Source organism: Pocillopora damicornis, chromosome 2 (genome assembly GCF_964200805.1).
Source record: "Pocillopora damicornis chromosome 2, jaPocDami1.2, whole genome shotgun sequence".
NCBI lineage: Eukaryota > Metazoa > Cnidaria > Anthozoa > Scleractinia > Pocilloporidae > Pocillopora > Pocillopora damicornis.
Window position 1 is genome coordinate 21,747,775 of NC_142671.1, and position 279,529 is coordinate 22,027,303.

General features: G+C 37.5%; 31 protein-coding genes and 4 long non-coding RNA genes across 55 annotated transcripts; 19 read left to right on the forward strand and 16 right to left on the reverse strand.

Annotated features, from left to right (window-relative positions):
- Window positions 1-728: 728 nt before the first annotated feature.
- On the reverse strand, window positions 729-6,442 carry LOC113683040 (protein MAK16 homolog). The gene is made up of 10 exons (XM_089197337.1): window positions 6,259-6,442; window positions 6,045-6,091; window positions 5,745-5,854; window positions 4,220-4,398; window positions 3,443-3,480; window positions 3,264-3,318; window positions 2,338-2,412; window positions 1,819-1,929; window positions 1,557-1,619; window positions 729-1,065 (listed from the first exon to the last, which is right to left on the reverse strand). The coding sequence occupies exons 1-10, from the start codon at window positions 6,271-6,273 to the stop codon at window positions 910-912; spliced, it is 849 nt and encodes a 282-aa protein (XP_089053463.1). The 5' UTR covers window positions 6,274-6,442; the 3' UTR covers window positions 729-909.
- A 224-nt stretch (window positions 6,443-6,666) lies between these two features.
- On the forward strand, window positions 6,667-10,668 carry LOC113681950 (adipose-secreted signaling protein). 2 transcript variants are annotated; one of them, XM_027199128.2, is made up of 3 exons: window positions 6,667-6,823; window positions 8,471-8,683; window positions 9,407-10,668. In XM_027199128.2, the coding sequence occupies exons 1-3, from the start codon at window positions 6,772-6,774 to the stop codon at window positions 9,634-9,636; spliced, it is 495 nt and encodes a 164-aa protein (XP_027054929.2). In that variant the 5' UTR covers window positions 6,667-6,771; the 3' UTR covers window positions 9,637-10,668. The 2 variants fall into 2 exon arrangements, with proteins under 2 accessions (XP_027054929.2, XP_089053464.1); XM_089197338.1 differs by lacking the exon at window positions 6,667-6,823 and adding an exon at window positions 7,706-7,814.
- LOC113682941 (short-chain dehydrogenase/reductase family 9C member 7) lies at window positions 9,662-14,489 on the reverse strand. The gene is made up of 4 exons (XM_027200168.2): window positions 14,045-14,489; window positions 12,989-13,174; window positions 11,889-12,128; window positions 9,662-11,342 (listed from the first exon to the last, which is right to left on the reverse strand). The coding sequence occupies exons 1-4, from the start codon at window positions 14,385-14,387 to the stop codon at window positions 11,119-11,121; spliced, it is 993 nt and encodes a 330-aa protein (XP_027055969.2). The 5' UTR covers window positions 14,388-14,489; the 3' UTR covers window positions 9,662-11,118.
- A 41-nt stretch (window positions 14,490-14,530) lies between these two features.
- On the reverse strand, window positions 14,531-19,142 carry LOC113681665 (retinol dehydrogenase 16). Of its 2 annotated transcripts, XM_027198808.2 has the most exons (4): window positions 18,777-19,142; window positions 16,439-16,621; window positions 15,517-15,756; window positions 14,531-15,390 (listed from the first exon to the last, which is right to left on the reverse strand). In XM_027198808.2, exons 1-4 carry the CDS (start codon window positions 19,126-19,128, stop codon window positions 15,146-15,148), a joined length of 1,020 nt encoding a protein of 339 aa, XP_027054609.2. In that variant the 5' UTR covers window positions 19,129-19,142; the 3' UTR covers window positions 14,531-15,145. The 2 variants fall into 2 exon arrangements, with proteins under 2 accessions (XP_027054609.2, XP_089053462.1); XM_089197336.1 differs by lacking the exon at window positions 16,439-16,621 and having other exon boundaries at window positions 18,777-19,135.
- Window positions 19,143-19,414: 272 nt separating this feature from the next.
- Window positions 19,415-27,307, reverse strand: LOC113683517 (short-chain dehydrogenase/reductase family 9C member 7). Of its 2 annotated transcripts, none has more exons than XM_089197344.1 (4): window positions 26,387-27,307; window positions 22,361-22,543; window positions 20,919-21,158; window positions 19,415-20,570 (listed from the first exon to the last, which is right to left on the reverse strand). In XM_089197344.1, the coding sequence occupies exons 1-4, from the start codon at window positions 26,718-26,720 to the stop codon at window positions 20,311-20,313; spliced, it is 1,017 nt and encodes a 338-aa protein (XP_089053470.1). In that variant the 5' UTR covers window positions 26,721-27,307; the 3' UTR covers window positions 19,415-20,310. The 2 variants fall into 2 exon arrangements, with proteins under 2 accessions (XP_089053470.1, XP_089053469.1); XM_089197343.1 differs by lacking the exon at window positions 26,387-27,307 and adding an exon at window positions 23,724-24,135.
- A 1,463-nt stretch (window positions 27,308-28,770) lies between these two features.
- Window positions 28,771-34,241, reverse strand: LOC113681563 (retinol dehydrogenase 16). 2 transcript variants are annotated; one of them, XM_089197345.1, is made up of 5 exons: window positions 34,150-34,241; window positions 33,281-33,546; window positions 31,984-32,166; window positions 30,650-30,889; window positions 28,771-29,694 (listed from the first exon to the last, which is right to left on the reverse strand). In XM_089197345.1, the coding sequence occupies exons 1-5, from the start codon at window positions 34,206-34,208 to the stop codon at window positions 29,501-29,503; spliced, it is 942 nt and encodes a 313-aa protein (XP_089053471.1). In that variant the 5' UTR covers window positions 34,209-34,241; the 3' UTR covers window positions 28,771-29,500. The 2 variants fall into 2 exon arrangements, with proteins under 2 accessions (XP_089053471.1, XP_027054498.2); XM_027198697.2 differs by lacking the exon at window positions 34,150-34,241 and having other exon boundaries at window positions 33,281-33,775.
- Window positions 34,242-34,904: 663 nt separating this feature from the next.
- On the forward strand, window positions 34,905-52,327 carry LOC113682250 (tRNA (34-2'-O)-methyltransferase regulator WDR6). Its single transcript, XM_089197339.1, has 20 exons — window positions 34,905-35,163; window positions 36,164-36,259; window positions 37,161-37,254; window positions 37,646-37,825; window positions 38,494-38,912; window positions 40,164-40,419; window positions 41,050-41,270; window positions 41,822-42,168; window positions 43,058-43,216; window positions 44,443-44,520; window positions 44,628-44,726; window positions 45,415-45,516; window positions 46,076-46,139; window positions 46,888-46,947; window positions 47,542-47,980; window positions 48,562-49,388; window positions 49,885-50,034; window positions 50,719-50,804; window positions 51,297-51,376; window positions 52,156-52,327. Exons 1-20 carry the CDS (start codon window positions 35,070-35,072, stop codon window positions 52,223-52,225), a joined length of 3,921 nt encoding a protein of 1,306 aa, XP_089053465.1. The 5' UTR covers window positions 34,905-35,069; the 3' UTR covers window positions 52,226-52,327.
- An 876-nt stretch (window positions 52,328-53,203) lies between these two features.
- LOC113682351 (ubiquitin thioesterase ZRANB1) lies at window positions 53,204-59,653 on the forward strand. Its single transcript, XM_027199548.2, has 6 exons — window positions 53,204-54,733; window positions 55,576-55,647; window positions 56,011-56,209; window positions 56,590-56,834; window positions 57,336-57,565; window positions 58,001-59,653. Exons 1-6 carry the CDS (start codon window positions 53,548-53,550, stop codon window positions 58,160-58,162), a joined length of 2,094 nt encoding a protein of 697 aa, XP_027055349.2. The 5' UTR covers window positions 53,204-53,547; the 3' UTR covers window positions 58,163-59,653.
- Window positions 59,654-60,835: 1,182 nt separating this feature from the next.
- On the forward strand, window positions 60,836-64,394 carry LOC113683230 (tubulin delta chain). Its single transcript, XM_027200481.2, has 2 exons — window positions 60,836-61,967; window positions 62,920-64,394. The coding sequence occupies exons 1-2, from the start codon at window positions 60,995-60,997 to the stop codon at window positions 63,363-63,365; spliced, it is 1,419 nt and encodes a 472-aa protein (XP_027056282.2). The 5' UTR covers window positions 60,836-60,994; the 3' UTR covers window positions 63,366-64,394.
- Window positions 64,392-68,858, reverse strand: LOC113683129 (uncharacterized). Of its 2 annotated transcripts, XR_016183933.1 has the most exons (3): window positions 68,628-68,858; window positions 65,272-68,457; window positions 64,392-65,207 (listed from the first exon to the last, which is right to left on the reverse strand). XR_016183933.1 is itself a non-coding variant. In XM_027200375.2 (2 exons), exons 1-2 carry the CDS (start codon window positions 68,765-68,767, stop codon window positions 66,711-66,713), a joined length of 1,887 nt encoding a protein of 628 aa, XP_027056176.2. In that variant the 5' UTR covers window positions 68,768-68,858; the 3' UTR covers window positions 64,392-66,710. The 2 variants fall into 2 exon arrangements, 1 of the variants encoding a protein (XP_027056176.2); XM_027200375.2 differs by having other exon boundaries at window positions 64,392-68,457.
- A 187-nt stretch (window positions 68,859-69,045) lies between these two features.
- LOC113683323 (O-phosphoseryl-tRNA(Sec) selenium transferase) lies at window positions 69,046-78,568 on the forward strand. Its single transcript, XM_027200590.2, has 12 exons — window positions 69,046-69,200; window positions 70,466-70,553; window positions 71,232-71,298; window positions 72,019-72,137; window positions 72,885-73,043; window positions 73,683-73,836; window positions 75,124-75,226; window positions 75,863-75,992; window positions 76,611-76,702; window positions 77,438-77,531; window positions 77,669-77,768; window positions 78,132-78,568. Exons 1-12 carry the CDS (start codon window positions 69,087-69,089, stop codon window positions 78,406-78,408), a joined length of 1,497 nt encoding a protein of 498 aa, XP_027056391.2. The 5' UTR covers window positions 69,046-69,086; the 3' UTR covers window positions 78,409-78,568.
- A 3,587-nt stretch (window positions 78,569-82,155) lies between these two features.
- Window positions 82,156-94,934, forward strand: LOC113681854 (short/branched chain specific acyl-CoA dehydrogenase, mitochondrial). Its single transcript, XM_089197341.1, has 13 exons — window positions 82,156-82,216; window positions 82,421-82,497; window positions 83,371-83,557; window positions 83,968-84,068; window positions 84,640-84,846; window positions 85,474-85,644; window positions 86,563-86,637; window positions 86,847-86,897; window positions 87,053-87,145; window positions 87,348-87,437; window positions 87,974-88,111; window positions 88,625-88,724; window positions 94,217-94,934. Exons 1-13 carry the CDS (start codon window positions 82,171-82,173, stop codon window positions 94,288-94,290), a joined length of 1,410 nt encoding a protein of 469 aa, XP_089053467.1. The 5' UTR covers window positions 82,156-82,170; the 3' UTR covers window positions 94,291-94,934.
- Window positions 89,772-92,523, reverse strand: LOC113681755 (E3 ubiquitin-protein ligase TRIM45). Its single transcript, XM_089197340.1, has one exon. The coding sequence runs from the start codon at window positions 92,379-92,381 to the stop codon at window positions 90,156-90,158; it is 2,226 nt and encodes a 741-aa protein (XP_089053466.1). The 5' UTR covers window positions 92,382-92,523; the 3' UTR covers window positions 89,772-90,155.
- A 4,398-nt stretch (window positions 94,935-99,332) lies between the features above and the next one.
- On the reverse strand, window positions 99,333-101,673 carry LOC113682843 (protein lin-41). Its single transcript, XM_027200053.2, has one exon. It carries the CDS (start codon window positions 101,195-101,197, stop codon window positions 99,548-99,550), a length of 1,650 nt encoding a protein of 549 aa, XP_027055854.2. The 5' UTR covers window positions 101,198-101,673; the 3' UTR covers window positions 99,333-99,547.
- Window positions 101,303-101,695, reverse strand: LOC149050324 (E3 ubiquitin-protein ligase TRIM71-like). The gene has a single exon (XM_089192457.1). It carries the CDS (start codon window positions 101,693-101,695, stop codon window positions 101,303-101,305), a length of 393 nt encoding a protein of 130 aa, XP_089048583.1.
- A 19-nt stretch (window positions 101,696-101,714) lies between these two features.
- Window positions 101,715-102,829, forward strand: LOC149050325 (uncharacterized). Its single transcript, XM_089195286.1, has one exon. The coding sequence runs from the start codon at window positions 101,734-101,736 to the stop codon at window positions 102,727-102,729; it is 996 nt and encodes a 331-aa protein (XP_089051412.1). The 5' UTR covers window positions 101,715-101,733; the 3' UTR covers window positions 102,730-102,829.
- Window positions 102,830-106,203: 3,374 nt separating this feature from the next.
- LOC113682447 (nucleolysin TIAR) lies at window positions 106,204-124,674 on the forward strand. 4 transcript variants are annotated; one of them, XM_027199651.2, is made up of 17 exons: window positions 106,204-106,292; window positions 106,367-106,395; window positions 106,496-106,592; window positions 109,312-109,410; window positions 113,089-113,146; window positions 115,107-115,194; window positions 118,421-118,496; window positions 119,570-119,600; window positions 119,837-119,905; window positions 120,128-120,196; window positions 120,502-120,594; window positions 121,257-121,341; window positions 121,638-121,713; window positions 122,075-122,140; window positions 122,510-122,646; window positions 122,898-122,944; window positions 123,768-124,674. In XM_027199651.2, exons 1-17 carry the CDS (start codon window positions 106,290-106,292, stop codon window positions 123,920-123,922), a joined length of 1,278 nt encoding a protein of 425 aa, XP_027055452.2. In that variant the 5' UTR covers window positions 106,204-106,289; the 3' UTR covers window positions 123,923-124,674. The 4 variants fall into 4 exon arrangements, with proteins under 4 accessions (XP_027055452.2, XP_027055514.2, XP_027055579.2 ...); XM_027199713.2 differs by having other exon boundaries at window positions 119,837-119,899; XM_027199778.2 differs by lacking the exon at window positions 120,128-120,196.
- An 878-nt stretch (window positions 124,675-125,552) lies between these two features.
- LOC149050326 (barrier-to-autointegration factor-like) lies at window positions 125,553-130,895 on the reverse strand. Of its 2 annotated transcripts, XM_089197347.1 has the most exons (4): window positions 130,869-130,895; window positions 130,571-130,633; window positions 129,697-129,923; window positions 125,553-127,335 (listed from the first exon to the last, which is right to left on the reverse strand). In XM_089197347.1, exons 1-3 carry the CDS (start codon window positions 130,882-130,884, stop codon window positions 129,829-129,831), a joined length of 174 nt encoding a protein of 57 aa, XP_089053473.1. In that variant the 5' UTR covers window positions 130,885-130,895; the 3' UTR covers window positions 125,553-127,335; window positions 129,697-129,828. The 2 variants fall into 2 exon arrangements, with proteins under 2 accessions (XP_089053473.1, XP_089053472.1); XM_089197346.1 differs by lacking the exons at window positions 129,697-129,923; window positions 130,571-130,633; window positions 130,869-130,895 and adding an exon at window positions 127,863-128,019.
- Window positions 130,896-134,902: 4,007 nt separating this feature from the next.
- LOC149050327 (uncharacterized) lies at window positions 134,903-144,667 on the forward strand. 2 transcript variants are annotated; one of them, XR_016183937.1, is made up of 3 exons: window positions 134,903-134,977; window positions 143,957-144,045; window positions 144,269-144,667. It is a non-coding gene; the product is annotated as an uncharacterized LOC149050327 (long non-coding RNA). The 2 variants fall into 2 exon arrangements; XR_016183936.1 differs by lacking the exon at window positions 134,903-134,977 and adding an exon at window positions 139,976-140,070.
- Window positions 144,668-148,335: 3,668 nt separating this feature from the next.
- On the forward strand, window positions 148,336-151,605 carry LOC149050328 (uncharacterized). The gene is made up of 3 exons (XR_016183939.1): window positions 148,336-149,981; window positions 150,674-150,752; window positions 151,194-151,605. It is a non-coding gene; the product is annotated as an uncharacterized LOC149050328 (long non-coding RNA).
- Window positions 151,606-156,402: 4,797 nt separating this feature from the next.
- LOC149050329 (uncharacterized) lies at window positions 156,403-159,354 on the reverse strand. Its single transcript, XM_089197348.1, has one exon. The coding sequence runs from the start codon at window positions 158,302-158,304 to the stop codon at window positions 156,403-156,405; it is 1,902 nt and encodes a 633-aa protein (XP_089053474.1). The 5' UTR covers window positions 158,305-159,354.
- Window positions 159,355-163,014: 3,660 nt separating this feature from the next.
- On the forward strand, window positions 163,015-168,736 carry LOC149050330 (uncharacterized). Of its 2 annotated transcripts, XR_016183935.1 has the most exons (4): window positions 163,881-164,065; window positions 164,890-165,660; window positions 168,026-168,114; window positions 168,338-168,736. It is a non-coding gene; the product is annotated as an uncharacterized LOC149050330 (long non-coding RNA). The 2 variants fall into 2 exon arrangements; XR_016183934.1 differs by lacking the exons at window positions 163,881-164,065; window positions 164,890-165,660 and adding an exon at window positions 163,015-163,148.
- A 2,666-nt stretch (window positions 168,737-171,402) lies between these two features.
- LOC149050331 (uncharacterized) lies at window positions 171,403-173,064 on the forward strand. Its single transcript, XR_016183938.1, has 3 exons — window positions 171,403-171,535; window positions 172,226-172,295; window positions 172,673-173,064. It is a non-coding gene; the product is annotated as an uncharacterized LOC149050331 (long non-coding RNA).
- Window positions 173,065-173,531: 467 nt separating this feature from the next.
- On the forward strand, window positions 173,532-196,838 carry LOC113669005 (MMS19 nucleotide excision repair protein homolog). The gene is made up of 37 exons (XM_089197349.1): window positions 173,532-173,623; window positions 173,692-173,740; window positions 174,503-174,606; window positions 175,545-175,630; window positions 176,184-176,258; window positions 177,028-177,097; window positions 177,415-177,476; window positions 178,347-178,410; window positions 179,169-179,230; window positions 179,890-179,976; window positions 180,447-180,521; window positions 180,867-180,944; window positions 181,028-181,057; window positions 181,641-181,697; window positions 181,878-181,926; window positions 182,669-182,749; window positions 183,554-183,624; window positions 184,115-184,193; window positions 184,829-184,971; window positions 185,460-185,521; window positions 186,057-186,154; window positions 186,547-186,705; window positions 187,763-187,834; window positions 188,967-189,059; window positions 189,370-189,463; window positions 189,957-190,056; window positions 190,236-190,307; window positions 191,179-191,305; window positions 192,319-192,419; window positions 193,133-193,189; window positions 193,369-193,482; window positions 193,989-194,061; window positions 194,495-194,577; window positions 194,996-195,163; window positions 195,696-195,755; window positions 195,869-195,969; window positions 196,268-196,838. The coding sequence occupies exons 1-37, from the start codon at window positions 173,554-173,556 to the stop codon at window positions 196,293-196,295; spliced, it is 3,054 nt and encodes a 1,017-aa protein (XP_089053475.1). The 5' UTR covers window positions 173,532-173,553; the 3' UTR covers window positions 196,296-196,838.
- An 11,430-nt stretch (window positions 196,839-208,268) lies between these two features.
- LOC113668997 (clarin-3) lies at window positions 208,269-211,940 on the forward strand. Its single transcript, XM_027184986.2, has 3 exons — window positions 208,269-208,625; window positions 210,194-210,373; window positions 210,949-211,940. The coding sequence occupies exons 1-3, from the start codon at window positions 208,397-208,399 to the stop codon at window positions 211,215-211,217; spliced, it is 678 nt and encodes a 225-aa protein (XP_027040787.2). The 5' UTR covers window positions 208,269-208,396; the 3' UTR covers window positions 211,218-211,940.
- Window positions 211,428-217,272, reverse strand: LOC113668999 (DNA mismatch repair protein Mlh1). The gene is made up of 5 exons (XM_027184988.2): window positions 216,160-217,272; window positions 215,264-215,402; window positions 214,649-214,785; window positions 213,431-213,993; window positions 211,428-213,064 (listed from the first exon to the last, which is right to left on the reverse strand). Exons 1-5 carry the CDS (start codon window positions 217,253-217,255, stop codon window positions 212,762-212,764), a joined length of 2,238 nt encoding a protein of 745 aa, XP_027040789.2. The 5' UTR covers window positions 217,256-217,272; the 3' UTR covers window positions 211,428-212,761.
- A 39-nt stretch (window positions 217,273-217,311) lies between these two features.
- LOC113668996 (isocitrate dehydrogenase [NAD] subunit beta, mitochondrial) lies at window positions 217,312-226,441 on the forward strand. 2 transcript variants are annotated; one of them, XM_027184985.2, is made up of 13 exons: window positions 217,312-217,416; window positions 218,864-219,009; window positions 219,680-219,721; window positions 220,472-220,548; window positions 221,014-221,077; window positions 221,409-221,471; window positions 221,629-221,698; window positions 223,405-223,538; window positions 224,003-224,105; window positions 224,597-224,743; window positions 225,302-225,396; window positions 225,706-225,766; window positions 226,081-226,441. In XM_027184985.2, the coding sequence occupies exons 1-13, from the start codon at window positions 217,357-217,359 to the stop codon at window positions 226,153-226,155; spliced, it is 1,137 nt and encodes a 378-aa protein (XP_027040786.2). In that variant the 5' UTR covers window positions 217,312-217,356; the 3' UTR covers window positions 226,156-226,441. The 2 variants fall into 2 exon arrangements, with proteins under 2 accessions (XP_027040786.2, XP_027040785.2); XM_027184984.2 differs by having other exon boundaries at window positions 217,328-217,419.
- A 547-nt stretch (window positions 226,442-226,988) lies between these two features.
- On the reverse strand, window positions 226,989-232,528 carry LOC113668998 (ADP-ribosylation factor-like protein 3). The gene is made up of 8 exons (XM_027184987.2): window positions 232,437-232,528; window positions 232,228-232,371; window positions 232,093-232,153; window positions 231,869-231,924; window positions 231,647-231,697; window positions 231,327-231,425; window positions 229,582-229,668; window positions 226,989-228,695 (listed from the first exon to the last, which is right to left on the reverse strand). Exons 1-8 carry the CDS (start codon window positions 232,437-232,439, stop codon window positions 228,645-228,647), a joined length of 552 nt encoding a protein of 183 aa, XP_027040788.2. The 5' UTR covers window positions 232,440-232,528; the 3' UTR covers window positions 226,989-228,644.
- A 51-nt stretch (window positions 232,529-232,579) lies between these two features.
- On the forward strand, window positions 232,580-235,758 carry LOC113669006 (uncharacterized). Its single transcript, XM_089194248.1, has 3 exons — window positions 232,580-232,839; window positions 233,834-234,061; window positions 234,528-235,758. Exons 1-3 carry the CDS (start codon window positions 232,636-232,638, stop codon window positions 234,786-234,788), a joined length of 693 nt encoding a protein of 230 aa, XP_089050374.1. The 5' UTR covers window positions 232,580-232,635; the 3' UTR covers window positions 234,789-235,758.
- Window positions 235,759-238,478: 2,720 nt separating this feature from the next.
- LOC113669004 (cyclic GMP-AMP synthase-like receptor 1) lies at window positions 238,479-239,855 on the forward strand. Its single transcript, XM_027184992.2, has one exon. It carries the CDS (start codon window positions 238,611-238,613, stop codon window positions 239,760-239,762), a length of 1,152 nt encoding a protein of 383 aa, XP_027040793.2. The 5' UTR covers window positions 238,479-238,610; the 3' UTR covers window positions 239,763-239,855.
- On the reverse strand, window positions 239,799-240,761 carry LOC113669001 (histone H2A). Its single transcript, XM_027184990.2, has one exon. It carries the CDS (start codon window positions 240,527-240,529, stop codon window positions 240,149-240,151), a length of 381 nt encoding a protein of 126 aa, XP_027040791.1. The 5' UTR covers window positions 240,530-240,761; the 3' UTR covers window positions 239,799-240,148.
- Window positions 240,762-240,881: 120 nt separating this feature from the next.
- On the forward strand, window positions 240,882-241,377 carry LOC113669003 (histone H2B.2). Its single transcript, XM_027184991.2, has one exon. The coding sequence runs from the start codon at window positions 240,882-240,884 to the stop codon at window positions 241,245-241,247; it is 366 nt and encodes a 121-aa protein (XP_027040792.1). The 3' UTR covers window positions 241,248-241,377.
- Window positions 241,378-241,400: 23 nt separating this feature from the next.
- LOC113669000 (regulator of G protein signaling 12) lies at window positions 241,401-267,375 on the reverse strand. Of its 3 annotated transcripts, XM_089197352.1 has the most exons (17): window positions 267,207-267,375; window positions 266,924-267,093; window positions 263,593-263,805; window positions 259,867-259,888; window positions 259,187-259,371; window positions 258,650-258,736; window positions 257,825-257,971; window positions 257,027-257,182; window positions 254,770-254,863; window positions 252,940-252,957; window positions 252,355-252,446; window positions 251,094-251,282; window positions 250,011-250,093; window positions 249,371-249,494; window positions 248,833-248,923; window positions 245,592-245,948; window positions 241,401-244,239 (listed from the first exon to the last, which is right to left on the reverse strand). In XM_089197352.1, exons 2-17 carry the CDS (start codon window positions 266,942-266,944, stop codon window positions 242,462-242,464), a joined length of 3,657 nt encoding a protein of 1,218 aa, XP_089053478.1. In that variant the 5' UTR covers window positions 266,945-267,093; window positions 267,207-267,375; the 3' UTR covers window positions 241,401-242,461. The 3 variants fall into 3 exon arrangements, with proteins under 3 accessions (XP_089053478.1, XP_089053476.1, XP_089053477.1); XM_089197350.1 differs by lacking the exons at window positions 266,924-267,093; window positions 267,207-267,375 and adding an exon at window positions 255,426-255,506 and having other exon boundaries at window positions 263,593-266,044; XM_089197351.1 differs by lacking the exons at window positions 266,924-267,093; window positions 267,207-267,375 and having other exon boundaries at window positions 263,593-266,044.
- Window positions 267,376-270,692: 3,317 nt separating this feature from the next.
- LOC149050332 (uncharacterized) lies at window positions 270,693-273,026 on the reverse strand. 7 transcript variants are annotated; one of them, XM_089197361.1, is made up of 6 exons: window positions 272,892-273,026; window positions 271,694-271,879; window positions 271,461-271,579; window positions 271,258-271,366; window positions 271,056-271,168; window positions 270,693-270,970 (listed from the first exon to the last, which is right to left on the reverse strand). In XM_089197361.1, exons 2-6 carry the CDS (start codon window positions 271,811-271,813, stop codon window positions 270,826-270,828), a joined length of 606 nt encoding a protein of 201 aa, XP_089053487.1. In that variant the 5' UTR covers window positions 271,814-271,879; window positions 272,892-273,026; the 3' UTR covers window positions 270,693-270,825. The 7 variants fall into 7 exon arrangements, with proteins under 7 accessions (XP_089053487.1, XP_089053485.1, XP_089053482.1 ...); XM_089197359.1 differs by lacking the exon at window positions 272,892-273,026 and adding an exon at window positions 272,732-272,864; XM_089197356.1 differs by lacking the exon at window positions 272,892-273,026 and adding an exon at window positions 272,327-272,389.
- LOC149050333 (uncharacterized) lies at window positions 272,328-278,476 on the forward strand. Its single transcript, XM_089197353.1, has 3 exons — window positions 272,328-272,512; window positions 273,809-274,153; window positions 276,467-278,476. Exons 1-3 carry the CDS (start codon window positions 272,455-272,457, stop codon window positions 277,084-277,086), a joined length of 1,023 nt encoding a protein of 340 aa, XP_089053479.1. The 5' UTR covers window positions 272,328-272,454; the 3' UTR covers window positions 277,087-278,476.
- Window positions 278,477-279,529: the final 1,053 nt, after the last annotated feature.

Genomic DNA, 279,529 nt, shown 5'->3' on the forward strand with positions numbered 1-279,529 from the left:
GGAGGCTGATCAGTGCTAACCCATAGTTAAGTTTTAATCTAGGTTTTGTTATTCCTTTATTCAAAAGCATTTATCAGCAGGGATAGTTTTCCCTTTTTTTTCATAGTGCATCTAAGCATCAAATTGTATACAAAACGAATTACTGAATTTTCTTTTAAAGGTTTCAGATCTGAGATCAGATTTCACACTAATTTAAACACTATTTAAACCCAGCTTTGAACAACTCAGCACTGACTTCAGTACAAAGATCATTTAACCCATAAGCTAAAGTATACTGGCAATTTGGAGGGTATGATAGGGGTGGGGGAAGAGAGAGAGTGGGAGGAAAGTGAGAACTAGTGGGGGTGGGGAAAGTGAGGAGAGCGAAGAATGGTGGGAGTGGGGGGAGAGAGAGAGAGTGGGAGGGAGGTGAAAACTGGTGGGTGTGGGGGTGGGAAAAGAGAGAGTAAGGGGGAGTGAAAATGGTGGGAGAGAGAGAAAGAGAGAGAGAGAGAGAGAGAGAGAGAGAGAGAGAGAGAGAGAGAGAGAGAGAGAGAGAGAGAGAGAGAGAGAGAGAGAGAGAGAGAGAGAGAGAGAGAGAGAAAGAGAGGGAGGGGGGGGAGGGAGATGAAAAACTGGTGGGGGTTGAGGTGGGAAAAGAGAGTGGAGGGGAGTGAAAAATGGTGGGAGTGGAGAGAAGAAAGAGAGAGTGGATGGGGAAAAATGGTGAGTGACAGCACATGGCAAAATTGAGATTATACAGCTTTTATTAGAACTTATTACCTCTCACAAACTCACCACAAAGATGGGGTACCACAAGGGTTACAAATCACTTTCTTTTTTGATATAAATCAAGAATGTGTATTGTCTGACATCCCTTTGATGAGATCCTATTAAAAATAAGTTATCTGAATTGAAGTCCTGTACAAATTAAGCTTTTAATTTAGCTCTTTTAGGTTCTCTTTCCTCTTCATATTCAATCTCTACTCTTGCTTTACGTCCTGCACGTCTTGTAGGGAGTTTTTCAATCTCTTCTTCCTCAACTTCACTCTCTGTTTCCTGTTCACCTTCTTCAACTTGGAAGTCCTGAAATAATTAATAAAATGAAAAGGTTAGCTACCAAGACAGCATCTCCTGACAGTTTAACCATTTCAAAGCTCCCCTTCCCCAATACATTTCATATCTTCCCCAAAAATCTCAGGGTTGCTATTGAGCCAATCATTCCAATAATAATGTTCAAGAAAAAATTATGCATGTCTGATTAGCTGAAAATGAGTGCATTTTTCATGTAACTCAAGTGCACAGTTGTAACACAAGGGCAAAGTTGTGACACAAGTGCAAATTACAAATAGTGCATGCCACCAAAATTTCATCCATTTTGACTTTCTGTAATGCGTTTTTCATGTCCTAATACAGGCTACCATACATTTCAAATTCGTGTTAAGTTTGGAGATTCTAGCTTTCTCTCAAAACGCTGGTTGTCTTTACTCTCCTTGCCTATGTGCTTGACAATGTTTTCACATTCAGGGAAAGTTGCATATTGATCACTATTACATACAGGGAAACAAAAACCATACCTCAATATCACTTAGATCACTGACATCAACCTCATCTTCAGCCACAAACTCAGGCTCTTCCTCCTGTTTAAAAATTTTGTTTTTCATTTAAAGCATAGAAAAACTTTGAAAATGCATCAATACATTCATGAGAAAATTGCTTAGTCTTCTACCCAGTCCATACAAATGCTTGTATGAGTTTTAGTTGTCCAGGTCAAAAACTGCCGATTCAGTCACTCAAAAAAACACTCAAATGTTAAGATTAATTGTTCTTATACAATACCTCATCCTCCTCATCTTCTTCTTCAAGTTCTTCCTCCTCTTCATCCTCTATCTCTTCTTTGTCTAAGGCATTGTCAAATGCGGTGCTTGGGATATTGTAAATATCTCCATACTGCCAACAAAATAATCAAACACCAAAAAATATTTAATTACGAACTTTTCAGACTGTATTTCATATCCATTTTTTTAACCTACATGTATTCATTTAACTTACTGTCACTTAACTATCACATACATGTAGATATCAGATCAATGATGTCAGCAGGTTCATGGAATAACCAAGACAAATTACCCTCAATTGAAATATTGTCCCAACTACCACAAGTTTTTAAAATGCAAAGCAAAACTTAGATTGAAATATCTTTGTTCAAAAAAAGTAAGAACTACAGGAGAACATAGTCAATTTATTGTATTTTATTTGGTTTATCTGCACTAAGTAATGCTCCCAGTAAAAATCCAAACTACAGTGATGAAAATAATCATGTTCATTTTATTTGTGTCAGAGTAAACCATTACTTACTGTTCCTTTCTTTAATCTTTCAAGTAATTCTTTCTCTATAGCATTTTCAAGCTGTGCAGCAACCAAAGCCTTATGCTGAAATAAAACAGTTTTGTAACAATTGTTAGGAGACTAAAAAAAAAACCAAGTTTCCTAATTTTTTTTAAGGAAGGAGCAGAGTGGTAATCTTTGTGAACTCAGTCTTTTTTTACTACTTTTGGTCCCCCCACCATAAACCATACCATCAGATTGTTCCCATCTCTAAGAATGTGTTTATTTAATTGTGAGTTTATTTGTGATATTAAGACAGGCTGGCCCAGTTCACCTTCAAGCTGGTTTAAACAGTGGCCTGTGTAAACAATGACAAGGCTATACCACAACAACCAGAGCTATATACCCAACTCTTTGTGAAAAGCATGTGGGTTCTTTAATGCCCCCAGCTAACCAGTACAGAAAAGATGTAGGATATGGCATTAGTGTCCAGTTTATTTCCCTTTTTTTTTTAGAAGACTATAATGTGTAATCATTTGCTGTTGTCATAGAAAAGAGCAAAAGCAACACATTCTCCTCAGTTATTTCAAGGCCCTGAGTGTTATTCCAGCCTGGGGCTTGAACTCTCAACCTCCCACATGCCGGGTTGTCCCATGCTTTACAATGTAAGTTGTTACACGGCATTATTTCACCGCTGATTTTTTCCATCTTCACTTATCTTATTACAATCAAAAACCTTGTGTCTCATCTCTCTTTTCTTCTTCACAATGAAACCCATGGGGAAGGATTCCATTACAAAAATAACGCATCACAATGATTGTTGAGCTATAATTGCCAACAGAACCGCCAAATGATAATTCCAGTGGCATTTTGTCAATAAAAAGCTAACTGCTATCAACACTAGTTGTGCAAAATCACTAATTTCCAAGCCCTGCATCACAGAATACTGCACTTACCTCCCTTGTTTTTTCTCTTCTTTCCACTTTCTTGTTGATTGTCACCAGCTTTTTACTGGAAATACAAAAATAATGATTGTTAAATCAGTAAGAATCATCATCTTTTCTTTGCTCTCACAGAGTTAAATACTCAGTACTGAAAACTTTTAACAACAACTGGGAAACTGTACTTTCCTTACCTTGTTTTGAGTCTAAGTTTCCGCATTCTTATCAAATACTGGGAAAGGAATCAAATGATATGTTTATCACTAATAGTAATAAATTCTATGTAACATAACTTTCTATAAATGGTTAAGAATATATGAAAGTCAAATATTTGAACTGCGGATAACGACGTGAATGAAAGTGATCCTCGCAGTCATGTGCACTACTTAGGCAGTAGTGAAAATAAGGCCTGAAAAAAAATTTAGGCCTGTACGGGATTTGAACCCATGACCTCTGTGATACCGGTGCAGTGCTCTACCAACTGAGCTAACAAGCCAATTGGGAGCGGGTCATGAAGTTGGTTCTAAATAAACCCATGAGGTGATGAATAATTGGTTAAGAATATATGAAAGTCATATAATTATATATTTATTCAAATGAGTAGGTACTTCACTTTATAAATTCTAGTTTGAGTTGGAATGTACTAAACTTCTGTGAATAAACAAATTGAAATTCTCCCAACTATAATTAAAACTATCATCAATACTACATGTACTTATCAGATATAACCAAACAACAACAAAAACAAATTAAAACCTTCTATAATAAAATTGTTATAAAAAAAGGAATTGTTCATGGTGGTGATAATGACAGTTGTGTCATGACATAATGCTGGTCATTCAGGTTGAACCATGACACAAAGCTATTCATGAAGAATGTAAATGTAGAAACTGCTCTTAATTCAATATAAAATGAATTTAACAAAGGTTAGGGGTTTAATGTCACTTATTTACTTCTTCAGGATTGATTACCTGTACAATTTTGGTGTATCTCTGCTTGCATTTGTGTATAATAAAGTTTGGCCAGTATATTAGGTTTTTGTCTATTTGTTCCAATGCTTTCTCATAGTTCTTGGAGAGTTTCACTTTTTCCCACATCTTGGCAGGAGAATGGGCCCTCTCTATTGTTTTCATATAAAGATAACAAACACCTATAAACAGTAGAAAAATAATTTGCAGGTAAGAACATTGTGCAATTAAAAAAAATAAATAAATAAGCAGAGAATTAAAAAAATGAAAGAGAGAAACAAAAACCTAATTCTCATAATTTTCTCCTTGTTCATAATATATCTTAACCCTTTAACTCCCAGACCAAATTAGTAATTCTCCTTACTGTCAACCATACACTTCTTATAATGTTAGTTCAGAGAATTTAGTATTGAATCAACTAATTATCCCTAAACTGTTAGTTTTCTTCATTCTCATCACTTTTCTGGTTGATATTGTATTAATATCGTTAGGAGAAATTCTGTCTTAGTCACTTATGGGAGTAAAAGGGTTAATCATCCAGAAAAGAAGCAATCAGAGTAGAATAGATAAACATCCTAGCCAAAGCTTATGATTTTGATATAAAACCAGATTCTCTTAACTGACATTGAAAGAAATAGGTAACAGCTTGATTGGAGAATTACCCATCAGATCTTAGGTGTCTTGGAGTTAAGGAGTCTATTAAAAGAGCGACAAAAGAAATACTTATCCTTGCCAAATGGCTTTTAACCTTTAACTGTTCACAAAACAGATCACACCGCATAACTTTGGGGTTAATTCCTGATATTAGCATTTAACAATTAGAAAACAAACTTTAGATTTCTATTCTGTGATGGTTGATGAGTAATAACTATCATACAGAGAAATCAGGAGAGAATAATTAAATTGTTTTAGTATGGATCTTCTTGTTGTTAAAAATTTAACAACTAGACAAGCTGCTGTTTAATTCTTTTATACTTTCTACAACCACACACTGTTAGCCTACCCACTTTCTTCCCTATCTATACAGCTAGTAGCATGGCCAATTAGATTGCAGCATCTGTGATAGAAAACTACTGGATTTGTACTAATTAACAACTATTCACCGAAGTGGAAGTAGCTAATGGTAAGGTAAATATCCACCAATAGTTGTCTTAGTATATACCAAAACAGTGAGATGATAAAGTTCAAAAAGATGATTTTAACCCAATTATTCTTGCCACAATTACAATACATTTGGGCTCAAATCCTGTGTACGTTGCTCTGAGGTGAATAGAAAAGGATATTCAGAGTATGAGTAGCCAATCAGAGCATGCCTTCAACTCTATAAACTGTTTTAGTATGTAATAATTTGCGATTTTCTTTGACTACAACATAGCCAAGCTTTGTTACTGGGTATTGATTACAACCCTGGTGTTGCAACAATGGTGTCTCGTTCTCTTTGCTTCAGTCATAAAGCAAATGAAAGTAATTTTTCCATTGAGAGACGTCTGCTTTAAGCTCAGCTTTAGTATCGATTTTACTCACTTACCATCCTTCTCTCTAACTGTAGCATATCGGCTGTTTGCCAATGGGCAAGCCTGTTTGCTGCACAGCCCTGTAACATTATTCTCATTTCTACAAAATTTCTGAGTAGTAGTTCTGCAAAACAACAAAAGCAACTTTATCACCCGCTCTAATTTGCAATGAAGAATTAGAACAGTAGTTATGCCTTTGAAGTTTATCACAATGATTCGATGCTATAAGATCATAGCAATAGCCAGTATGTGCGATCCTTCGCCAATTTAAACTTCTATTACAGACAAATACGTGATAATAACGATAGACTTACTTTACTTTAAATGAACAGAACCCGTGATTAATGACTTGCCAAATCACCTATTAAAAAAGAAACAATACTTCAACAACAGGCTAGCTCATAAAATGTACGAGAAACGTTTTAAACAACAGGAGTACACCGGCGATCATTCACAAATCTTCTTATCAAATCGAGTTTCAAAGTGATCACGAAGCACGTGTGTTTTCATCATAAGCCTACAACCGACCTCATCGTGTTGCATATTGTCCTTGTTTTGGCGTTACTGTATTACAGTCGTGCTAATAAATCACTTAACGCCTTTTAAATATGTAACAGAGCGCTTTTGGAAAACTATTGCCCAATTTCCATCATATGATTCCTGAAACTACACAACTTTAAAGTTTCTCCAACAAACTTAGTAACCAGGCATCGAAGCGAAACAGAGCAGATGTAACTAGGGAGGGCTGAGGTGGATATGTTCCCGACTTCCGTTCTAGTTAAGAGCTTCTTATCTGAATATAGATAAAAATCACTCTAAAGTAGATGATTTTGGATGCATGCGTACTTGAAATGGGATTAATAATCCCAATATCTAACCATAGGGGTGATATTAGAGGATACAATAATCTATCTTCCCTACCCTACCCTACCGAAGAGAGAGTGATTTCTGTAAATATCGGTCAATCATTATTCCCACGCACATCTTGAATCACATCGTTCGTTAATGGTCTAAATTAAAAGTTATTGCAATTAGCAAGAAATGGCAGCAAACCATCATGGCACATTACATGAAGAAAACGACAGTGAAGATGGTAAGCTGATAGATTTGTTATTAGCATTTGTAAGTGGCTGTAAAGGACTTCGACATGTAGTTTATACTTAAGTGTTGTCAGCCATATCCTGCAGCTGGTGTCTGTAATGAATAAAAGTTGAGGAAAATGGGTCTGTTCTTTCCGTTTAAGATCGTTCAAATCCTATTGTGAGGGTCTTCTTTCTAAACGCTTGTTAACGTTTGACCACGGCTAACGGAACTATCACAAGTTCCCTACTGTGTCATCTGGGCACATTTTTGACACAAGAAGGCTCTGAAAACTCTCCTACATTGATCCTTCTTATGGAATGTAACTTTTACAGATAAATGGCACCATATAGATGTATCATTTTATCGTGACGTTTTTAATATGTTTCGAAAACCCGCACCTGCGTCTAGAGCTCTCTTAAGACCAATATTGTCATTAGTTATACATGAGTAGTCCAAATTTGACCAGACACGCATCTTGCTCACGCAAACACCACCCACATTGACATAAAATTAACAAAAATGTTGCACGTTGCCGTGCGTTTCTTCAACAATAGATCACAGATGATGTAAAAATGTGGTGAGAACAAAAACGTGGCACACAAGGCAGACTGCAATATGGAATCTACTTGTTTTGCATGATGAAGAAGCAAAAAGTTGTCTGTGATAATGTCACCTATGCGTCTGTCCTCTAATAGGTGATAAGTAAGAAGCAATAAAACGTATGCAAAAATCAGCTTATTATATAATATCAGGCATTTAGTGAAATTACTGCTGCATTCTAATTAAAACTCATGTCAGCTTTCATCCATAACATATTTTAATCATAACGTTTGGATGAGATATAATTTATTAAATACATCAAGACTGCTGAGGAATGTATAAATTAAACTGGTGGAAAGAAAAAGATCTACTTTTGGTTTCTTTCAACAAATTCATTATAGCATATCTTTGGAGGAGAGGTAGATTGACGTCATTTTTAGTTGTAATGATGCACTCTCCAGGTATACATTTCATTAACTTGCTCATTGATTTAACCAGTGAAAATTTAAATGGATGTTTATTTAAAATTATAATTTCAAATGAAGGAGATCAAATTTCATTATGTCAGCCTTCAAGACTGATACAAAATTTTCAACTCCTCAACTGAAGAACTGATTATTGAAACAAATATGGATGACATTTGTAGTTCAAAACTCAAATGAATTGCTGGTTTTGAACCAAGAAATTATTTCTGTTCAGCATTTACAGTTATAATAATTTCAAATTTTATTATTTCTGAGGAATACTTGACCAAGCTTCAATCATAGCTTGCATTTGTGATTGTTCTCTTGTCAGATGCAAATTATAGACTGGGAAAGATCACAACTCACCAACAGCTAACTTCCACCTGCCTTTGCAGCAAATTGTTCTGTGACTTCTTCTGTTACATGACACTGACACTTACACCAATTGTTAGATGTACACAAATTAAAAAAATACTTGATTTGTACAATTTGCTATAAAGGAAATAGTGTGTTGTCTTTTAAAGATTAAATTACTTGTTGAATGTCACACAAAGCAATCTCTCCTTACAGTTTGTCCCACTGTTGTGTCTCTGGGACTGATCCTCTACTGAATTATAGCTTTTACTCTTACTAAAAGTTTTATGTTTTGGCAGGCCATCATGTACACTTTCCAGAGGATATCAGTGCCAACACAGAAATTCAAATACAGATGAAAGGAGACTCGATAGCCAATGTTCACCTAGGCTTCCTCCAACACAAACACAAGTATCAGATACAATTAAACCTTCCAATTTCACCCAAGTCTACTTCGCTGACACCTATAATCAATACACCTTTCATAGCAGTAGGCAATGTTAACAGTCCAGGTAAGTTTGTTGTGATTATTATTTTTGAAACATTTTTTTCCAGTTTTATTGCATGACTAATTCCATCTTGTGACTACTGAAACAAAGCAGCATGAAGGGTTAGTTACAATTTAGTCTTTTCAACCTCAAGAATGACCAGCATTCAATTTCTCCAAATAGTAATAGTGTCAAGTCATTCATAAAGATCATGAGAATAGGGAAAATAATCGCCAACCTAAGAAGCTTTGATTGTTAGACAAATTCTCCTTGTCAGTACCAAAGGAAATGTAAGAAGAGTATTGAGAATATGGATACAGTTAAACCTTGCTTATCCAAGTTTTATGATTATCCGGACTTGCTTCTCTGGTACCATTACCTACGAGCATTTATATTCATACTTAAGATTATTCTTTGAATGTATGTTGGATAGGAGATGGTATATAGCCAACAAGGCACAAATAGAATGAGTGTTTTATTAAATTTCATTAAATCCTGAAGGTCTGGATATTTAGAGCTTTTTTCAGCTCAGCAACAGTTGTCACAATGCACTTCCATATAAGAATATGAGTTGATAGCCAGAACTGAGAGAATCAATCAGAACATTCAGAGTTGGAAATTTAATAATTTTGATCATTCAGATTCTCGATTGTGCAAACTATTAAGCCTAGTCCCATGAGTCTGGAAAATCAAGGTTCTTAGGATGCAAAAAGGGTTAAAAAAATTTTGTTATTGTTAAATCTTTAGGAGATGACAAATGTCATGAGGTCACACTGGAGCTTGATGCACACAAAGAAGGTCTTCTTAGGGACAAATTTGTGCTAAAAAATGAAGCTGGGGAAGAATTTGTTATTGTACTTCATGCAAGGGTTCTTGGATCTCATAAAGGAACTCCAATGCTGAAGGAGGGTATACACTGCATACACCATGCAAAAGACGAGGAGGAGGATCACAGTGATTGGCAGGGCTTTGATTGACAGGAGCCTTCCTACATAGAAGAACTTCAGTAGCATATTTTATTTTAGTCTGTGGCTGAGAGCTTCATTTACACCTTCCTGAACTTTCAAAAATAATGTAAAATCAAATTTTTAGTGGTTAGTTTGTAATAATATTATATACTGTAAAAGGTCAGCTTAGAACAGGAGGTGCAATGGAACAGAGGTAAAAGCACTTGCCTCCCACCTCTGTAACCCAGGTTTGATTTTTTATTAATATGTAATATATTTTAAATCATGAAGTCCCTTTTTGATGATTTTTGTCAGTTGTGAACAGTAGAGAAGCAATTCAGCTAAGAAACATTTTTGAACTGTAAATAAAACTAAATCAATGTATTTCTAATGTGAAAATGTGTTCTGGGCATGTACATGAAAGCATTTCTAGTATCATGAATTTAAGCAGTGAAGCATTTAAAGCAATAACTTATTGAAGTTAGTTCAAGAATCAAATGAAGAGGTCCTCCTACAAGACAACTTACTCTTGCTTAACCCTTTTACTCCTGTGAGTGACCAAGACAGACTTTCTCCTTACTATATCTATACAATATCATGCAGACAAGTGATGAGAATAAAGAAAATAACAATTATGGTTACTGTATTACTTATTGATCTGATACCAAATTCTCCAAACTTACTTAATGAGAATCATCTAGCAGACAGTAAGGAGAATTACTAATGAGATCTTGGGAGTTAAAACGTTATTTTACTTGCAGTATCTTGTTTTATGTCACTGACATCTACTTGTACAAGAGTGAGGCAATACAGGTGAATGGTTGTGGAATTGCCTTTTGAAACTCTAACTAGATGTACCCAAACAGTAGTTCATTCATTTGTTAAGAAACATTAACTATTTTTTCTTTATACTTTTGTTAATTATTTCCATACCCTAATAATACACATGAAAAAATTGCATTGTTTTATGTTTGGCTGAAAACGAGTGCATTTTTCATGTAATACGAATGCAAAGTTGTAACATAAGTGCAAATTCCAATTAAAGCATGCTGTTAAAATTTCATCTGTCTTGACTTTCTGTGATACTTTTTGCATTATTGTACATTACATTGAGTTACTGACACTTGTTGCTTACACTGTAACAAAACTATGCAAAAAAATAGGCTGTTTCTTTCCATGAACTCTATACCTTTATGCAATTCATGCTTTCCCTTCCTGAGTAACTGATGACATAAGAGACTTATGCTAGCTAAGTGTAATTTAAAGCTCTGTCTTGATTGCTCCTTTATTGTGGTCTGCTTACAGCTGAATTAATACCTTGTTTGGGAAAAGGCAACAAAGTTGTCTTGTCATAAGTTTTAGTTTAACTTGACCATTTTTTGTAGCATGGCTATATTTTCCTTTCACTGAATTAAAACACAGTTTACATGTAGCAAAATTACCATCCAATTAAGCAGTGGTAATTCAAATAATGACTTGTGACTGATGCTTGTGAATCTCTTCTTGCTTTTTCTAAGATAATGCAGCTTGCTGTTTAGGTGGATTAAAAGCTAGATGGAGAATGAAGTCAGCAATAGATGCTGGCAGCCGTGCTAACCACACAAGAAGAAACTTTGCATCTATTCCAACCAAATAACGATCAGATGGTGAACTTGATGTTAGGGCTTCCACTATCGTGTCAACAACTTGGCTAATGTTTGACGTACGATATATTCCATCTCTCATAATTTCAATACCTGCAAAAAACCCAGGTTTAAGTTTAGCTACAAAAGTGATCAGCACATTATTTTCAGTCACTAATTTTGTCAGGTGAAGAGAGAAAAAAAGATTCAGCTTGCATAATCACAGGCAAAGACATACAAGACTTGAATGAAAGTGATCCTCGCAGTAATGTGCACTACTTAGGCAGTAGTGAAAATAAGGCCTGAAAAAAATTCAGGCCTGTACGGGATTTGAACCTATGACCTCTGCGATACTGGTGCAGCGCTCTACCAACTGAGCTAACAAGCCAACTGGGAGCTGGTCATGATGTTGGTTCTAAATAAACCCGTGAAGTGATGAAATAAACGGTTAAGAATATATGAAAGTCATATATTTGAACTGCGGATAAAGACGTGAATGAAAGTGATCCTTGCAGTAATGTGCACTACTTAGGCAGTAGTGGAAATAAGGCCTGAAAATTTTTTGAGTTGAGATTAACATCTTTGCTTTACACTATTTTTTCCTCTGATTTCCTGTTAAAATGTATGATATGAATGTATGAAATGTATAAATGTTCATACTTCTGTCAAGGTATTCCTCTCCATATTCATCCTTTAGTTCATCAGTCAGTTTGTTCCACCCCTCCCTCAACTGCCGCTCAAACATATCTGGGGCACAAATGTTGGTTGAAAATGATCCTGGCTCTAAAATGCAGACTTTGATTCCCCAAGGAAGCATTTCACGCCTCAGAGCATCTGAAAATGCCTCCACACCATATTTGCTTACAGAATATGAGCCATAAAAATTGCTAGAAATGAGTCCTGTTGGTATGCAATTTAAAAAAATTAACAAAGCATAAAACTAACACAATTAGGAGCAATGAATAAAAGGGGTAAGAAAAGAAATCTTAAGAAAATGTGGTGCTGCATCAGTGGGAGAGTATAACAGGGTTATTGAGTATTATCAACTGAGTTGATAATGTAACTTGGCCTCTTGGCTTTGAAGAGTTTCAAAGCTGACATTTTGAGCATTAGCCCTTCCTCAGAGCAAATGACAAAGGTCTAATGCTTGAAACATCAACTTTGAAACTTTTTACAGTGGCCAATTTACATTATCAACATAGTTGACAATTCCAAATAGCCCAGTTAGGAGTGAGTTATGGAAGTAACCTTGAAAACTAGGTCAAATTTACTATTAGTTCTTCTACTGATTCATCCACATGCAAGCAAAAGAAAGTATGTTTAGGCTTCAACACATCAAGAATAAGTGTCAGATGTCTGTTTTTTTGTTTGTTTTTATTTTTTTTATGCAAAATATTTTTATCTGTTACAGTACAAGCTGTCCATCAATTGGTGCTTAAAAAGTCACTGATGATATCTGCTCTGTCTTTTTTAAAATTCTTGCAAAGTAATTTCCCTCAGTGAATTTGTGCCAAGTAAGGCTTTGATTTAGCAATTCATTAGGAGATATGCCCAATTTGTTTTTCCCCTCCACACATGATCATTTAAGTGTGAACCTCACAATCATTTTATTTATTATTTTGTACAAAGTTTGTCTCTTTAATCACTAGTTATCCTTGACCTCAATTCTGCAATCAACAATCCAAAATTTCTACTAATCCACTACATGATACTGCTTTTAATGAAGTAGTGAATCTTACTATATATCTGTTATCCCTCACCTGCCATGCTTGATAAGTTTACCACTCGTCCAGAAGTCTTCTTTACCAGAGGCAAAAAGGTCTTAGTAACATCAATCATACCCCACAGGTTAACATCTGCTGAGCGTTTGAAGACTTCCATGGGTGTCCACTCAATGGGACAGAGAGAGAGAATTCCTGCATTGTTCACCAGTCCCCACAATCCAGCTGAGGAAAAAAATGAGATCTCTCTCAAATATGAGGATCAACCTCCATTACAGACCCAACAACCACACATTGTCAGTTCTTGGGCATATCTTTGAAAAATCAGATCAAAATGTATGCTGCTCTTAAAATGGTTCAAAACCAGTAACCAGTGGTATAATATGTGCTCACCTTCTGTTCGCAAAGCCATTCAATTTGGCTAATCAGATCAAACTGTATCTCTGAGATAAGTCCTAATTTTCTCCGTTTTAAGTGACTTTTAAGGAAGGGTTTGTCATTAACATTCAATTGGCTGAGGTTATGATCTCAAAGCTCTCAACTCTGAACCACATCCCACAGGTCAGGCCAAGGTAATTTTGTTGTGCAATCATAATACAGCACCTTCCTCCCAGAAACAAGTTCCTTTTCCGTGAAGCATGCAAGTGTGATCAAGCAAGGTTTTCCGAAAAACACCTGAGGGAGTCTTCTCTGAAAGGGTTCTTAATATTTATAAGGTAAAATAAATTTCTGAATAATGTAATCATTTTAAGTAAAACTGATTTATCAGGAGTAAATAAAGGATTTACTAGTTTGCCTGCATAACCGCTACAATTTGACTTATGGTTGAATTACTAAAAAGGCCGCCAGCCAGTTGCCGTTTGTACCAATGTGGACCGGCCACAAGCATCACGCAATAGTTACCAAAGGTGACGCGTCGCGTGACATCCACTATCATCACGCAACGCTATTTGAGAAAAGAAACACTCGACAAAAAACCTTTTCTGCAGCTAAAAAAGCGGAAATTACCCTTAAAATAATTGGGCCTTATCTGACTCATGTCTTAGAAATCGTACCAAGTTAAACATCAAGCAGGGAAATACAGTATATTATTACCAGTAGAAATTTCTTTCTTGACTTCGCTGTACAGATCTCTAATCTGCTCAGAGCTTGTTACATCCATCTGGAAAGTTTTCAATCTCTCGCTCGTAACTGATCTCAAACTATGTTCTCCTTCTTTCGTTAAACAAGTTGCAATCACGCAAGCTCCCATCTTGTCCAGTCGAATAGCTGTTTCACGACCGAAGCCCTGATCACAACCAGTAATCAAGACACATTTCCCAGTTAAATCAATCCTCGACTTCGGCAACAGATAGGTTACAGAATAGAAAGTTACTATTCCAATAATAATCACAATAAGCCATGAAGGAAGAAAGGTAACAAAACTTGCGAGGTTCATGGCTCTCCCTGTCGAGTCAAGAATATCATTGAAATAGAGACGGAGAGAGAGAGCTGGGTTCTAGAAATAGCCTGGTCAGTTCTAAATGTAATTTACCTTGTTGTCAGGAAAGTTTATTTGTCCGTTCATTTTTAATAAAGAAATCTATTCATCGATCTTTTATTTAACGTTACTGAATACATAAATAAATATTTATTAATTCATTCGTTCGTTTGTTCATTCATTCGTTTCTTGAATCATTCTTTCAGTTTCAGTACGCCTCTCTTGTAAGTAAACGTGCCGATGCCATTACATATATTTTGAAAGAAGGGAAGGCTGATACTAAATATTTTGAGAAGGATCTAATTTATCTAATTTTCCAGATAACTAGGCTATTACAGGCTTGTAAATCCTTTATTACATGTTCTCCTTCAACATCTCGCATGTTTTTGGATAGGCAATGTCTTTCAGATTTGTAGTTTGTCTATCTTTGACTTGATTCAGTCTTCGATTGCTGTCTGCTGTGCTGCTTTCTGTGGTAGAAAATTGTTCCAATTCTATATCTGCATCGGCGGAGACTAGAAAATCTCTGATTATCCCAACATTTTCGCAACGAGCTCGATTTGACCTGCAAGTCACAACAACCACAAATGAGCCTAATCGAATACCACTACAGACGATGCTGCTCCAACTTGCAATAAAAACCACCGTGACGCTTTTGTTGGTTTTCTGATCCTGATCCAGAACTTCTGATTTACTTCCTATCACAGGAAAGGGTCTCAAGTTGCAACCTCGTTCCTATTGTTTTTCTTTAATCTTGGTTCCGGTGAAAGTGCCATGATCCTGAATAGGAAGTCAGTTATACCAGCCGGTAACATGGATAACCACACCAAGGCCTTGGCATCTAAGCCAATGACATAACGTGTCTGTGGATCTCGTGACGTAAGGGCGTGGACGACACTGTTGACTACTTTGTGTGTGCGCGGCGAGGCTAAAGAGTCCAATGACTTTAAAGATATCAGACCTGCAAAAGAAGAATAGGAAAGTTCAGAAAATAAAGCAAAGAATGGAGTGCACCAGGTATAGAAAGATACATTACACTTTGTTGCAGAAGAGCTAGGACAGTTTTTTTCGTAACACGGCATCTTACCTTTCTGTAGTCCTTCCTGGCCGTATTCTTCTTTCACTTCTTCATTTAGCCCGTCCCACAAAGACTGCCACTGATTAACCAGCACATCCCCACTGACTAATTTGGTTTTGTGAGCTCCAGCTTCAATGATACTCACATTTACCCCCCAGGGGCGCATTTCGCGCCTTAGAGCATCAGAGAAGGCTTCCACGCCATATTTGGAGATAGAATAGGCAGCCATATAAGGAAGAGTAATTCGACCTGTGAGATAAAAAAACAGAGATCGTTAAACCAGAGACATGTTGTGCATTGCGCACAAAAATACTGCAGTCGCGGGCTCGCTTTTTTAACCGCAGGAAATCGTTAAGCTGAATTTAGGTATTATGCCAACTTCTGACCTCAGATGCAGTTCACACTTGAACCTATCCTTTGCACTAAAATTATAGATTAATGCGCCACGCCTTCTAAAACGTTTCATTGTAGGAACAGGGAAGCAAATCGTATGATGTTTCTGCGTCTAATGGTTGTCACCGTTTTAGGGTAACTTATAAGACACAACCGCATTAGATCTAGGAAACTTATGTTTCTTTTATTCAATGCAACCTTCAAATAAGTGGGCACTCGAACAAGAGAGGAAACAGAGGACCAATTTCTTTCAGTCATATTTTAGCCTTTTTCTTGACTAATGTCAAGGGACCAACATTACTATATGTATCTCATACTAAACAATCTTTACGTTATCTATTTGCTTTTGATTTTTGAAAGCTTTCCCGCAGCCATTATCTTTGACTGATAATCATCCTTCCGTAATTTCGGAGAAAGAGCTCGCTAAGTCAGTGTGACGGTACTCCGAATGTAAATATGAATCTATTTATTTTTTTGTCATGATTTGGACAAGTGTAATTATAAGGTTTAAGTTTACATAGAGTCACTTGAGACTCACCCAATATACTTCCCACGTTGATTACGCGTCCGCGAGCCCTTTTGATAAGCGGTAGAAAAGTTTTCGTGACGCATATCATTCCCCAAAGATTTACATCAGCAATCTCTTTAAGACTTTCTAGTGGCTGCCACTCGATCATGCCCACCGTCAGTTTTCCAGCGTTGTTTACCAGTCCCCACAATCCTGTGGAGGTCAACAGACACACCAGTATGACATGAATTACGTTGCAGCACTATTAAGGCCTATTTACACGGCACGACTTTGTCGCATGCGACAAGCTTACGACAGGCCTACGACATGACTTAAGAGTCGTAAGTGAGTTGTAGGTTTGATTTACACGAAACAATTCGTGTCGTAAGCCTGTCGTAAGCTTGTCGCATGCGACAAAGTCGTACCGTGTAAATAGGCCCTTACGGTGTATTATTCTCCAACAAATCATAACATAGATTTTTCTGTTGAGGCCCATGATAACACTACTAGCTGTCAACCATTTTGATGCTGCGCCTTCTAGGTAGCTTAGCCTCATTCGGTAAATAAAAAGTCTAAACCTATAAACATTCATGTAAAGCGAACCGATCTACGACAGTGAAACAGCAGTACGCATAGCCTGCTCAACAGGCGTAACTTTGTTTGCGTCTTTCTAAGGCGGAAGCAAGCACGAGACGAGCGCGATGCGGGGGTCACGCACGAGGGAAGGAGCTCGGAAAAAAAGTTACGTTTGTTCCGCAGGTTACAGTAGGTAATGCATCCACAGACGTTTCTCGGGGATAAGAGGAAAACATCAGATGGCGATCTCTTAGCATTTTCATGTCTTTTTCGTTGTCTCGCGAGATCCTGCAGTCAGCGACAGAGCGTAACACGTGCAAATGTTTCGGGTACGAGAGGTATTGTTTGTAACTTTAAAATTAAATTAGTGCCTGCCTGATCAAAGTCATCCAGTTTCAACTTTTTGAAAAAGAAAAGCCGTATGGGAATCTGTATTTCGAATGCATTAATTTATACAATATATAGAGTTACCTAAAGTCAATCAACAAAATGTTGTTGTTCATCTATTTTATGTTGTATTAGTAAACTCTACCTATTTATTCATTCTTCGGATCGTTGGCGACCCAATTTCTGGTTAAAAAAAGTGAAATGGAGACTTGTTCCCGTTGTTCAGAAAACCAATCTACTGTCATTCGTCTTCAATCACTTTTGAAAAGCAAAACTGGAATAAATTATCGTAATTACATATATTTTAGTATGCTCAAGCTTGGAGAAATTGTCCACTTAAATTAAACCAAATTAATTTTTGGAATCGCTTGACATTTCTATACCAAAATCTGATCATCTTTAAAGTTTCAAGGAACCTTTCAGTGGCACGTTGGTAAAAATTTCTTACTGCAAGGCTTTTAGTCCATTCGAGACCGTACCTGGTAGAAGAATTAGTCCACTATTTTTGAATCACTTGACATTTCTAAACAAAGACATGATACTTTTGAGAAGTTTGAAAAAACCTTTAGTGGAAATTCAGCGAAACTTTCTGACTGTCGAGCATTTATAATTAGTCTATTTGAGAACGTGCCCGGCTGCCGAGCATTTTTAGTCACAGTGTATGATTTTTACATTAAAATTCAAATCTAATCTTTCATTAAAAAGATTTCGTGACAGAAGATTTGTTATTCAACTCTATGTACATTACATGCAAGCGGGTCTGCCATAGTTTTGACCTTCGATGAAACTAGTTATTCAACATTATGCCGCCCATAATTATTATTTTATTGCATGAGGAACTCAGCTGATCGAGAACAAAACTAGTTCCCTGACTTAACCTCGCCGATAATGGCGTTCGAGTACTGAAAATGAAAAGTTGTAACTAATTAAAATAAAGCAGGAGAAATACGGAAATCAGTGACTGCTTATTAAATCACTAGATATCGTCGCACAAAAGTGTAAGTTTGATTTAGCTTTTCGTTCATTATCGTCAAACACCATTCGGAAATTAATTCACGGAACTGATCAAAACAAGAGTTGAGTTCTCACCCCTGCCTGCACAGACAGCAATTTTACTAGACAAGGTTTGAACGGCGATGTCTGCATATTCAAAACATGTCTGTTGCCCCCTCGGCTCTTCTCATCACTTTAAAAATAAGTATGATTGACTAGTACGATTGATTTCCGGCTCTTAGAGTACGAGGAAAATGATACTTTAAGTGTAAATCATGAGTCTGTTCTCTGCGGAGGAATTTCGATATATTAAATGTAATGAAGAGACGAGATTTGGGTTTTAATGGCCTAACAAGAAACAAAGCAACGTAATTGAAATTCTTATCTTCAACTTAAAGATCTATCGAATTACCTTTATTAGCTGGAATCTCGTTCTTGATGCTTTCAAAGACCTCGTGAACTTGCCTGACATTCGTAACATCCATGCAGTACGTCTTCACCCTGTCACTGCAAATGGCCCTGACCGATTCCTCCCCAGCTTTAGTTCTGCAAGTTGCAATCACACGAAATCCCAGCTGATCTAATCGCAGCGCGATCTCTTTGCCGAATCCTGACCCGCATCCCGTTATTAGAACGTTTTTGTTCGCTCTTCCTCCGATTTCCCCCTCATCTCCGCGAAGATACAGGAAAACCCATTTCAAGATGTAGTAGGTTGCTGCCACGCTCATTACCACAAGACACAACGTTGTCATTATCGACGCCATTTGATGATCCTGGAGACAAGGGTGTTTTCAAGGGGGGAGGGTAGTTTTCACGGCTAATGCACGAGGGTAGAGAGGAGGGAAAAGCTAAAGGAGAAATTATGCCGTTCTGAACACCACTCACGCTGCCTGCTCGAGAAGGGGGTGGGGGTCACCCCTCCAACTTTCTCGATTAGCAGGAGTACGTCTCCCATTTTCTTAATAGCAGGGTGTGTCTAGGAGAAAATTTCAAAGTAATCACAGCGCATCCCTCACCTCCGCTAGAAAAACAATTACTCAACCACCTGAATTTTCATAGATAATTTATTGATATAAATGCTCAACACAGGTTCCAGTAAAAGATGACTTGGGAAATTAAGATATCAAAAAATTATCAATACGATACAAACATGATTAAAGTAATTAATTATTAGGTTATTCAAGTTCTCGGTTCATAGTTTGAAAATTAAATTATTGGAGAGACTGATCCTAAGACTGATCGAAGTTAAGTATTCGCATGACTTGATTGTCAAACCTAACTAAAGGGAAAGCGTTCAAATGCAGGCTCCTTAAGGAAATGAAGATTATTTAATTTTCTCACTGCAACAAGTTTTCTTTCCTAAAAACTCAAACGAATTCTTCATGATAGAAAAACACTTCCTGAGTTTTTTTTTTTTTTTTTTACTCAATTCCTATAAAGTGGGATGGCTTATCTTTAAAAACAATATTTACTTCAAATCAACTCATGATAGCTGAAAATTGAATAAATTGTATACACTACGGAGTCACTCACAGAATGTTGTACGACTACATAACAGCTTTACAATGTATAAATAACCGTAAAAAAACAATTTTTATCTAAGTTATACCTCCAGTCACAAAAAAATTATTAATCGTATGAGGGGGGGGGAGGGGGGAGAGGAGTGGTCGGTGGATTTTGGTTGTGTCACGATGATATCTACCTGATCTCCCAGAAGGCTCTGTAATATTCGCATGACACCCCCCCCCCCCCCCCTCCTCATTAGCAGTCAATTTTCTATAGTCCCTTTGTTACAATACTCTGTTGGCGACGACTTATCCCCCCTCTGTCCCTCCTCAAAACCATGCTATCCTCCCCGCAAAAAGAATCCTCCGACCATCCCTAGGGTGATAGATATTGAATGGTCTCTAGGGCCGTGGAATAAATTATTTCCTCAATGGAATTCTTCAATGGGCTGAACCATTCATATAAGAGTTTTCAAACATGTCTCGGTCAGATGGAACCACCGCCTTGAACGGAAATTCTCTCAGGACAAAATCTTGAAGTGACTCAGGCAAGTAGGAAAGAAATTTCAGCTTCCATGCATCCTGGCCAATAACGTAACGCTTCTTCGGACTCTGTGACGTCAGAGGAGACACAATGCCGTCGACGACGTGACTCACTTGCTCAGATGCGGATTTGCACCAATCACGAAAACCATTCGTCACTGAAATCATAAAAATAAACCGGTAAATTGCAGGATTAAAGGTAAATTACAATATCTGTATTTTAATACCACAGTTTGCACTACATTCCATTGAGATATTCTATCAATCATTAACCATAAATGGGTTTCCTTGCTTCGATCATGTCACGGAAAAGCGAAAGCCATGAGCCACCATTCACCGAGGCTTACCCGCACCAGGTTGAGTTCAATTTGGGATTAAGCAATGAGTGGTCATCTTAACTGAAAAGTATGAGGGTAGAGGCGAGAGAGTTCTCTCTCGCTAGCTAGATCGCTCCAGGTCAAGTTACCCAAATCTTTTCCAACCGCAACTAGGATATCCATACTTACCGTTCTCAAGATATTGTTTGCCGTATTCCCTTTGTTTCTCCTCCGTTAGATTGTCCCAAAATTGTTTTAGGCGAGCACTCAACAACTCATCGTTTACAATCGGAGTGCGCGTGGCACCCGGCTCTATTACGCTGACCTGGACATCAAAAGGGCGCATCTCGCGTCTCAATGCATCTGCAAACGCCTCCACGCCATATTTGGATATGCAGTACGGTGAGAATGCTTGAGGTGAAACAACACCTTGAGAGGCAAAAAGAGAGAGTTGGCTGAATAAAACTTGTTCAAATGCTAAGAACATTTCAGTAATACTCAAGTTCAGTTATCATTCAACAGGACGCAATGACTTGACGTTCAAGAGGCAATCTACTGCTAATATAAATCATGGACTTACTGTGAGGGGATATTCGTTTAATTTTTGGGATCAATATCAGTATCTGGGCAACTCCCCACCTACCCCTCCCCTAGCCCAACAACAGTCAATTTATGACAAGTTAGGGTTGATTTTGGGCCAAATTTAGTTCCATTTTATCTCAGTCAGGGGAGGCTAACGAGAAATTGGGCGCCCACAAACTAAGCGGTGACGCGAAGAAAATAGAACTTAGCCGTTTCCCCGATAACCGCAGCCACTCGCTTGCCGTTTTTACCTCGTCTCCTTAAACTGAGAGCGCGACACAGCTCGTGCGGTCTCAAAAAGTGTCAAAAGCTCTTCCGCATTGCGTGTGTAAACGGATTACATTTATGTACTATGTGTGCAGATTCTCGCTATTTCGTCATTTAAGCTGCTTTACATAATACTGTCGTGATTTGGGATTAACGTTCACATAACTCAATTAGGAATGACATTTGACATCCGGTAATTCCACGGTTACTGTTGTGTAGCCTGGAAAGTTACCAAGGGCAGATGTATAAGGTACACCTGTACCTTATAGACCTTATAACATAAACGTGAGCTAAACTTTGTATTCTATCGACAGTCGTACGACAGATGTTCACACCAAGAAAATATGTGTTAACATTTTGAAACATGTTTTGGGGTAATTTCCAACTGTGTCGCAATTAATCCGTGATGGTCTTATTTTTGCTTCGGACTAGTCCAGAACTTCGGACAATCCCTTCAGCCAATCAGATGAAAAACTGAAAGCACTCTCGGTTTGGTCACTGGCGTTTTCGTGGACTTCAGTCGCCAGTATAACCTGTGATCAAGCTTTCTTTTCTTTTGGGCTGTTACTCCCACTCTTCCTACGAAAAACGAATGCGTGATCGCGGGTTACAGTATACAGCCATTTTTTGACGTTTACTGTACCTTTTCAACGACCCTTTTATTCTTCAGTTCTTGCTTGTGTCACTCAAGCGAATGCGCTTTGAAGCCCTGAAAAACATGAGGAATTTCTTTTCCGCTCTTATACCCTCACCCACACCCGTAGAGTTGACTATCATGTTACCTGCTATGCTGCTAACGATGACGATCCGTCCCTTCGCTTTTTTTACCAATGGTAAGAATGTTTTAGTCACATCGATCAGGCCCCATAAATTGACATCCGCAACTTTCTTGTAGGCGTCAAGCGGTATCCACTCGACAGGTCCAACAGTTAGGATTCCAGCATTGTTTACCAGTCCCCACAGACCTGGAATAAAACACACAGTATTAAGCCTTTGTCTCAGCGAGATATTGGAAGAGCCTTTGCTGTAGCTAAATACTACAGGCTTACGCCAAACTTGAAAGCACGTTTAATAACCCCAAGATAGACTGATGTAAAGATGAAAGATGTGTAAATATTTACACGTGTGAACATGTAAACGTGATTCGACTGAAAGTAAATAATTAGTACAAATATCTGAGTTCAAATATGACAACAACAAGACAAGACAAGAATGACAACGAAACTACATGAAACAGAAATGAAATTACAATTTGTGGCGTAACCAGATCCGGTAACCAAAACTCTCAAACAAAAGTACCAAGGCGCTGGCAAAAGCCAACGAAACGACTGCCCTGGTTGAGTTCATACTGGCTACCGGCGTAACCTAAACCTAACGTAATCTCACGCAAAAACGCGAACTTGATGAATACAAAACAATATGAAATAGATGATAAACAAATGCAAATTCTAGTTGCAGCACTTTGCTCATGACCTCTATGAAGATTCCCTTCGGTGTCAGCAATGGAGAGGCTCGACTACGAAACGGATTTAAAGTGAGGAATTCATAAAAAACGTAGTATATTTTAATTCCACCGTGGGGTGACCTTTTTCCGAGAAATCCCACTTAAACAACTCCCAGTGTGGTTGGACGTTTACTTCGAATCCCCGCCCCCCTCTCTTCCACCTCGCTCTACGTAGAAAGAAAGGCGAAAGCGATATGCAAGCCCTGCTGATTGAATCATTAGTATGCGTCGCCAAACGGCCAAACAGCCTAAACTCATTATGTGTTGACAAGTTTGAGTTGAACTGAGATATCTCTTTCACATGATAATTTTTGTAGACAAACTGTAGGCGTATAGGAGGGAAATGGGTCAACGCAAATTAATGAAGACACGTGTATGGAAGCGAAAAAAAGGCTTCACAGTTCTCGCTTTTGAAGGCGAAATGCCAGAATTGAGTAGCAGGCGTTTGTGCGTCTGATTTGTTTCAGAAAAATCTGGCTTCAACCTAATTTGAAACATTTCACATCTAAATCAGTGACAGAACTGTCATTGTGCAATTAGTCAATGACAATGTAAATAACATGAAAGTCAATAAAGCAGACCACTTACATGCTATCGGATAATGGAAGGTCATCTAAAGCTAATGGAGAGTACGTATTTACCTGATTTACCGATAACTTGCTTTACTTCGTAAAATACTTCTCTGATTTGCTCCGAATTGGTCACATCCAATTGGTAAGTTTTAAGCCTGTCGCTGATTACCGCCTTCAAACTCTGTTCTCCCTCTTTCGTCAGAAAAGTCGCCAAGACAAACGCTCCCATCTCGTGCAGTCGAACGGCTGTTTGTCGACCAAGGCCAGTATCACAACCGGTTAACATGACATACTTTTGATTTACATTCAGAACTGATTCGCGTTTCTTACGTGAAAACCACAAAAAGGCAATAAATATTGCAGTTCCCGCAATTACAAACCACATGGTGGTACAAACCGGCGCTAAAACCGTGATTCGTAGCAGCTGTTTGATTGTCCTGACTACGATCGACCCCAGCGGTGCTGTTTCGATATAACTGTTGGCTCTGATTTGTCCAAAATATGACTTAAACAATAACCGTAACAAATAGGATTTGAATGCTCGCGTAAAACCGGATGCTAAAGAAATTTGTAAAATTCTACAGCCTCGGATTTCAATTCATTACTTCTATGATGGAATGAGGATTTTTTTCAAATTTTCTAGGTTACTCAGATATATTTTAAGAAGTCTCGACTACCACGAAACAACACTTTTCCAATCGAGCCATTTTTTTGTGATGTCTTTCTCCCGCGTTTTAAATAGACTTTAATGAATATTTTCAAAAAATCTTTTAAGCCTCTTACACGAGAGCATTTCAACGAATTCCGTAGCTAGTTTTCATCTTAATATCGGAGGAGAAGGGAATAAATGCAAGATTTTAATCAGAAAGCGTTTAAAAGAAAAATTGACGTGTTTGAGTAAATCACGTTTTTGATGGTAGCTGACCCTGGTACCTGAGTGTTGATATACTGCATGTTTTTATCAAAGAAAACTCACATAATCTTGGTGTATGTGACAAATTCTAGGATCAGTTTTGACTCAACATCATACAACAAACAGATGGTCTGCCCCCGTGAACATCATCAACCGGGATGGCCCAATTTCCGAGATTTCCCCTCACCACACTTTTTGTGTCAAAATCACAACTGTGTGTTCTTATCAGGAGGAGGTTGGTAGCCTGTGCTAGGCTCTCGTTGTGCGGAAGAGAGCGACAAAGCGCGCAAAAATGACGAGCAAGCGGACGATGCGGTTGCAATACGCTGTCATGGGAAAACTGCAGCATTTTTTTCGCGCCATGATATTTTCGCGAACACAATATCCGCGCACTTACTTTTTCTCTTTGACTGAGAGCTGAGGAACAGACTATAGGATAGTTATCTTGGTTTTTTTCGACCAAGAACTCGGTAACTAGGTAGAAAATTTTCCCTTTATTATCCTAGCTCGTACGTTTGACGGGACGAAAATTAAAAGGGGTGCCTGGTTCACCTTGAACCGAATTGAATCGAACGAGGATGAACCAAAGCCGAGCTGAGATTGCCAAATGAATGAATGGTAATCGGGCTAAAAATTTCCGCGTTAAATCTGGATTAAATTTCTGATGTGAAACGTAGATACACTTCGTCCTACTTCGACACACTTTGCTGATTGGGCTACCCCTGCCGAGCTTACACGAAGAGACGTTAGAAAAAGGCTCTTTACTCGTCAGAGCTGAGAGCATGGCCTGAATGTGCATAGGCGTGTAATCCTTCTTTTGGTTAAGAGGATACGATTAGGCAATTAGACCTGGCATGTGCGGAATTGTAAATAACAAGCTTATGCAAGACCTTCCAATAGGAAAGCCTTCCCGTGCCCTCTGGAAGCATTAATTGACCACATCCAAAAATTTAGATCAGTAAACTGTTTTGCTCTGAGTGTAATCTTTCAACAATCAAACTTGAACAAAAGCGATTACGGAGAAAGTACGAATACCAGCATGTCCTCTATGGGAGAATCTCTGGCTAACGAACAAGCTAGATATTTCCCGTTCAGTTGGTTCTATCTACTGCGACATTTTCAGGTCTCTGCACGTACAGAATTGATGTTTGCCGGTGAACGTGGAAGCAGTTCGTTTGTGGGAAAATACCTGACTAATGAACAAGAAACTTCCTGTTCAGTTTTGTCTGTCTGTTGCGACATTTCCGTGTCTCTACACGCACTGAAAAGATGTTTGCCTGTGAACTAAAAGTCAAGACTACTGGTTTGTCGTTTTTGAGAAAATATGTGGCTAATGGACAAGAAACTTCTCGTTCAATTTTTTCCATCTAGTGATTTGCGACATTTCCGTGTCTGCACACTTATAAAACTGATATTTTGAAAGAGGAAATTCGGTGGTCAGCCACATGAAGATAACTTAACATAAGAGGAAGCAGGTAGAGTCATCTAAGCCTTCCAAATGTCGTAAGCTTTTGTACATTGAGAGATCGCGCAATCACAACTGAATTCGCGCGCAAGTGAAAATTCTTCGGTGACGATTGCGAAAAGAAAACTTATAGAATTGATGGATCAACTGATATTGATCCGAATTGATTTTTGCCGATTGTTCCACGTAAAATTACAATTTCACTAAAAAGCTCCAGGCACTCATTAACGTAGAATGTACTGAAATAAAAGAGAAATAAAACTGAAGCGTCTTATTGTAGTTCGCTGTCACACAACATTTTTGCATCATGCAAATTCTTAGTTATCCTGAATAAGAAATTTTTTTTGCTCCTACCTGAACTGCCTTCCAGGAGTTGGTTCATTTTACAAAACACTTGCTTAATTTGCTGAGGGTCGGTAACATCCATCTGAAAAGTTTTCAGTTTTTCACTCGCCACAGATCTCAAATTCTGCGCTCCTTCTTTCGTCAAACAAGTCGCCAACACACAAGCTCCCATCTTGTCCAATTGCAGAGCTGTTTCTCGACCGAACCCAGAATCACAGCCAGTTATCAGAACATGTTTGTCTTTTATATTTAAGGTGTTCGTGTTCCGCTTTCTCGTAAAAATGGGAAGAATAAGGTAAATTGAAACAAAAGTTACTATTGCCAAAACGATTGTGAACAACATGTTCGAAATTCTTGAAATGAGCGAAATTATTCAGGAGACCACTTATTTTCAAACTCTGCGCAGTAGGTCCACTTCACTGCTATGCTCACGGAATACGAATCGTGGGAGATAATCTCAAAACTTGACAACCTACACTATATATAATGTGCGACACGAATAAGCTTGTCAACAAGCCTCTGCAATATCATGACTTGTTTCAGGTTGTCCCTTGTATTCGTGGAATTTCAGGAATTGGCTCTGCTTCAAGACCTTTGTCCGTACAATCGTTCCTTCTCTTGAACGCTAATCTTTTCAACTGAACGGCGTCGAAACCGAACTTTCCCTACCATGAAATTATGAATTTTGTCTTTCCAAGTGAACTGCGTGGGAACTGAACTTTCCTTTCTATGTAATTATGAATTGTTTTCGCCAAAAACAAAATTATGCCTGGACACTGACGATTCATTTGAATCTGGCTTCACAAAAGGTTTCAAGTGAGAATTTGTACACTTAGCACTACGCAACTTGGACAGATGGCGAGAAATAGTTGGGAATCCTTACAGCTACAATTCTGCCTTGACACACGTCATTGATTCGATTTTTGATTCGGTTGCGCAAGTTTTAAAGACTGGCTAACAATAGTTACCACCCAACTTGGCTGCCCACAATTAGTAGGGTAAGAAAGCTAATAGGGTCACGGGGTGCATCCCTTGGCAGACAATGATGGAATTTGAAAGAAAAAAAAATTTAACTAACTCTTTAACCCTTTCACTCCACAATTCTTATAATGTCAGTTTGGAAAATTTAGTATTGGATCAAGCAATAATCTCCAATTGACATTTTTCTTTTTTCTCATTACTTGTCTGATTGATATTGTATTGATATTGTAAGGAGAAATTCTTGGTCACTCATGGGAGTTGGAGGGTTAAATATATGATACCTGCTTGCTTTTTAAATCAGGAGGCAGTATAGAATCGACCATGACATACACAACTGAGAGGCTTTTTTTAACTCTTCCAGATTTCAATCGCAATTCTCCTTACTGCCTGCGATAAATTTCTTTAATCTCAAGTCTGAGAATTTTTCATAATTCTCAACGAATGCACCAATATTCTAACTGAAAAGTCAATTTCTTTTAATGTGCAGAATGTATCTCTCATGAGATGCACTAAGTATTGTTCTTGGCTTTCGAAAAGGTACAGCTTCACAATATATTTAACATTCCGAGCAATATTGCTTCGCCGGTCAGAACATCCTTATCTCAGAACATGCAAGGATTACCATTGATTTCAAATAAAACAAACCGTTAAAACTATCTTTTATCTTCGTGGTTGACTTCAAATCCAATATTAATCGGAGACAAACGGTAACCCTGGTATCAGTTCAAATCACGTGATAACACTATCGGTGCGCGCAGAACTTTAAAAAGGAAAGAGTATGGAAGGAAAGTGAGTAATTGTTTTCGTGTCACAAGATGAATAACAAGCACACCGAAAATGAAATTTTTTCTGTTAAATCCACGGAAACGTAAAAATTTCTCGCAATGCATGGGCGCGATTACGTGCTACTCGAGTTGCGGTGAGAGTTATTTTCGTAGAGATTGCGTCACGCTTTCCTGCGGACATACCAAACTTTCTGACGCATTCATCTAATTACTCTGTTGTCATTTCTTAAATTGTTGTGATATCTGTCTTCTTGTTGAAACCATGTTGCAATAAAATTACATGTTTCTTTGTTTACATCGTAACTAGCTCCCTCGTTTTTATAAACAAGACATTCTATTGGGATATTTCGCCCAAAAATTGAGGTGGCAAAGATGGGAAAACTTTTCATTAAATATTGCTCGACTAAACTTTGTTGCCACTTTTGAATTCTTGGGTGAAGCCTAAATGTTTACTGAGAAAAATTTTCTCTGCGGGATCTATGGCGAAATGGGAATTTCTTAGTTTCTCGCGGGCTGCTTGAGGTGTTATGGCGAGCCGTTTAGCGCGCGCGAAAAGCACTCTTCACTTAAATGGTAGAACCTGGAAAATGTTGTTTTTGTCTTGCTTGGGTAAAAATTACTTCCATGAAGAATAGCCTTCTTTTTATTGCGGACCTATAGTCATTACCTAAGTTACAGTTTAGCATGTTGGTATTGATAACATGACCATCTTTAATTGAAGAATATAACGAATATCACATTATTGGAAGAGTCCTTTGCTTGTCACTATGTTGGTAAATATGTTGTGTTGCTATAGAAACAAAGTGAGTGGGTATTTTGAAATTGGTATCCTATGGGTTACCCAACATTCCTTACACCGCAGCAGTCAAACGTAGGGTGTGCGTGAGGGGATCAATTTTGGCCAACCGCGCGCCACTTTTTCGCGCAAAATTTCAAAGGAAAATATAAGAAACAACCACTGTCTCGCATAATAAGCGACAGGGAGGGAAACTCGAGACCTCGAACACAAAGGTTATTGATTACGGGTGTCCTGTCGATTTGACATTCTGTTTTGGGCTTTACCAAAAGAGTTATACACTTCTAAAACACTGTGACTTACTGGCTTGTATGTAATTCGTGTGAGAAAACTCGGTTCTGATAGCCTGAAAGCACTCCACTAAGTGTCACCTAGTCTTTACAATGTTAGCACATGCGCAGACGTTTGACCGCTGTGTTGGGATATGCAGTGATACAGGTTAGTGCTGCTGTGTAAGACCATGTACGCAAACGTCATGATTTTGATAGGAGACGGCAGATATTTAAAACGCATCTTACTGAGATCTCATAAAAGCAGATGCTCCGTGGTAACCAAGGCATATCACCGGCGTCTTCGGAAAAAGCTGTCACCAATGAAAGTGGGCATGAAGGAAATAAAGATTGATACTTTTGCATCCAGACCCACAGCGTAACGAGTATTAGGTCGCTGAGAAGTCAAAGCATCGATCACAGCGTCCACAACTTTGTATGTATCAGGGCTTGCATTCTCGGAAAATTTACTAATTCCCTTTTTGACTGTGAAAAGAGAAAGAAAGACATAGATTATGGTTTAAATATAATAGCCTGTAGAACCAGCGCGACCTTTTTGCAATTTCAGGCGAACGGATGCAAGCGCGAAGAAAGTGCGAGGCGAGAGCGAAGTGCAAGTCATGCACGAGGGGCGGTGCGGGAGAACATGAGTTGTTGCGCTCCTCCCCAGTCCCCTCGCGCATGATTCCCATTCCGTGCTTGCCTCCGTTAGCCTGAAAATGCATAATAATCACGTCAGTTCTGCAGGCTAAAACATTAAAGGAGGGTAAAAATATTAAGCCATGGTCATGTACATAGCTGAAAAAACACTGCCCCTTGAAAGGGCAGCAATTTAGTCGGTTTTCAAAAACGTTGCAATTTGAAATATGTACATCTTTTGTTTTCTCATCAAAAGGTGTCCTTTTTGATGAGGAAAAAAAACACAGGTTTACATGTAATTGTCAAGAACTGGGAACAAAAAACCTCGGTAACCTCGCCCTACGCCGATTTGAGTCTCGGACTTAATGATGATTACGCGCTCGGATGGTTTGAGCCAAAGAGCATTCGTGGGCACGCTGAGTCATACATGAAGTTTACATACATTCTGCTGACTGCAAGGATCAACAAGGCCGAAAACATCGTGTATGACTAGATTAAGCCTTTGAATCCCAGCAGGAGAATATACACAGTATATATTCTTTTGTTCTCATAAATGATTAACATGTAACTTCTCCCTATAATATCCAGACATTCTCCAGCAAGGGGATATTGAGAATACTCAAACTCATCAGGTAGAATTTGTCATTTTGATCAAACACCAAATCGTCGTACCCATGTGGATGAGACACGTTTGTCTTCTATCCAAAAATGTGACTTTATTTGACGATCGCGCTTAAAATTTACCGTCTTTCTTAATCTATCTCTGTATCTTTCTTTTAAACTTCTGAAAATAACTTCTTACGTTGAGTGAGTTTTCTCTCCCCATATTCCTCCTTTAACTCAGGACTGAGGTCGTCCCACAATTCCTGCGCCGCTTGAGTGTTGCGCTCGATGTGCGCCAAGGCTGTCTTGAACAAACCGGGTTCTATGATACTGACCAGTATTCCCCACGGGCTCATTTCTCGCCTCAAGGCATCGGAGAATGCCTGCACTCCATACTTTGTTATACAGTAGCTGGAAACATTAGGCAACGCTACACGACCTGAAATTTAGTCAGTACGTTCATGTTAAGTCAGTTTGTATTTGTACAGCGCAAAATAAGACAATTCGAGCAAGATCTCAGATCTAAGATAACAATAGAGCACCCTCTACTCTCCCATCTTGGTGCGCCAGCCACGCCAGCCGCGCCAGCCGCGCCAGCCGCGCAGGCCAGAAGGAGAGGGCAAAAGTTACTTAGACCTAGGGCCTATCAGCAAATTATCAGCGGAAAGATAAGTTTTCGGCCATACGCTGTATTTTAAATTAATGAACTGAAATTTAAACAACTAGAGAAGGCAAAAACAACAACAACAAAAAACTACTATTTGGGCGACCAACTCTCAGACTTTCACGCAGTGTGCCAATATCAATGTCTTTTTTGACTCGCGCGACGGACTCGTGAAAAACGAGGAGTGCTTTGCCTAGGGACTTAAAACTCTTTTGTTTACGGTTCCATTGTCAAAGCAAGTTTTTAAAATTATTGGCAAGGTGCATGTTGACCAGACAAGCATGGTTTCCTCGACGTTACTGGTATGAGAAGCGTTATCCTTCCACTCTATTTGTGTGGACATCTTACGTCTTACGTTTGGCTCGGAAAAGTTAAACAAAAGCGATACCAAGGCAGCACTACCTGGTCGACGTTAAATTTTAAAATTTTTTCTGATGAATTATTTAGCTTACCTTAAAACTGTTACTTAATTTGAGTGACATCAAATTCTCGCATTTACTATCAAAGATACTAATAATTTTAGCCTAGCTGATGTGGCGGGAGTCTCCGAGCAGTTCCTAATTATTTTAGCGCTGCTGGACGTGTGCTTCTCCTTCCTTATCAGTGCTGGAACCCCTTGCAGACCTTTCACCGATTTGCGTTGCTCAAGGACGCATATTTTTTCGCGAGCGAAGCCATGCTCGTGTTACAGCGCTTATAATTAAGGCTGATGTAGCGGCTTAAAAAAAAAACGGGACCTTCGCCGCCAAATGCATGTACACAATGCCTAAATCAGTATGGGATAACACCATCTAGATCTCAATAGCATTTAAAAGATGGTGAAATAAGTCTGATTTTGTTTGAGCACAGAAAGAGATGCAATGACTCACCCAACATACTTGACATGTTCACCACTCGGCCCCGGGTCTTCTTGACAAGCGGCAGAAAGGTTTTAGTCACGTCAATCAATCCCCACAAATTAACATTAGCAATGCGTTTTGATTTTTGTAAAGGCATCCATTCTATTGGTCCAGTAATGGCGATCCCTGCGTTGTTTACCAATCCCCATATACCTATTTGGTAATCACGCAACAGAAAAGGAAAACTAAATAACTCCATCAAACGAGTGACCAATTGTATTTTCATCAACATATTGGTTTGCGTAATACATTGGAACCTTATTTTAGAGTGCAACCTCGGCACTCAGAAAAGTGTTCCTTCATTAGACGTGTCCGGCCAAAACGAGAAACAAGTTGGGTAGGGGCGGAATCCCTGGTTAGCACAAAATAAGCACAGCAGACCTCGGACTATGCAATACTGACTGGGTATAAAACTTGGACTGAGGTATGAAACGCGGACTACGAACTGCGGACAGGAAATAAAAAGCACGGACTACAATGTAAATTATGGAATAGTGGAAAGAAAGAAGTCAAGTGCTTGGCACATTTTCTTTGCTTAGCAATGTCTCTGTTTTCTAGACCCCTTTTCGCAAGCATGTTTTGAATTTAATGAGCCGTGCGATACATTTCAGGTATATATTCAAATGGTAGCCCGTAATCCGAAGTACGTAGTCCGTAGTCCGTAATGTTTAGTCCGTAGTCCGTAGTCCGTAATCCGTAGTCCGTACTCCTTATTCCGTTGACCGTAGTCCGTAGTACGTAGTCCGTAGTCTGTAGTCCGTAGTTCGTAGTCCGTAGTCCGTAGTCCGTAGTCCGTAGTCCGTAGTCCGTAGTCCGTAGTCCGTAGTCCGTAGTCCGTAGTCCGTAGTCCGTAGTTCGTAGTCCGTAGTCCGCAGTCCATATTTTAAACTTACCAGTGGAAGCTCCACCCCCCTCAAATTGGAGGGGGGGGGGGGCACTCTCGGAACTAGAGGAAGTGAATATGTAGGTAAGAGAAGCAAAGGTTCAAAGAAATATTTTGTTCCGTAGCGACCAATGTTTCGTCCTTGAATTAATATGTTTTCTTTGTAGAGGCTTACCAAGGGAAAGGTTGTTTGTATATAGTTTATTTCTATTAACAGCGTGAACTCTATAGATTCTAATCTAAAGATTGGTTCAAAACGAACTTTAAAAAGGAACGGTAAGCTCTGCTTTGCCGATCATTTTCACCTCTTTGAACGTGTGGTTTGTTTGCACGTATTGCATGCCTACACTCTGAGTAATACAATAAGGTCTTAATCAATATTACCTTGGTCGGAGGGCAGGAGTCTCTGAATCTCTTCGTAAAGATCTTTGATCTGCTCTGAACTTGTCACATCCAACTGGAATGTTTTTAGTTTGTCACTGGTCGCGGACTTTAGACTCTGCTCTCCTTCCTCAGTCAGGCAAGTCGCCAACACACACGCTCCCATCTTGTCCAGTCGAATGGCTGTTTCACGGCCGAAGCCAGAGTCGCAGCCAGTAATTAGAACATATTTCTGGTCTAAGTCGACCAACCTCCTTCGTGAGAAAAACCTGGAGATGATCAACGTTAAAATTACAGCTGCAGCGACTGTTGTGTAAGTGAAGTGTAAGGAGCCGTTTTCCAAGATTGACAGAAGCTTATCCATGTTTGTCTTCGGCTCATATGATTGGAAATGTGAGCTGCTAACGCGAAAAATCTGTAGAGCTGCGCTTTGTTTGCACAGGTCAAAGCAACAATTAACACCTCCACTAGAAATGAAGCAACTTTTTCTTTCGGATAATGAAGATTAATTGTTTGCCCGTTGATTACTGACGAAACAGATCCTGTGATACGACTAGAGAACTTAAGAAGCACAAGACTATTAGAAGACTGTGCTTTACTGAAACCACACAAAGCGTGACTTAAGGAATGCGCGTCACGCAACAATCACGCGTGGTTAAGCAATGCATGCGAGAGGCGAGTCAAAACGCGCACATTACATGGCACTTGATTTGCCATTACTCTGTCACGATATTGATAATCGTATCGTCAAGAATTCATATGAATCATTCGAAGCAAAATACATTGGGCGAACCATAACTAAGCGAGTCAAAAATTACGCTTTCACCCCTTGAAAATTTTGTTCTTCTCGGTTGTTTTCATTTAAGCCTTACCTTACCAGTACATTTATGCTGCTCGGCCTAGTCAACCTTAGAGTTCCTAAAGCCGCCATGGTGTATAAATACGTCACGTATCGTATTTTGGACAGAATGCAGACATAGTTTGTTTACATTGTATCTTTATACCCAGGCCACCGGGTAGTTCGGGACCACCGACAAGCGGCTTACAGCTATACAGCTTCATGACCAATCACTTTGAGAGAGCCACAAGGGACGGGATTAGAATATGATACATGTATGTAAAGTAGAGGAAAACTGTAGAGAAGTTTTTAACTTTCTGACTGAATGATTACGGTCTCTACCTCTAAAGAAAAATAAAATGAAGCAGTAATGATAATAATAATGACAATAAAAAGAACAGAAAAAGGATTTCTTGTCAACTAAGGGCTCAGTGTGCGCACATTGTAAATTTTTTTTATAACGCACCATGGTAATGAAAAGTTTTGTAATAAAATAAAGCCTTGGGTACAAGTTCAAATTGCGTAAAAGGCCCTTTCTATGCAATGGCCTGGACGGCTCCTTACGGGTTCAATCGCAGTGGTAAAGTGAACGAATAAATAATTTTATCCGTAGCCAGGAGGGGGAACTAAGTGATGATATGATTTAAGGACAATAGAGGGGCCACAGTTCTAAATGCACACTGAGAAAGTGTTTTAGGATCTTTTGTTTAAATTTTTCGACGGAGTAAAAATTATCGAAAACACATGTCACGCAGGTCCCCGGGCCCTAAACTGAGCCGAAGGAGACAGTCACAACCTGGGGACGAAATAGAATCCAAAATGGCGGCTCTCCTGGACTTGAAGTTTTTTCGTTGTCCAGTTCAAAAACAACGACGAGTTACATTCCGATACGATTTATAAATGGATAGAAGGGTGGAATATTTTTTCCTTTTAAATTGACGTCTAACTTGAATAATGGCAATAGCTAGCAACTGGACGTGGGAAAAGAAGTATTTGACTTCCCCGGTCACGAGTTTAGAGTTTGTTGGTTCTGACTTGGTTCTTTCAGGTGAGGAATAATTCATTTGTCCACTTCCGTTGATCTTAATCAAAAGATAGCTTAATTTTCACCCGATGATTGTCTCCATTGGAGTTTTCTGCGATCCAGTTTGAAAAGATCCTCTCACGGCCTTGGAGGGAGGCATGACTGCCTACTAAACAAATCAGAAAAGAGATCAAATCCTCCAAAGTTAGGTAACTGGAGAGGGGGAAAATACCAACAAAGAGAACTTAAATGCAAATGCAGAGGAAAATTCACAATTCCTAGGGGCAAATCTTATATTGAAGACGAAGGATTCTCAGACATTGTTTATTTATTAGAGGAGATAAGTAATAATTTGCCCAAGCTTCAGATCTGTCTGATTTTTTACAGTTGATTTACTTCCACAAATCAACACACCCTAGAAAAATTTTTAAAGGCCTCAGTGTAGATACCCTGTTGTATGCCTTTAAGGGAGAGGGATAAATATGACAAGCAAAATATTATAAATTAGTATATACCATACATACAAGTGAATAGTACTTTTCTCTCCTGCTGATTTGCTGGTTTGGAGGCATTTAGCAAGAACCATTCACCTTCAGGCAGTCAGTGAGACAAGTGAGGGCATTTAGAGTTAAATTTCGGTCAATATTTGGTATATTGACAGTTTTTGGTTTCTGTGTGATATAAAATTGTACTAAAACAATTATTCACCTGTGTGCCATGAGGCTCAGTAAATATCCACCACTATTCACCTCCACTTGGGAAAATAATTGTGAATTAGCAGATATTCATCTGAGCACATTCTCACATTCTATTTGCCACAATGAAAAAGAAAAAAATCACGTAATTACCCAACAGCATTCAAGGCTAATACTTTGAGATGACCTGGAATGAAATTGGAAAATTAAAAATTGAACTAATTAATAGTAGAGAACTCTATCAAAGTAAAAGTATTCCAAAATATTTAATTAAAGAGTATGTAATTTGTCAGTCATTTTTAAAAAAATGCTGATTTTACTTCCTTTAGGAAATGGACCATTGCTTGGTGTGTATTCCGCAGCAAAGGGAGTTTTATTAATTGAAAAATGTCTATTGCAAGGCTCAAGGATACATGGAATAAGAGGTACATTGTTCATTTAGGTTGTTAATTTATAGGGTTCGACTCTAGTTTATTCAGGATGTTCTCAAAATAATGAGAATCTATGAAATTTGTTGGTCAGATAGAAAAAATCTCAGTATGTTCGAAACAATAGCATCATACCATGGAAAGTGCTTGAAAAATTTTACTTTAGTGCTAACATGGAGAATTTGTTCAAAAATCATTACTTCTTTGGTTGAAGATCCTTTCCTTTATTCTCATGATCTTATTGAATGATTCAGCAGTATTACTGTAAGGAGAAATTAAGTGCTGATCACAATTAGGGGTGAAATGGTTTAGTCAAGTAATGTATTGCTAGTAGAGTTTCTATAATTGTAAGTTCTATGTTGTACTGTAAGTGAAAAAATAAAGAATTGTGGGTGAGAACATTGGAGATCCATGTTTCCTGTGTTCACTGCAAATGTCAAACCAAGGTCAGCAGTTTGTGGTTAGAAGTGAGATTTTTGAGACTTTCAGGTTTTTAGATCAATGTCAACTTTCACCTGAAAAAAAAAAATCAACATATGTGCTGCCATCTTGAATTACACACATGATGAAGGTCCTTCATTTCAAACACAAAATGTGGTGAAAAGATTGATTTTCTAGCATTTCAAAGGGATTTATTGTAAAGAAAAGACCTCACCTCACTTATATTTATAGGACATACATGATAACTTTTAAACAGGGAGAAAAAAGGGCAGAGAGACTTCAACTACCTGAAACTGCCTTGCCTAAAGATCAAATGTGGATGGCAAATGGCGAAAGTGACCACTGGAGTCTGGTCATGCGACTCCACATATTCAGAAACAAATGTGGATCTAAAACTCTATTATAAATAATTCCAAACTCTTGTATATGTCCAATCACATTGGTTTCCCTTGTTTAGGCGAAAAGACCTTTGGTAACTTGGTGCTTATATTTGGACAAAAGGTCATAAGGGTTGTCAAATTACAAGAGAATCCCTCCAATTCAAGTGTAAGGTAAGAGTGAAATACTGAACACATTCACAATTTACTTCTTATAGTTTTCATTTCTCTATGATTAAATTCTGAGAATTTTGGCAAGAACATTCATGCTAGTTCTGGAAACTTGGTCTTGAGTACTAAGGGCACAGTTTTTTCCCATGCTGGCCTTCCTAGAATGGTTTAGAACTTTTTTTTCTGCTTGTTTGCTTTTTTTACCCTACTGACCAAATCAGCCTCAGGTGGCTTTTGGCTGATCTGGTTTTCTTTTACCAGGTTGGGTCAAGTGCAAGGCAACCTTAGGGTCAGGGAGCCTGATCCATTCTTTAGAAAAGAAGGATCTCTCTTTGTTTTTCTTTACAATTTCTCATGCCACTGACGAACATGTTAGGTATTCTTTTGTCTTCAGAGTTGAGGCTGCATCAGATATTGTAGCTTTTCCTGATCTGATCTGGGATGCTCATTGGCTGTACCAGGACAAGGTACCAAAACTAGTGGCTATTGCAACTGCACACAATGCTGTATGGTGCTGGGATTGGAAAAATGATGTTAAACAATTGGTTGCCCAATGTGAAGAGCCATGTATACTGTATCCTTTATACAGACCTATAAGGCCATAAAATAGTTTTAGCAGGACTCAAGTAATTAAGCCTTTTCTACCAGTTTGTTTCCTTTAAAGAAATACCTTCCCTTGTTTGTGAAAGATACTTTAAACAATCTGAAAATAACTTTCAATGAGCAGAAGATTAGGTATTTTGATTTGTTTCTTTTTGGTACCTATTTATTTAATAATCTATTAAATTCTAGAAAATAAATACCCTATGTAGTGTAATTAACAAACAAAATTCCTATTAGTGACTCGAACAATTAACATGCAAACAATAATGTAAATAGATCAACTGTAATTCAATTTGACTAGTGTAATTGTATTGTAATATACGTATAATTGTAAGTAGTGCAAGTTAATGTAGTATAAGCATCGTGTAAGACGTAAGTATAGTGTAAGTACATATTTAAGTATAATATATAGAAAAAAATTTTTAAAAAAATAATGAAAAAAATTTAAAAAAAGAAAAAAAAAGAAGATTGGGAATTACCAAGTTAGTTCATGAACAGACTACTTTTTTCTTATGCCTCAATGAAGTAATTAGTGAAACTCAAAAGATATAAGGACTTTATGTTGTTCTTTCCTTGAGTTTATTCTGTGGTTGATTTTGATACTCTTTAGTTATTTCCCGTAACTTTCTTTTGGTAAAGATATTCTGCATGTTTCTTTGGATCTGATTTAGAAAATTTGATCATTGCATCTGGCACAGTTTTTAATCAAGTCCTTCTTTGGAGAGTGCAAGGAAAGAAAGACGGAAATAACCGAACACTAATTCTGCAGAGGCTTACAGGTCACTCTGGAGTTATTTTTGCCATAAACTTTAACAAACAAGGAACACTTTTGAGTTCTGTTTCGGATGACAGGAGCATACGACTATGGAAAATAACAAACTTATCAACACTTGAATCAAATGGCTCTGTGGAACCTTTGCTTGTCGTTTATGGGCATTCTGCACGAGTCTGGAATGCAAAATTGTTGGAGATGTGTTTTGTTAGTATTGGAGAGGACTTGGTATGCAATGTGTGGAGCTATGATGGAAGCATTGTGAAGTCCTATAAAGGTCATACAGGTATCAGGCTACTTACTCCTTTACACCTTAACATCAGCATGCATATTCTCTATACTGTGCTCTATACATTTCTTAAGATGTATAGAGGAGAATTTGTGTTACAATCCAAAGCGTCTTTAGTTGGTGATCATTTACTTTTTTTTCTCCTGACCTTAATATTTGATTCAGGGGTGAGAAATTAGATGCTAGCCACTCTTAAGGGTCAGTAGGTTATTACAAACAATGAGGATGGTTTTTCATACTTTAGCAACCGATAGAGTAAATTTTTTTTCAAACTGATGCGCTTTTTTTTTCACAGGTTCTATGATGTAAGACTCAAACCAATTCTTCAATTAACCAAAAACTTATCCTTTGTCCCAAAATGTTTTTAATTGGTTAATTTAAACTTGAATAATTTTGTTTTCAAGAAAATATTTTTTGAAAATTCATAAGTGCAAGTTTTTACAGAGACTGCATGGCAAATTATTTTTATTTTGAAGTGACAAATGATATGTAGCCTAACTGGCTAAGAGCAAGCCAAATTGATTATCCAATAATTTTTAGTTTCTCAAGTATTTTTTAAATTCAATGTTATGTACATGTGCCTTTCATAAACTGAAGGAAAGCTCCTCTTGCTCTCAGAAAATTATTTATTATCATGGTAATTCTAGTTTGAGTGATAAATTAAAGTAATCCAGGTTGATACTTATAATACGACCATCTTATCAACAAATTGTATGACTGAAAAACTAAAACCAATTTCCCACTTGATCCTCTGTTTTGTTCTTGAGGCTTATTGCACAAGTTGCTTTCTCACCAGCCCATTTTTATATTTACCTTTGTTCTGATTGGTTTTTTTACTTCCTTTATAATGGTGTTATGATACACAATTGGTTGTTATATGTCTTGATAAGCTGAATTATGTACACATTTTGAATCATTCTTACTTATGATTTGTTGGAGGACAGATCCATAAATAACATCACCATAAACAAAAGTTTTCATGTTTACCTTATTAATTAAAATAGATTCCATCTTATCATAAGTCTGTTCAGTGATAGATCACAGAAGACCTAAATTTGTGGTAAGAACAGCAGTGTTACACTCAGCTGGGCTTTCTGTGCCACTTTTTTGTTTATACCACATTTTGATGTTTTCAGTGATCTTCTGTGGAACAGACACTTGACAACATAGAATCTATTTTTCTATGTTTTTACATTCACTTCTGTCAACTGTAGCCTGTTGTAATGAGCCATGTACCATCTTCCGCAGGTCGCAACATCTGGAGTCTTGCTGTCAACCAAAATGAAAATCTCATAGCCACAGGTGGTGGAGATGGAAGCATCAGGCTGTGGCCATTATCAAGTCCTGATCACAACAGCAATGCCATTTTGAGAGAAGCTCGTCTACCCTCCATAGAAACTACAGCTAACAATCAAATGAACACAAGAAAAACCAAAAAGGAGGATTATCCAAGATTTGTGAGCTTGTTGGACCAGTTTAACTTGTTGATCATGACAAATGAAGGGTGAGTAGCTGTATTTTGCCAACTCTTTGTACTAAACAGTCACAGCAAATTGTTTCTAAGACAGTGCTCATAATTATGAAGTTTTCTATTGAGAGAAATTGTTCATATAAGAGAAGCAATTGATGTAATTTATAACAAATGAATAGCTTCAATCTTTTTTTCATGCCTCTTTCAATGTTCTTCATTTGTTTACTCTTTTGCTACTTGGAGAGCTCATTGTAAAGACATTTTTCCTTTTAAAAGGGAACTTACAAAAGTCAAACAGACAGAAATTTTAATATTAAGAAAATCAGAAACAGGAGTTAAATTTGTTTGCAACATTCTTCAGGACCAGCAAAATATATAGAGAAGGTATCAGTTAGGAATTAAGATACCTTACTATTCAAATATCAGATTCCAAGATCTTGAGATTTTAAAGGTGTCACTTTAATCAGTCCAAATCTTTTATTTCTGCATTCTGTCACAATTGAACTGTACCAGCCTCAAAGACAGAAGGCATACATCTGCAGGAACTAGAATGCTGCCCCCAACTTGTAAAAACATACCTAGAAATGCGAAAATTACAGGAAATAATATAACTAAAAATAGTAATATTAATTAAACTATCAATAAACTTCCTCTTCTAACCAGGTGTCTGTATAAGTACAGCTGGATGAAAAACAAGAGTTCTCCTGGAGACCACAATGTCTTGTCACTCAGTTCAAACACTGATGACACAAATCATAAGGATCAATGGAGGCTGCTTCTCAAAGATGCAGAGTATTCCTCATACAGTGTTGTGGCTTTGTCTCCCTGTCACAAGATGGTTGCTTTTGGAAATTTGAGAGGGAAAATCAAACTGCAAGATGCAAGTGAGTTAGAACCAATGTGGCTGTTGATTGAAACCAAGATTGTATTAACTGTAAAACAACAGAGGCAACATAATTATACTTTCTTCCTTCATGTCATGGAAGGATTTTGTTATTATTTGATAATGATTTTTAGCTGAAATATTTTTGCAAAAAATCCACATCCCCTCATGGATGGCTGAATTTTTTGAGCCACTATCATCCCCTTGCCTTGGTTCCCAAACTCATTAGAGATCCCATTTAGTTTGGATTTCTGAGGCCAAAGACCCTTCCTCTTCTAATCTATATATTTACATGTGCATATAAAGGAAGGGGCTAGAAGTATAATTCACAGTCAATAGAGGAAACCAAACATGAATCAAAGTCCTTCTGTTTAAGGGATAGAACTTATAGTAATAGCCTAGGGCGTTAAAGAATGTACTAAGAAGTATTGTTTTTCTCATACAATTATGAAAATACCCAAGAGTATTCTGGAATGTATGACAGACAATGTTTAGAATTGATAACTTGATCATGGGAGTCAAAGGGTTAAGTTTTCTGAATTCTTTTAACAGATTTCAATTATCCCAGTGTTGAACTACAGGCCTACTCAGGTAAAGTACACAGTCTGCTTTGGAGCCAACAGCATTCTCCTCAGCATCTCTTTTCTTGTGGACCAGATGGACAAATCACATGGTGGAATATCATTTGCACAAAAGGAGAAACCACTACATTTAATGTGACTCCTTTGTGCATCTTCACTCTTCCACCATCCAAGCAACGTTGGGCATCAGCTATTGAAATTTTCCAATTATCTGATAAAGAAACAGTGACCAACAAATCTGCTCTGATAGTCTGTGGGGATAGAAAAGGGTCATTGCATCTGTTTGATGCTAGCACTGATGATTTGACAGCTGAAAAGGCAAGTTGTCTATGTTGTAGTCTACAGATTTAAGATTAATAGTGAATCTTTGCTTATTCCATAGCAATATTAACTTTTTACTCTCTAACATCAGTACCCATATTCTTTTAACTCTTCTCTATACATTTCCTTTGGTACTGACAAGGAGAATTTGTTCAACAGTAAAAGCATCTCAGCTGTGATAGTGCCAGAAAAAAGATGGTCAATATCCAGCCACATTGACCTTGTGGTTGCTCAATATTTCACAGCTCCAATGCACTGTCAAACAGACAGTTACCAAATTATCAACCTTGTTTTTTTTCTTGATATAATATCAAACTCCTGGTAACAGCTGTAAAAAACCTTGTTTCCTGTGTCTCTCCTCTTCTTACCCTCCTGGGTACCCCAGGTTGGTGGGATGAAAGGAAATACTGGGAACCAGTTGGACAGCCTACAACAAAATGTGTGGTTATCAGTAAGGAGACCAGCAGAAGTTTAGTTTTTTTTGTTTGTTTGTTAACTTAAGTTTTTAAGTACAATGGTCTAAGTTAAGAGTACTTGTACCAATTCTGGTAAAAATAAAAGAACTCTTTGCTATGAACTTAAAAAACAGCTGCTAAAACCTTGTGTCCAGGGTCTCTCCTCTTCTTACCCTCCTGGGCACTCCAGGGAGGTGAAAGAGGAGAGAATCCAGAAACCAGTTGTACAGCCTTCAACAAAAGTTATGGTTATCAGTCAGGAGACGTAGATTTCGGTTTTTGTTTATTTGTTTGTTTGTGTTTTTTGAGTGCAATGGTTTAAGTAAAGAGTACTCTTATAAATTCTGATAAAAATGAAAAAGAGAAATGGAACTCTTCACTTTGTACTGAACAAAGTTGTTTGAATATATATCAATATTTGAATCTTTCAGTGTATTGGCCCAGCACATTCCCTTCCTCTGCTTCATGGTAAAGCTGGAGTAAGTCACTTGTGCCTTTATAATAACACAATGTACTCAGCTGGAAGAGACGGAGTGTACAGGCAGCTTAGGATACAAAACAATACTCTGGAGGTTATAGATACCAAAAAGGTATTTATGATTTATATTTCAATATCTTATAGCTAATTCTCCTCTCTAGTTGCTACACATTCCTTGTAAATTTGTTTCAAGAATTTGGTGTTAGATCAGGATAACAACTTCTACCTGATAAGTTAGAGTATTCCCATTACTTGTTTGCTGGATAATGTATGGATATTTTTGGAAGAAGGTACATTTTAATCACCTCAGGGAGTTAAAGGGTCAAATAGATGTTAAGGAAACAGACAAACTGTGGTAGGTTAGTGGTGATGACCAACAAAGAGTTTCCTCTTTACATTATCAGCACATCTTAAAGCAGGAAGGTAAGAAGAGCAAAGAAAACAATCAACAGTGAGCTGCTTTTGATTCAATGCCAGATTCTCAGGGATAGAATTATTAGAAATGCATCACATACACTGCTGAGAATTTATATTTAGATCTTGGTAGTGACAGAGATAGCACATTGTTCTATGAGCATGGTGATATTTTCAGATGACTTACTTAACAGTGACTTAAAAACCTTTTACCTCACCTTCCCCTTGACACTGACTTGACTTTTAACTTTGACCTGGACAGACTGTTTTTGCAATGTATTGTCTTTATTAGCTAGAATTGTCATTCTCTATCTTTTTCTTTGTCATTCTTAATCTAGTATCATGCCATTTCAATTGAGACTTTGATTTGACCACAGTACAGGCCTTCTAATCCTTTAAATTCACTACTGCTTGGTGTTCAATAGTTTTCATTACTGCAAAGATTGCTCTAATGACTTATATTCATTGCATGATCTGCAGTTCACATAGATATGAGAGCAAAGATTGCTCTCATATTCATTGCATGATCCACAGTTCACATATATGATTTTTATGTATTCACAGTCAGGTAAAATGAGTGTAAATATTTGATGAAAGTTAAAGTAAAGGGAATTTAGTTTGAGTTCTTGTAGGGTTACCCATCAGAAGTTTATTTTATCAATGTTAAGTCTGGCCAATTTGCATATTGGTATCAACAACCTAAGCAAGCAAAGAAATGGTCCTTGTAAGTAGAGAGAAATTTAAGCATTTGCAGCAAAAAAGCCTGAAGAAATTCAGGCTTTAACCGAATTGGAAGCCATTGCCTCCCAGATGCTAGCTGGTAGGCAATGGCTTCCAAGGATCATGTCTTTGGCTTGACTTCTATCTGCTAGTCAAATGGAATTTATTTCATTACAAAAAAATTGATGCTGACCTACTCTTTAGGTCTACAAAGGCCTAGACTGGGTGGAGCGACTGCTATTCGTGGACAATGGAGATCTTCTCATTGCAGGCTTCCATGCTGTAAGACACAAGTGTTTTTTTTTGCCACACATTTTATTTGCCCAAGCAGGATAGCAAATTAAAACACTTTCAATTCTTATGTGATTTTGTTGTATCTCACCACACAGGCATATTTTGTATTATGGAGTGTACAGCACAATGAGCTCTTGTGGAGAGTAATGTGTGGTGGAGCACACAGAGTCTGGGACCTAGTCCTTCAACAGTCGGTACATACTTAATTACTTGTTCAAGAAATCACTCACACACATGCACTAAAGGATTTTGAGATTTATCGATAAGAGTGATGGTTTAAAAGTAGTCACAAACTTTCTCTTACTTTTAATGTCAATTATAATATTTTTTTTTTTACATTTTGGAAATCCTTGACTAACCTGCTCGTCACAAATAAGCACTCAGAAGTTAAAATCATTCTCTCCCCCCCATTTAAATAATTACCTCCTCTTTCCCCCTTCCCTTTTTTTAGTGGATGAGAGCTCAGACAACTATTGATTTTAGTGTTGGTTTTGCCTTGAACACCAATACCATACTTTCTTCAGAATAATTAACAATTATTCACCAAAGTGGAGGTGAACATGGTGGATATTTACCAAGCTGCTTCACCGCTTGGTAATTATGCACCACTTTCACCGACCTTTGTGGTATATGCTAACAAAAATTTTTTTTGTAATAGTTGTAGCTCTGTTAAAAAATATAAGAATCAGCTAGAATATGACACTCGGCTTGTGTAGTATTTTTTCTGTAGAAATGCTGCAAATAAAAAGGAAACATCTCATGTAGTCGTGATCTAGGAAAATACGAATAACTCTTTAATTAACTCCCTCTATTTTCTCACAAATTTGAAGTAATTGTGGTGGACATGATTGGCAGATATATGGCATTTAAATTTATTACCAGGATTCATCTGTTTGTGGTGGAGTGCTGGCGTTTATCAAAGACTCCACTATTTACACACATAAGATGACCTTCCCGTGTGAGCTGAAAAAGGCGATGTTGAAGGTAATCAACTTTGCTAAGTACATAATTTTTACTGGTAGTGAAACATGTTATAAGTCTACATTTTGATTTTGATACATACCCTTACGTGTGCTGATATTAGAGACCTTAGCAAACCACGACGGCAAAGGCAATGAAGACGTGGCAAAATGAAAAATCTACTGGGCAGAATAATAGCTCAGCACATGCGTTTTGAAACTTTATCCATTTTTTTAGCCGTCCCATCCAAAACCATTAGGCGAAATCACCAATCACCAAGTCTAAAAATGGAAACCCTGTGCGTAAATTATGTAAGTTTCCATTTGGAACTCAACGCTTCCCACATACGCTATATTGAAGTTAAAGGATGGCGCAATTGATAAAAAAAGACAGTGAACACATTCTAAATTCTAGCTGAAAATATAAATTCATTTTTTTATCTACCTCCTCCTTGGATATTGCTGACCTAACTGCATAAGGTCCCTACTAATTTCCACAGGTTTACCATGTGAATTTTTGAGAGAATTTACTCCTTTACACAGTCAATCTTTATTCATGAGATCACTTTTTTCTTAATTCACAGTCAGGTTTTCATGGACGAGAAGTAACATGTATTTGCCATGTAGATTCAATTGTGGGACAACAAGGTAGGCAACTAGAGTAAAAAAAGGTGGGGGTGGTGGTGAATTTGAGCCCAGTCGTGTTCCAGTTTCTTACAGTTTACAGGAGTTGGAAAAATTGCCAAGGTCAGACTCCATCTTAGAGGAGGCTCAAACACTGTAGTTGCTCCAATTAGCCTGAGGGGATGGGGGATGGGGGGCATGACTTATTAATTTCCATGTCTTTCAGATAGAGGGCTCAGTCAATGTGGAGGGGGGGAGCTTCCACATATATGATAAACATTATGTATAGGGTTGAAAAACCTACAAAACTCTTCCAAACCAAATATATGTTAAAGCTTTTGTTTACAAAGAAAGGGAGTAGAGTGGCTCAGAAGATAGGGGTATAAACGTGATGCTTTGGATAGGAAGGGGTAGCTTCCAAAAATCTTAAAGCCTTAGACTGGGGGTGGTGCTTATTTTAGCGTTTATTGCAAACCAAACAGCACTGGAAGGTTTATCAAAGTTAAATGATTAGTTCTATTTAACCCTTTGACCCCTAACGGTGATTAGCATGTAATTTCTCCTTACCACATCACCCCTGAATCACACATTAAGGTCATGAGAATAAAAGAAATGATCATCAACTTAAGAAGCTCTTGATTGTAAAACAATTTCTCCTTTTCGACGCCCTAGGAAATGTAAGGAGAACAGTATGGAGACTATGCATACTGATGTTAGGTTGTAATGGGATAAGGTGTTGAAGGTGTTTCTTACTTACTTGCTTCTTTTTCAGGTGATATCAGCGACGTATTTGTAACAGGGAGCGAAGATACCAACATCCAGCTGATGATTTGTATCCAGTTTTTTAACAGTTAGAGTAGTTTTTTTTAGGGCCATTTAGAGGAAAGAGAAGGACTTAACTGCTAATAAAGTTCTGTAGTAATAATACTAATTGAGGTCAAGCATATTTTACCCAATTTTTCTATAGGGTTAAAAAGTATCTTCCACCGAAATTGAGGCACATCGAAAAAAGTATTGATTTTGTAAGTTTGTTCTCTTTAGCTCACCAATAGATACGTACCACATACAAAAAAAACACCATTATGGCAGTGAGAGAATAGTTACATTACCGTCATTACATACTCAGATTCATGAAGCCTGAATAATAAAATTTCTAGAGTTTTTAATAAACTTCTCCCAGTGACAGTTCTCTCACTTTTAATCGAATTTCATTAGATTATAAAGGGGGCAAGTTTCTAAAGAAACTGACGTTTCGAACAAATAGGTTTGCCTTTTTGAAGATGTCACCGGAGACTCTCACGGTGTCAGAAAATGTCGAAAAATTGGACGTTATCTGCCTTATTTCAATGTAATTGGGAGTGACGAAACTTTGATATTTTTGGATACTCTCTTTCTTAGATTGTTTCCTTAACTCTCTTTCCCCCAGCTGACCGTTCCACTGGTATGACCTCGTCAATTTTCACTGCCCATGGCCATATATCTAGTGTCCGTGCCTTGTGCGCCACCAAATCCCCAAGGCCAAACATACAGCCAAAGGAACAGATAAACGGTCACCCCACAAATGATAGGACTTGTCATCTTCTCTTTTCTGGCGGGGGACGTGCCTCACTCAAATGCTGGCGCGTGGATCTGTCACGCATCAATGACAGTCGCCAGGGGGATAAGATGACGCCTTCACCTATGGTTTTTCTCGGAGAATTTTCATTTCGCTTCAGTAATCACCGGCGGAGACGAAGGAAACACGATTCTCAGTCCTTTTCAGAGATTAGGTTTATGTCTTTGACGTCATTGAGTGCTGCTAATTTGAAGGACAGCTGTCAGTCGTTGTATTTTGTCTTGGCAGCGTGCTCAGATGGGTTTGTCAGGTGCGTGTGATCCTTTTTCTGCTCTACTTCCTCCTAAAATAAAAAGAGTTCAGCGTGTTATTTTAGTAAGTGGACTCTTTGCAATGAGAATATTATTTACGTCTTTTTTTCCCTGTTTGAAGTTTGACCTGATGTATTATTCGCTGATATAACGCGTTATTGGCCTCATAATTGGCACGTAAAAGACCCAAAATGTTAGCAGTGAGAATGAAGCTGCAGAGGTTAACTCATTCACCTTTTCTGATAACTCACATCCCTCTATGAATCTTTGGTATACAGCCCGGGCTGTGTCAATTCTTTCGCTGAATGTTTTGTTTGTTGTCTTTTTGTTTCCTATCTGATGTTTGTTTTTTACCTTTATAAAGACTTGATTTGTTAGAGATTAAAAAGGTACCTTGTTTAACTCACTGCTAAATCGACCTTCATTGAAAAGCAGGGGCAAAACCCACCTAAACCGCACGCTCTTATTTTGATAGAAGGAAAATGATAAATGTGGTTACAATTAAGTATGTTGAAAAGTGATTTTGTTTCCTTCTAATAATTTTTTAGTAACTTTAAATACTGACCTCTTTTCCCTTCAGAATTTTTAGCTTTGATGAGCGACGAAACAGGTTTTCACTTCTGGCTCAGTCCCTATACCTGAAACGCTGTGTGCTGACAATCAGTCACGTGATTGATTTTTGTACGAGCGGTAGTCCGCTGGTTATGATGTTTGCGGGAGACACAGCTGGAAAAATTTCTTGTTGGGACATCACTTCATTGTTATGTAGCCACATTAGGGAACATTGTGACTCGACGAGTGTGGAGGACACTATAATGACAAATACAATGAATTCAGAAAAGGAAACACTCCCTGCAGGGGACTCATTAGTGGAAAACAAGCGAGAAACTGTCGATAATAATGAAGGTGAAAAGACAGTTTTAGACGGGCACGTCTCTGTAGAAAAGAATGATACATCCCAACCTAGAATGGCTGCTTTGAGCTCAGAAAGTTGTGTGACAACGGACATTTACGTTTCATCACGCGGCAGTTGGAAAGAAGGAGTACTGGAGGATTGTGTGACTGATTGTAACGTATCTGAAAGTGTGACAGTTGCTACCAAACAGCAGACTGAAGAAACAAACGTAATCGTTGACACCGGTCCTTCAGCACAGAACCAAGATTCAGTCAACTTTGGACAAGAGGTTTTGCATGAAGCTATCTCAAATGATCTCATTTCTATCGGAAGTGAGATGCCTGGTCAAATTAGTGTAACTGATCAAAATGGTGAAGAGTTGAATGCCACACTAGTAGGCCAAAGTGACTTCTCGTGTCTTCCTCTCGTGCCAGTCTTCCTCGGTCTTCCTACCCACGTGTTTCACGCGCACCAATCCGGTGTAAATGCAATCTCGCTCGTGAAAAATGACGGTAAGATGAAAGAAAGGATCACATGTGGGCAACCTTGTATAAATTGGTCTTTGTAAGAACCCATCGGAGGCGATTTTTGTCACAGTTATAACCCAAACAGAAACAACGCGGCCATTTGGGAAAATGTCTCGCTTAAATTTCGCCATGGGTATTGTCAAGCAACTTGTATGGGAAAGATCGAAGAGATTTCACCTCATCGGCAGTATAGTAATCTTCTTTGTGAAATTTTTGCTATAAGGGTGTTACAATATCTGCATTCTGAGTCATAATGCGCCTTGCAAAATTACCTCGAAAGAGACTACAAAATATTAGCTTAGTAAGATGGAAGAACGCGTAAGTGGCAATAATACACCAAGATGGAACAAAGATAGCTGGGGCAGGAGGAGATCAAGACTAAAAGCATATGACGAACGTAAATTTTTTTTGCCTTCAGCAATCTGTAAGGTTCTCAAACCGTGACGCACCAACTTTTATGTGAATAATGCACCCATTTTAGTTTCAGGACAGTACTTACTGGTCAGTGGTGGGGATGATGCTGCACTCTACGCTGCAGAGTTTAACTTGAAGCTAAACAAGAATGACGTCACCAAGGTTCACGTGACCCGTGAAGTGTCTGAACCGTTTGCTCATACGTCATCAGTGACAGGTAACGATGGCTCAACCTCGTTTTCAGGGTCCTCTCTCTTCTACTTCGAGAAAGGAAAAGAGAGACCTTGGCAATGAGGTTGACAGTAGATCACTTGAATTTATTTTTAGATCCTTTCCTTCGGGTGAGGTTCTTGACGAACGTCGTCGTGTAGACTAAGTATTCGAGGATGTCTAACCATCATGATCCACGCAATAAAAGATTAAAATGAAACACTTCCCGTTTTCAAAAAAAGAAACGCACTGAATGAATATGGACGGAATCGGCTGAGATTGAAGAAGAATTGAATGAACTGATTTGCTAAAAACGATATTGCAAAAGTGTATGACGCTCTGTCAACTAGCCTAGGTTATTAAATAACTTTACGAACAAAAGGCAAATTTTTATCTCTTCAACTCCTAAGAGTGACTAGCATCTAATTTCTCCTTACAATATCATTCAGAATTACACATTCAGGTCATAGGAATAAAGGAAGTGGTCACTAACGAAAGTAGCTCTTGATTGTAAAACAAATTCTCAGCACCTTGTATGGGAAATGTATAGAGAACAGTATGGAGAATATGCACAATGACGCTGGGATGTAAAGGGTTGATGGAGTTTCGTAGCGAGCATCGATTTTTTTCCTGGTAGATATTGCTTTTCAAGTAACTTCCAATGTTTCTTTGTTCTTTGTTTCTTTGTTAGGTGTTAAGGCTTTGAAGGATGGATTTGCGATCTCGTCATCTGTAGATCAGAGAATCGTTCTGTGGGAGATCGTAGATTCAGGGCAGGTATGTAGTAACTTAGCTGAGTAATCTTGCTCGTGCGCCGACTTGGCATGCGCTGTAAGCTTTATCTTTTTTAGCTCAGTTTAAAAAGGATCAATCAGGACAAGGCACTCTCCTTGAGCTGTTTCTTCAAACCGAAGTAATCGGAACAATAAACGCCTTCCACTCAGCGGACGAATGACCTGTCTATTGATTACTGCTCTCGGTTTCTCTTAAGTATGTCGCATCTGGATAATACTTAAGTTTCAACGCAGGTTTGTTTAAGGTGGAACCAAAGTTCTTACTCTTGCGTTTTCCTTTCGCAAGTAGCAAGTATCAAGGGAACTTGCGTTTTAATGACTGTGTCCGATCCAGAAATTTATCCGTGCGGTTTTGGTCCTTTTGAACATAGACAATTGTAAGGGCTTATTTCAGCTCGAATTTGGGTTGGTTGTTGCAGTTCACACGACTGGTGAAATTCTTCTAGCAATAAGTTCTCCTTTCAATTTTTTTAAGGGTTCTTCAGTTTTCCGTCTGCGCGCCTCCGAAATCACGGACGTTGCCGATGTCCAGGACTTGGAAGTCTGGGGCGAAAGGTACTCTTGACTGCAATACGTGAATATTTAGGTTGGATTTGTCCTATTCTTTATTTTTTCTGGAAATTTGCGCAATGATTTTTATCCTCGGAAATCCTTATCTTCTCGTTATCGTTAATTGGAGTAATGTTCCGTGGAATTTTCTCAGAGAATCGCTGTAAGTTGACTCCCATCCCCTACCCCTTGGGTTTTCTTCCACCACCCACCAAAGGCTTGAATGTTAGAGATAAACAACACTTACAGATATGAACCTTGCGCTGATGAACAAGCTAAAAATTTCAAGCAAATAAAACGCTTTAGATTGTGACAACTATAGAAACATCGAATTCGAGAACATATCAACAGGAACCCCAAAAATAACTTTCTCAAAGTGAAAAAAAAAGCAACAATTCCTGATGGAAGCTACACAAAAACTCTCTCAAATCTAAATTTCGAACTAGGTCCAACGAGCAGGGAATGAAAGGAGATGGAAAGAAATGACGGGGAATGGTGGGAAATGGAAGGGAAGCACGACATTTTCTAATAACGACCTCTTCCGAGTTGCTAAGGATAGAACTAACCTTTGCAATCTCGGTCAGAGTTTGTACCTAACTTCGTCCTCAAAGTGCTTTTCATATTCTACGAGAAAAACGCATTGTGGACAAGATCGTTTTTCAAACACCTCCCTCCTCCTCCCGCTTTCCCGTAATTGAGATCATTTTGAATGGCCCCTTTATGTTCGTAGATAGCGACAAAATTCCACCTTATGTTACTTTAATTTTTGTTCTTTTGATTTGCAGGGATGGCCTCCTAGTCGCTGCAGTTTGCGGAGTTGGCTTGCAGACGTTTGATCTTGTCGGACGCGGCTAAGGCTTGCCATTTCTTCACCTATTTCGAATTATTTTAGTAGCCCGAACTTAAATTTTTACTTAAATTGGCAAACTAGACCTAATAAAATTCAACTGAATGAAAGAAGCGCAGTATTCTTTGGTTTGCGCCTAAAACTAGTTGCCAGGCAATGTAACAGGGTAGGTGTAATTTGAAAGCGCGAGAAAGCATTGAGCCTGGAATAAATTCGATTTCATCTTCCTTTGATACCAGTGCATTGCTCAAACATACTGAGCTATCAAGCCAGCGGGGGATATAACACTCTCCTTCTTTGTGTTTTCAAGTTGCCCACGAAATAGTTTACCTGGCTTTCTTTCTTCCCCCTTCAAAGCTTTGTCTTCAGATTTAGTTTAGCCACAACGCAAGGATTTGTGGGGATTGGAAACAAGTCCCACAGAAGGAGATCGAGTCCAATCAAAGTGATCCTCAACGATCTCAACTTTCCTTCTTGAAAATTTAGCAGATATCTAACCCTAGTTATAATGTATTTTTTGTAATTTTATTTTCTATCCAAATTTCTACGTAGAATATTCTAGTTTTCGAGACATACGACACGCCCTATTACGCAGTACGACAAAAATGCAAAAACACACTTTCGAGCGAAAGCTCAAAAGATACTAAGGGTCATATTTTTCTTCATTGAATAGCTACTGGTGGCTCCAATGAGAAAAAAGAAAAAGAAAAGTTATCAAAGCTCTGAATTGCATCATTTTTGATGTGTCAGCAAAACTTAATGAGGAAGAGTAAGTGTTCTCTTCCCTTTTTCCCTTTTATTTTCGTTCGAGAAAGGAATAGAGCAATTCTTAGCTTTTTCATTCCCACCGATAATTACTTTGTGAAGATTTAGTTTATCTGAACATTTAGGGGTTACGAAACGAAGATTAAAGCAAACTTTGAACTGCATCGAGCGTAATCTACCCAGTGGAACCTGGGTACCAGGATGCCAGATGTTTGTTGACGTCACAACACGAGGCTTTCAGTTTTCAAAACATCATGGCGACAGCTGTGATATTAAATGCAAGGAAATTTTTCCCGGATTTTCAATGCAAACGTCATGTAACATCAACAAAGGAGAAAGAAAATCATCTTCATGAAACCTAAAACTTTAAGAAAATCACGATTAGCCGGAGCTGTCGCTGTGGAAGGCTCTAGAGCTCGAAGAAGTCAAGCGAACTCGATAAAGCTTCACGGGTCTGTAAAGAAAATTGTTGTTTGGATAAGACGGCATTCGGTAGATTGTGAGCGGTTGAGACATTCTCCTCGATTTGGACGAATTTTCACTTCCTTATTAGATTATTTTCATCATGCCAAAGAAAGAAGAAAGCTTAAAATGGGCGTGCAAGTATTGCACATACTTTAATTGGCCCTGTTCTGTAAAATGCACTTTGTGCCGTGCACCAAGACCGCCTCGAGTTATCACGCAAGAAGCAAGCAGAACAACAAATGTATCAGAGGATATTTACGAGGCTGCTAGCAGCGACAGGATAATCTCAACTGACCCGATAATTTGCTCGTCGAGCGACAACAAAAGCTTGTCACCACGACTAACCGAACAGACAGAAGACAACTCGAAATGGACCTGTGCTTGTTGTACGTACGAAAATTGGCCTAGGTCCCTTCACTGCGTGATGTGCCGAGCTTCAAAACAAAAATCAGGCAAGAATGGAAGGTACACAGAGTCTGGAAATGGAAACAGGGATGCTTCGTCTAAAAGTGTGTCTCCGAAGTCACCTCGTTCTGTTGGTAACAATGGTAGGTTAGACTCCAAAACAATCAACAATGACAAAAACCGCGCGCTGTTGAAAATTCACAAGTGGACTTGTCCGCAGTGTACGTACGAGAACTGGCCAAAAACCACGAAGTGCGTCCTTTGCAAGTGTTTGAAACCGGCCAAAATAAAACAAGAAGAAGTTGCAAAGAACACGCTGCAAGACAATAACCCAAAAAGACCATCCACGTCGAAAAAGAGATCGCCTACTTCATCTGTCAGTGAAGCCACTTTAGAAATCCAGCCAAGCAGTCAGATTGGCGAAACGATCATTTATGATATTCCATCCTCGGATGATGTTAATGATAATGAAGAAGTTCTCCAAATCCGAAATTGTTTAAAGGACTCTGACTGGCTGTGGTTGAGTGCTTGTATAGGCGTTGTTGAAGGTGATACGGCTTCTGTGGAGAGCTATTTAAACTCGGGTAACGATCTTTCCAGACAATTGACAAGAGAAGATTGTCTGGTGCTAAACCGACCTGGAGTGTTTGAAGTGGGGCACACATTAGTACATTTGGCCTTTAAATTTAAAAGAGAGGAGCTCATGACAATTTTGCTCACTCCAGAAGTGACAAGCCATCATTTAAGACGTGTCCCCTGCATTGCATGCCCTGAACTTGCTGCAGACATTAGGAAACAGATGGGTCACACCATGAGGCAACGTAAAGGAGATTGGCGTTGTTACTTCTTCACTGATCAGGTTACATTTGTTCTACCAGCAGGTGAGAATTTTAACCAAAATTATTGTAATTTTGAACACCTTGTAAACTGGACTATCAGCTTTTTAACTCTTCAACTCTCAGACATGATGAATATCTCTAGTGTTATAAATAGCAACACGTTAAATCTCTACCCACCCTGCCACCTGATAAAGATTAGTAGTATAGCAGTCAAAACATTACAATCAGTACAATTCATGTACATTGTGAGACAAACAATGAAATGATTCTTTTATGTACAAAACCACAAGTAACAACATTTTCTATAACATATCCAACTTTTCTTTACAATTTTAATGCATGAAAATAAGAAGACCTGTTAGCCTGAGGATGTGCATCTTGAAAAGAACCAAACGATCCCGCCTAATTTAGTATGAGATATCTATTAGCTGGAAAGGAGAATTAACAATCAGATCAAGGGAGATGATGGGTTAAAATTAAAGCTTTTCACACAGAAGAAGAATTTTTGTTCGAAAAGAAAACATGGCAACCTATGAACCTCTCTAAGACAATAGCTTTCAGGCATTCAGCCCCAAAGATTTAACCTCTGGTGACTTGCACCCTTCCTCTTTATCTTTACTTTCTGTGGTTTCCATAGTCACAAAATAAACCCTTCAACTCTCAAGATCTGATTGTTTAATCTCCCTTCTAACTGCTACACAATTCCTTGCAAATCAGTAACAAGAATTTGCTTTTAGATCAAGATAACAACTTTTACCTGATAAGTTTGAATATTTTCATTACTTGTCATCATTATTGCCAATGCCAAAAAGTCAAGGAGGTTTTGCTTTGTTTTTGGGTTTTCACATAATTGTAGATTATATCACAATATTAACTTGTTTCAGAGGTTCAAGACTTTCCAGGAAGAGTACAGAGGCAAGTGTTTGATGACATCTTAGATAGGGAAGTTCAAAGAGGTAAGATGAAAAGTCATCTTATGGTTATCAGAATTGATATCAGATTTCTCCTGGTATTATTGGTACTGCCAACCATTCTTAAATTTATCCACAATACTTGGTATCCTTCCATTATGAATGTTTTGAATAAGAAATTGTGTTTTTCAGCATTTTAACTGAAGCTGATGTTATTAATTTTCATTATAATGTGATAAGTGATGCTGATTGTTTTCTGTTATTCACTGATCAAACTGTGTGGGAGAGTCTTGCCCAATAACACAAGGACTTTGCTCTCTCCATCCAATGTTCAGTTTGGTTATATTTCAATCCAAAAGTTATCCAATTTGTCTCTTCTTCTCAATGTTTGGTCCATTTCCCCGTCAGTTCTAGAGATGGAATCTCCTGTTATCAACTGGAGTGAAGAGATTACTGAACAGTTAGGAAGTAGGATCTACCCCTTATGGAATCGTTCTGCTGGTGACTGCCTTCTAGACTCTGTTCTTCAAGCTTCGTATGGTGTCTTTGACAGAGATAATACTCTAAGACGAGCACTTTATGACAGCTTAACAGAAGGAGGCTCAAGGTAAGGGAGATGTCATAATTTTGGGCGAAGTTTTAACATCTTTTCATACAAACTTATAATCCATTCACCCATTGAAACCCATTACCTGTAAATTATGGTCAATTTCATCTCAAAACTTGGAAATGGATGCTGTGCAAATTTCTCAGATAGTTGTGTAATTTTTCTTCAGCAATTTTACTAAAATGAGGTGAAGGTAGCCAGCTGAAGATTGCAGACTATCCTTTGATTTTGGCCAGCTTCAGGGTCTTACTGTTAGCTGTCATTTGGATAAACATGGATGCAGTTTTTTTGTTTATTGAATGTAGGTGTTTGATGAAAACTGTCTCAAGGGAGAAGTTCCACTGATTTTGAAATTTCTTGGGTGGTGTTTTTTCTTCCAGGTTTTTCAGTAGGTACAAGGAGTGGGAATCTATGCAAGCAGAAACTCTTCAATATTCTCTTGATGAAGATCAATGGGAACAGGACTGGGCCTCCATTCTTAGTCTTGCTGGTCAGCCTGGAACTTCCTTAGAGCAGTCACATGTATTTGCTCTGGCACACATTCTACGCCGACCTGTAATCATTTATGGTGTGAAATATGTCAAGAGTTTCAGAGGAGAGGTGCTTGGGCTTGCTAGGTTTCAAGGTACTTTTCACTTGGTTTATCATGCCTTAACCCAACACAACTTAACATCAGCATGCATAGACTGTAATACCTACTGTTTTCTAAACATTTCCTAAGGTACTGGCAAGGAGACTTTTTTTTAACAATCAAGAACTTCCTTATTTGCTTATCCTTTCCTTTATTCTCATGACCTCATTGTTTGATATTGGGTTGATATTGTAAGGATGAATTAGATGTTAGTAACTCTTAGGAGTCAAAGGGTTGAATGTGTCTTACTGTCTGTCTTTTGATAATGTCCATTTTCAGTAAAATCTTTCAAAATTGTGCAGCATAGTCAACATATGATAAAAGGAAAATGTGCTTATGATGGTTCTTTTCAGTGGATTAACAACGATTGTTATTGACGAAACCTTTGATTTTTCAAGAGTACTTTGAAAATGGCTTGCCAGATATCTTTGGATATATTATCCCTTAGTATTTTTGTCATTTTTTAAAGGATGTTACCTCTATTGTTTGTTTTAGGAGTCTATCTACCTGTTTTATGGGAACAGACTTTCTGTTGGAAGAATCCATTAGTATTAGGCTATACAAGAGGACATTTCTCTGCTTTGGTGGCAATGGAAACTGATAACTCTAATGAACTTGGTGCAGGAGCCAATGTGGATAGTATAGACAGTGTTCATGTGACCTATTTACCTCTGGTTGACTATGAGGGCAAATTACTACCTGTTCACTTTTTGTCTGCAGAGGAGGTTGGTATTTCCTCATTACAAGGATTTTTTAGATGCTTCATCTGGATCAAACCCTTTTAAAAGATTTACCTACTTTGCTGTTTTAGCTTATCCCAGTTTTTTAAAGCATGAAGAGAGTATCACAGTAGAGCATTTTCTGTTGTAATTGCAGCAAAGATGATGATTGTTTACTCGGGTTTTTGACCCTTTACAACCTAACAACTGTATCCAAATTCTCCATACTGCTCTCCATACCTTTCCTAAGCTGCTGGCGAGAGGAATTTGTCCAATAATCAATATTTTCCTAAGTTGGTGATCATTTCCTTTATTCTTGTGACCTTTATGTGTGATTCAAGGTTGATATTGTAAGGAGAAATTAGATATTAGTCTATCCTCTGGATCTAAGGGTTAAGCTTATTAAAATATATCATGTAATCCTTGTCTTTACACTTTCAGAGGGGTAGTGAAGAGCGCCTGTTGCATGAGTGGCTAGACTGTTGTGTGACAGAAGGTGGGGTCCTAGTGGCAAAGCAGAAGCTGACACCAAGACCTGCACTTGTCAACCAACTGATTGATGATTGGTTAGATCGCTACAGGAAACTAAACAAAACCAAATGATAAGGATTTTGGGTTAGAACTAGATACTTAAGATACTAGCTATGCCTTTGTGTGACACGGATGTTCTGTGTTGACATATGTATTTTAGATCAACTGCCATATTGGCCACAAGTTTTAATCCTTGCCATAAATTTCTTGGTTTGTGAGGAGGATCTCTAGGGAAAGCAGTTAGCAAAGTCATTGAGATGTTAAGACTTGTCTAGTCTCTCCTTTACAGAGGAAAAATTGTGGCAAACGCAAGTGAAGCAGTATGAAATGATAGACCTATATTCTGGAATTTGCAGTTTTCAAATCATCAAACTCAGCTGTTTGTACTGAAACCTTGCTTCTCAGATTCTGACCACAAAGCTCAGCCATACACCCTTCTTATGAAGAGGTCCTGTTCACAGCCTTTTTGTCCTCTGTATTGATTTTCAAAATTAACTATTATGATACTTCAGAAAACTAAGGAAAACAGAGATAGTACAAAAGAGTTGGCTTTGGTTCTATGTGAGTGTTGAATTTTTTTTTTTAATTGTGAGGGGAAACTTCATGTAACAGTTTGCACTTGATAACTTGCAGATATTCTTTTCACTGTGACCACATACCTTTTGGGAATTCTTGTGTATAATCACAGCAAGTGTTATAGACTAAATGGTTTCCACATTTTGAATGTAGCTTTATCACATTTTATAAATGTGAAATGAAATAAATTGGCTAATGATCATGTAAGATGCTAGTTGCACATATATTGTTTATATACTTAATTTTACTGCAGTCATCTTATGACAAATTCAAGTGACAGAGGCACCAGCCATTATCTTAAAATCTGTTTGATATCAGAGTGTCTCTTCGATTACTGAAATGAAGTGCTTCTGCTTTGGCTGTGTTAAGAAGTGTTATCTTGTATGGCACACTAAATGTTCACAAAATATTTTTGTCCTTTTTTCCTGCTAATAATCCTAGGCAACCATTTGATACCATTACAGTATGCTAATGTGGGAAGCATGTTTAATAATTAGTTTCAATTCATACTGAGTAACAACACCTTTGAAATTTGAGTTGTAAGTTTTGGGAATATGGAAAAGGTATGACTCTTACCAAATGGTCTTCAGTTTCAGACAAGCTTGTAACCCATATCTATCCCAAATCAATATGACTTCAAATAGGACTAGTTTGCAAGCCGCAATTCAATAATAAGGACATTTCAGCCAAAGGTTTAGTTTATTTTCCATATTTGAACATAGTATTTACTCTAATAATGATTATTCAGATGGGTCTATGTTCAAAATTACGTTTTGCTGTTTTTAACATGGTCCAGTCTCCCAAGATTAATGCATACTGTATTTAGGCTACATTCAAATCAAGCTTTAAATGAACCATTGGAATTTCTACATTTGAATATGCAAGAATTTCAAGAAAACGAGTGTACAAAAATATTTTCAGTTAGGTTGCTTTATAAATTACCAAATGTATATAGTTTTTGCTGCAGTAAACTCATTATTCTGCTTCTCTTGTTTTGTTATTAAGAACTTTGATTCGTTACGCATGCTGTCTGCATCAAAGCCCACATCGGCTGAGCTGTACCAGGAGGTCTTTGCTGGTGAACACCTCACTCTAATAAACCACCTGCCAATATCTCTCTGAAATTCCCCTCCTTGTCATGTCCCCGTCTTGAGCCCAAAGCCTCTTTGAAACACCCCCTTCCCCTTTGAAAAAGAAGCACTTCCCGTAAACAAAAACTCCAGTATTGTGTTCATCCACATCCCTGCTATAATGAGGCTTTCTCTCTATTAGACACTAACCCCTTAGGACTTGATGGGTTTACATCAGCAAAATTTTCCCAACTTAACTTTTATTTTTAGTATAAATAAGCAAATGATTTAAAGTGCAACTATGGAATAAATAGGCAGACACAAATTTTAAGTTCTGATGACCCTCTCTCCTCAAAGGTGACTGAGTAATGTGAAACCACAAAAAACCGTTTTTCTTTCTTTCTTTCTTTCTTTCTTTTTTTCCTTACTTTAGTGATTAGATCGCACCGAGTTACCTTTTCGGGAATGCCGTGGTCGTGAAGAACACTCTTTTTTTTCTGTCTAAGTTAATTAAATTCGTTCGTCTTTGTACCAACGGTACATTCCCTCTCTAATGTCAGGGCGGAAATGGCCCTGATAGCGAGGCTGACTAGAATATGCAGGTAACCAATCGGGTCGACGTCGTTATTTACATACCATCGGTCCACACTTTGCCTGCAGCTCACCACACCAATCAGAGGAAGTGAAGAAAGATCACTCGTTGGCAAGCCACTGATATGTGGCTAAGACCCCAAAACACTGACAAGTAACTATTCTTACTGAACAACAGTGCGGGCACTCCATACCCTTCTATAGACAGATTTAACGTTGATTTTGATGAAGCATGAACATCAACGGACTTTGTCTTGCACTTTAACTCCTGGAATGAAGTAATGGAAGAAATTGTGTTGCCCACGCTTGCCTGAGATGCAAGTGAAACAAGTTTCCTTATTCAGACACTTTCCTGGTTTTCTTGCTCGTAATGAACAATCAGTTACAGTAAATCTGTTCGACACTATCGCGATAATCTGGAAGTAAAAAATGGTTTTATCAATTGTGACGTAATAGTGCTGAGCAGATGACGCAAATTTGTTAGCGTTTCCTCATTTGAAGTGAAGATGTGTGCGCGCAGTCTGGGCTCTGTCATTACACCTTTGTCGTTTGTCATGATTACATAATGTATGCGTCCGAGAGGCCATCTCTTAGAGGTACCCAGGCTCCCGCAACTCAAAGATCCAACATGGTGGATAAGTATCCGACAACTTGGTGAACGTTCAAAATGTCCGTTGTTTCGCTGCAGCTAGGGCAATGTGGCAATCAGATAGGTGGAGAACTATTTAACACGTTAATAGATGATGCATCAAAACTAAATCCCCAGTTTATTTCGAAAATTGTCGATCATAAAGTCAACCACGAATACGAGGAAGAAGTACTGGAAAGATTCTTTTCACGAGACAGAACAGGAGCAGCCAATGCACGGGCTGTTATGATCGATATGGAATCGAAAGCGATATCTCAAACCCTTCTAGAGGCTAAGAACTCTGGAAAGTGGACATATCCTTTGGGACAGCAATTTTGTCAAAAACGTGGATCTGGGAACAACTGGGCCTATGGATTCCTGGAGCATGGACCAAAGTCCTCAGACACTGTGCTTGAAATGGTGCAGAAAGAGGTGGAAAAGTGCGACAGATTCGGTGGATTTTTGATTTTTCTCAGCTTGGCCGGTGGAACAGGCTCAGGTGTAGGGGCATATGTTACAGGTTGTCTTCGTGAAGAGTTTCCCCATTCGTTCATATTGAATCAAGTTGTTTGGCCTTATGGTACGGGTGAGGTGATTGTTCAAAACTACAATGCTATCTTAACTTTATCTCACTTGTATAAGTGCTCGGATGGAATAATTATCCTGGAAAATGATAAATTACAGAGTATATGCTCCAGGTTGATGAATTTAAAACATATATCTTTCAAGGATATCAACAGAGTGATTTCTCATAAACTTGCCAGTGTTCTTCAGCCAGTAAAACTGTTTTCTCCCAACCAAGAACCTGTTTTTTACAAAAGAGTTGTCTCAGTCAGAAATCTACTTGGTGATCTGATTGAGCAAGTTTGTCCACATCCAGAATATAAGTTGATGACTTTGAAGAACATTCCACAAATGGCTGAAAACTCTTTAGCTTACAGCACTTACACGTGGCCTGGACTCCTAAAGCACCTACGACAGATGCTGATAGCTGATGCTAGCATGGAGGAAGGTATGGAATTAAATCTGTGTTATATTTGTTGTTCTGTAGTTGTAAAAACAAACAAACAAACACTTGACATGTATGTTGTAGTTTGAAATGACTTTTGGTCAAAATTATTTTTTACTAGTCTTTAAATAAGTTGTCTTGATTCTCAAACAAATTATGATGGGAATGAATTTACATGTAGACTGAAATCATTTTAACCTACAACGTGTATATCAAATGAGAAAGATATTAAATTGTGAGCTTGGTAAAGTTGGTGAAGATGTTTTTTAGGTCTTTTTATGAGCATAGGACTATGAAAATATTCTGAGTCCCCAAGAGAAATAAAACCCCAGACTTTCTGCCATGTTCTAATGCTCTACTTCTGAGCTACAGATGATCTAAAGTGAGCTAGAGAGTAAATTTTGAGCTCAGCACTGACAAAGGAGAAGATTTTTTTTTTCTATTTTCTTTGTTCAAAGCCCACAACAAGACAGAGAAAACATCTTTCTCAACATGCATTTTTGATGGCAGTGTGTCTCAGTGAGCTGAAGATACATGTACATAATTATTTTAATGCAAAAGATGAAATTGGGAAGACAATGTTTTTCCGTGGATGAAATAGGCTTACTTAGAAGAAAAAGGTATTCTTAGCGCTACTGTATCACAACTAAAATTAGTTGAAAATCTATAACCTTCTGATGAGTATTTCAAGAACTTGGAAATCAGAAGTTTAACTCCTGATAGTTACACTTGAAATTTTTTTTGTAGAGTTGAGTAAGCTGGTGTCACCTGCTAAAATATGTCATCTATCACTTCAGTCACTAGGGTAAACATTTCCCTCCTTAGATCCATGATGATGAATACCTTTAAATGAAGGTTAAACAAAAAGTTAGAGAAAAAAGGTCAGGGGAGACACCACTGTTAATGTTCCCGGCATTTTCTTTAAATATCTGCACTTTATAAATCTCCCCTGCAGGCATTGACTGGGAAGTCAAGTTGCCTGTGCCGTCAAACCCAGACGGTACAGATTTTCACCAAAGACCTGGACAACTCCCAAGATTGAGGAATAGATTGAACAAATCTATTGCCAACCTTTTGGTTTTGCGAGGAGTGGATGTTCACAAGGCAGATCTGTCTTCTTTTAATGATACAAGGCTTCATGCAAGCTGGGTACCACAGACTTGGGCCAATACAGTGTGGTGCCACCATAGGCCTTTCAACCATTATGAAAAATCTGCGACATTACTTACAAACAGTCAAACTCCTGTAGTACCCTTAAACTCTGTTGTCCAGAAAGCCTGGAACATGTTTACTTCTCGAGCTTATGTTCATCAGTATTTAAAGTATGGAATGACTGAAGATCATTTTGTGGACAGTTTTGCTGCTACTGAGCAAATCATCAGAAATTATTCTTCTCTGTAGGCCCAAGATTTTGTCTAACATCCATTTTGATGTTCAATTTTGGTCACAAAAACTCCTTTTGACATTGGTGTTTTTTTTTATTATTTTCATTTCTTTAAATTTTGATTTTTTTTTGCTTTTTTTTTCTTGATTTTGTGGTCTGGTGAAAATTGATAAAAATATCTTTGATTCTGCCCAACACATTAAGAACCAATGCATACATTTTTGTTAAAAATTTCAGATAGGTGTGCTGCAATTAATTTGTAGATCATATACAAAAATGCAGGGCAATCAAACTAAACTAAAAAAAAAGGCAAACTCAAGACAGCAAGAAAATTGCAATAAAATAACCAGCAATCATCCGCAATTGACTTGACATCCTAATGAAGACTTCACCAGTCCTCTGTCATTGTTGTCATTTTAGCATGGATCTTCATTGTCAAAACCTGTCCAAAGTGGGTGCAAACATACATGTATCAGGTTTTAATTGGTAGTCTAACATTGGAACTTTTAAAAACAACTGTTTGCTCCAAAGTTTGATAGTATGCAAAACAGAAATTTGTTTGAAAAAAGTCACTGTACCGGTGAAATCAGTTATTTGGTCAAAAGCATTTTGAAACTTTCAACCCTTTGAACCCCAAGAGTGACGAGAATCTAACATCTCTTTACAATATCAGCCTAACTCACATGTTAAGGTCAGGAGAATGAAAGAAATGATCACCAACTGAAGAAACTCTTGATTGTTAAACAAATTCTCCTTGTCGGCACCTTAGGAAATGTATATAGAACATTATGGAGAATATGTATGCTGAGGTTGAGGTGTAAAGGGTAAACTGAGACTTCACTCAATATATAGATGATAATTTGCATCAACATTCAAATTCATTGGAAATCTACAGATAAGTACTCTGGCAAAACTTGCTCAAAACTCCTTTCAACTACGGATATTGAGCTTCAAAACATTTCATGTTCTCACCCAGTTTGCACAGTTGCTGTCTTGCACAAATAAGATAACTTTCTGAGAACAATAAACCAAAACTCAAAGAGTTATGATATTTATATTTATTTCTCTTTCAACGATTCTTTGTTATCTACAAAATATACATCCTACAAAACAGTTACATTTTTCTCTTAATTTAGAAACCTCAAGTTATTTAATATTATTCAAAAGCCTTAGGCTTCCTAACATGGCCATCTAACTAGCCCAAAAAACTCTCTAATATCTAGCATAAACAATAACTAACAATTTTAACGAAAATTATTCTTTAAATAACATAAATTAACTTATTGCTTTCTGACACAAATTTTTGCAAATTATGCAATAATACAAATGTTTAACAAATAATTTAATTTTCCCGTTAAACTCTAAAGGAGAGACTTCATCTAAATATTACAATATACCCAGACTCACTGTTATCCAACAACTTAACTTAGTTAACAATTAAATGTAAATTCTGGCTCCTCATAAGTCATCCCATAGTTACATTAAATTCTTTACCTTTTACAGATAATTTCTTGGTTGGTCAGTTTGTGTCTGCACAATTTTGATGTTCATCATAAATGATTCACCACTATTACTTATCAATCACTTCTTTCTCACAGAAACCTTTGAAAAAAGTCAAGATTTCTCACTTTCTCAGCTTAAATCACCAACTTTGTGGAAATGGAATTTGATTGTAATTAGTTGCTGTGTTCCCTCTACAATTGGCAAACTCTTAGGTTGTGAATAATTTTTTTTTCCAAAAAATACTAACAGTATTTCTTTTTATAAAGCACCACATTACTCTAATTTCCTAGCATTGCCCTCAGTAGAGGTCAAACAACTTGTATGAATATTCCTTCAAGAAAATGTGGCTTTACTAACTGAATTGTCAATGTAAATTGGCCCCAGTAAAGAGTTTCAAAAGCTGACATTTCAAGTGTCAGCCCTTCTTCAAAGCTAAATGCCAGCTTTAGAAACTCTTTATTGAGGCAGGAGCCCATTACCTGGAGCCTCCATACCAATTGTACCCTTGAGTCAACCCTGTCCCCTATCTTTTTATTTTTAGAACTGAGATATGTGGGAAGTTCTTTAATTTCCTGCAAAAACACGCTGATGTGCACATAATTGAAATGCTTTCATGCGGCCTGCATGTGATGAAAACAATAGAGGACCACAGCTCGCTTATGATTGGCTATTAAGTAAACACCCTCAAAAAACCCTGTGGGAGATGCTTCTAAAAATAAAAAGACATGGAACAGGGTTGACTCAGAGGGTAAGTATGGAAGATGGAAGCTCCGGGTAATGGGCTCCCGATGGAGGCCAATTTACATTTATTTATCAACTCAGTTGATGGAACCAAATTATCATGTAATATCCCTCACTGACGCAGCACTACAGTTTCTTTGGAAGTTTACCTCACCTCACGGTATTCCTTATATAGTTTTTTTAAAGTAAAATCATTCATCTAGCTGTTGTGCTAACTCACAATGGTGTCACATGAATACCAAATATGATTAATTTCTCTCAGCAAAGATTACTTCAGTGCCTTGACATGAACTAATTTACTTTTAGGCAACATATAACCATGCTATCATTGAAAACTTCACATTGTGTGTTTTACTATATAGTGCAGCTGTTTCACTTCTTTGAGAGTCAAGAGTCATATCATGTATTTAAAAACATTTGTTGAACTGCTCTTGTGGAACAATATGCAAGGTTTTCATTCAGCTCACTTATCTGATGCTGTCATAAAGTTTGAAATGTCAGCTTTTTAAAATTAAACAAGGGCAGGACTTAATTTTTATCTTGTTTTCAAGATGTTTTTTAACAGAATTTAGGTCACATGCCAAAAAAATTAAATTGGAGTTAAATAACTTAAGCCTATAAGGAGATTAAATTTGAAATATTTAGCATGACATGATATTTATGCATGCAGTTCTTTCACTTACCCCTTCCTGAAGAACAATAAAGCAAAAATAGCCTTGAACCAATTCTGCCTTGGTATGTTCCAGAGTGGCAAAAAGTCAAAGCCAATCACATGATTGTACAGCCTTCTTGTAGTTGGGTTAACCAATAATTTCCTTCAGTGCTGTTAAACTTACTGTTTATTAATAAAAGTAATCCAACCCCTTAGACCCAAAAAGTAACCAGCATCAAATTTCTCCTTATTTCAATACTGCTAAATCATTCACTGAGATCATGAGAATAAAGGAAATGATCCCCAATCTAAGGAGCTATGATTGGTAAACAAATTCCTCTTGTCAGTACCAAAGGAAATGAAAAGAGAAAAACATAGATACTGATGTTAGGGTATGAAGGGTTAGAGAGTGCTATGCTGTTTTCATTGTTTGTATTTCTGATATCCAGGATATTTGCAGCTGGTATCAATCAGTGCCATTTAGAGCCGTCAAGGCTTCCTGTGCCTGTCGAACAGCTACTCTGTAATACCCTTTCTTCTGCTTTTTGTGTCGTTTGGCAAAGTTGGGCAGGAATAACTGAAGACTGTGAATGTGCATAATAGAGCTGGTATTGGACCCAAACCATGATACATGTGCATCCCTGTCCCAAGGGTTGTTGCTTTCTTCATTCCGAATTCCACTGATTGCCAACACCCTTCCAGGCCACCATGGATGACCATGGACCTTACCCCACACGATGTCGCCAACAGACACAGGGTTTATGTTATCTGCCGGTGTCATTTGGGGCTGAAGTTTCCAGGTCATTCTCTGAGTGTATTTAGTGGATGAAGCACTATTCTTTTGCTTATGAGAGTTTTGATTTGTGGGAGTTGATCCTTCAGTGGGTTGGTTTGAAATAAGGGAGCCTGATGATTTCAAAACAGCATTATCTTGACCAAAAACTGATTCGACTTCTTCCAAAACATTAGATTCCACAGATGATTTTTTGTGTCCAAGTTTTGCACTCTTTGGTTGAGAGTGCAAAATATATTCCCTGCGTTCACTTATTCTTGCTGATCTTTTAAGAGGAACATTTACAAGCTGTGCCTCTTGTGTCCCAATATTCTGTTGTTCTTCACTTGCCACACTCTCATTGTTGTTTCTTTCCCCATCAAAATCATCCAAAGCCTCTACAACTTCCTCAGTCTGGGTAATCTTATTACTGTCCTGTCTTTCTATGTCTTGTTCCTGTGAAGGTGACAACCTCACATACTGATCATGCAAAATGTTAGAGACACATGTTTCTTCTCCTTCAACAGTCCCCTCAGATCTAGTTGCAATTTCATTGCTGTTTTCAATTCTTCTGCTTGTTGGATTCACCTCTGCATCTGACTGTTTTGATTGATTTTGATCTGTTTTGTCAACATTGTTATGAACATTCTGATCATCAGTCAAAGAAGTCAACAATTCTTTGTCATTGCTGGAAGTCATTCTTTTTGTCACTGTACATAAAGGTGGATCAAGTTTATTAAATGACAGAACAGCCCCAAGTTGTCGCTGTCCACTGCTAGACATAACTTCAACTGGTACAACAGGAACAGAACATGAGTTAGTCAAGAGTAATTTAAACTGTGTTGAGGAAACACCCTTTGCTGCTAAATTCTTTGATCCAAGAGACCACTTGCTTTCCATTTTTACTTCAGTTTTCAGTGGATCTTTGAAATCAGCCTTGGGTTTCTTTGTTTGGGTTTGTTTCTGGACACCCTTCCCTACAACCTTCACACTGTCTGGTCTCCTTTTCCTTGATCTGCTACAGCTGTCTTGATTTGAAGACTTCCGTTTCAAGTTAGCTTCATATTTAGAATTCCTAACATTTATCTGGCTCGAAAGATTAGTTTTTCTTCTTGAATTCTCCTTCGCTTTCGTGATCTGTCCTTGCTTGCTTTTCTGATAACCAGAGGCAGATGGTCTTTTAGTTGAACTCTCAATCTTGTCCACCATGTTTTTAGAACTCTCTCGACTTTCCTTGGTCAAATCTGCATCTGTAAGGACTTTCACCTCGCTAAATAAACTGGGAATCCTTCTACTGGAAAAAGATCTGTTGTTGTGTCGCTTGTAAAACAGGCTGGCTTGTCGTGTTGACCATCTCGAGGCACCATCACCGATAGCACTACTACTTCCTAAAGTTTTCTTCTCTGGTTCAACATTTGTAGCTTGTTCTTCGAGGGACGTTCTTTATTAATAGTGAGCAGAAAAAACACAAACTTCAGAAAAAATTAAAGCCAGTGAATCGGTAATTCATTTAACTTTTCAACTGGGAGGATCATTGCATAAAGGATCTCAAAGAAATAATTTTTCACAATTTATCATTTATCATCACTGAGGAAATCAAGGTGAACCCACCTCCAGACAACGGCGTTCTTTTCGTCAAAAAGCACTCCTCTGAATACTTTTGATCTGTGTTTAACACTGACAAGAAGACAGTTCTCTAAGGCTTGTTCTACCGTTGCAGAAAGAACCGATCCCGCTTGTAAACAAGACATTTTTTATATAATTTCTGTTGATATTTCACTGATCCATTTCCTTCGCATCATAACTAATTCTTCTCCAAGTAAAGGTAAGGAGAAAATGACTCCCATCAAGTCAATATTTACGACAAAAATGAAACATTTTATCATAATTGTTATATTTTTTGCCACATAAGTTCATTTTTTAAGATTTATCGTTGATTTTCTAGTGTTTGAGTCAGAAAAAATGTAACAAACATAAGAAAATATTAATATTTAGACGCGCTTGCTATGTTCAAACTAGTAACTCTCAATAATCTCTCAACCTTGTTAGAGAGGTTTAAGCGAAAGAACCATGTTTTCGGGTAGTTTTGAAGCGTGTGGCAATATTATCCCAGTTTCGTACGTACAGCAAGCTCAGAATGCAAGAAAAAGTCGGGAAAATCAAATCAGAATTTTCTTGGAGCACGTAAGTAGTGTAAAAGGGTGTGATGTCTTTCTTAAAATGAAACTGCCAGACTAGGCAATTGTTTATTCGACTGCTGGCTGCCATTTAGTGACCCGTAAATAGTCGTTGCTATTGCAGGCATAATTTGTTCAATAGATCATGGTATTGACTGTAATAAAATATTGCAAGACAATGCCTTCCGAAGCTGCTGGCTTACTGAAGGAAGTGAAAACATAGTGTTTCATGATTATCTTTCCAAAAAATTTGTCAAGGTTGGCGAGGAGAGGGGGAGGATCAGGCGGATCAATAGGAAAAAGCTTCCGGTTTGGAAACATTTGTTCATGATCCATATTTTTCATATGATAAGCTGAACCATACACACATCTTGATTGGTTCTTACTTATGATCGATAAGTAGACAGACGCCATAGATGACGTCACCATTTTGGCAACAAATTTGCTTCCATACCACTTTTTTGTGATGATCTTATCACATTTTGACATCATCTGTGATCTATTACTACACAGACACTCAGCAACATAGAATGTATCTGTTAAGTGTTGGATATATGGATGGCACTGTTTCAAGAACTGTTAAGGAAGTGCGAGATGATCTGATCAAGCTTGCCAAGTTATATAATTCAATAACTACCGACCTCTTTCTTACTCTCTTACCAACCTCCCTTTTTAGGCTATTTTTTTTTCATTATCATAACCAATCACACAGACCACAGCATAACAGACTGAAGTTATGTGGTTAACAAAATGCAGTACACATTTTACCAGTCAAGTGTACAGGTCACCAGGAGCACTTGTCAGTTGCATGTAAATACATGTATGTGCATCTCTATGTCAACAGGTTACTGGTGGCCATCCTGTTTATTAAAAAATAAGGAAAATTCTATATGTTAAGCTCAGAGGAGTTAGGTCATTTTAACCCTTTCAATATCAAGGTCTAATTATTAATTCATCCTACTGTCTGCTATACAATCTATGACTAATATTTTTCCTTATTCTCATCGCTTGTGTACTTGATATTGTACTAATGTTATAACAAGTTCTCTTTTGGTCAGCCATGGGTGTTAAAAGGGTTTACATTTGAAATCTAAATGCAAGTGTATCTCCATGAACAGAAATCAGAAATACATTTATCCAGGGCTTCTATGGATACCAGCTTAGTGGCTGACTGGATCACCTTGTAAAATAAAGTTCACTTCCCTCATACAAGTGTTAAATTCTCTTATTGAAGCTATTTTTAAAATTTTATTTCTATTATTTTTCATTCAGAGAAAATGGCCATCAGAGGGCTGGGATGACACTAGCATTGAACTTCTGTTGCAGGAACTATCAATTATGGACAGTAACAACTTCCCAGGTAAGTTGGTAGTGACACCCATTAGATTCCTTTAACTTCCAAGATCTATTTGTTAACTCTCCCCTCTAGCTGCTAGGCATTTCCTGGTAAATTAGTAATGAGAATTTGGTGTTAGATCAGGGTAAAAACTTCAACCAGATAAGTTTGTGTACTCTCATTACCTGTTTGGTGGATATTGTATGAATATTATAGGGAGAAGTTTCCTTTTAATCTCTTCTGAGAGTTAAAGATTAAAGGGAAAGATGAAACCTCTAAAATTTTCTCCCTGTGGCTTTGCTGCTCAGATGGTAATAAAACCCAACTAGTATCTGGGAGGCCTGGGTTCAAATCCCATCAAAACTTGAAATTTTTCAGGCTTCTTTTCTGCAATTGCTTAACCCTTAAAGTCCCACCAGTGACCTAGACAGAACTTCTCCTCACACATCAGTACGATATCGAGCAGACAAGTAACAAGAATAAAGAAAAATATTAATGAGGGGATTATTGGTTGATCCAATTCCAAATTCTCCAAACTAACATCATATGAATTGTTAAAATTGCTAGAGTTAAAGGGTTAAATTGCAGTCCACCCACAATGATCATTTCTTTGCTTGATTTTCATCCAAAAGTCAAATTAGATTTATTCTTTTAAAAAATTGTGTAATTATCTTCAGTATTAATCAGTTTGCTTTTTTTCAGGAAATGTTGGTGCAGGAGAGAGGGAAGGAAGAGTAATTTCATCCTTAGTGTCAAGAAGACATTTTAGGTAACTAATATCTTTACTCTAACCTTTACTCCCTAACATCAGTATGCATATTCTCCACACTCCCCAGACATTTCCATAGGGCTCTGACAAGGAGAATTTGTTCAAAAATCAAGAGCTTCTTTGGTTGATGATCATATCCTTTATTCTCATGACCTTTATGTTTGATTCAGGGGTGATGTTGTAAGGAGAAATTAGATGTTAGTCACTCATATGGGGTTAAAGGTTAAATGTAGGTTGTCTAAATTGTGGTGAAATGGCTTTTTAGAAAGCAGTTTGAACTGAAAACTTTTCTGGAATCACTGAGTTGGGGTAGGCTGGCCTATATCACATTTACAATATTTTCCATTGACTGGAAATCACCAGAACCTAAAGACATAATGGTGAAATTGTCAAAGCCTGTATACCAGATTGACTTGTATAGCTACTACTAACAGCTGTTACCATTACCTCTAGTAAGATATGATTAGAAGTATTGTTACTCCACTTGGATAGAATGCAATTTCTCCTACTCTTGCACTCATAAGATCTCCTTAAAAATCCTCATTACTATCTGCCAATCAATTCTTATTATGTTACATCAGTAATAATCCCCCAGTTGATATTCATGATCTTTGTTCTCATCTGCTTGATGTTGTGTTGTTATTGTAAAGGAGAAATTCTCTCTTGGTCACTCCTAGGAGTTAAAGGGTTAAACTTCTATTTCGTTATTTTGATTCCCAGGCTAAGCCATGGTATTGGCAGGTCAGGTGACATAGCAGCCGTTCAGCCCAAGGCTGCTGGTTCTTCTCTTCTAATGAAACTCACCAACTGCATGGCTCTGGATGTTATCAAACTAGCAGGTTAGTGTCTGAATGACATTCAGGTTCAGTATGCAAGCATGGTTTGAAATCCAATTAATTTCAATAGTCCTGTGAATTTAAGTGACAGTGTAAACAGTGTAACTTGAATTTCACTAAGGCTTGAAGCTGAACTTGGCCAAATATTCCCAATGGCATTTATTTGTTAACAAATGTTTAGAAAGGTTTTTCCAGGTGGAGGGGAGGTCCAATGTTAACGTCACTGGGCATTACAGTTTGTTTTATTATCACTTACAATTTTCCCCCTTTTCTTGAAAGGGAAGGGGGGGGAGCTGCATTCAACCTTAAAGGTTATTAACCCTTTATGTACTAACATCGGTATGCAAGTTCTCCATACTGTTTTGTTACACATTTCCTATAGTGTTGACAAGAAGAATTTGTTTAAGAATCAAGAGCTTCTTTAGTTGATGACTATTTCTTCTATTCTTGTGATCATAATGAGTGATTCAGGGATGATATTGTAAAGAGAAATTATATCCTAGTCAACCATAGGGGTCAAAGGACCCAGCATATTTTGAATAGTTTCTTTTTTATATTATTTTTTAAAAACTTCTGGCTGACTGATGATGACATCAATAATTTGTTTGTTTACTCAATAGTTATGATACAAGTACACAAAAAGTAAAACAGATTTCATTAGTCTTCAATTTTGATCCGTTGATAATTTTTTTATGTTACTTGCTCTTGTTAAAAAGCAGAATTGATATCTTACTGTACTGTCTTTTAAAGGTGTTAGGTCAGCAAAAGCTTGTCTGGTGTTACCAGTGGCAACAGGGATGAGCATGGTAATGACACTGCTAACATTGAAACAACAGCGACCTGGTGCCAAGTTTGTAATTTGGCCTCGAATCGACCAGAAGTCTTGTTTTAAGTGCATCCTTACTGCAGGTAACTTTGGTGTTCCTCTTATCAGCTCTTGTGGTATTGAATTAAATATTTTATGTAACAATGAGAAAAATGTCTGTTTGTATTATATCTTAAACCATGAAATAAAGTATTTCTTATTCCACTATTATCGACCTAATTGTTGAGTATTTTGGCTTCTAGTTTTCAAAATACATTCTGTGACCTTAACTGGGGAATGTATCAGTCAATTATAATAATACTGTGTGCAAAAGATGAAAAACAACACAAGCAAAACCATTTAAGTGCTTTATTTGTAGGACTAACATGAAAAATTTGTTGCACCAAAAAGTTCATTGCTCTAAAAGTCAAGCATAAAAGTGGAACAAAACTGAGTTAGGATCATTCACTGTGGCCTTTTCCTTGCTCTGCTTTCCCTTCATATTTTTGTCTTGTTCCACAGTTTAATACCATGGCATATTTTGTGTTATTTGATGCCCTACTAATGGTAAGATGGTGTAATAGTGGAATAATAAAACTGAGAATTGGATAAGGTCAAGGAGCTATCTGAGTCTGTCTGGAGTGCATATTTTTATGTCAAGACTAAACTGCTGGGTCATTTTCATTGAAAAATCAAAATGATATTGAAGGTAACAATAGATTTTCATAATTATCTTGCGTTAGGGTTTGAACCAGTTATTGTGGAGAATGTTTTGGAAGGAGATGAATTGCGAACAGATCTTGCAGCTGTGGAAAAGCAAATTAAAGATTTAGGAACAGAAAATGTACTCTGTGTTTTTACCACAACTAGCTGTTTTGCTCCAAGGATCCCCGACAGGTTTGTGTGACATCAAGAATGGAAACATGATGTAAAATCATGATGTTTTAGGGGACATCAACCATACATGACAAATGTTAAAGTGGATCAATGTCAGTATCTGAGCAACTGCAGACCTACCCCTCTCTTAACCCAACTTTAACCCTAACTTGTTATCAGTTGAATGTTGTTAAGTTGGGGGAGGGATGGGTGCCCAGTCGCTTATATACTGTCATTTATCCTTCAGTTTAGTTAGAATGAGTTTCAAGTTTAACCCCTCAACTCCCAGAAGTGATTAACATGTAACTTCTCCCAATAATATGCATACATTATCCAGCAAACAGGTAATGAGAATACTCAAACTAATATCAGGCAGAAACTGTTATCTTGAGCAAACACCAAATTCTTGTGACTCATTTACAAGGAAATGTGTAGCAGCTACAGGGGAGAATTAACAATCAGATGTTGGGAGTTAAAGGGTTAAGTGATTGTAAACTTGTTTGAGTTGATATTTCTTTTTCCAAATACATTGCTAGTGATAGTCCTTCAACAAAGGAAATCAAACCACTGTAAAATCATTCTAACTGCAAATTACTTCAAAGCAAGACATATTTATATGTACTTATTGACTGAGCAGGAGGGCCAGTTGGGAAAATATTTGGCTCAAGGTGCTGACATTCAGTTAGAGTGTAGCAAGGTTGGTGTTATGACAGAGAGCCCAATTTTTTCCCATCCATTCCAAAAAAACTCAGTCAAAAGAGAATTAATTTATATCACATGACCATTGCACCTTTATTTATCTTCCTTTCCTCTTTGACCTGCACCTCTTATTGCCAAAGAGCTTTTTCCTAACCCTGTTTATGCTTTTGGATATGGTCCTCATACATGGATATTAGTCCAATGTCTTTCAATAAGAATGTACATGGGGCTGCACAAAATTCCGATAATTTCCTATGGGCAGTTGAAATGTCCAAGTACAACTTAGACATGGGTACCCTTTAGTCAATGCAATATGCAATACTCAAGGCACAGGGGCATTGCCATGTCCTTTTGCTCCACTTTGCATGCTTTGTTTGCTCCTTACCTTCCCATCTTTATGGGTTACAAAATGATAATCAGTCCACATATCAGTTTGTTAATATTGTGTTTGTGGGGGCTTGTGAGTAGGCTGTAGCTTGGTTTCCCAAGTGACTGCCCTTCTCTCCAGTTGTGGTCATCTTTACAGCACTTACCCAATGCAGTTGATGAAGTTTTCTCTGAGTAGGTCTTTTTTCAACCATTTAATTAGCTGAAAATGACTTTTTGCAGATTGGAAGAAGTTGCAAAGCTGTGCAAGGAACAGAATGTGCCTCACATTGTGAATAATGCATATGGAGTGCAGTCATCAAAATGCATGCATCTTATTCAGCAGGTAAATTCCTCTTCAACAGCTTGTAGAGGGGTAATAGAGGAGTAGAAGGTTTTTGATAAGTTATAAAGCAGGGGTATAGCAACCATCTCTTAGCTCACAGTGGGAATAAGGGTAGCTAACAGTCAAGAAGATGATTTTTTGGCACATTCGCTTCCTTGGTCTCTTTGTTTTAGCAGCTACAATTAATCCTCTAACTCCTAGAATTGATTAACTTTTAACTTCTCCTTATGATATTCTTACCTTATCCAACAAACAGGTAATGAGAATACTCAAACTTATCAAGCAGAAGTTGTTGTTTTGATCTAACACCAAATTCTTGTCACTGATTTACAAGGAAATGTGTAGCAGCTAGAGGGGTGACTGACAATAAGATCTTGGCAATTAAAGAGATCAAGATGTTAGTAACTCTAAAACTTGAAAATTTAATTGTGATTCTCCCTCCAATATGGTCATCATCACTGATAATATAACAATTTAGTTGCACCTTGGGCTGTTTACAGAGAGGTGAAGTCTGTTTTCAAGGGCAGTAGGAATGACTGTTTTTTAGAAACAGTTTTCACTCTGTATTTATCCAACAACTGATATATGAGGGAGGCAAACAGTTTCAGTGAAGTTTTGTTTTTGCTCCTCTTGCAGGCAGCAAGGATTGGCCGAGTTGATGCCTTTATTCAAAGTACAGATAAGAACTTTCTAGTTCCTGTTGGTGGAGCCATTGTGGCAGGATTTGATGAGAACTTCATTGATGCAGTCAGTAAAACATACCCTGGTAAGATTGTTTCTAAGATGATCATCAAACCTGGCCTTACTCCTTTACACCCTAGAATCAACATACTTATTCTCTATACTGTTATTTATATATTTCTATGGCAGTGACAAGGAGAATTTAGATCAAAATCAAGATCTTTTCAAGTTTGCAATCATTTCCTTAGCCCTTTAATCCCTACAAGTGACCAGCATGTAATTTCTTGATTGTTAAACGAATTCTCCTTGTCAGCACCGAGGGAATTGTATAGAGAAGGGTATAGAGAATATGGATACTCATGTTAGGGTGTAAAGGGTTAATGCGCAAATCCCATGCGAGTTGCGCGGAGGTAAACAGCGAAGGATATTCGGAGTTTAAGTAGCCAATGAGAACACGCTTTCAACGCTATCCACTGTTTTAGTGTATATTAACAGATGTTAGTCTATGGCACTGACAAGGAGAATTTAGATCAAAATCAAGAGCTTTTCAAATTTACAATCATTTCCTTAATGCGCAATTCCCGCGTGAGTTGGTGGGAGGTGAATAGTCGAGGATGTTTGGAGTTTGTGTAGCCAGTGAGAGCTCGCCTGCCACGTTATCCAATCAGGGGTTAAATGGTTAATTTTTGCTCTTATATTTCAGGGCGGGCATCAGCTACTCCATCTATAGATCTATTTATTACTCTGTTGTCTCTTGGGTCGGTTGGATATCAGCAGTTACTTCGACAAAGAAAGGTGTGTATGCTTTTGTCTCTTATGACTGCAAATCAGACAAGTGATTTGATAGCTTAACACTTTTACTCCCAAGAGCTACGGTTCAAGTAGTCATTCTCAAAAGAAACTTTTCGATCAACGTCAGTATCTGAACAACTACGCGCCTACCCCTCCCCTAACCCAACAACAGTCAGTTGACAACAAGTCATGGTTAATATTCGGTTAGGGGAGGGGTAGGTGCGCAGTTGCTCAGATACTGACGTTGATGCCAAATTTTCATATACTTCCTGGCATTTTGGCCGAGTGATTCTGGCTAAGATCTAGTCAACATCATTCAGTGAGCAATTTTCATAATCTCGTCATCTATCAACTTGACACTTTGATGAAACTGTACGGAAAAAGTGAACATAGCGCACCTTGTCACAAATTAAAATCAAGCAAGCTGCCTGAAGCGCGGTCAAACGTGGACAACCAATTTAAGACCTGTTTTCAGATGTGCATTGTTTTAAAATTGGTTGAGGGTTTGGAAAGAGTTTTTTTGGTCAATAACAGAGCGAAGACTAGTGTAAACTCTGCAGTCTAGGTCCAAGTTGTTCAAAGAGCCAATAACGCTGTCCAACGGATAAGTGTTAACAAAACATACTACGCAATCCACCGGATAGAGATTTGTCCAGTGGCTAGTGCTATCCACCCTTCAAACTGCTGTGACCTGGTTTACTTTTGCAACTCAATGTCGAATTCGTTATGATTTTTCAGGAAGTGTACAGTTACTTATCTGAAGGCTTATCAAAGGTAGCAGAATCACATGGCGAACGACTTCTTGTCACCAAAGGCAACCCCATATCTCTTGGTAAGGATAAATGTTAAACTTCTTTTAACACTCGCTCACCCTGTCCTCCACGCCATAGATGTCGAAATAAAACTTAACTTCCGCTTTTTCTTTCGTGAACGCAATTACTTACTGCTATTCTCTTTCCGCTATTCAAGCCATTTCCCTGGAAAGAGTTACGAAGGCTCTGGAATTGAACGCAGCCGGAGTTACTCAACTTGGCTCCATGCTTTTTACAAGATGCGTATCTGGAGCAAGGTAGGATATTCATTTTGTTCTTATCAAGATGTGCTAACGCTTAAAACGCCAGCTTTAGAATCTCTTTGCGGTGGCCAATTATCATCATCAACTCAGTTGATAAAGCCAAGTGATCTTGTAATACTCCGCACCGACGCATCACCACAGTTTTTTTAGAAACGTAACCCCTTTATACATGGTAGAAGTGCCCATCCTGAGGATGTCTTGCTAACCACACTTGCAAGCCCTTCTCCAAAATGCAGACGGGAAATAAGTCCTCACTGAGAGAAAATATATTACACCGAAACTTTTGAAAGCACTCAATGAAATTTTTATTTATTTATTTATTTTCATGTTTTTTTTGGTTGTTTTTTCACCCTCCAGGGTGGTTCCTCCCGGAAGCACTAAAGAGATCAACGGGTACGTTTTCACTGGCTGGGGTGCGCACGCCAAAAACTACCGCTGTGCATATCTTACTGCAGCCGCGGCGATTGGGATGACAAAAGCGGAAGTAGACACGTTTTTAAAGCGACTTGACAAGTGCCTGTCTAGATTTACCTCAAAAAGCACTTCGATTGATGAATTGTCGAGCCATTGTGAAAATTGCGAGGAAAAGGAAGCCGAAGTTGAAAATAAGGACAATTTAACGGTGAACAGATAGTTATGAATTTGGTTTTAGATTTAGGTTTGTGAACTATGAACTATTTCAGTTAGAAGAATTTTGTATGAAATATTTTCAATTCGTGTTACACCACTGTAACTTTTCTGGATGTTTTGTAACACTGTTCGATGCAGCGTCGTGAAATAAAACTGAACTGATCGTATCGGCCAATCAAAATCAAGGAAACTATCACAAAAAAGTAACAAGAACTTGAAATGATTACACGACATTGCCACAAAAACGGAAAACCCTGAGCCACTGAGTCGTAACTGGGTTTGGTTTCGTATCTGATTGGTTTACAGAATGACACGAGTATTCTAGACCAATCGAAGAGAAGCATTACTAAAGAAATGCAATCTTGGCGAATCACTTTCAGCACTCGATTTAGATGTGAAATTGCTTCATAATCAGGGTTTTCATTAAAAGCCGCTTTCCGTCAGTCTACCGCCACCTGTAAGACTTCCTACCGCTGACTGATTAGCTTACGCGTTGGCCCTCGTGTTTCGGTTTCGCCTTTCACCATCGGAAGCCGGTTCTGGAAAAGGTTTTTGAAACCCCTAATTCATGTTTTCCTGCTCAATATTTAGAGATTGAGTGGGCAAAACTTGACTCAAACTTTTCTACTCTCTACTTTGAATGTTAAATGAAGAAAAGTGAGGCTACGATACTTCCTCTTTACAGAGAGGTTTATTTATTTATATTCTTGCTTCAAAAGGTTAGCACCACTCTATCTCACGAATTTCGAAGTTCTCGTTGAAATTTTTGTCAATTTACTATCTCGGTACGACTCTCGCTACTCAAGTGTATTTTGTTTCTCTAACCAATCTGAAAAGGAAAGTTAGTGCCTTAAATTTTGCATTAGAGGTTTTACCATACCCATGCAAAAAAATGCCGCGAATTTACTCTCCTCATCAACCAATCATAATCTGACTGACCTCAGCAACGTGTGTGTTTTTTTTTTTCGCGCAGCTTTCCGATTCTAATTAGTTGGAATATCCGCGCTGTCACGCGCTCTTCCTCATTTGCATTTTGTCAGTGTAAACCAAAGTCAAAGAGACTTGTAAAACAACTGACAAGGGTTGATTTAAAAAAACTCAGCGTATCTACGCATCCTTCGCTTTTCTTTTTGGGAATGACCTAATATAGCTGAGCTCTATCTTTAATAATAAGGAAAACACGAGACATTTTAAGTTTTAGATTAATAACTCAACCCTTTCAACCCATTTTTGATTTGTTCAAACAAATTGCTAACACATCCTCAACAATCTACGTACATTAGTTGGTTAAGCCAAACTGTAAAACGGCTGAAGAATAAATTTATCGAACTTTCTCAGTTGAAACACTTCCAAATACTAAATCGGCGTGTGCTTTTATGGTACATCCTGAAAACATGTCTTTGTCTTTGATACAAAGATTTAAACTAATTCGTTTTCCTCTGGCGACTGAAAAGCTAAAAAGGGCGTTAATATCGAATTAAAAGCAAGTGTATTAACGCTAGTGTGTAAAAATCTCATTTAAAGCGGCCCTTTTTTTTAATCATGAAAACAAAATTTAAGCTACGTATGGTACTCGGGAAGCAGAACTCACTTTGAATTAAATATTCTGTCAATTTGTTGTCAAGCAATGGTAAACTCAATAGACGTTAATAGGAAACCAGTCTGAACATTGAATACAATCTTCTGCTAATAAGAGTGTCGCTTAAGTAGGTCCCTTACAAAGGATTTCGCCGAATGTAATATGTAAACATATATTTTCGACTTGATAAAAAAAAAAGACATGCAAAAGAGCTTTGCGGGGAAAACCATAGGAAAGGTGCTGAAAATTTCATTAGCACTGAAACGGTGCTAGAAATTATAAGTGATTTCTCTCCAGTGTTGGCAAGTTGAAGATATCGTTGGTGTTAGTGGTGAATTTAAAATTAATTTCACTGCTGGCTGAGGTGGTGTATGTAGATCCCACACATAATATTTATTTTTATGACAAAAACTGATACAAACTTGGTCGGCAAAACACGAATTTTTTTCTTAGGAGGATAAACACTGGAATACAAAAACTAAACGAAGAAAAAGCTGGACGAATTTACGACAGACATTTCTTCTGGAGAATGTCCGAAGACGCAGAAAAACAGGTGGATTCAAGCAAATACCGCCTTGAAAGCGACTGTCAGAGATTTCGCTCTCCGTGTCTGGATGCACATCATGAAGCCTTCATTCTTCGATCGACATGGACCATCGGAAACTTATACGCCTCGAATTTAAATTTAGGGCAAAGTTATATTAAACAGGTCAAAGACCTTGAGCGGCAAAGAAAAGTGTGGTTGTCAAGGAAAGAAAAAGAACAGGACACCGTGCTAAGGAGATGGGAAGCCCTTAAAAAGCAAACAAAACATAGCTACCACTCGAACAGCTTGTCTGAAGTAAAAGACAACAATTTTGAGCACAAATGGCAAAGTCAGAGTGCTCGAAAGTTTCGACAGAGAGCTGCAACAGTGGAAACAAGTTCCGAAGTCAGAAGTTTAGAGAGCATTGACGTATTCGCTGAAAATTGTAGGTCAACATCACAACCGGAAGGTTCTGCGTTTGTAGTTACTCGTGCAGTAAAGGGAAATTCAGACCAGTTTGGATTTCAAAGCAATGAAGAACTCCCTCGTATTCGGAGCAAGTCATTGAACGCTCGTTTTGTAGAATGCGCTTTTGCTTCAAATACTCATTCAGACCGCCCGTTGCTGAGAAGAAGTATGACTAGTTTTCATCAATCTGGTGTAAAATCTCTGCGACATTTCACCACAGAGTCCGACAGAGATCTAGCAGCGAACAACAGTCTTCTACCAAAATGGTTACCGTCAAATTTACGCTCAAAAAATATTCGCGGAAAGAGTTTTATTTTGTAAGGCGAGTGTCCTAAAATAGAACTGCCATTTTGGAATTAGAATAAGCAAGTTTATGTTTTGTTTTTCAAATATCAAAAATCTGTTAAATAATAACACATTTCACGAGCACACCAGGTTTTATTGAATTTGTACAAACATTGTATCATTTACCAGACTCTTGGCAGAGTAAATAATAGAAGAGAGTAACGTGAATTAATTTTAACTGAAATTCAAATTTGCCTCAATCTCTTATTTTAAACTAGCTGCGCAGTCTTTTAAGGACCCAATGCATTGTTACCTGTTTCAATGGTAAATTGATCGAGACAAAAACTTAATCTTTTTCGGCTGGCACACTTTCTTTTTGACCCATTCCGGTGTAACTGATGGGCGGACGGTAAGGCCGAGGTATAGTTATTTAAAAGTGTCGAAGATTACGAGATACTCAAGGCCTGTGAATCAACATATCCAACTGCTTTTTTCCGACATTTTGAACGCAGATACTTTTTATTTTAGATTTTATACAAAATATCACAAGAAAATAAGGGCTTCTTGTTTAGCTCTTAGGGTGTCAATTTCACCCAATTTATTTATAGACACGTCCAGTCTCTCAAGGAACTGAAATATGTTTGTTTCTGCGAAGTCCGCAATAGGTTAACCTCGATATGATGTTCGCACAGTGTATATTACTAAACATTGGTGAAATGGCGGCGAGAGTAGAACAGTCCCATTATTTTCTCTTGATAATATACAGCAGTTCTATCCTCTTACCGGTTTAGTAATACGAGCGAGATGTTGGAAGAATTTAGAAGAACAAAAATTTTAAAATTTGTATGAGAATGAATCTTTAAAACGCAAGACTTATTGGAAAGCTTGTCATCCGGGATATCGGAATCATGAGTGTCTCAGGAGCGCCGCGTTACGAAAATCTCTCGTTCGCTGGTACATGTATTTTCTCAAAACGCAATTTTATACCATAGATGTGTCCTCAATTCTGTCGTGTTCGAAATAAAAAGTCTGTAAAAAGGTAACACGGCGTAAAAACTAAGTAAAATTTTTGTGTTACGCGGTAAAACTGAAGGATCCTACGCGAGCGGGACAATTCATTAAAGCTTACATGAAACTTAATTTATGTCTTTGCTCCAGTGATAGTCTTCCTCTGTTCCTTACGCACAACCTTGGTCCTACTTTGTTCCTTACGCAACAACATGGCGCTGGGCAAGGTTTGTTAGTTCTTTTCTTTTTTCACTCTTTATTGTGGTAGTGACGCTACTTTCATAGACAGTGTGGGGGTTAAATCTGATAGGAAAGAAAAATGAATGTCTCATTCAATGAAGGAATCAATGGATGGTATAGACTTAATATCCTTGGTTTCTGTGAGTAGAGCGATTCTGGAATCGCTCCCGTTTTACAGTTGTTCGAAGTGATCAAATACACCGCTAAATTATTGGGCCGGGATGAGTTCGCTTCTTAAAGCTCCAATTCCGAAGATTTTGTATGGTTTCGATCATTATGTTGACATTTTTGCATGTTATTGCTGACGTATTTTTACTGGTGAACTTTCAGTTCACCTCGAGGTCTGATTGGCTTATGCAATAGCTAGCATCTAAGGGAGTGTTGGAGGCGGGGTGGGGGAGCGGTGAATGTTTTTCTAGAACGATGCCTTTGCAAGAAAGTGTATCATGATGGTCACTCTGCTTTGAAATTAGTCATGATAAGCTACTAGTCTAGCATTACGTGAAACCATAATCCTTGTAACTAAAGGTAAAAATCAGAATGGATGATGGTTCACTTTCTGTAAATGTGAAGTAAATCTCACCGGGAATTGAAGATTGTTTGATTATCTTGTTTTCCTCTAACACAACCAACAATGTGCCACAAAAAATTACTTAATAAAATACTATAGTAATCACATTAAAATTTTTTTCTTTCTAATTTGCATGTCTGTTTGTGTTAATGACGAGAATTTCTATTATCTTGATGAATGCCTACTCAATTTTCGCTATCTATCACATTGGCAACAAAGTTAACTATTGCATACATATATGATATAGAAACTATTAAAAATTTTATGTTATTAAATGGATCAATGATAGATGTTACCATCAGTTATGAAGCGGTTTCTACAGAGTGCTGTTAACAGAATGCACTTACCATCCACAAGTATGTTTGGCCGATGTTCAAGCACAGCAGCACCTCATTTGGAAGAAAATATCTCCAAGTCATTTGTAACTGGACCTTTGACAATGCTCTCTGAAGAGGAGGAAATGATGAAAGAAACAGGTAATATTTTTTATTCATTCTAAGCTAAAACTCCTGTTGATTAAAAGTTTGAAAAAAAAAACCTGAGATAATTGCAACACCAGTCTGAACAAAATTCAGTGTCACATGGAACCAGTCAGAACTCAAACTAAATGTATGTGGCTGGTTTCGAGTGGCTTTAAAAAAACTTGAATGATTAAATTGTGATATGTTCTCATCTTACATTTTATTCATTGAAGAAGAGGAGCCATATTTCACTGATTGACTGGATATCTCAGAAAAACAGTACTAAACCACTTGTGGATGATTTTTTACACTCAAGAAATAATTGCACAAGCAAATGAATTAGCAGTGATCAAATGTATACTCTTCAATAACAAGGCTTGGATTTCTTTCTGTTGGTCAGTAAAACTATGCTTTTGGTTTTCCAGTTGCTAGGTTTGCTATGGAGAAGATACAGCCACTGGTATTAGAAATGGATCAGAATTCAGAAATGGATCCATCAGTTGTCTCAGGCATGTTTGAACAAGGAGTAAGTTGAAATGTAGTGTTATTCAATGGAAGGGTTGTCAAGTTTTAAAATATATTATTTGCATTAGTTATAGCTTGTAAGCAGTGTGCATGGCTATCTGTGTATCTTTTTCCATTCTTCTGGTCTGTCAGCTGGTCAAGCAAATAATTGGTCAGTCTTCAGTTAGTCAAGATAATTTGGTTTATCAACTGAGTTGGCGATGTAAATTGGCCATCGTAAAGAGTTTCAAAGCTGATGTTTCAAGCATTAGAGTTGCTCAATTAATTAACCAGCTAGCCAATTAATTAGTCAGTCAGCCAGACATGGTTGACAGACAGACAGAAAGTCAGTCATTTCAACTCTACAACAGGTTAAACAGATTTTTTTTATATGATAGCTAAGCTACTTTTCCTTCTTCTTAAGACAAAGTCAACAAGCTAGTTGTTTAGTTAATTAGCATTCAAACAGCCCATCAGTTATAAGCCAGACATTCTTGACACAATTGATCTAGATAGATCTTACATAATCTGGTTCATCAAGTTCAGATTCATGATATCCTCCTCTCTTGTTGCTATCTTCATTTGCTTTCTAGTTAATGGGGATAGAAGTGGATGCTGATTATGGAGGAACAAACTCATCCTTCTTTGTATCCTGTCTTGTGGTTGAAGAACTGGCCAAGATTGATCCTGCAGTCAGTGTTATGTGTGATGTGCAAAATACTTTAATTGTCACACTGTTTAGGAAATATGGCACACCTCAACAGAGAGCAGAGTACTTGCCAAAACTGGCAGAGAATATGGTATTTAAGCTGATGCTTCTTGTTTTATATGTGTATTGCAATAATGACAATTTCTTTTCAAGGATGGTTGTCTTTGTATTATTTTTTCTTATTTTTGATTCATGTGCACATCATTTAAAATGTTACTTTTATTTTTTTAAAGGGGGACTGGGATGAAATGGCTGATTAGGGATTTTTTTTGTTGGTATGGAGGTAGGGTATGGGGGGAGGGGAATGGGGAAGAGGGAAAGGAGAGGGAATCTGGGGTTGAGAACATGATTCAGTGCCAATCAAGATCTGATTTCAGATTTCCAGAAAATTGGAAGCTTGGGAAACTTAATATGATTTTCTCTTTCCATGTATTGTTGAAAATTATTATGAAAATTGATCAACTTCTGGAAAGGCTGTTGTGTGTAATGGGGATGTAGTAGTGTTTCCTTGAAATACAAAAATGAAGGGGACAATTACAAAGATTGAAGTAAAAGTTATATTTGTCATTAACTTCTATCAAGGTTTTTGTGAGCTAGTAGTAAGGAGGATGGCTACAAATTAGAGATATTAAAATTCAAGGTAGAAATCCAGTATGTCCGTTAAAAAAGTATAGAAGGACTTGTTGAAGTAACACATGAACATATTTATTTTTCTAAGGTTGGAAGTTTTTGTCTCTCTGAAGTTGGCTCAGGAAGTGATGCATTTGCTCTTGGTACAAAAGCTGAAAAGCAAGGAGACTTCTATGTGATAAATGGCTCTAAAATGTGGATCACAAATGCTGAACATGCTGGAGTATTTCTTGTCTTTGCTAATGTTGCACCAGAAAAGGTAAACAATGATAAAACTCATGTGACTCTGTTGTTACCCCCAGTGTAGTCAGTGTCAGAGTTTCTTTGTTAATAATATACATGAAAAAATTTCACATGTCTGGTTGGCTGAAAGTTAGTACATTTTTCATGTAACAAGAGTGAAAAGTTGTAACACAAGTGCAAATTACAAATAGCACACTACCAATTTTTTTTTTGTCTTTACTTTCTGTGATGCTTTTTTCATGCAGATTATTAAAAAGTAACAAAACGATTTCTCATGCAATTTGGTGTGAATAAGCACTTTTGAAGTTTTCAAAGACTAAAAATCACACTTGTCCTTGGATCTTGTGCAATTTTTTTGTCTTTGAAAAATTTACTTGTGCTTATATTTAACACTTAATTGCACTTAAAATAATGTTGTTACTAATACTAATCACACCCAACTGGAATAGTTACAATTAAGAATTTAAGAATTTCACTTCAGCAATCTCTTTAGCAATCTTCCTTACTGTCTGCTATACAACTCTTATAATTTTTGGGTGGATCATTTGATGTTGGACCAACTTATTATCCCCGAATTGCTCAAGATTCAACAATCAGCAACTATCTTGCTTTATCATATAATTTTGTTTGTTATATGTAATTCATTCAGACCCAGTTGTTCAAAGGGCAGATAGCACTATCCAATGGAAAGATCTCTATTCAGGGGATAAGTGTTAGCAAAAAATACTGTGTTGTCTGCCAGGCCCAGATTATTTGAAGAATGGATAATGCTATTCATCTAATAAATTTCTGCCTAGTCATGGATAGCGCATTATGGTTGGCTGGTGAGTTATCAGTCAGAAAGTATTATCTGCCCTTTGAACAACCAGGACTTTATTTAAAAACTTGTTCTCACCCAGTGTTTCTATGCATCTTCTGTTTTGTTGTTAATCAGGGATACAAAGGAATAACAACATTTGTAGTCCCAAAAGAAACAGATGGTCTTTCACTTGGGAAAAAGGAAGATAAGGTATGAGATGGTAAAGTTTGTTAGCTTAGTCTGTTGGTTGATAGTTTGAAGTACTACTTGTGAATTGTCAAATTATTTGAATGGACAGTGATATCAGAAAATTTTCCTAGGTGCATGAATCGGGGGTGAAATAACAAGTCAAACAGTCATATGATACCTTGGAAAATTTTTACAAACTTTTTTGAGTTTTTCTTTTTTTTCAACCATAGCTTGGAATTAGGGCATCATCAACATGTCCTGTGCACTTTGACAATGTGAAGGTGAGAATTTTTTTGTTGGCTTAATTTTGTGATAAAAGTGTTACATACTTATCTTTGTACATGCAGTCAATGCATTAGGTTACCACCCCTCTCAGCACACTATTTTAACTGGTGGTTTATCTATCCATTGACTCTTTTTGTCAATTTTTGTGTAGGTCCCTGCTAGTGCAGTCCTTGGTCAGGTTGGTCACGGCTATAAGTATGCAATTGAGTGTCTAAATGAAGGACGCATAGGGATTGGAGCTCAGGTGAGTGATTGACACCTTTGCAAATTAAAGAAATTGATCAGAGTAATGTGCAAGATACAAGAGGTGTGCTTTCAAATAAAATTCTCATTTTATTTGCCATAATCCACTACAACTCACCTCATCTCCTTAGTTGCCTAAGAATGAATTCGCCTCAAGATCTAAGTAGAGTAAACTAATAATCATTGCACCCCTGTATTCTCAGATGGTTGGACTTGCTCAGGGCTGTCTAAATTGTACAGTTCCTTACTTACACGAAAGAAAACAATTTGGCCAGAAGATCTGGGACTTCCAGGTAAGAGGAACTGTCAACCAGTCAGCCACACATTGGAGAGACAGCTACAAAATTACAGTAAACCCATTAGGGTAACTCCTTTGCATAGAGAGCAGAATTCATGAAAGGTGTTGACATAACCCAATGTTGACATTGGTTCTAGCCAGAAGCATGTAATACTTCTTCTCAAGCTTGATTCATCTCTTTATGAATGTACTTTTGAAGATGCATAGAAAATCAATGAGAGCTGCAATAACTCAGAAGGTAGAGGGTATGTTTTTCAGTCAGGGAGAAAGAAAACAGAACTTAAAGAGGAGGTGAACCTTCAGATTAACACTTTTTGATGATATAGTAAGGGTGTTTTCAGATACTACTTTCTCTTGTTTGTATAATTATTGTTAAAGCATTTCAGGTTAAACTTCTCATCATCAATTTTTCTACTCATACAGTATCACTATTAATATTAGTGCTACTTGTAGTTCTACTTGTACTGTGGTTAGTGTTAAGGTTAGCCTTGACCTAAACAAATTTGATTCTTGTTTTGATTGCTTCTTTAGGCTGTCAATCACCAGGCTGCACACATGCTTACGCAGATTGAGGCTGCTCGGTTGTTGGTGTATAATGCAGCACGGAGAAAGGAGGCAGGGCTTCCCTTCCTTCGAGAAGCTGCCATGTCAAAGTACTTTGCAGGAGAGGTACTGTTTATTCTCAAAACTTTATTTTCTTTGTCTCAAAGCTTCACAAAGATTTAAGAGTAAAGAAGACAGTTTGACAGGTAATAAAAATTTGCTCTGAACAGTCAGGATGCAAAGGATTGAGGATGACAAGGATTTTGTTGAATGAGACTGACTGTACTGATTCTACCCTTTTGTACATATAGAGGAGGCAGTTGTGGTCAGTTCAAGGTCATGAGAAAACAAAGCAGTATTATTAGTAATTTGGTTATTAAAGCTCATCAGCATGGGGCCTAGCCATTGGCTCTATGGAAGTCTTATGACTTGCATGCTGATCAAATTGCACAATCTAAGAAAGGACTAATATTTAAACTGCTTGTACTTAGTCTACACCTCTCAAAATTGTTATCTACATTGAAAATATTAATGAGATTAATATTCATCTAGATTGTATCTGCACCCTCCTGTGTGTGTTTACTTTACAGTCAGCAAGATAGAAAAGAGAAACAATATGCATTATTTGTTTCTAATCAGGTGGCCACCTTGACAACTTCAAAGTGTATTGAACTGATGGGAGGAGTGGGTTATTCCAAACAGTATCCTGTGGAGAAATTCTACCGTGATTGTAAAATAGGTTGGTGCAGTTTTTATGTCTGAATTCAAAGCTTGGGGCAAAGGGGGCTGGACAAAGACAGGAGAGAGGGCAAACTCTTGTTTTCATTTGGCCTGGAGCTCTATGCACTCTTGGCAACCTTAATCCTCTATTTCTGTACAATTCATGGTGTTTCCTTGAAGCTTGAAACTTCAGAACATGCGCAGATCACGCGGATCATGAGTCAAATTGTTACATGTTTTTATTCACCTGTCTTCCTTCCATGATCATAGTGTCCAGGTCTGTTCAGTTCAGACCCAGGGCAATGGTCTTTTCCTTTTGGTCTATGATCCAACTCATTTACTAATATCTTTTTTAACCCTTTAACTCCCAAAATCTTATTAGTAATTCTCCTTACTGTCTGCCATATAGTTCTTGTGATGTTAGTTTGTAGAATTTGGTATTGGATTAACTAATTAGTATTTTTCTTTATTCTCATCACTTGTCTGCTTGATATTGTATTGATATTGTAAGGAGAAACTCTTTCTTGGTCACTCATGGAAGTGATAGGGTTCAATTTGTTTTTTTTTTTCAATTTAATGTGAAGTAAAATTCCTAGCTCTCGACTACTTTTTCTGTTGTCTATGAGATGTGCAGTCTATGAATTTTAAAATATTTTATATTTTCCCAAGCAATCTACAGAACACACTGCTAGCGGCTAGTAAAACATTTATTTGGTTTGATTCAGTCTCCTGCAAATGATCATCCTCTATTTACAGTCTTGTGATCGCATCATTGGCTTTGTGCCAGGTGAAGTTCTTGGATCAGTTTCGATTTTTGTTCATCTGCAGGGAAATTGAGTTTTATTTTCTCCCAAATCAAGTAATACTTAAACCAATTTAGGGCAAAGTACAAGTATTAAAAGGATGACTGAACTGGTTTCTTTTGTTTTGATCAATCTAAGTGTTCCCAGGTTCTCTTGACTGTTTACCTCATTGCGGTAAGTAAACGTTGTCATAAAAAAAGAAAACCATGGAAAAGCCAACTTCGAAGTTAACATGAAGCATAAGCATACAGCGTTAGCATATATTTTATCGTTGTTTTTATTTATTAATTTTTGGAATAACTTGAAATTTAAAAAGAACAAGTAATATTCTCAAGAAGATTAAATTAATTTTATCAGTAGAAATTCTATGAAAATAATTCGGCTAACGGGCATACAGCCGGCGGGTAGTTTCATATGCTAAATAATTCCCATTTGGTTTTTTTCCTTTTTCGTTTTTTTGTTTCAGTTTTAGTCTATGATTACGTTATTGAACTTAGGAGCATTAATCTGTTTTGTACATACATTTTTACACGTTGTGGATAATGAAAAGATTGTTTGCCTCTGTAGCTCTATATTTAATGAAATCTTATTCCAAATTTTGTTTCTCAGTGAAAATGTCATTAGTTAACTCCTGGAGAGTTTTGTTGTCAATCAAATATCTGAATGTTTGAATTACCTCGGTCAAACACTACAATTCGGCCATTGTTTAAAACTGCTGCGGACCATGGAACTTCAAATTCTCCTAAATTGTTGCCTTTTGAACCAAAATCCCCAACAAATGTTCCATTTAGCTCAAATACTTTTATAATATGATTATCTGAGTCGCAAACTATTAGGTGGCCTGACGTTGTTAATGACAAGCATCTAGGTGTGCGAAGCTGTCCAAACTGATACTTGAAGTTTCCTTTCCTGTCGAAAACTTTGAGGCAATTATCATTCATGTCCGAAACTACGAAATTGTTATCGCACTCAACGCAGTGGATAGGATAGGAAAAAGAGCCTTGTTCTCCAATTTTCATCAGGAACGTGCCATCAGGAGTAAAGATCTTAATCAGTTTGTTACCTGCATCAGCAACAATGATGTTGCCATCACTGTCTACAGACAAACCACAAGGATCAGAGAACTGATTGTCCATGCTTCCTTTTTCACCAAAGCTTCCCACAAACTCGCCCATTTCAGTAAAAGTTTGTATTCTACTGTTGTTGTTGTCTGCTACGAAAATGCATCCATTTTTGCTGAAAGCTATGCCCGTTGGTTTCTTAAATTCTCCCTTGTTTGTGCCAAACCGGCCAAAGGATCGCAAATAAGTTCCATCACTGTCAAATATTTGGACTCTATTGCAATCAAAATCTGTGACTGCTATCTCGTCCTTGGTATTCACTGCCACACCCCATGGAAGTACAAACATTCCAGCGGACGAGCCGTGTTTTCCAAAAGATAAAACAGGTTGAACCTTAAATGGTTGTACCTGTACAGCAAAAGGGCTGCCATGAACATGTTCCCCGTTTGCCTTTATTGTCACTTCATATCTGCCCGGAACTTGGGGCAAATAACCAATCTTGTATGTTCCATCTTGATCAGGATCAAGGTGTACTTCCGTCGCGCATTCTCGTCCTTGTTTATCCTTAATCTCCACCTTTACATGGTCATGCGCATTATAGCACCGCTCTCCTCTCGAGTTGTTTGTGGTCAGTAGAAAGTGAGCCTGGCGTCCAGCTATACCTGACTTAAGTCCTCTTCCTTCAACGACACATCGACTTGGTTTTGTTGGGTTCGGTTCTTCCAGAAAACCAATTTCTTCGTTGTTGATTGTGTCCAACATCTTTTGGTTGTTCTCGAATACTAAACGAAGTGGTGTATTTTCGTGGTCACAGACAATTGGCTCGGCTCGATCAATATTCTCACAGATCGTTGCTAATGATCTCTTCAGTTGAACGACTTCGCTGTTTGAACTTTGTGTTAACAGTTTATCAGCTTTGACAAGAGATGATCGTATGATCGTCATTTGCTTTTCAATGGAAGCCTTACGCTTCGTTAAGTTTTCTTTTGACCTGTTTGTTTGGATTTCCAACTCTTCAAATAGGTTACGTTTTTTGGCTTCGATGACAGCAATCAAGTTATCCACGAATGCTTGAACTTCTTTCTTAGCTTGTTCACTTCGTTGTTTAAGTTGGGCGAATTCGTCATCAAGAATTTGAACCTCGTTCATTTTAGCTTGCAACTTTTGTGTCTGAGTTTCAATCAAAGCTCTCATCTGAGTCCTCTGTTTTTCTGCTTCTTCTTCAATCAGTGTCATTGAGTGACCTTCGTGGTTTACTACGACACAAGCTTTGCAAACTGCCGTTTCACAGTTTTTGCAGAAGTATTTTAGTTCTTCACCTTTATGTCCTTGTTTAGGGCACCATGAAGGTCGTTTCAATACCGCTTCATAGTCCTCGTCTTGAAAGTCTTTGAGCGCCAGAACACGATGACCTCTATTTTTTCGGATGATTTTATGCGCGAGTATGCACTCATTGCACCAAAACGCGTAACACTCAAAACAATAAGAGGTCTCGGAGCTTTTCTTGTCGCAGTTTCCGCATCGCACTTGGTTGGTTCTGCATTCCTTAATGGCCAACACATCAATCATACCGTTGAGGTAGAAACTGGTTGGAAGATCTTTCAGATCACCAGTTTCAGGGACTCTGCTGAGTGCTTGACAGTTTGGGCATATGATTGTGTCTCGGCCATGGCTTGTTCTGTGCCACTGTTTCAAGCAATTTAGGCAGAAACTGTGCAAACATGGTAGCTGTTTTGGGTCGGTGAATATGTTGGAACAAACTGAACAAGAAACTTCTTCACGGAGATTATGGAGCAAGGTTTTGATATCCATGTTGTATTCCCGTTCAGAAACGATGAAGTGTAGAGGTGTGCTCTTTCTCGTAATCTAACACGAGATAGGAAAGTCTAGATCATCTAGAAAATATCTTATGAACTAGCAGTTTGTTGAACTAACCTTTCCCGGCGTCAGGACCAATGAGGAATCGTTCCGATTGAAGAATTTGACCCCGGTGTCCCAGCGGATTTGGACCCCCCTAGAATTGGACCCCCCGGTCCAAATCCGCTAGCGGATATGGACCCCCCCGATCCATATCCGCTAGCGGATTTGGACTCCCCTCCGCGGATTTGGACCCCTTTAACAAAACTGAGTAAAAACATTACCATACATAACTTCCTAATAGAAATAATAAAAATTTAGAAAGTAGGCTTTCAAAGAAAGTTTTTTTTTCAGAAAGTAGGTTTTTATTTTAAAACATTCTCGTAGACGTGATCTTTTTCTCAGCATTGCGTCTCAATTTAAGATTTTCGTTTAATTAACCTGCAGCTTTAAGTCTGTTGTTTACCTCTGGAATGAAAATGAAACGTAAATTTTGAAATCATTTGTTTGCTTGCCAGTTCTCTTGAAAAAGTGTGAAATATAAAATAATAACAACCGTTGAATGCGTGAAAGCTTCAATTATGATTGTTTTTTTTTTTTGGTTTTGTGAAATACCGATTGCTCGAATCTCGACTTTTCGAAACTTCCGACAACTTCAACAAAAAGCCTTTAGTCAACGCAATTTCTCGAATTAAGCTTTATTTTCACGAAGGTTCGAAAGAATCGGGAATTCGCTGTTCGTTTTCCTCAACTGATATATTCTGATATATTCTTCAGAATTGTATTGCAACAGAATAAGAAAGGATTTGGTATGAGTTTCAATAGTTCGAATCCAATAGTTTGTTGTCATTTAATTCATGCGTAGGCTATTCTACCAACTTAAATAAATGTGTCAGAAATGAAACGATATCTGCCCTTTTCTTCGTCAATTATAGTACGCAATCTTGTGTTGAAATTTTAACGGACATCGCCTAAAAGCTCGCAGTTGGAACAAGTTACGAAAAAGGAATGTTTAGTTGGGGGGGGGGGGTCCAAATCCGCAAAGGGGGGTCCAAATCCGCTAGCGGATATGGACCGGGGGGGTCCAAATCCGCGGGGGGTCCAAATCCGCTGTGACACCGGCATGCTCGGCTGTTTATCAGGTCGGAAACAAATATGTTTTTTGTGCTGAACTCTTTACAGACATCGGTCATTTTTTAAATTTTTTTTCTCGTTCGCTTTTGATATCACTTCTCACATTGCTGTGACTTATTTTAGCAGCACTTGCTCTGGGCGAGTTTCGCAATCATCAGAAATGTTAGAATCAAAGCCGAGTCTGCAATCCGACCACTCCAAATGAAACCCAACCGGGAGCAATGGAATATTGTGACCTGATACAATCTTGGAATCTGCTCGGTTTTATATGATAATTGTGTTTAACTGGAAATTTCGTTGATAACTGTTGTGGTTTGTTATCGGTTATGCTTTATGATTCTTAAGAATGGGATTCTTTTGCGTGTTCAGGGTTGAGATGTTTTGCGAGGACGCGAGTGAGACTTACAAATGACTCGCTCGCGCGTGCTCAGCGTGAAATTTCGTTTCATGTCACCTTGTTAAGTTTTTTTTTTTTTTTTTTGCTGTTAGCGGCGATTACGTTTTCTTTCGCTTTGATAAATTCACTTATAGGTTGTCTTTGAAGAAAAAGTCCCAAGTTTATTTGCTACGAAAAGGCTCTCTTTGTGCTCTCTATTTTCGTCTTAACTTGAAATAATTACAGATACAATCTCTAACTATTTCTGTTTTCTCTGCAGGCACTATTTATGAGGGAACCGCAAATATTCAACTTTCTACAATTGCCAAAAATATGAAAGAATTTGAACCATGATGATAGAAATATGATCCTCTGTTCCAACACTAATCAGGACTTAACTAACAAACTTTCATTGGAATGGAGATGGGAATCTTAAAGGAATCAAATGCTATTGGTATCAGACAGTTGTCATTACTGTATTATTGTGGAAACGGTCAGAGAAACTCTTAGATTGGAATCTCTGGTGGTCCTCAACCCAGTGGCTCAAAAAAGGATCTTTTTCTCATCTCTGAATTAAAACAACGGTGTGGCAGGTTATGGATTTGTACAGCGGAGACAATCAAAGAACCGTACGAGTATGGCAGACAGAGTGATCTAGTCCAAGGCGGGATGGAGATTTTCGTGTCGCCTGTCTCCTCTGGATTAGTCAAAGCTGACTCTGCATCAACTGTTAACACATTAACAGTCGAATTTTAGTTTTATCTGGTTCTTCAAGAAATTTTCAAAACTGTATAAGATTCTTTATGCAAGGAAAAGAACGAATGAGGCACAAAGACGAATTAAGAGCATTTTTGGATAATCATAGAACAGTTTTAATGCTGGACTCCTGTTTTTCTTTTTTATATACTCCTGGGAGATTATCGATGTATATTTAAGTAGAGAGACCTTAGGAGCCACTTTTTTTTTGGAGAATGAAACATGTTAAGCAGAAAGGGAAATACGCAGGTTTCTCATTCTATTTTCTTTCAAAGGGGTAAACTGTATATATAATCTAATTTTTTATCGCAATTTTCACTATTTTCCCCTCTCCCAATTCGTTGTTGTAAAATCACTAGCTCGGCTCTAGTCGTCTCTTAGGATGTCTTCTAGGTTAAGCGACCACGCTCTAACTACTTTGGGATTTTGGGAAAGCACTTAAAATCTTCTCAATCATTCGGTTTGATCCCATAATTTATACAATTTTCTGTGTTTTCCAGCAAACATCGACTAAAAGAACACAGAAATTCTTTAAATACTCAAAATTTCACGGGAAAAAAAAGTTTTAGACAAGCCTTTGATGTCAAAGAATCCGAAAGACTTAAGGGGAGTGTTGATATAAGATTTGACCTGATTCACTCCTAGTCGACATAATAGAGCCGGAGAGACGAAAATATTCCCTGAACTTCCACATTCTTTTTTCTTGAGTGAGATAGAGAGTTCAACACTTTTTGGAGCCGGATCACGAAATCTCCTACAAAATCCTTTTTTCGCCAGTTACAACGTTTTTTGGGAATATTTCGGAGACGGGCCAGAGGGAGAAGGTTAGAAGGAATGAAACCTGGCCCTGCCAAATCGTCATTGTTGGCTGCCCGACGTAAGAAGACAGAACTGGAAATACGTCAGGAGTTTGATGGAACCAAATCTTATTGACTCAATGGAATAGTGTCCGTTTTTTTCCTAGATGAACTCAGTGTTACTGCAAATAGATCTTTCCCCACTTAACAAATACGAATGTGGTGGCAAGCAGGCACTTTTTAAAAGTGTTTCAGCGCAAGCGTTTCTTCGACCGCGAGAAGCTATAAACCTTTCAGCAACGCGAGCCGACGAGTGGTCTAGAAGAGGTCGATACTAACCCTGGCAAGCCTCTCCTAGACTTGCATCAAATCTTCCCGCGGGTTGAGAAATGCACGTTCTGCAGCGCTTATAATCATGAGGGCCTATGGATGCCCAGACTTAGTTTAATCGCTCGAAACATTTCTACCTGGATACTTACAGGATGGTTTTTGGTAACAGGGGTAGGTTTCTGAAGAAACTGGTGCTGCATCGTTGGGAGAGTATTACAGGGTAATTAAGTAATGTCAACTATGGGGATATTACTAAATTACCCTGATTTTTTTGTAAGTTGACTTATCAGAAGTAAGTTGCTGCCTGACGGATCGAAAATAACTAATGGCGACTAATCAACGCAGCTTGAGTTTTACAGCCAGTACAAGGCATCAATCATCATCAATTAATTTGGTAGGGGGAGGTTGCATTGGCGAATTCGGTCGGGGGAAGGGGGTGCTGGTCCAAAAAAAAGGTCTCCAGATTTGATCTCCAGATCTTGATCTCCAGAGGTTGGTATTTCTGCTGTTAGCAGAATGCACTTACCATGCAAAAGTATGTTTGGCCGGTGTTCAAGGACAACAGCACCTCATTTGGACGAAAACATCTCCCAAGTCATTTGTAACTGGACCTTTTACAATGCTCTCTAAAGAGGAGGAAATGTTGAAAGAAACAGGTAATGTTTTATTCATCCCAAGCTAAAGCTCCCGTGATTATGAGTATGAAAAAAAAACCATGAGATAATTGCAACACTAATCAGAACAAAATTTAGTGTCACATGGAACCAATCAGAATTCAAACTAAATGTATGTGGTTAGTTTCCAGTGGGTTAAAAAAGCCTTGAATAATTAAATTGTGATGAGCCTCATTTTACATTCTATTCATTGAAGAGGAGGCACTGAATTTAACTGATTGACTGAATATCAAACAAAAACAATACCAAACCACTTGTGGATGATTCTCTACACTCAAGAGAAAATTGCACAAGCAAATGAATTAACAGTGATCAAATGTACATTCTTCAATTACAAGGCAATGTTTTAATGGGTCTGAGATACTGAAATTTTCCCAATCTTTGAATTTGATGAAAGTCATTTTTCTTGCATTTCTTTCTCTTGTCAGTAAAACTGTGCTTTTGCTTTTCCAGTTGCTAGGTTTGCTATGGAAAAGCAAACGCAGTGAGGTGAACCTCAAGAAAACCTGGGACAAGAAAACCTGGGAACATCTATTTTAGAATCGTGTAAACACTACAGCCACTAGTATCAGAATTAATTCAGAAATGGATCAATCAGTCATCAGGGGCATGTTTGAACAAGAAGTGAGTTGAAATGTAGTATTGTTAAATGGAAGGGTTCAAATTTTAAAATTAATTATTTAATGTGTTAGCTGTAGTTTTAACCCGACTGTGCATGTCTATCTGATTATCTTTTTCCATTCTCCTGGTCTGTCAGCTGGTCAGGCAAATGACCCTCTACTTTTGTACAATTCATGGTGTTTCCTTGAAGCTTGAACCTAAGGAACATGTTGATCATGAGTCAAGTTGTTACATGTTTTTATTCACCTGTCTTCCCAAGATCGTAGTGTCCAGGTCTGTTCAGTTCAAAGAGAAACAGACCCAGGACAACTATCTTTTCCTTTTGGCCCATGATCCAACTCGTTTAATAATACCTTTTTAACCCTTTAACTCCCAAGATCTCATTAGTAATTCTCCTTTAAGTGTCTGCCATATAGTTCTTGTAATGTTAATTTGGTATTGGATCAACTTATAATCCCCTAATTAATGTTTTTCTTTATTCTCATCACTTGTCTGCTGGATAATGTATTGATATAGTAAGGGGAAATTTGGTCTTGGTCACTCATGGGAGTTAAGGGGTTAAGGACTGTAATTGAGTCTGAGAGAAATGTGTGAACAACTTGCATGGAGATTGAAATCAAAGGCCAAGAGCCATACTAAAGACCTGAGGAGCGCATTTTTTTCCCTGTATGGACCACCCAAGACTAATAAACAACTTAGTCTACATTTCTCCCGCTGGTTTGCTTTTTTCACTTTGCTGTGAAGGGCACGGAAAAGAAAATCTGGACCATATATTTTTTTAAAAAGTTGGACAGGTTATGAGTGGGTAATTAGCCAACCAGATTCAAGGATGTAAGATTCCAGCCCACTGAGATGCTTCAAAGAAATGAACACTTTTTGTACACAAACACTCTCCAATGTTGTTTTAACTGTTGCGACACAAGGAAAACATTCTTCTGCTAGACTATAAACTTTAATAAGCTATGTGCTAATACACAGCACAAAACATGCATGGCAGGTGAATACAATGAGTCAGAAACTAAACTCTCGTGCGCAGAAGCACAAGCAAAATCAAATCTTCACTGTAAGAAATCTTGCACTATAGAATTTCCTTGCATGCAATTTTCAATCCTTGATGACTCGTACAGCACATTGTGCTGCAATTTCACTGAAAATATTTACATGACAGTTCTCGCAGCTTTTAGCTTACTGACGAGCCTTCAATAAATTTTGATTAAAATAAATTGTTATATGCATATCTAGTTTGACCTTTTCAATCTCAAGATCTCATTGGTAATTCTCCTTTCTGTCTGCTATACAATTCTTATGAAATTGGTTTGGAGAATTTAGTATTGGATCAACTATTATTCTTCTATCAATATTCTCATATAATAATCCCCCAATTAATATTCTTTCTTATTCTCATCACTTATCTACTTGATACTGTATTGATATTGTGAGAAGAAATTCTGTCTTGATCATTCTTAGGAGTGATAGTGTTAAACTTTTTTTTCCAAAATTTAGCATGAAGTAAAGTTCCTAGCCTCCAACCACTTTGTCTGTTGTCCATGAGATGCATAGTTTATGAATTTTAAAATATTTCATATTTTCCTAAGCATTCTATGGAACACAGTGCTATTGGCTAGTTAAACACCTATTTGGTTTGATTTAGTCTCCTGTAAATGATCATCCTCTACTTACAGTCTTGTGAGTGCATTATTAACTTTGTGCCTTGTCAAGTTTCTTGGAAATTGAATTTTTTTGTACCAAAACAAGTACTGGTAATACTAAAACCAATTTAAGGCAAAGTACAAGTATTAAAAGGATAACTGAACTGGTTTCTTTTGTTTTGATCATTAGTTGGAGAAATTTTTTCTGTCAATCTTAGTGTTTACACGATTCTAAAATAGATGTTCCCAGGTTTTCTTGTCCCAGGTTTTCTTGAGGTTTACCTCGCTGCGGTAAGTAGGCGTTGTCATGGAAAAAAACAAAAAGGAAAACATGAAAAAGCCAACTTCAAACTTATTAGCATAACGCGTAAGCATACAGCATTAGCAAATATTTTATTTTTGTTTGTTTTTTTTTTTAATTTTTGAGATAGCTTGAAATAGCTGATAGCTTAAAACAACATGTAATACTGTCAAGACGTTTGAATTATTTTTTTCCGTGGGAATTCTCTGAAAATAATTCGGCTAGCGGGCATATAACCGGCGGGTAGTTTTTTATGCTAAATAATTCCTTTTTGGTTTTTTTCCTTTTTCGTTTTTTCGTTTCAACTTTAGTCTATGACAACGTTATTGCATTCAGGTGAATTTACCTGTTTTATACATTCATTTTTACACGTTGTGGATAATGAAAAGATTGTTTGCCTTTGCAGCTCTATATTTAATGAAATCTTGTTCCAAATGTAGTTTCTCAGTGAAATGTCATTAGTTAACTCTTGGAGTTTTGTTGTCACTTAAATATCTGAATGTTTGAATTACCTCGGTCCAACACTACAATTCGGCCATTGTTTAAAACTGCTGCGGACCATGGAACATCAAATTCTCCTAAATTGTTGCCTTTTGTGCCAAAATCCCCGAAAAATGTTCCATTTAGCTCAAATAATTTTACCATATGATTACCTGTGTCGCAAACTACTAGGTGGCCTGCCGTTGTCAATGACAAACATCTAGGTTGGAAAAGCTGTCCAAACTTGTACTTAAAGTTTCCTTTCCTGTCGAAAACTTTGAGGCAATTATCATTCATGTCTGAAACTACGGAATTGTTATGGCACTCAACGCAGTGGATAGGATAGGAAAGAGAGCCTTGTTCTCCAAATTTCCTTAGGAACGTGCCATCAGGAGCAAAGATCTTAATCAATTTGTTACCCGTATCAGCAACAATGATGTTGCCATCACTGTCTACAGACAAACCGCAAGGATCAGAGAGCTGATTGTCCATGCTTCCTTTTCCACCAAAGCTTCCCACAAACTCGCCCATTTCAGTAAAAGTTTGTATTCTATTGTTGTTGTTGTCTGCTACGAAGATGCATCCATTTTTGCTGAAAGCTATACCCGTTGGTCTAAGAAATTCTCCCTTGTTTGTGCCAAACCGGCCAAAGGATCGCAAATAAGTTCCATCACTGTTAAATATTTGGACTCTGTTGCAATCAAAATCTGTGACTGCTATCTCGTCCTTGGTATTCACTGCCACACCCCATGGAAGTACAAACATTCCAGCGGACGAGCCGTGTTTTCCAAAAGATAAAACAGGTTGAACCTTAAATGGTTGTACCTGTACAGCAAAAGGGCTACCATGAACATGTTCCCCGTTTGCCATTATTGTCACTTCATATCTGCCCGGAACTTGGGGCAAATAACCAATCTTGTATGTTCCATCTTGATCAGGATCAAGATGTACTTCCGACGCGCATTCTCGTCCTTGTTTATCCTTAATCTCCACCGTTACATGGTCACGCGCATTATAGCACTGCTCTCCTCTCGAGTTGTTTGTGGTCAGTAGAAAGTGAGCCTGGCGTCCAGCTATACCTGACTTAAGTCCTCTTCCTTCAACGACACATCGACTTGGTTTTGTTGGGTTCGGTTCTTCCAGAAAACCAATTTCTTCGTTGTTGATTGTGTCCAACATCTTTTGGTTGTTCTCGAATACTAAACGAAGTGGTGTATTTTCGTGGTCACAGACAATTGGCTCGGCTCGATCAATATTCTCACAGATCGTTGCTAATGATCTCTTCAGTTGAACGACTTCGCTGTTTGAACTTCGTGTTAACAGTTTATCAGCTTTGACAAGAGATGATCGTATGATCGTCATTTGCTTTTCAATGGCAGCCTTACGCTTCGTTAAGTTTTCTTTTGACCTGTTTGTTTGGATTTCCAACTCTTTAAATAGATTACGTTTTTTGGCTTCGATGACAGCAATCAAGTTATCCACGAATGCTTGAACTTCTTTCTTAGCCTCTTCACTTCGTTGTTTAAGTTGGGCGAATTCGTCATCAAGAATTTGAACCTCGTTCATTTTAGCTTGCAACTTTTGTGTCTGAGTTTCAATCAAAGCTCTCATCTGAGTCCTCTGTTTTTCTGCTTCTTCTTCAATCAGTGTCATGGAGTGACCTGCGTGGTCTACTATAACACAAGCTTGGCAAACTGCTGTTTCACAGTTTTTGCAAAAGTATTTTAGTTCTTCTCCTTTATGTCCTTGTTTAGGGCATCATTCAGGTCGTTGCAATACCTCTTGATAGTCTTCGTCTTGAAAGTCGTCCAGCGCCAGAACACGGTGATCTCTATTTCCTCGGATGATGTCGTGCGCGAGTATGCACTCATTGCACCAAAACGCGTAACATTCAAAACAATAAGAGGTCTCGGATCTTCTCTCGTCGCAGTTTCCGCATCGAACTTGGTTGGTTTTGCATTCCTTGATGGCCAACATATCGATCATACCGTTGAGGTAGAAACTGGTTGGAAGATCTTTCAGATCACCAGTTTCAGGGACTCTGCTGAGTGCTTGACAGTTTGGGCATCTGATTGTGTCTTGGCCATGGCTTGTTCTTTGCCACTGTTTCAAGCAATTTAGGCAGAAACTGTGTGTGACTGGACTGCCCATAGCGCGCAACAGTCAGCCCTGTAGTGGCCAATCTCTGTATGGAAGAGATCGAGGAAAGTGCGATTAACAGTTCATTCGTCCCTCCTAAAATCTGGAAACGTTATGTTGATGATAGCTTCTGCATTATCAAAAAAGACAATGTGCGAGCTTTCCATGACACATTAAATTCAATTGACGCCAACATCTCTTTCACCATCGAAATTGAAAGTGACAATAAGATCTCCTTTCTCGACACTTTGGTCACCCGTAGAAATGGCACCATCGCTGTAGATGTTTACAGAAAACCTACGCACACGGACAGATATCTAGACTACAATTCTCACCATGATAATAAACACAAGGCCAGCACAGCAGCAACCCTTCTACACAGAGCCCTAAAGCTACCCAACTCCTCCGAAGGAAAAGAACGAGAACTAAATCGAGTTTATTCAGCACTTGAGTCTAATGGTTATCCATCGATTTTCATTAAAAACATCCAGACCAAAAAAACCCGACGTTCAACAGTGTTGTCCCCGGAGGAACTTGTTGGCACATTTTTCAAGATGGTCGAGGCGTCCGAATCACGCAAGTCGTTCGCCTCTCTTCCATACATTAAAGGCGTAACAGAACCTCTGACTCGTGTCCTCAAAAAACACGACATCACAGTGGTGAACAAACCACTTATCACCCTCCAACAACAGTTCCCGGCCCCAAAATTTCGACCATTATTGGAATCTCAAACAAATGTTGTTTATAAAATTCCTTGTGGTGACTGTTCATGGTGTTATATTGGTGAGACTGGCAGGGCCTTCAACACAAGAAAGAAAGAACACCTCAGAAATGTGAAAACCGCGGCAAAAGGCTCAAGAATTTCCAATCACGTCTGGGCCAATAATCACGCAATAGACTTTGATAATGCATCTATTATTGACAAAGGCAGTTTTAGAACAAGAAAAACACTAGAAGCGTGGCATTCCAAGTTAACTCCCAATGCAGACAACAATTCCTGTCCTTTGCCCGGACAATACAACATTCTTTTTAACAAACATTCTTAGTTATTAGCATTTTTAATTTCCTACTTTGTACTTCACACCTAGTATTTTTAACAAACATTCTTAGTTATTAGCATTTTTAATTTCCTACTTTGTACTTCACACCTAGTATCTCTTACCTTTTTATCATTTTACCCGTTGAAGGCTGTAGCGCAAACAGCCGAAAGCTCGTATTTTTAAAAGTTTTAGCCAGAGATCGTTTTTTTTAAATTTTACAAGATGTTTCATCCTGGCTGCGGCCCCTCTATCTTTTCACATATTTCTGTTTTCTCTGCAGGCACTATTTATGAGGGAACCGCAAATATTCAACTCTCTACAATTGCCAAAAATATGAAAGAATTTGAACCATGATGATAGAAATATGATCCTCTGTTCCAGCAATAACCAGGACTTGACAAAAAAGCTTTCAGTGGAATGGAGATGGGAATCTTAAAGGAATCAAATGCTATTGTTATCAGACAGTTGTCATTACTGTATTATTGTGGAAACGGTCAGAGAAACTCTTAGATTGGGATCTCTGGTGGTCCTCAACCCAGTGGCTCAAAAAAGGATCTTTTTCTCATCTCTGAATTAACACAGCGGATTTTTGTAGCAGTTTATGGATTTGTACAGCGGAGACATTAAACAAACAGTATGAGCATGGCGGGTGGAGTGATCTAGTCCAAGGCGGGATGGAGGTTTTCGTGTCGCCTGTCTCCTCTGGATTAGTCAAAGAAGACTCTGCATCAACTTTTAACATAATAACAGTCAAGATGTAAAATAAGTCATGATACACAAGAAACATGTCTCCAGGAATGGAATTATTTTTTTCTGGTTCAATTAATCCAATTGTAAGCTGTGTACACTCCCTCTTCCTTCAAAAAGAATTTACCAGAGAGATGGACATGGGTATAGCGAAGGGGTAAATACGCACGGTCGACTGCGCTAAGACTCACGAAATTTTAGTTTTAGTCAGTTTTGGTCATTCAGGACATTTCAAAACTGTATCAGATTCTTCATGCAAGGGAAAGAACAAATGAGGCACAAAGATAAAGTAGGAGAAATTTTTGGGTAATCATTGAATGGTTTTAATGTTGGACTCTTTTCTTTCTTTTTTATGTTATCCTGGGAGATTATTGATCTGTATTCATGTAGAGAGCCCTTGCGAGTGAATTTGTCATGGAGAATGGAATATGCCAAGCAGGAAGGGAAATACGCAACTTTCTCCTTTTATTCATTGCAAAGGGGTAAACTGTATATATAATCTAATTTTTTATCAAAATTTTCACTATTTTCCCCACCCCCAATTCCTTATCGTAAAATCACTGGCTCGGCTCAAGTCGTCTCTAAAGATGGGTCTTCTCCGTACCACTTTGCTATTTTGGGAAAGCACTTAAAATCTCCTTAATCATTCGATTTAATCTCATAATTTATCCACGTTTCTGTGTTCTTCCAGCAAACATCGACTAAAAAAACACAGCAAGTAAAACAAATTCTCAACATACTCAAAATTTAATGGAAAAAAAATTTTAGACAACCCTTTGATATCAAAGAATCCGAAAGATTTATGCCGGAGAAGTTGATATAAGATTTGATTTGATTCGTTCCTAGTCGACATTATAGAGAGACAAAAATATTCCCAAAATTTCTATATTCTTTTTTTCTTGAGTGAGATGGAGTGTTCAATATTTTTTGGAGATCGCGAAATCTCGTGCAAAATCCTATTTTCACCAGTTTTAACGCTTACTGGGAATGTATTAGAGACAGGCCGGAGGGAGAAGGTTAGAAGGAATGAAACCTGGCCTTGCTGTTCCGTCATTGTTGGCAACCCGACCTCCCTTTGACCCTCAAGAGTGACTTGCATCTAATTTCTCCTTACAATATCAACCCTGAATCAAACATCAAAAGTCATGAGAATAAAGGAAACAATCATCAACTTAAAAAACCTATTGATTGATAAACAAATTCTCCTTGTCAGCATCTTAGGAAATGTGTAGAGAACAGCAAGGAGAATAAGCATCCTGATGTTAGGGTGTAAAGGGTTAAGAAGACGCACAACTGGAAATACGTCAGGAGTTTGATGGAACCAAATCTGATAGACATATAAGATGAACTCAGTGTTATTGCAAATAGATCTTTCTCCATTAAACAAATACGAATGTGGTGGCAAGCAGACACTTTTTATTAGTTTCAGCACAATCGTTTCTTCGCCCGCGAGAAGGTATAAACCTTTTAGCAACGCGAGCCGGCGAGAGGTCTGGAAGAGGTCGATACTGACCCTGGCAAATCTCTCCTAGACTTGCATCAAATCTTCAGTCCCGCGGATTGAGAAATGCAATGCACGCTCTGCAGCGCTAATAATGGTGAGAGCCTATGGATGCCCAGACGCAGTCGATCGCTCGAAACATTTCTACCTGAATACTCACAGGATGACTTTTTGTAAAAGGGTTAAGTTTCTAAAGAAACTGGTGCTGCGTCTTTGGAAGAGTATAACAGGGTAGTTTAGTATTGTCAACTAAGTTGATATTACTAAATTACCCTGATTTTTTGTAAGTTGACTTATCAGAAGTAAGTTGCATGTAGATAACGTGAACATGAAACCTGACAGACATTGTGGGGTTTAAAGTCGCGCCGGCTAAAAATGCAAAATTGCATTTCTCATTCCCTTGCGCAGAACAGCGGCAGCAACCAACTAGTCTTGTAAGAGAGGTCACGCTGAGCGAAATATATGCAGATACGCTCCATTGCCAACGCAGTGCAATTTTTTTATATACGTTGCCAGAGTTTCAACACTGAGGTGGCAACTCTCTCTCTTGTATTGCCTCCGAAATTGTGCTGTGAAATGTTGCTGAGTGATCCAATTTTATGGCAAAAGTTTCAATTTAATAGTCGACCCAAAATGTAATTTTTACTAGGAAAATTGACGATGAAAATTTGGCTAAGAGAACAATATTAAATTTAATTGACCCATTTACCCCTAAGAGTGACTAGCATCTAATTTCTCCTTACAATATCACTCTTAAATCAAACATTAAGCCCGTAGGAATAAAGGAAATGATCAGCAACTAACTAAGTTGTTGATTGTTTAAGAAATTCTTCCTTGCAACACTTAGGAAAATGTATAAAAAAACATGGAGAATATAGATACTGATATTAGGGTGTAAAGGGTTAAAGGCTGCATACAATTACATCTCTTGGTTGGATGGTAGTTAACATACCAGAACAAGAGAGGATGGGCCCTCTCTTGTTCTGGAATGTTATGGCAAGCGCCAACAGTTTAAGTTATTTCCACTATCGTTTTCTATTCTTTGATTCATTGAGTACATCCAAACCATCAACACATCACGTTCACAGCAGATGTCGATATTTTCATCTTCCCGTTCAAACAGCTGAAAGGCAGGAAAAAAAAAGTTCAGTCTTGGCCTTGTACTGGCAGTATCTCTCCCCATGCCCTCCACACCAAGACCTCGAATTTCCCAGAGCTCCGTGCGACAACTTTATGACGTCACATAAATTAATGCGCGCGCAATAGTGGCTTCCCTTGAACTTTCTTCGTATATACTCCATCTTTTGATATAGCCACAATGGTAAGTGAAAAAAAAGAAAGTTCGCGCGATTTTTCCCTATTCTTCCCACTAACGAATGAATTTTCTGTTTCAAGGACGACATCGACGACAAGAAAACTAGCCTGTAAGTGAAAAAGCTGACATAGTATCGTAGATCTTTGGTTTCCTAGTTCAGGAAGTTGCACCCTGTCGTACGCTAACACATTTTTCGTTAATCACTCTAGCTACGTGGGGAACTTGGATCGTCGCTGCACCGAACAGTTTGTTAAAGATATTTTCTCTAAATGTGGAAAGGTCGTTAGATGCAAGATGATTAACGCGGTGGGTATTATTTGTTGTATGTTCTTTCAATTATGTTTTACTTGTAAGAAGTACCGGCCGGCTTTGTCGATCGTATACGATTAAAGCCTATTTTATTTGCAAATTTACCACTTGTTCGTTTGTAGAAGGGTGCCTGTACTTGTCTACATCACCATTAAACGTATTTGACTAGTTTGGAGATGTTTCTCCCTTTTCTTTCACTTTGAATCATATCGTGACGTTGTCAGTAGTTGTTGAAATTGTAAGCACACCTACGCGCTAGTTTCCGTGAACGTTAATTTTCTTTGCCATGTAGATGTCTTAATTGGTGGTATGAAAACCTTGATGAATTGCCTTTTGACAAAATTAGTTAATAAGAGCTTTCTTATTTTAATTGATGACCATTTTCTGAGACGGAGACGAATTAATTCTTGTTTTATTCGACGAGGTCTTCATTACACCGAAATGCATGTAGGTCTCTTCCTCCATACTTCCGGTGTTAAATTTTTCTGTCAGCGGGAAAATTTCATTCAGAAAAGAACTTTTTACGAAGTTACTGTGTTTTCGTGCCGATTTGAAAAATTATCCTATTTCAAAGATGTAACTATTCACTCCAAAGGAAACTGCAAATGCCAAAATGTATGATGGAAAAAGATGTGTTGTGGTCTTGTGACACCAAAACATAATTCTAGGACTTTACACCCAGAACTGGACCAAGAAAAGAACTTTAGAACTTGCTCCAAGTACAACTTTTTTAGAAAGATTGAGTACAGTACTATGGAACTACATACTCTGGGAGGTTTCATTTTACTTTTTAGCTCAGATATGCATATAGTTCTGATGAACACTCTAGAACTTATGAGGAAGTAACTCTAGTTGGCATCTTTAGAATGTGAAACGATTACCAGTTAATTGAAAAGCCATTTTCTGGGATTCAAGTCAACTATAATTCACTTTATTTTTTCTCATCTGCAAAATGCCTGGTGCTTTAGCTTGATTTTTAATAGACTTAATACCAGGTTTGTATTTGTCAAATGATTTAAAAAATTTCAACAATTTTCTAGTTGATGAGATATCTTAACTTGGGTATTATGTAACATCATACAGGTTAGCAAAGTTAGGAAAACTACAGTGCCGTGACAAAGTCATTGTGTGGTTAGAGGCTAAGAGATTCCCCCACTGTGAAAGCAAACTTTCTCACTCATTTGTCCAGTCATCAAAATTCCAAGAACCTTTGAATCCTTTGCTAAAAGGCTTGCTTTATGGATATTCTCAAGCTGTTTTTAAAATAGTTTTAAGTTCATTCTTTCTGGACAACTTCAAAGATGATTTGATGAGTTCTGTATTTTTAAGGATAATGTAGATATCTGAGTTAAGTTTTGTTATTTACTGTGACTTGTTATTGGGTTATTCTACAATATGACAGTGGAGTCTGAAGTTTAATCTCTCTCTTTTTTCATTTCATGATTGAATCTAAATCTTTTCACTGTCATTATGAGATTTGTTTAATTTTTCTTTTCTATTTCCACCCTTTCTTTTCTAGATTTTATGATTAAGATTTAATGATTAACTTAAATGTTTCGTCAGAAAAAAATTCTAGTCTCATGTTTCTAGCACTAGTACAACAAGAAAATTTTGACTTGAAACTTTGTGATGTTATGTACACACTACTGTACATCACCAGTAACATCATAAAATATTCCTTGATTTACAGTGATATTTGTACTGTAGAAATAAAAGATTCAGGTTGACAAGACCACATGTATCTCTTGAGTTTGAAGCACAAAGCTTTAAAAAATTAAGTGCTTCTTTAGTTGGTGATTATTTCGTTTGTTCTCATGAACTTAATATGTGATTCAGGGGTGATATTGTAAAGAGAAGTTACATGTTAGTCACTCTTAAGGGTCAAAGGATAAAAGACTATTTGTAAATTAAAAGATAATCTCCCACTTTGAGTTTCAAATCCATTGAATTTGAGCTACATGTAGGTGTTAAACTAAACTTATGAATAGCAGCTATAAGATTCTAGCATACAAAGGGCTATCTTTCAAATTTCTCTCTGCCTGCTGTACTTCATCTTAAAGGTTCAAAGGCTTGGGAAGGAGAACAAGTAAAGATGCTAACTATTTCATAAGGATCAATATAACAATCAAGTCAATATGTTTAGAAAATTAATGAGAAGAATATACAGTGCTTTGTTGGCTCTGTGCAGACATTGCATTCTCTTTAATACAATCTCTAATTTCTCTGCTTCTCTATTGCTGGTTACCTTTGGTGGCTTTTATTGCTGTTATTAAGTAGTTTCTTTACTAAGCCAGTTGATTGCTCCTAAAGAGTATTCATCTACTCTGAGATTTTTTTGTCACACATGGATAAAAAACAAGCTAAAATATTTGCATTTAAGTTCCTAGCTTTGTTCAACTTCTTATAGCCATCTAAAGTAGCCCCTTTTTCAAATAGCAAGCTTTTTTTTATCCTGTGAAATCAGCAGATGGTGATTGGAGCTTCCTAATATATCTCTTGCATCACAAATTTGTATTTTTCACCTAAAAGAAAGTAGCTTTTTTTGCATGATCAAACTTCACATAATGACAACACTCTTTTTTCTTCCTTCTGGCAAGCCAATAACTGTCATCAGTTCATCAGTAGTGACTAATCTTAGTAGCTCTTTTCTCTTAAGTCTCAGGAACAAATCATTTCAAAAGAGAATCTAACCAGTCTCACCTTTGTTATACTTTAGAGCTCATCAACAGACCCATACTGTTTTGTGGAATTTGAAAAAAGGAAAGATGCAGAATATGCCCTTTGTGCCATGAATAATAGGACTGTTTATGACAAGGTAAGTGGTACACCATCCAAATAGTGGACATACATGTGCATGCACATGAAATAAGTACTAATCATCTTCTTGCAGTTATCAGTGCAAGGGGCTCTGCATTGAGATATCCTGGTATGAGCCTTGGCTGGGTCATTGTGTTGTATTCTTGGGCAAGACACTCAACTCTTACAGTACGTCTCTCCTCTTGGTAACAGAAAATTGTTAGAAAATCTAGAGGAAATGTTGAGGTAACCCTGTGACAAACTGGAATCCTAATGGGAGGGGGGGCAGGAGAGTAGGAGGGGGGAAGGGGAGTCAGAGCACTCAAGTTCCTTCATGTACTTGAGACTGGGATGAAGAACATGTGGAGAAGCCTTGTGGCTTGTAATCTGACTAACCTACCAGCTCTAAAACTAAACTCAATGCAAAGATCTATAACAGATTTCAGTATCAAATGAGAAGCGTTTTAACCTGCAAATAAGCTCTTAATATTTCTTTGATCCTACATCCTCAAACTGATGCAGATTCTGTCTCTCTCAAATTTTGGTGATACTTTTATTTTCAAACTGTGCTCTGAAATAATGAAGTACTGGTTAGGTTAATTATTGTCCACTAGACCACCCCCTTACTGCCAATGCTAATCTGGGGGTACATTCTCGTGAAATGACAAGAAGTTTTGCTTCTACCTTTGGTTGAGATGCCAGTCCATTGTCTGGTAACCTGCGAGTATTTTCCAAATGGCTCTGAGAGTTTTTTTTTTAATTCCTATTTGTACTTTTGGGTGGAGAGAGGCACTATAAATGCAAGGTGTCTTGTCAAAGAACAAAACACAATAACAGGGCTAGAATTTAATTGGGACCTTTTTATCTAGAGGTCAGGGCATTGACTACACATACTAAGCTGGCAGGTATCCTGGATCTAATGAAATACTAGCAATCATTCATTTTTATCAATACAAATGAGATGCAGCAGCTTACACAGATTTATGGGGTTGAAGCATTTGTTTTGTTTCTGACAAATCAATGGTTGGCAAGTTAATTATCTAGGCTGTGTGATTTGATCAATGTTTTTAGATGTTGATGCTTCATTTACTGGAAGAAAAACATTCCTAATTTCATAAAGATTAAATTGGAACCTTTTTTTTCAAAGAGGATATGTTGAAATGATTGTCAATGCTATTCTGTGCATTCCTCCAATTAAGTTGTTCTTGATTAGAACAACCATAGGAGGGTTATGCATAAAAACAGTAACCATGGATTTTTTTCCAAATGACTGAACTTTTTTTCTTCTAAAATGCACTATAGTTTATTTTGATTTTTAGATGTTGATGCTTCATTTACTTTTAGAAAAACATTCCTAATTTCATAAAGACTAAATTGGAACTTTTTTTTCTAAAGAGGATATGTTGAAATGATTGTCAATGCTATTCTGTGCATTCCTCCAATTAAGTTGTTCCGAATTAGAATGATTGTAGGATTGTTATGCATAAAAACAGTTACCATGGTTTTTTTCCAAATGACCTTGAACTTTTTTTCTTCTAGAATGCACTATAGTTTATTTTGATTAGCCCTAGATCAATAGCACCTTGTGATCCAAGTTACTTTCCAGTCAAAGCAAAGTAGTATATCTACATTGCATCATAGATGAGGTCTACTACATGTATGTGAAATTGGGAACTTTCACAGTGATTAAATGCATTCACATAGTTCTTTGCATGTGATACCTAGTTGTCTAGAAAGGAATTGTGTTGATAATGTAATTGTCTACATACAGAATTTCATGCTTGGTTTTAGAGTTATTTTCTTTTTGTTTTGTGGTAGCAAAATCATTTTCTAGGTGGGATGATCAGTGTTATTTTCAAGGATGGAAACTTGCTTCCTAGGGAAGGTTTCCAGAATTGATGCTGTTGTCAGTATAGATACTTGTGCTTTTTTTGGAATTTTAAAATTTTTTTTAGGCTCAGCACTCAAGGGGAAATGCCTTGTTAAATAATGCCATTGGGATTTGACAAGCAGGTTTCATTTTTTCTAAGATCTACTCATTGAACTACCGTTATTGCTGTGACTGAGAATACTAACTTGTGTTCTAGTTGAATTCATTTTTGTGATGTAGCAAATTAAATTGAAATAACTCTGATGACAAATTTTCAAAACCTTTTTTTTTACACCTATCTTTTTCACCTTCAAGTGGCTGAAGGTTTACTTTTTAGGGAGTTCTTAGGGAAACAAAATTGTATAAGAACAATTTTTCCTTAACCTTCTCATCCAAATGTACTTCCGTCACTAATGTGACAGTGATTGTCACATTTAAGGTAGTGTTTTCACTGTGATGGTTTTATTCTGGAAAATTTGTGAACTATTCAAAGATGATATTCAGTTCCTAGTTGAGTCAGTCACAGGTATCAAACTGATTTTTTTAAATTAAACAAAAAATTGAGATTCATAAGCAACATCAGGTTATTCTGTAAGGGTTTTTTTGGTGTCATATAGAAAGAAAAGTAGCCACATGCAAATTACCACCTAAAGTCCTAACCAAGGGGGTTACCAGGTACTGGTAGTTGCTTGACTGAGAAACAGTTTGTTCTCTATCCTCATCATCAGATCCTGTATTCTTGAATTTTTATTGTTCCTTGACTGCCAATTATTCTATTGTAGTCACTCTGGCTGAAAATATCTTGAATTTAATGAATAGATTCCTACCTTTTTGGATATTGATGCTCAGAGAGGTTTCACTACACCTGCTGGCTTAAACAAGCTTTGTTAACGAAGGGGCAAGCCATGAATGGATTATTTAAATGAAAAAAATAAAGCAAAACATGTTAACTAGATTGATTCAGTCTTGTTTTGGAAAAAAGGTAGTTGTATGGATTAAGCAAATTAACTTTCTTGAATCCAATTGTTAATGTTATTGGTGAAACCAATCCAAGTTTTGATCTGTAGCTGGAGATGTTTTTTCCCAAGTTGTGAAAGTATTTTTAGTACAATGGGCATGTTTACACCCAGATGTGTTAAAAAATTAGTTTGGTTTAATTCAAAACATATCAAGAGTTGTGTAGAAGCGAGATACTTTTATTAGTTTTCTAGTTCCCATTTCTTGTTTGAAAGTTGTAGTGAGCTTAGTACAGGTCTATTGTTTGCATAAAGAGGACAGGTGAGCTCTGAATAGTGGGAGTTGTTTGTGGACTTAAAGAGATGTTACAGAAGAGACCCATGGGGTTTTAATTTCAGAGACTTATTTATATTCCAGTGGTTTTAAGCCTGACAGGTTTGAATATAATTATTTTCACTTTGGACCAATGGGTTCCCTCCAAATGGCAGATCTGTCATGTTTAAGGAGTAGAATTAATAAATACTGCATTCCCTGCAATGGAAAACATCTGTAGATGAAGCAGATAAATCACCTGTGTTTGAAAACTGGATGTTGGTTTTATGCTTGTAAAATTAGTATTTAAGGTGATCACATAGTAGAATCAGTATACCACTAATTTGCTGTAAGTCAAGTTCACTGGGATGATTAAATTGTAACTGCGTTGTGGTCAGAGACTCTTTTAGAATTCTTGTGCAAGCTTCACTGTTGGCCACCTGCATAATGGAGTGAACACCAGTAGCCAGAGGAGTGCTATAATAAGAAGATCAATTAGTGATTAATAATGGATGATGTTCATTGTTTCTTTCTTCTTCCCTTGCATGTCCTGCCCAGAATATTAAGGTGAACTGGGCGACTAATAACACTGGAGGCATGAGGAAAGACACAAGTAGTGAGTACATAATTTTTCTTCATCATTGAACACTTAATTTGCAGACTCATCTCCTTTTATTTGTGATGAGATTTGTATGGCTTATTTCATTGATTTACAACAAAGAAATCAGACTCCTCCTTTGCTATTTTTATCTCGTATACACTCACACTCTCTCTGTGTTTTGAAAAGTTCTGCTTTGGATTATAAGCTTGGTATTCAAGAACTATAGGGGTCAAGCATTGAAATGCCTAAACGTGATTTTGCAGATTTCCTATGAGAACTGCTCATGTTTACTGTAATATTAAGAGGCTTGGATTCATGGTTGATTTAAGGACTTCCAGAATCATTGGTTTGAAGTAATTTATTGGTGACCTCATTAATATTAACCACTTCCACTTGAAGTTTTCTTGGATATTTTCTCCTGCAAAATTGCCTAGATTTTGCAGATATTTGTGGAGAGCCAGCTCTTGTTCCTGGTCTATTATGAAAGGATATTTTCAATTATATTATTAGTATGGTGTTAACCCATTTTCCCAATTAATCCACAAGCAATCTTTGTCAAATCATCAATGTGTTTGACAGATTGGTTCTGACAACATGAATTCAACCTCCACTTGATTAAGCAATTTTTTTCTTTCAAAGCCAGTCAAGTTTGACAGGGAGGGAATGCTGTCACAACTGAATGACAGCTCTGTGCTTAAACAACCTAAATATACATGTATCTCTCTGACCTTTCTAGAACAAAAAAAAATGGTTGTTATCTTTTTATGGCTACTGCCTCCTATGGAGGCAAAGCCATATTGTTGTCCTGTGGAGTGAGTGAGGGTAGCAAAAAAATACCAATCACTTCTTTGTCCACAATGAGTTTTGCAGAGTTTTACCCCATATCCCTCACTCTTGGCTTTGGTTTGTTTTGGAACATCTTTGGTTGTTCAATGTTTAGTGACAATTTCTTTGAATCTGATCTTATTGTTCATCTCTTAGTGTACTATAGAAGAAAATAAACATCTCACAATCATTTCAGAAGGGTGTGTGAAAGAGAAAGGTTTACTTTGCAGAAATGTCTTAAAAGGAGTGATTGGGCATCATGAAAATTTATAGAATAATTTTTTTTCTTAAAAGAGAGAGCATTTTACCATTTGAAACAGCAAATTGTTCCCAGTAGATGTAAAGATATATTTTTTTCAGTTCTAACCGTGACAGCACAATAGATGATCAATATCTCAAAATAATTTTGCAATGGCTTCTCCAGCACGTTATTGAAAAAAAAATTTCCTTGCAGAAATATCTAAATAGGTTTGGTCTACACATTGTGGAAACTCTGGAGAAAAATGTTATTTATTTGAATAGAGATGATTTTACCATTTCAACCAGCAACAAATGCTCACAAGAGCTGCTAAATTTGCAAAGTGAGCAAGGTCTGAAATATGATATGTTCAGTTCAATAGGGTGGCGCCATTCAATGGAATGGTGGAATCGCAATGGAATTAGAAAATGCTACCTTATAGCATTATCATACAACCTCTGGTTCTTTTCAATGCTCTAAAAGTTGTGCTATAACAGTAGCCATATGCGGTCTTAACTGCCAATTTTTGTCCCTATGAGTCTATAGCCTCCATTGTACATTACCTTTGCCTTTATTCGAGCAAGAAATGTGTTGCTAAATCTCAGAACTCATAGATTTCTTTTTATTCAGAATTCTGATGTATATTGAGTGTTTATAGAAGCTGGAAGCTTTCTGGGCAGACAAAGACCTCAGACTATAAACTAATTAAAGTGCAGAATCATTAAAAACTAGAATATTATGCTTTTCCAAAGCCTTTTAGTTGTTTTCAACTCTTATAAAGGAACTCAGCTACCATGCCAGCCACCATGACAGTGGAAACCAGATAACCATTTGACAGGCTTTTTTTCAATAAATCTGTTGTGTCTCAGCTAGAATTATTAATCATTGTTTGGTTTTGTGTTATCATTTCAGATCATTATCACATATTTGTGGGTGACCTTGACCCAGAGATTGAGAATGAGGGTCTTTATAAGGCTTTCTCTGCTTTTGGACAAGTATCGTAAGTATCTGGGTTCTTTTTAATTATTATTTCCTACATATATCACATAAGTGTTACAATTGAACTGTATGCAATTGGTGAAACATCAGTATTAATCTTCAGCATCCTCTATATTTTGAAATGTTGACTGTGTGAAAATTTACATGAACCAATTAGATCTGGTTGGCTAATACATTGTGATACCTCTGATTTTATGCGATCTTCAAAGAAATAATCCAGTCAATGTTGAGGAGAGATGCATCAAGCGTACTTCACACCTGTTTGCTTATACTGCATTGTATACATCGAGAAGGATGAACCAAACAAAATTGATAGCACAAAACCCCATTAGTTTTTTTTTCTCAGTCACTGATGTACTCAGTAACCATCAATTTTGAATTGTCCATACTTGTCCACTTCTATATACAAAGTGTCACAAGAAGAAAAGTCTGAAAAATGTACTTGGTTTTTGGTGTTCTTCTTAATACTTATTCCTCAAGGACAAAACCATATGGATGCTGAAGATTAGAGCTGTTCCATAACATTAATAATTATTATACCATCTTTGGTCAAAACAGAGATCAAATAGTTTACCTTCCTAAAAGTTCAACAAGAGGAAACAAACAAACCAGCAACTAAGAAACTCTTTTACTCTATGATTTTTCTTCAGTCTGCTTTACTAAAGTATTTCAAGTAAAAAAAAAAACTTTTTAGATAATGTATACAGTAGGGTGCATTGCTGTCCTTAATTACTAAAAAGAATGGCTGTTAAACTTTTCTTTTTGCCAGGTAACAAACTAGGAGTATTGTGTGTGACTCAGCCCTTTACCCCCTAACATTGGTATTCATAATTATTCTCTGCACTCCTCCTCTACATTTTCTATGGTATCAACAATGAGAATTTGCCTGAAAATCAGGAGCTTCCTAAATTGGTTATCATTTCCTTCATTCTCATCACCTTAGTGTTTGATTCAAAAGTGATACTGCATGGAGAAATTAGATGCAAATCACTCTTAGGGGTTAAAGGGTTTATTGCTGGGTTAAGTGTAATGGACCAGTGGCTTATCCACTTGGGAGAATACGCTGAGTGGTGAAACATTTATTCATATGAAGAGAACATAAACTCCAAGTGGCTTTTGCATGTTCTGTATTTTGCATGCATTGCCACTGTAATAATTTACACCAAATTCTTCAATTACACTTCAAGCTCAGAAATGACAAAGTCTTTGGTTTGCAGTGATTACCAATGCAAAGCTGAGAATGGGAGTGGTTGAAGTTAGGTTGCTTTTTTTATCTTTTCAATTTTTTTTTAATACTATAATTATGATAAGTTTTGGCTACCTAACTATTTCAAGTACAAAACTCTCCTGAGAATAAACATTTTGGAATTAATATGAAAGAGAAAGTTTTCTAGGAAAAAAAAGCCATTTCAATTCATTTACACTATAACTGGAAAACAGGCCACTAAGAACAAGGGTGGAAATATAGAAATATAGAAATTGGCTTTGAAAGGCTCACTGAAATATTACCCACCTCTTGCAATCCAAGTATTCAAATTCAATGTGTTTAGTTGTGCATGTCACTGAAGATTGGAGGTGGTGAGTTATGATCCTTCCATTAAGTAGTTCTGTACAGTTCAGTGGGAAAAGAAATCTCTCAATTAGTACATGTGCTATTAATGGTCAATTTAATGGGTCATATTACAATGTACAGCCTGCTGAATTCAAGAATTTTTGTTTGCATTTTATTCTTCCCCCTCTAATTGAACCCAGAGAAGTAACAGATATCTTACAAACCTTTTTTTTGGTCTGTACTGTAAGTTATGAAGCTTCTTATTTTCTGCTTGGATTTATGGCTGGCACACTTTGTGCTTGGGCCATAAACCCAATCAGAAAAAATTGGTCCATAACTTTTGGTGCAGACTTCAAACTCAGTCAGTGAGAGGTGTTTCCATCTGGATTGCTTTTATTTACGATTCGCTTTTTACTACAGATTGTGCTATACAATTATCTGAAACTGATTGTATAGCATTTTGCAAAATTCCTTCCAAGTTGCATTTTTTAAATGTATTCTGCCGCTGATTTAAATGAAGGCTATGGATTTGGGCTTATAAAGTATGATTTGCCCCCCTTAACTTGACTCTGTTGTGTGTTCCACTTGGTAAATCTGTGTTTACATACCTATGTGAAGGCCTACTCACGGAGTGTTACATGAAGCACATAGTTAGATGTCAATAGTGTTTTAAATCTCCCTGGGTACATGAAAGTGGCTGAATTGTGGTGGGCAAACCATCATGGTGTTAAAAATCATGGTCCATAGACTGCTGATCACTGCAAAGTTTTTGTATTATTGCACACATTTTGATTGGTTTATACTCATGATCTATTGGAGGACAGACACAAAGATGACATTACCTTGGCAATTTTTTTCTTCTCTATTATATTTAACAGATAGATTCCATGTTGCTCTGGGTGTGGTTAGCAATAGTGCACAAAAGAAGCCAAAATGTGGTGAAAACATCGGCAACACACTTTGCTGCACCTTGTTAGACATTTTTTTGTTCTGAACACATTTTGGAATCATCTGTGATCCTTTCTAGGCAGATGCACAGCAACATGGAATCTATTTGTTAAGCTGATTTTATAAGCTGAATATTACCCTTCAGTTTACCAACAGTCCAATTTGTGATGCATTGAACATGTTTCATATTTGTGATATTATATACCATGCTTAGTGTAGTACTTGTTGTAACACTTCCTTCCTTATTTGCTTGAATACAGATGAATGTGCACTAATTGCATCCCGCCCAGGCGATGTATGCCATTTCCTTGCTTGTTTTTTCTTCTTTTTATCATCTTAATCAGTAGATTAGTCAGAGTTAACCAAGGAGACAAAATAGTTTCTCGCTACGTACAGTTACATATTTGTTGTAGATTGTAAGAGGACTGTTTTGGAAATTGCTCTGAAGGCAAAGCTTTCAATTATGATTTTAATATTTGCCTTGAATTAAGGGTTGCTTGTGCTATGGTTATAACCAAGGTTGTTGCAACAGAAAGTTTTACATTTAACATAAGATAATCCTCGCTCTTTTTAGGTCATGCTGTTAGCATATTTTCTTTAATCATTATCATTTAGGGAAATGTAATTCTGAAGATTGTTTGCTTCTTTTGTATCCAGTTTTTGTAAGAAAAAGTAATCCTTGAAAATGCTGAGTTAGTATAAAAACTGCTGTATTACTTTCATTCAGGGATTGTCGTGTTGTAAAAGATACTACATCTGGAAAGTCCAAGGGATATGGTTTTGTGTCATTTGTCAAAAAGGAGGTATGTAAGAAACTGTTAGAGGCAATGCACTCCATTTGTTTTTAGCAATAGTAGTCATGGATTAGAAAATTCACAATACTTAATCAGAATTAAAATGAATTGCAACTTGGTCACCTACTTCTCCCCTCACTTAACCCTTTAATTCTCAGAATTGATTATTAACATGTAATGAGAATACTCAAAGTTATTAGACAGAAGTTGTTCTCTTGATCTAAAACCAAATTCTGGTAACCAAGTTACAAGGAAATGCGAAACAGCCAAAGGGGAGAATCAACAATCATATGTTGGGAGCAGAAGGGTTAAAAATTGTTAACATGTATGAACACCATGTGTGATCTCATGTGTGCTCTTGAGCCAAATGAAAAATACTACTTAACTTTAGTTCATTGTGATCTGTTCTTTTTTAAATAGCAGAGGAAAGTACAAATTGAATAGAAAAAACAATTAAGAACAAGGATTGCTGCTCTAAGTGACATGCTTCTTTTTGTAGCCTCTCCCAGTTTTAAGTTTCTGCTGTGAGTTCTTGGGAATGACTTGTCAGTATCATGATAACTTAAAGCTGACATTTTTTATCATGAAAAATAACTTAAGCTATATAAATCTGACTTGCTGTCAACCCACAGGCCAGAAGTGAAGAAGTTAATTTCATGCTCTGTCTCTATATTTTTATTATAGTTCTCAATTAGTATGTGTGCTATGATTGGTCAGTTTAGCAAGTCATATTTCACTGTATGGCCAGCTAAATTCAAAAGTTTATTTGAAGTGAATCTTCCCCCTCTATCTGAATGTAGAGATGAAATAAACATCTGGTCTGTACTGTAAGTTATGGAACCTCCCTTTTCCACTTGCTTTTTGGCCTGTGTACATTGCTTTGGCCATAAATGTGGGTGGAAAAGTATTGGTCAGTAACTTAGAGTACAGACCTCAAACTTGGTTAGCAAGAGGTATTCAACACTTGGAAGGAGATGAAATAAGTTCATAGGCACCATGCTCTTTGCTTTTATGGTCTGCAAAGCTGAGACTAAAGCTGAGATAGTTGATGTTAATTTTTGCTGTTGATTGACAATTTTTAGGATGCTGAGAAAGCCATGAGGGAAATGAAAGGTATTTTTGTGATCTTGAATCACTTTTGCAATGTTTTTCTCTTAGTTTTTTTCTCTGTGAAAGGAATGTCCAAAACTGGAGATACAAAGTCCTCTTCTGCTGTTATAAGTAATGTCCAGAATTGATTTTTTTAATGATTAATTCATAAACACACTATGAATCTGTGCTTTGTGATGACTTTATTTCTGTCAAAATTTCCCTGCTGAGATTAGGAAAACCTGTGTGGTTTAATTTAGGTCAGCAGTTAAAAGGCAGAAACATACGAACTAACTGGGCTGCTAGGAAAGCAATGGTACCAGGTGAGGGTATGGACTTGTTTATTTGTTTGTCTGTTGGACATGATCACCAACTAAAGGAGCTGTTAATTTTTAAGCAAATTCTTTTTGTCAGCGCTTGAGGAAATGTTTATAGAACAGTAGAGAATATGCATTAGGGTGAACAGGGGTAAACTGAAAACTCAGTGTTTGAAAACTAAACCAGAGATTTGTGATGATCAGTGTTGAAATGCTTTTTTCCAAATCATTTAGATCAGTTCCCCCTTTCAAGATTGACCAATGTATACCAGATGCAAAAGTTCCCTTCCTGGTTTACTCCTGGTAAACATATAACTTTCCTTTATCATACCACACTACACTGAAGGGAATGGGAATGGGCTACAACTGTAACTTATCAATCAGAAGATGTGTTATTGATACAACTCCATTGTAATTAATATAATTAATAACAAAATTTATATCAGCTACATGGGAGAATTGGGGAAAAAATCTGGAGAAATAGAAAAAATATTTTGAGTAATGGGTAAAGATGTCAAATGCTTCTTTTCAATATTTATTCTCTCAGTACTGTTCAACTTCAGGTGCACATGCTTGAATATTTATTTGCTTGTATTGTTTCTTTTCAGCAACAAAGCAACTGTCATTGGAAGAAATATCACGTCAGGCCTCTCCATATAACTCCACCGTGTACGTTGGTAATCTTCCACCGGGTTGCACTGGTAACTACATTTATTTCTCTATTGTGGTATTGCAATATTGACTCTGTACTGTCATGTGCATATGCGACAAATTTTTCTTTCAAGTACTCTATTGTTTCCCTGACTGGCTTTCAGCATCTTTAGTCAAACTAGGATAGACTTTTAACTGGTCCTCTGGGTTAGGATTAAAGTATTCCTTTTCTTGGGTTTTACCCAGTAATCAAATGAAGTTGTTGAGTGTTTTGCCCAGGAGGGAAAGGGGGGGGTGGGGAAGATTTATTACCTTGGACAATAGATGTGACTTTTGTTATCCCTGCATATAAGTTTAACTCAGAAAACCACATTTATATTTATGTTGAGTAAGCCTGTGTGTACAAGTCAGAGGGAGCTTTTGAAGGCCTCCCCCTCCCCCTCCCCACCCCAAAAGGCAAACAATTCTTTCTTGCTTGAATGTTGTGTTGTTGTGTCTTACATTGTGTTGTTTTGTTTGACTGTTTTTTTCTTCCTAAAATCTGTTTATGGTGCTGTTTGGAAAAAGTTGAAACCAGCCCTGACTGTTATTCAAAAAATATTTTCAAACAACAATGTGATTTTGATATAAAGTAAAATGTGTTCAGATGAAGATTACAGAATTAATTCTTTCTGAGATGAAGTAGACTGTAACTTATTTGCCTTTTTTTCAGATGATACACTTCGTCAGAACTTCTCACACTTTGGACAGATCTATGACATCAAAATATTTCCAGAGAAATTTTATGGATTTATCAAGTGAGTTGGACTTGAGTATTGAACCATGCACATACATGTACACTAACCGTGCAGTTTTTTAGCTCAAAACAAAAATAAAAGCAAAGGAATCTTGTTAATTACCGTTCGTCAGCCAATTATTAGAGGGTCATTGTTAAGATATTATTTTTGCGGTTGAGACGCACTTTAGAGGGCGTCGCCATGTGGAAAGGGGACTAAGTTAATTGGTACAAATACTCTGACTGTTGGCGAAGGTTTCATCGTAAATATGCACCTAATTCCACCTGCTAACTTTACTTTCCAACTTCATTCGACAGATTTTACACACATGACCAAGCATTAGATGCCATTTACAAATCACAGAGAACTGTGCTAGGAGATAATTTATTGAAAGTAAGTTTACCACCAAGATTACTTTAATTCTAGGTAAAATGAACACATATTTGGCACCTATCTCAAGATTTCCCTGATAACCTTTTTCGAAATTTAAATTTCCCATATTATGTTCAGGAGCAAATTACTTTTACATGTATGAAGGTGGCCTGACAGTCAATTCTCCCAAATGATTATCCCTCATTTATTTAAATACTGCTTATGAGAGTTACATGTTCCATCAAGGCAACGTTTTTGTTGACGTATTCTTTTTGATTATGGTCATTCTTGAACTGACGAAAACTCAGTTGTACTCGATAAGCGAAATAATGACATCAGTTAAGTATTGTGGTTGAGTTGTACGTATAATTATTCTTCACAGTGTTCTTGGGGAAAGGAACAGACAGATATGAACAACGCTCAATCAGCAATGCAGCAATGGCAGCAGGTATTATGATAAGTTTACGTTCGTTAGTTAGGGAATTAAAACGCTCGACCTTGGCAGTTCCCTTTATCCCTAACTTGGAAGCCATCTGTAGGTGTGAAGATCTTTGTCTTTTTTCGTCATTATGTCGGGCCTGAATGATTTCAGACGGATTTTCATCTTTTCAGTTCAACACTTCTTTAAAATACAGGAGAATAAATTATCTGGGTAGTGAAAGGACTAACTGCATGCTTTGATGCCCTGCTGTTGCACAGAATTACTTTTTAAATTCCGCCCATGTGTATGGTTTACATGGTAAAGTTATGTATCTCATTTGATCCATGTACTAAGTCAGGTTGGCCTGATGATATGTGTAATCTTTCTTCTCATCAGTATTATCAACAATATTATCAGCAAGTTTACAATCAACAACCCATGCAGCAGCAGTCTCCGGCTCAGGCTGGGTATGTTCAGTACCCAGCAGCAGCAGCGGCAGCTCAGTATGTTTACTATCCACAGCAGCCCTTTGGGTAAGTCCAGAAGTATCACTGTCCAGTCGCCTCTTGATGTTTGGGCTTTGAATATATTCTCGAAAGATATTACTACTGTATTTATTGCACCTAACATGCTTGTTTATATACTCTGGTTTTCGGTTGTCATTCGCTTTCAAAATACTATTTAGATGGCTTACAATTTTATCTCTACATATTAGAGAACTTGCCTCGTTGGTTTTAATTTTCTATTGCGACGAATTAGTGATGTTCTGTTTCTCTTTTCACAGAAACCAACCAATGCAAGTTGTGCAAGCAGCAATGCCGGGGTATCCTGGTGAGATATTGTCAGTTGTGAAAAGATGAGCCTTTCGAAAATCATGTCTGTGGCTACTGTGGAGTTTTTAGGTTGTCCAACTAAGAATTTGGTTTGTTTAAACACGAGTTTTCTATAACCTTATTTATTGTGCACTTGTTAAGAAAAGTTGTTAGGCACTCGTCTAAATATGCGTACGCTATAAAGTTTCTTCCTCGCACCCACCTGACTCGTGATCAAATGCGAACTTCGATTTATCTTCGTCACCTATAGTCGTCACAAATTGTGGTTACGCGGTGAAAAGGGATATTCTTAGCTTAAGCCCACCCAAATTCAGGCTTTCAGGTTGTTTCCGGTTTTGCAATCAGAGTAACACCTCTCCTCCCCCTTGTGTTCCTCTCTGTTATGCAGTTGGTCGCCGTTTCCACTGGTGTCACATTTTACTGACTAAATGACTTGTCTTTAAGCATTCCCTATTTGCCGAAGTAACCCTTGGCGCAAGTCAATGGGAATCGGCCAAAAACAAAATGTTTTATCCCGGCGCCACCTGAACCCATACAAGCGAAGCGTGCGGGCTTCCCAGAGTTCACAGTGGGCCGGAATATTTTTGGAAGACTTCTGTTGACTTGCGTGATGTATTACGTAGGAAATGGGAATGCTTGTAGTCTATCGCTAATCTTAGACCAGGGTTAATTAATATTTGCATAGGATTGATCATGATCGTAGCCAGCAGACTTGATTTCCAAGCTCATCTCATTTTAGGCGCTAACACGACCATTCAAGGTCTTTTGATCAAATTCAACCGCTTTCCCTTTAGTCACTTTCCTCCTTTGCTCTTCTTCAGCTCAAATGTCGCCAGCGTCTTCAGCTGGTCAACAGCCTCCCACTCAGAATCAGCAGATGATGGGTATGATTGGGCCTCATCACCAAGGAGCTCCCTCCCCTGCCAATCCAACTTCTTACGTCATGCAGCAGGCTGCAGGCTACCCAACACAGTAGTGATACCACAAGAAACCACTGTATAAGAGCAAAGAAATCATTTAACTTAGAAACCGTCGACAGAGTTGACAATAGACGAATCCTCTAGACGAAAGAGGAACAATTTATTGAGAGGAAAATATGCAACGAAGTTTTTGAACACAAAATTCTCTCGTCTCGCATCAGATGAAAACAAAACAAAAAAAATATCCAGGCTATAAAAAAAAGCGAATCCTTGTGTAGCATTGAACCCTTTTGTGTTGAAAAAGTAGGGCAGTAGTGCGTAGAGCATTTTAACTATAAAGCTGATAACCATACATGTATACTTTGTACAGTTTAAAAAGTATATTTTGTATTTATTGCGTTCCCTTTGTTGGATTTGGATTCTACCTCTGACGCCTTTTTAAACGTATAAACAATATTTTTTCATGCCATGAAAGCGATATCTCGTACGATTTGGTGGCTCTTTGTAGAATTTAACCCCGCAATATTTGAAAATGAACTTTTTCAACATACAAAAGGTGTTCAGGGCTGGGCTTAGCTGCGTAAATAGCAGTAACTGTGTTCCATGTCACAAAGCTGTGTACATTTGTCGAATGTGGATCTCTCTCTCTCGCTGGTCGTGCTTTTTGTAGTGTAACAGTTTAGTATTTGTAGTCATGTGAAAAGAACAGAAAGCTCTGGGGGAAAATGACGAAGTATGAATGTAGGGATATATGCGCTGCCGCCTCCAGCGACCAGGAAAAGAAGAAATAAAAGAGACGTTTTGCAAAGTAATGCGCATGTGAATGTACAAATCACATCCAACAGTTCCTTCACAGGAGTGCGGAAAGTGAGGAGGTTGTTATTGTGGAACTCTCATATAAGTATGATAAATGCAATTTTTTTGCAAAGTTCTTGGCTGAATCAAAGTACTTTTCTAGCCCAGCTAAGCTCCCAATTGAAATGTCTGGCAGATGGAACTTGATGAGAACTTATGCCCCATTCACACCAAAGCTTAAACATGTTTAAAAGTTGTTTTGTTAAACACAGTTTAATTTTTTTTTTCTTCATAGAAACTATTTAGCCGAATATTTTTGACTTGAATGTAGCACATTGGAAATGCAAGTTAGCAAGTACTTGAATCCAATGGAAAATCAAGTTTTTCAGTTCTCTGTTTATAATTTTCATTCAATGAAAACCAGTTTAACAAAACATGTTTTGCTGGTGTGAATGGGGTATTAGTTACATTCTAGATGCCCAAGTCTGGCAATCCTCAAAACGTATCCTTATATGAGATACAGGTCGGTAATGTGCCATTTCATAGTTAAACATGTTACAGTGTGTCGAGTTCAAAGCAACATATTTCTTTGTCACCTGAAAAATGTCTTACAGAACATTGTTTTCTAGTCCGCGAAAGGGCAAGAGAGTTGGGATGCTAGTAATCTATGCTAGCGGAAGCAATATTAGTTTCGTACGCTATCGAGTATCACCTTTGTCATGTGGAAAAGGTTTATTTTGAAAACTCAGTGGTTCACAGTCTACAAATGGTAAACGAACTCTTCACAAGACTCCATCCCATTTGAACTAAAAAAGCCTCTCCACCTCCTTATAGCAAACATTCTAAATAGCCCCCACCTCGAGTATAAGTGAGAACACAGTAGATTGAAAGTGTTTGTGTAAAACCTCTTATTTTGAAGGATACAACCAGTGCATTTACATTATCATCACCTCGGTGTAAATGGTTCCGAAATGCTGTTATTACCGATCGAAGAGAGTTCAATGAGTAGAAAGTTCATAATCGTTCATTACATGACGTTATTGTGGTACCTAATCTCTTAAAGCCTGAGCCAAAGCCTCCACAAAATGGATACCAATGCATTTCATGTTTCACGACTTTAAGTCCTGGCGTTCACAAACCTGAAGCTGGATTATTTCGTTTTCAATCTACAAACTGTCTTGATACATTAACTGATACACTAACTGATATTGTAAAATATAAAAGAAGTGATAGATAAAGTTAAAAGGAAAAATATAATCTCTGTGCGTGGAAGCTTTAGAGCGCATGCCACTTCAGCGGTAAAATCTTAGTTCAAGTCAATTCCGGAAATTTTCGGAAAACGTATTGGCCATAGTTCGAGCCACTTCTTAAGAAAAGGTTCTTATTAAACTCCTTTAGTCAGCTTACTAACCTCGGAGACCAAGTAACAGAGGTAAAAATAATTCGGAAATTCCAGTGCTTTCGCATTTGAGTATTATCTTTGTTGGAAAAAGAGGTGTTTATGGCCCTCTAACATAGGTACTCAATATTTTCATCCATAAACGAGTCACAAAGCAGGTATACACTCACTTTTGCAAGAGATGAGACGGTCACTCTGACAAAATATAGGCAGTTGTTTTCTATCACCTATTAATGTCCCATGAATTAAATGAAATCCTGTGCGCGAAATAATGATAATCAGTAAACTTAGTCTGGTTCTAAATACGAATGTGTTTCGTTTCTCCAGTGCACAATTCGGTGCATTCAAAAATAATCTCACCGACAGAGCTGGTACGTCCAAAATGTTTGAAATTTTCCGTAGGCTGCGACTGAGGATTGCGTTGCTTTAAAATCAACTGATTGTAACGTGCTGAATTTGAAAATAACACAACATTTGGTGAGTGTTAAATGCTGAATTTTACTGAAGAGAAGAACGTTAAGCGCAATCATCTATATCGAAGTTAAGTTCGTATCGAGGTCTTTCTGTTCTGAACACCCACTGAATTATAGACTCAACTTGCTGCTATTACCATTGTAAATGACACTAGCTATAGTCTGTGTCAGTCCAATATGTACTGGCCACTCGCAGTTTTCGAAAATAAAAGGCACCTTGCACGGATTACATATCTGATATTAAACAAGTAAATGCTTTTCAGCATACATAACGTTCGCATTCTTGGAAGGGACTTTCTGTCCTGCAATAAGACAAGTACCTTTTCAACAGACTCAACTGAATGGATTTGTCGTAGACTCCCTGCTCGACTATCAAAGGATGAATCGTTAATTCAAAGGTGTTTACATTACAAGTGTTATTCTCAAAATAGAGCTAACACCGTTGACACTGTTGACATTACAAACTCAATGTAAATAGTATAAAGGCGTTGCAACCACCGGAGATCTACAGATAATTCTAATCGTCAGTCCAAGTATCTTTTGCACCATTCGTCCAAGGCATTGAAACATGCTGTGCATTGGCCATCATCCGCTCCAAAGCCTCTCAGCCACTCGTAGAACGCTATGCGATCTTTATCTAAGACAAGAAACTTGCCAAAAACGTGATATGCTCTGGTAATTCCTGCGTCAATCAGCTTTCCCCCAAGAACAACACCTATTCCCGGGAGCTGGGAAACCCGTTTTTGTTTCATGGGGCTGTTGACAAAATCAATGTGCTGCCTTGAAGAACCGCTCATTATTCCTAGAGAAAAAAAAACAGCCGAATGATGTTAAACGATTTACGACGACAAATCGATCAATATTTCCATTTTTCTGGTGCAGACCGCCAAAGGGGCAAGTGATATCTCTACATGTGATAGGAATTTATTCGACTGCCTCACTGGCTTTAGTCCATACCATTGGAAGTAATGATGGTTTCTGGTACTCAAACGGACTAAATTTTATTGGACACAAGTTCTTAATCAAACTCGAGTAGAACAGAGCGCTTTCTCTGCTGTAACTGAGGTTTTCTAAAACCTCCCTGCTCGACACGAATTAGTACTTAGTGAAAACCATCAGACGTTTTATTTTCAAGACTACAACCAGCTACATTTATACCTTCATGTAAATGTAGTGAGTTTTGACACGCTTTCAGGTCAGATCTAATGAAATTAAATCTGTGCGAAGTTTATAAACATTATTCAAAATATTCTTTGTTCCATTCTTACATGGCGTTTTAACAATCATTACGATGTTTACTGTTGGCTGTAAATTGTTTAAGCCACTCACTCAAAACCAAGAACTTCCCAAACACTTCATATGCGTAAGCAATTCCTTCCCTTTTCATATTGCCACTAATTACGCTGTCTATTCTGGGGATCTTCGTACTTTTTTCATAGGTTCACTCACAAAGTTAACGTGCCTCTTTGAGGTCGAGCTCATGGTTCTTGGAAAACAAAAATATAAACAGACGATTCTCCTTACATATGCAATAAATCGATTACCATTTTCCATTTCTTTACTTGTACCATGAACAAGACAAAGCAAATGGTAGTCAGTTGGACAAGCACGCTCTTCAAGTAATGTCTAAAGACCCCTACAACGCCTAGCAACCCGTTGCGATAATCAAGCATTGACGCAAAACACAAAACAAAAGAAATAAATGGACGATTCTGGTTACATGTTCAATGAATCGATCATCATTCTCCATTTCTATCAGCCTGTCATTTTCCACCATCATAATGCTGTGTTTGTGGGTGACCGCGCCTTATTCACACAACAATAGCGTTCCTGCACGTTCTTCCTTTTCTTTTTAGTGCCAGACCCCTCACAGACCTCTCACACGGAAGCTTTGCTTAACGCTCGGAATCACACCAGCTTCGCTGATCGTGCGGCAGTTAATGAAAGCCCACTGACAGGCTAAGAGTTGAAGCTGGTAAACTGAGCGCAAATTATGTCGAATCACATAACTAATCTGGGTGTGCTGTGCTACAATCTTTCCAGAATAATCATTAAAGTACGGATTGACAATTTAACTCATTTTCATGTCATTTTGGAAAAACTTCACGATCTGTAAGGTTAGCTATGTAAATAAATAATCATTCCAAATGCAATTTCAGGGCATAAGGATGTACAACATATATACACCTCAAATGAATACCAAGAAGGCGGAAAGAAATTCCCAGCTGCCTTTTCGAGGTTAGAAAGGAGCTCCCTGTTCCGTTTTAGAGCATCTCCCTTCTGACGAAGAACGAAGATTATTAAAATGATTTATTGCAGTGATTAGGTCTTGTTCGGTGTTCGTAATACTAAGTTTCAATTAGGTTCGATTGTAGCACAGTATTTCGTACCTATTACGGAGAGCTTCGCTTTCTGAACGTGCCTTGTAAAGAAAGCTTTGCCTATCGACCATCGTCGCTGACAAGGTTTCAACAGATGCGTGACGCGTAATACGATATGAAGAATCATTGAATCAACAAGGTCGCGTCGCACTGCAATGGAGCGGTTAATCAAACTGTATTTACAGTCAGATTTAACTTCCCTGTTCCCTTTAATGAATTAAAACAACTGATTTGCAATTTGGAGCCATAGATGCTTTCTAGCCAAACAACAATTTTTTTCTATCGAAATGTGTACCCAATTTGTTCCTTTCGAGCTCAATATGACTTCAATAGGTCATTTTAACCACTATGATAAAGGACATTCCAAATAAACAGAGTAAATGATCTACAATCAAGTCTTTTTCCTTTGGGAAGCCATTTGTGCCAAAAATATGAATCACTAGTGATAAATTGAATCGTTGGAGCTGGATATGAATCGCTAGCTATAGAACTCATTAGTTGGTGATAGATATCAATCGGCAGCGATGAAACGCAATCGTTGGCGCTAGCAGCAAATCGAACTGTTTGAATTCAATTTAGTTGCCGTTCTAAAATGGTCAATCATCAGTGCTACCGTGGATTGCGTTACGTTATATTCCTTTTCCAAGATCAAATACATCCGATGGAATGTTATCGATCATGGTGGAACACATCAATGAATCAATATTCTTCTCAGTAATGCTACGAGCAAATATCTGTGAGACCGCCGCCTACTAATCCAAAATATGGGTAGTTGAACTTACTTAAATAGGATGCCTTTGTTCCTTTTTTTTTTCGGCGTTATGAGTGAGAGGAAGTAGATGGTTGTAAGCTGTAAGAGCACGCTGTTTCAATTAGATTATCCTCTACAATGCCCGACACCTAACTGCTACTAATCAGTATTGGATCCACCTAGCTCGAGAGGTCGAAGATTCTCGGAAATCCGTGAGATGGCGAAGCCGAACACCCGAAGCAGTAAATCCCATGACTCCTGAGGAACAAACAGAAACAACATGTCGGTAATTTTAAAGCGCGAACCTTCGCTCGTTAGGAAACCTTAAGAAATTGTCACACTCATCTGACGTTGTCACATTTACCTTAAAAGAAGGCCGATCATGAAGATTTTGTATTCAAGAAAAGAAGGTTTTTCGTTCAAGACACTCGAAAGTTTGACCGCAAAGCGCACATGAAAATGCGTCTAATTGTCCCGTGTAGCTGATATAAATTTTGTTATTAATTAGATTGGAGAATTTGTGTTGTATTAATAACACATCCTCTGGTTGACAGGTTACAGTTCTAACCCATTCCCATCCCCTTCGGTGTAGTATGGTACGATGAAGATAAGTTACATGTTTATCAGTACTAGAGGTAAAACAGGCAGAGAACTTTAGCATCTGGTCTAAATTAGTCAATCTTAAAGAGGGAACTGATCTAAGTGATTGGAAAAAATATCTGGCTTAGTTTTCAAACACTGAGTTTTCAGTTTACCCCTGTTCACCCTAATGCATATTCTCTACTGTTCTAAAAACATTTCCTAAGGCGCTGACAAAAAGAATTTGTTTAAAAATTAACAGCTCCAGGGGATTAACAGGGGATCATGCCCAACAGACAAACAAATAAACAAGTCCATACCCTCACCTGGTACCATTGCTTTCCTAGCAGCCCAGTTAGTTCGTATGTTTCTGCCTTTTAACTGCAGACCTAAAATTTAACCACACAGGTTTTCCTAATCTCAGCAGGGAAATTTTGACAGGAATAAAGTCATCACTAAGCACAGATTCGCTGTGCGTTTATGAATTAATCATTAAAAAATCGATTCTGGATATTACTCATAACAGCAGAAGAGAACGTACTATCTCCGATTTTGTACATTCCTTTCACAGAGAAAAAACTAAGAGAAAAACATTTTAAAAGTGATTCAAGATCACAAAAATACCTTTCATTTCCCTCATGGCTTTCTCCGCATCCTAAAAACAGTCAAACAACGTTAAAAATTAACATCAACTATCTCAGCTTTAGTGTCAGCTTTGCAGATCATAAAAGCAAAGAGCATGGTGCCTGTGAACTCATTCATCTCCTTCCAAGTATTGAATATCTTAGTAACCAAGTTTGAGGTCTGTACTCTAAGTTACTGACCAATACTTTTCCACTCACATTTATGGCCAAACCAATGTACAGGGAGGTTCCGTAACTTACAGTACAGACCAGAAAAACGAGGTCACAACGTGCTCCTGGATCGTCTTGATGATGATTTAGACAGTCATACTGAATATCTGATTCTTTTTTAAACTGGCTTCGTTCTGTTTATATATGTCAAGAGAATATTCGCATGCACATGAGGAGAACGATCTTGTGCTTTGGAAAAAAATAAAATTTCTTGCATTTTTTTAAACTTTAAAAAAAAACTTCGAGTGTCTTGAACAAAAAATCTTCTTTTCTTGAATACGAAATCTTCGCGATCGGCCTCTTTTGAAAGGTAAATATGACAACGTCAGATGAGTGTGACAATTTCTCAAGGATTACTATCGAGCACAGGTTCGCGCTTTAAATTGCCGCCATGTTGTTCCTGTTTGTTTCTCAAGAGTCAAGGGATCTACTGCTTAGGGTGTTCGGCTTTGCCACTTCGCGGATTTCCGAGAATCTTCGACCTCTTGACCTAGATGGATGTAATACTGATTAGTAGCAGGTGGTTGTCTGGCATTGTAGAGGATCATCTTACAACTTACAACCATCTACTTCCCCTGACTCATAGCGTCAAAAAAAAGGAACAGAGGCATCTTATTTAGGTAAGTTTAACTTATAATATTTTGAATTATTTAGGCGGTGGTCCCACAGACATTTGTTTGTAGCATTACTGAGAAGAATATTGATTCATTGCTGTGTTCCAGCATGATCAATAACATTCCATCGGATATAATTTGATCATGAAAAACTCCTACTCTGTTGAAACTTTCGAATCATATTTTAATGGTAGTACAGACTGAATTAATTTCAAACTTTCATTTGCTGCTAGCGTTAATGATTGAGTTTTATCACTGGTGATTGATATCTATTACCAACTACTGAGTTTCTTAGCTAGTGATTCATATCCAGCTCCAACGATTCAGTTTTATCCCTAGTGATTCATATTTTTGGCACAAATGGCTTCCCAAAGGAAAAAGACTCTACTATACATAATTTGCTCTGGTTATTTAGAATGTCCTTTTATTGTTCTTGTTTTCAAAGTGGTTAAAATGACCTGGTATTAGATAGGAATAGGATAGGAAGCATCTATGGCACCAAATTGCAAAATCAATTGCTTTTATTCATCTAAGGGAGTAGGGAAGCTAAATTTGACTGTAATTACAGGTTGATTAACCGTACGATTACAGTGCGACGCGATCTTGTTGATTCATCGCATTATGCGTCTATGCGTCTGTTGAAATGTTATCCGCGAAGATGGTCGATAGGCAAAGCTTTCTTTACAAGGTACATTCAGAAAGCGAAGCTCTCCGCACGAGGTACGAACTGCCGTTCTACAATCGAACCGAATAAGACCTAATCACTGCAGTAAATCATTTATTAATTTCTGTTCTTCGTTAGTAGAGAGACGCCGTATGAGACAAACGGAACAGGGTTTTCTAACCCTGACAAACTCAGCTGGAAATTTCGTCTCGCCTCGTTGGTATTCACTTAAGGTGTGTATATTCCTTTTGCTCACTGAAATTGCATTTGGAATGATTATTTATTTATATAACTAGCCTTACAGACCGTGAAGTTTTTCCAAAATGACAATTTCAATTTTCAGCCAACAGCAAACAGCGTAATGATTGTTACAGCGCCATGTCAGAATGGAGCAAAGCATTCCTAAATTGGATAACGTTTATAAACTTTGCGCATGCATATTTCACTTCACTAGATCTGACCTGAGAGTGTGTCAAATCTAATTACATTTATATGGAGGTATAAATGTAGCTGGTTGTAGTCTTGAAAATAAAACGTCCGATGCAATTTACCACGTACTTATTCGTGTCGAGTAGGGAGGTTTTTGAAAACCTTAGTTACAACAGAGAAAGCGTTCTGCGCTACTCAAATTTGAGCAAGAACTTGTACCCAATAAAAATGTTAGTCCGTTTGAGTACCATGATCCATTATCATCCCAATAGTATGGACTAAACCCGGCGAGGCATTTGAACAAATCCTTATCACATGTAGAGATTACGCTTGCCCCTTTGAAGGTCTACATTTTTCTGGACGCGTTACGGACCTGTAATCGGCCCAATGCCTCTTTCTTTGTCACAAGGCGATTTTCCAAAATGGCGGACGTACATGATGAGACATTTTTCGGAGGCAAATGTGGAGCAGCACATTTCTAGGTCCATCAAAGGTGAGAAAGTTTTGACGCTTCTTTCTTTTTTCCTTTCCTTTGAATGGTCCAAGTATAATTCTTACAGATGTGCGCTCCGGTAACTTAGTACTAGGGTCAGAAAGCTTTTCCCATGAGTTTACTCTGTGTCTCAAGGTTATGCAATCTTTTGGGCTAAGTTTAGAAACATTTTGCCTTACAATAGCGACGCTAATCATTCTTTTTCGACAAAAATAAGCAAATAGACAGATTATTATGGATTCCTTGCTTCTCAATGTTTCCAAATTTTTTCCTGATAAATATCGAAAGAAAAACCGAAGACCCATACTGTACTTGAAGGCGTTCCGTACCTGTTCTAGCCCAGTCCCCTCGTATTTGGTAACTCAACCCTGTTGGTGTAAGAGCATAAAGAAAGAGGACATAACATCTGAGCAATGCATGTTGGCGTTTAGGGTTATTTGATTGTTTCTAAGTCGATTAACATTCCTATGCACCTCCCTAACTTGGTCTGACTCACCAACCAAGTAGTCTGCATAGCGGTAAAAAGGATAACGATATCTGATGTTTGATAAGTTTGCTATACGGATATTGGAATGTTAGGGACCTGTCATAATTAGTCACAGGGAGGGGGGGGGGAAGGGCTGTCAGAGGTTTTTGGTTGTGTCACGATTAAATTTACCCAGTACCCCACAAGGCAGTTAATTTTCAATAGTGCTCTTCTACTCCGCTGACAACGACTGATCCCGCTCCGTTTCCCATGAAAGACCATGTTACCCCTCAAAATCCGCCGACCCCCGACCACCCCCTCTCTTCCCTCCCCCCCCCCCCTGCAATAAATAATGGCTGGTTTTAAAATATTGTCAAAGTATAGTTCTACCAATTCTACACGATAGACACCTCTTGCATGCCTTGAAAATCATCACAAACGGAAACTGGAAGCAAGCCATGCTGATAACTTGTCTGTTAGTGGACAAATATTTCTTTTCCATCCGACTAGAAAGTTCTATGGCATACTGTTTATGGGAACAAGATTCTTGGAATCTGGTATAGAAACATTTACCGGAAATTTAGATGGCGTGTTTTGCATCAGTGCTTGATTATCGTAACGGGATCCTGGATGTGATTTCCGATTTTTTCTGTTTAAAGATACGGTTACATTAGAATAAAAATAATTTAATCATAACCAGAGAAAAAAACTTCATCGTGTGATGTGTAACATAACTAAAGGATGCGTGTCCCACTCTTAATTAGCTAGAACAAATCATGCATCTTCTGAAAGCCTTCAACTTCTGAAACAATAGAAAACAATAGCAGTCTATAAATTATTTAATGGGCACGCAAAGTCTCTTCTACCGTTAGATTATGTGGTAAACTTAGTCCTGTATTTCTGAGAAATTCGATTTGTGAAATGATTAATCACAACTATCAACTCCAAAAAAGCCGTTAGAGAATCAAATTGCAGGTGAGTAGCTTTGGAAACTGATAGGGAATTATCAGCGAAATGTGTTTTCTACTGTCTTAATTAAGGTACGGACAAATGATTCAATAATTCAAGCCGCGTAAATTCTAAGATACTTGAACATGACATGTTGGGGGGTGTTACAATTTGACGGTTGCTAGGCGTTGTATGGGTCATTAGAACTTAATTCCGTGCTCGTTCAACTTTCTCTTGTTCTTGGTACAGTTAACTAGGAACACAGGTAAGTTAAGCTTCTCATTTTGCGTTTTGGCGTATTGTTATACTAGTGGATCTGTATAAGTACGTTTTCTTTTCATCGCGTTGTATTTTGACCCTGCAAGTAATGCTCCTTCCTGAATACGACTTGTAAATAAGAACGAAGCCGAAATCCTAGTCTCGGTGGCGTCATACGACGCACATACTTTTACACCCAAAGGACTAACACGATTCGTTCGAGAAGAACTAGTCGTCAAATCTCGTTTGCTGACTTGCTATTTAAAAAATTTACTAAGAGCATAATCTTTCCTCGTACCAAAGTAAATCTGGAACAAGCCGTTCTCTCAATATTTGTGCCTCAAACAACAGCATCGAAAGTTTAAAGGACTAACACGATTCGTCCGACAAGTACTAGTCTTTCAAATCTCGTTGGCTGACTTGCTCTTTTGAAAATTCACTGAGAGCATAAACTTTCTTCGTACCAAAGTAAATCTCAAACAAGCTTTTATTAATATTTGGGCTTTAAACAACAGCATCGAAAGTTTAAAGGACTAGCACGATTCGTTCGACAAGTATTAGTCTTCCAAATCTCGTTGGCTGACTTGCTCGGTAAAAAATTCAATAAGTGCATAAGCTTTCCTCGCACCAAAGTAAATCTCAAACGAGCTTCTCTCAATACTTGTGCCTCAAACAACAGGCATTCAAAGTGTAAATGCACACACTTTTCATATGAGGCATTGTGTTTATTTCATTCGTTCTGAGAGCATTACGATCAAACTATAATTTCCTCTTGTTTGTTATCGACTCAAGATATCGTGTATTAAACTTTTAGAGATTATCGGGAACGACCTAAAGAAAATTCTAAATTGTATATAAGTTGGAGCTCAATTAATTTTAACCCTCCGAGTGGATACTGTGATATTTACGAGAAAAAGAAAGGAAAAACTTACCGTCGTGACCCTTTTCAAGGTAAGAACATATTTCTTTCGCTTAGAATAGGCTGCTATCATGGCGCCAAATTATTCGCCAATTATACCTGATTAAATCCGCCTTTTTTACATTCTTAAGCGATGGAGACAAGGAATCAAGTTTGGAAGGCACTTACACATTCGTAGTCCTCCTTTCAGAGTGAATATAACGTTATTACGGCACGTATTTTCGTAGAGATAATGCAGTCAGAAGAATCGACTACCCTATTGGCCCATCTACTTTTAGAATTTTTAGGAATCAGAACACAATTGTTCCCTATACAACTATTTCCTGTTTTACAAACTCAAAAATCCGAACACTGAAACAGACCAATGCAAATTAGGAATCGTCTGCAAAGCTAAACTCGTGGAAACAGAAGTCATGCCAGTAAAGACGTGATTCGAGCTGAAGCTTTCTTTGTTTAGCATGTTTAGCTCTGGTTTCCCAAGGACGGGAAGAGACTCCTTTTTTGTATAGAGTGGCTAACATCTTTAGGTCTGCCATTGTCGCGCCAATATCTAAATATACAAGAAATTTACGTTCTTAAGAAAGAAAATGAGGGTACTTCCATTTAAATAATTCATTTCTTTTTCATTTTTCATCATCTTCTGAAAGCCATCAACTTCTAAAACAAAAGAAAACAAAAGCAGTCTATTAATGACTTAATGGCACGCAAAGTCTCTTCTGCCGTTAGATTGTGTCGTAAACTTCCCGTATTTCTGAGAAATTCGGTTTGTGAAATGATTAATCAAAATTTTCAACTCCTAAAAAGCCGTTAGAGAATCAAATTGCAGGTGAGTAGCTAAGGAAACTGATAGGGAATTATCAGCGAAATGTGTTTTCTGCTGTCTTAATTAATGTATGGACAAATAAGTCAATAATTCAAGCCGCGCAAATTCTAAGATACTTGAACATGACATGTTGGGGGTTGCTACGATTTGACGGTTGCTAGGCGTTGTATGGGTCATTAGAACTTAATTCCGTGCTCGTTCAACTTTCTCTTGTTCTTGGTACTTGTGCAGTAAACTAGGAACACAGGTAAGTTCAGTTTCTTATTTTGCGTTTTGGCGTTGTGTTCTCTCATATCTGATCACGTATTGTTATATTATGGATCTGGAGAAGTACGTTTTCTTTTCATCTCGCTGTATTTTGACCATGCAAGTAATGCTCCTTCCTGAATACGACTTGTGAGTAAGAGTGAAGCCGAAATCCTAGTCTCAGTGGCGTCTAACTACGTACATACTTTTACGTACAAAGGACTAAGACGATTCGTTCGACAAGTAATAGTCTTTTAAATCTCGTTGGCTGACTTGCTCTATTAAAAATTCACTGAGAGCATAAACTTTCCTCGTACCAAAGTGAATCTCAAACAAGCCGTTCTCTCAATATTTGTGCTTTAAACGACAGCATTCAAAATTTAAAGGACCAGCACGATTCGTTCGACAAGTACATGTACTAGTCTTTCAAATCCGGCGTTGGTTGACTTGCTCTGTTAAAAATTAACTAACAGCATAAACTTTCTTCGCGCCAAAATGAATCTCAAACAAGCTTCTCTTAATATTTGTGCCTCAAACAACATGCATTCAAAGTTTCAATGCACACACTTTTCATACGAGGCATTGTGTTTATTTCATTCGTTCTGGGAACATTAGGATTGATGTATAGTTTCCTCTAGTTTGTTGTCGACTCAAGATATCTGGGAGTAAACTTTGAGAGATTATCGGGAACGACCTAAAGAAAATTATAAATTGTATATCAGTTGGAGCTTAATTCATTTTAACCCTCCGGGTGGATACTGTGATATTTACGAGAAAAAGAAAGGAAAAAACTTACCGTCGTGACCCTTTTCAAGGTAAGAACATATTTCTTTCGCTTAGAATAGACTGCTATCATGGCGCCAAATTATTCGCCAATTATACCTGATTAAATCTGCCTTTTTCTACATTCTTCTGCGATGGAGACAAGGAATCAAGTTTGGAAGGCACTTACACATTCCTAGTCTTGCTTTCAGTGTGAATCAAACGTTACTGATTACGGCACGTATTTTCGTACAGATAATGCAGTCAGAAGAATCGACTACCTTATTGACCCATCTACTTTTGGAGTTTCTAGGAATCAGAAAACAATTATTCCTTATACTACTATTTCCTGTTTTACAAACTCAAAAATCCGAACACTGAAACAGACCAATGCAAATTAGAAATCGTCTGCAAAGCTAAACTCGAGGAATAAGAAGTCATGCCAGTAAGGGCGTGATTTGAGCTGAAGCTTTCTTTGTTTAGCATGTTTAGCTCTGGTTTCCCAAGGACGGGAAGAGGCTCATTTCTTGTATAAAGTGGCTAACATCTTTAGGTCTGCCATTGTCGCGTCAATATCTAAATATACGAGAAATTTACGTTCTTAAGAAAGAAAATGAGGGTACGTCCGTTTAAATTATTCATTTCTTTTCATTTTTCATCATCTTCTGAAAGTCATCAACTTCTAAAACAAAAGAAAACAACAGGAGTCTATTAATGACTTAAAGGGCACGCAAAGTCTCTTCTGCCGTTAGATTGTGTCGTGAACTTCCCGTATTTCTGAGAAATTCGGTTTGTGAAATGATTAATCAAAACTATCAACTCTTAAAAAGTCGTTAGAGACGGAATCAAATTGCAGGTGAGTAGCTTAGGAAACCGATAGGGAATTATCAACGAAATGTGTTTTCTGCTGTCTTAATTAATGTATGGACAAATTATTCAATAATTCAGGCCGCGCAAATTCTAAGATACTTGAACATGACATGTTGGGGGGTGTTACGATTTGGCGGTTGCTAGGCGTTGTACGGGTCATTAGAACTTAATTCCGTGCTCGTTCAACTTTCTCTTGTTCTTGGTACGTGTACCGTTAACAAGGAACACAGGTAAGTTCAGTTTCTTATTTGTCGCTTTGGCGTTGTGTTCTCTCATATCTGATCACGTATTGTTATATTATGGATCTGGAGAAGCACGTTTTCTGTTCATCTCGCTGTATTTTGACCATGCAAGTAATGCTCCTTCCTGAATACGACTTGTGAATAAGAGCGAAGCCGAAATCCTAGTCTCAGTGGCGTCTCACTACGTACATACTTTTACGCGCAAAGGACTAAGACGATTCGTTCGAAAAGTAATAGTCTTGTGAATAGTCTGCCAATTATACCTGATTAAATCTGTCTTGTTCTATATTCTTCTGCGATGGAGACAAGGAATCAAGTTTGGAAGGCACTTACACATTCCTAGTCTTGCTTTCAGAGTGAATCAAACGTCACTGATTACGGCACGTATTTTCGTACAGATAATGCAGTCAGAAGAATCGACTACCTTATTGACCCATCTACTTTTGGAGTTTCTAGGAATCAGAAAACAATTATTCCTTATACAACTATTTCCTGTTTTACAAACTCAAAAATCCGAAAAATGAAACAGACCAATGCAAGTTAGAAATCGTCTGCAAAGCTAAACTCGAGGAATCAGAAGTCATGCCAGTAAGGGCGTGATTTGAGCTGAAGCTTTCTTTGTTTAGCGTGTTTAGCTCTGGTTTCTCAAGAACGGGAAGAGACTGCTTTTTTGTATGTAGTGGATAACATCTTTAGGTCTGCCATTGTCGCGTCAATATCTAAATATACGAGAAATTTACGTTCTTAAGAAAGAAAATGAGGGTACGTCCGTTTAAATCATTCATTTCTTTTCATTTTTCATCATCTCCTGAAAGCCATCAACTTCTAAAACAAAAGAAAACAACAGGAGTCTATTAATGACTTAAAGGGCACGCAAAGTCTCTTCTACCGTTAGATTGTGTTGTGAACTTCCCGTGTTTCTGAGAAATTCGGTTTGTGAAATGATTAGTCAAAACTAAAACTCCTAAAAAGCCTTTAAAGAATCAAATTGTAGGTGAGCAGCTTAGGAAACTGATAGGGAATAATCAGCGAAATGTGTTTTCTGCTGTCTTAATTAATGTATGGACAAATTCTTCAATAATTCAAGCCGCGCAAATTCTAAGATACTTGAACATGACATGTTGGGGGTTGCTACGATTTGACGGTTGCTAGGCGTTGTATGGGTCATTAGAACTTAATTCCGTGCTCGTTCAACTTTCTCTTGCTCTTGGTACGTGTGCAGTAAACTAGGAACACAGGTAAGTTCAGTTTCTTATTTTGCGTTTTGGCGTTGTGTTCTCTCATATCTGATCACGTATTGTTATATTATGGATCTGGAGAAGTACGTTTTCTTTTCATCTCGCTGTATTTTGACCATGCAAGTAATGCTCCTTCCTGAATACGACTTGTGAGTAAGAGTGAAGCCGAAATCCTAGTCTCAGTGGCGTCTAACTACGTACATACTTTTACGTACAAAGGACTAAGACGATTCGTTCGACAAGTAATAGTCTTTTAAATCTCGTTGGCTGACTTGCTCTATTAAAAATTCACTGATAGCATAAACTTTCCTCGTACCAAAGTAAATCTCAAACAAGCCCTTCTCTCAATATTTGTGCTTTAAACGACAGCATTCAAAATTTAAAGGACTAGCACGATTCGTTCGACAAGTACATGTACTAGTCTTTCAAATCCGGCGTTGGTTGACTTGCTCTGTTAAAAATTAACTAACAGCATAAACTTTCCTCGCGCCAAAATGAATCTCAAACAAGCTTCTCTTAATATTTGTGCCTCAAACAACATGCATTCAAAGTTTCAATGCACACACTTTTCATACGAGGCATTGTGTTTATTTCATTCGTTCTGGGAACATTAGGATTGATGTATAGTTTCCTCTAGTTTGTTGTCGACTCAAGATATCTGGGAGTAAACTTTGAGAGATTATCGGGAACGACCTAAAGAAAATTATAAATTGTATATCAGTTGGAGCTTAATTCATTTTAACCCTCCGGGTGGATACTGTGATATTTACGAGAAAAAGAAAGGAAAAAACTTACCGTCGTGACCCTTTTCAAGGTAAGAACATATTTCTTTCGCTTAGAATAGGCTGCTATCATGGCGCCAAATTATTCGCCAATTATACCTGATTAAATCTGCCTTTTTCTACATTCCTCTGCGATGCAGACAAGGAATCAAGTTTGGAAGGCACTTACACATTCCTAGTCTTGCTTTCAGAGTGAATCAAACGTTACTGATTACGGCACGTATTTTCGTACAGATAATGCAGTCAGAAGAATCGACTACCTTATTGACCCATCTACTTTTGGAGTTTCTAGGAATCAGAAAACAATTATTCCTTATACTACTATTTCCTGTTTTACAAACTCAAAAATCCGAAAGATGAAACAGACCAATGCAAATTAGAAATCGTCTGCAAAGCTAAACTCGAGGAATAAGAAGTCATGCCAGTAAAGACGTGATTTGAGCTGAAGCTTTCTTTGTTTAGCATCTTTAGCTCTGGTTTCCCAAGGACGGGAAGAGACTCCTTTTTTGTATGGAGTGGATAACATCTTTAGGTCTGCCATTGTCGCGTCAATATCTAAATATACAAGAAATTTACGTTCTTAAGAAAGAAAATGAGGGTACGTCCGTTTAAATTATTCATTTCTTTTCATTTTTCATCATCTTCTGAAAGTCATCAACTTCTAAAACAAAAGAAAACAACAGGAGTCTATTAATGACTTAAAGGGCACGCAAAGTCTCTTCTGCCGTTAGACTGTACCGTAAACTTCCCGTATTTCTGATAAATTCGGTTTGTGAAATGATTAATCAAAACTATCAACTCTTAAAAAGTCGTTAGAGAATCAAATTGCAGGTGAGTAGCTTAGGAAACCGATAGGGAGTTATCAGCGAAATGTGTTTTCTGCTGTCTTAATTAATGTATGGACAAATTATTCAATAATTCAGGCCGCGCAAATTCTAAGATACTTGAACATGACATGTTGGGGGGTGTTACGATTTGGCGGTTGCTAGGCGTTGTACGGGTCATTAGAACTTAATTCCGTGCTCGTTCAACTTTCTCTTGTTCTTGGTACGTGTACCGTTAACAAGGAACACAGGTAAGTTCAGTTTCTTATTTGTCGTTTTGGCGTTGTGTTCTCTCATATCTGATCACGTATTGTTATATTATGGATCTGGAGAAGCACGTTTTCTTTTCATCTCGCTGTCTTTTGACCATGCAAGTAATGCTCCTTCCTGAATACGACTTGTGAATAAGAGCGAAGCCGAAATCCTAGTCTCAGTGGCGTCTCACTACGTACATACTTTTACGCGCAAAGGACTAAGACGATTCGTTCGAAAAGTAATAGTCTTGTGAATAGTCTGCCAATTATACCTGATTAAATCTGTCTTGTTCTATATTCTTCTGCGATGGAGATAAGGAATCAAGTTTGGAAGGCACTTACACATTCCTAGTCTTGCTTTCAGAGTGAATCAAACGTCACTGATTACGGCACGTATTTTCGTACAGATAGTGCAGTCAGAAGAATCGACTACCTTATTGACCCATCTACTTTTGGAGTTTCTAGGAATCAGAAAACAATTATTCCTTATACTACTATTTCCTGTTTTACAAACTCAAAAATCCGAACACTGAAACAGACCAATGCAAGTTAGAAATCGTCTGCAAAGCTAAACTCGAGGAATAAGAAGTCATGCCAGTAAAGACGTGATTTGAGCTGAAGCTTTCTTTGTTTAGCATCTTTAGCTCTGGTTTCTCAAGGATGGGAAGAGACTGCTTTTTTGTATGTAGTGGATAACATCTTTAGGTCTGCCATTGTCGCGTCAATATCTAAATATACGAGAAATTTACGTTCTTAAGAAAGAAAATGAGGGTACGTCCGTTTAAATCATTCATTTCTTTTCATTTTTCATCATCTCCTGAAAGCCATCAACTTCTAAAACAAAAGAAAACAACAGGAGTCTATTAATGACTTAATGGGCACGCAAAGTCTCTTCTGCCGTTAGATTGTGTCGTGAACTTCCCGTGTTTCTGAGAAATTCGGTTCGTGAAATGATTAATAAAAACTATCAACTCCTAAAAAGCCGTTAGAGAATCAAATTGCAGGTGAGCAGCTTAGGAAACTGATAAGGAATTATCAGCGAAATGTGTTTTCTGCTGTCTTAAATTAGTTACGGACAAATGATTCAATAATTCAAGCCGCGCAAATTCTAAGATACTCGAACATGTCATGTTGGGGGGTGTTACAATTTGGCGGTTGCTAGGCGTTGTATATATGGGTCATTAGAACTTAATTCCGTGCTCGTTCAACTTTCTCTTGTTCTTGGTACGTGTACCGTTAACAAGGAACACAGGTAAGTTCAGTTTCTTATTTGGCGTTTTGGCGTTGTGTTCTCTCATATCTGATCACGTATTGTTATATAATGAATCTGGAGAAGTACGTTTACTTTTCATCTCGCTGTATTTTGACCACGCAAGTAATGCTCCTTCCCAAATACGACTTTTGAATAGGAGAGAAGCCGACTGAAATCTTAGTCTCAGTGGCGTCCAACTAGGCGTCCAACTTTTATGCGCACAGACTAACACGATTCGTTCGACAAGAAATAGTCTTTCAAATCTCGTTGGCTAACTCGCTCTATTAAAAAATTCACAAAGAGCATTAACTTTCCTCGTACCAAAGTAAATCTCAAACAAGCTTCTATTAATATTTGTGCCTCAAACAACAGCATTCAAAGTTTAAAGGACTAGCACGATTCGTTCGACAAGTACATGTACTAATCTTTCAAATCCGGCGTTGGCTGTTGCTCTGTTAAAAATTCACTAAGAGCATAAGCTTTCCTCGCACCAAAATGAATCTTAAACAAGCTTCTCTTAATATTTGCACCTCAAACGACGGGTATTCAAAGTTTCAATGCACACACTTTTCATATGAGGCATCGTGTTTATTGCATTCGTTCTGGGAGCAGTAGGATTGAAGTATAGTTTTCTCTAGTTTGTTGTCGACTCCAGATATCTGGTATTAAACTTTGGGAGATATCTAAATATACCAGAAATTTACGTTCTTAAGAAAGGAAATGAGGGTACGTCCGTTTAAATCACTCATTTCTTTTCATTTTTCCGCAAATAAGGGAGATAAGAAACAGACAGAACAGCCTGAGAGCTATTTTGCTTAACGAACCCCAACAATCTCAGCTGGAATTCTTTGGGTCTTCTTAAGGTATGTATGTTCCGTTGTCCACTGAAATCGCTTTTAAAGTGCCCATTTACACACGTCCATAAGCAAAGAGAAATTATACACGCACTTGATTGATTCTAACTTGAGATCTAAACGAAGATCTAATATCTATTTGCACAAGTATCATGAAAAGATCTAAGCAATGGAGATTTTGATCGATTTGTAGTCGAAAATCATTTAACACCATTGTTTTTCTTTTCTCTAGGAACAATGAGCACTCCTTCAGAGCAGCACCTTGACTTTGTCAAGGAACCCATAGGACAAAAACCGCCTTCCAAGCTCCCGGGAATAGGTCCTGTTATTGAAGCAAACCTGAAGGGCGCAGGAATTACCCGCGCATATCACATTCTTGGCATGTTTCTTTACCTCGATAAAGATCTCGCAGCGTTCACCTCCTGGCTGAAACGCTTCGGAGCAAATGAGGGCCATTGCGAAGCGTGTTTCAACGCCTTGAACGAATGGTACGAAAATCACTTGGCCTGACAATTAGAATAATCTGTTGATCTGTAGTTGCAACGCCTTCATACTATTTACATTGAGTTCGTAATGTCGACGGTGTTAGCTCTACCTTGAGAATAAAACTAGTGATGTAAACATCTCTGAATAAGTGACTCATCCTTTAATGATCAAGCAGGGAGTCTATTGCAAATCTCCTCAGCTGAGTCTGCTTAAAAAGGTACCTATCTTCCTCCCAAGAATGCGTACGTTATGTATACTGAAAAGAATTGTACTTGTTTAATAACGGATACGTGATCCGTGCAAAGCGCCTTTTATTTTCGAAACTGCAATTGGCCAGTACATATAAGACTGACACAGACTATAGCTAGTGTTATTTACGATGGTTATGGCAACGAGTTAGTTCAGTGATTGTTCAAGAACAGACGGACCTCCATACGAACTCAACTTTGATCCAGATGCCCGCACTTAAATTTCTTCTTCGGCTAAATTCAGCATTTAACACTCGCTAAATGTCGTGTTATTTTCAAATTCAGCACGTCACAATCAGTTGATTTTAAAGTAAAGTAATCCTCAGTCACAGCCTACGGAAAATTTCAAACATTTTGGACGAGCCAGCTTCGTCGGTGAGATTATTTTTGAATGCACCGAGTTATGCACAGGAGAAACGGAACACGTTCCTATTTAGAACCAGGCTAAGTTTATTGTTTATTACTTCACGCACAGGATTTTATCTAATCAACATGAGATCAATAGGTGATAGAAAAGCAACAGGATGGATGGAGTCAGAGTGACCGTCTTATCTCTCGCAAAAGCGAGCGTATAGCTGCTTTGTGGCTCGTTTATGAATGGAAATATTGAGTACATATGTTAGAGGGCCATAAGCACCTCTTTTTCCAACAAAGGTAGTACTCAAATGTAAAAGCACTGGCATTTCCATATCATTCATTTTTACTTCTGTTACGTGGTCTCCGAGGTCAATAAGCTAACCAGAGGAGTTTAATGAGGACCTTTTCTTTAGAAGTGGCTCGAATTATTAAGAAGTTCAACAAGGTCTACAGTGAATCACGCGCATGATTATTGTTGTGGGAGAGCGAGTATGCCAGCAGAGGACGAATGAGTGTTGTTTCCCTGAGACCCTCGCGCTGAAGGGAAAATTCGTGATGGAGTGGAAACAAAACTCATTCTTTCACTTGGGGCCGGGTGTTTTCACGGCATGCCTCTGAAGTCAGAAATAGACCAAATTATATGCAGGTGTCACCTTACAACTTGATTGCATAATCTTGGACTAACGTTTCGTTCAAACTATAATCTTTGCAAAAGTCCCTCTACGTTTTCACGGTGTTATCGCTTGCCTAGACAGTAGATTTCGAGTTTTTGATTCTGGGGCAAAAGTTGCTGATTTTCTTCTTCAGTTTTTGCACAAAAAATGTTTTCTCGACCCGATTTGCCGTGGTTTCAACTCGCATTACCTGATCACGTGCGAGTCCAAAGTGCAAGTTTTTGTTCCTCGGGAAGTTAGTGAGTTTTGACCCAAGAAACGTATAAATTGAATCATGAGCGTTGAATAATTCAGATTATTGAGAGAGCGCCTGTATACCTAACTATTATCTGCCTTGTTTACTGCAAAGTAACAAAGAACAAAAAAATATCGTTTAGGTAAGCGCTTAATTCTGAGTCTGCATTATTAGGACGGTATCCTCTGGGAGTTTTCCTCGTAACGTTTATTTTATCAACTTGAAGATGGATGATTTTCACTATGGCTTACTAATGACCGTTGAAAAATTTTCGCGCAATAGGTAGTGACGTTTAAGGTCGTTCAACCGTTTTTAAGTCGATTAATATTCTTATGCACTCGAATCGTGGCTTCCTAGGTACTTTGCATAGCCTGCAGGAATGATATTGATATCTGACATTAAACAAGTTCATAATTTTCGCAACCCGGAATTTAAAGGTCAGGCATTTAGATAACGTAGTAGTAGCTGGATACTCTTTTTCACTCACAACTAAAAAGTTCAACGGCACATTGTGCATGGGAACAAGATTCTTGGAATCTGGTATGGAAAATTTCCCTTACGATGACGTGTGTCAGAGCATGTTTATCATGATGGGATCCAAGAAGCAAATTCGAGTTTTTTCTGTTAACAGTGCAAGTAAATTAGAAAATAATTTCATGATAGCCACAGCGAAACTTCGTATGTCATCAAGCAATATAATGACTCTCTGAGCAGGCAAAGTTTATCGTAGCGTTATAGATAAGATCGTAAAATTCCTGCATTTCTGAGAAATCAAGGATTTCTATGGAATTTGAAACGACTAATCAAACTACAAACACCTGTAAGGCCTTAAGTGGATCGAATTGCAGGTGAGCAGCCTAAAAATACATGTAGATGATAGGCTTTTCTTATTAGTTGCGCTTCAAACCGGTAAGCGGTATCCTAAGTTTTGAAGTAGCTAATTTTGATTCTCTGATGAGTTAGTTAACTACCCACGCTTTTCATATCAGGGGTTGTATTTATTGCATATCAGGTGTTGTATTTGTTGCATATATCATGGGATCTTTAGGATTAAAATATAATTTCCTCTATTTTTTTGTTGACTTGAGATATCTGGTATAAAACTTTGAGAGACTATCAAAAACGATCCAGAGAAAAGATTGAACCATATATCATGATATCAGTTAGAACGTAATCGTCTAGAAATCTATGAATTTGCCCGAAGATAGGAAATCAGAACTCATGCAGGTAAAAACATGGCGTGAGTGGAGCCTTCCAACTATTCTTGGCCTACCTCGATGTTACGAGAACGGAACGAGACTCATTTCTTGCGTTAAGTGGTAAAAATCTTAAGATCTACCCTTGTTGCAATGATATATAACTAACACTGACGACACTGCCGGCTACGAGAAGTGAGTCCCGAGAAACAAAACGAAGGCATTCCATACCTGTTCGAGCCCAGTCCTCTCGCATTTGGTAACTCAACCCTGTTGGTGGCAAAAGCATATAGAAAGGGACATAACATTCGAGCTATGTCGATTAACATTCCTATGTACCTCCCTGACTTGGTCTGACTCGCCAACTAAGTAGTCTGTATAAGCTGTAAAAAGGATAATGCTAAGTTTGTGAGGCGGGTATTAGCATTTTTTATCACGAGAGGGGAGGGGAGGGGGTGTGTCAGGGGTTTTTGGTCGTGTCATGATTAAATTTACCTAGTACTCAACAAGGCTCTTTTGACCCCCCTCATTGGTAATTAACTGGCAGTTAATTTTCAACAGTCCTTCTTTCTACTCCGTTAGCAACGACTGATCCCGCTCCGTTTCCCATGAGAAACCGTGTGACCTCCCCAAATCCTCCTACACGATAGACACATTTTGCGTGCCTTGAAAATCATCACAAACGGAAACTGGAAGCAAGCCATGCTGTTAACTTGTCTGTTAGTGGATAAATATTTCTTTTCCATCCGTCTAGAAAGTTCTATGGCATACTGTTTATGGGAACAAGATTCGTGGAATCTGGTATAGAAACATTTCCCGGAAATTTAGATGGCGGGTTTTACGTCAGTGCTTGATTATCGTAACTTTATTATCTGTTTGCAGATGCAATTACATTAGAAAAGAAATTAATCATGACCAGAGACAGAACTTCATCATGTGAAGTCATCGTGGGATGTGTAACATAACTAAAGGATGCGTCTCCCACTCTCAATTAGAAACGAATCATGCATCTTCTGAAAGCCGTCAACTTCTGAAACAATAGAAAACAATAGCAGTCTATTAATGACTTAATGGACAGGCAACGTCTCTTCTTCCGTTTGATTATATCGTATACTTCCTGTGTTTCTGAGAAATTCGGTTTGTGAAATGATTAATCACAACTATCAACTCCTAAAAAGCCTTTAAAAAATCAAGTTGCAGGTGAGTAGCTTAGGAAACTGATAGGGAAATTATCAGCGAAATGTGTTTTCTGCTATCTTAATCAAGGTATGGACAAATGATTCAATAATTCCGCACAAATTCTAAAAAAACTCGAACATGACATGTCGGGGGTGTTACGATTTGATAGTTGTTAGGCGTTGTATGGGTCATTCTATTGTTCTTGGTAAGTGTACCGTTAACAAGGAACACCGGTAAGTTTAGCCTCTTATTTTGCGTTTTGGCGTTGTGTTCTCTCATATCTGTTCACGTCTTACGAGTGAAGCCGAAATTCTAGTCTCAGTGGCGTCATGCGACGCACATACTTTTTCGCCCAAAGGACTAGCATAATTCGTTCGACAAATACATTTACTTGTCTTTCAAATCTCGTCGGCGGACTTGCTCTGTTGAAAATTCACTAAGAGCATAAACTATCCTCGCACCCAACTAAATCTTAAACGAGCTTCTCTCAATATTTGTGCCTCAAACAACAGGCGTTGGCTGACTTGCTCTGTTAAAAATTCACTAGGAGCATAAACTTTCCTCGCACCAAACTAAATCTCAAACAAGCTTCTCTTAATATTTGTGTCTCAAACGACAGGCATTCGAAGTTTCAATGCACACATTTTTCATATGAGGCATCGTGTCTATTACATTCGCTCTGGGAGCTTTAGGATTGAACTATAGTTTCCTCTAGTTTGTTGTCGACTCTAGATATCTGAGAGTAAACTTTGAGAGATTATCGGGAACGATCTAAATTTTATATCAGTTTGAGCTTTACTAATTTGATCCTTCAGGGTGTATATTGTGATTACGAGAAAAATAAAAGAAAAAACTTACCGTCGTGACTACTTTTCTAGGTGGGAACATATTTCTTTCGCTTAGAAAAGACTGCATGGCGCCAAATTATTCGCCAATTATATCTGATTAAATCTGTCTTTTTCTACATTTTTCTGCGATGGAGGCAAGGAATCAAGTTTGGCAGACACTTCTACATTCCTAGTCTTCCTTTCAGAATGAATCAGAAGTTATTCAGCACATCTTTTCGTACAGATAATGCACTCAGCAGAATCAACTATCTTATCGGCCTATGTAATTTTGGAATTTCTAGGGATCAGAAAACAATTATTCCCAATACAACTATTTCCTGTTTTACAAACTCAAAAATCAAAACTGAAACAGACCAATGCAAATTAGCAATCGTCTTCGAAGCTAAACTCGTGGAATAAGAAGTTATGCCAGTAAAGACGTGGTTTTAGTTAAATCCTTTTTTGTTTAACCTGTTTAGCTCTGGTTTCTCAAGGATGGGAAGAGACTCACTTCTTGTATAAAGTGGCTAACATCTTTAAGTCTGCCATTGTCGCATCAGTATCTAAATATACGAGAAATTTACGTTCGTAAGAAAGGAAATGGGGGTACGTCAGTTTAAATCATTCATTTCTTTTCATTTTTCCGCAAATGAGGGAGATAAGAAACAGACAGAACAGCCTGAGAGCTAGTTTGCTCGACGAACCTCGACAATCTCAGCTGGAGTTCTTTGGGTCTTCCTAAGGTATGTATGTTCTGTTGTTCACTGAAATCGCTTTTAAAGTGCCCATTTACACACTTTCATATGAAAAGAGAAATTATACACCCATTTGACTAATTCTAACTTGAGATCTATAGAAAGATCTAATATCTATTTGCGCAAATATCATGAAAATATTTACGCAATGGAATATTGATCGATTTGTCATCGAAAAATTATTTAACGGTGTACTATTATCTGCCTTGTTTACTGCGAAGTAACAAAGAACAAAAAAATATCGTTTAGGTGAGCGCTTAATTCTGAGTCTGCATTATTAGGACGGTATCCTCTGGGAGTTTTCTTCGTAGCGTTTATTTTATCAACTTGAAGATGGATAATTTACACTGTGGCACCAATGACCATTGACAAATTTTTGCGCAATAAATAGTGACGTTTAAGGTCGTTCAACCGTTTTTAAGTCGATTAATATTCCTATGCACTTGAACCCTGGCTTCGAAGGTACTTTTAATAGCCTGCAGGAATGATATTAATATTTGACATTAAACAAGTTCATTATTTTCGCGGCGAGCTAAACAATAGACATGTTTTTGCATGCCATGAAAATTATCGCAACCCGGAATTTGGAAGCCAGCTATTTAGATAACGTGTCCGGTAGTAGATAGATATTTGCGCCTTGGGTCAATCCAGAAGATTTTTTTATTGTTTTTTATTCATAGAAATAAAAGCGCAGACGAAGAGAGAAACGGAATAGCGAGCCACAGAAGAAACTTTACAAACTCAAAAAATAGAAGAACGGTAAGTTTCTTAAAAAAACTGTGGTGCTGCTTCGGTACGATAACTTCGTTTCATCAACTGAGTTGATAATATAAATTGGCCACCGTAAAGAGTTAATGAAGCTGATATTTCCAACGTTAGCCCTTGGTCAGAGTTTTGACGAGTTTGTTAGGATTCTTGGTGAGCATCGATCTTAAAGAACGAATTGATACCAAAGCACGTTAATAAGAAAATCATTCAACGACAAAATTGTAATCATTTTCTAAAAGCAGCTCACGCGCTGTGTGAGGTGGCGTGGTTGAACATTGTTCATTTCCATTCTATATCTTCATTTTCGTTAACAATTGCGGATAGAGCACACGCCTAATTTCACGACCATTGAAAAGATGTATATAATGAAAATTAGTGATTCTTTTGTAGAACAAGATACTTATTTTCCGCTTGTCTTCTTTTTTTTTTCAGTAAAATGGTGACGATTGTCAGTGGCTCGCAACAGTTCCAATACTTTGCGTGCGGAATGTCCGTAGGGACGATCCCAGGAATTAGTTTCGCTTATCAGCAGCGCCTTCATAACGTAGGGATCTTTAACGCGAATCAGTTATTCGTGCAATACCATCTACTGCAACAGAATTATGCAGCTTTTACTGGTTGGCTGGTAAACACATGTGGAGCAACTACTCCTTATGCCAATCTGTGTTTCAATGCCATCGAAGCTCAATACGGCCAATACGTCTTAGGAAGATTTTCGCAGTTGACTTGAACTATGATTTTACAGATGAAGTGGCTTGCTCTTTAGAGCTTACACGCACAGAGATAATGTTGTAAATGTAGTAGTTGTATACATCAAAATAAAGGAGTGATACAAACACTTTAACTTTTCTGTGTTCTTACTTATAGTTGAGGTGGGGGCTATTTAAAATCTTTGCCATAAGGAGTTGAAAAGGTTTTTTTTATTTTAAATGGGATGGAGAGTCTTTTGGAAGAGGTCAAATGTAATAAATGCGCACTAGTCAAATCTCAAATATGTAAGCCAGCTATCCATGCCTTGAATTATTCTGTGGTTTGAAAGATCCCAGGTGGCCATTGAATCTTAGAGACGTCTTTCAAATTATTTTGCCCTTCAGTAAACTATTTGTGGACTATAACCCACTGAATTTTTAAAATAAACCTTTTCCATATGACAAAGGTGATACTTGATAGCGTATGAAACTAATATTGTTCCCGCTAGTATAGATTACTTCCGTACCTAACTTTCCTAGCCCCTTTCGCGGACTTACAAGTCTGGACGTGTTGCATACCTGTAATCGGCCCAGTCGCTTCGCACTTTGTCATATGGCGATTTTCCAACATGGCGGACGGAGGTAGTGAAAACATGTTGGAAGCAAATGTTGAACAACAACTCTCAAGGATCGTGAAAGGTAAGGCAATTTTAGTGCGTCTGTCTTGCTTTCCATTATTTTTGATAAGCTAAAAGTATTTCTTGCAGATGTACGTTCCGGAAACCTAGATCTTGTTACTTTTGTGGAAGAACTAGGGTTGGTAAGCTTTTAACCATCATTATGTTTCGAGGTTATGTAATCTGTTATGCCAAGATACAGCAACTTTTGCCAGATCATGAATTTTTTAAATAAAAAACTCAGAATGTGAAGGATCCCTTGTTTTGTCAGTTTTTAAAGAACGCTTATCACGATGCCATCATCTTGCGCAAGTGTGACCGAGGAAAATTCGATTTTTAAGGCGCGCAGAATTCGAAAGTATTCGAGGATTGACATGTGTTATTTTCAATATTAATATGGCCTTGTAGAGTCAATTTAATTTCAAGGCACTCAACCGCTTACCGGTATTATTGATAATGGTTACAGAATTGGATTGAGTGCAATCATACATGACCAGACAACTGCGCGCAAGGTGGTGATCGCATTCGATCACATACAAAATTGGGCGACATAAACTCTTTCTTCAATGAATCAAAAGAATGACTTAATTTAATATCGAAAATAGTCATTTGTGTAATGTAATCATAAAACATAACTGGTGACTTTTAACAGTTAAGTTTTGCATAAACACATGATGAACCCAAAAGTCTGTGTCACAGCATGTGAAAATGATGTGTACTGTTTAGTTACACAACATGCAAGAGGCCTACACTTGAATGAAAACAAGATTTTACACTGTCCAATCAGAAGCATGATGCATACACACTCCAATTATTGCTCAAACCAGGTTGCTGATAACCAAACACAACTAATAATTTTGTAATAGTTTTAATTTACATGTATTTGTCTATCTATGTACAGGCCACAGTTGACCAGTACTGAGGTGGATAAGAGATGTCATGGTGTGCGGTTGTTGTCTGAAGTCTTGCATCTCCTTGTTGGGTTTCAGTTTAAAGAAAAAGAAGATTGTTACAATTTAGTCTTTAACATATGAGCTTTTTGTAAGCTCTTTGCATAAAGTTGTCTTTTACTAGTGTTGATTTTGCTCTATTAATATACAGTGGTTGGGTTGATACTGTATGTCAGGGCGTGAAATTGCGCCTAATACAGGCGCCAATGCGACTAAATTTTTCACTTTGGCGACCAAATCCTGAAAGTTAGTCGCCAAATTGGCGACTAGAACGTTTCATCATAACCTTACCAAGAGATATAGTGAATTAAAAAGATTTGCAAAGATAAATCCGCGCTCAGTGTCTTTGTAACCTAGCTAGCAGGCTCTCAGAGTTTTCAGTGCTTTTAGAGTGGCAAAGTTTTTTTTTGCCTCCCCCCCTCCCCTCCCCCCCTCCCCTCCCCCCTCCCCTCCCCCTTTCTTTTTTCGATCAGCACTTTGGTAGCAATATTATTGGCTGTGAATTCTTCACTCTTTGGATGGACCATCTTTAGATAGTTATTTGTGAAATGTGCCAAATAGCAATTGCTTCATTTTCTTGATTTAGATCTCTAATCAAGATGTCACTGATACAGAGTGTTTAAGACTTATTCAGACATTGTTCAAAGAAGTCCATGTCCAGGTGAGGTTTTGAATACATTTAAGGCATGGATTGATAACATGGTAGTTAGGTTCATTGTCACTTGCTGCCCTTTTGATGTCCAGTAAGAATCTAAGGAAGCTATACTGGAAGATTTTAGAATCTTTTTCTGGCATCAATTTAGATGACAATTAATATCATGTCAGTTTGTGTTCCTCATCTAAAGAGGGGAAAGAGATTGAACTTGAAATGAACAATGCCTCTGAAGATACCCTTGTGAAAAAAAATTGTCAAAATACCTGTACCTCTTAGTCTAGGAAAATCTTACTTAATTTATCACTTGAAGCTAGTTACATGTAATATACAAGGCTGTGGTATTTGTTTTTTGCTGTCACTAAAAGTGGGACGGGGACGTGGGACTCGGGGACGTGGGACTCGGGGACGTGGGACTCGGGGACGTGGGACTCGGGGACGTGGGACTCGGGGACGTGGGACTCGGGGACGTGGGACTCGGGGACGTGGGACTCGGGGACGTGGGACTCGGGGACGTGGGACTCGGGGACGTGGGACTCGGGGACGTGGGACTCGGGGACGTGGGACTCGGGGACGTGGGACTCGGGGACGTGGGACTCGGGGACGTGGGACTCGGGGACGTGGGACTCGGGGACGTGGGACTCGGGGACGTGGGACTCGGGGACGTGGGACTCGGGGACGTGGGACTCGGGGACGTGGGACTCGGGGACGTGGGACTCGGGGACGTTGAACGCGGGACGCGAAGACTCGGGGACGTGATAAACAAAACTGATTTTTACGCAGAGTTTGTAAGGTATAATTTTCGGTGGTCTCGAGAAAGGTGTAATATGCTGGAGAGCTTGTTAGTGGTAGCCGATGATTTCCAGCGTCCATGGTTCGGTCGGATATGTTTGCTTGCCTGTTTGACCGTGAGAACTCTGGGTACAGAATAGTTTCAATGCAAGGGGATTTTATACATCGTGGGCAGCCATGGAGGACATTCCTTATAACTGTGTTCTCTTAATAATTCTTTTAACATCCGTGCCCTATCCTTGCTAATTTCGACGCTGTTTACCTCGGGAAAACCGTTGACCGAAAATGTATAATTCTTTCATTTTCATTCCTAGAATGTGCAGATAATTCTCGTAATGATCTTGAGCTGGAAAGTGAGTGGGAACTGGAGAAAAGTACGTGTGGAGAATCCGACGAAAGGTACAAAAATTACTCTTTATAGCTTTCACATTTCACTAGGAACTGAAATTGATCGTTATTACTAAAGTAAATTGAGCATTATTGATTAAGATGTGCACTATTTGTGAATGCAATAAATCTACGATCTCAACACTTAAGTCATTAGTTCATTCTCACTTGAATTGAAACTAACGTGAATGCTTTGCAGGAGACTAGTCTCACAAGGCTTAAAACAACATTAAATTACTAAGATAAGTTGTGCATGCCAGCTAAAATTACAATTTCCAACTTAAACCAGATTTTTACACTAATGATGTTGAGTTCTGACCATTTACCTTAACACCGTTTTCTATCCTTTCCGAGTGAATAGAGCTCGAGATTAAGCATGACGTTATCCCCTTCCGCCAACGGCGAAAATTTCACTTCTGTCATCAGGCATTTGTAAAACGAAAATAAGTGGCTTCGTCTTTGTCGTAAAGGTATCATTTTCTCCCTACTTTTCTGAGATAATTATTGTAGAATTCAATGACAAAGTAACGAAATCAACGACAAGAAACGCTCGCCGCCGTGAAACATCATGCTAAAAATTTCTTTCTTATCGGTCACTGTTGGCAATGTATGAATTAACAGGAAAAAGTCATAATGATAATGATAAATGTAACAGAAACCGCATTTATACGACTTTCGTTTTAGTAACGATAGCTGTCCTAAATTTCCAAAGTTTAAAAAATTTCCAAAACTCTTTTGTGCGAAAGCATGGGCCATACGACTAGGCAGTCCCGATTCTTTAATGCTGGGGTCCGTAACCATTACGTATTAAGACTACCTTTCTTATTACATTAATTGAAGGGTGAAATGACAGGTTTTTTCACCGTTAAAACACCAAGTGCACTGCCCAAACCTGTGACTGTCACACCCATGTTAATTCCGTTTAAATGCGGCTGAAAAAGTACAACTTAATTAAACTGAACGTGAAGGTTAAACTTCAAAACAAGTGGAAGTCACATTTCACTAGCTTGCCATATTTAGTAATGCCAACAAAATACTTGAGCTGTGGCCATGGTGATGGCGTTGTTGCAGAGGACACAACGGATGGAGTACGCAGCACTTATATGAAAATAATCCAGCCAACATAGCAATGTACAGTTAATTAAATGTCTTGAACGGCTTATATTACGGAATCTCTTATTGTTCACCTGGATAATAAAGCAAACACCATAGCAAAAAGTAAACGCAGAATTAGTTTTTAGTTATAAAAAAGAATATACCTTGGCAGAAAAGATGGCTATTTTGGTTATGGAAAGGGGGCTTAAATGTCAGTGGTTAACCTTGACAGGTTCAAAAGATATTAAGAGGACACCAAGTGAATGCGAACATATACAACAGCCCGACATTTGTGCTTGTGCCATAGACCTAACTACAATTATTCCTTTTGTGTTATTTACCGGTAATTATTGAATGATCTTATTTCACCAAAACGACACAAATCGAATACACTGGATATTAATTTTCTGGTGAAATGTTCAGCTGGTGATACAGAAAATCTTGGTGTGCATTGGTCAGGCGTCCCCTGCCAATGGGATCGATTTGTAATTGGGAACCATTAAAACTAGCACTATCAGTACTATTTCCCTTTCTGACACAAGCTAGATTTACATGAAAGTAAACACCCTGTTCCTTCCCTACTCTCAGAATTCCTGTTTTGTCTTTCCAGGGACGACACTCTCTGTGCGTAATAGCAATGTCATCTGGGGGAGGAAAGAGGCCACCATCTGCCATGCGTGCGAACCGTCTGCTACATCCTGTGCAAGTTGTTAGGCGGGGATGATCGGAAAGGAAGACAAGAGAGAATGGATTGACACTTCCACCACTAACTTCATGTTGTCCATTTCTTCGAATAATCATTAGTTTGACGGGTTGTTGGACATCCGCAGTACTTTGCAACCTGTCCACGTGTTCAGTTACAAAGCTTTCTGCCCTCTTAGACTTTTTGCCTCTCTTCCTTTGGTGAGGCTTTTTTCCAGCATTGCCAACGTCAAGGCCGTAAGTGGACATTTTGGTCACATTTGTCTGTATAGCATTTTTCTTGTGCCATTGTAGAAGACCGTGAAGCTTACCCTTGTGTTCCGCGGCTGCCAATGTGTGAGCACAGAGGCTTGAGTGGTTGAACGCTGGACACATATCATCGCAACTGAATTTCCCGTTCTTGTATTCTGTCACCACATGTGGTTTTGGCAACGTTTCCGATGTTACCAGTACAGTGTTGTCGTGTTGGAAGCCATCTTTAACTCTTTTCATTTGCAGCAACCTCCGTGCTTTGGCAAACTGATTGGACAAAATACTCTCTGGGATGCCAGTAATGCTAGACTGTTTATACGATATTGACAATGTAGATGGTGTTTGCGACACTGGGCCACTCTCCTTGGCCTTGTTGGTGTAAGCCCTCCTCTCGGCGGGGTTCATTTTTCTCCACCTTTCTGGGGATATCTTGAGGTGGCTGTACTCATTTGTCAGTCTGCATTCACCCTGATCTAGAATTGTTCCTTCCAACAGTGCATCCTGTTCCTTTACAAGCTCGTGGCTTTTGGAAATGAAGGTTACCAAACTGACATGCTTGTGCTCAGTCTTCAGCTTTAGAAGGTGGTTTTCTGCTTCGTTGTCATTAATGGAATACGAGTCTCCTAGTCCAGCCTTCTGGCGGAGGGGCTTCAGCATAGAAGTTATGATCGTGTCAGAGACATTCCCCACAAACCAGTCATAGAATGTTGGTTCTTGGTTGGTGATTCCCCTTTCGCGGTCATTCCAAACTTTTTCCAGAGAGCATAATTTTGCGTAAAAATCATCTGCGTCATTGGAATCTACAATTCCGTGGTATGAGGTGGCGGCGACACTTTTTCCAAATATGTCACAAAGGAATTCATTTTGATCCCTTCCAAGGATACCTAGACTAGACATCTTCATCTCGATGTTCTTTCGAAGATGGATAAAGCATCTGTGATGGTCAGCCTCCGGAAACTCTTCTCTTAATGCGTTGGATAAGGCACGTTTACCATCCGTTCCAAACGCCTTGAGTTGCACAGTGTGCGGATTGAACCGCTTCATCGCTGAACCTAGATACCTGTAAGTCTGTTCAGTTTTACTTTGATGAACAAGTAAGGGTCCAAGGAAAACAGGGTGCTTACCAGCTCTCACGTTGTAGATCTTGAGCGGTCTATATGTCATTGGAGTTACACTGAAGTCTCCCAGATTAATCGTAGCGTCCACGCCAAGAATGGAAAATGAGCCCACTTGGGCACAGTACAACTCGATGTCTTTCAATTGGCGGTCAGTGGCAAGAAAGGCCATAGGTTCTGGAGCACAAACAACTTCTCTAACGAAACCATCTTTGCTCTTGCACTTCTCCATCGCCTCTAACAGGATATCTCTTCTTTGGTTGGTGGAAGGCTTAAAGGAGGTTGTAGACGAAGCTAATGCGTCACTAACTTGTTTCGCTTTTCGCGGCAGCTCACTTTTGGAACGACAGAATTCCAACCCCCCTTTTCGACGAACTGATTCGAAAAAGACCTCCCTGGGTTGTTATTTCCTTGATGATACAGTTTCCTTAAGGTCTTGAATGGTGCTTGGTCTCGTTCGCACATAGGGTTCGTTGCTGTTTTTAGAGTTTCCATGCTTTTTAAGTTTCAGTTGCACTTCCTCCTCTTCATAATAGAACTGAAGTAAGATAAGTCGGTGCCTTTGCCACTTGCTGTCGTACAAGAAAGATAATCTCTTGCGGTATTTAGCTTCCTTGTCATGATGATAATAGTGCTTGACAACCATTATGAAGTTGGCGTCGTTTCTCTTTTGCCTCGTTATCTTCAGATCCAGTATATCTCCACTCACGTTGCGGTCGACGGAATGTAGCTTTTCGGAGAACCAGTATGAGTCCACTTGCCAAGATCGTCAGCTTTGCAATCATCCGGGTGGACAAGGGCGTCTAAATCAATCAAAAAGGAGGCGTTTTCCATAGCCTGAAGAGGCACTTCGGTACAGGCGGGCTCTCTTACTCTCATCAAAATGTCGACAACCTCATCACTTGAATATGCAGAGCTTCTTCCTTTCCCGTAGTATGGGATACGCTTGTCGTCTTCGTAATACTTGTTAGATTCCTAGAAAGAGAACCTGAACATATCACATCTTACATAGCAAAGGTTCCAATTCCGCGCCAAGTAACGAAAAGCCCACAAGGTAAAAGCATAACGAAAATAGATGTATACTGCTTTTTCAGTCCGACAATACGTATGAAAACTGGTGATAAATAGTGATACGAAATGCCGAACAAACTGGTGGAAATTGAAACAGTCTCTTATTTAATTTACTGGATGGTAGTGAATTTTTAACGCACCTTTTTGAGCTTTGAAAAAGGGATCAAAATGGAAATATTTTAATTACGCATAAATCATAATGGGAGCGATTTTAAGTAACAATCCAATTCTAGGAAAAGCAATGAAGTAATTAACAAAAACTTTCTGGACACCAAAGAAAAGCTAAATACACTTCTTTCTTCCATCAAGAAAGTAGAGTTCTGCTTTCAATCAAAATACATTGAGACATACCTGCTTAGAATCATCCCTGCCATCTTCGATTTCACTTTCACCACTACTGGTGATTTCGCTTTCATGACAAGTGGTGATGATACTTTCATCATTACTGTCAACTATCTCCATGAAGTCTACTTTACATTCTGTTGCTACAGTACCCACGTTGCTTTCCAAACATATTGCTCTGTGCACAAAGCCAAACTCTTCCACTTTTCTTTTCCTGCAACAAGAATAAAAGGTGTTTTTAATAGAGTGAAACCCTGTTAAAAGATTATAACAACCAGCCATCAAGTAACTGCTGTTGTGGGGTTTTACAACATTGGGCGGGTCAACAATAGAACAAATTGTACACAAACAATAAACCTTGTCATGAAAGTCAACTGTAGCGGCCACAGTTAGGGACAAATGTTTAACTGCTCTCAAGAGTTTTTACACTACTTAGAAAACTGATGAAATAAGCCTAGAAACATCGTGTCAATGACAGCAGCTCTGGTCTAGCTTCCTCCATAGGTATCAATCAATAATGGTTTACTTGAACAATTGTTTTCTTGTTACTATGTGTCAATTTTTTTCTGTCATGTAACTCCTAACATCACATGTTAGGAGTTAGTGACTACTCATATCATTTTAATGTAATGTTCATTCCTAGCATACCCCTTATATCTTTTAGAATCTGGTGACTGAACTGGGCTGCCATCAACCTATTAAGGTAAAATAGAATATCGATCCGTGAACAAATGTATCACCAATAAACGTTTGTTACATGCATGCAACAAACATCAACATGGGATTAATCCAACCGTGATGCCAATATTGTGAGGAAAAATGCAATGGTCAAGAAAGAACACTAAACACTCATGATATTTCAATAAGTTATGAAAACACACCTGTTGAGAAACGGATGAAGTTGATTTCAATGCCAAATCACCTTCACTTTGCCTGATAACACTGGAGAAAAAATGAGGAGAAATGAGAATGGGAACAGTGGAACTCTAACAAGTCCTGATAACTAAAAGAAAACTAGAAACTGTCAACATATAGTAAATCACTGAAAAAAATATTTAAGGGAAAGAGAGCTGGAAGCTCCAGCTTGTGAGGTTATACTGCATTGCGCATTCGGGGAATAGTTTTAATGTTTGGCAACAAAATGGTTCTATGGTTTATTAACTTGTCCTACATACCTTCTGCTTCTTTTACAGGCCCAAACCATTTCTATTTCAGTAATGGTACTGCCATCCTGTAAAGCAAGAATTTGATGTTGTAAGGTTATTTAATCTGGGTTGAGAACATCATTATGCACTCTCTTGGGGCAAGAGGGGGCACATTTTTTTTACCATGCTCTAACCTTTTTTCTTATAATTGACTTCCTAGTAATTTCACAGTCTACATAAATTTTTCATTTCATCGTAGCATTTACTATGCTTAAGTGTATTTTACATGAAATATATGCTAGCCAGTAAATTCTGTAAACTAAAATCATCCAAAAGAAAACAAATTGCATGAACATGGACATGCAATAGCTTAAATATGTGGCTATTTTTTGGAATGAACACTTTCAACACATTGAAAAGCTTGTTACCTGATTGAAATGATCTTGTATCATATTTGACATTGACCTAAAAACATACAGGCATGTCGTAAACAAGAGAAATTTACATCAATTTATGAACATTTTTTGGACTATTCATACTGTTATAATCCATAAGATTTACCTAGAGTCCAATTAACAACACTGCAAAAGATTTGAATTTAACTTGTGTTTGCAATAGACACAAACAGTAATAAGATTTCTCAAAACTACCATACCTTTGGTTAAAGAGAGCACTATTGTAAACTTATTTGTAAAGCTTTATGAAGATCGTGATCATCTTTCCAAGGTCCACTGATCCTGATTTACAAATTTAAAAGCATAATTTTTGGATTAATTTTCTCCCCTTTGTTGACTTACAGTCATTTAGGATCTGTCATTAATCCTTACCTCAGCACTGAAGCAAATATTAAATCATATGAATTAAGAATTTTGTGTTTGATGAAGCACTGTAAGGTTCATAAGTTTTTATAATTCATAATTCATAACTATTTTAATTTAGATTTAAACGAAATTAGAACGAAACATCTCATTATGCTAGTCACCTTTCCATTTTTTGCGCCACTAGTAATGAAATGAGGAAGCTAGAAAGAGTAATTTATGTACCTTTCGTCGGATTTTTCACACGTACTTTTTTCCGGTTCCCAATCACTTTCCAGGTCGAGATCATTACGAGAATTATATGCACATTCTAGGGGTGAAAATGAAATCAATATACAATTTCGGACAACGGTTTTCCTGAAGTAAAGGTCAGCATCGAAATTAACAAGGATTAGGCATGGATGTTAAAGGATCGAGAAGAAAACACAGTTATTTACCAGGAAAGTCCTCCATAATTGTCCACGATGTCTTTTAACAGTTCAAGACCCCCTGCGTTGAATACCAACCCTTAATGGGCTCCTGTCTGTACCTGGAGTTCTCACGGTCAAATAGGCAAGCAAACATATCCGGTCGAACCATGGACGCTGAAAACCATCGGCTACTACTAACAAGCTCTCCAGCATATGATAACTTTCTCGAGACCACCGAAAATTATACCTTACAAATTCAGCTCAAAAATTAGGTGTTGGTTGTTTATCACTTCCCCGAGTCCCCGCGCGTCCCCGAGTCCCCGCGTCCCGCGTCCCAGTCCCACGTCCCAGTCCCACGTCCCAGTCCCCATGTCCCCGTCCCACTTTTAGTCACAGCCCTCTTAAGTTACGGGAGGAACCGTTGAAAATTTGAACACGTTATAAGGAATAGTATGGGGAACGAAATATGGTCGATTTACAACGATAAATATTTCGAAATATGAATATTTTACGCGTAAAATCAATACAACTTACTCATGCCCTGTGTATCCGTCGTAGTTTCTGGCGATTTCTGCCGTTTTAAGCTTGCTTTACCATCACTGTTATCGAAGTATTCGTCTTTTGACATGGATAACAGTGATGGTAAAGCAAGCTTAAAACGACAGAAATCGCCAGAAACTACGACGGATACACAGGGCATGAGTAAGTTTTATTGATTTTACGAGACTTGATTGACAGGCAAAGTCTCTTCTTCCGTTAGATTATATCGTAAACTTCCTGTATTTCTGAGAAATTCGGTTTGTGAAATGATCAATCACAACTATCAACTCCTTAAAATCCTTTAGAGAATCAAATTGCAGGCGAGTAGCTTTGGAAACTGATAGGGAAATTATCAGCGAAATGTGTTTTCTGCTGTCTTAATTAAGGTATGGACAAATGATTCAATTCGAGCCGCGCAAATTCTAAATCGCCGTTTACACGACCAATGAAACCGTATCGTTTTGAAAACGTTCTACTTTTGAAAGCGTTTTCAGAACGACCCGGTTCTGATAACGAACATGACCGGCGCCGTTTAAACGAAAGGCGCAACCGCATCAAAACCGATGCGGTTACAAATGAAACCGCGTCCGTGTAAGCAGTGCCTAAGAAACTCGAACATGATATGTTGGGGGTGTTACGATTTGACGGTTGCTAGGCGTTGTATGGGTCATTAGAATTTAATTCCGTGCTTTTCATTCTCGTTTCACGATCTATTGTTCTTGGTACGTGTCCAATTCACAAGGAACACAGGTAAGGTTATCCTTTTATTTTGCGTTTTGGCGTCGTGTTCTCTCGTATCTGTTCACGTATTGTTATATTATGGATCTGGAGAAGAACGTTTTCTATTCATCTTGCTGTATTTTGACCATGCAAGTAATGCTCGTTCCTGAATACGACTTGTGAATTCGAGTGAAGCCGAAATCCAAGTCTCAGTGGCGACATACGACGCACATACTTTTTCTCCCAAAGGACTAACACGATTCGTTCGATAAGTACATATACTAGTCTTTCAAATCTCGTTGGCGGACTTGCTCTGTTGAAAATTCACTAAGAGCATAAACTATCCTCGTACCAAACTAAATCTCAAAGAAGCTTCTCTTGATATTTGTGCCTCAAACAACAGGCATCCAAAGTTTCAATGCACACACATTTCATATGAGGCATCGTGTTTATTGCATTCATTCTGGGAGCAGTAGGATGGAGCTATAGTTTCCTCTAGTTTGTTGTCGACTCTAGATATCTGATAGCAAACTGTGAGAGAGTACTGGGAACGATCTAGAAAAAACATTAAATTGTATACCAGTTTGAGCTTTATCAAGTCTTTGTGGTCAGGCCCTGCAATTGCACGATGACTTTGACCTTTTCGGAAATGCTCGGATTACATCCGATCGCTCTGAAATTTCGGCTGTAGCATGTAAACATTCTATGCCAATCACATGGCGAGTTTTAGCTCCGAACTATCAAACGTGACCTCGGGAGCCCGATCCGAAAATTATTTGCGTACGATTTCAGTCTGCGATAATGGCGTCCGATGCGAAACGCTAGAGATACAGCGTAGCTAAGGCTTTGGAGGTGATTTTTGACGATGGAAGTGAACATGGTGGTATCTCTAGTGGCGAGGAATCCGAATTAGATTGAAAACTGGAAAATCCTAGCGAAGAATCGAGGTAAGTAATCTGTAAACATTCTTGGGATATTTAAATGCGTGACGCATGTGGTGTTGAAACATTTACTTTTACTTTTCGCGTACGAATCCTTGTTTTTTGCCTTGAGACAAACCTGTAAATGTATATTTGTGAATGAAAAGCAACATATATTATGATCAAACATGATTTTTGAGCGACAGAGAAAATAATCTTCAATGGAATGTTAGAACGCAACGACCTAAATTATCAGCCTATGACAGATATGACGCAGTGTGCGTCCGAACTAAATCAAATAAAATCTTTTAATTTTAAAACGATAGTTGAATATATATCGACCTGTACATTATCTTACATGTTTTTTATGTTTTTTAGACGTGGTTCTACTTGTTACATGCTGAAAATTCACAAAACAAACAAATTATGCTCGAGAATGAGTGGAATGATATAAAATGACAGTTTCCGGCTTCACTTCAAACAAAGAACTATAGTTCCAATGGTTGCACTGTAGACTTCAAGAGGGATTAGTAAATTTGGGCATTTCACTTCTGAATTGTTTACTCTTGAAAATACTGGTGGTGCATTGCAAGTGAAAGGCTTTTGATATATGTTGCGCTTTATGTATTTTGAGGTTGATTATTTCATTTGTCCCTGTTTCAAGGCAAAATTTCATAAGTCAAACAAAGAAATATAGTTCCAATGATTGCACTGTAGACTTCAAGAGGGATTAGTAAATTTGGGCTTGGGGTGATGATGAGGTCAGACTAATTAGTCAGTGTGTCAATCAGTGTTCACTAGATATGCGTAACACATCTCAGATTTGTTATCTTCCAACCAATTTTTTACAGACGCTCCAGACGCCACACGTTGAATCGATCCGCCGGCCCCAAACCACAGTGTGCAGGGTGTAAGAAAGTGTCCTTTGATACTGGTGATATTCTGTTGGCGGTTGATGCTCTTTACGTTCCACGCAACAAGGAATTTTGTGTTCAGCGATCGTATAGATTCTGTGTCGACGCTCCGTGCTTCTCCGAAGTGCCAAGGTTTTCAAACTTAAAACCAGCCAGAAACGCACTTGCCGGTCGAGGAGCGACTCATGAAGACATTGAAAGAGCATTCTCTATCGTGCTAACAATTGAGTGAATGCAACCTCACACTGAATTCTGAAAGTAGAACGAAACAGTTATTTTTGTTAAGCGACATTTTTTAACCCGTATCGTCCAAGTTTAAAAAGGAAATCGTCCGCAAAAGTTGTCAACGAACCTCTCGGCGATGAAGATATGTGGCATGAATGTATTACACAGCTATTGCACGATGAAAAGGGGACCATTTTCGTTAAAATAAGTATTTATTAGTTTCCGCCAGCTGCCTAGACGTTTTTGATAAAAGCCTCGACTAAGGACCGGCTCACATGTGCTACAAAGCATAAAAATTCTGACTTGCGAAGCGTCTGTTTCACAACATTCACTCGGCCAAATTGGGGATTCAAAATAAGATATAAAATCATCTTGCCTGAGTAGTTTGCGAGCAATCATTTTTGACTCTATTGTGCGTTTTGTTTAGTTATTGCAGACCAAGGGTGAATGACAGTGAATTCAGGAATTTGTGCACAGCGAGAGGTGTGTCCAATTATTCCTTCACGTCTAGGTTTAACACAGTTTAAACAATTGAGTTAACAGTTTTAGTTGTATTTGAAGTTTCGTATTATAATACAACGTTCAGGTTAGGTTAACTGTATGCAGCTACATGTTACACTTAAGTAAATAAAGTTCAAGTTAGGCTGGTTCTTTGGGTGGAGATGGCTTTTCTTTCTGTGCTAATCCAGTTCTTTACTGTCGCTGTAAAGGATGGACAGTTCACGGTTTTCGTTATAACGCACTGCTCACTCCTTGAGCAGGTAAGAGGTAGCGAAACCTGAAATCGTGTTTTCTGATTGACTACCTGGCTGGCAGTATGGGGCTATCTTACCCACTTTGGATTACTTGTTTTGTTCCCGCAAGAAAACATTCTTAAGTCAATGAGTGATCTTTTGGCCATGTTATGGTGAGTTTTCATTGAGAAGCGAAGTGCTACCGTTATTTACATGTGTGACCGTTGAAATGACAATTAGAAACAGTCACAACTTTATTTATTCTCCGCAACACAGCAATTAACGGTTTTGTCAAACGCTTTTTAGTACTTATTAATTCTAACAGTTTAGTTTGGACTACCCAAAATTGCATCACCAAAAATGCAAAGATGCTACCTTCGGAAACTCGTTAGACTCGGTAATAGGTTAGAACTTGTAAATGCGTGCGATCTCCCTGAGAATGTCATCGATATTTGTTGTATTTGTTTGGACCGAATACAATCGACTGAAAAGCGAAAATGAAATTGACCTAAATGCGCACTGTGGGGCTCCTAAATGCTCGCTGAAGGCTTCATTGCCTTCATAAATTGCTTCCTCGACTACAGGTAATCCTGACAGATCGGTAAAAACGACCAAAGACATCGAAAAGGCTGCGAAACTTACCTGTTAAGATCTCTTTTTCCCGAAACAACACAGCGGGCCGAATGTGGGTTTCGTCTATTTTGAGACAAATGCTGATTGGATATTGATAGAAGGAGGTCGCGAAATGGATGAATTCCTGGTTTTCCCAGGAGCAGTCCGATGACTGGGTCGCAATATGGATATTTCTAGAAGGCCGTTGCTTCACCCGAATCATCGATCCAGTGTACCGAAAATTCTCAGATGTTGAAAAAAATTGCTGCTGCCTACGCTGAAGCTCCGGCAGCAATAAATCCTCTCAGGTTGTAAATGAGCGCATCAATGCGTGAATAGGGTATAAAGCACTTTCCATGCTACAGTTTCTTTATTTAAAATTTTTTCAGATTTTCATCTTCAAATGCTTTCTAGAGAGGAGCCAAAGACTGTCATAATAAAGAAAGGAGAGAAAATGGAAAGATATATTGAAAAAAACTGTGGCTCGCACATTAGTTTAACTCGCTAGTAATTGCTATGCTAATTATTTTATATTCCCTCAGCAAAAGACTCGAAGAACTTTACAAAATGAACTAACAAGTTACAAAAAATAATAAATAGGGAATAATACATGGGCGCGCGTAGATATGGAATTAATCTTCGAGTGTTTAACTCGATAGCTCACGAGTGAGCACAGTGAACACGAGAAGAGAAATTCTATATCTACAAGCAACCATGTATTATTTTGTTTATCATATAAACACAATAGCCCTTTTCTGGGAAGAAAATCCGACCTCATTAATGAATGCAAATAAATGAATCGACAATCCTCGAATAACAATCGTAAAGTGTGTTGGCGCTGACTCTTAAGATGGAAAATGCTTTGAATCATGATTACAAAAACTTCCATATATACGCGCGCCTATGTATGATTCCCAATGTATTATTTTTTGTAACATGTTACTTTTGCTGAGGGAATATAAAATAATTAGCATGCTATCGCATTTCATTTCGTGAGATGGTTGATTATACATGGGACCAGGGAGAGTAAGATTTCAGGGGGAATTAGAGGTTTCGTTCGATTCTCGTATTTCGTGTACGTAACATGTTGTCGTTTCGCCTTATTTTAGACATTTATGCCTTGTTTTAGATGGTTTTAGATAGTTTGCGAGTGGTTGTAGATGTTTTTGAGGTGGTTGTAGGTGGTTGTTGAAATTTTTGAGGTGGTTGTACATGGTTGTTGGTGGTTGTAGGTGGTTTTAGGTGGTTTTAGGTGGTTTTAGGTCGTTCCTTGTTTTAGTACTTACGCGTGGTTTTAGCTAAATCCTTTTTTGTTTAGCATGTTTAGCTCTGGTTTCTCAAGGACGGGAAGAGACGCACTTCTTGTAAAAAGTGGCTAACATCTTTAAGTCTGCCATTGTCGCGTCAATATCTAAATATACGAGAAATTTACGTTCGTAAGAAAGAAAATGGGGGTACGTCAGTTTAAATCATTCATTTCTTTTCATTTTTCCGCAAATAAGGGAGATAAGAAACAGACAGAACAGCCTGAGAGCTAGTTTGCTCGACGAACCTTGACAATCTCAGCTGGAATTCTCTGGGTCTTTTTAAGGTATGTATGTTCTGTTGTTCACTGAAATCGCTTTTAAAGTGCCCATTTACACACGTCCATAAGCAAAGAGAAATTATACACGCATTTGACTGATTCTAGCTTGAGATCTATAGGAAGATCTAATATCTATTTGCACAAATATCATGAAAATATTTAAGCAATGGAGATTTTAATCGATTTGTAGTCGAAAATCATTTAACATCATTGTTTTTCTTTTCTCTAGGAACAATGAGCACTCCTTCAAAGGTGCACCTTGACTTTGTCAAACAACCCATAGGACAAAAACCGCCTTCCAAGCTCCCGGGAATAGGTCCTGTTATTGAAACAAACCTGAAGGGCGCAGGAATTACCCGAGCATATAACATTCTTGGCATGTTTCTTTACCTCGATAAAGATCTCGCAGCGTTCACCTCCTGGCTGAAACGCTTCGGAGCGAATGGGGGCCATTGCCAAGCGTGTTTCAACGCCTTGAACGAATGGTACCAAAATCACATGGCCTGACAATTAGAATAATATGTAGATCTGTAGTTGCAACGCCTTCATACTATTTACATTGAGTTCGTAATGTCGACGGTGTTAGTTCTACCTTGAGAATAAAACTAGTGATGTAAACATCTCTGAATAAGTGACTCATCCTTTAATGATCAAGCAGGGAGTCTATTGCAAATCTCCTCAGCTGAGTCTGCCTAAAAAGGTACCTGTCTTCCTCCCAAGAATGCGTACGTTATGTATGCTGAAAAGAATTTTACTTGTTTAATAACAGATACGTGGTCCGTGTAAAGCGCCTTTTATTTTCGAAACTGCTAGTGGCTAGTACATATAAGACTGACACAGACTATAGCTAGTGTTATTTAGGATGGTAATGGCAACGAGTTGAGTCTATAGTTCAGTGATTGTTCAAGAACAGACGGACCTCCATACGAACTCAACTTTGATCCAGATGCCCGCACTTAAATTTCTTCTTCGGCTAAATTCAGCATTTAACACTCGCTAAATGTTGTGTTATTTTCAAGTTCAGTACGTCACAATCAGTTGATTTTAGAGTAAAGTAATCCTCAGTCACAGCCTGCGGAAAATTTCAAACATTTTGGACGAGCCAGCTTCGTCGGTGAGATTATTTTTGAAAGCACCGAGTTGTGCACAGGAGAAACGGAACACGTTCCTATTTAGAACCAGACTAAGTTTATTGTTTATTATTTCGCACAGGATTTTATTTAATTAACATGAAATTAATAGGTGATAGAAAAGCAACTGGATGGATGGAGTCAGAGTTACCGTCTTATCTCTCGCAAAAGCGAGTGTATAGCTGCTTTGTGGCTCGTTTATGGATGGAAATGTTGAGTACATATGTTAGAGGGCCATAAGCGCCTCTTTTTCCATCAAAGGTAATACTCAAATGTAAAAGCACTAGAATTTCCATATCATTCATTTTTACCTCTGTTACTTGGTCTCCGAGGTTAATAAGCTAACCAGAGGAGTTTAATGAGGACTTTTTCCTTAGAAGTGGCTCGAATTATTAAGAAGTATAACAAGGTCTACAGTAAATCATGCGCACGGTTATTGTTGTGGGAGAGCGAGTATTCCAGCAGAGGACGAATGAGTGTTGTTTCCCTGAGACCCTCACGCTGAAGGGAAAATTCGTAATGGAGTGGAAACAAAACTCATTCTTTCACGTGGGGCCGGATGTTTTCAAGTCAGAAATAGACCAAATTATATGCAGGTGTCACCTTACAACTTGGACTAACGTTTCGTTCAAACTATGATCTTTGCAGAAGTCCCTCTACGTTTTCATGGTGTTATCGCTTGCCTAGACAGTAGATTTCGAGTTTTTGATTCAGGGGCAAAAGTTGCTTATTTTCTTCTTCAGTTTTTGCACAAAAAATGTTTTCTTGACCCGATTTGCCGTGGTTTCAACTCACATTACCTGATCACGTGCGAGTCCAAAGTGCAAGTTTTTGTTCCTCGGGAAGTTAGTGGGTTTTGACTCAAGAAACGTATAAATTGAATCACGGGGAGCGTTGAATAATTCAGATTATTGAGAGAGCGCCTGTATACCTAACTATTATCTGCCTTGTTTACTGCAAAGTAACAAAGAACAAAAAAATATCGTTTAGGTAAGCGCTTAATTCTGAGTCTGACTTATTAGGACGGTATCCTCTGAGAGTTTTCCTCGTAACGTTTATTTTATCAACTTGAAGATGGATGATTTTCACTATGGCTTACTAATGACCGTTGAAAAATTTTCGCGCAATAGATAGTGACGTTTAAGGTCGTTCAACTGTTTTTAAGTCGATTAATATTCTTATGCACTCGAATCGTGGCTTCCTAGGTACTTTGCATAGCCTGCAGGAATGATATTGATATCTGACATTAAACAAGTTCAATAATTTCGCAGCGAGTTGAACGATAGACAAGGTTTTTGCATGCCATGAAAATTACCGCAACCCGAAATTGGAAGCTAGCCATTTAGATGACGTGTTCGTTGGTAGCTAGATATTCTTTTTCACTCACAACTAGAAAGTTCAATGGCATACTGTGCATGGGAACAAGATTCTGGTATGGGAAATTTCCCGGAAATTACGATGACGTGTTTTGCGTCAGAGCATGTTTATCATGACGGGATCCAAGAAGCAAGTTCGAGTCTGAGAGTAAACTTTGAGAGATTATCGGGAACGATCTAGAGAAAACACTAAATTTTATGTCAGTTTGAGCTTTACTAATTTGATCCCTCAGGGTGGATATTGTGATATTTACGAGAAAAAGAAAGGAAAGAACTTACCGTCGTGACTACTTTTCCAGGTGGGAACATATTTCTTTCGCTTAGAAAAGACTGCTATCATGGCGCCAAATTATTCGCCAATTACATCTGATTAAATCTGCCTTTTTCTGCATTTTTCTGCGATGGAGACGAGGAATCAAGTTTGGAAGACACTTCTACATTCCTAGTCTTGCTTTCAGAATGAATCAAAAGTTATTCAGCACATCTTTTCGTGCAGATAATGCAGTCAGCAGAATCAACTATCTTATCAGCCCATCCACTTTTGGAATTTTTAGGAATTAGAAAACAATTATTCTCTATACAACTCAAAAATCAAAACGGAAACAGACCAATGTAATTAGCGATCGTCTGCAAAGCTAAACTCGTGGAATCAGAAGTCATGCCAGTTTAGCTCTGGTTTCCCAAGGATGGGAAGAGACTCATTTCTTGTATAAAGTGGCTAACATCTTTAGGTCCGTCATTGTCGCGTCGATATCTAAGAACGTTCGTAAGAAAGAAAATGAGGGTAAGTCAGTTTAAATCATTCATTTCTTTTCATTTTTCTGCAACTAAGGGAGATAAGAAACAGACAAAACAGTCTGAGAGCTAGTTTGCTCGACGAACCTCGACAATCTCAGCTGGAGTTCTTTGGGTCTTTTTAAGGTATGTATGTTCTGTTGTTCACTGAAATCGCTTTTAAAGTGCTCATTTACACACTTTCATATGAAAAGAGAAACTATACACGCATATGACTGATTCTAATTTGAGATCTATAGGAAGATCTAATATCTATTTGCACAAATATCATGAAAATATTTAAGCAATGGAATATTGATCGATTTGTCGTCGAAAATCATTTAACGGTGTACTATTATCTGCCTTGTTTACTGCAAAGTAACAAAGAACAAAACATATCGTTTAAGTGAGCGCTTAATTCTGAGTCTGACTTATTAGGACGGTATCCTCTGGGAGTTTTCCTCGTAACGTTTATTTTATCAACTTGAAGATGGATAATTTACACTGTGGCACCGATGACCGTCGACAAATTTTTGCGCAATAAATAGTGACGTTTAAGAACCGTTTTTAAGTCGATTAATATTCCTATGCACTTGAACCCTGGCTTTTAAGGTACTTTTCATAGCCTGCAGGAATGATATTCATATCTGACATTAAACAAGTTCATTATTTTCGCGGTGAGCTAAACGATAGACATGTTTTTGCATGCCATGAAAATTATCGCAACCCGGAATTTGGAAGCCAGCTATTTAGATAACGTGTCCGGTAGTAGATAGATATTTGCGCCTTGGGTCAATTCAGAAGACTTTTTTATTTTTTTTATTCACAAAAATAAAGGCACAGACGAAGAGAGAAACGGAATAGCGAGCCACAGAAGAAACTTTAAAAACTCAAAAATAGAAGAACGGTAAGTTTCTTAAAAATAACTGTGGTTCTGCTTCGGTACGATAACTTTGTTTCATCAACTGAGTTGATAATGTAAATTGGCCACCGTAAAAAGTTTATGAAGCTGATGTTTCCAACGTTAGCCCTTGGTCAGAGTTTTGACGAGTTTGTTAGGATTCTTGATGAGCATCGATCTTAAAGAACGAATTGATACAAAAGCGCGTTAAATTAGAAAATCATTCAACGACAAAATTGTAATCATTTTTTAAAAGCAGCTCACGCGCTGTGTGAGGTGGCGTGGTTGAACATTGTTCATTTTCATTCTGTATCTTCATTTTCGTTAACAATTGCGGATAAAGCACACGCCTTATTTCCCGCTTGTCTTCATTTTTTTTTTAGAAAAATGATGATGATCGCGAGTCAATACTTTTCGGGCGGAATATCCGTAGGAAACATCCCAGGAATTAGTTTCGCTTATGAACAGCGTTTAAATAACGTAGGGATCTACAACGCAAATCAGTTGTTTGTACAATACCATCTACTGTAACAGAATTATGCAGCTTTTACTGGTTGGCTGGTAAACACATGTGGAGCAACTACTCCTTAGGCCAACCTGTGTTTCAATGCCATCCAAGCTCAATACGGCCAATACGTCTTCCGAGGATTTCCTCAATTCACTTGAACTATGAATTTACAGATGAAGTGGTTTGCTCTTTAGAGCTTATACGCACAGAGATAATGTTGTAAATGTAGTATTTGTATACTTCAAAATAAAGGGATTTGATACAAACACTTTTAAATTTACTGTGTTCCTATTTATAGTTGAGGTGGGGGCTATTTAAAATCTTTGCCATAAGGAGTTGAAAAGTTTTTTTTTATTTTAAATGGGATGGAGAGCCTTTAGGAAGAGGTCAAATGTAATAAATGCGCACTAGTAGCACAGTTAAATCTCAAATATGTAAGCCAGCTATCCATGCCTTGAATTATTCTGTGGTTTGAAAGATCTCAGGTGGCCATTGAATCTTGGAGACGTCTTTCAAATTATTTTGCCCTTCGGTAAACCATTTCTGGACTATAACCCACTGAATTTTTGAATAAACCTTTTCCATATGACAAAGGTGATACTTGATAGCGTATGAAACTAATATTGTTCCTGCTAGTATAGATTACTTCCATACCTAACTTTCCTAGCCCCTTTCGCGGACTCACATGTCTGGACGTGTTGCATACCTGTAATCGGCCCAGTCGCTTCGCATTTTGTCACATGGCGATTTTCCAACATGGCGGACGCAGGTAGTGAAAACATGTTGGAAGCAAATGTTGAACAACAACTCTCAAGGATCGTGAAAGGTAAGGAAATTTTAGTGCGCATGTCTTGCTTTCCATTATTTTTGATAATCTAAATATATTTCTTGCAGATGTACGCTCCGGAAACCTCGATCTTGTTACTTTTGTGGAAAAACTTGGGTTAGTAAGCTGTTAACCTTAATTATTTTTCGAGGTTATGTAATCTTCCATACCAAGATAAAGCAACCTTTGCCAGATCGTGAATTTTTGAAATAAAAAACTCAGAATGTGCAGGATCCCTTGTTTCTCAGTTTTTAAAGAACGCTTATCACGATGCCGTCATCTTGCGCAAGTGTGCCCGAGGAAAATTCGATTTTTAAGGCGCGCAGATTTCGAAAGTATTCGAGGATTGACATGTGTTATTTTCGATATTAATATGGCCTGGTAGAGTCAATTTAATTTCAAGGCACTCAACCACTTACCAGTATTATTCGTAATGGTTACAGAACTGGGTTGAGTGCAATCATACATGACCAGACAACTGCGCGCGAGGTGGTGATCGCATTCGATCACATACAAAATTGGGCGACATAAAGTCCTGTCTTCAATGAATCAAAAGAATGACTTAATTTAATATCGAAAATAGTCATTTGTGTAATGTAATCATAAAACATAACTGGTGACTTTTAACAGTTAAGTTTTGCATTAACACATGATGAACCCAAAAGTCTGTGTCACAGCATGTGAAAATGATGTGTACTTTTTAGTTACACAACATGCAAGAGGCCTACACTTGAATGAAAATAAGATTTTACACTGTCCAATCACAAGCATGATGCATATACACTCCAATTATTGCTCAAACCAGGCTGCTGATAACCAAACACAACTAATAATTTTGTAATAGTTTTAATTTACATGTATTTGTCTATCTATGTACAGGCCACAGTTGACCAGTACTGAGGTGGATAAGAGATGTCATGGTGTGCGGTTGTTGTCTGAAGTCTTGCATCGCCTTGTTGGGTTTCGGTTTAAAGAAAAAGAAGGTTGTTACAATTTAGTCTTTAACATATGAGCTTTTTGTAAGCTCTTTGCATAAAGTTGCCTTTTACTAGTGTTGATTTTGCTCTATTAATATACAGTAGTTGGAGTGATACTGTATGTATATATAATAATTGATGTTCTGGTTGGGGTTGTTTGAAGGTTGGTTAATGCTGTCCGTCAGATTAATCTGTACCCAGTGGATGACGCTATATGTTCTGCTATCACTTATCTGCTGGTTAGCGATTCATCCATTGGATAGCGTTATCCACCCTTTATTCAACTGGGCCCTGGTCTGGCCAGACTTTTCCGAACAATGTAAAGTTCTCTCATTAACTGTACCCAAGAGAGAAGTGACTTTTGTATTCATTAAGCTATATGTGCTTTCAAGGGAGAGCTGGGTGGTTTAGAAGTAGAGCTTACTCTTTCTGTTTGGGATGAGAAGGGATTGCAATCAGAGGTAAGTCCTCTGACAGCAAATATAGAAATTATGAATTGAAATTAAGCATGAATATAGAAATGGTTTACAATCTAAACTCAGATCAGATTTTCTTGCTCCACCTGTCACAAAAATTCAAGGAAAATAGATGAGAGTGACAGAGGTGCCTATACAGTCTATGGGAATAGCATGTGGCCATGTTCACTGAGAGCACTACCATCCTCCCATCAGACACTGTTGCATGAAGGATCTTAGTTTGAAAATCAAAAATATTTAGCCAAAGGGAGGAGGAATAACAGCTTGGTAAAAGTTCGTGTGGGCGGGAACACTAGTGATAAGAACTGACATCAAATAGAGCACTGTAAAACTTAATTCTTGAGGCATGAGAGAATTCAGGGACCATCTTGCCACAGGCCAGCATTGCCACCTGCATTACATTCAGGCATACTATCTAACAATGAATCTCATGAGTTAATTAAGTTTCTTTCTGTTTCTTTTTTTCAGTGACATTGTTTTGTGAATTTCTGTGCGATCGACTCAAGGATCACTATACCATCATCCCTCATGCCCTGTTTGGTATTCTTGCTCTGGTATGTGGATTCTGTTGATGAAATATGTTCCTCTCAAATCTCACAACCCAATAAGTTCATATACCTTTCTTAACAAACTGATCAGAAATTCTCTATGATTTTGCTGGGCTTTGCCTGTTGATGTGGTATAATTACATTAACTCTTTCCTTTATGAGATCTAGATATGAATTATTTTTACTGCTTGCCATACGTTTTATATAATTTCAGCTCTTGTTGTTTTCAGGTAATTAACTTTTTTTTTTACTACTTTTCTGCTTGAAAAGTCTCACTTTTGTGCAGATAAGTTCCATTTTTGTTGTCTACTCAATGTCTTTGTAACCTAGCTAGCATGCTCTCAGAGTTTTCAGTGCTTTTAGAGTGGCAAAGTCTTTTTGCCTCCCCCCCTCCCCCCTCCTCCCCTCCCCTCCCCCCTCCCCTCCCTCTTTCTTTTTTCAATCAGCACTTTGGTAGCAATATTATTGGCTGTGAATTCTTCACTCTATGGATGGACCATCTTTAGATAGTTATTTATGAAATGTGCTTAATAGCAATTGCTTCATTTTCTTGATTTAGATCACTAATCAAGATGTCACTGATGCAGAGTGTTTAAAACTTATTCAGACATTGTTCAAAGAAGTCCATGTCCAGGTGAGGTTTTGAATACATTTAAGGCATGGATTGATAACATGGTAGTTAGGTTCATTGTCACTTGCTGCCCCTTTGATGTCCATTAAAAATTTAAGGAAGCTATACTGGAAGATTTTAGAATCTTTTTCTGGCATCAATTTAGATGACAATTTATTTCATGTCAGTTTGTGTTCCTCATCTAAAGAGGGGCAATACTGATTGAATTTGAAATGAACAATGCTTCTGAAGATACCCCTGTGACAAAAATTGTCAAAATACCTGTACCTCTTAGTCTAGGAAATCTCACTTAATTTATCACTTGAAGCCATTTAATATTATTGTGACATATTTCATATGCATCACTAGGTATGCAGCCCTTTAGGGCTTACATGTTTAGGGTTGTATGACCTGTACTGAGTAGGCAGCTGAATTGAATTATACTTGTGAACCAAGCATGGCATATTGCTTCCCAACACGCACTTGTATAGCTTACCCCAGACTTCCCCCTAAAAAACTTGGAATTTGAAACTCCCTTAGTTTTGATTTCTAGCATTCTTGGACATAAATGAAGGACTTTTTTTCAAGCCACTGATGTAAGAATCAGTTCAGAAATTTGTATTTTCTGTCTTTGATCACAATTCAGAAATTAGGCAATGCAAAATGGTCTGGTGGTCTGCAGGTTTTGCACTTACCATTTTCATAATGGTAACCCTGCATGTTTGTGGCTTAATACCATTTTTCATGGGCATTTTCTATGAGAAATTGAACCAAAATCTGCTTTAATTTCCAGTCTCTTCTAAAGGAAGGAAGACTGACTGCATTCAATCTGTTCACAGTTGTGTTAAATAAACATCTTCAAGGTAAGCTTTTTATCCTTAAGTTTAAGTCCCTGCTCCAATAGAATGTAACTAGTAATGTAGTGTTCAGAATTGTTATTCCAACAACCAGTATTAAGTAAATGATAAAAGACAGCCAATCAAAACTGACTTTTCCATAATATGGATTCCCACTGTTCCATATTTTACACAATATGTGATGAATTATGGACATAAACTTTCTTACAGTGATACTTTACTGTATTTGGAGTTAACACTTTGGCTGATGAAGTTGATGTTGTTGTTTTTTTGATCCAACTTACATTAAACTCACATTGTTCACTGTGTGTCCTTAATCACAGCTCTAAAAAGTATTGGAAATGATTTTGTATTTGGTTTCATCCAAGCTATGGACGGAGAAAAGGTCAGTAGAGAAATTTTCATTCTGTGTTGGTTGGGCTAAACCCTTTAACTCCCATGAGTGACCAAGACAGAATTTCTCCTTACAATATCAATCGAATATCAAACAGATAAGTGATGAGAACAAAGAAAAATATCAATTTGGCGATAATTAGTTGATCCAATACTCAATTCTCTGAACCAACATTATAAGAATTGTATGATTGACTGTCAGAAGAATTACAAATTTGGTCTGGGAGTTAAAGGGTTAAGAACCTGTTGCATTCATGACTACCTTAGAACAAAGAAATTGAAGAAGTCATATGAGTGATAAAGCCAGCAAAAATAATAGGGAAAAATCTAAGGAAAACTTCACAGGTTCTTATCTTTAGGTAAAGCCAAGTCCCTTATCTTCTCTGCAGAGTTTAGAAGGAAGATGTTGGAAGAAAATGGTTCATTTGAATATGCCTCATAATAGACTTTAAGTTATCATTGAAGTTACTTTAAGTAATAGGGCACATAACATGAAGAACCACTTTGAGTGAAATGTTGGAAAACTTTCTGATAAGCAATAAGAAAAGATGTTTCAAGGTGGATTTATCAAAATAATTTACTTTGGAATTTACTTTAAACAAGTTTTGGTTTCATTTATATTTACAATGATGTGGTTACTTTCCAAGGTAAATTCCTTTTTTTTTTCTTTCTGTTTTTCAATTTATTGGTAAGCTTTCTAGGATAAGTTTATTTTCAGTATATTTTACAAATTATGTAAATTGAAAAAACAGGAAAGCAAGAAGACTTAGCTATAAGCTGTAACATTTATAATTATATCAATTGTAGTATTAAACTCATCAAATTTCTTGTACATTATGAAATTTGTTTCAATTTGTCACAGGACCCAAAAAATTTGCTCCTGGTCTTTGAGCTGGTCAGAGTCATCATCAGCAAGTTTTCAATAGGTAAACATCACTGTATGGTTCTTAGTGATTGGTTTATTACCCTTGCAATACAAATTTGGCTGAGCTGGTTTTGGTAGAAACCTTCCTTTTCCCCTAATCCTTGTCTTAAAAAAAAAAAGCGGCTAAATACTTTTTGAAATGATGAGAAGAAATCTGTCAGATTTGTTTGCATCCCTTTCTTTCTAACTTTATAAGAACCTTCTTGAATTACTGAAAATGGTCTGATATATTGTGTTGAGATCAATGAAGACTTGTCTAGATTGTGTAAAAAATTTTTTATCTTCTGGAGACAAGTCTTTATTAGAGATTCTTGCAATGTCCAGCTGTAATTGGCAAACTATTTGGGAAGTCTGGTGAAATGCTAGGGGGGTACCCTTGGGATAGATCAGCATCCCATCCAGGGGGGAGAGGGAAGTAGTAATACTCCTAGTCACTTCATGCTACTTGGATGCTGGTATAACCTCTGGATGGGTGGGCCACCAGGCTCGAGTGCAGACTTTGCTTTTTCCAGCCCTTAATTGGGTCCTGTTAGAAAAATTGTGACAATTTCACAGTAATGATAGATGGCAGATGAAGAATAGTACACATCTCAACCAATCAGTGGCCAACTTTGAAATATATTTTCCACGGTTGATAATAAGTTGCAACTTTATGATATGCAATCGTCTTATTACATAATTGTTATACATAATAACATAACTGAAATGATATAATTGTAGATTAAACATGGTGTTCTGATATTGTATGAATAATTTCAGATTTATTTGCCGAGGATCTGTTTGAAGTGACATCTTGTTATTTCCCAATTGATTTCACCCCAGTAAGTATCCTTTATAACCTGCTAATCTATTTGATTTTGATCCAAATTTCCTGGACATAAACATGGTAAACCTGTGCCTTTTTAGCTTTGGACAAGACAGCATACTCTGACACACAGCACACATACTTAACTCTAACTGTTGGCAAACTATAAGATGAAGAGAACTTGAGGTAAAAAAGATCATCACCATACATGTCAAATTACATTCAATTCCCATCTTTTTCAAACTAAATGCATGCTGTACTGTACATTATAGTTTTGATTCTTTGCCTGTTTGGATTCAATTGTTTGGAGATTTCTTGTGGTAAACTGGATGAAATCAATGGATATGGCATCAAATTTTCATTATAAGTGATATGTTTCAAAGCTCAAAAGAAAGCCAAACTGTTGAGTGGCAATCGTAGTGGATCCATTATTTATGATATTTTAAAAGTTGCATAATGTATTGAAAATTCAATTCACATGTTTTTAGTTAAGATACAGCTCATACTGAGGTTGTAAAAAAATTTTTTTCAGAGTTTCTCCAACCAGTCAATGATAAACTTTCTTGTTATTGTAAACATCATTTTTTTATTCACAAGAAGTATTAATTAAGCACGAATTTTGGTTGTAGTGGGTAAAGAGGATAGCAAATAACACTTTACACATAATCTTCTCAGCCGTCAGATGATCCATACGGAATCAAAAAAGATGATTTGGTGATGAGTTTGCGTAAGTGTCTTGCTGCTACAAATCAGTTTGCCCCGGTGAGTTCATGTTATTTGAACATTTCAGTTAGTTGTGTATAATAATTTGACAGTGAATTCAGCAGGTAACGATGTGCTCGTCTGGAAACAAGTGGACAACTAGATATGATGGAATAGTGTCACATCAAATGATTTAGGGTTACGTGTGCTATAAAATCTTTTTTGATATCCAAACTTGTTCAAAGAATTGAACTGGTAGGCTCTACACATTGACAGGGTCAGATTTGACAGAAGTTGGATGGTTCAGCCTCTCAGTTCTGACAAATGGAGAGTAGTCTTGGACTCTGATATGATTTAGGTCAATTAAGGCAACATTTGATATATACAAACTACTGCAGAACTACTTAAATGCTGCAATTGATATTTAACATCTTTCAAACCTGTATCAAGTTTGTTACAACTTGTCTGATGTACTGACAGTAGTAAGAAGTACAAAAGGTGAAATAATTTATATCTTAATTGCGCAATAGTTCTGCTTTCCACTTCTTATGGAGAAGCTATCATCTGACATCACTGATGCCAAGATTGACTCCTTATTGACCCTGGTAAGTCTCTCATTCTGTCACACAACCTGAAATAATCTCACTGTACTCATTTTGATTTGTATTTTGTGGTGTAAATCGGTTATGTTTTTTAACCCTGAACACCCTAACATCCAAATGCATATTCTCTATAGTGTTCTGTATACATTTCCCAAGGAACTGTCAAGAGAATTTGTTTAATAATCAAGAGCTTCTTTAGTTGTTGATTATTTTCTTTATTCTCATGACCTTAATGTTTGATCCAGGAGTGACACTATAAGGAGAAATTAGATGTGGAGTCACTCTTTGGGGTTAAAGGGTTCAATGAATGTCTAAACCATTAACTCACCATTTTTTTCAATCTCATAGTCATCTTGCTTGGAAGAGTATCATAGCAATTATTTGGTTGAGCACTTGGAGCCTCTTTGGACAAGTATTAAAAGTGCAGTAAGTTTTTTAGATATGTCTTTTCAATGGTTACATTTTGGACAATTAGTTAAAATTTAATGTCTTCTTTTTTTGCTAACCAGGTTTTCCATGTGGGAAATCCTGTGTTAGAGGTAAGTTTAAACATACCATGTATGTATTGATGTTATTACTGTACAGACCTTGGGATTAAAATATTATTTATCAGTTTTGTTGTAATGTGTTAACCCTTTACACCCTAGCATCAGTATGCACATTCTCCATACTGTTCTCTTTACATTTCCTAAGGCACTGTCAAGGAGAATTTGTTCAACAATCAAGAGCTTCTTTAGTTGTTGATCATATCCTTTATTCTCATGACCTTCATGTACAATTCAGGGGTGATATTGTATGGAGAAATTAGATGCTAGTCCCTCTTAGGGGTTAAAGGGTTTATGACACTTTACATCTTTCATATAATCTGCTTGCACTTATTCAGCTTGTTTTTTGACCAAATGGGGGCCTTGGTGTAAAATCAGGCTAGTAAGTAGGATTTAAGGACTTTCACTGTTGAAACTAGAGACTGAAACAGTGACATGAAAATTGAGAAGGACTGACTATTATGACAACTTCTTCAACTTCTTTATAATCTTGCACCATTTACATTATGCACTCTGTCAGTTACATTTATTTATTCACTCCTTTAGTAATGTTTTCAGTATCTCAATAACTTTGTAGGATGCTGCTCTGGCTGCAGTGACAAGCATTGTTAAAAACCTCTGTGGATCTATGGATGTAAGTCAATTTTTTTTTCTAAAAGACATTTTAATCTTTTGAATTCTTTCTTCATTACTTGTAGAAATTACAACAAATTGAAATTTGGAACTGTATGATAAAATCACTTACAGTGCATCACTTTTATTGCATATTGTCTTGGTTTGTTACTTTGATTATTAATTCAAGGCTTTTCTGCAGGAAAATACTAAGGAGAAATATGATGAGTTTCTAGAAATTATTCACAAGGGTAAGTCTCCCAAAGAAAAATATTACAGTAACTTAACAGTAAGATACTCAGAGTGTCATAAATGATAAACTATAGGGCAGTTATGATAGTTGATATTTGTTAATCTCAAAGGTCAATGATTGTTTTAATGTATAGCACTTAAGTTGACAGACTGTATTACTTAAAAATGATGTATAAAAGAATTTCAAATGTACAAAAAGAGGTGTTAGAAAATTACAAACATCAAAAAAATAAGTGTGAAAAAAAATTGAAAACATATTGTTGGAAATAAATCTAGTGAAAATCTTGCTTCACAACGCTTGTTTGTGGTTAGTATTTTCTTGCAAAAAAAATTCATATCTGGCCTTCTTGTGAATAAGAAGAACTTTAGGATGCTCTTGTTTGGAATTCCCAGGTGTTACTTGTAAACTTTTTTTTTTTTTCAGTTCAGTTAATACAAACCTGCAAAACATTTTTAAAAGTTTCATATGGTATTTTTAAAGTGCCTGAGGGTTAATAGGAACTTAAATTTTTAGCCCTAGAATGTAAGGTTGAGGAAATTAGATAACTTACCACTGACTGCCATGAAATCAAACCTTTATGGTATACACTTCGGGGAATTAAAGCACAATTAAAATTTGACAAATCGAAATGAGGGGTATTAAGACACTGAAAGAGGTGACAATGTTGTTGAAAGGGGCTTTCAAGAGAGCTTCTTTAAGAAAGAAAGAAATCATGAATTGAATTACAATTTTCATCTCAGATTGTGGTCATCTGACTGGTAGTGACGTTAAGCTGATGAGGCAGTGTGGAAGAATTTTACAGGCTGTGGCTCTAGCAACAGGTATTTAACCCTTTAACTACCAGAATTGATTACCATGTAACTTCTCCCTATAGTATTCCTACATCATGCAGCAAACTGGTAGTGAGAATACTCAAACTCATCAAGTTACAACCTTGATTGAACAAACACCAAATTCTCGCAACCAATTTACAAGGAAATGTGTAGTAACTAGAGAGATGAATTGCCGATCTGATTTAGGAAATGAAAGGGTTAACTTAAGTGGGAAGGAAAAAACTCTTCCAACAGAACCTCTAACGAGTTTAAGATGTTACAAACAAGCCTTGTTACTCAATTTGCACCAATGAGGACTCGTGTTAATTAACATTAGGAGTGTGGTGATTTTTTTTAGCTCTTTACAAATTGAAGGTACAATGTAAATGGAAAAATTTTTGCTGAAAACACAATAATTATGAACAAGAACACAATATTCTGATATGTGTAGAGGTACATTGCTATTCTGCACAATAAGGTATAGCTTGGTCCAAACTTTGAAGAATTGAAATGGCAAGTGCTTGTTGTCACCTCTGCTATCAATCCTAGGCGACCTGACAAGAACATACTCTGGTAATGGCAGAAAGTTGAAGTTAGGAATCATTGTTTACACCTGTAAAAATAATTCATACTTATTTTAATTTGAATGAAATCACAAAAGTTTCCATTTTTTGCCAGAAATAAAAGCTGGATCAATTAGGATCAAAGAAAAATTTTTTTCAAATTGTAGAGAGAATTTGGAAGTGTTACACTAAAACTGCTTTGACCAGAAGTAAATTTGACATATTCATTTAGTGTTATGTTCTTTTTCAGAGCCTGCTTGCCACAGAATTATTGATTGGACCTTTCCTCTGTTGCTGGAACAACTTGCACAGGACATTGAGGTAAGTGAAGTGGAATTTACAGTAGTCCATGTTTATGTATTTGGTGTCTTAAGCAGTGAATGTTTACGCTTGACTTAGTTTGAGGCATCTTTGTTGGGTCTCCTGAAAATGGGGAAACTGCATTAAAAGAGCTGTTCACAGTTAACTAGATAATAGTACGCTCTAACATATTTATTTTCCAAGGCTAGGTATTTGAGGTTTTTTTCAGGTCCAGTCTTTGAGAATGTGTTTGTTGTAGTTTAAAAAGATTTGATTTAAAAGGCATTTCAAATTTGAATGATTTGGATCTTCCCTTGTATGAATACTTTGGTGAATTACTAAGACAAATGGAGAGAATGCATGAAATTAGTTAAACTTCCTTTTGTGGGGGCCTAAATTACATTTCAAATTACTGTAATATGTTTTTTTATTATTATTAGTGTTGCTTATTGTTCTTCCCAAATGTGAAAACTAAATGTTCTTTTTTACTGTTTTTATTTTATAATTTTAGGTATCTCACAAAAAGAACTTTATTCACATAATTACAAATCTTCTTAGAGCTGCCAAAACCTTTCACAGACATCCTGCTGGTAAGTGTGAGATGTGAATAAGAGACTGTCAAAAATTTTGGTAATAATAATTTTGTTGCATTTGATGGGATTTTATTCTAGCAAGGTCATCACATTGATCAAAATTAGGTTGTCATCCATTTATTTTCTTGTTTTAAAACTTTTTAAAACTAATTGTTTAATATGCAATTCCCTTTGTCTGGCATTGGCTATTGTGATACGATAAAGACAACTCAGATTATAACAGTCTACAGTAGTTCATTATTATAATCTGAACCACAACAATGATGTGGTGTCTTTGAATGATGTTATACAGGTAATTTAAAGAAATTGTGTGATAAATTTGTCTCTGGTATAATATTTAACATCTAGTTTTTCTCTTAAGTTTTCATATACTATGCACAGATGTTTTGACAAATGGAAATTTATTAAATCATGCTTTTAAGGAATCTTTTTTAGCTTGTGAAATAGTCATATGTGCAGTCATTCTTTGCATTATCACACAATGCTCCCCAAGTGTAACTCCTGCAAAAGAAACAACTAGTGAGGGGAATTGATATTTTTGAATTGGCAAAAGTATGGCAGTAATGTTTTGGAACTGTTTAAAATCCATGAACATTGAGAGATGATATCTGATTCATTTTTTTAATTTCCAGACAGCCCATTGATCAAATACAAGGAGGCAGTGTCTACTACATTATTTTCTTTCCTGGCAAACTGGAGCTCCACTTTATGTAGTGTAACAGTGGAGTGTTTCATGGTTCTTGTTGAATTAGCAGGACTTTTGACAGAAAAAGAGGCAAGTTCAGGACAAAACACTAGAGGATACAACCATCAAACTAATCAATGGTTCTTTCCTACTTCCTCATATATAATGTTTATTACATATAAAAGAGTTGGGTTAAACAGAAAATGCTTTATGCATACTTCTCACAAAAAAAAAATATTCACAATATGATGGATGATAAATTGCTTGTTCAAACCCTGCCTCTTTCACTAAATGCATTTACTCAGCATTTTGGATCAGAGCCATTTATTGTGATTCTTAGCCAATTCACCAATAACTTATTGTCCACAAGACTGAAAGTATCCACCTTATTAAAATGGAACCTTGAAAGAATTGTTGCCACGGGGAATAAAAACCAAAAGGGAAGAATATGAGAGAAATGACTAGCAATGGTGGAGAATATTATGAATGGATTGCAAACAGCAATATTAAAATGGAGAGACCCTGATAGTCTCAGCCTTTAAGGTTTAATCTGTGAATAATTTCTTTACATCTGACAGGTGCAGTTGCTTGTTGAGCATGTTACATCCATAGTACTTGGGAGCAAGGAAGCTTCTCTGAGGTATTTTTTTTTCTCCAAAATATATGATAATCCAGTGATTTGCAGCATTTCCTCTATTACAACTGGAGGGCTTTATTGTTATTCTTTTACATGCATGAAAATAGCCTTTCCTGGCCCTCATGAAATGACAAATTGGCTAAATTGACATCCAATAATTATCAATGTGCCCATAAGAAGATCAATAAGCATACCCACCTTTACGAAAGAAGTATATGAAATTGAGGCAATGAGTTATGTAGCCCTAAAACTTTTTCTGTTGATTGTAAATTCGTTTTATAAAAAAAGTGTTATTCATTTTTTTCATGAGCATAAGACAAAGAAAGAAAAATTGAGTCCCCTAAAAGGAATCAAACCTAAGAGCATCACTACAATCCTCAACCACTGAGCTCCAAGGTTCATTTTTACTTTGGGTTAAGCAAAGCCACCAAGTATGGGCTCTGATTATGAAGAGCATTTAAAAATGCCTTGCCTCCTGCCTTCCAATTATTCATTTGGTTTTATGAACTGTAGAAATATCTTTCTCTCTTGTTTTCAGCCATATTAGCTCTGCTGCATTGTCACAGTTATCCAGGAATTATCCTGCCATCATCATTTCCACTGTGCTACCCCTGCTGGAGATGCATCTTAAAACAGGTAATGTTCCAAAACTAAATTTTGTTATTGACAGAAACTGCAATTAATCCCAAAGTTATTGAGTACATGTCTGCAAAAGGAAGGGTGAAGTAATTACCTTAATGACAGCTACTGTTACATTACAGAGAAAACTTATCACCTATAGCTTCCTTAGGATTTTAAGAGAGACTGTGAAAAGCACAGATTTACTGCTTTTTAGGGGTGGAATTTTTAGTCAAATTAAGAAGTGCGTTTATCAGTTTATCAGAGGCTTTGGTTACCACAACTACTATCCCCTGTTTCATGTGGGAAGTCAAGTAATTTGGAATTTGGAGGATCTAGAAGTCTATCAGATGTCAGTTACCACATTTTTCATGCATCCTTTCAAACAAATGCTTATTATTCTTTGTTAGAGGAAGGGTCAGCTATGGATATTGACAACAATCAATCCCTGACCACCCCTGTCAGTCACCAGTGTGTCCTTAATACTCTGGGTGCTTTGTGCATGGATGAGTCAATCATTCATGAAGTAATCCCACGGTTTATTGAACATGTGCAGTGCTTGTGTAATGGTGAGTGTCTGGAAAAAGATATTTTACCTGCATGCCACATTGATTAAATCAGACTTGGTGCCCTTGCTTTGGCCTAATGCATCAATCAATTTTTTGCTTCAACATCTCCCTCCCTTCACAGACCCATCAGGCATTTGAGCTTTTGAAGATTGGTTCGTTCAAATTCCTGTCCCTCTTGGCCTAAATTACATTCAAATGCTGTACCCAATTGCTGAATTAAATGGTGAGATACCCCTTCCAAAGAACAAATGTATTAAATTTATTCTTCCATATTGAAGAAAACAGCACTTCTATTCCACTTGAAGAAATTAATACTTCCAGTTCAAATTCCTCAGCTCTGGGAAGGCCTTTTGTGTCAAATTTCCCACACCCAAGGAATAGACAATGGTCAAATGCCCAGGGTCACCTGGGTGAGGATGTTGAAGCTTTGAACTGATTGAGACTTTATCTGTTACAAAACAAGCTCTCTCTGAGGTCCATTTTTGTGGAATCATCTTCACTGCCTAATCAGGGATCTTGTCACTTGATACTGTCTGTCTCTCATCTGTCATAATCTACTTCCCACCTTATTTGTGACTGGACAACTTTTTAGCTTAAGGGGCAGGTGTTCTTGAACCATCCTACACCACCTTTTTTTAAAATCCTTGTCGCAATTTACTCATTTTCAAAATGTGGCCTACATTTTTCGAGTGTGTAATTGAGAATCTGTGTCTACCCTCACCTACCTCAACTATTGTTGAGGTTGTAGATTTTTGGTGAATTTATTCCTTTTTGGTAGTAGTTTTTCCTTACATACGATTATTTCATGGTGTCAGTCACCTTAAAATGTTCTCTTCAATCCCACAAATTTCCTTGTGTATCTTCTCTTAACTCCTCCTAAAGGAGATGACATTGTAATCACAGGTAGTCTCTCCTAAGAGCATTGTTTGGGACTTGAATAAAAAACTTCAAGCTTCAATAGTATTATATTTTGTGAATCAGTGCCATCAGTGTCACTCTTGCTATTGTTTCTATTGTTTTATAAGCTTATTTTAAGAGAACTTTAAACTTTCTTCAGAAATGAATTCTCACAAAGACTTTCAGTCCCAAGTTTGTGCAGTCTTTCAATGTATTTTGAATATTGTAGAAGGTATGTATTTTTTTACTTTGTTATGGTTTTGTTTAGTTATTTGTACAGGACTCAAAAGTGGCACAAAACGAGAGCTCAAAACTAGTAGTCCACTTTCAGGGGCTGCCATCTTACCCAGTTCCTACTTTTTGCCTGATATTTATTGTCTTTTCCTTTAATCTTTGATTGTCTCCCTGAGTACACATAGAAATTAAAGAAAATTATTTCATGATATCAATGTAGAAACATGGAAGATCTTCCAAAAAAAGGTAAAATGTCTCTGCGGGAGCGTCAAGGCTAGTACATGTAGAACAAGGACATATTTCAATTTTTTGTTGTAAAGCCAAAGGAACATCACAGCCAACCAGTTCACAAGGAGTATGAGAGATCAAAAAAGATAAAAAAAACCAGAATGCTTTAACCCTCTAACCCCTAAGAGAGACTAGCATCTAATTTCTCCTCACAATATCACCCCTGAATTGCACATTAAGGTCTTGAGAATTAAGGAAATGATCACCAACTAAAGAGACTCCTGATTGTTAAACAAATTCTCCTTGTCAGCACCTTAGGATATGTATAGAGAACAGTATGGAGAATATGCATACTGATGTTAGGGTGTAAAGGGTTAAGTGAGATAATGTGAGTGACCATAAGTGAGAGAATGTGAGCTGCTTTTGGTTTTAGCTTTGCATCTGATTGGCTGAAAAAGAGGTGTAAGTCTCTTTGATCAATCATGGAGTATCTGAGGGCTGTATTATCATGGATTGCTTTTGAACTACCAATTAACCCTTTAACTCCCATGAGTGATCAAGTCAGAATTTCTCCTTACCATATCAATACATTATCAACCAGATGAGTTATGAGAATAAAGAAAAATATCACTTTGGGGATAATTGCTTGGTCCAATACTAAATTCTCTAAACTATAACATTTTTGGAAGTATATGGTTGACATTAAGAAGAATGACAAATTTGATCGGGGAGTTAAAGGGATTAGGATGTTGTGGTCATTACAAAAAAAACTATTGTATTTGATCTGTTGCATTAACAAATATTTTCAACTCCATCTGACTGTAAATGGATATGATTGGTTTGGTATTTTGAAGATGTTTGTATGTAATCTGTTTGATAATAATTATTGTTTAATTTATCAGGATCAATTCAGAAGGGAATCACTTCAGCTGCATACTTCAAACAATCTCTTGTTCCTGATATCATGAAGATTGTTCTCAAATCAGCTTTGAGTGGTAATTGTTGATGCTGATATTTGAATTCCTAAAAGTTCACTGATGATGTGAAGTTGTTAGTCATGTTATCTTGTAATCACAGCCAGTGGAATCCAAAAATAGTAAAAACAAAATCTTTGATTATTTTCATTCAGCTAGAAATTCTGTTGATACTTCAAAAATTTCCACACTTTTTTTTTGTAGCAGTTGGGAATAGAAAGCCTTAATCACAGTTACATTTTCTGTGATTCAGCTGGTTGACATCAGTACTGTTCAATAGTGTGTGTTTTACAGGGTACTCTCTAACATTTATCCGTTGTTTGGCTTACAGATTCTAAGGAGAGAACTACTGGAGCCATTTCAAAGGATGTTTTAGACATCATTGCTGCCATTTTAAGGACTGTGACTAGTAACTTGGACATCGAGTAGGTTTTCATTACAGTCTCTTCTTCTATCTTCTCTTCCTTTTCAGTAGATACTACTCCTAACTTGTTCAGTTTTACATAGTCGCAATTTTACACTCAACATGCTTGAGATGAGAGTTGTTCCAAAGTCTTGCACACCTGCATTAAAATGGTTTGATTACTGCGGTTTTTTGTGCGTCATTTGAAATAGAAGTGATGATGTATGAACCCAAATCAAAGAAACTAAATGAATTTTTTTGCTCTCCAGTTGTCAAGGGTTGTGAAGTATTGCACTTTAAAATTTGAATTAAATACTCCTCCATTGATGCGATGCGTATGAAAAAAGTAATTAATTTATACAAACTTTCCCCTCACACAGAGGGGCTCAATAGAGCTGATTTAGATTGACTAGTACTTTCAATTTTGCCTTTATCATTTGTTATTGTTGTTGATGTTGTTATTGACATCATCTTGTTCTGTGATTTTGTCTTCTCAATTTGTTTATTTTTCACAGAGCGGCGCGTAATCTTCTCGAAGATTTTGTTGGGATATATCTGGATGGAAACTCCTCCTTTCTTCAAGCAACAGTTGATAAAAAATGTTTGCAATTTGAGGTAAACAGTTCTTTCATGTTATCAATATGTAAACATGAGATTTGTACATTCATTATGTGGAAAGCAATCTGCGTAGGCTACATTTATATATAAGTTATATATATATATATATACATATATATATATGTATATATATATATATATATATAATTTAATTTTTTTTATTTATTTATTTTCAGTCCACATCACCATGGGAACAAACTCAACTTGTATCACTGCTAACAGCCACCTTATGCTCTGCAAGACGGGAGGTTGGTTAGCTTTACATCACTCTATCGCAGTCTTGTGCAACGCAAATTTCAATTCAGTGTTGTATGTTATCTGGGCCAGCATTATTTACCCCATCCTCCTAGCTAACACGGTCCACAATGATAACATTTCAATAACTGAAGTGTTTAGTCTCTCTTAAGTGTTTCCGATTATTATTATCGTTATTACTTTAATTGTAATTATTATATACCACACAAGTAAAAAGTGCTTTTCGTGCGCGCCGATTGGCTAGTTCGGAAGTGAATAGCAAGTACTGCTCACCTCCGAGCAGCCAAAGAGACAAAACCACGCGTTAAGACCTAAATTTCCGACACCACTTTCCGGTATATTGAGATAAATAAACTAAATTTTTGGTATCTGTGTGGTATATACTAAAACAAGTTTTCACCCAGTGTCAGTTTAAGTGGAGGATATTTACCGAGCCGCTTTGCAGCTCGGTAAATATACACCACTATTCACCTCCACTTTGGTGAGTAGTTGTTGATTATCGCTACTACTAATGTTATTTTTGCTATTCTTCTTCTTATTATTGTTATTATTAATTATTATTATTTGTTATTATTAAGGAGGTATTGTCATTAGTATTATTAAAACCAATCATGTCCTTGTTACTTAGGGCTGTTTACGTGCGTTGGCTTTTGCGTTTTCATTGGCTCCTTGGAATGCTTCCCTTCATTTTGATTGGCTTTTATGATTATTTTGGATTCAGTCTTACGGAAATTTTAAAGAGCTAGAATGCTGGTTAATGCAATAACAACCAACCCGAGCTCTTTACTTAACCGTGCACTAGTTTTGAATCAGCTCTCGTAAGTGTTTTGATGGTAGCACAAAAGTTTTTGTTTATATTATCAGGTTACCGTCCCACGACATTCAGAACTCATTCCCAGGCTTCAGCAAATAGCATGCCATTGTGATTATAGCAGAAGTGCAGAGAGTGGGGCTCAGTGCCTTGCCGGGATTATTAACAAGTTGCCTGAAGGTACAGTGAGTTTGGTTATGTTATGAATACTTACCACGGTGATGAACAATCAATCTGTTTCATGTTCGTTATTGTTTGTGGGCCGATTAAGCCTTCTCAAAAGATTCCTTATTGCTGCCTTTTGTTTTCAATGGATGAGCGTACTAGCTAGAGATCAAACAAACGTGTGACTAACAGATTGTACACAGGAAAGAAACATTAAGGAAAATTATAAAATTAAACAACGGAAGAAGAAAAGGAGGGGAAAAAAGGAATGATAGGATGATTGAACTAAACATGAACGCCCAAACAAGCGAATGAAAGATAGAATCAGAACTAATGATGTGTACTTTTTACAGCCAGGTCTTACTCTTTTTAGGCGACTGATACGCAAAATTGCAATTGCTTGATTCTCCACCAATGATATTGTGAGCTCTGGGATACACGACATTTATTATTTACTATGCATTGTCTACCCTATGTTAATTTGTTTTATTAACTGGGTTGATGATATAAATTGGCCACCGTATAGAGTTTTTAAGCTGACGTCTCGAGCGTTAGCCCTTCGTCTTCCCTTCGTCATCCCTTCGTCACCCCTTCGTCACCCCTTCGTCAGCCCTTCGTCAGCCCTTCGTCAGCCCTTCGTTAGCCCTTCGTCATCCCTTCGTCGGCCCTTCGTCATCCCTTCGTCAGCCCTTCGTCATCACTTCGTCATCCCTTCGTCATCCCTTCGTCAGCCCTTCGTCAGCCCTTCGTTAGCCCCTCTACCACAATTTAGTTCTCTCTCTTTTCCCTTTTACTGTGGATTCTAGTAGCTGGGTAATGAGTTATTGTACTGAATAAGCCAGTAATCCAATTGTAACTAAATGCAGGAGGTATCTGATTCAAACAATAAACCGCAAATTTCAACAAAATACCTCTGCGGGAGGTGCTTTTGTTCAATGAACTCCCCCTTTCCGCCCACCCTTCCCTGTAACTGCACCACCCCCAGTCCCTACTCATTGTAGTTATCTACTTTTGTTAACGAACTTCAGGTGATGAATTAACCTCGGTAGTAAATGGATTGGTGAGCAAGATATGGCAAGTCAGTGAAAAAGAGGGTTCACTGAAACGAGCCACCATAACTTGGCTCTGGGTATGATGTGATAATGTTTTATGTAAATACAACTTAAATAAGTGATTAAACATAAATACGGATTGGGTATTCATATGTCAAAATTACTGCAGAAAGTTATTGGAGGGATGCAAATTACAGATTTCCCTGTCATTAAGGAGAGTTAGAGACAAATTTCCAGATTTTAACGGTCAAGGTAGCTGGAGGTCTCACAAGAGGAAAAACAAACTATCTTATTTTTTGGTCATCAAATAGGTTTGAATTCTTCGCTCGTAAGATCTTTATTCTAACTTCAGTCTTTCCGCGGATGTCTATATGTCTCTTTGTTGGTTACTGCTGAGAGATTCTTGATACAGTCAAACAATGTCCCTTAAGGTACTATTTTCTTGCTTGTCATTAGCATGACCTGTTTGCCGATGGTGTTTAAAGACTGATGAGAGAATTAAATTATGATCAATCCTGAAGAATGAAACCAGCGCTCCAAATTCCAATTCAACCCAAGAAAACAGTAATCAAAGAGCTATGTAATGGATGTGGCACTGCTAAATTTCAATTTATATATGTTTGTCCTGTTATTTTTTTCCTAAAGTTTATTTCAGCCTATTTTGTGATGTTACTTAAGCCCATAAACACAGTCAGTTTAGCCAAACTCATGACCACTGAAACCGAGCTTGTAAAATAACTATATGGTGCCATCTGATTCTGTTTTTGTTAATGGAGATTCTTCTTTGCAGTTGACAAAAGCCTTAGTCATTCGGTCGCATCCATTGGCGCCTTTATTTATTGATAAGGTTAGTTGAGTATTTTTTATATTAAAAACGTCTTTGCATCTCGTTTTAATTTACCACTACATGTTGCCTTTTTTCATGTTATCTTGAAAGAAATCTTTTCGCCTTTGTTTAAGAGTCAGAGGCTAGCTTTCATGACTAAACTTGTTTAATGTCCCATTCACACCTTTGTTTTTCGGCAGATTTTGAGCCTATTGGTCGATAAAAATGTCGGACGTGCAGCAGGAGATGGTTTTTACATCATCATGGCGGACTATGAAGAGGTTATGAACATTAAAATGCACGTGAATTACAGGGTAAGCATCTGACTTATGTATTGTCAAACAAAATATTCTTTAGGTTAGGTATGAACTTTTATTTCACTCAATTCTAAGAGAAATTGAGTTATCAGTTTAGTGTGTTATTTATTTTGTGTGAAATTCCCCTAAACTTCAAGGTACACAAATGTCTAACAACGCACAACAATATTTCCGCAACCATATTATCGACCGTGCAAACTTGAATGCTCCAAATATTACGGAAATGTATTATACCACAGCCAATCACATTGGAGGGCTTGGCCCTTGCCTCCTTTGTAAATGTTTCAAGAGTAGTGAGATCACCTTGGTGAAAAAGAAAGTCCACCTTATAATTTTATTGGCCTCTGTGTAGAGATTACACGACGAAAGGAAAATAGTGCAAGGTAATAGGAGGATATTCTTGACCTCGGAATAAGAAGTAGCTCTGTCTATGAAAATTCATTGGGAGAATTTTGGGATTTCCTATGCCTAATGATCAACCTGTTTGTTTTCGCGGTCAACAGATGATGTATCGTCAACGGCTTTTTATGGAGACGTCTCCCAAGTTGATAGGAGGATTTCACTCTGCAAAACCAGGTGAGATTGGAGATATAAATCTTAAGAAGTATTCAACTGAATGTGGATGCTCTGGAGACTTCTACAAGAGTGATTTAATGAAGATGTCAATGCATGTAAACTAATATTTTTTAACATGTAAGTGCTGATCAAATTTCTCTTATCTAAAATAGCACTGTTGTTCAGCGACGTCTTTTATCACTCTCTGGTTCATTTGAATTTCGTTCTGCTTTTTCTTTGGGTTTAGCATCATTTCGCCATCGATATAAGATTAAGGCAGCAACGGCTTAAAGGAGCGAGGGGAGTTGTAAGTCCTGTCGGTTAGGGTCGGTGATTTGGAATTAAAGATTGAAAAGGAAAAGAACCTTTTACGTTGTAAGTTTAATTTGTTCTTTCCATAACATATTTCAAGATGCACTTTTCCTTCTCTCCTTGTTTTGGTTTATTTGTGTAGAATTCAAGCATCATTACCTCTGCGCTTTGTCTCATCTGTTACAGTGGATACCTAAACAGGTTCTGCTCAGTGAAGTGCCGAACGTGAGTAACAAGTCTTATTTGTTGAGCTTTACATTTGGAGTCATTTTCAATCGAATGTCGAAAGTAATCCGACATTGCTTTGGTTTTGTTTTACTCCTCTCTGTGATTGGCCCATAAAACTCGCGCCACTTTCTAGACCAATAAGATTCAAAACTAAAACCACTCGTAATCACCACTCCTGATTGCCCGCGTTTTCCCGCGTTTTCCCGCGCATTAGGGAATTTCCGTGTTTTTACTTTGATTTCTTATTGGCTCCGTTTGATATTTTCCTTTTTTCTGATTGGCTGTTGTGATTACTTTGGTTTTGGTCTTAAGACACTCAACCGAAAAGCACTTTAAAAAAGTAGCTTTCCTGTGGTGTTGTACTTGAGAATTACTATGGTTTACGTTACTTTTTCTTTTTTTTTGCTCGCTGCAGTTGATGCCGCTATTGGTTCAGTCCTTGTCTTGCGATGAACAGAGTTTAAAGCTGTCCACTTTGCAGACTATGTACTCACTAGTTTTGGATGCGCCAGAGATTATCAGTCGTCAAGTGACTTCACTGGTTCCCATGCTTCTGGGTTTGACAAAGTTTCAACTCTCAATGGTAATTGCGATGTTCTTCTCTCGTTTGTAGCATTTTGGTTCGTGGTCGATGGCAAGAAAGATGGGAGGTCACTGTGGCAGTGATACTCGGCGATACGGCATCTTTTGTCTTTTAACGTGTCGTTGAAAAAGGTTTTGTGGCTGACTTCTCGTGCGGGCAGGATGAAATGAATCCTGTCATCTGATAGGCTAACCAAGTGAGAAAGATGCCCACTTTGTTCCCGCTCCCGAAATAAGCTTGTTGCCAGTTTTTGTATTTCGCAACCACTAGTAATTATGTTGTCACGAGAGGAAAGTATTTTCGGCCGATTTAGTAGGAATGGTTTCTCAGGATATAGCAACTTCACTTTTTGGAGACACTCATAACAGAGGAAAACAATTGTCGGAAATTTTGATGATCTCTGCGACAACTATTTTATGTGAAGGAGGGTAGCATCGTTTTATTGATTTGAGTTTTTGACGATGGTTTTCTAATGTTGGAAAAAACTGAAACGAAATGTATTGCTTTTTTGTTGTTTTTTTTATATTAACAGAAGGTTAGAATGGAAGCTCTCAAGTGTCTTGGAGCTTTGACAACTTTACCTCACCACGTGGTAATCTTGTATTTACATTTTTGTATTTTTACATATCATTCGGCCTTCCATGTTGTGCTTTCCATAAGTCACGTTTTAACAATTTTGATTAATAATCCGTTTTCTTCTGGCAGGTCTACCCGTACAAAACCAAAGTATGTAAAGCGCTTGCTGATTCAGTCGATGATAAGAAGAGATTGGTCCGGAAGGAAGCCGTAAAATGCAGAAATGAATGGTAACGACATCATTGGAAAGCAAAATGTTTATTGATCATCAGTATAATTATTATGCTTGAGAGATGTTCTTTGTGTTTTAATCCATCTGAGAAGTGTGCCTCTTAAAATCGTCTTGTTTAACTTCTCCTGAGAAGTTTGGATCAAAATTCTCAATACCCGTTTGCTTGGCAGGGCGTTGAAATTGAAAGAGGAATTGACGATCACGTAAAGAAATGTATAGGGAACAGAAGGGAGAATGTGCATACTGATGTTAAGGTGTAGAGGTTTAATGAGTTTTCTGTTGTGTGTTTTTCTTAGGTTTCTTCTTGGAAGTTCCGCAAGATAACGCCAGCTGATTCGTGGTCAATACAATGAACAAGTGGAAGATTTTACCAGTTCTTCATACCGTTAACTCAGGGCAGTGATCAGGCCAAACTCGTCAGAGGAGGAACTGGAGATGAACTCCCAATCGATTCCATGCGTGAATTCGTAAGAACGTTCTCCACAGTTGGAACGATGTGAACTTCTTTGGTGAAAAAAATTGTGCGAGCGATAAGAGACGAAACACTTGAGTTATCAACAGATATTTATCAACTGGAATGAAAATTAATATAACTATTTACATGAGAGTAAACGGCCTGATCCGTAATTTGTCTGGGAACAAGGAAGTGGTTGAAGACGCGCAGGAAATGTTGCAAACTCTGTACTCTGTAGGAATATAGATGTCCCCAAGCATTGGTTAATAATTATTGAAAAAGAGAGTGGTAGAAATTATCAAATTATTGTTATGTAAACTTCATTTTACAGCTAAATATGATTCTGTTAAATATACTCGTACTCGATGTAAAAGGCTATTCACATTACTGAACTAAAGGAAATTCTTACAAAATGTCCCTCTTGTGTTGTCTCTGCTTTTGTCTTTCCATACGAAATACGCTACACTCAAAAACATGGCGATTCCTTTTTTAAAAAAATACCGCTCGTACAACACTTTCTCCTCCAGTTTACAGTGCTTTCCATCTCTCTAAGATTACCTTGGAGCCTGAAAGTGTGTTCCGCGACTTGATCGACAAGTCTCCAATGCCCTCCCGAAACATTTTACGAGGGGAGAAGGGGTATTACGAGATTATTTTGTCTTGTTAACTGAGTTGACAAAGTAAATTGGTCACCGTTAAGAGTTTCTAAAGCTTCTAGTCTGTAGCTTTAGAAGCTCTTACGATGGCAAATTTTAATTATCAACTTAGTTGATGAAACTGAGCCATTCATCTAGACTCACTGCAATACATTTCGTATCAGCTGATCGCAGAAGTTTTAATCCGCTTTATTCATCATTGCTTCACCTAAGCGGAGTAACCTTCAATCTGTACGTAAATACGATTATGAAAAAGCAAACAAGACTAAAAGGAAGGTCGCTTAAAATGCCATGGTTGCATACTTTTTTAGTTGTAAATTCAGTCAACCCCAGGTAGACCTCGCTGAAAAGAACATACTGCTAACAAGGACCAGAAATTACAAAGGCCGGTTAAGACTAAGTAATGCTGAAATACCGTCTTAGGTATCTATTAAATTTCACTTTATTAGTAAGGGTTATTGCGTTACTGCCGAGAGGTTTAACAACAAGTTTCCTTGTACGTTCTTAGCATGGAATTGGGGATTAATAATACACTAATAATTTAATTTAACATCGTTGTGTTAATATATCTCCATGAAACTGTCACATTAACCCTTTAAAACCCGAAGAGTGACCAACATCTAATTTCTCCATATAAATATCCTTCTGAATCGTTCACTAAGATAACGAAAATCGCGGAAATGATCAACAAGCTAAGAAGCTTTGATTATTAAACAAATTTTCCTTGTCAGTATGGATAATGCGGATTCTAATGTCAACTTGTAAAAGGTTCCACATTTGTGTCTCGCGGATTGACTGATGACCAGATAAACTGATATGCTTAAAAAGTATCAGAGTGTCCAACAGTATCGTTTGCAAGGCAAATTTGATACTCCTTTTTTTCGGTCCTAATATGACTAGCTCTTAGTTAGACGAGGGAGATAAGGTTCGAAGAATGAAATTGGCTTTTCCTTCAACTAATTTAAGGCGGAAAAAATGTCAAGAGCTTTAAGTTTTTTTATCAGTTTTTTCCTTAGTTTGATGTGGTTGACGAATCGTCCAGAAAATGTCCTATGAGAGGCATTTATATCCATTTTTATCCATTTTTTTTCAGCAGAGTGGTATGCAAAACTATGCAAAACATTGTGACATTTTGTCCGTGGAGATTTGAAGTTCAAATCCATATTCATGATGCAGGAGACCACGTTGTTCGTGGCGGGCGTGTTTGGAAGCGTACTCTTAATAGAAGAAAATTCCCTTTTAGAGATAAAAAATCAAATACTGAAGACATCCAAAGGAATGGGGGAATGTTTACAAGCTTTGGCCACTTTCTGGTAAGTAGTTGAAAGTTTTACTCTGCAAAAGTTTAACTTAAAATGTTCCGCGGTGATATTGTAAATCAGTCGTGTGTTAGGGAAGGTGACGTTTGCTTTACTAAGGGATTTATAATGTACTCTTGAAATCTTCATTTTGCTGCCAAAACACTTAATAAATTTCCACTCGTAGGACTAAACAAAAATGAAGACTATCTTTAACCCAACACGATACACTTCACATTCGAATACTGTTCAACTTAAGTGACCTGTCCCAAACAATATGGCGGTTTTTTTGCAACTGATTTTTTTTGTTGTTGAGTGGCTTTTAGCTTTGTAAAGTTATTATCTCTCCCTTTGATACTTAAAGCTCTGGGCCCAGTTGTATAGCGGGTGGATAAGTCTATCCAACGGATAAATCGCTATCCAGTGGATAACTGATAATAAGTCGTACTGCGTTATTAACCAGATAGAGATTTTTCTAGTGGATAGTGTTATCTGACCTTCGAACAACCGGAGCCCGATGTTTTGCTATCATTCCTTTTATTAAATACTTTTAGTGGTCAAAGTCGTGGCTCCATCTTGTAACACTTTTTAATGTTTTTGTTTGCTTTATTTATTCACAGACGAAGAAGGAAACAGCGAATTTAAAACAAGAATGAAGTGTCGTCAAGAGGGTTAAAAGCGATGGCTAATCACAAGCACAAGTTCAAGCTGGAGGAGACAGATAAGCGGAATTAACATTAATTTTTAAAACTTGGCAGAATTTCGACCGTAGATTGTAAATCGCATAAGTTTTCAGGAGCACCCGAGAAACAAAACCAAGAGCTGTTTTATTTCAATTTCGAACGTTTCGTTATAAGAAACAATTTCGAATTTTCTGTTGCTTTAAGGAACTTCAATTTCTCTGCTCAGGAAAAATAACTCGGAGTGGTTTTGTAAAGCACAATTACCTTACATATATTTGGCTTTTAAATTAGATTTTAGTTTTGTTTTGGTTTTTCTCGATTCGAGAATTATCATTTTGTAATGTATCACTCGTATTTAGGCTTCCTCAGTGGAAACGTAAAAAGGCCTTCAATATTTTTGGAAGTGAACTTTTCGAGGTGATTGTTGCCTCTATTCAAAGAGAAGCTTTAAATTTCCTGTGGATTTTAGGAATTTTGATCTCGTGAGGAAAACAACGAAAGATGATTTAAAAAAGGGTTATTACATTTCTGATTACTTCTGGATTTGTTTCGTAATTTTGTCAGTGATCTGAGGAATTTTAACCTCATTAGGATTATAATTAATTATTTCACTCAAAAAGTATAGATGTTTAACTTACCTAGTATTCATATTTCTTGGAAGGACACTCAAAAGGTCTTCAATTTTGTTGGAAGCGCAATTTCTTCTGTGTTAATTCCAGAAATGGCAATAAATTTCTATTACCCAGCGATTAGGAATTTTGATTTGTTCAGATAAACATAGCGACGGATAACTTGATGAGACAATTATTTTTATCTTTACTTCTAAATAGGCCACGGTTTTAAGGTCTACTTTATAGTGTAGTTTTGTTAGCAGGATTTCTGCAATAATTCATTTCTTACACAAAAACTGAAAAGGCTCGTAGGAATATTGATTTCTTTAGAAGACATGACGAAAGATAATTTTAATATAGCACGATGTTATCTGTATTAACTGGTAAATTTTTTGTATCGTCTGGTTTTTCGCCATCCAAGAAAATCGTTCTATAGATATCTACAGTATTTTTAAGCGGAAACTAAGAAGGCCCCTATTTTCATGCGAATTTCTGTTGCCTTTATTTTCTTCAGGAGAACATAACGAGGCAGAAGTTTGAGAATCAAATTACATTTTTGTGTTCTTCTAAATCTGTTTTAAGATCTTGTTTTTCGATTCAAGAATTACTGTTTAGGAAGGTCTTTAGGATTTGGATTTCTTCTGCGAAAACTAAATAGGCCTTCGATTTTAAAGAAAAGTGCGATTTCGTTCTTCCCAATTTTAGAAATAATTTCGATATTTTTTTAGGATTTATTTTTTCTATTCAAGAAATATCGTTTCACAATTCATTCCTATTATTTTGATTTATTCAGAGAATATAATAGAGCCTCTGATTTGATACGATGTGCGATTTTGTTTGTCTTACTTCCAGGAATAACTTTAATTATCTGTTGCTCCGTTGCTCCTGGTTTTTTCAGGTGCACATTATAGCGAGAGATAATTCAAAGATACGCAATTGCATTTATAACTATCTCAAAATTTGTTCTAAGGTTCATTTTTTTTTTTTTACTATCATGGGAGTATAGTTTAATAACATTTGCAGTGTTAGATTTCTTCAACGAAAAATTCAAAGGCCTCCAATTTTATAGGCTCCTTGAGATTTGGATCTTTCCAGGTATACATTATAACAAAAGATAACTCAAAGATGTGCAGTTGCATTTAGAACTGACTCAAAATTTGTTTCAAGGTAAAGTTATTTTTTGACCGTCGTAAAATATATAGTTTAATACCATCTGTTTCGTTAGATTTCTTCAGCGAAAAAAATTAAAAGGTGTTCAGTTTTATAGGCTCTTGGATATATTGATTTCCTCAGGAAGACGTAGCCAAAGGGTATTTCGAAAGAGCGCTAAAGTATTGGTGTTAATCTCCGAGTGATTTTTTTAATCTAAGGTCTTGTTTTTCTGACCCTTCGAGATGTATCGTTCCAAACATATCTCTAGACTCGAGATTTATGTAAGGAAGCTAGGAGACCTAGAAGAGCTTCGAATTTCATAGGAATTGAGGTTACGTTTGTCTTAATTCAAAAGTTTGTTCTGGGGTTTGTTTTTTTCAGGAAAACACAACGAGTTGTAAGTAAAGAATCACAATTACATAAGTTGCCTCTACTTTTGTTTTTGAGTCTTGTTTTTCTCCATTCAAAATGATTATTTTTATAAGCTATCTCTAGTCTTTGGATCCTTCCGCAAAAACTTCGAGGCCTTTAATTTCGATTCAAAAAGTATCTTTGTATAACACGTTTTTGTCATCTGGATTTCTGCAGTGAAAATTAAAAGATCTCCTATTTAATTTGAAGCGTAACGCCGTTTGTTCTAATTCCAGAAATTACTTTATTTCTATTTATTGAAATGAGAGATGATTTGAAAAAGCAGGATCATATTTACATATACTCCTAAATTCGCTTCAAGATCTAACTCTTCTTTCTACTTACTGGACGAGTATTATGTTGCAACATATTTTTAGATCTTTGGAACTTCTTAAGAAAATATTACGAGAGATGAAAGGAAGACACAGACAGACTCAATAATTTTATTTTTTAATTCGGTTTAAGGTATTGTTTTTGCATATATCTCCTGTATAAAGATTTTTTCAACGAAGAATATGAAGCACCGTACTCAATAGGGAGAGAAGAGTATACTCCCGATAATTTTCAGAACGTAAGTTCGTTTTGTTTGGTACTATTTATGATTTAAAATGTCGGTGAACTTCTTTGCATTTTATTATGAATCAAAAGGGACATTTTGTGTATATAGGGTAAATCTATGATAGTTTTCTTATCATTTTTTGGTTGTTCTTTCTTTCGGATTCCTTCTTCGGGTGCTCCTGATAAGTAATCGAACTTTGTGAAGTATTCAGTGTAGAAGTATTAAACGTGGAGAGCTTTAAGTCACACTGCAATTACAAATAGAAATTAAGAGCAGTTTTCAAGTATTTCTTTCGAAAGGTCCAACTAAAAATTGCTTTGTACAACAGTTTAATCCGTAAATATCATGAAACAATCGTTGAAAAACCAAGTGGCGATATATAGCCCAAACCAGTGGAAAGCAAAAATATTTAAGCAATTTAACCACGACTAAAAAAAATTCCAGTTTTTCTCAAAGTAATTGCAGTGCTTGAAAAAGCCCCACAAAGTTAGGATTTTTTGGCAAAGGTCTTGCGGGATTAAATTATTAACACTTTTGGACTGGCGTTAATTTTTTTCGTTCATTATTCTACTCTCGATGACTTACTTCTAAACCCAAAATAAATATTTGAAGAAATTTTGTATGTCAGGTCCTTGCAATGAATTTCAATTTTCCCGCCAAAAAACTTAGAAAAATACGTGCGCTCAAAATACGCATGCGCCGTTTTTTTTTTTTTAATTTGTAAGTATTGGCTGTTCAAAATGCTCTACTTTTCCCGCCAAAAGTCTTAGAAAAATACGGGCGCCTAAAATACGCATGCACCGTTTTTTTTTTTTTTTTAAGGTGAATTCATTTCACTAATAGTTTGTTATTTTGTGTATTAAAGACTTCAATTTTCTTTGGAATCTTTATTGTATCTCTGATAAAACAACATACAAATACAACAATTGTTTTTGTCAAGAAGTTTTTATTCAACTCAAATATTTTAATTAGTTAACTGACTTTCGATTAAATAGTGTCCAGAAAAACTTTTCGTATATATACTAAGACTTTTGGCGGGAAAATTTGGACCATTTTGCACAGAGTTTCCCCTGGCAACATTTTTGGCAAAAAATTGAACAGAACTGTTTTTGAGACTTTTCCCGCCAAAAAATTGTGCAGCATCTCGTACAGAAACTCAGTAGAATTTTCAATCTTTCTAGTTCCCTTAACATTTTGTCAGTCTGCAAGTTTCTGGTACAAGATGCTCTATACATACAGGATGAACTACGTAATATAACATGGCAGGTTTTGAAATGAAAATATTTAGCTACAAAGCGTTTTTTTGTAGCCATAAATTTGTCAATTTTGTTTCCGTTTCTCGAGAACTCTTTTCAATTGACAAATGCACTGAACAATTTTACGTGCTCAAACAGTTTTATTTTGTCTTGTGTTGTAAAAACGCGTATTGCCTGCCATGTTAACCTTATAAAATCCAAAGTATATGCTACATAGACAAGAAAGTAACAGTGAAGAAACATCTCTTGTTACCAAATCAGCTGGATCGAACTTTTTCCCAAAAACACTCAGTCTCGTTGGTTTTTGAAATAATATTTTGAAAATTAAAGCAATTTGTAAGCTTTGCCTGTGAATCTTTGCAAATATTTTTCATCAACATAATTTGCATAACTGTCGCACGGGAAGTAAATGTGAAAATTTTTCGTAACTTAAAAAGGTCTCCATGCTGGTTTGAACCCCAATATTATTTCAAGACGTGCAATTCGTTGAAGTTTTCCTTTACCTTAAATATTGTGAGCAATGAATAACCGTTTTTCATCTTTTTGAGGTTTTGAATAAAGAGTTGTTTGCAATCTTCGCTGTGAATCTTTGTCAAATCACACAATGAAATAATTTTCATATCAAAAGTTGCACGAGAAATACATGTGTAAATTTTTCTAAATGCCTGCTTTGGTTTTGTCTTTAAAAGCATTTCATTTCCCTTTCCAAGAATCAGAAACAATTGGAGAGAATTAAAATCCTCACCGTGAATCTTCGTTAATTGTTCATCAAAAGAACTTTCACAACAAAATTTCTTCATGGAAAAAAATATGTATTTGCCTGTTGCTGGTTTTGGGAGATGTTTTGCACTGTTCTTCTTGCATTATGTAACATTAACTACTGGTATTAACTAGATATAAAAGTAATGTCTGGTTTAAAGAACGATCCTCGTTTTACAAGTCTCGTGTAATTTCAATGCCGAGTTTCAGTTACTGATGAACTCCGACATTTTTTGAAAGTAAATAAACTGCTATGTTCTAGTTTCGACATTGTTCCACAACAATTTGACATTTTTTCGCGTAAATAATTGACGTCTAATTTCATAAGTGTTTGGAAGAGTCGAAAAGCAGTGTTATTTTGCCTTCAAATCCCAGGTAAGTTTTGTGACGAACGCAATTTTTAAACGTACGTTTTAAGAATGTCAAGACAGCCATCCTTTTGAATAAATGTCACATTTCAGGTCAATTATTCCGTAATGTTTACTGTCGTATCGCAAGGATATTAGAATGTCTAATTCTCTCGTTGGTAAATTATCACATCGGAAGTCAAATTTGCGTACTGTCGGTAGAAGCGGATTTCTTCTCGAGTCTGAGTAGGTACGGTTGCTGTCTAGTTAATGTTTGGGTTGTTTGTAAGGTTTTTTTTTTAACAAATGCGCCTAGTTTTGTTCATAACAACAGTAACGAGTCCTCTGTCGTTTGATCGTTTAACGACTGCCTTTGTCAGTTTTCAATTTCAATGTCAGAACTTGGTGTTTGCCTCCTGTAGTGAAGTTGAGTATACAGTGAAAGTAAATCAGTCTCTTCCCTGAGGCAGAACAGCCTCGGTCAGTGTACTTCTTGGTCGTTCTATGGGGTAGTAATGTTTCAGTCTTGACTGAGGAATGATATTCCTGACCCAAGCGTTGTCAAGTTTTAGTCATTTGGGATTTAGTTTCATTTGATAGATTGAATTTTCTTTTACCTTAGTGAAATTTATACAGCAGGAAAATTGTTATTGTCGTTTATCGAAAATTTCGCTGGCAAGTGAACTCAATACATAATCCGAAAAACAGAAAAAATTCTTCAAACCAGACATTGTCTTTAACTAGTGTAGAAAATTAATCTAGGTGGCACTGAATTCATATGTTAGATGTTAGATTTTACCTGTCTTCGTGTTAGTTGAAAGTAAAGGCCTCCATTCTCTGTCTCCATTCTGCTCTGTCAAGGGCTATGGCTTGCTTCTTGTCCCGAATAGGAGTACTTGAATTTTTCGTCACAGGCAAACTTAAAGCTAAACCGTGAACTATCAAACTAATTTTCAGTGCCACCTTAATAAATAAAAACCAACAACACTGAGCGATCAGATCAAAATCTTTAAACCGAAACGAGATTTTGGATAACAGATTGTAATCGGCAGGGAAGAGAGATGAATTTAGTAACGAAAGGTGGCATAAAACTGCTTTTTTCTGTCTGTTACTGCTGATACTGCTCAAGTTTTGGATTCTAAGTGTTTTTGTGCTAAAATAAAATTCGAGAAAATTAATGACAGAGTGTTAAAACAACAGTATATTGAAATTACAATGTGAAATGTCGCTCAGTGTCATGTTTTTTAATCAAATAAGCTTTAAATCTTATCTTTAGAGGTATTATTCCTTGTGCTTGTCAAGTTTTCCAGTTAGTCTTCTTTATACATTTGACTTTTCTTCTCTTTCTTCTGTGGAGAAAGTAAGCAAAAGAAGTTTTAGAAGAATGATAAATGTAGGTACAGAACTATGCAATACAACAGCGGACCGTTTATCAGTGATTCGGACAATGACGCTCTGGTCAAGTGACTATTGAGTTGCTTGCAGAATTCAAATAAATATGGTCTCGTATTCCAACTTTCCTTCGATAATTGAATCTATGACATTTGCAAACAAACAAACAAACTCGGGTCTTAATCTGGTCTACCCTCACGTGAACTTCACAAACAAAGACGTAATGGAAAGAAATTTGAACTAGCATGACAAGGAGACTAGCAAGCGCGCCACGTGCTCGCTAAAACTGCCTCAACTGTATGGTTTCTTACAGCTTATTTTCTGAATATAATTTCTTGAGTACAGGAAAACAAGATACTCACCATTTTTTCTGGTTCTTCTGGTGGAGTAATGCTCCAGAGGGTATTCGTTTCTTACGGTTCCGTCGCTTCTTATCCAGATACGTTCTCACTCGAACACGAAAATTTCAAACTGAGGGCAACTCTACAAACTTCATGAATATTGATTACAAAGCTGCAACCAATCACTGAAAAATACGTCACATAGTTATCCTCGCAAAGTAAAATACTTACTTGCGCGTGTTAAGTTTGGATTATGTTTAATAATGAGTCCAAGACCGGCGGATCTGTTATATGTGTCTAATCATAACAGGGCGTCTATCGCAAATGACGGAAGCAAAAATTAAACTTCTTGTTTTTCTTTCAGTATTCTGTAAACCAAGGAAAAAATATTGAATATATGTTAAAGGCAATTTTATTTAAATTTCTTGCATTAAGTTAACCTCTAAAAAATTATGGAAAAGTGAGCAAACCGATCTCACCTCTCTGGTTCCTCCGCAATTCAGCCCTTGGCTGCAAGTGAGGAAATTGGCACCATTCATCCATCTATCTATCCATCTATCTATCTACAAACACCAACTGCCCTGCTGTTTATGTTTGCCTTTTTTGTTTTTCTCAGCCTTTATTTCTTACATATAGTGCCGAACCAAATAACTTTACAGGGAACAAAGGAGTCACTAAATTTTCACGGTTCCTCAGACCTTACATATGAGGGCCTCCCAGCTTAGTTGGCATTACGGATATTTACGAGGCATTTAATCGGGCCAATGCCGTTTGAGCGCTATTTAGAGAAAGGAATAACGAACTTATCACGCCTCTTTCTTTATCGGACTTGATTGGTAGTAAAGGTGAAGAATATCGGCTATCGGCTGACTTTCGGCCGTTCGTCAGCAGATTTTTGGCTGATTGTCGGTTAAATGTCAGTATAATATGTCGGTATAATATGTCGGTCAACAGTTGACTTCCTGTCGAGGGGAGGGTAGCTGTTCTTTGCTTTTACATAATTAATTCAATTGGCGGTAGAGGGGGTGGAAGTGTGGAGGGGAATTATATTTGCTCGCTTAATTTTAAAATTTCATTTTATTACAACACAGCGTTATATATTTCTTACAAAACCTTAACTCTCTTTTACAAAACATAACTTAGAGTGCATTACCTAAAATCAGGAGCTTATTACTAAAATATATTATTTGTGATAAAATCGTTAACGTTTCTTAGTCACTAAAATTACAATACATGCAGTTATCATGGACAATACTTTATTCTGCCTCCACACTATACTCACATTATGTTCTTAATTTAGTTCAATTTTCATTTGCACTAACTTACTTGAAAGTTTAAGCCTTTCCAATTAAAAAAATATCTTTAAAAGCCTTAAACCTTTCCCTTTACGCCCTACCTTTTTTCTATATGCAATCTTGGTGCTTCGAAGATCTGCATTGTAATTTTCCCTTCTATCTGCCTTAAATTTCCTTGTTTATTGGTTGATATCTAGCTTGCTGTACAGGCGTCTTATTAGGGCAAGTTAAAGCTCGCGAACACTTATTTAACCGGTCATTTTAATTTCATTGCCCCACCCCCTCCCCTCTCCCTCTTTTTAACCTTCACTCACCCCCCTGGTACAACCTTATTTCTCTCACTAGCTTTCCACTGTTGTAAAAATCCAAGACGACAGCTATAATTTTCACCACTCGCCTGGTAAAAAATTACGCCTGCTCTGCAGGCTAGTTTATATAAAGAAGAAAGGTTTATATTTTAATCAGCGCTAGGAGTTAATTGTAAAGGAGGGTGTCTGTCATTTGGCCTTCACCAGCTGGTTGTGAGTCATATGACTCTTTAAAGAGCAGCTGCCGCACAAATCTCGGGACTGAAATGTTGTGCTTTGTCCTTTATACAATTGATTAATAACCGTCATCAACCCAAAATCTTAGAGAGATCAACATTACAGACAAATAACACCTAGGCTGTGACTATTTAGTCTAAATAAGACCGTGCCCAGCTGCCGGGCACTCAATTACAGCGTAAAATTTAAGCTATAACTTAGAAAGGGGAGGAAAAAAATCGATGTTGAAACTTTATTCCCTCCATGATGCAATCTGGGGAAGACCCGCCCTTCGAGATCGAGGGCAAGCTGACCTGCATATGACGTTCTCGGCGCCTGAACCCAGCGACAGCGACTAAATTTGTTTAGGATTTCAATTCATGGATATTTCCTGTTTTCATATCTGTTTTCCATGGAAAATTTCATTGCTAACCAGAGCTGTTCAGATCTTAAAGTTCCCAAGCTTTGTAATATATGACTCCCGAGCACAATATATTTTTTATTCTTTGCGGGACGGGCATCGGGACTTACAAGTGTCACGCGATTGGTTGTCCACACGTGCTGTTTATTAGCTCAGTGTGTCCACTTATCCGCGCCAAAACGATGATGTCTTTTGAAGTAAAAGAAAACAATTATAGCCACGTAAATTGAAAATCTTCGAGTACATCTCAATTCGGTTTTGTCAATATGGCGACCATTTTCAAACGAAGTGGCGCAGCCGTTATAGCAGCAGTTTTGGCTTTTATAGCGTTTGTGATGATCGTAGCTGCGTTACTTTCTGAATACTGGGTTATGGCGAACCTCGAACGTCGCGTCGGCAATTCGACACAGACAGGAGGATCGAAACATTTTGGAATGTTTAAAGGGGTAAGCAAGCAGGATTTTGGACTAGGCGCTAGAGAAAGAGACTTTGAAGGTAAAACTTATCTCTTTTAGAAAATTAATATTTTTAAATCGAATGATGTTTATAACCATATAGGAGTTGTATCGCTTTAAATCTTTAATGGTACAGCTCAGACTACAGAACAAATCACATCAAAATATCTATGTAGCATTTTGATCGGTCTAAAAATGATTCTGTAAATTTTTTTATGCACTGATAGAAAAAGTGATAAAATTAGCATTTATGGTCGAAAGCTCACAGAATCCTTGTTCAAGAAAAAATACCTGCTGACATTGTAACTACAGGCGAGGTATTAAATTTCGTTGCTAAGTAAATTTTCCCAAAGCACTTAAACTACCAAGCGTTTGTATCTCCGAAAATTTACATCTTTTCGTGGAAAAACCTGAGTGTGTGTATAAAGCATGAAATAGTGGCTTTCAACACTAAAATGTTTTGCTAAAAAAAAATGTGTGTTTCGTCAAGGTCTCGAGACAATATATGTAAGTTAAATTATCCACTACCATTCTACTGTTAAAAAAATAATAAGACGAAAAAGATGAGGCAAGCTCAATAAAAGATTAAAAAATTGGTTCCCAAATCAAAGAATGTATTGTCGATGCAAATGAGGTCTGTTTTGTTTGTCTCAAAGGGAGATCAAGGGAGTCAGGTTTTGAAGATAATTTTGACTACTAAGTATGAGGACTATCAGCCACCTGCCTTAACAAACCGATTCTCACAATAACTGAAGGTTTTTACAAACATCTCCTGACAGGTTGTGCAATACCCGAGAAAAAAAATTTCCAGGCCTTTTCTACAATCAGTGTATTCAGTCTCCAGATAATTTTCATTCGTGATAGCCTTAAGTATTACCTTAGTCAACATTTGTCACTTTGTGGAATCAGAGACAAAATAATGGATATATTCTCTCTTGTAATTGTAAAGTTAAATAAACCATTCAAGCCTGCACCTGCAAGGCTACTGCAAAATTTCAAGATGGAAAAGTGGTATTGAAAGCCAAACATGTGGATATATATTTGGATTAAAATGAGGTTGAAGGTGCAAATTAAAGTACAGAATGTGTATGATGTGGTGTGAAGATTATATTGAGTGTTTCTTTAAAGATTCAAGGGTATAGCTAAGGGCATTCCTGGTTGTAAAAAATCCCTATTTTGTCAGGAAAAAGTGAAAAGTTTAAGTATTCTCATTACCTGTTTGCTGGACGATTAACAATTATTCCATGAGTGCATATTGGATATGAAATGGTGGTAACCAACAAGGCACATTGGATATGAGTTGGCCTAACCAATCTTACATCCAACAAGTGCAAATAGGATTAATTGTTTTATCAAGTTTCATTAAATCCTGAGCATTTAGATATTGGGAGCTTTTCTTCAGCCTCATAACAATTGGCACAATGCATTTCCATACAAGGTGACTTGCAACATGAGCTGATAACCAGAGTTGAATGTACCAATCAGAACACTAGAAATGTTAGTTATTTCAGGGAGTGAAAGGGTTAATTTTAAGTTTTGGATTAGTTATTTGTTAATCATAAGCTTGGCCACAAAACAACAATATGGCCCTCTTATTTCTTGTTTCAGTCAAAGATGAATTTGAAGGTGTGGCTAATGATAATGTAATGTGGGCAACAGTGGGCTTCTGTATTCTCAGTTTACTTGTCATCTGCATCATGATTGGACTTTCCTGTTATAATGAGTTTACCAAGCCAGACCTTACTATCTGTGGTACTATTGGGATATACATTTGTTGTGGAGTTGCATGTAAGTATTTCTTAATTGGAGCTTTTTTCAACTGAGTATCATCAAATCCAAAGTAATTGTCGTTGTCAGTCAGAAAAAAAGGCAAATACACATCAGGCTGCGGGTGATAAGTTGTGGTAATTTTTATTTTAAACTTGCATCTGATTGATCACACAATGTATATTTTTTATCACATTTAATTTGTTGAAATAAAATAACATGTACATATTGATATACTTTAAATGAAGGCATCAAGTTTGGTTTGTTTGTCATAATTATTTATGTAATGACTGATTCAAAGAAAACATATGAGAATTTTCCAAACTATTGAAAAGTGTACCAAATAAAGTGCACCATGGAAGCACAAGATTGGGTTAGAAAAAGATCTTGTTATGAATACAATAAACTGAAAAAATGGCATAAACTGCTCCCGGTTTATAGGCAGTTGTGATGTTGAGAAAGTATTATATTCTGCATTAGGCAAGAACTTACTAAATATCACTCCTACCAAAGAATCCTGAAATAATGCACTCACATTTCTGCAACTTTCTTTTTGACATAAGTACTGACTTGAGTATGTTTCTTTCCTATCTCAGTTCTCTTTGTAATGACATCTGCCTGCCTGTTTGCTGCATTATTTGAACTTCAACTGAAGAAAAATGTTCTACAGCCCCAAGATCAAAGCCGTGGGTTCTCTTCCACTGACAAAGCTCAACTGGGATATTCTTTCTGGATTTTATTAGGTGCTGCTGGTGTTATACTTATCTGTCCAACAATTATTTTGATGAAAAAGGTTCACTGCACGCATTGCTTCAAAGCAAAAAAGCATGAGATAAGCACTGTAGATGGAGTTATGCTGTATTAGTTTTTCACTCACAGCATCAGTAAGTTAAACTCTAAATATTTACAGCCAAGGCGATTGAAAAAACTATTTCAGATTTTGTGCAGTTTCCATTTAACCCTGTGCCAAACTTACAGAGATACTAAAAATTTTCCCAACCACAACAAATCTAAATACATTTCCATACTAGTGTGCATACAGCTACAGATGAAGATAAAGACTGCAGAGATTCAATTTTATCACTTATTTTAAGTTTATTTATCTCATAAGAGTTTTATATAATTTGTAATTAATAATAAGGTTAATGGCCAGACAGGTTAATTGAACCCTCTTTAACTTACAGCTGTATAATGATACACAATGTATAGTCAATATGTAAATTGGATGTAAAATATATTTTCCATTTCATGGGATTTATGGTTTACTAAGAGAGAGTAATCAGCAAATCAGCAGATTATGTTGAATGGTTTGACAATCAACAGCAATTGCATTATTAAAATGAATAAACAATTTAATATTTTATTTATGTTATTTTTACCATAAAAAAGCTTAGATACTCTTTGGTAGGAAATTAAAAGCTATTTCACCTTAAATGAAGCTTAGTCAGAAAAATAGTGCACTGCATGATGCAGAAGAGAAGTGGGTAATTTGGGGTAATTTCCACTGCCCTGGAGGGTTTTTTATATAGAAAAAGAAACTCAGTAAATAAAGACATTCCTTGAGTGAGCCAGTTCACACTTACTTAAAGATGTACTTGAGTCATTCCTTCTGTGTAACAAACATCAAGATCTTAAATCAAACTCCAAGGTGGTAAACTCTTGGTTAATAGACCATTCCACTTAATTTATACCTTGTTTCTTTATGCATGAAACTTATAAAAAATGCTACGCTTACAACTTAATTTAATACCTTTTCCCCTTGTTTCCAGCATATTTTTTTACCAAAAAATATCACCTATAATTTCAAGCTTTGGAGCCAAAGTTTTCACCCAATAAGAGCACGTTTTTTCAGTTTCAATTCCAAACTAAGATGAAAATAATGGTAGTGAAATATATGAAGGTTGGGTATGAAATTTACAAAGACTGTAATTAAATGATCAGTCTGTAAGAATTAGGTATTGACTGATGAATCCTTGTTCAATATGCCAGAACAGTTATGATTTTTGATGAGCACTTGGCAAACAATTCAAACCCAAATATTCTTGAAACACAAAGAATTAAATTGCTAATTAGAGAACTTTTTGATTGAAACCAAACCCAAGGCAATCGCAACTACCAATCTGAAGAAAGGAAAAAACCTTTAGGTGCCAATGAGAACTCAAAGGAAAAACAACCAAACTGCCTAAAGCGCAGGAAAACACTAACAACCTGTTCTTAATTGGTTTTAGTCTTGCATCTGATTGGCTAAGAGAATGGTGCAACCACAGAGCAAAGTAAACCAAAATAAAGTAATCTTGGATTACATTTAACACTCCAAGCCAATAACTTTTTAAATTCTAGAATGATTTATCTCCACACCCAAACAAATTATTACAACCCAAGAGTTTTTTCAAATGCTGACCTTAGTCATTAACATCTTTCAAACACCTTGTACAAGTCTGGCAAGTTGGCTATTTGAAGCAGAGTTCCATCCTCTGAAAAGCGGGAAGGAGGCATAAGACCAGTTCGAAAGGCAGGAAATAACACATGTTCCACAGTCCACTGCCATGAATGGCATGATGATGATGGTTTTGCCATGGTAGCATCAATTCCCTCATTGTCATCTTCACATGAGTTGTCATCAGCCTGAAAAGGGTCTGGTTTAAATGCATAGAATCTGCTACACTCCTGTGCAAAGCTCCGAAAACAGGGTTCTTCACTATCCCAGTCCACCTAGAAAGGTTGGGATTGTGCAGAAAAGGTGGATTAATTCTAATATGCTTAGATGTTGGAGTTTATTCATCAGTAATTGTCTGAAAAAAAAGCATTGCAGCTGTAAATGAGAAAATTAGAGTTTGGGCTATTTTTTTTGGAGTAGAAAACTTGCCATTGATCTCAGGGAGGAGTGAGTAGATTTTCAAACCATTCAAAAGGTAAGTTTCCCATAGTGATGTGTCATCTACATTTTTCTCTCTTCCTGGGGCAAAATTAAAATATCTGAAGTGAAAGAAAAAAATGCTGGGTACATATGACCACTTTCTTTCATATGCAAGGTTGAAAACAACAAAATCATATGAATAACATTATTCTGCTGCTAACCTCTGTAGCCAGACGAAGAACAAACATAGGAAGTCCATTCAGATTTGGTACGTAACCATCCAACAGAACAGGCAATGTCAACAAATTACCCTCACTGTCTATTTCCAAAGAAAAATAGTCCAACAACATGGTTCTCTTCTCCTTCAGCAAGTTAACAATGTAGGTTGCCAGCTCATCTTTGGGGCCATCATTCTCTGTCCAACCACTCTCCTCACAATCTAAAGCCAACAGTGCAAGATCAAGCACTGGTGCTGGTTCTGACAGACGTAGAAAATCAAAGTTGCCAAATTTAAAGAGGATTATTTGGTAAAAAAGTTCCTTGCTGAGGGTTGTGATGTTGGCAAGGTACAGTTTTGTGCTGTGTTGAACAAGAGCCAGTGACTTGTTGACACAGCCAACAAACTTGTGGTCTTCAAAAAGCTCCTTCATTCCCTTGTGTTCAGACTGATCTATAGCCTTCCGCAAATTCAGTACACTGGTCAGACTAATTTCTCGGTAAATTCCTGAACTGCTGGTACTTCTTGCATTTTCGGATCTTTCTTCCAATCTTGGTTTTTTCGAGCCTGAAAGTAAAATCAATCAGACTATGCATACTGGACTGACCTATCCAGCTTCCAGAGCTCATGAGTATTTAGTTTTCTGTACATAATATAACTTTGACTATTACTACTTCTTACAAGTGGATCCTACCTTTAGAAAGAAACTGTTCTAGGTGATCCTTATCCTTATCTGGATCTAGTGTTATTTTTGACGTGGTACCCTGTGGTACCTCTTCTTACTGCTTAAAATCACTTGGAATTCTTGAAAACTCAACAGGTAAAGGAATTTCTCTCTAGGTTTGAAAATTTCCTTATCCTGTCATACTTAAAATAAGGGAGGGCATTGATCACAACTATCAAAACTTAGGTCTCTCTTACTGATAATAGTCTTTCTCAGGACTTCTCTCACCCAGATGATATTGTGATTTGGTTCAACTTAGACAATACCCTGATATCAGTATGCATATTCTTAATAATGTTCCTATACATTTCTTATGGTGCTGACAAGGAGAACTTGTTTAACAATCAAGAGCTTCTTTTGTTGGTGGTCATTTCCTTTATTCTAGTGCCCTTAATATTTGATTCAGGAGTGATATTGCAAGGAGAAATAAGATGCTTATTGCTCTTAGGGGTCAAAGGTTAAAAATTTCATAAAATGTCTTATAAACTAAATGAATACCTGCAGGCTGCTCAGAGGAGTCCTCATCGACTGAATGGGAGGCAGAACATTCCTCATCAAGGTTTATAATGGTTGAAGATGGATTCTGGTTCATAGCAATAGCTTTGTGTTTACTACCACTGGAGAGCTGAGAAATGCTTAAAAAATAATGCATGCATAATATTAGAAACTACTACTGAATTGGGTAATTAGTATGAAGAAAAATTTGATTATCTATACTTTTCAGTCTGTAATTTAGGTAAAAGGGGAGATACACTTATCAGCCATGCTTATGTTTCAATGTGACATTCTAGTGATCAAGAGATTTATATTCTGAGGGAATCCTTACAAATTTATCTCTCTAAGTATCAAGAGTCTATGGGAAGAAGTGGCTGCCTATGATTATAAATTGACTTGGATTACAGTGTGCATCACTAAATCTGTGTCAACTAAAATTGGAGGATTTAATAAATGAATAAGGAAATAGTCATTAGACAGGGAAAAGGCCATTTAAAATTTGACATTGTTAGAAACCTTCATTAAAAGTTACCCCTCTTTCATCATCCCATGGTGTAACACATTGCTTGTAAAATACACACACCAACTGCTGTAACACACGCTTAACCTTGTACATACTTGTTAGATTCATTTGATTTGACAGGATGATCTTTAGGAGGCAGGAATGCATGGAGAGTTTGTTCTCTGCTGTCAGTTCTCACCATCTGATGCGCATAAACTTTTGCACCATTAGATTTTTCTCCCTCAACAGATGTAACTGAAACAAATTTGACAACAATTTACTTAGTATCAATAAATCTTCATGTTGATCTCACTTTTTATTTTGAGCCACAAACGCTTAGTAACAAAAAGATTTTATCACTGCCAAATACAAGTCACATATAATATAAAAATACATATAATCTCCAAAACGTTTTCCACATGCGATGATAACCAATTCAATCTCAGCATGGAATACTGCCCAGGCCCTGTTTGTCAGAATGTCAGATAAAGCTATCCACTAAATAATTCGCTATCCAGTGAATAGTACAGTACATTTCGTTAACTGTTATCTGCTGGATAGAAATTTATCCATCACATAGTTTTATCTGCCCCTTATAGAACTGGACCCAGGAGCATATCCAGCCTTGACTCTTTAACTCCCATAGGTGATTGAAACATAATTTCTCCTTTCAATATCAATACCATATCAACCAGACAAGTAATAAGAATAAAGAAAAACATCAATTAATAGATCATTAGTTGATCCGATACCAAATTCTATGTGCTAACATTGTAGGGTTACCAGTACTAATGAGATCTTGGGAATGAAGGTAAACAAATAACTGGCAGGAAAGGGTTAAATTTTGTTTTAGACCAAAACAGGTTATTAAAACTTTTGTTTGCTAATAATAAAGGTAGCAGGTGCCTTAAAAAAGGTATATTCAGAGAACCCTGTCCCCATCTCTTTCATATGCAGGTTCATCCTACCCTGATTTGGGTTTTCAATCAAACTCAAAGTGCACGGCACCAACCTGCAGAAGTGTCTGTCACAGAGATTCCAGGAAGAAGAGTTTGAGTGAAGTATGTCCTGGATGAATTTGCCCCCAATAATTTTTCTTCAAATGTTTGTTGTATTGCTTCAATGATGGAATCTTCATGCAAGAAATGCACTTCATGTTTAGTGGGGTGGACATTGACATCAACATTGCTGGGTGAAATTTCCAGAGATAGATACACAAACGGATGGCTGTTCTTGGGCAGATAAGCTTCATACAATGATTCTATGGCCTTCCTCATTGCCGAGGAGTCAACCAGACGGTGGTTTATAAACAACAGGAACTGCAGCTTTTTGACCGAATAATTTGCATTGGAAATGTAACCGTGCATTTTGAAAGCAAATCTTTGGTTTTCACAGTTCACTTCCAACAGCTCTCTCGCAACTGTTGTTCCGTAAATGGTACGAATGTTGTCCAAAATCGACGCACCACTAGCAGTTCTCACAGCAGCCATGTTCTCCCCTTGTTTCTTTAAAGTGAATGCGACCCCGGAATTGTGTATAGCATACTTGCTGACCACGTCAGCAATCTTTGCGAATTCTTCACCGGGGCTTTTCAACGCTTTTCTTCGCGTTGATACGTTGTAAAATAAGTCTTCCACAGTGATCTGGGTGCCTTTATTGCCAGCACAAGGCTTAGGATCTGCAGACATGCCAGGTCGTGGTGAGACAAGTTTCCCATCTGAATAAGACGCTTTGTAACCACAGCTGGATTGTGCAGTTCTTGTGGTGATAGTAACGTGAGCTACGTGGCTTATACTCGCCAGTGCTTCCCCTCGAAACCCATAAGTTGCAATGGAGCTTAGATCTTCAAATTTCGTGAGCTTGCTCGTAGTAAAGCGCTCACAGACGATGTCCATATCGTCTTTTCTGATTCCACATCCGTTGTCTTGTATCTGCAGAAGTTTCAATCCTCCAGACTTCACCGTCACCGTTATAGATGTAGATTTTGCATCTAGTGAGTTCTCTATCATTTCTTTCAGTGCATTTGCAGGTCTTTGAATAACTTCTCCAGCTGCAATACGATTAACAACAGTTTCGTCAAGCTTCTTTATAGTTGGAATAGCCGCCATTATTTCCCGCGAAAAAATTGTATGAACATTCAAGGCACCTCATCAGCGGTTGTATTTTAGTCCATGTAATACTAACGGAATTTCACGGAAAACGTATCAACATGGCGGCTATGAAGTTGTCCCGTTTCACAAGCCGGATTTTGTTGACACGGAGTTTTCAGGTGGTATGCAGTTCCGAAAAATATTTAATTTTATTTCAAATAGATCAAAATCAAATTAAGATCTCATTTTGAATTTGCACGATCGTAAAAATGGCTTGTCTGAAATCTGCTGAAATGTACAGCATCAAAGCTGGGAAAACTGAATATCAACATCAAATGTTACATGATGAGATCATACCGCCATCTGTTGTGTGTTTCCCCTGCAAAGCTATAGAGTATTTAAATCATATTCTCCTTTTTGACCCAGGTAGAGAATGGGTCGAAAGAAACAGCTTTTTTCCCAGGTTATGTATCTTGTCAATATTGTGCTCTTGACCGTTTCACACTCAAGATCTCATCAGTAATTCTCCTTACTGTTTCCCTTACAATTATCATGATGTTAGTTCGGCGAATTTGGTTTTGGATTAACTTTCAACCTCCTTGTTGATATTTTTCCCTTCTTATCACTTGTCTGCTTGATATGATATTATTACTTGTGAGGAGAAATTCTGTCTCAATTGGTCACTCATGGGAGTTAAAGGGTTAACTAATCTATTTGATTGTATACCTGCCTGGAGAACAGTGATCCACTTCACCCATCATAATGCTCATCTTAGATGTACTTAACTGACAAAGGCAGACGTTTTTCTCTTTTAAGTTCATTTATTGAAGTGGTTCCTAATTAGTTAACAAAATAATTCAACTCACCCTGACCACATTAATGTAGTCTGAGGAGGGTTTGTATCCCTCCAATTTTTCTAACCAGGTCAGAATAATATTATGATTAGATCAGTTTTTCTATGATTGTGGGTATTATCAATATTTTACCATTAGAAACCAAGCCTAAATTGTGTGTAATGGATAAATCAGTCCTGGTTTCAGGGTATTAGGGATTATTAAACATTATTTTGTGGCCAATAGCCAGTCTTACCTCAAGTGTTTGAAACAAAACTTGCTCTAAAAAATGGTGGGACATGTTAAGATAGTTTTCTGTAATTTGCATGGAAATCAGCGGCAGTTTGTATGTTTGGTTAACCCTTTGACCCTTTAGAGTGACTAGAATATAATTTCTTCTTACAATATCACCTCTGAATCACACATCAAGGTCATGAGATTAAAAGAAATGATCACTGACTATAGAAGCTCTTGATTGTTGAACAAATTCCTCCATGTCAGCACCTTAGGAAATGTATAGAGAAAAGAATGGAGAATATGCAAACTGATGTTGGGGCTTAAAGGGTTGACACTGAGAAGGAAGGAAACTTCTTAATATTCTAGCTTTGTTGGCAAAATCACATGAACACCCAGTGCCCCGGTATAGGAAGGATTGAGTCTTGGGCTACTGGGAAAATCATTATATCGATGTGACATGTGATTTAAGATAAAGTAAATGGAGAAATGGTCATCAGTTTTAATTTTAAGTGTGGGTATACATTTGTGTAATCTTGAAGTTTTTTTTTCTTATTAGCTTCTTCCAGCTGCCTGGTGTAAGACAAGATCATTTAGCAATGCATCTGAGCCACTCACACAAGCTCAAGGCCGATACATGGTGACACTGATCCCAGGGGATGGAGTTGGACCTGAACTTGTATACAGTGTAAAAAGAATCTTCAGGTAACATCCCTAAGGAAAATAATTAAGTCTAAAATGCTTCAGAGAATATTCCAATTTAATTCAGAAATACATTTTCCTCTTTTACATGTATTAATAAGCACAACGTCATTTTTCTTAGTCCAAAAGAACATAAAAAACATAGCTTTCATTCAGCCATCTTAACTGATCAAGCTCTGCACTAAAGAATGTCTTATATGACAAAATGATCACATAGAAGAATTGCCAGATAAATCTATAAAACCTTGACTATCAAAAGATGTGTTTGTGACTTTTTTATTACCATAACTCCCATCAAACCTTTTTTTCCATTTACCAATAACAAGAAGAATTTAAACCAGTTCTTTAATCCAGTTACAAAGCTTGTAAGCCTTTTTTCAATGGGAATGCAGTGGACAATTCTGATCCTTCTTCCCTGCTGCTTGAGTAACCAGTCAAAATTCAAGATTCATTTCATCATTCCATTCCCATTGATCCAGCCCTTTGACAAATAAAGTTTATTTAGTAGGTAATTTTCATTGTAAAGTCTGTGTAATCATTTCAATAAAAGCTAGAATTAACATGATCATGGTTTACCTTTTCTCTTAGAGTTAAAATAGGGGTCAAGTTAATATTGTTAAATTGTTTAACCCAGGCCCATACTTATTTTATATTACATTCTGCCTTTCTTTAGTGCTGCTGGAGCTCCTGTGGACTGGGATGAAATTCCAGTTAGGTAAGACATGTCAGTCACATAACTTTAAAATAAGGCTATTTTTCGTAATACCATCTTGCAGGTTAAAAGAAGATTTCTTTGGTATATCATCATTCAGACTTATTTCCCATAAACTTTGTTATAATAATTGTAGGCAACACAGTAGCCCTATAGTTAGTACACTGAACTTCGTGTTGAGGTGTCTGTTTTTGAGACTCGGCCAGGTTCTACCTTTGTGTTGTGTTCTTTGGCAATACACAGTGCCTATCTCCACCAGGGAGTATAAATGGGATATACCACTTTGCTTGAGTACAGACTTTTTTCATGTTATAATTATAGTTATACTGCTAATCAAAACTGTGAAAAAAAATCTTGGATGTGATTGGTTATCACCAGCCCAATTTGAGCATCATGCTTGTAAATGGCCAGTTTAATAGGACAGTTAACATGTCATGCCTGTGTAATTGGAGAGAACATGTCATGTGTGCATGCTGTTGTTTTGAATTTTGCAGAGTTACTTTTGCTATTTTTTATGAAAACATCTAGTTTATGTCTTAAATTTTGTCGTAGTTTTGATTAGTTGGTAACAGGACTTTGTTTCATCCATTTCTGTCTGTTTTCATACTCATGACTAACAAATTGGACTCCCCCTTTGTGGTGATCCAACTTTTCTTGTCACTTGTATGATTACAGACTGAATTGGACTCCACATGGTCCTATAACCATTATTAATATTATCAGCAATTGTGACTTTAATTGCTCTCTTGTCAGTGATATGAGTTATGGTAGCAGATACACACTGGATGATGTCGTCCAATCAATGAAGAAAACTGGAGTAGGTTTAAAAGGTAAGAGTAAATAATCAAGTACCTCACACTTTTACCTCAATTTTTTTTCTTTAAAATTTGTATAACTTTGCTGTATTGTTGACTTTTGTCTTGTGCTCTATGCCTTTTTTTTAATACATGTTGTTTCCTGGAGCTGTTGCAATCAATTTCTTTCATTAAATTTTCTTTTTTACCAAGTGTAGTTAGGTCTCAGATAAGAATTTTTAATTTTATTCAACAGTGCTTGTCTTTTCTGGTGTTTGTTTGTGATTTTTTTTACTGTCTGTCCAGTGGTTTGAACAAGTACATCATGTGATTGTGCTGTACATCAAACAGATTTGTTTGGCAAAGCCTTGCGATCAGCATTGTTTGAAAGTTTCCTTTTAAATAGCAATATCAATGTCATCAAGGTGGTTAGTCCTTTTAGTTTATAATTATTATGGTAATTATCTTAAATTTGAGTTGATATGGCTGTTGTTTCTCCAGGAGCACTGACCACACCATCAAGTATCTCAAGTCAAGATCACTTGTCTCTCAATCAAAAAATGAAGTAAGTTACTGACAGAGTTGTAGTCATCAAGTGATACATGTACACTGAACACCTGATAGGAAAAGAGTTGCTAAAACTCAGTCATCATCAGCAGGGCAGTTGTTATCTTTTGAGGCAGGTATAGCATAGATACATCCACCTGTTACATTTCCATGTCATTGTGTAATCACTTGTTACCCAGAGGGAATTGGCCCATAGCACTTGTTAAATGATTCAAGTTATAATAAAGTAAATCAAATGAGATTAAAGAGCTTTCCTAGGACTGCCTGTCATAACAAGTAACTTTTTCCTACAAATTATGATTTACTGTCTGAATATTTTTTCCTTGCAGAACAGAACTGGACTTGTTTGCAAATGTTGTTCATTGTAAAAGCCTCCCGGGGTACAAAACCAGGTAGTTATTGACTGATAACCTGAATATTGTTTTTTTTTTCATTTTAGATGTCTCATTTTATTCCCTTTAACAGCTTTTCCAGTGGTAGTGTCAGTGTATATCTTAATTTCATACTGTCATTCTAGTAACTAATTGCATGTGTGGTTGTGTTACCCAGGCACACTGATATAGATATGATAATCATTAGAGAACAAACAGAAGGAGAATACACAAGTTTGGAACATGAGGTCTGTATAGATGACATCGCCATTGACAGCATTTTGCTTTTTTATCATTTGAAACAAATAGATTTTATTCAGCTGTGGGTCTGTACAGTCAGGGTTCTCAGTAGAATTTTGTACAGCCGTTGCTTTGGTAGTTACAGGCGTAACCCTAATATACATGCCCTTTGGGCGTGTAACTTGGGCCCATAGGGCCCAAGCTGCTAGGGGGGTCCGGGGGCATGCTCCCCCGGGAAATTTTTTATTTAAGATGCTCAGAAATGCTTTTTCCTTCATTTTGGGGGCATATTTTCTCACTTTCTCCAAACAAGTTTAAGTACATTTTGTAATCTGTTCACTGGCTTTGAACTACGGAAAGTTGAAATTATCTCTTATCAAACTGAAAACTACACTGCAATATTCAATGAAATATTAACCTGCAATAACAATGCTTTGCTTTCTGAGTTAATGGCATTCATTTTATACAAAAATAATTATTAGGTAACCAGTCCTCTCCAAATGGGGGCACCCACTTACAAAAACTAATTCTCAAGGCCACACTGACCCAGTAACTGCTATATATCTAAATGAGAAAGAGTATAAGATAGCGCAAATATTTGTTAATGAATGAATCGGCCATGTTTTTGCACGTGGAAAGACGACATCTGCGAGAGGCCTGGGTTCAAATTTACAAATTCAATATGGCGGCCATATTCAACGTTGCGGAGACGTGAAGCGATTGTTCGGTTATTCTATGGTCTGCAAAAAGGCTATTCACTTTGACAACTAAAACCGAAGAAAGGTACATTGCGAAAGCAACTAACAGTCAATAGTTTACCCAGCAATTTACTCAAAAAGCCGTTCTTTTATTTGCATTTGATAGACGAATTGATCTACTGGTTGAAGCACTTTGACAGCCGTAACACTTACCTGTGACACCCGTGACAGGTGTTACGGGTTACGGGTTCAACTGAGAACCCTGACAGTAATAACTCATAGAGGATGTTAAAGTGTGATAAGACTGTCAGTGACACACTTGGCTGCACCTCATGTGCTTCTCTTTTATTCCCACAACATTTGACATGATCTGTGATCTATTGCTAAACAGAATTACAGTAACATGGAGTCTATTTGTTGAGCATGTTCATGTAAAAATGATGAATTTACCAATATGATTTTGATAATAACTCAAATGTGAGTAAAATAAGAACTGTTACCATATGTCCTTGAATAAGTGCCCAGGTGCTTCTTTAAGATCTAGGCTAAAAGGAGGGGCACTTATTGAAAGGAGGACACTTAATTGTGGGGAGGCACTTTGTAAATAAAGTGGCAATAGAAACAGGTATACCTTAGATCCCACTAATTGAGAAAGTGAGGGTAGAGAGGGTAGGGGGCATTTATTCAAGGGGGACAATCGCTAGAGTGTGGTACTTATTCAAGGAAATACAGTTAGTAGATAATATATCCAGCAGTTACAGTTTGTTGATAGGCAATGAAAGATTGAAAATGATGATGAAACCTAGGTGTAATTATTTTTGTTTTGTCTGTGTTAAGAGGTGGTTTGAATGTTTGAATCATTTTATTTGTTAAGTTTAAATGTCCAAGATTTTGTGTAATTTTTTAAAGGCCCCAATGAAACCACTCAAGCAAGTGGGCTGAAATAATATGATTACAATCATTATTATGATGATTATTTTCATTCATTGTAAGTTTTTCCCTACTTTTTATCGCAGAGTGTACCAGGAGTAGTTGAAATGATTAAGGTTATAACCAAGAAGAAATCTGAAAGGATTGCCAAGTTTGCTTTTGATTATGCAACGAAGCACAAACGACAGAAAGTCACTGCTGTTCACAAGGCAAACATCATGTAAGCTGAGTAAACAAATAAACAATTTACAAATGTAAGAGCACTGGTTATTAAAAGAGCTAAGAGGTGTAATACATTTTTCACTGTATAGCAAAATGCCACCATCTTATCATTACAGAGTGAACTTCATGGGATAGAATGCAGATATTTGGTGTATAACAGTACTTATCAATGAATATATCCAAGAGAATTAAAATCCAAAGTAAATGAAATATTCAGATGACTGTGATTGAGATCAATCTGTTCTTTGCATCAGACATCTGGTCATATAATTTGTTAATGTACCCTGGAACTTAGTGAGATGAAATTGTAAATTTTGATGGATAATTAGACAGTTTCTCTGGACATCTTTAATGTTGATTTTCATTTAGAGCTGCTTGACTTGACTCTAATCATTTTAAAAGATTTTGTGAAATTTCTTTTCAGTCTTTTTTCCCCTGTTTGTTTTTCTTTTGTTACACCAGGAAGCAGGGTGATGGATTATTTCTGAAAACTTGTGAAGAAGTTTCCAAACTGTACCCCAAGATAAAGTTTGAAGGAATGATAGTAGACAACACTTGCATGCAGGTATGCAAAAAAAAAGGTATTATCCTGTTACTAATTTTAGCCTCAGGGGTGGATCAAGAGGAGATGTGCAGGGAATGCACCCCCTCCCCCTCAGATCACCTATGGATTTCTTATATAACTAGTACTGTGGAAAAAAAAGAGAAAAAAACCAGTGTGATTTATTGATGTTGAAGTAAAACATGAGACAAGGTTAAAGAATTTGAGTTAAATGTCAAATTACCAATTTGACATGGAAGTTTTGAGTATTAGCACTTCTTTTTGCTGTAGTAGACGTCAGTTACCTCATTCCTTAGCAATACACCCTTTCCTAAGAAAAATCCTGGATCTGCCTGAGCCTTACGTTCACAATAAATAAGTATGGACATCACACCGTGATCAGGGCTTCAGTGATGGCCAAAGGCTATTGAAGTGTTTCTCAAGGGGTGCTAAAAATATTCCCTGGTCTTCTCATAATAATAAATATTTGTTTTCATTTGTAATTTCATCTTCAGCTTGTTGCCAAGCCAGGCCAATTTGATGTGATGGTATTGCCAAACTTGTACGGCAGTATTGTGGACAATGTTGGGGCAGCATTGGTGGGTGGTGCAGGAGTCGTGCCTGGAAAAAGTCTTGGAAGTAACTTTGCCATTTTTGAGCCTGTGAGTATTTCTTGCAGTAAATTAATTAAAACATTAAAAAAAACTCAAGTAGAAAAAAAACTAAACCATGTTTTATAAAAAATGAAGTTATTAAATTATTTTTCAATGGTTAAATATATGGTATGCACAGATGTAAAGTTGTTTATTTTTTTTGACTCTCTAAGAAGGCAGGGAAAATTACAAGAAATAAACCAAATTTCTGAATGTATCATAATGCTGACCATTATTTTTATTTAGTATTCGCCAAAAAAAGAGGTTTTTTTTGTCTTTTTTGGTTGCAATCAGTATTTGGCTTGTGTGAATGAATGGCTATCAACTTGATAGTTAATTTAATTGTTTTAGTCAAGACATTCCTGCTTCATTTTGGTAGTCTATACATTCTCTGTTGTAAACTGGTCAAACAGGAACAATACAGTTTATCACAGTCACATAAATAATACAACACTGTTAATAGTGTAATCATTACATGAAATCTTACTTAAAATTTATAATTTAAGGCAAGAAATAAGGAATTAATTTTTGTTCTTCTTTTGATTTTCCTCAAATATTTTCTGATAGGGAGCTCGCCATACATACGCTGGAGTGGCAGGTAGAAACATTGCAAACCCAACTGCTATGATTTTGGCAAGTGTTGATATGCTGGATCATATGAAGTAAGTTTCTTATTATCCATCTTTTGGACTTTGAAAAACCCACAAACCATCAGATATAGTTGGTTGCTGTAGTAAACTGATTTATTTGCAAGAATATCTGATTCATTGTTTCTGCAGGAAGCTTTTCTACAGAGAAGAAGCACACTTGTATGCTCACATTTACCTTAAAATAAAAGAACTTTGTGAAGGATCAAGTCTTATATGCAAGAGAACAACCAAACATTTGAAATCCTTCTTTGAAATATCACATCAGCCAAAAATGAATCCAATTTCTTTAATTGAACAGTTGTTCCATGTCTTGTTTTTCAGTCTTGGATCTTACGCTAAAATGATCAAGGATGGTCTAGAGAAGACAATTGCTGAAGGACAGGTATGATTTACTTGGAATCATTGCTAACACAATCTTTTTACTTGTATATGACTGGTCTAGGAACTTCACATGACAGGATACTGGGAAATTCAATCAACTGTTTTTGCATATGTGTGATTGGTGTGAACTCATCACATGATTAAATATGACCCAGCTAAGAATGAGGAATATCTAGGGATATACCTAAGTGTTAATCCCCAATTTTCAAACCCTATGTCTACAAAAATGAAAGCATTCATTGAAAATTTACCCAATATAAGAGTGCATTTTGCTATTGTTACAGAAGAAATTAAATATTTCTCTCTTACTTTTAGTTAACCATGGACATGGGTGGCAGTGCAAGTACCTCAGACTTTGTTCAGGCCATCATTGGTAATATGTACTCCTAGGAAATGTTACAAAAGTATCAATGCCATTGCCAAAAAAAAAAAAAGGATTCAATGATTTGTAAATTTTTGTTATAATTGCAATGATTTGATGGAATTGCAATCTGGATTACTACAGGACATTAAAGTTGGGCAAAGTTGCTCTGTAAAAGAATGTTCTGTGGAGTACTAGGTAATTATTTTTCATGAAAATATGAGTTGCCAGTTCATTTGGAGGCTTTCTGTATATAATATAGTTATAGTAAACACAAATTTACAGATTTGAAAATAAAGAATGCGACTAAAATTATGTTCAGGTGTGTTACTGTTTGGTTCACCTGTCTGAGTTTTGAGTTAAATTTCTGTGAGACTAAGTCATAAATTTGGTCAACCCGAAGTAACTGTTGGAGAATGGAGGGGCAACACCAGGAGGGTACAATTGAACTGAAGGGGAACATGAAAAATATTAACAAAGATAAGATTCCCTGACCATGATTATCAAAACTTTGATAGAATAAGTTTTTTAAGGTGCACTGAGCATAACATGGTGCCTTCTCAAAGGGACATTTTTTGAAAAGCTAAAAATTTGTCAAGAGATAGATGTGTTGACACTTGAGCCAACCAGGAATTATTTGTTTTCTGATGATTGATATAATATTTCCTGTTGTTAGTAAGAGTTTTCAAAGAGGTATTCATTCCACATTGCAATTAAGATTATGATTTTTTGTTAGTTCTAAAGATTTGATTTCAACTTCCTGCATTCAACTTAAATGTTTTGCCCTCATTCTCAGATTCAACTATTTGAGTTGAATTGATTGATGTAGAATTTTTACATCTACATAAACACATTTTACTTCTTGGAAACAACTATCTTGATTCTTTATTTATTGGTATTTATTTGTGCAAAACTTGAAACAGTAATCAATTCCAAATACAAGATCAAATAACACATGGCTACAAAAAAATAATTATTAAACACAACTATAAAGAGATTGTACACTAGATATATAACAAGGATTCACCAAAAAATGTATAGGAACCTTCCAAAAAAAAGAACAGTAAAGAAATCATTTGCATTTAAAAGTACACAGTGTATATGCCCTGAAGTGGGTAAAATCCCTTTTCCCTTCAACTCTCAAGATCTAATTGTAAATTCTCCCCTCTAGCTGATAAACATTTGCTTGTAAATTAGTTACGAGAATATGGTGTTAGATAGACAATAGCTCCTACACAATGAGTTTGTGCATTCTCAATACCTGTTTGCCAGAAAATGTTTGTATACTATTGGGAGAAGTAACATGTTTATCACCTATTAGAGTTGAGGGTTAATTACAGGGATGACCCCTCAGGGTTAATCATTATTTATTTGTTTTTTTTTTTTTGCCACATATCTCTTTGTCAATAGGATTTAGTGTTTCACTAGCTATGTATTACATTTTCTGTCAGTTGAGAAAGCTAATAACCCCTGCAAGATGCTGGGAGAACACTTTTGGCTTATGATTTGCCTTTGGTCTTGAGTAAGGTCTATTGCTTTCATGAAATAGTTGTAGATTATTAAAAAAAAATTAACATCCATTTATGATAACAATAACAATTTAATGATAACTGGACAACTTGAGGCACAGTAATTAAGCTAATAGTTAATTATTGCATTTAAAGCAACTAAACCTGCAAAGCCAGCACCTTGGTGCTAAGGTAGGAGCTGCAAGTCCGCAAGATCAGACCACTAAAACCTCTTGAGTGATTTGCAACTTTTGTCACAACACCGATAGGAGCCCACTTTCAGGCTAATACCTGACTAACAAGATTTTAAGCAACCAATAACAATAATAACTTAACAATACATTCCCTACAAGACACTGACATTGTTTCATTACACAAGAATGTAACACTCACAGTGTTCTCCTATTCAGGCTATAACCATTGAAATTCACCACCTGTAGTAACTCTTGTACTGCCCAAAACTCTTTGGAGTTCTTGAAAATTCAACAGTTAAAGGATCGCTCTACTGGTTTGAATATTTATGTTACCTGTCATGCTTGAAATAAGAGAGATAAATGACTAACTTCACATTCTCCAATAATACATGTCAACTTTTGAACAAAATACACCTATGATACAGTGAAACTTAAACAGATTAGCCATGATTTACAGCCTGAGATGTTTAACTTAAAAACTAAATAATACAGGCTGTATAATGCATAATTATGGTGCTACAAAAATCAGATGAGCCACAACTTTTCTTTTTTTTGTTAGAATTCTTTTCCATTAACATATACTTAAAAGCAGGACTTCCATCTCTGTCTATTGTGTTTATCTAAGCTAGAGGTACTGGTGAGCTAGCAAGCTGGTGAGAAACACACACGCAATCTGCACCCTTATAAGATATGGCATGCAATAAAGAGTGATAAATTGTATGACTGGTGATTTGACATGAAAACTGATTGGCTTATTTTGTACATAAAAAGAAAGCACTAGAGGTGAGTAAAATGTATTACATATAAACTAAAAATTTATTTCTTCGAAACACTTGAAATATTCTTCAATGCCCATTCCAATCCTTCCTGAAAAACACAAATTAATGAACAATTACAATTAACTTCACTTTCGCTGGTATCCTCACCCATTAAAAACTCTGACTATTGAAGTAGGCAAGAACAAACCGCAATACAAAGTTGGGGCAAACTTTTTTAAAACAAAAGAGTGATTATTAGTATCTACTAAAACAGTGGATGACAGAGAGGACATGCCCTGACTGGCTACTCAAACCCTTAATATCCTTGGCTATTTACCTTTCAGAAACTCTTGAGTTTTGCACTACCTTTGTTGCAAGAACCAAAGAGTTATAATCATCTTTTTGTGCTATATTAGCTTTCTATTTTTGTATATACTTAAACAACTATTCAACTCAGAGACCTTGGCTAGAGTTAATTATTTACCTCCCTGCTTTGCGGCTTAGTAAATATCGGTAGCCACTTCCATTTAGGTGGATAGTTGTTAATTATTCTTAATTACCGACAACTATCAATATGGGCTATGAGAATGCTGTGCATAAGGTATTACATAAATGCACAAGAAAAATTTAGGGAGATGTTTGTGATGACATAAACACATTCAGAGCAATAGAGAGAGGAGTAATGCTTTCAGTGTAAACAGTTTTTGACTCAAGATTGGCTAGGAGAGATTTTGTTGATCACCAGTATGAAACTGAGTAGGAAGGCTTAAGCATAGGCCCTTTGCCGTGATAATGAAATTGTACACAAGATGTTCATGTTTTAAATGATCAAGGTATAGTAGTTTTCAGTTGACACATGTATATTGTCAGGCAATACACAAACTTGTTAATTTATTCCTCATGTTAAGAAAACAAACAAGTTAGAGTCATTGGGTCAAACACTACAAAGACAAGACAATGGTAAACAACTTTGCAAGTCAGAAGAGTATACAAACCTTAATACCCTCCCCTCTTTTTGCTGAGCATGCTTGAATCTGCCATTTTCTGTCTTTTATTGTGTGAAGGCTTAATTTATCTGATATCTGTACAAAGTAACAGTTTACAAAAGAAATTGTGTGATTGTTTTATAGCAGAATAGTGTTGAAATACCTTGATGCTCACCATAATAAAATACAAATTAGACAATCAAATAAACAGTAAGAGGATGGTGGCTTAGTGGTAAGCATGCATGCTGTATTCTGGATTGATTTACGCCAAAGCTGGGTCAATATGATGTGTTTTTTGAGAGACAAGATAAATGTACACCTTCAGCAAAAGTTTTCCACAATTTCAGTAACCCTTGAATCCACCAAGTAGGTGGCTGGCCTTCATAGTATGACCCCTCAAGGGTCAAGGTTTTTAAAAAGTATGTTTAAAAGTATGAAGGTACATGAATGCCACAAGTCAGAATCACCCTGGAAAATATAATAAGAATAATTTCTATCTAGTGATTTTGGAAGGGGCATCTTTTTTTCCTGAGGGTAGAATTCTCTACTGAAGGATGTTCACAGGGCATGAAATTGTACCTAATACAGGCACCACCAATGCTACTAAATTTTTCACTTTGGCGACCAAATCCTCAAAATCAGTCACCAAATTGGTGACTAGAATGCTTCATCAGATAAAGTGAATTAAAAAGATTTGCAAAGATAAATCCATGGCAAACTTCCTTGTTAAGTTTATGTCCAAAATGCAGCACATGCATCTCAATCGATGACTAGATGCAATCTTTGGTTCAGGTGAGCTTGAATGTTGTATATCATCCATCCTAGTGTCCTCTTTGTAGCACATTAAAGATCTTTTTCCTAACGTAATTTTGGAGGGTCTATCTAGAATGCTGATTGCGTAGGGTTTTTTTTTCCAACGATATTTTCAAAAAAAGATCCCCATAATTTTGTTAATATTTCTGAGAAAAAAAGTGCATAGACAGGAGAAAATTCCTGTTAGCTTTAAGTGAGTAATCATTTTTAGGAACTAAACAAATGTATATTCCGATGAAATAATTGATACATTGTTTTTTCCCCTCAGATCCAGTGAGCATTGGACAAAAATAATAATATTAATAATGATCTTAGAATGAGAAAGATGGGAAGTTTTGAGCTCAGTAAAGAAATAGAGTAATATGTTTTTTGTCTTGTCAAGAGCATGGGTCAAACTTCTGAGTCACCAAAAGTCATATACAAACTTCATAATGTTGGCCTCACTAGCCATAGAGTCTCTGTGGATCAGTGGTAGAGCACTGGAGCACAGAATCCGAAGGTCTGAGGTTCAATTCCTCATGGGGATTTAAATTTTTTTCTTTATCCCATGCTAGTGACAAGACAAAAAAAATCTTTCTCTATTTCCTTGTCGAGCTCAAAACTTCCTATCTTTCTTATTCTATTTACAAACATGACACCATTGACGTTGCCGATCCTTGCTGTATGCAGGATGTGTGTCATATAGGAACTTTGTACTGGACCTTGCTCACCACAGAGTCTCTGTGGATTAGTGGTAGAGCAACAGAGTGCAGCATCTGAAGGTCTGAGTTTTGATTCCTCATGGGGACTCACAATTTTTTCTTTGTCCCATGGTCAAGACAACATCATTCTCAATAATGATCTTCTTATCTTTCAACATCTTGGGGATTAGTCCGTAGTGTTAACTTGTCCTTCAAGGAATATGAGTACCGGAAATTAATGTAAAGTAAGTTATTAGTTACCTCATCTGGAGGTTGAGCTCCCAAAAGATCCTGTTTATTAGCAAAAACAAGCATAGGTACACCAGATAGTTTCTCCTCAGAGAGCAGCTCTTCTAGTTCCTAAAGAAAAAGATATTGTACCATCTAAAAAGAATTACCATATAAATTAACTTTATTATCAAATTCTGTGCCTACTGTCAAACAGGAGGTACCACAACATTGAACATTACAAGCTTGAGAACAAACAAGTGAAGATTACCAATGTCTAAGAGACTTGCATGACAGAATTTACGCAATATTTATAATTTAAAGAGTGGCAATAAGTAGTATGCAATACTTACAATACCATTTTCCTCTATTCTCTTACGATCTCCGCTATCTATAACATAAACCTGAGGAAAAATGGAAAGCACAGCAAGTGGGTATTAAACCAAGCACTGGCAGATATTTAAGCAAACAAATTCGCTGGAAATATCCTAAAAACATAGGACTGAAGTGTTAATTTCGGAAGTTATTATTGCTGATTTTGGTGAATTGTCTAATGACTGTCAATCAATACCTACCAGAACGTCAACGTGTTCGTAATAATTTTTCCAATACGGACGAATGGCTTTTTGACCTAATAAAAGAAGACAAATAATGCAAAACTTGTCCTTTAAGCCGATAGTTCTCAAACATCAAAATAATTGAGTACACGAATACTCTCAAATAATAAGATTACTCAACAGGACATTGTTTGAAAACACTATGATTTTTTTGCACGTAATAACAGCAAAGCTACGCTTACCTCCTATATCCCATACGTTTAACTTAAAACCTTGGGCTTGGACACTTTTAATGTTAAATCCCTGAAAAGGAAACACATTTAATTAGGGCGTTATTTCTCGCCTTCATCGTCGACGAAAAGAGGCACATAACATACCTGCGTTGGGGTGATCTGAGTTATTTCTTCATGAGAAAGCTGCTTCAAAATCGTAGTTTTGCCGGCATTGTCCAAACCAAGGAAAAGAATCCTCAATTCCTTACTTGCATTTGACTTTAGACTTCGCAGAAGCGATAGCAAACCCTGCAAAAATTATTGTTAGCTACTAAGCCTCAAGTAAGGAACGATTTTGAGGATCATTTACTAACCATTCTGCGCGAAGATCACGAAAGTTGCCCAGAACGCACTGTATACTGTGTAGCAACTAAAGTCGGGGCTGCTAAGCGTGACGTCATGGGATGAAGATCGTCTTGGAGAAAAACTGGGCACAAACCGAAAATGCAGCGGTCAAACCAAAGTTCACAACCTTTGTCATGTAACACGGACAACAGAGGGCCAAGCCAAAGAATGGCGATTCGCATGGTAGGAAGAGGTCTGAGGTATTTAAAGTCGCCTCCTTTGTTTCAGGGGAAATCGTTGGCTGAAAAATTTGTCGCTGCAGTGGGGAATAGGAACATGAGCCAAGAGAAGCCGATCAGCCGCTTCCCTGTTCCGAATATGGATACATTGCCTGAGGACATGCAGGAGAGAATGAAAGAGATAGAGGAGAAGGTAGGTGAATAACCATGGTCATTAGATCGTGTAGAGGTGAAATTGCTATTACAAAAAATTTAAGCCTAACCCGGCGGAAGAACACGGGGCGTTCCTTGATAAAAGAAAACAACACCAAAACAATAGATTACCTTTGGGTCATAGGTATTTTTCTTGAGGAATACACAGTAAAATGTGGTGGATGGTGTCTTATCCAGCTCCAAAAATTGTCCACCTTCACGGCCACCGGGCCAGAAGAGCAGATGTAAGTTTATATTATTGAGTTTTTTGAAGATAGGTGTGAGTGCAGGTTTGGAAAGTCATAGAAGGGTTATGGTTTAGGTCACGGTTTTTAGCCTCCATACACCTGCTCCATTTTGCATAAGACTTTGTGTGGCTACCTTGACCAAACTAAAGGGGAGGCCAAGTAAACGACCTATGAGGGCCAAGGAAATGTATTCTTAATACATGGAGTAATCGGATTAACTCATTCACTCTCAGAGGTGACCTGGAACTACTTTCTCCTTACAATAACAATACACCACAAGCAGGTAGGTGATAAGAGTGGAGAAAAACATCAACAAGGGGATTATTTTTGACCTAACAATAATTTCTCAGAAGCCATGTTGTGGGAAATGTAGGGCAGACAGTAAGGAGAATTACTATTCTTGGGGGTAAAGGGTTAAAGCAAATATGATAATGTGTAAAAACAGGACAAAGCTAATTGTGTTTATGGCAATTTCCAGCAGCCTGAGAAGCAGTTCTAGTCGCAAGGTAATCATAAGGGGCAGATCCAAGAAGTTTTATTGGATTCCAAAATCACTTCTCCAGTAACCTACACCCTAATGATTGGACACTGTCAATAAACAAGGTTAGCACAATAGAGTGTATTAACCTTAAACTTAAAACCTGTTTGAGAAATAGAGAAGAAAACAAGCTGTTATTTATCTTATTCCTTTAGGCATGTCTGTTACCAGAAATGAAACTGTATATTTTGCATTTCTTTACTTTCTAGGGTGGTTTTTTACCAAATGTTTTCAAAGTTCTTGCTCATCGACCAGATGAATTCCGAGCTTTTTTTATGTATTATGATGCTCTGATGCTAAAAGAAGGAAACCTTACCAAAGCAGAAAAAGAAATGATTGTAGTTGCAACAAGTTCAGCAAACAGCTGTATGTATTGTATTGTGGCTCATGGTGCCCTGTTGAGAATCTACTCAAAAAATCCTCTGCTAGGAGATCAGGTAAAATCACTTAATACCTAAAGGGCTTTCTTAAGAATTCCATAGCTTATCTTATTGCAAATTATTTAGTACATGTACATATGTACTTAACAATTATTCCACAAGTGGGTAATAGATATGAGATGGTAAATAGCATGCAGTGCTGAGTTGGCATGCAGCACTGCTTTATCAAAATTTATTGAAAATTGGAGTATTTGGAGCCTTTTTTCAGCTCTGCAACAGTTGGGGCAAAGCATTTCCACATGAGGTGACTCCAAATTTTTAGCTGATAGTCTGGTTGAGTGAATTAATTAGAGCACTAGAATTGTAATATCTGGAGTTAAAAATTTGAAAAATTTGATAAATTTTGATTAATTATTATAACAAATGTTTTCATTTAGACTGCTATTGAGTCCACTACTATTTTGGGAGTGTCAATAATAGTTGTTTTTATTTTGATTAATTTTTTTATTTGTGGTTTCTATAGATAACAGCCAACTGGCACAGTGCTGACCTCACAGAAAGAGAAAAGGCTATAATTCAGTTTGCAATGCGTGTTTGTAGATCAGAAACAATAGAAGATGAACATATAGCAGCTCTTGAAAAGTATGGCTTGAACACTGAAGATGCTTGGGATGTTGGTGCTATTGCTGGACTGTTTGCATTGTCAAATAGAATGGCTCATTTAACCAACATGCGACCAAATGAGGAGTTTTATTCAATGGGTAGGGTAAAGAAAGAAAAATAGAAATCTCATGTGATAATATTGCAATTATGATGTGAGGAGGAATTTTGAATGAAATGGACCCCAGATAACTAAGGATAGACTTGCTTCTGTGCTTGTTAAGGAAGCCAAAGGTTATGAAAAAAGTCAGTAAAAAGGCATTGGCGATGGGAAATTTTATGTCAGATGTGTAATTTTTTTTCTTTGTGAACAGCTAATATCTTGAATTTGTACAAAAGCTTACCACCATTCATCATCTATGAAATCTTAACATGAAATAAAGAAGATCTGACAGGCTTGGACCATGTGTATTGCTGGTTTTTTCCATCATGAAGCAACATGGACTATCTTGATTCCTTCTGAATGAGAAGCTAGTCAGTTGCAGGTAGATTCCTAGCATTTCATGTGCCGTAAAATTGTCAGGAATTAGCACTTTGGCCACAAAATGCCTGTAATGGGATAAGGAAAATACTTAAGTATGGGGGAGAATTTTTTCCTTTTGAAAAGGAATATCATTTCCCTGTAGTTTTCAAATCAGAGTGCTCGTCTACTTGTCATGAAATTTTTTATGGCTTAGATATTCAATTTTTGATAAGTTAAAATGGCTCTGAACCCTCCAGAAAGATTTTGTAAACCTCTGCAGACATTTCTTTTATACCCCTTTAAACCCTTTACACCCCAACATCAGTATTCATATTCTCCATACTCTTCTCTGTATTTTTCCTTTGGTACCGAAAAGGAGAATTTGATTATCAAGTTAAAGAATCCTTGGTTGGTGATTATTATCTTCATTCTCGTGATTTTTATGAACATTTCAGTAGTATTACTGTTAGGAGAATTAAGATGCTGGTAACTTTTAGGGTTTAGAGGGTTCCCAAAAAACACCAAATCGTGAAAGTATCGATCAAGCAAAGGTGTGATGTAAAATTTGTAACGAAAAGTTTTTGGTACGGGCTTCCACAAGGCTGTTATTAAAATTAGAAATGTGAACGCCCTTTTTGAGTCGTCTCTTTTACGAAACCTGTAAGGACAAATGGACGTCTGACTGAAACAAAACCGTCATCGCAGTTTCATATTGTTTCTCAGCTGATTATAGAGATACTCGCGCTCTGATTGGTCGAGGATTGTGTGAAGTCTCGCTACAATCACCTAACGCGAAGTGTTTAAACTTCAAATGAATGAAGGGGTAAGTTTCTAAAGAAACTGTGGTGCTGCGTCGGTGGGAGAGTATAGCAGGTAATTTAGTGTTAACAACTGGGTTGAAAACGTAAATTAGCCACCGTAAAGAGTAAAAAAGCTGACGTTTCGAGCGTTAGCCCTTCGTCAGAGCGATTAGAGGAATTGTGGGTTGTGTATGGATTTAGATGTAGAAAGTGGAGCTACGCCATTGGTGGGAATATGGTGACGAAAAAACAGGAATAAATTAGTTGAATGAAAAGCGCTCGTTGATTCCGTGGGGATTAAGGGTGCCGATTTGAAATATAAATTTTTGTTCTAGTGTTTTACGGCTTTCCGAACTGCCTAGATGTAAGGAAAGGCCGCAAACTGCCATATGCTGTTTAGAATGATAAGGAAGATTAAAGTGTCTAGCGACTGGCTTGGATGCGTCCTTGTCATTTATTTCCACATCGCAAAGGTGTTCTCGGAATCGGTCACCCAGTCGTCTTCCTGTCTCGCCGATGTATAACTTATTGCAATAGGTGCAAGTTATGCAGTAAATAACATTGGCGGAGGTACAAGTAAAGTGATCAATGATCTTAATGGATCTTTTGGGTCCCGATATTTTCTCTACGTTGTGAATGAAAGGACAAGTTTTGCATCGTGAGCGAGCGCATTTAAAAGTTCCAGATTGGTCATTGGTTTGAAATGAACTCCTGACTAAAAAGTTGCCTATGTTTTTGTCACGTTTGAATGAAATAAGTGGGGGTTGCGAAAAGATAGTGCCAGTCTCTGAATCGTTTTGGAGTAATTAAAAATTTTTAAGAATGATAGATTTAACTGCGTGGTTGTGAGGGTGAAATGTAAGAGTAAATGGAATGCGATCCGTGTTCTCCTTCTCGGCCGTTTGTAGTGCTGCCTGTCGATCGATTTGTTGGGCACGGTGGTAGCCCGCTTGAACGACAGAAACAGGATAGCCGCGTTTATCGAAAAACTGGCACATTGCCTCTGATTTTTCGGAAAAATCAGAGTCGTCACTACATAAACGACGAAGTCTGAGTATGGAGTTCTTGACGTGTGATGGATGTGAGGATGAATACAACAAGTAACTATGTGAATCTGTAGGTTTGTAGTAAACACTAGTAAATAAGCCGTTGCCTTCAATTGAAATTTTGATGTCTAGAAAAGCCAAAGAATTGTCGGAAATTTCCCAGGTATATTTAAGAGCCGGATGAAAGGAATTGACGGCGGTTATAAATTGAGTGAGGGTAAAATTTCCGCACAGCCCCATACTACATTATGCATTCAGTTCTTGGAAAGAGAAAACAATGACAAAAACAATAGATTGCCATTGGGAAAACAGATTTGTTTTACAATAGTATGGGGCTGTGCGGAAATTTTACGTGAGTGGGCTCCTCTTTGGTAGAGGAGGTAGCGCCGATGCAATCGTCAATGTAGCGGCCGTAGAGTTGAGGTTTTGGGCCGTGGTATTGGCTAAAAAATTGATGTTCGATAAAACCTACAAAAAGATTGGCGTAGCTGGGTCCCATTTTAGTACCCATGGCCACGCCATTAGTTTGTTTGTAGTAGTTACCACCGAATGAAAAGCAATTGAGTGTGAGTACTAGTTCGGCCAGACGGAGTAGTGTTTCAGAGCTAGGTTCCTTAACAGTGCGTTGATCGAAAAAATGTTTGAGGGCCTGGAGACCTTCGTCATTGGGAATGACAGTGTAAAGAGATGTTATATCCATGGTGAAAATAAGTTTGTTTTGGTCGAGGAAACTAAAGTCACGAAAAATTTCAAGTGCGTGTTGGCTGTCCTTAATGTAAGACGGTAGAGTTTTGACGATAGGTGCCATAATTTTGTCTAAATAGCTGGAAATAAGTTCAGTGGGACAACTGCAGGCAGAAACGATGGGTCGACCTGGGTTGTTAGATTTGTGGATTTTAGGTAAAAAGTAAATACACGAAGTTCTAGGAGTAGTAATGATGAGATTTTTAGCAGTGGCCGGCAATTCTTGTTTAGCTATGAGATCGTTAATCGTATTTTTGACAATGTTTTGGTTAATTAAAATGAGATCTTTGTCGACTTTAGCATAAAAGGAGGTGTCAGAAAGTTGCCGCAAAGCTTCTTTTTGATAGAGGTCGGCCCGCCAAACAACAACTGCACCGCCTTTGTCGGCCGCCTTAATGACAATGTCTTTGCGTTTTTTTAGACTTTTTAGTGCCGACCACTCTTCCGAAGAAAGATTGGAAAATTTGGTGTTACGATTGAATTTAAGTTTGTTGATATCTTGGCGACATTTTTTGAGAAAAAAATCTAAAGATGAGAACTGGCCCTCTGGGGGAGTCCATTTAGACTTTCGAATCTGGAGTGTTTCGAAAGTATCTTTGTTCGAGGTGTTAGAATCATCCTCTTTGTCATGAAAAAAGGCTTTCAACTGAACTAAAAATTCCTTCGCCGCGTTCAGTTGAAAGCCTTTTTAAGATAAAATAATTTCCATATTACGAATCGGTGGACCTGAAAACCACAACAAAGGTTCCCCTGTATTCATGAGAACGCTGTTAATTTTTAAACAGTTGATTACATTAGTTTGCGGTGTATTTTTCAGTGCTGCTTCGTAACTGAATCTTTGTGATACCACAGTAAGGTAAAAAGCAAAAATCATTGTTGAAACGAAGGAGGATATGGATACCTCGACTAGGAAAGCATTTTTTCACAAATTACAGTCAAATCCGCGCTGGATAGACCATGTGGTACCAATGTTGCAAGCTGAAAATGGAGAAGGAGACACTGCGAAGGAATCGCCCTTCGAATTAGTGAAATCAGTCGTGAATATTCTCTTAAGCGCTGTGGCACAATACGACTCGAAGTTTTCATTCCAACCTGTCGATGCGTCAAGTTTCTTCACGGAAAAGGAGAGGAACCATTTTGAATTGCTTCTTTTCCTTAGTCCAGACAGCCTTCGCCCTGCCGAAATACGTTTGCAACAAGAAGGATGTTCTCCGGGTGTCACGCTGGTCGAGGTGATTCAAAACACGCACACTCTCGACACATGGAAAAGTGAATGCAGCAGATCTTCTTCCGGACAGGAATATTTGTCATCGAAAATGTTACGAAATGCATTTTCTAATCTTCTGTCCATATTGCTTACAGACATGTTATATTTGCAGCTATACCATAACAAAACAACCCGTGGCATTGAGGTCAGGAATATTTCTTCTGACAATGAGGTCCGTGTTGAGATTGACTTCCGAGGTTTGATACTAACTGTTGACTTGTTAACTGCTATTGATTGCGAAGGTTTATTGCCGATTCACACTTATCCTTCAAAAGGAAAAAAACTGGGTCACAAAAGAAACTCGCCTTCTAAACGGAAAACAGTTAATTGTGGGATTCAGCTGATTTCGAAAGCTACCTCGGTGGAGTATCATTGGAGAATTTGGTATTGCAAAGCAGAGAGATTTGAGCTCGATTTCAAAAGATTTCCTCAAAGATGGGAAAGTTTTCAGCTCTTTAAAACATTGGTTTACAAAAAACTTGGTTGCAATTTTCTTAAGCCATACCTATTACAGACTGTTTTGTTGCACGAATGCGCTAAATTTTCTGACGTAGATCAGTGGACCGAAGAGAAACTCCCTTCTCGTTTTCATGGTCTCGTCGAGGTTTTAGAGTCGTTCGCTCGTGATAAGAATTGTCCCCATTTCTTCATTCCGTCTTTAAACTTGTTCACTGAAATAAGCAATGAAGATCTGAAGGGCTTATGTAGAAAGATTAAATTCATCAGAGAAAGATGTGGAAAAGTTAAAGGGCAAGAAAGCTTTCTGGAAAAAGATTGAGTCTTCCAATTATTGCGAATAGAAAACAGATGGTTGTAAATGACCGTGGATGTTTTTTTAATAGGACTTATTTTTGTATTTATATGTCAAGTTATTCTAATATTTTTCTGAATCTGCGACGGAAAGGCTTTTGAGTTTCACCTACTGATTGGTTGTGATTCTTAGCAAATATGTAGCTAGTTATGGTTTAGTTCAGAAATCTGGGTATTTGAATCGTGCAAGTGTTTGTCAAGACAAAGGTGGGGTACTAAAAGGAATGTGTTCTGATATATTTTTGTTTGAGTAGAAAATAAAGGGATATTATTTTCCGATTGGTTTGTTGGACATTGCTTTTGAAATTTTGGTGGCTCTTAAAAGAGCCGTTTGGTTTTTCCTCAGAAGGCAATTTACTGCTTGCTTCTCTTTTCGGATTTCTTTGGAAGAAGAACAGCTTGGATGTTGGGGAGAACACCTCCTTGAGCAATAGTGACCCCACCAAGGAGCTTGTTCAGCTCTTCGTCATTCCTGATGGCGAGCTGAAGATGTCTTGGGATAATTCTGGTCTTCTTGTTGTCCCGTGCAGCGTTGCCGGCAAGCTCAAGGATCTCAGCGGACAAGTACTCGAGAACGGCTGCCATGTAAACTGGAGCGCCCGCACCGATTCGCTCCGAGTAGTTTCCTTTACGTAAAAGACGGTGTACTCTGCCAACTGGAAATTGAAGTCCAGCTCGAGATGAACGACTTTTGGCTTTGCTACGGCTTTTACCTGACTTTCCTCGACCCGTCATAATAAAATAGAAACCCCTTAGCTTAATTTTCCAAACTTAGAGATCTCTAAAGGCAGTTGAAGGAAATTTCTTCCATGCTTTATGAATGCAGATGGATCGAAATGCGCCAATAAGATAAGTAATTGCATCTGCAGGTCAGCCAATCATGAAACAGCAAAATAATTTGTTTCCTCGGGCGGCAAATTTATATTTGGCCAGCCAATCGAATATCAGCAATTACGATCCCAGCAATTTTTGATCCTGTGGTTTTTGCTATAAATTTCTGTCCGAGTGTATAGCCAAATTCGTTGAATGTACTAAAGTTATCATTCTTACCTAAGGTTTGTGGCGAGTAGTCTTAATTATCAGGAGAATGCCTCCCAAAGCAGGTGCAAAGAAGGCTAAGAAAATGAGTGGAAAGAGAGCGTCAGGTGATCGGAAGAAGAGAACCAAAAAGCGAAGAGAAAGCTACTCCATTTACATCTACAAAGTGCTCAAACAAGTCCACCCCGACACAGGAATTTCCAGTAAAGCTATGGGAATCATGAACTCTTTCGTTCATGATGTTTTCGAGCGGATTGCCGGCGAAGCATCCCGCCTCGCCCACTACAACAAGAAAAGCACAATTGGTTCTCGTGAGATACAAACGGCCGTTAGGTTGCTATTGCCCGGTGAGCTGGCTAAGCATGCTGTGAGTGAGGGAACAAAGGCGGTCACCAAGTACTCTAGCAGCAAGTAAAGTGTTGTTTGACCGCAGCACACAAAACGGCTCTTTTAAGAGCCACCAAATGTAAATAAAGATCATGACCAACGAGTGATAAAACTTTCTGCAATCCACGCGCGGTTCCTTTTAAAAAAGTCTAAATCACCTAACTTTCAGGAATATGATCGCTCACAAATTCAATCACTTTTAATTGGTTACAATTTAAATACTGAAGAATTCCTGTGTTTGAAATGTATCATTTAGTGTACCACAAGTTTTCAGTGTACATCATCATAGTAAAACTATGAAAAATTGGTTACCATTTTTATCAACTAAATATACCACTTTCAAAGAGATTCTTCCGACCACGTTGATACAATTTCAATCAGTGTATTTCATAATTGATTCCTCTTTGGTACAAAACTATACACTTTGGCTGCCTTTCAAACTAAAAGGTAAATATAACCAAAAAACGTAGTGTTGACAACCTCATAAATAAGCAAATAACCATTCTGAAAAAATTCAGTCTCCAAAACATGAAAAAATTAAACAATACCTTCCATATTATTGAACGGTACAAGTTGTATTGAAGGAAAGATATAAAAAAATATGCTCCCATAAAGATTATTACAAAAGTCATGAGGGCGACATTTTCTTGCTGTCACGCAAAACTTAAAGGTGGAATGCGTGACGCCATAATGACCTTTACGCCATTGCATACTTCATCGCATGCAACGAAAACAGCAAGTTATAGGAAACAAGTGGTTCTTCGATTTTCAATAAGGAAATAAACACGTCATCATCATCGTGAACAACAAAATTAGATTCATCTCGCTAGCCAATAAAATACATAAAAAGCCTATTTCTTAGTAATATAAATAAGAAATATTTACTCTTCAGAAAAGGATCTTCATTTTCCACTAGGAGAAGCGTCACACTTCAGGCTAGCTACACTTAAGGCTCGCCTGTATTCCAGTGTAAACGCCGCCGACCTAACTCATCCCATTCATCCATTCCAGATTCTCTGACTTTAACTCAATATCTTAAAGATCACTTAAATTAATATTCATTCATATTGCCAGAAGTTCCATAAAAATCTCATTAATTAAAATTCATAAACTCAAATAAGTCATCAGTAACGCTAGGAAAATATTAAAATGCAGCAAAAAAGGTGTAAACTCTTTACTATTCAGGTCACAATATATCTTTAACTATCTTTTCTCCCTCATAAGTAGTTACAGGTGAATTTCTTACACGAATGTTATTCGCAAGTCTTCCTTTTCGTAAGTGACGTAAGGGTCTAGCTTAGGAATATCGCTGTCCTGTCGATTTTTACGTTTCTCCTGATCTGTGCTTTTACTTCTTGGCACGCTTCCCGAGTTGGTTATCAGCCGTTTAGATGCACTTTCCATTGACGGTCTTTGACCCGCATGCGGAGTCACATTTTCTGATAGTGATTCCTCGACAAGAGTCCTGTCGTTTACCGAAGATGGCGTGATCGTTTTGTTTAAGTTCGAAACAGTTGGCGTCACAGAACCTAGAGTGGACGCCTGTGTGGTTGCATCCAGACGGTCCTCACTTAACACGCGTTGGGATAAATTTGTCAAATTGGACGAGTTCAAACTGCTTACTCTAACATTCGGCGTGATCGGCTGTTTAATGTAGTTCAAAGGTCGCTGGGAATCTTTCCCTGGCATGTCCACATACGCTACGGTCCCAGCAAAACTTGCACTGTTAGCTCTGGTTGGTGGAGTGTTATTTTGGGAGTCTGACATCAGCGAGGATCTTTTAGTGTCTCGACCCTCGGGCGAGCGAGAGGTTTTCTCTGGTGAAGCACAAATCGAAGGAGGCGGAGAGAAATCGGCTATTTGAAGGTCATACATTGAGCCCGAGGGTGGGGTAGGAGGGGGAGGGGGAGGGCTTGCAACTCTTGAACTATCAGGGTTCGGTGGTGATTCTACTCTTTCAGTCGACGACACCGGTGTGTTTTCAAGTCCTGCTAAAAGTTCCTTAGGGTTGTGAATAGGTTTAGGTCGGGGTCGGCGGTCCATACTAGAAACTGTCCTCCGAGGAACTGGAGGGGGGCCTCCTTCAGATGGAATATGTACCTCAGCTCTCTGGGAGTTCACCTCGGGCAAACTGTATGCCGAGAAAAGTTTTCGTTGAGGGATATCTACGGGGGTACTTGAATATTTCACCGAATTATCATATCCTTTCAACAATGTCCCTTCGTGATTCGGATCCGGTCTCACATCGTAGATTGCAGGTGATATGTCTCTGATATTCTGTGAGGATTTAGATGAAACCCTTCCAACTGCCTGCGGTTTGACGCTTCCTGTAGAGGGAATATGCATAATTTGATCCACAGTATTGCGCCGTGGATTTGTAGCGTAATGCATTCCACGCAAGCTATTTACAGTGACAGGTTGCGATGCTTGTGGCCGTATTGACGGGTGAACATGAGCAACGTTCTTCCGAGGTTCCGCGTCAGCGACAGGTTGTGGGCGATTGCTCGTTTCAACTCGTATCCCGTGCGGAGTAGCCTCCATCGCGTACACATTGGCATCTGTACACGATCTGGGTCTCGGTGTGCGTTTTTGTTTCTCCTCTGAGTTAACAGCTAACTGGGAATTCTGTGCCTGCTGCGGTTGCGGTCTTGAGTTAAAATTGAAGTCTAGAAGAATTTCGTTCGGTTCAGTTTGCTGATCAACTCTCGGCGATGGGTTCTTCTTGGTTGGTTCCGTTTTCTTTGATAACTTTGCGGCTAGCTCTTGCATCAAATCCATTTTCTCTACAGGACGATCGATTGGTGTCGATAGTGTTTTCTTCAAGACAGGCTTCGTTACGTTCCTCTCTGAAGTTCTGAAAGCGTGAGGAGGATGAGGTACCTTGAAATTCTCATTTCCTTGAGCTGACTTATTGCTGGCTGGAATTTTGAGAAAATCTGGCAACTCTAAGTTTCCCTTTAGTTCGCCTCTCTGATCATCCATTCTGTTTGCCTGAGCACGGCTGATGAGGTCGAAGAAGTCTGCAGAGGAAAAACAAACAAAAAAAAAATGAAAACTTGCCTGAAACGGTGCACAGCAGGTTAATGAAAACAGGCGAAATAAATTTGCTGCTTTGACACTGAAACTGCGAAGTAAATCGCATTAACACATCTTTGAGATCAAAGCCAATCGCCTACGTGGTGTATTTGAAGTAAAAGAAACTTAGTAGCAGTTATTTGCTAAAAAGCTTACAATCGCGACCGCAATCCTTATCTTCAACACATTTGTGACAATTCGAGAAGAGAATGCGCGTGCTAACAATGAACGTTCATCGAGGTAAACAGAAGGAAAAAGGACGACACCGTTTCCCTCGAGTGATATTCCACAAACTGCGCAAAGCAAGTAGACTTAGAAGTACACTACCATTAAAAATTGCAAAAATAAATTAGCTTGCCTTTGCCGAATAAAAAGTCCACATAAACAAGCAGCGGTTTGACCGACCCTTCCAAGTAACAATGCAAATTAAATAAACCTTCCGGAAAACTATGGCAACACTGACGCAGAGAGAAAATGTGACAGGTTGGTGGTAAAAAAACAAAAGAAAATTCAAGTGTTTTAGCACTCAAATAGCGAATCAGAATGCAATATCAAAGTGCTTGGTTGCACCTGGCGTAAAAGGAAAGCTTACAAACACCAGAGGGTGGTGAAACAAGTCACCTTGTAACATGGAAAATTTGCAAGTTTTCGTTTTTGCGAATTGACCTCAATCAGCAAAAAGAGGTTTTAGATAGAAAAAACTCTGGCTAGGTAAGACTAAGCTTATACTTGCTAGGAAGGTTATTCTCAGTGGAACGCAATTGTCGCACATCATATTCGCAAATGAAGAACATGTCGCTGTGGATCAAAGTGACTACAAGGTAGTTCGTTATCTATAATTTTACACATGTTCAAAAAAGATTTTGCTGTAGCTTCCGAAGAACAACATACCGAGAGAGGATGGACACGTTTTTCCGTTCAAAGTACTCCTTCTCAGCTGGGTTCTAACCCTGACTGGTCTTATGAAACCTGTCAGAGTTATAACTAAGCCGAGCAAGAAATAAATGTTAAAAAAAGTCTCACAATATTAACAACAATGAAATCAGCACTAAGCAGACCCTATTTTCAAGCTGACACCAGGATGGGTCCCGCAAGTGTCTGCTGATCAAAGCTTTCACTGTATATTGTATGCCTCCACTGACTGAATGAATGTACCGTTGTTTGCTTCGACCAGTAGGAAAAACAAATTAATAAACGTTTAGGCGTGGCATGTAAGTAAGTCCTATCCAATAACTGAAATTCCCTCATATGAATTATTGGCAGCGTCTATGGATCAGAGCTAAACAAGCATGTATACCTTTCACATCAGAAGTTTTTTCGTTTCCGAAGCGGCCACTTTTACTAACAACTGTTACAATCTTTTCCTGTTCGCTGCCTTCTCTTCGCTTTCTTGCAAATAATCCTTGGGCCTTCAATAAACTCTTTCCAAAGCTTCCATCTCCACGGTACAGCTCCTCCTTCAATGAATCCTCGCTCGGTGAAGACTCAGGAACCCAGACTCCCAGTTGGTCAAAGTGTCCGTCGCCAAGAGCTTGTCTCTTACCGCGCATGACCTCTTCAAAAGCGAGATCGTCAAACGTGTTCCTTTTGTTTTCCCGCCGCGGGGGGCGCGTGGAAAGAACTTGACGAGGGGGAGACTGAGCGTTGATATTTCCTGTGCCGAAAAAACAAACAAACAAACAAAACATTAAACAGTAAGAAAACTAAATTTCTTGAAAAAGTTGTCGAGTCTCCAACCATATAAATGGTTTGAAACCGAGAATTCACGCAGCTGTTTTTGAAGAACCTTCGAAAAGGGATTGTTACTCCGAGTCTCGCTTTGAAAACCTGAGCGAAGGTTCTCTTTGATCCTCGATGGCAATAAACCAAGGATTGTTCGATAATGTAAAACCGTGCCTTCTAGACATTAACCCTTTCCAATCCCAAGAGTGACCAAGACATAATTTCTCCTAACAGTATAAAAGTAGCAAAAAAGTGTTGAGAATATAGAATATTAACTAAAGGATTTTTCCATTAGATCCAACATCAAATTCTCAAAACCAAATTAAAACGAAAGGTACTGCAGACAGTAAGGAGAATTTTAATCAAGATATTGGAAGTTAAAGAGTTAACATAACAGATACTACGCACTATTAAAGGAGTGCTTTTCATGTCGCTGTAAGAAATAGTTCTCAGAAAGAACCCTTGTTTATATGTAAACATCGAAAAGAAAGCTATTAAATAAAATCTTCATGCGGTTCAGTTTGAACAAGAGTGTTCACCCTCGTGGTTTCAGTCTTATTAGTCTGTTTTTAATATTCTTTGGGTAGCTGGATCTGAGGCATAATTGTGACGGTCAAGGCTATAACAGCTGTGTTCCTTCAGTTTAGTACCTGCTGTGTCTTTGTTAATGAGAAACGATTCCTAATTAACGAATCCTATTTTAGTTTGCCGCACCGACATCCAGAGGTCATAATGGTACAGAATGATATGTATAGGCTATCATAGGAGATTCAATTACCTGACAGTAGATAAATGTGTAAAAAGGATTTCGTTTCAGAAGCGAAAAATCGATGAACACCGTTTATATGTCTGCATTTCAAATGTTATTTTTCATCTCGTCACCCACATCGACAAACAAGTTAATGACTGAAACGACTCCGGCCGAAGTTAAGGTAAACATTGTTTTCAAAAAAGGATCTATGTCACCATATGTAAAGGGAAAGTTTTCGATAAATGAACGAACTGTTAGCTTTGCTAGCTTTGTTTGAAAGCGGAAACTAGGAACAAGATATGAAAATAAATCCGGAGAAGAACTTTTAGCTTTTTAGGAGGCTTTTTTTTAAGGACATCGATTCCTTACATAGCCAAGGAAAAAAAAATAGAGGAGTTTAACGTTAATAGTCTACATGCAGTAGTATTTCGCAAAATAAAAATTTGCCTCGTGCGAAGAAACAGTTAATTTTACAGTTACTAGAGACGAACAATAAATATAGCCACCTGCTTCATTCACACTCAACAGTCTGACACACATGTAAATTAAATAAATATTTCGGAGAATTTTAGAGTTATCGCAGTCTTTCTTTATAAAAACGTGTAGGACATAATTTAATAAACACGTCAATGCAATACGAGAAAGTGTATAATCCTTATCAGACTACTTTTGAGTGCAAACCATTCACAAAAAAGGAAAAATCCAATTGATCAATTCTGACCGAAGAAAACTCGACAATACAGTACCGGCAGCGCACAAAGGTGAAGGAAGCCATGAAAAAACAATCATATTTTGCTTTAAATATTTTCCTGGGAAAGAGTCCCGCGTTGTACTGAGAAACTTTGATCGACAACAATAAAACTAAGAAACCCACAAAACAATGTCGATGTGTACAACTTACCATTTACCGCAAATTTCAACATCGGTAGGAATTTGGAAAATTCCCCCTAAACACCAGGGGCTGGAGAAGTTGATCTCAATCTATCTCCTTTGTTTTCTGTTCAAGAATCCGCAGAGAAGGAACACAAAACAAAAACCGAGTCGCGAAACATTCGCAGACAAACACGTCAGATCTGTTTAAGGCGTCTTACAGATTTGGTTAGCTTTACAGGTAGGTGAGAGATAAACAGCTGGCAAACAAAAGAAAATTTGATTGTGCCAAAAACCACCCAGAGGGTGCGCCAAGAGATGAAAAACAACGAAGTTCATCTGCGGAAGTGTTTAGCGAACGCGTTCTCAAACAACATGCACCTTCACAACTAGCAGATGTTAAGTCCAATATATATAATATGCATGACGTTTGTTAGTTTGGGTAGAGAAACTTAGGAAACTGAAGCTCGTCAAATCGATATCCGACGGCCAGGTTTAACAACAAAAGTTAGTCTAAACTTGAAATGATAAGTTCTAAATCTAAATATACCAACTAGCATAATCAAGGACGACAATTTGTCTGATACTATTAATAATAAAAAGATTTTGAAAGTTTCGTTTTTCACATACAGTCCATTTAAGTTACCTTCGACGGCGAACAACTTTTAAGTATGAGCGGATTAAATATGAGCGTATTTTATAACCCGAGAGAAATTTTCAGAATAAAAAAGATGGGCATTGGGAAAGCCTTTCTGGCGAAGGTGGTTCATAAACGGGATCTCATGACTCGAGAGCATTTTTCGGAAATGAAAATATCGGCGGCACATAACCAAAGAGAAGGCCTTTGAAACGAAGGCGGCATATAAATGAGATTTTACAGAATTTCGGGTGGACGCAGATAGGATAACCTATTTCGGTTTATGTAAGTATTAGGCACTTTTCAAGGATTACGACACGACCATCTCTCGATTCGTCACTTGAAATCTTATCACCTCCCAGTTTTACGAATTCGAAGTTCTGTCATTAAGATCACGCTACGTACTCAAAATAAACAAACAGGTTTTATAAATAGCACACCGATAACTGCAATAATGTATTTACACCTTTGCATTAAAGGAAAATTGTTACTTTCTCCAATTACGGAGCCAACAAAAGAAGACTACAAAACAGAAGAACCTTGAACAGTAGTCTCTACCTGTAAGCTGTTCCTCGGTTTCCACAACTACGAGTTGATGCTCAATAGAGGCTGCTGGGATACCAGGGTCCAAAGGCACTTCGCATCCCGCCTGTATATAGGGAAAAGTGAACATTAGAGAAAGCTTCGAGCACTTTTCCACTGAGTAGCGTTGAAAAGCGAATACCAAACTAAAGTAATCCCAAGGAGCGAAAGAAAACCCAGAGTAAGACAGGCAAACTGCCTAAAGCGCGGGAAAACGCGCATGACCAAGTCTTAAGTTCTGCACCTGATTAGTTACGAAGATGGCGCGAATCTTTTTTATCACACAACGTTGGAAAGCGCAAAAAAGAAATGCCATCCTGGGTTTCTTTCGACCCTTCACTGAAAATTTCTCTAAAGGATCTCGTAGAAAGATCTGACACGGTAAAGAATGTCCTTTGTTTTCATATGTTTTGTTTCTTTACATGCATTTACCACCAAGATTTTTTTTTACAAACGTTAAACAGGGTTTTTGTTATCAACAATGCCTAACAAAAGCGACATGAAAGCAACGCACCAAATGAGTGATCACATGATTAGGAGACAATCCTTGACGATAGAGAATGGGCTCCAAACAAGCCTTCACGCTCTGATCGGGTTTGACCTTGACGCACAGGATCTCACCAGCCGGGAGTTCCAACCTACAACGCACGATATTAAAAGCCAAGTGAGACAATACCCAGAAACAACACACATGGTTAAACGGGATTCGGCGAGTTGCTGTTTCCTTTCTTTTGGGTGTATGTTCTCTAATGCAAACGTACGTGGTCCCTAGTTCTAGCCATAAGAACAGCACTGAGAAAAGCTGGTCGAAATGGAATGTATTAATTTCCAGGTTGCGCTAAAGGTCATTTGCGAGATGTTCAGGGCCTCTGTTTTAAAAGAAGGTGTGAGTGCGAAGCAAGTAGCCATTATTTATTCTCCAGCACCTAAATCTAATTTAAACAAGAAAGGCTTTGAACTTGGTCTCATTTTGAAAATGGCCCATACAACAACGATCCCTACCATGTTGGTAATTCTCCCATACAGATGCTACATAAAGACGATTTGGTATTCTATCAAAATACCACCAAAAAGCTCATAAGTCCGTCTTCTCTTGTAACCTGCCTGTTAGATAATGTATTTATATTGTAATCACTTTCCTGCGTCAAGTTTACCTGAAAAGCGTTCTGTATATCAGGACCACCTCTCTGCCGCCCATGATAGACATGTCCTCATCCAGTTCCTCTAGAAGGACAAGCTACAAACACAGAAAGATTGTGAAAAACGAGTTGTGATTCCTGTTCTCGAGTATTTCCTATTTAGGCGGGGATTTACCTCTTATTTATCACCCAAACATTCAGTCATGCCCAAGACGTAAGAGATAAATCATGAAGTACTGTTTCTCTTCAGGATAAGTACGACTCAAGTTGAACCAAGGTGCTGTTGTTGCTTCATCTATGAGATTTCGATTGTCCGTTCAAAATCATTAACTACCACCCAAAATGGCTTAAATTTCAACCACACTTTTGAGGTGGGTCTTTCGAGGAACAGTCGTCGTATAAGCTGAATCCTACACGCATTTTCATTGGTTCTTACGCGTGACGTCATATGATAACCTGAATCCTACACGCATTTTTTCATTGGTTTTTACTCTTGACGTCATATACTGAGCTAAATCGTACACGCATTTTCATAGGTTCTCACTTTTGACGCCATATGATAAGCTGAATCTTACATGCATTTCTTTGGTTCTTACTCGTGATCTATTTGAGGACAGACGCATGGGTGACGTAGCTATCAACAACATTTTGCGTTTTTATCATTCAAAACAAATCGATTCCATGTTGCCATGGGTCTGTAGAGTAATAGATCACAAAGGACGTCGAAATGTGGAAAAAAGCATCGGTGATTTTCTTCTTACAACATTTTAACGTCATCCGTCATCTGTTACTGAAAATGCACACGGCAACATGCGATCTATTTGTTAAATAGACAACGAAACAGGACACTTGCAAGGTCACCAAAACACTCGATCAATACTTATTTAAAGCGCATTTTTTTGATAACAAATCAAAAACCCTGAAGGTCAGGGTGAGGACGATATCTTATCTCTACCGGAAAGATGCATCTCTTTTATATAATACAAGAGAGGATTAACACAACACTTTTACGGTCACAACCAAAGTCGATCAATACTGAGGACACCTTGCGCAAAACAAGTGGAGCAAACATGTCAAAGCCCAAAGAAACAAAGATACCTTATCTCCGCCGCCAAGAAACACCTCATTTGCGACAAGTGAGAGGTGTCTTCTTTCGCACAGTTGCATTAGGGCTTGGCGTAAGGTTTGACCTTCCTTGCAAAGTAGAATGGTGGATGAATGGTCCGGTAATATCACTCTACAGAACTGGAATGACTCACTTTCCCTCCTCTGATCCACATTTAGAGACTGCGTACAAACAACGTCAAAAACGGTTATTGTTATTGAATGCACAAATAGTTAAGTATACGAACACTTCAACCTCTTAAAGTACTTCCTTCGTCTTTTAACCTTGTTACCACGTCACAAGTATATGGTGGAAAATTTGTCAAGTGCACTTAATAGGAAAAAAGAATTTCCGGTACTTTTTTATGTGAAGTGTGAAGCAGAGCATATCGAAAAGAAAAAATACCGTTGAGAAGAAGTAAATAGATATAACAGACGTACTCCATTGTAAAAAAACAGAATTGTCACATTCCCTACATTATAAAGAGAAAAATGATTTCTAATTGCATCCGAACTTGATCGAAAGACTTGCCAAAGTTTCTCTGGGTTTGTAATCCAAAAACATACGCACAAATTTCTCTATTTCGTTCGTTACTCTGATTGTTCTTTGTGAATAATTCTGACATATATCTCTCTTGTGTTTTATGTCTACCAACTATTATTAAGGGGTCTCCTTCAATTTAAAAGTAGTTTGTCTACCCACAAATCAAATATAGAATTTAATAATTTAGGGAATAAACAAGATACGTACGCGTCGATGGTAAAAGAAGTAGCCTCTGTCGCGGACGAAAAAAATCAAGACACGACAACTAATATGTTTATATTTAACAAACAAAATAACGAAAAAGTTTCCAATAACCAACCATGGCAAGGAGTTTTTGCCTCGCTTAAAGTACAAAACTTGATGTTTTTCCGCTATATTTTATTGCGCTATACTGTATTTAAAAAAATTCGCATGGTTACTGCCATTTGAATAAAGCAGAAGACCCAGACTTAACACAACAATATAAACAGCAAAGCTAATGAGTTACAATATAGTAAAAAAATCTTGTATTTGTTTCAGCGCCTGTCTTTTTCATTAATCAACAAGGTACTAGTCGTAAAAGTCAGAGTCGACATTTCAGGGACAAACAATCGCAGTCGCAGACTATTTGGTGAACATGTGCGTGATGTAAAACACGCGTGACGGATGCCCACTTAATGAAACAAGAAGCGTGAGTGACATTGTACAAGAAGACGATTTATGAACACGAACCTCTGTCGAATAACTAAAACGTGGGACTGAATCCGACAGCGAGGAGAGAGAACTTCGAGCACTGCCAGGTTGGCTGCCAAAAGATCTGTCACCTGGAGAAAATGATACAAGTAACAATGAGCAACTCACACCAAATTCAAACATTCAATGCGATATCCAACTAAAATAAACTGTACAACAGTAAACTAAGAAAGGATCGAACAAAAAGTACATCGATATTACAGCGGCTAGTAAAGCTCGATGTGAATAATTGATAAGTAAGTATCCAGAGACACAAAAATAAAAATCACCTTAGGCCGACAGGCAGCCCTCCACAGCTCATAAAAAGGAGGGCCACAACTGAATCTAAACAAAGGTCTCATAACTTACTATCGTGGTCCCATGGTCTTATAGGAGGGCCTGTGTACAGATTTTCAGCCCTTCTAGAAATCTGAAACTTCAACATTTCTATCGTCTTCGAGTCAGAATTCGCGCGATTGACATGACCCAGGATTTGATTTTGTTCGAAGCAGTAAAACAACTGTCGATCGTTGATGCGAGTGGAAATAATTATGCTAGTTAGGAAAATGAGCAACCAATACTAACCTTTTTTGACGTGTTTTCCTGTAAAAGAGAAGGAGGAGCATTATTATCAAGTAAGTACCAGAAAACAAAAGCAATATCCTTTCTAAGCAAATTGACGACCAGTAAAAGAGACATAAACGTCTTATGATTGTTCTGTTAAACAAAAGGTATGCTTTTCACTTGTGAGGGCTGATGACTTTAGCGAACTATAAAAAGAAAAGAAATGGCTTTAACGCAGATCATAAATTTAGTTCATCCTCATTTACACCGTTCTATTCTTTGGACCTTAAAATAGCGGGCTTCGACTCAAATTTTAAATCCAAAAGGTAAATTTGGATAAAATCCGAAACTAAAAAGGCCAATCTGTAGTCTAAACCAACGACAAATTTCATTGGAATGCATATAATATCATCATATATAAAGATCAGCACTATTTTTGTAAACTAATATAACAACACAATATTCTGCTCTGACTGAAAAAGTTTCGCGCATTACGAAAGACAAACTACCGGAAATTAAGTTGCGTTAAAATTGGTGGGCATTCCTCTGGCGGCTCCAAGGGGCATTTTCTGGCTTAACCGCTCGTAAATATTTCTTTCTCTCTGCGAGCCGGCAGAACAAAAACGTTATGACCGTTCTAGCTTTCTGACCAAAACCGTCACCAAGGTTTTCAGTGATTTACTTCAAAAGAACGACATCATATCACCGAATATTCCCAATATCAAGGCTGTCGCTCGAGTGTTTTTTTTTTTAAACTAAAATGGGCATTTTAGTAAAAAAAAAAAACTTACCAGAAAAACAAATATGTAACGTCAAAATATAGGGAAACGTGTAACACTAGTATTTTATAGTACGTTTTCTTCACAGTGTAAACATGAACACAATTAAAGAAATAACAAGGACTTGAAATTATAAGACCAACAATATCAGCCACACTAAAGCCAGATTTTTGACTAAACAAACACTTATGTTTAAAGACCAGAATATATTTCAGCATAGAGCAATTCAATTGAGAAGTGGAGGCTTTCCTAAGTAATGTTCGTTTTACCTAAATTAGCTTTGTAAATTGCGTGGAAAACTCGTGCCGCCCTCTTTACTCAGTAATCGGATGCAAAACTAAAACCAATAGCGACTTTGAAGCTGTTTGCTTGTTTTTATTCTGAGTTCATGTAAGCTTCTTGTGTATATTTTTCCTTTAAACTGACTAGCCAATTGACGAAATCTAATTGGAATTAGTTAAACCGTTCCATAAAATATTTGATGGAAGCCCTTCATTTCTTCAACGACTCGCAAACGCGTAAGTTGCGATCGGCATATACCGAAAAAAAAAATCCGTCCTTGAGGACTGCACGTTTTACGATAGATAGTTCAGAAGGAATTCGAAAGAAAAGAAGCAGTTTAAGGGTACACTGTATATTTGGACCGACTGATTTTCTTGGAAGGACATGACAACAAGACAGAACTTTCGTGTGTAAGTAACTTGTGTTCTTCGTAACTTTTGCACACTGTCTTATTGTCATGTTGCTTCCTTAGAAGCAAAAAACAACCATCTTAAAGCTCGTGACTTCAAACAATTTTTTTCTACCAGACTTAATACGAGATTGACCATATACAACTTTCAGCACACTATATCCAGCCAGTATACACCAGAAGCATGCACCATATTCAGTCAATGTGTCGACAAAGTAAGCATCGTACATTTTTTTTCGTGGTTGTTGTGATAATTTTTGAACAAAGCGGATTGACACAAGGCAGAAAACGAAATGAGTCAATGAAACAGTCATCAACACAACTCCACACAAAGTTTAAGAGACAAAATATTTAAACTTGCTCTCTAAGAAGCAAACTTACCTTTCCAAGGAAGAATCGACTTTTTCTTGTCGCCGTCCATCCCTGAAGTGGATCTTTTGCTGCTGTGTTTACTTCCCCAGCTGCGTCCTGAACGCTAAAAATATTTAATTTAGATCAAACAGATTAAAAAGTTATTATTCACATACACGACAACAACACGATGAGGCAAAAAAGATACAAACAAACAAACGTATGCAATTTTTTGCAAATATGACACGGCAATGAAAACGCGCGGGAAAGGACGCGGAAGCACATGTAAGCAAAGCCGTTACTTGCTTCTGATTGGCTAAAAGTGACACGCTACGATTTGGGAAAAATCCTTATCGCTTCTGTTCTGCAAGTAACGTTTACAGTAATGAATTCACTCTGAAAAAAAACTAAAATACATTTTTTAAAAATTAAACTAGACAATGTGTTCCTTTAAATCTGTGTTTACGTGTCAATTTTACTCGTATTCTTACGTTACACTAAATACGTGGTAGAACTTCTAGAAAGGCTGCCAAGTTTTAAGAAGTTTCTTTGCAAAAGGCAATGAGGAAAGTACCATCTTGTTTAATTTTCAACTGTAAGAGAACATTTAACCTGTCAACTAGTTTAGACATCTTAGCAAGTATTTTAAATGGTTCAGAGTTGTTTTATTTGCAGCTGTTCATTACCTGTCCTTCAAGACTAAAACTGCTTCGACTGCTGCTGCTGGAAAATTCAGATTCTTCAGAAGAAGGATTTAGCAGTGGAACCTACAATTTCAGTGTTATTAGCGGTTTAGATTTATCAATGAAATCAAATACTGCTCATATTTGTTAACATCGCATTTACCCTTTATACTCTAACATTGGTACCATCACAGTCATATCCTCCACACTGTTCTCTTAGTAATACCAAGAAGAATTTGTTTGACGATCGGGAACTTCTTAAATTGGTGATCATTTCCTTTATTCTCATGAACTTAACATGTGATTCAGGGGTTATACTGTAAAGAGAGATTAGAAGCCAGTCACTCTTACGGGTTAAGGGATGAACCAGCTTAGTAAGAATATTTCCAATACAACAGAGTTTTGGGTCTTTCAGCATTCATTGAATAGAGACCATTATTTTTACTGCATGCATACTTAAACATTTAAGAAAATATCAAGCGATATAACCCAATTATTTCAAAAACATATTCAAGATGCCTAATGCAATTTAATTGAAAGTTTGGAAAATTTACTCATTGTTTCACGTTAGTTAAATCCCAAGGTTTTGAAAGAGATTTCAGTGGTTAAATTAGCTACAAACCTTTTATACATATCTGAGACAATATCTTAGGTGAGACAGCTTTAGATTTAGAAGCAATGTTTTACTGGTTAGATAAGTGTATCTAAATGCAGTGGGTGGGTTAGTTTAAAGGCTAGTTGAAAAATCCCTATGATTACAAGTTTATCAATGATTTTATAATTTTTCCAGTGCCTTCTTGATTTTGAGAATTATTAAATCCCAAAGAAAACTACTGACCGACAATATAAAGGGGAATAAGGAGTTAGCACCCCTCCCATCTGTGGGTGGTCTACAACCTTCTAGTCAACATTCTAAACAAAAATCTTGTGAAATATCTCTTATAAATTACTAAAAAGTCTCCCCTTCCCCCCAGAAACAAAGTTGCCTGAAATTAGTGACCATTTTTGTTAACATGAGGCAATATTGAAATAGGGTAGAGGCAGAGGCAGAGATAGAGATAATTGAGAGTTGTATCAAAAATTTAAAAAGCAGTAAAAACATGCCAAGGCCTTCCCCACTCATTGGAGCATTTCCTGTATTGCATTGGTCATTCTCTATGTAGTGTAGCTTACTTGAAAGGAGATGATTTATAAATAACCTTCATAGAGTTCAGTTAAGCTTTGTACACTATTATATTTTTTCCGATTTTCAATTCTAAAATGTAGGAAATGTACTGCAAATTTTTATTTTCAATGGGAACTTTTTTTCCATGTTCCAAGGACATTCTCCAAAACCTCAATAATCAAGCAAATAAAATTTTTATCCAACATGTTTTTTCTCCAACCAACCTGTCACTGTCTTCTAAGTCTTGCATTTTAGTTTGATTTATACTTGTACCAACCTGACACTGAGCCAAAAACCAAGAAAAAAGGGATAAAGGGGTAAGTTTCCAAAGAAACTATGGTGCAACATCAGTGAGAGAGAATAACAGGGTAATTTAATATTATCAACTGAGTTGATAACGTAAATTGGCCACCATAAAGACTACAGCACTATGATGTACCTTCCAAAAGAAGCTTCCTCTGCTTTTCATTTCTCTCTCCTCTTCTCCGTCTTCACAAGGGAGATGCCCTCTTTCCATTTCAGCTACAAGACTCTGTCTGTACACATCCGACTTCAGAAAACGAGGATAACTGTCAAATTTCATGAGAGTATAGACCTGTTGAACATATCACAAATCAGTAAGCCATCATGATTTCCTTTCTCGGTATACATACCATCAAGTACAGCAATTCTGTTAACAAATGACAATTAAAATTGAACATCAACAACAAAGCTCTCTAATTTGTAGAGAAAAAATTGCAGTATTGCTGAATATCATGCTGTTGTGAATCTTCGTTTAAAAGGCACACCAAACTTCTACTGCACCACAAATGAACAGGTTATAGCATTTTGTTCTTGGGCAAAGCACTTCCTTGTCACAGTGCTGTTCAAAACCCAAGTATAAAAGGGTACCTGCTTGTTGTAGAAAGGGAAATGAGGGTCAGAGGCTGGACATGGGGGCAAATTGACAACTAACAGAAATTAATGGCATTCTCTGGCTGAGGCGTCATGTGCATAGATGCACCAAGAGGACTAAGCTAGGCTAAGCTAAGCTAGGCTAAGCTGGTTGTCATCAAGAGAAATAAAACGCGGGGAGAACTTGTAATGTACTAGTATCTCATTCCAGATCAGTAACAATATTCCTATTCTCTTTAATCTATAGCAGCTATGCTAGTCAGTTTTGCATGCTGCCCTCACCAAATAATTAAAATACCTGTTTGTATTCACTTAACCTACAAAACAAGAGGCCTCATCTAACCTGCTGCTGTTGAAGGCGAAACATATCACTGTTTGGATTCTGCAATTGCTCCTCAGCATCTCTGACAGCACAGCTATCGATGTTGACAGGCAGGGGAGCATTTGCAGTAAGATGATTGTGGAAGATGCTCTCTGCTTCCATTTTCAGCTAAGAGAAGAAAACACCAAACTTACTATAAAAATTTTGACTGGGACTTCATAGGTCACTTGCGCTCTTATACATATTAGTTTTCCATTTTGGAAACAATACTGGTTGATAAAAACATACTTCTCTTCCCTCCCCTGGTCAATCACACACATGATTTCTAGCAATCACATGTTGCATGAACCACTTGGAAAGAATTTTTTCAACCCTGTTAAAGTGCAAACATTTTCTATATCTGCATGTTCAAAAAAGCAAGCCCAGAAAGGTACTATGCCTCCCAATGTACGTCATTATACAAAACTAATCAAATAGTAGAGGGGAATGACAAATCCAAGTCAATTTTATACACATCACACAGCTCTTCCACCAATTTTCAAAAACCTTTGGCACATAATTATGTTTCAAGACAATCACAATGCATTCATTGCAGAGAAGCAAAGTGCATCCCTCCATCATGCAATTCCATTCCCTTCCCCCCCTTCCCTTATAATTATTATGCTCTCTATTCATCACACACTTACTTTGTTTGAGCTAAATATTAAAAAGTCAAAGAGGGACAGAAAAACAAAAAAGAGAAAAAAAGATAAATTTTCATAATAATAGCAGTCTTTCAAATAAAGTTTCTCAGTAACTGTAATTATGTCCCTTGTTGCTATTTCTCAGAATGACTTTCTTACATACCTCTTCAAAATCGGAGATATTCCTGAAGTTTTCACAAGCAATCCAGAAAACAATGTTTTCATCGCTAAATTCTTTCTTCAAGAATTCCTGCAAAGACATTTTGAAAGTTTTAGATCAAAAAGTGTTTTGTTGTGTCAGTGGAAATAGAAAAAAATGAGATACAAACAGAAGGGAACAGAGGATAAATGTCAAATAAAGGGAAAATAGATACATGTAGCATAGTGGCGACTGCTCTTCCCTCCCATAGCAGTTTCTTTCCTGGGTGCGATTCCCAGACCTAACTTTACATAATAAGCTTTGAGTTAACAGCTTGTTTTCGTACTTGCTTCCAGGGTTTCTCTGATTGAGGCTTATTCATTTTTTCACCCTCCAAGAAACAAACACACTAAATTCAATTTCAAGTGGGAGCAGTTAACAAACAGCCACCTCATTGATGCCCTCCAGGCTAAAATGCAAGCTGCATATTTATTAATTTATTTACAACTTGTGTAAATATCTATTTATTATTTCATATAACATATTTGTGCATATGTGTACCTTGAAACAGCCCAATCCAGCAGGATCTTCCATGAGCTTGTCAAACCCAAGAGCCCATCTTCCAACTCTGCCATCCACCTGAGACATATCGCCAGGCATGCTACTCAGACTGTGAATACTTGGAGTGCTTGAACTGATACTTGCACTGGCAATTAACGTCTTTCTGCTTTGGGCTGCTCCTACAACTGCATCAACCAAAGAAGCAATATTAATATGACAGAGAAAAGTAACAAAAATTCAGCAAGCAATGGCCACTTATCATCTAGAAAAATTCACAACAACCCTGCTATCCTACCAATCAGACTCTCTCTGTATGCTTCCTTAAAAAAAAAATTAAGTTTGCAGTGTTCACCTTAACTAGGTTGCTTACAAAATGACAAAATTCAAACTTGTCTCAAACAAAATTGTCTCATTTTCATTCAAACACATTAAGTCATTTACTCTCTATGATTTTATACTAGATTTGTAGCTATAAATTGCCAACCAAATTAATTCCAGCCAGAACTTCACATTTAATTCCCCCCCCCCCCCCCACTCTACAACCGTTATGAATCTAGAGGTGATTTAGTCTTCATTTATCAAACAATTGGCAATTTTTAAAATGTGTTAAAATCCTACTTACAATCAAACAAAAACCAATCATACAACACAAGCAAAAATATATAAATGATGTGGCTTACCTATATCTGAATGTGCCAAAGACTGAAAAATAAAGAACATAAAAAGATCTAGTTAATTACAAAAGCAAAAACAAGTTGAGTTGATTACAAACTTGATACTGTGCTTGACATAGAAACAAACCTCACTGCCATTTAAGTGTGAGCTAGTTACCATCTGAGGCAGATAAAAGCTCACTGAAGCTTCCTTTTCAATACCATAACTACTCTAATAAATCACAGTCTTCAAACCCAAATTTCTAATTACCTACCTCTTTATCTTCCTTGAGATAAAAAATAATAGAAGTTTTGTAGATCAATTAGGATATGTCACACATAAGTAACAAGCCACATAAAAGAAAACCTGTAGTACTTTCTATACCAAATACCATGGGTTTTTAACCGATGAAATACACTTGCAAACTGTATAGCAAATGTAGTAGGCTGATGTAAAAAAAAAAAAAAAAGAAAAGAAAAAAAACTGAGAAAATAGTGAATTGCATTTTTTCCTTCTGAGGCTTTTTAATAAATTACACCTCTTATACCCTCTTCACCTTTCCAACATTAATTGCTTCAAGACATAAAATTCAAAAGCCAGGAACCTTCATGAGAATTAGAACCCTAAAATTTCCTATCATCAGTTTGATGCTCTCCCTCTGAGCTTCTGGAAAGTTTTGTGTGAGTGCGAGTTTGCAGTTTTGCTAAAATGTGGAAGTTTTTCATCCTTTTCTCTATGGCTTGCAAATCTATGTTTAACTTAGTACTTTGCACCTTTTTAATCAGACAGCTGTACAACTGGTATTAAAAAACAGCAAACATTAAACCTCTCAGCCTTTAAAAATAAGGGTGTACGTGTAACACTACAAAAACTTGTACCCAACCTTCATAAACAACTTAATGTCCATAATATGCTGGTTAGTTTCTTGTGATTAAACTTGAAATAGTTTAAGTGTATCATCTACAGTGTATATCCTGCCACATCAAAGCACTTAAAGGCTGCTTAAAATTCAAATTTAGCGCAATTACTAGGTTTGCAATGATCTAATTAATGTTTACAAAGCAAAACTTCATATTTGGTTCCTCTATAAGTATCAAAGTCAATTCTATACACTGAAAACATGAAAGTCTGCAGAGAATACACTTGAAACTGAAAACAGACTCAGTCTCCACTAATTCAACATTGCAATGAAAGATATTCTTCGGCATGTTTACCCAGATTTGTCAAAGAAAATCAACACTTAACAAAGTTTTATTGCAAGAAACATTGTCATGCATCACAAACAGGAGAGCTCAAAAATTCTAAGACATTTCTATGATCAGAAGCTTAGATACTTTAAAAGCACAGTAATGTGTTCTAAGACATTACAGATTGAAAGGTTAGGGCAACAACACAGCTTCAAAGTCTGAAGTGATTTAGAGATGACAGAGAACACTACATACAACTACAGTTATTATTAAGTTTGCAAGACAACTGAATATTGGTTTTACAAAAGTAATTGTCAATGACACAACAATCAAAACAATGGAACTGACCTAAAATAGCACCTACTTTGAATACCACTTCCACAACTTCCAGTTATTCAAAATCGCTTCATACGCACAAATTCAGTCCATGAATACTATTAAAAATGTTGCTCCATATAGACCCAGTTATGCAAACAACCAAATGACATCTTAATAATAAATTTTACAAACTTCATTACGAAGCTCCCAATGGAATGTAACCTTAAATTGAAATGAATCCATGGTTAATTAAATGCTTCAGTGACTTCAGTGATTAATATCTTGAAAAAAGATGACTTAATATAAACATGATCACCAAAACAGCCTGAAAAGTACTGATGTGTGAAGGCTTCCACAAAATGTCAACAAAATTCCTTCTTAATTTCAAAACTGAAGTACCGGTGAAATATCGACTGCCTCTATAGAATTATACTCCAATATTTATTAACTGAACTCAATAGTCTTTGACTTGTTTACATTCCTCACATTCAAGATCATTGGCACATCCTAATTATGATAAGAACTTGTCCACAAAACATATCCAAATAAACAAGAAATGATGGCATGAGATCTGAGGTTTGTTTGAATAACCTAATTCTAGCACTTCATGCATGAAGCTTCAATAAAGAGGACTGAAAACCAAAAGTTGTCTTAAGTCAATTTTTCTGACTCGCAAGAAGTCTAAACAAAATTCTTCAGCATTATAGCCTGCAACCTTTTCAAGATAAACATTGTGCATCAAGGCAAAGGTAATTAAATATTGATTACCCTGTAATTTTCCACTATATATGCCTGCCTTATTTACTGCTTATTTTTCTAGTTTTGATCTTGAATTTTGCTTATCTTTGAGGCTACAGCATATTCAAGATAGAAGAATCTAACAAGCTGTTATACACTGTATGTACATGAATAAACACAAATTATATTGCTCTCTCTCACCATATGAGAACTCTCTTAATTCCTTTAAAGGAGGACTATTGTTAAATACTTACTAATTCAATTTAAAAAGTCAAGAAAGAAGAAATTTTAGCAGCGTTAATCATAAATAAAAAAAATCAATGCATATAAAAGTGATATTACATTGCATCATTAAGATCTGATCTATAAACAAAACAAAAATGTGTTCCATGACGACTCTTAACTTCCTGAAAAATAATGTCTTCCCCATTGAAAATGTATTTTTAAATTGATCCAAAGTATCTTCACTTGTTCTCTAAATTTCTCTTTTTCATTTTTTCTTTAACAATTCAAAGTTAGACAATGATCAAACAAAGCTAAGGAGAAGATATTCATTGTGAAATAAATATTTTTAGACAAATTTTACAAAATCCCAATGCTTATCTATGTTAAGGTTAAAAAAAACTGAGAAAAACTTGTGCTCTGAATGAATGTAACTCAATTTCATGCAACCACATAAAAACAATTATCAAATTTTTGTCTTGTCTAATTCAATTACCTACAGAGTATAAGTGTGTACAATGGAATTTGCTTTAGTTTATGATAGATACTCTAAAAGTTCCTAAAACTCTGCTCAAAAGAAATTATTTTGCATGTCATTATGTAGGCTTGTAGGAAATTGGAGGAAAAGTGATCTCTGTTTCAATGCTCATCAGAGAAAGTGGGCAACCAAGTCATGTGACTGGTTTTAGTTTATCCCCTGATTGGTAGAGAGAGTTGTGCAAGAAATCTAGATCAAGGACCAAAGTAAAGCAAAACCAATGCAATCACATTCTCTCAACACTCAATTGCTCTATAGTTGCCTGTCCTGTCTTTAATTACATCTAAAAGTAAGCATCAGCATTTAGAGGCAATAAAGGCAAAACTAGCCTGATAGGATCAAACCAAATAGGATTTAAGAGCACATGAATTTATTGATCCTATGACTCACATTTCCAGGTAAATTAAAACAATTTTTTTGCTGTTGTTGCTGCTTTTGTTGTCAAAATATCATTCTTGCTGAAATGTATCTCTGTTCTAGGACACCTATTTAATGGATAGAAGTTAACTCTTTACATCCTAACATCAGTATCAATATTCCCCAAACTCTTCTCTATAAGTTTCCTTTGGTCTGAACAGGGAGAATTTGTTTTTCAATAAAAGCATCTTAGGTTGATGATCATTTCCTTTATTCTTGTAATATTAATGAATGATTCAGCAGTATTACTGCAAGGAGAATTTAGATGCTGATCTCTCTTAGGGTTTAAAGGGCTAAAGGGTGAAATGGCATGGTACAAAGGTTTCACTCACCTCTTGAGAGTTACTTAGAGATGGATCCTTTGTTCCAACTGGTCCAATTTGTGAACTATGCTGAGATTTACCAGCTATTCCAACTTCAGTTAAAGTACCAGCCAGTGAACTGTGGTGTGACCCCAAGGACATTTGAGAATCAGCTGAACTCTCGCGAGAATGAAATGAGGACACATTCACCACAGGAGGAGCAGGTCGGCTCAAGTTATCACCCTGTGAAGTTGAAACATTATTCACAGCTTCAGGGAAGGAATCAGAACCAACACCTGAATCATTTCGCTCTGTATTTTTAAACTGTTCATTAAATGATGTAACAGCTTCATGCAACCCTTGCTGGTCCACTCTTTTCAGAGGTTTTAAGTCATTTTGTGTGGTCTGTTCTTGCATCTGAAAAGAATCAATATCCAGTGGCAATCCATTTACCATGTGCCTGGTAATAAAATTAACTGTTGGAGGTTCACTTGTAGAGTTCTCATCATCAAATGGTTGTCGGAATACCCCATCTGACTCTGATTGGCTAGAAGATAATGACAAAGACCGTCCCCTTCTTTCACCATCACTACTTGCTCCACCAGACTCTGACCCTGTTCTCTCCTTGAACATGCCAGTGATGGCTTTCAGGACAGGGCTAGAAGAGGCAGGAAATTCAGTACAACCTCCCTTCGCATCCTCGGTACATTGTATTCCATACTTATCAGCAAGATGCTGATGAGCTTGATGAGAATTGAGCTCTGGATTCACTGAGAAAACATGACAAGAACAATTTACAGTGCTTTGGATGTCAGTTTTGTGATTATTTTGAACCTGCCAGTTACTGGAGGCATTATTGAACTTATCTGCAGATGGTTCATTAGTTTTTCTGGTGACTATACCAAACACTCTTTTATCGTCAGAGCAGAGTCCAGTAAATGCCAAGGACTTAATGGGGTACGTAACAACAGCTCTCTTCTCGTTATCCAAGAGCTTTATCCCGATTAAAGAGACTTCCATGAGAAAAAACACATGAACTTTTTGTTGTGCTCGAAGACGTCGAACACAATTTCTTATTGCACTCAGACTTGCGGCTGGAAGACTTGACGCTGCGGGCAGTTCAATAGAACCTAAATAGCCTACAATAGATCGAAGTTCCGGTTCTAGGTCGATATCTGCCTGATCACAACCTTTCAACGGCGTCATTTTAGGATAAAGGAGTCGAGATAACATCGGAGATGATGAACTATTTGACGCAACATCTCCCTCGCTAGATCGCCTGCTACTCGCGTAACTCTGAGCAGGAGAGGAACCAGGAACAGAGCTTTCAGACCTAATACTTTCACAAAAAGAAGCTTTTAATTCTTCATCCGTAACGATATCATCTTCAGATATAAATTTTCCGTTGGATAAAGAACTGTTTAGCGACGGCGAATCCCCGAATAGTTGACCCGACTTCAATTCCTCAACGACTTTATCAACTCGATTCAATATCGTTTCGTTTATCACTGTTTCTTCTTGATTTTCCGCGTTGATTTTCGTTTCGTTCATTCTTAACCTTTGCAATTCTGACCGGTTACGAACCCCAAGTTGAACCATCCCATCCGGAGAGCGCGCAATGAGTTTGACAACTTGTTCATGCGGAGCACTTTCCACGGAAGCCCCATTAACTTCGATTATCTCGTCACCTGGTTTCAGGCCTGCCCTGTGAGCGGGACTTCCAGCTATAATACAGCTGAGTACACATGGTCCCTGGCTTGACAGCGTGAAACCAAATCCGCCAGTCCGTCGGTATAAATCGACCGTTCGAACGAGATTCCCTTTGAACGGTTTATAACTCGGCCGCATGTCGTATCGAGGAAATTCCAATTAATATACTTGCTACATAAAATTCCTCATCGTTCCTGATCCACGGTATATTTGCTTGTAAAATAAAAAGGCGAACGAGAATGTTTTGTCGAAACACTCAAACTGCTATACAAAATGTCCAGCATGATAAATTTCGTTCACCAAATGAACATCAACACCGATAACACGTTCGAAATGTAGCGAGAATCCTTACACATCTATGGCTTCACACCTCCACAAATGTCACTAAATTCCTCATAACAATCCAAACGCTCGGCCATCAAAGGACTGAAAAGATACTCGCAGATAATTAACAACTTGTTGAACGTTTCAACTTCCACTAAACACAAAAAATAGTTTCCAATTTGCGGGCTCTTGGGTTCCTTAATCTCGAGAAAGGTTTCGAGAAGTATTGTTTAGCACAGAGATGAACGTAACCGACTTCATCACGTGTAAGAAATGAAGCCTTCTAATTGGCTCGTAGATGATTTGTTGTGTAAATTTGTGGCAGGGAAAAATTTCGTGACATTATTTGCGTTTTGCAAACGGATAAGCATTAAAAGAACAAACATCAACAGGATAGTCACATTTCTGCTTACTTTTTAAGCGATTAAATGATCACGTAGGATTTTTCTGTCTCGGTTTGTTCACTATAAAGCGGACGTGATCTAATCTAAGATTTTAGGATCGCCCACTAATAGGCAATTATGGATTATCAAATAACCAAATCAAACAATATCTTAAATTTGCAGTGGAGGCAAATAAACAGAGATTGCTTTAAAGTGTTTTATTGAACGAAAATATTGTCATTGGAACAAGCTCATTATGGGAAGAGCAAACCAAATTGTTGAATGTCATCGAAAAACGGAGCTATTATCGTAATTTGATTATTTGACAAAGCAATTGATGCCTATACCGCAGGCGAGGTGAGTTCGTAGTTTTAGTTGTAATTTTCGGAAGGAATCCTTCTGAGAAAACATTAATATTCCGCGAATTTTTAATCGCAACAGCCATATTTTTGTACTCGGGATTCGGAAAGCACTGGCGACAATAACGTTCTCGGGCCATTAACAACTCGATGAAGGGGTAAACTGTTTTTGCTGCGTCTGGAGGGTGTTACAAGAGTAAATTAGTTTCATCACCTTCATGACCTTTTATCAACCGAGTTGTAATGTAAATTAGCCACCGTTAAGATTTTCTAAGGCTGACGTTTCGAGCGTCAGCCCTTCGTCAGGGTGGATTGTGTTTTTCTGATGGCGAACCACGCTCTCCTTATCAAGGATTATCAAAGAGGGTCAAAGTCTCACACACCTTGGTAGAGTTTTTTTAGGCGCTTGCGCCTCTTATGAGGCAGCCTGAAGGATATAGGAGGTTTCTGAAGTTTGATTGTACAAAACCTTAAATCATATACCGATAGATATACCATGGCGTTCATTTAAGTTCATTTAATAAGCTTCAAAAGTTTACTGAGAGAAATAACATGAACATTTGTATCTGTTTTCAAATCACTTACTTGACATCTGGAGATTCTCATATCCCGTGTCCATGACAACTCTTTCCAGCTGAAACCCTCCTGTTTCCTCTTCCAAGTTCACGTGTGTGCAACCAAAGACTCGGTGACCATACTAGTCCATTTTCGCCCGTTCTTCTCAGCTTTATTTGGGTCTGTTTTGACTGTACTGCCTTTTCACAATGTGGTGGTCGTGTTAGTATGCACTGAATCGCAGACAAATGTGTGTCTAACACGTGCGTTATTTTCTGGTTTGTCATTGTACAAATTATAGACAGGATCTTACCTCCCATGACGAAGTGCTCTGTGACTGGGCTCGTACGATCTCCACAGCCCTCTATATATGGATATCCGGTGCTGATTTAACACAAATTCCTTTGAAAGTCAGTCAGTCACGCGCGATATTTTCCTTTTAATATGTTCCATATCAGGCCTGGTTCCATATTTATCTACATGGGGGACGTTTCAGTTTATATAGTAACATGATCAAATCAATTGCCAGACAATAAAATGACTAGGAAAACAATTCTGGCTAGACAGGGATCAAGCTGAGAACTGAATCCTTGAAAAAAGAATAAAAGATAAAAAAAAACGCCCTGTTTTTTTTTTACCAAAGGATAATCTCTCTCAAGTTAAAACACTTTTCGACTGGGTGTCATAGAACCAATCCAAAGTAATCGCAACAGCCAATCAGGGCAAGGGGAAGTATCACAACGCGCCATACGATTAACTCAGAGTTTCTAAAGCGCGGGAAAACGAGCGCAATCGTGACGCGGATTTTAGTTTTGCATTTGATTGGTTGGTATCCTATACAAGAATATCCATATATTCAGTCGTTTTGTGCCTACGAAAGTTTGATTCGTACCAAAATTCAGACGATTTGTACCCAGTTTGTGTCGGTTCGTACCTGGCCTGCTGGTCGATTCGCAACTTATGGGGAGCCATTTGTGCCAAAAATGTGAATCGCTGGTGGTACAACTCAATCGTTAGTGCTACCTATGAATCGCTAGTGATAAAAGTCACTTGTTAGTGCTAGAAACAAATTGTAGTTGTAAACCAATTTAGTTGCCTTTTTAAAATGGTCGGTAGTGGTGAACATCGATCGCTTTTGCGTTGTTGCATCAAACGACGCTGGAAGGCTTAAGTTGAAAGCGCTACTTAGAATTGCCGGTGTTTTGAGGCAGATCGGTTGCGCCAAATATCAATCGTAGTTCTTATAGTCGATCAATAGTGTTAAACCTTTATCACTTGAGTTATTTTTTTTAAACATCAAGCAATCGCTAGTCAATCGCTAGTGTTGCGACCGATTGCTTGAGATAAATAGAAATCGCTACCCCAAAACGTCAATCGTTAGTGCTAGTATCGATTTTCTATTGATTTTACCGTCGATGACATAACAGTAATCGAGATCTCAATTAAATCTCTAAAAGAAATCTTTTGGTTTATTCTGGCATAGTGATGCATGAATACATTTCAGTGTCATCAAGTAGAGTTTTTTTCCTAAGGATGTACATTTGTAGATCATTCGCTCTCTATTAATGCAAATAAATAAAAATTAATTATTTGGCGCCCCTAGACTTCTTCTTAATCAACTGTCGCGCCATGAAACTCTCGAGCTCATAATTTAATTGCCAAATAGATGTACTGTTTTCTAGAAACTCCTCTTAATTAAGAATGAGTATAATCCTTCAAGAGTTTCTACATAAAGATGCTTCCATCCTTAGTCTTCAAGTTAGCTAGATTATTTCTCATTTAGCTGAATGATTCGCGCCCGATAAATAGCATTTTAAATAGCTGTATATTTTTTAACTTTTTGCGCTTAAGATGGTGCATAATCTTTCAAGAGGTTTCATATTTAGATAATTCTTTCTGAAAATACTAGTAAAAGTTGTAATGGTTGAAGTTCAAAAATACTAATAAAATATTTCGAAAGCAGTCGAATAACGAAAGCCCCTACTTCAGAATCGAGAAAGCTTAGACCTGCAAAAGCTCTCATCCTTCCACATCAGTACAGCTCATTCCTCTTTTTAAAAACCTATGGGAAGTTTGGGGGAATTAATCGATTTTTAAATATACACTGTCAACTGCCGCATCAATCAGGACGGTACAGAGACCTTTGCCCTCGAATGTAAATACTCGACAGCCGATATGTGCACCTTTATCGGTCGACTGTCGGCCGATATATCGGTCCACTGTCGGCCGATCTATCGGTCGACTATCGGCCGATAGTCGGTCGACTGTCGACCGATAGTCGACCTATAGTCGGTCGATTGTCGACCGATAGTCGACCGATACATCGGCCGACAGTCGACCGATAAATGTGTACATATCGGGTGATGCATTGGTCGACTATTGGTCTATTGGTCTATATATCGGTCGACTATCGGTCGACTATCGGTCGACTATCGGTCGACTATCGGTCGACTATTGGTCGACTATCGGTCGATTGTCGGCCATATGTCGACCGAGGCCACCTATAATACACATGATCTGACTTCCTTGGGAGTTACTACATCACGGGCGACGAGCGGGGATAGAAAAAACGACCCAAATACGAGTGGTCAGCGGTAAAACAACTTTAATAACTCATATATAGACAGATCATTTGTAGTATCAGGAAACAATCGTGTTGTAAAGCCGAAGTGTAAACAGTTTACTTCGCTAAATAAAATGTTAAGCAATTCAAAAGTGTTGATTGTACATATATCTTTTACTGCTTTAATAAACAATGAAGGCATCGGTGGCATCCGAAAGGTACCAAGAAGAATTAAATGTACGTTTTGTAGTTGCAGAAAACAATCGTGTTGTAAAGCCGAAATGTTACCAAGTTACACTTCGCTACTTAAAAAGTTAAGAAATTTTCCTCAAGCTTTAACTGGAACAATACTTTTAATGCTCTATTAACCAATGGAAGCATCGGGAAAGGCATTGGTGACACCGGGAAAGGCATCCGAGAAGAATGATATTAACGTTATGTAACTTGTTGTGTGACGAAAAAAAGGTATCTTGACTTGTTCAAAGCATTAATCACAGTTGACTTCCTTTTCACTTGAATTTTGTATCCACAGCCTAAGATGAGAAATTTAAAATTTCTATCAGCTGAAGTTCTTTTACTGCATATTATATCTATTCAATCGCCCCCAATTCACGTGGAAAAAAGGCAAGTAGGAAAACACTGAGCTTCGAGAAACAGCCATGTTAAGGCCAACGTATTTACCATTATAGAATAGAATAGAATAGAAACTTTATTAAAGTGTCAAAAAACCGTCTAGCCAGGGAACAAATCCCTTACTAATTTGGGGACACCAATTAGGGGAGAATATACAAACTAAAAAAACTATATACAGTAGTAGGTAAAATATCTATAGTTAACTCATTAAGAGATTTATAGTAAAAAATACACAGAAGTCAAAATGAACAAAGGCTACAGCCTGCGCAGCCATCATCTAAAAGTTCACTTATATTGAGTTGGCGTATCTTGCTTTTAAACGACGTTAGGGCTGTGACGTCCCTGATACTCTTGGGTAGTTTTGTCCATAGCCCATGTCCTTAAATATTTATAATCAAGACCACTCGTTTAGGAGACCTTTTCTCAAAAGATCCACACGTGCAAATAATTCTGTTTTCCGTTCGAAATGTTTTTCTTCCTATTCAATTGAAGAACTGACTTAGCGTTTAAGCCGAGAAAAAAATCACAAAGTTTGAATTCTGGGATGTTGTCCACTGTTGGCTCCATCAAGTTACGATTCTGCACCATTGACGCTCGTGAAAATCTATCTACTACCAAGGACTGTATTTCTTATCTTACAAATTAAGATCTGTACATGACATTAAGTTCATCATCTGGTTCATTGTTATAGTCAGCTTTAAAATTTAAACTCTACTTGTACTGACAAGAAGCCACCCTAAGGGCAGGTGAAATGTTGCGTAAGCGTCTCCGCGAAAGGCACATCCAGACAACTTGCATGGAAAAAATGGCCACAGCTATCGCACCCAAGCCAATCCTCTCCATCGTCGTCTTTGCAAATCTTACAGACCGCGGTATTTCTCCTATAATTGAACAAAAGATATGGGACGTCAAAGAGAGTGTTGCGACGTTTAAGAAACAATGGTATTTGACACCATCAAAACTTACCAATCAAGGTCATCATAACACGAGCCAAATATGACAGACGTTATTCTTTCCCTTTCCATGTCCACATCATAACTTCCATTGATATCCAACCCCTCACACAAACACCGAGCAAACTTAAAACAAACAAAGAGAAATTTAATACATTCGAAACCAGGAAGCAGTCCTATTAAAGTGAGCTTTAGCAAGTGATTATGCTACTCACAAGACATACAATCACACCACAGTTATAGCTATCGGTCTGTGTGTTATGTAGTGGTTCAACACATAGCCATGACTTGCAATTCCATCCCGTTTTGAGATCGGCAACGGCACTGCAGAGTCAAACAAAATACAGCAATTACATAAGTATGTTTTTTCTGCATGCATCAAAATAAAAAGGAAAACATTGAGTTGAAAATATTTCACCTGATGTCATCGATCAGTTCTATCAGTTTGCTCTTAGGAACTGAGGTGCTCAAAATGGTGTGTACACGCCCATTCATGGGATCGAAATAATATCTGGTTTTCTGCTTTCGACCCAGAACCTTTAAAACATAAGCAAGAGAGCGCTTAAAGATTTATTTATGATGCAAAGTCCAGTTAAAAGGTTCTTGATTTAAGTGCGTTATTCAAAAAGATTATTATCGTAAGGTCCTAACCAGAAGTTTCCAGTGATTTCCAGACTTGTTCATGGGTATAAATATTTTAGAAATCTGGGTAAAGTTCTCTCCTGACCAAAGCAAGCGAGTGCTGGAATGTCGCTTTACCATTTCAGCCATAGTTGTGTGTGCCACAAAAATATCTCGGTGGATTAAGGTCAGGCGCCACAGAACTGCTTCGATAACCTTTGAAAAAATGAAAAAGGAGAGCATTTCATGGAGGAAAGTTGTATGGAGAAGACACTCTATGTTAATAAAAAAAAAAGCACCTTGTCCACGAGCCAACCAGGCTGAAATCCCGCTATTGCACTGTTAAAGTTTATATTTCTTTTCGCAACCTCTGGATGGATCAACCGGAAATCATGATACTTTTTTTTCGTCACGCACGTCACGCAGCTAGCTACAAACCATATATATAATTATTCTTGGTGCCTTTCCGAATGCCACTGACTCCCTCTCCGAAGCCTCCATTGTTTATTAAAGCAGTAAAAGATACGAGTTCAATCAACACTTTTGAAAAATTGCTTAAACTGTGAAGTAAACTGTTAACATTTCGGCTTTACAACACGATTGTCTCTGGAACAACAAATTATATGTCTCTCTATGAACGATAAAAGCTGTTTCACCGCTGACCGCTCATATTTGGGTCGTTTTTTCTATCCCCGCTCGTCGCCCGTGATGTAGTAACTCCCGACTTCCTTACTGTGTAACCGCATCCTCAACCTGCTAAATACTTATCATCGCCAAGAAACAGACTTGCAATGATTTTGTTTCAGTGGATCTTGAAGATTGTTGTAGTGGCTTTCTGGCTCTCGACGGGTAAGTTTTGGCTAAACTGCAGAATACCCTGCCACCTATTTACGTGTCACTCAATAAGAATGGTGTCTATCAAAAGCACAGGTTCCTATGTCTTGTGTTATCCCTCGTTCTTGAAAGCCTCACGACACATGTAAATGAGGTGAATCAAAGTGGCAGGGTATTCTGCCGTTACTCCTAAGTTTTACTAACTTTTACTAACTTAGTTTCATTATATCTTACCTGGTTTCGTTTCCGGTTTGTTTCGGAATTATTTAATTCAATTATTTGAGCAATGCGCTCAAGTAAGGAGTGATTATAAGTTTTACAAACACAATTAATCTTTTGACGCGCTGTAAAGGCGGTTTGGGGAAGGAACAAGTTCGTATTATTGTTAACTTACCCTGAGGCGCCATTACTTACGACTTCCCGTTTCGTCCTACAGCATTCGAGATATTTTTATATTCTATGGAATTCAAATATAGTCTGTACCAAAACATGGAATGAAAAAGTAGAGAAAATAAGGAGTATGTTCAACGGCTAAAAATATATTCTGGCGAGATTTTTCAGTGAAACAATTGGACTGCTTACGTCACGCGATCCAACCTTCCGGTCTTTCCCTTCAACTTAAGTCAAGTGGACACTAACTCTTCCTTAAATTCGTAGAATTAGTTACTTCTCAGAAAATCGCTTTACTCGCCTGAAATCAAAACGGTTCTTAACGCTTCATAGAAGGAAACACCTCTAATGATCTAGAATCAAGCGTGCGTGACAGGCCTCACAGTTTTTTATCGTCTGGGCAGAAGGAGCGTGACGCTACGAGCGGTGGTGGAAGTGTTGGGAGGGTAAAGATTGGCCCAATGCCGAGCCCAGAAATTTTACCAAACAAACCGAAATACGTAGTTAACCCGAGGTAAAGTACTATTACATCGAACAAGTTAGGTTGGAGACCTAAACTGTGCGCTGAGCTGGCTGAGTTTTCGAGCAGCTGCTCATAATTAGCGCTTTGGCACGAGTGTCTCTTGAAGCCTTGAGCTACGCGAGTCGATGAGAGGTGTGCCAAGGCTCTAGCACTACTAGAGCCAGGCTTCCAGTAAACCTCTTTCTGCCTCCTCTCAAGTCTTCCTTCAGGTGAGAAACGCGCCTCTTCCAGCGCTAATCACGACTTTGGCTTGGTTAGCTTGATTCTCAGACGATCTAGAAACGTTCACCTTTTCTGCTCGGTGAGCACCATTGTTTGACATGGTACTCTTTAAAAGGCATACCGTGTAACAGTTTAATACATCATAACTAACGTTAATTCTTGGTTACTTCTTACAGCTACAGCTTCATCAATTCTGATAAAAGCATGTACCACTGGAAAATTGACTTTACAATGCCACGGTTTTACTAAAGTGAGGACAATCACTTTTATTCAATGGAGGATACGATTTGGTGACAACAGTAAATTGAAAATCTGTTATCATTGCTTGATGTCCGACGATGGGTGCACAGACAAAGGGTGCGCTCCCGAAGGATTCAAGGTGCTATCCGTTTCTAAAAAAAACATTACCATAGAGCGCTCCGAAGAAAACGGTCCGATAAATCATGTCCAGATATCATGTGAAGTGAATCGTGACTCCTCTACAGCTAGTGATAGCTATGAGATCAAGTTTACTGTTAAATGTAAGTATCGAAACAATTAGTTATATTACAACTGTGGCTTAGTTGCCAGGCCACCCTAAAGCAGGAGTGAGGCTGGGGTTAAATTTGTCATGATAGAGACGAGAGACAACTTAAACTCGGTTCAAATGGTCATGATAGTTGATGATAGTCGATGAGAATTTCAACTCTCATTCGCTATCATTGACTATTCTATTTGTGTTCAAACGGTTCAAGATAGTTGATAATAGTTGACAAAATTACGCGATGTAAACAAATATTGCGCGCGCTGAGGTCAGAAATTTCAGTGGCATTTGAAATTTTAGACAAGAAGTTACAAGTTGAAGATAATGAAGCCTATGAGGAGATGATGAAAATGAACAACGAGAAATTCTGCGAAACTTTGATGGCTACGATTTTAGTCAGTTTACCATTTATTTTTTAGGTTTGAGTCCGTTTTTGGCAAAACTGTTGACTGAAAAACTATCATTCATTATCATATGAATGTTGTGCCGCGTAGCACTGGGAACACAAATGGTGAAACAGAGAATTAACTCTGAAGTGTAAATTAAAGTGCTATTTAAACCCATGAATAACCCACAGGGCGTTAGCCCTAATAAAGGGAAACAGGGAACCACACGAGGCAAAGAAAAAATCTTTTGACCTCGGTGGTAGCTCAGTCGGCAGAGTAACGGTAGATCTAATCCGGAGGTCGTGGGTTCGATTCCCACCGAGGTCAAAAGATTTTTTCTTTGCCTCGTGTGGTTCCCTGTTTCCCTTTATTAGGGCTAACGCCCTGTGGGTTATTCATGGGTTTAAATAGCACTTTAATTTACACTTCAGAGTTAATTCTCTGTTTCACCATTTATCATTCATTATCATCTGCTCGTTCAAACGACCAAAACTATTATCAGCTATCATGTAGAATTTGAACCACCCTGTCTAAACTGCGATAGTTGACGATAGAGTATGATAGTTCGTGTTGAAACGCGCGAGATAGTTGAAACTATCATCAACTATCCCGACCGTTTGAAGACTGGCTATTAGTATTTAAGCTCGTGTTTAGTAATGAGAGTGTGCAGGAGCGCAATGGGCTCCTGGAGTGTGTGAATCATGTCCTTCCTGAACCTTTCCTTCTTGTTCCTCTATGGTTAATTCAGACTTATCTCGTGCAATGTTTTTGTACCATGATAAGTTCTTATTTATAGTTCATCTCAATCTCAGCAACGAGGAGTCTGGTTAAATTCTCAAAACCTAAACTGTATTATATGTTAAGTATTACAATGACTGAATGTAGTTTATTGACTCATTCGTTCGTTTGATCGTTTTTTCTCTCCCCCGTTCGCTCGTTGTCTCTTTTCTTCTCTTCTCTTACTCTTTCGTTCGTGCTTGGTTCGTTCTTTTATTATTTGGTTCGTTCGTTTGTTCCCTCACCCGTTCGCTCGTTCTTACGGTCGTGTGCTCGTTGTCTTTTCTCTTACTCGTTGGCTCGTGCTTGGTTCATTCGTTTGTTCTCTCACCCGTTTGCTCGTTCTCGCGGTCGTACGTTCGTTGTCCCTTATCTTGCTCGTTCGTTCGTGCTCGGTTCGTTCACCGCTTTCATTCTTTGGTTTGTTTGTTTGATCGTTTGTTCTCTCACCCGTTTGCTCGTTCTTACGGTCGTGCGTTTGTTGTCTCTTCTCTTACTCGTTCTTTCGGGCTTAGTGCGTCCTTTCATTATTTGGTTCGTTCGTTTGACCGTTTGTTCTCTCACCCGTTTGCTCGTTCTTACGGTCGTGCGTTAGTTGTCTCTTCTTTTGTTCGTCCGTTTGTGCTTGGTTTGTTCTCTCATTCTTTGGTTCGTTTATGTCGTTCTTTCTTTTCTTCATTTGTTTGTTCGTTTGATTTTTCGTTGGTTATTTTATTTGTAATTTCATTCTTTCGTCCGTTCCTTCTTTCTTTCTTTCCTTTTGAGCCGTCGTATAAAGAAATCGTGAAAATATCTGTGAATGGATGGAGTGGGATTCCGAGTGAAGAGACTAATTGTGAACTGCGCACCTCCGAGAAGGGGTTGTTGCAGTTTTCCATCATATATAGATTGGTTTCCCTTACTTTGCTTTGTGATTGGTCCAGAAACCTTGCACGTTTTCTCCCAAATTACATGCGAAACTAGAGTGTCCAATCACAATTTGGTCCACCGTGTTCCTGCGATTTAGGCTGATTGCGATCACATGTATTTTCTTTGAGCTCCTATTTGATACCTGCAATATTTTCATACATTTGTTTTGACTAACCGTTATGATTACTTTGGCTTTTGCTATAATGACTACCATCTAACATTTCCTGTCTACTCTTTAGGTGTAAGGGCTGTGGAAGGGAGAGATCTTAACTTCACAAGAATCCTACAGGAGATGGTTTCATGTGAACGCGTGAGCACGGTGAATTGGATTCTCAATGAAAGTAAATTTGCCTGCTGCGACTCATGTCAATGTCCCACAAATCATTGTGAGAGAGGATCCGATGGCCATAGCGACGAAGTCAGTTTAGATTTTAGGAGAAGATTAAGATTTACGGGAGGTGTAATAATACTGACCTACATTCAAGGTAATGATGACAGAAGGGAGATTAACGTCACATATGACATTGAAGAAGACTCTGGTGCGAAGAGATCAGTCGGGCCGAGGACGATACGTATTTTGGTCGAGAACGCTCGGCATTTTTCGTCATTTGTAGTCACGAATACTGCTACCCTGGTAATGTCCACTTCTCCTAAGTCTTTATCTCGAAGCTGTGTATCCAGTATATCGTCCACCATCATTTACCCAGAGCATGTAGAACACAAACCGACGAGCAGTGCATTAGCCACGAACACACCTGTGCTGCCGATGTTGACGGTGATTACAGTAATCATCTCTGCATTAATTCGAGATGACAAAAAAGTCCACCACGAGGAATGTCAGAATGAAGTGAACGAGTAGAGAGGCGTTTATCGACGTACCTCTCAGTTCCTCGATCTTTTTCCTCTCAATTTTGGGGTGGTCGTGCAAGATGAACTTGTATTTTGGCACGGTTCAAAATAACTTGTTTTCCGCGGAAAGTTGCCGACGGTAGTAGTTACGCATGGTTTAAAGCAATGGCTGCCTTCGTGGACAATTCCTTGCTTGATGTACGCGAAAGAAATTCGATGGCTATTACGCCCAATATATCAGCAGGGAGATATTTTCCTCGCCTAAACTTGATTTACATTTTGTGCGTGTAAACGATACATCGTCTTTCGTTATTTTTGCATTTAGCGCACTACATACAATATTACAGCATACCACGAATTCTGCTGCGATTTTAATGATTTCCATCATAGTAAGGAATGGTAAAGAATTGACTTCTAAAGTTTTATTAAGGGCACCAAGATGGACTTGGCAGATGTTTATTCAGAAGGAAAAGACAAAATTAATTAAATTTTTGAAAATCGCCACACGTGTGTTCGGTTACACACGTGTGTTCGGTTATCCTCAGTTCGTTTGATGTTAAGATCGTGGCTTTTTTGGGAGAGTTTGGAGACCTTTTCTTGGAGATTTCTTTTAACCTCGGAGATCAGTTTAAATAGAAGTCATAACCGTGTAACTTTCAACTTTCTTTTCCCTTTGCGGAGTTACTTGTTATTCATTTCATGTACTTATATAATGCAATTTTTAATTTTCGCCGCATTGCTGTAAATGGCAGAACTAGCCTAATTAATAATGCTAATAGGACCGAGTGGAGTCCAGTTCGGTTTGTTATCATACGAGTGATGAACAAAATCGGACGACCGCGAAGCAGGAGTCGGATTTGTTAATCACGAGTATGATTACAGACAGAATTGGACGACAAGAAATCCTGTTACCAATTAATCATAACCACTTCAATTTCCGAAAAAAAAAATACATCTAGAAGAAATATCTCCAGTGGAGACAGTCTTTAGTTAAATATTCCTCCATTTTGGAAATTGCCTTGCTTTTCTTTGGATAAGTGGTTGTTGCTATGGTTACTGTGATCAATTTTGTGATTGGTGGATTTAGCCGAGTGGACCTAGTATGATTGGCTGCTTTAACTGTCCGATTACAGGTGTCCGATTACAGCCAACTGTCCTATTACACTGTCCGATTACAATTGTACAGAATGAATAGTGAAAAATGAAGCAGCTGATGCATCAATCACATTTGAGGAAACTGTAATGGTAATGATCAATAAAGAAATTGGTAGTCCTCGCGTAGCCATTTATATTAGATGTGGTTGAACTGGCCAATTCAGTGCCTTGCGCTACGCTTCACGACACTGGCAACGCGACGCAAAATGTGTGACAAATGAAGAAATAAATGAATTTAAGGCGTACATTCTCTTCCTATTGGGTTTATACATGACAGCACAGAATCTTGGTGAAAACAGATTTTTATAGTAAAGGCATGACAAATTTCAGGTCTTACGGTTTGCGCAGGTCACAAGATTCTAAAGTGGGTCTCTTCAGACCCGACTGACGATTAACCCTTCAACGTATCAGAGTGATAAGCATCTAATTTCTTTCAACATTATTTCCCCTGAATCAAAACTTTAAGGTCATCGAGAATAAAGGAAATGATCACAAGGTCGAGGGCTCTTGATTATTAAGCAAATTCACCTTGTAAGTGCCATCGGACACGCATAGAAAACAGTTTGAAGAACTTTCAAACTGATCATTTTAGGGTGTAACAGGATTAACCGAGCTGGCTCGGTTTACAAGATCTCGCCACATTACTGACATTTTCTTGTCTAAAAATCCCTTTGCGTTCACATTTGAAGCCGCGCTTGAACAGTAATCGAGATCTCAATTAAATCTCTAAAAGAAATCTTTTGGTTTATTCTGGCATAGTGATGCATGAATACATTTCAGTGTCATCAAGTAGAGTTTTTTCTCTAAGGATGTACATTTGTTGATCATTCGCTCTCTATTAATGCGCGTGAGAGTTGATTCCGGCGCTCCTAGACTTCTTCTTATTCAACTGTCGCGCCATGAAACTCTCGAGCTCATAATTTAATTGCCAAATAGATGTACTGTTTTCCAGAAACTCCTCTTAATTAAGAATGAGTATAATCCTTCAAGAGTTTCTACATAAAGATACTTCCATCCTTAGTCTTCAAGTTAGTTAGATAATTTTCTCTCTATTTTATGGGTGGTAGCTGAATGATTCGCGCCCGATAAATAGCATTTTAAATAGCTGTATATTTTTTAACTTCTTGCGCTTAAGATGGTGCATAATCCTTCAAGAGGTTTTATATTTAGACAATTCTTTCTGAAAATACAAGTAAAAGTTGTAATGGAGTTGAAGTTTATAGATACTAATAAAATATTTCGAAAGCAGTCGAATAACGAAAGCCCCTACTTCAGAATCGAGAAAGCTTACACCTGCA

Coding starts and splice junctions, on each gene's coding strand:
- LOC113683040 (XM_089197337.1), bottom strand. Junction 1,930..2,337: donor AAAGATTAAAGAAAGGAACA/GTAAGTAATGGT, acceptor TTTTGTTGGCAG/TATGGAGATATTTACAATAT. Junction 1,620..1,818: donor AAGAAGATGAGGAGGATGAG/GTATTGTATAAG, acceptor ATTTTTAAACAG/GAGGAAGAGCCTGAGTTTGT.
- LOC113681950 (XM_027199128.2), top strand. CDS start 6,772: ATGGCAGCAAACCATCATGGCACATTACATGAAGAAAACGACAGTGAA. Junction 6,824..8,470: donor AGAAAACGACAGTGAAGATG/GTAAGCTGATAG, acceptor ATGTTTTGGCAG/GCCATCATGTACACTTTCCA. Junction 8,684..9,406: donor AGGCAATGTTAACAGTCCAG/GTAAGTTTGTTG, acceptor TTAAATCTTTAG/GAGATGACAAATGTCATGAG.
- LOC113682941 (XM_027200168.2), bottom strand. CDS start 14,387: ATGAACCTCGCAAGTTTTGTTACCTTTCTTCCTTCATGGCTTATTGTG. Junction 13,175..14,044: donor CAAGAAAGAAATTTCTACTG/GTAATAATATAC, acceptor TTTTTTCCTCAG/CTGGATTGTGGGGACTGGTG. Junction 12,129..12,988: donor AAACTTATCAAGCATGGCAG/GTGAGGGATAAC, acceptor GCATACCAACAG/GACTCATTTCTAGCAATTTT.
- LOC113681665 (XM_027198808.2), bottom strand. CDS start 19,128: ATGGCGTCGATAATGACAACGTTGTGTCTTGTGGTAATGAGCGTGGCA. Junction 16,622..18,776: donor CGAGATTCCAGCTAATAAAG/GTAATTCGATAG, acceptor TGACCTCCACAG/GATTGTGGGGACTGGTAAAC. Junction 15,757..16,438: donor CAACGTGGGAAGTATATTGG/GTGAGTCTCAAG, acceptor TTTATCTCACAG/GTCGAATTACTCTTCCTTAT.
- LOC113683517 (XM_089197344.1), bottom strand. CDS start 26,720: ATGTTGTTCACAATCGTTTTGGCAATAGTAACTTTTGTTTCAATTTAC. Junction 21,159..22,360: donor CATCGTTAGCAGCATAGCAG/GTAACATGATAG, acceptor TTGCCTCTCAAG/GTGTTGTTTCACCTCAAGCA. Junction 20,571..20,918: donor CAAACAATATCTTGAGAACG/GTAAGTATGGAT, acceptor TTATGATTTCAG/TGACGAATGGTTTTCGTGAT.
- LOC113681563 (XM_027198697.2), bottom strand. CDS start 33,641: ATGGATAAGCTTCTGTCAATCTTGGAAAACGGCTCCTTACACTTCACT. Junction 32,167..33,280: donor ACTCCTGCCCTCCGACCAAG/GTAATATTGATT, acceptor ATTACCAAATAG/GTATATGGGGATTGGTAAAC. Junction 29,695..30,649: donor GGAGAGAAAACTCACTCAAC/GTAAGAAGTTAT, acceptor CTCTTTTCACAG/TCAAAAAGGGAATTAGTAAA.
- LOC113682250 (XM_089197339.1), top strand. CDS start 35,070: ATGGCAATAGCTAGCAACTGGACGTGGGAAAAGAAGTATTTGACTTCC. Junction 36,260..37,160: donor AAGGATACATGGAATAAGAG/GTACATTGTTCA, acceptor TCCCTTGTTTAG/GCGAAAAGACCTTTGGTAAC. Junction 40,420..41,049: donor TTGATCATGACAAATGAAGG/GTGAGTAGCTGT, acceptor TCTTCTAACCAG/GTGTCTGTATAAGTACAGCT.
- LOC113682351 (XM_027199548.2), top strand. CDS start 53,548: ATGCCAAAGAAAGAAGAAAGCTTAAAATGGGCGTGCAAGTATTGCACA. Junction 55,648..56,010: donor AGATAGGGAAGTTCAAAGAG/GTAAGATGAAAA, acceptor TTTCCCCGTCAG/TTCTAGAGATGGAATCTCCT. Junction 56,210..56,589: donor TTAACAGAAGGAGGCTCAAG/GTAAGGGAGATG, acceptor TTTTTCTTCCAG/GTTTTTCAGTAGGTACAAGG.
- LOC113683230 (XM_027200481.2), top strand. CDS start 60,995: ATGTCCGTTGTTTCGCTGCAGCTAGGGCAATGTGGCAATCAGATAGGT. Junction 61,968..62,919: donor TGATGCTAGCATGGAGGAAG/GTATGGAATTAA, acceptor TCTCCCCTGCAG/GCATTGACTGGGAAGTCAAG.
- LOC113683129 (XM_027200375.2), bottom strand. CDS start 68,767: ATGTCTTGTTTACAAGCGGGATCGGTTCTTTCTGCAACGGTAGAACAA. Junction 68,458..68,627: donor AAGAACGCCGTTGTCTGGAG/GTGGGTTCACCT, acceptor CTATTAATAAAG/AACGTCCCTCGAAGAACAAG.
- LOC113683323 (XM_027200590.2), top strand. CDS start 69,087: ATGTTTTCGGGTAGTTTTGAAGCGTGTGGCAATATTATCCCAGTTTCG. Junction 73,044..73,682: donor TAAGTGCATCCTTACTGCAG/GTAACTTTGGTG, acceptor ATCTTGCGTTAG/GGTTTGAACCAGTTATTGTG. Junction 75,227..75,862: donor GCATGCATCTTATTCAGCAG/GTAAATTCCTCT, acceptor CTCCTCTTGCAG/GCAGCAAGGATTGGCCGAGT.
- LOC113681854 (XM_089197341.1), top strand. CDS start 82,171: ATGAGTGTCTCAGGAGCGCCGCGTTACGAAAATCTCTCGTTCGCTG. Junction 84,847..85,473: donor CAAAACTGGCAGAGAATATG/GTATTTAAGCTG, acceptor TATTTTTCTAAG/GTTGGAAGTTTTTGTCTCTC. Junction 86,638..86,846: donor TTGGGAAAAAGGAAGATAAG/GTATGAGATGGT, acceptor TTTCAACCATAG/CTTGGAATTAGGGCATCATC.
- LOC113681755 (XM_089197340.1), bottom strand. CDS start 92,381: ATGGATATCAAAACCTTGCTCCATAATCTCCGTGAAGAAGTTTCTTGT.
- LOC113682843 (XM_027200053.2), bottom strand. CDS start 101,197: ATGACACTGATTGAAGAAGAAGCAGAAAAACAGAGGACTCAGATGAGA.
- LOC149050324 (XM_089192457.1), bottom strand. CDS start 101,695: ATGGGCAGTCCAGTCACACACAGTTTCTGCCTAAATTGCTTGAAACAG.
- LOC149050325 (XM_089195286.1), top strand. CDS start 101,734: ATGGAAGAGATCGAGGAAAGTGCGATTAACAGTTCATTCGTCCCTCCT.
- LOC113682447 (XM_027199651.2), top strand. Junction 121,342..121,637: donor AAATTTTATGGATTTATCAA/GTGAGTTGGACT, acceptor TTCATTCGACAG/ATTTTACACACATGACCAAG. Junction 121,714..122,074: donor TAGGAGATAATTTATTGAAA/GTAAGTTTACCA, acceptor TATTCTTCACAG/TGTTCTTGGGGAAAGGAACA.
- LOC149050326 (XM_089197346.1), bottom strand. CDS start 127,920: ATGAAAAGGGAAGGAATTGCTTACGCATATGAAGTGTTTGGGAAGTTC. Junction 127,336..127,862: donor TGGGAAGTTCTTGGTTTTGA/GTGAGTGGCTTA, acceptor TTTTTTCTCTAG/GAATAATGAGCGGTTCTTCA.
- LOC149050329 (XM_089197348.1), bottom strand. CDS start 158,304: ATGGAGAAGTGCAAGAGCAAAGATGGTTTCGTTAGAGAAGTTGTTTGT.
- LOC113669005 (XM_089197349.1), top strand. CDS start 173,554: ATGGCGGACGCAGGTAGTGAAAACATGTTGGAAGCAAATGTTGAACAA. Junction 184,194..184,828: donor CTTTCACAGACATCCTGCTG/GTAAGTGTGAGA, acceptor TTTAATTTCCAG/ACAGCCCATTGATCAAATAC. Junction 192,420..193,132: donor CCACCATAACTTGGCTCTGG/GTATGATGTGAT, acceptor TCTTCTTTGCAG/TTGACAAAAGCCTTAGTCAT.
- LOC113668997 (XM_027184986.2), top strand. CDS start 208,397: ATGGCGACCATTTTCAAACGAAGTGGCGCAGCCGTTATAGCAGCAGTT. Junction 208,626..210,193: donor TAGAGAAAGAGACTTTGAAG/GTAAAACTTATC, acceptor TTCTTGTTTCAG/TCAAAGATGAATTTGAAGGT. Junction 210,374..210,948: donor CATTTGTTGTGGAGTTGCAT/GTAAGTATTTCT, acceptor TTCCTATCTCAG/TTCTCTTTGTAATGACATCT.
- LOC113668999 (XM_027184988.2), bottom strand. CDS start 217,255: ATGGCGGCTATTCCAACTATAAAGAAGCTTGACGAAACTGTTGTTAAT. Junction 215,403..216,159: donor TGTGACAGACACTTCTGCAG/GTTGGTGCCGTG, acceptor AATTTGTTTCAG/TTACATCTGTTGAGGGAGAA. Junction 213,065..213,430: donor TTCTTCGTCTGGCTACAGAG/GTTAGCAGCAGA, acceptor CAACCTTTCTAG/GTGGACTGGGATAGTGAAGA.
- LOC113668996 (XM_027184984.2), top strand. CDS start 217,357: ATGGCGGCTATGAAGTTGTCCCGTTTCACAAGCCGGATTTTGTTGACA. Junction 220,549..221,013: donor AACTGGAGTAGGTTTAAAAG/GTAAGAGTAAAT, acceptor TTGTTTCTCCAG/GAGCACTGACCACACCATCA. Junction 221,472..221,628: donor CTCCCGGGGTACAAAACCAG/GTAGTTATTGAC, acceptor TGTGTTACCCAG/GCACACTGATATAGATATGA.
- LOC113668998 (XM_027184987.2), bottom strand. Junction 231,925..232,092: donor AAACGTATGGGATATAGGAG/GTAAGCGTAGCT, acceptor TTCTTTTATTAG/GTCAAAAAGCCATTCGTCCG. Junction 231,698..231,868: donor ACGAACACGTTGACGTTCTG/GTAGGTATTGAT, acceptor ATTTTTCCTCAG/GTTTATGTTATAGATAGCGG.
- LOC113669006 (XM_089194248.1), top strand. CDS start 232,636: ATGGCGATTCGCATGGTAGGAAGAGGTCTGAGGTATTTAAAGTCGCCT. Junction 232,840..233,833: donor TGAAAGAGATAGAGGAGAAG/GTAGGTGAATAA, acceptor TTTACTTTCTAG/GGTGGTTTTTTACCAAATGT. Junction 234,062..234,527: donor ATCCTCTGCTAGGAGATCAG/GTAAAATCACTT, acceptor TGGTTTCTATAG/ATAACAGCCAACTGGCACAG.
- LOC113669004 (XM_027184992.2), top strand. CDS start 238,611: ATGGATACCTCGACTAGGAAAGCATTTTTTCACAAATTACAGTCAAAT.
- LOC113669001 (XM_027184990.2), bottom strand. CDS start 240,529: ATGACGGGTCGAGGAAAGTCAGGTAAAAGCCGTAGCAAAGCCAAAAGT.
- LOC113669003 (XM_027184991.2), top strand. CDS start 240,882: ATGCCTCCCAAAGCAGGTGCAAAGAAGGCTAAGAAAATGAGTGGAAAG.
- LOC113669000 (XM_089197350.1), bottom strand. CDS start 265,410: ATGCGGCCGAGTTATAAACCGTTCAAAGGGAATCTCGTTCGAACGGTC. Junction 254,864..255,425: donor GTTTTAGTCTTGAAGGACAG/GTAATGAACAGC, acceptor AAATATTTTTAG/CGTTCAGGACGCAGCTGGGG. Junction 251,283..252,354: donor GTTTTAGTTATTCGACAGAG/GTTCGTGTTCAT, acceptor GTTTGTACGCAG/TCTCTAAATGTGGATCAGAG.
- LOC149050332 (XM_089197354.1), bottom strand. CDS start 271,906: ATGCTCTCCTTTTTCATTTTTTCAAAGGTTATCGAAGCAGTTCTGTGG. Junction 271,169..271,257: donor GTGGTGTGATTGTATGTCTT/GTGAGTAGCATA, acceptor GTTTGTTTTAAG/TTTGCTCGGTGTTTGTGTGA. Junction 270,971..271,055: donor TGTTATGATGACCTTGATTG/GTAAGTTTTGAT, acceptor GTTCAATTATAG/GAGAAATACCGCGGTCTGTA.
- LOC149050333 (XM_089197353.1), top strand. CDS start 272,455: ATGATTTTGTTTCAGTGGATCTTGAAGATTGTTGTAGTGGCTTTCTGG. Junction 272,513..273,808: donor GGCTTTCTGGCTCTCGACGG/GTAAGTTTTGGC, acceptor TACTTCTTACAG/CTACAGCTTCATCAATTCTG. Junction 274,154..276,466: donor GATCAAGTTTACTGTTAAAT/GTAAGTATCGAA, acceptor TCTACTCTTTAG/GTGTAAGGGCTGTGGAAGGG.